Source organism: Camelus ferus, chromosome 29 (assembly GCF_009834535.1).
Source record: "Camelus ferus isolate YT-003-E chromosome 29, BCGSAC_Cfer_1.0, whole genome shotgun sequence".
NCBI classification, from domain to species: Eukaryota; Metazoa; Chordata; class Mammalia; order Artiodactyla; family Camelidae; genus Camelus; species Camelus ferus.
In genome coordinates, this window is record NC_045724.1 from 7,448,198 (window position 1) to 7,736,555 (window position 288,358).

A 288,358-nucleotide genomic window follows, 5' to 3' on the forward strand; every position below is an offset into this window, starting at 1 on the left:
ATCATATGGATATACCACATGTTGTTTTTTCATTTATCAGTTAATGGATATTTGGGTTGTTCCTTGGCTATTAGGAATAATGCTGCTATGAGCACTGGTGCTCCAGTTTCTGCATGGTTGTGTTACTTTCATTTCTCTCGGAGTGGAACTGCTGGATCACATGATAACGCTCTGTTAAACTTTTTGAGGAACTGCCGGATTGTTTTGCAAAGTCTCTCCACAACTTTATATTCCCACCAGCAATGTCTGAGGGTGTGGATTTCTCCACATTCACACCAAACATTTATTATCTGTCTTTTTGATTGTGGTCATCCTAGTGGGTATGAAATGGTACTTCATTATGGTTTTGATTTGCATTTCTCAGACACTAATGTCGGTGAGCATCTTTTCATGTGCTTATGAGCCATTTTTATATCTTCTTTGGGGAAATGTGTTTTCGGATACTCTGCTCAGTTTTCAATTGGGTTGTCTTTGTATTACAGAGTTATGAAGTTTTTAGGAATATATATTCTAGATACAACTCCCTTATCAGAAATACAGTTTGCAAAAATCTTCTTCCATTTTGTGGCTTATCTTTTCACTTTCTTGATGGTGTCCTTTGAAGCACAAAAGTGTTTAATTTTTAAGAAGCCCTGATTGTTTTTTTTTTTTTCTTTTCTTGCTTGCTTTTGGTGTCGTATGTAGGAAACCATTGCCAAATCTAATAGTTTTGCCCACTGAATAGTCTTAGCACTCTCATCAAAAAAAAGAATTCGTGAGTCTATTTCTGGACTCTCAATCGTCTATCCCTATGTCACTGCCACACTATCTTGATTTTACTGTGTAGTAAGTTTTGAGATTAGGAAGTGTGTATTCTCCAATTTTGTTCTTTTTCAGGATTTTTTTCATAATTCATTTTTAATTTGAAACATTTTTTTTAGGGGGAGAGGTAATTAGATTTGTTTGTTTATTTATTTATTTATTTATTTTTAATGGAGGTGTTGGAGTTTGAACCCAGGCCCTCCTGCATGCTAAGCAGGCACTCTGCCACTGAGCTAGGCTCTCCCCACCTGAAGCACATTTTTTATCTTCTAGATACTAGGAAATATGCAAAGGGAACAAGACAGGAATGCTCAGCCAGAAGATAGATGCATTTAAAAGAATTAACAATGTATAATGGAGATTATGATAAAATTATACTTATAAAAACATAACTATTATGTCTTAGCTAAATCTGGCAATTGTGAAAGACTGTCTGGGGAGACAAGGTTCAGACTGAGAGCTGGGGAAGGAATAGGAGATAACCAGAGAAGAGAGAATATACCACATTCTAAGCCATTCCAGGGAACAGCATTTGTGAATCCCAGGGTTGAGGTACAGCTGTAAAAAGACAGAACAAAGTTCAGAAGTTTTAGTAGGGACTGTAAGAGGAGAGTGGTAAAATTTCAGTCTAGAGAAAAAGGCAAGCTAGGGCTTGCTTTTTATCTTATGGGCAATGAGGAGCCATCGTGGGCACTGGAAGAATGATGAGAGTGATGGCGTGATCATTTTACATGCAGAAGGATCACTCCAGCTATAGAATAGGAAACAGACAGGTGGGTGCAACACCAAAGGAAGGAAAACCAGTTAGGGGGCTTTTGGAAGGAAAGATGCCGTGCTCTAGAGTATGATGGTGGTGAGGGTGAAAAAAAGAGATGGAAAGACTGTGAGAAACTTCCAAGGCAGATTCTAATAGGACTTGGTAATTCCTTAGATGTGAAGGATAAAAGAGAGACAGGAATCAAAGATGGCTCCTGATCTGTCAGAACATAGAACTTGTGTATATTTCAAGTATGTTGTAGATATTAAATAAAGCTGAGCCAATTAAAAAAAAATAAAATGAGAGAGTAGAATGTTTTATATTTCTCCAAAATCTCCCAGCCAACAAAATTAAGTTGCCTGTAACTTGTGTGGTCTCTGTTGTGCTTTGCTGTTGTTTTAAGACCACCCTCTGAGTGATCGTTATTTTAAAAAAAAGCAGGTGCAACCAGGGAATATGAAAACCAAGTGAGACGTTGTGACTTGAGGAGTTCCAAGGCGCCCCAGATGACATGCCCGCCAACAGACAGACACTTTCTCTCTGTGTACTGTCATCTCCTACCAGGACAGCCCCCAAGTGGTCTTCCAGCTCCCTGTCTTGTCTTTTGATATTTTCCCTCTAGCACTGCAGTGCAACCAAAATGATTTTTCAAAAAGGTACATCTCAGCTTGTCATCTCCCTGACATCAGCCTTTTCAGTGGCTTCCTGTTACTGTGAGGACAAAATTCAAACCTTTCACCCAGTTTTCTCGTCTCTGCACAATCTGGCTCCTGCCTGCCTGCTTGACCTCTTGCCACTTCCTCCCTGACTCCCTGTGCTCCAGGCACACTGAACCGTCGCCCTCAGTTCCTTCAACATTCTGTGCACTCTCTCTTACCTCTTGGCTCTCTTTTACATCATCTTTCTTTGCCTGCTATTATGGCTACTTAGCCTCAGGTCTTGCCTTAGACATCACTTCCTCTGGAAAGCCCCCGACATCTCAGATCTGGGTCTGGGATCTCCTTCTGTGTAGCAACCTTGTATGCCCCAGGTCAGTGGACCTGACGGGGCTCAGCTCTCTTCTGGTCTGGCTTGGTCCAGGATCTATTTTAGACTCTGATAAAGAGTGAATGGACCTTGTTTGCTTCAAATATCCCTACAAGAATATTGATTCTCTCAACCGTTGGGTGATAATGAGCTCATACTTGTTCTACAGATACCAGCAAGTATCTGCTTGGCTGTGACTGGGTTTTGCCAGGAGACGGTCTGAAGATAGAGTTGTGTCCTCTTGTGAAGGCTGAGGAGGTGAATACGGAATCAGGTCTTAGAAGGGCAACCCACATCCACTTCACAAAAGAATAAGCAGCCAGTCCCCAGAGTTCTACTCCGTAGTTTTAGCCTGGGCAATTTTTAAAGCAGCTGTATCCAAACCTCTTTGTCAACAGCTATGACAGGTCGCTCTCAGTAAACCACGCGTACAGTGCCCTGCACCGAGTAAGGCTGCTTCCTGATGTTTCTTTCGCCATAAACTCCAAGCAAAATGGACTCCAAGATAAATAAGTGAGGAAACTTGTTACATGAAGTTGTTATTTATAAACCAGTTAAAGGTGAAGCAAGTCCTTATCAGAAGCAATAAAAACTGAGAAAACTGAGAGCAAGAGCAATTAAACTTGAATGTTCCTCTCTGGTAATAATTACCCAGCCGGCCACTTAACTATCCAGGCTGCCCCTACTCTGATACAGTACTTGTCATGAAAGATCACCCGTCTTTCTGGTCTCTTTTGGGGCCATGCATCCACCTTGTCCGAAACTTCTATCAGTCAATTCACAACTGGGTTTAAAAATAAGGAGTTAGGAGAAAGGGAAGGACAGAGAAAACACATTTCTTCATTAAGTCTTCGGGAATCTTGGGACCTTGTCAGGAAGCTCACTTATTTGATCCCAAGTCTTACCATGATAGCACAGTTCCTTTAGATGAGCATTAACGAGTGATTCTTGAAGCATATGCTGTTTAGCCTAAACAGATTCCCAAACCCAAACATCCAGGTCAAGAAAATTCAAAACTCAAATAATCTAATAATATCTTTCTCCAGGTGATGGCAGATGGTATAACCATATTCGTGATAGAAGACCCGCATTTGAGAAAGTCCTACTGCTCCCTTGTAAACACACACACACACAGACACACACACACACACACACAATCTTTGAGGGCCAAAGTTTTGGAAAGAAACCTGGACCAGGCTAAGCAGAGAGCTGGAAAGAATGATAAAACCCTGGAGGGATAACTGACCATTGGGATGGGAGGAGACAGGACAGGTGGGTTGGTTCCTGTACTGTGGTCTGGAGGGGCAAAGGGGTTATTACTGGTTCAGGGTCTGAGAGGGGCCACCTGTGGAACAAACTTGGTTTGGGATGAACAAGCGGCCATCTTGAGCCCTAAGGAAAAGATTCTTCAAGTGCATCTTTTATTCCCACCTCTCTCTTGGAAATTGTATTGGTCCTGGGGAAACGGAAGCAGGCAGCTCCCTGCCTCCTGCAGTGAGTGCCACAAGGTCTCCCTGTTTCCCACTGATGGGGCAGTTTACGTGCTGAGCTTGGTGGGGAGGGTCAAGTGAAGGCAGTTAGGGGCCAGGACCTGGTGAATTGGCAGCCAGTCCAGCATCCTATAGTCTGAGAAGGAGATCTGGTTGCCACAATGAGGTCTGGTCCCTCTGGTTCTGGGACAGCAGAGCTCAAAAAGCTTCAGGTGCACCGGGCAGTGCCTTCACATCATCCTCCTTGCCCGCCTTGGGGTTGGTGGAATTGAGGGTGGTGGATTGACAGCCTCCACGCCATCATCCCCCACTTCCACCAGGGCCACCTCCCACTGGTCCTTCTCACACAGCCTAGGGGAGCGACCTGGGTGTTGCAGGATAACATTGGACTGGTCCAGGGTGAGGTCTCTGTCCTGGAACTTGGGGAGCTGCCTGTACAGAGAGTGGATGCTGCAGCCAGGTCTCCTTGGTCACCACCTCCTCCTTCTGACTGTGGTCCTGGCCGCAGCAGCATGTGCACGGCCGGGCAGGCCCTCCAACAGGGAAAGAGATAACGTGTAGGGTGGCAGGGTGGTGGCAGAGCTCAGGCCAGTGTGGATGATCTTTTACAGAAACTGACATGGAGGGAAGGGACCACTGTGCCCTGCAAAGGAATTAGCATAAACAGCAACCAGAGCAGGACAGAGGTCTGAGCCACATCCCTCTAAACAGTTGGTTTAAAAGTGGTACCAATAACTTGGCTGCTAAACTTTTGTGCCACCTCCTTTCAGAGCCTCTGAGGTTTACCACTACCTACTTTTGGACCCAATCCAGGACCTTAACTGAACAGTCCCTCCCCCGTGGCATCACCACCTTCTCTCTTGTGGCTTAATGTTGGCTGTTTGCCTATAATCCAATGGGAGTCCATGGGTTTTACTGCAAGCAATTTTTTACATAAATACCAAATCGTATAACTTGTCAATAAGGAACACTTTTTAAGCAAACCAGACATGATGTCCTCACTATGAAATGTATGGTCCTGGAGAGACTTAGCTGTTGAATTTGCAAAGTCTCCTCAGAGGAACTTTTTTGGAGAGAGACTTGCTCACTGCCTTGGGAATTTCCTTTCACAGGAGGCCAAGGGAGCAGGTGCCTGGGCAGCTGCGAGAAAGTGTCTTGTTTACAATGTAAACCCTCCATGGTTCACACTCCCCCAGGCCCAGATTCTGGCCAAATAGTACAAAGATAAGTCATCACAAAGGAATATAGGAAAAACAAAGGGGAAGTCAAACTGTAAAAGAGGCAAAAATTAAACCGATAAAGCCAATAATATCTAAACTGGAATCTGTAAGTGACTGAAAAGGACAATAGTAGGATAGATCATTAGAGCTAGTATTTCCAAGTTCAGGAAATTAAAAGCTTGCATTTTCCTTCAGTTAAATGTTTACCTTGAAAAACATTCCAGCATTTATCCATTCATTCAAAAAATACTAGGAATTAAAAAAACAATATTTTGAAAGGCAATTTTCCAACATCTAATAAAATTTAAACTAGTCTTTTGACTAAGAAAAATACTTCTCAGAATTTATCCCTCAGTAAGACACATAAATATATAAAGATAAACATAGAAGGATATCCAAAGCAGCTTTAGGTTTAAAAATGAAAAATCAGGGGGGTCGGGGTAGAGCTCAGTGGTAGAGTGCAGTGCTTAGCAAGCATGAGGTCCTGGGTTCAATCCCCAGTACCGCCATTTAAAAAAAAAAAAGAGGAAAAAGCAAACACAACCTAAGTTCCTTCAGCAAAGATTCAGGGAGCACCAATTAGATCTGCTCACTAAACCTGACATCTTCACCCACGCTGGCCATCCTAGCCCTTCTCATGTTTTCAAGGACTTCACTCCTGCCGCCAGCCCTTCATAAATCACCATTTTTAAATCTCAACCAGAACATTCCCATTAGTGTAAAACATGATGTCATCATCGTCATTTCAAACAAACACGAGAACAAGCAATACTCTTCTTCAACTTAGTCCATTTCCCATCGCTCCATCCTCTGCTCAGCTTTAGAGAAAATTCTTTCAAAGTGTTTTCTCTCCCAGATGTGACTATTTCCTCACCTTCCATTTTCTCTCTAATATCCGAGTCAAGTTTCTATCCCCATCGCTCTCCAGAACTACTTCATCAAGGTCCCTGTTGACCTCCATCTTGCCAAGTCCTATAATAATTCTTGGTCCTCATCTTGCTTTCTTGGTCAAAGGTGTTTGACTGAGTAGACCTTTATAAGGCACATTCCCATTACTTCTGAGGATTGCTTCTTCTTCACCTATTTCCTACTCTTTCCCATTTTTCAAGGTTGAAAGCCCCAGGGCTCTAGGCCCCCTCCACTTCAGTACCCAGATTCTTTTCCAGAATGACCTCATTCACTCCCATGGCTTCAGATAGCATCCATGTGTTGATGACTTTTAAATCAATATCTCCAAACCTGATAATCCTCTCATTTTGCCTGGGAGAACTCAAACACCTACTTAACATCTCTACTTTGATGTCTAATACATCATTTAATCTTAACATAGCCACATCAGAGTACTTCGTTTTCTCCACTTCTTCTCTCAAACCCGGAGCTCCCTCGGCTCTCGCATCTCAGCTGATGTAGCCACCAATCATCCAAATGCTAGGGATGACTCCTGCCAAAAGTCTAGAGTTATTCTCTGGTTTCTCTCTGCTCACCATCATTCTTCTCCCCGATTCAGTCCATCAGCATAGCCTATGGATTCTACATGTAATATACACCCTGAAACTGACCACTCCTCACTGTATTCCTGGAAGCTCCATGAGTCACAGCTTTTCTCAGACATAGGATTCCTACCTGGCCATTCTGCTTTTGTTCTTGCTCCCCAAACAGCCCATTAGCTACTTAGCTGCCAGAGTGGTCTTGTAAAATCCTAGGTAAGTTCACATCACATCCCTGCTTAAATCTTTCATGGCTTTCTGCTGCACCCAGAGTAAATTACAAACCTCTTACCATGACCCTAGTGACCTCAAATACCAACCACCATTCTCCCTTCCTGCAAGCTCCATCCCACCCCCACTAGTCTTTTCTGGGTTACTTGAACAAGCCAAGCTTGCTCCCATTCCTGGGACACAGCACCAGCTCTGTCCTCTGCCTGGAAGGTCCTTCCCAGATATCTTGAGGTCCAACTTCCTTGTTTAGTTACCTACTCTAGTTTGTCATCTTGAAAAGACTCCTTCATGACCAATGAAGAACGAAGACTTCCCCTATTATCTCTACTCCCTTACTGGGTACCCCAATTCTTACTGCTTATTTAATTGTTTGTTTTCCTTATTCCCCTTTTCATCATGTACGTTGAGGTTAGGGACATTATCTTTTTCACTGCTGCCTGTCAGGCACCTAGAAAAAGCCTGCTACATAATAGATGTTTAGTGTTTTTGTGAATGAATGAATAAATGCTGGAAAGTCTTTCAAGATATACATATTTAACTGAAGGAAAAAGCAAGCTTCAAAATATGTCCAGTCAAGTCCCATTAATATTAATACTAACAGATATCTTAGTACATGTTTATATTTGTATTGGATATAATATTTGAATAAATGCATAGGAAAATTTTCAAGATTATTTTTTAAACACTGCAAATTTTATTCAGAAACCCAACTTTCTGTTGTTATTTTTTCAAGATCTATTTTTACTGAGATATAATTAACATATCACATTGTGGAAGTTTAAGGTATATAATTTATTGATTTGATACTTTTATATATTGCAATTTGATGACCACCATAGCTTTAACTAACACCTCTACCACATCACATCACTTTTTTTTTTTTTTTTTGCAGTGAGAACATTTAAGGTCTAGTGTCTTAGCAACTTTGAAGTGTATCACAGTATTGTTGACTATAATCACAATGCTGGGCATTGGATCTCCAGAACTTACTCATCTTTTAATTGCAGGTTTATACCCTTTGACCAGTATCTCTCCAATTCCTCCACCCCCATCCCCTATAACCACCATTCTACTCTCCATACAAAGACAGCTTTTTTAGAACCCACATATAAGTGAGATTATACATTATTTATCTTTCTCTGTCTGACTTATTTCACTTAGCATAATCCCCTCAAAATCTGTCCATATTGTTGCAAATGGCAGGGTTTTCTCTCTTTTCATGGCTGAATAATATTCCATTCCATTGTATATATCACAATTTCTTTATCCATTCACCTGTGGAGAGGCATTTAGGTTGTTTTCATGTCTTGGTTATTGTAAATAATGCTGGAGTAAACATGGGTGTACAGATATTTTTTCAGTATCCTGTTTCATTTCCCAAGACAGATTATTAACTGAAAAAAGGAAAAGTTTTCAAATGTTATGTAAAGTCAAGTACCATTTCTCTCACTACTGTCAATAAAATATCTTTATATATATGTATATATACATTCAAATCTAGATGAATATACATAATTATTAACAATGATTATCCCTGTTGATGAGATTAGGGGAAGTTTGCTTTCTGTATTATACATTTCAGCAAAATTGTAATTTTTACATTAACCACAAATTTGTAATCTGAAAAAAAAAACATTAAAAATAAAATCAAGTAAAGTAGAAACATTTAGAATGAGAAAGATGCTGGAAGCCAATTAGGTAAAAGATTAAAATGTGGACGTGATATAAAATTATGATTACATAGCTTTATGTGATTATATAAACTGTTGATTAAATTACAATGCCTGGGGAAAAAGTTGAATTAAAGTGCATGTCCCACTCTGCTCTGCCCAGGAGCCTGTATGGTATAGGACTCCAATGATCTACCTAGTCTCACGTCGTCTGTTACTCTGGTTGGGTTCAGCCAGTGAGGAGTCCCAGTGAGAAAAAGGAAGGAGGAGGAAAGCAAAGCCAGAGTATGTATCCCCCTTCCTCCCTCCCGAGAGGTCTCCTGAAGTTGGCTGTGTCCCTGGGGGGAAGTCCCCCTGTTTCTCAGGGCCACTAACTCTGCAGAATCCTCTTCTCCCAGATCCTGGCGACTGCTCCCTCCCCTCCCCCCTTCCATCGGTTTCGGTTTCCAGTTGGGACTCTTGACAGCCCCCTTGTGGGTAAAAATATGAATGTTTCTAAAATGTTCTTCCTGTTTCCCAAAGATCCAGAAAAACAAGATTCCTGGTGAAGCTACATCTCTGGTATTAAAGCCTTCCTTCTGCAGGGCAGGGCTTGACAGACTTTCTCCGTAAAGGCCAGACAGTCAGTACTTTAGGCTTGGAGAGACCCTACGTCTCTGATGCCCCTACTCTCTCTCCGCAGTGGCTCCAAGGCAGCCACGGACGGACGGGAGAGAGCTGCTGCAGACGTTCAGGGAAGCGCCTAAGGCACTGCCGTTCAGTAACACGTTTGCTGCGTGGTTTTGTTAGACACTCTTCATAAAATCTAGGCGCACATTATTTGTAAGCTCCATTTTACAGATTGGGAAACTGAAAATCATTGAGGTTAATAGCTGGCCGTAAGTCTCATAATTATGCAGAGTAGCAGCCATAATCCGCGGATACCAAATTCTTTGCTCACGTTACTGTGCAGAATTTCTTTCAACAAGGTGTGAAGGCAGCATTACTGTAAAGAATGATAGGTTAGTGAGTGAGATTTTTGAGGCTAACGGGGTTTGGGTTCTTTTTTTTTTTTTTGAAATCACACCATCTGTTGGTAGGCTCAATCCTGGATAGATGTATCACTGCAAGATTGTATATATGATGACAGTAAGATTCTAGAACAGAAAAGAGTATATAGGGGAATAGTGTGACATTTTGATTATCTCCGTAACTGGGTTCTTCCTCTCCGTCTTCTTTTTTTTTTTTTTTTTGCCTTTTAATTTTTTTTTAATTAAAGTTTAGTTGGTTTACAATGTTCTGTGAATTTCTGGTGTACAGCATAGTGATTTAGTTATATATATATATATATTCTTTTTCATTATAGGCTATCACAAGATATTCTATATAGTCCCCTGTGCTATACAGTAGGACCTTGCTGTTTATCTATTTCATATATAGTAGTCAGTATCTGCAAATCCCAAACTCCCAATTTATCCCTCCCCTCCCCTTCCCCGCTAGTAACCAAAAGTTTTTCTATGTCTGTGAGTCTGTTTCTGTTTTGTAAATAAGTTCATTTGTCTCATTTTTTTAGATTCCACATCTAAGTGACATCACATGGTCTTTTTCTTCTCCTTTCTGGCTTACTTCACTTAGTATGACAATCTCCAGGTCCATCCATGTTGCTGCAAATGGCATTATTTTATTCTTTTGTATAGCTGAGTAGTATTCCTGTACACACACACACACACACACACACACACACACACACACACACCACATCCTCACTATCCAGTCACCTGTCTAACTGGATTCTTCTAATATCACAGAGCTGTTAAATTCAGGCCACCCTACTTTTAAATTAGTTATTGTTATTGTTAACCAGTTCTGGTTATTGTTAACCAGTTTGAGTTGGGCTTTCTGTCTTGTAACTGAAAATGTGCTAAGAGAAGCCAGAACTTCCTGCTGTTTATTAATTGATTATTAGCAACCCCGAAGCTACTGAATTTATAATACCCCAGGTAGATGTCTATTTTCTCCTGATTTGCTTTCTGTAACACTGTAAGCTTTTCAGAAATAGATGAAAGTGTTTGTGTTGCATATTCAAGAAAACTTAAGTATATTTAAGTTACCCAGATATTACTTTACTTAAAATATACTTGATTACATACGTTGTTTGAAAACTATTCATAAAGTAGTGTGAAAGCAGTTTATCATTACATTTCCTCTTTTTTAAAAAAATTGCAGTTATTGTTTAAATGGTGAAATGCTAACTTTGTTATTTATAAAATGAAGTTGGGAAGGGGAGGTTGACAAGATCTTTATTAGTTTGTTTGCAAGTGAAGCAATGGCAGTCCTGCTGTGAGAATGCTGTTAACTGTTGCTATTCCAAGAAGAAAAAAGTGGGCACTCTGGGGGAAATAAAAGTGTCCCAAGTGTTTGTAATGCTTTGTCTAGTGCCTGCAGTTGCCTTTGTTCTGTTGGAATGCCCAAGTCAATGAATTCAGTATTGATTTATTTCAAAAGCCCCAATGCTTGAAGCTTTGAGAGAGAATGAAAAGAACGAAATAACAATTTTTCAGAGACTGTATGAAGCCTCCAGGCATAGAAAATATACAAGTGAAAAGTGTATCAGAGGCATTTTTGTTCCTGGCTAAAACCTGTGAGAAATAACTCTATGGCCAGTGTGGAAAGGTACATTACTGATTACTGAAAAGATTTATAATTGAACCAGGATTTCTTAATTCCACCAAAGTAAACAGGCTGTCACGTCACGACCTTTGTGGTGCTCCTGCGTCACCTATGTGCGGGTCACACGCTTTGCCACGTCCAAGGGCACAGGGCCTGGCTTGCATGCACTGGGCATTCAGTAAATAGTCCGTGACTGGCCGGCTGGCTGCATGAGTTAATGGGAGACTGTAAAATTATTTGAACTGTCTTTTTGACACAAGTTTTACTCCAGCACTGCCCACGTGGGCACGTTAAATATTTTTATTATCTGTTTTCAATTACAAAAAATTAGCAGGGTACTAAAAGGTCATGAGTTCCCAGAGTGCTTTGTTGCTGCCATCACTTAACGCTTTATTTGATGTAACACATCACCTCTCCGTAAAGAAAAACACTGGCAATAGCTAATAGAAATAGTGACATTTATTGAGCTCTCACTGTATGCCAGGCAATGAGCTATCTTCTTCACATGAAATTTAAAACTTTACCTTCACAACAACTTTCTAGGTAAGTAGTAGCATTTTTCTTGTTTGACAGATGAGAAAAGTGTGTAAACGATACGTGTTGCCCCTTGGGCTATTTGAAATATATATGTTTTCACAGAAGGAAATAAGGACATTTAACATCCTTTTACAAAGAGATTCTTTACTGAGTGATAGAATTACCTCTTGTCTTTTAATGTAACAAGTACTCCTAATTCATTCAAAAATCTTTCAAGTATAATACTTCAATTTGCACATTTTTCAGTTACAGTAACTCTTCAAGAACACACTTTTGTACAGGAGAAGAGAACTGTAAGTTATTGCCTCATTAATGATGTTTTTATATTTGAATGAGAGACAGTTGCTTGAACAAAAATAAATTAGCACTCCATGTTTGTTTAAACCATAACTAGAAAAAACTTTTCTACAAATATGTATATTTAAGATTTCCTATGGAAATTTAACCCCTGTGTACACCTATCACCCAGCTTCAAAAACTGTCAAAACTTTCCAAGCTACAAATATATATATATATTTATTTATTCATTATCATGTGTGTAATATGTATTATATATCTATATATATTTTTTTTTAGCTTTTTGGGGGGGAGGGTAATTAGGTTTATTTCTGGAGGTCGTAATGAGGATTGAACCTGGCACCTTGTGCATACTAAGCATGTACTCTACCACTGGAGCTATACCTTCCCCCCTACAAATATATTTTTGAAGTGTTGGTAATAAGAGAGGTGACCATGTAATTTATTACCCAAACTAGGACACTTCTGAGAGTAAAAGGAGGTGTTACTAATAATTTCACCAGGACAACAGGCATAAACCCAGACTGTTCTGGGGAGACCATGGCATGTGATCACCTGAGAAAAAATTCACTTTTGAAATATTTCAGGTACTTAATAACAAACCCATATGTAAAAACATGTAGGACAAATAGTTCTGATATGAAAGAAGACATACACATCTCTTGTTAAATGGGTTTCTATATTTCACATTGTTATGGACTGTATGTGCCTGCCCAAAATTCATATATTAGAAGCCCTAACCCCCAAGGTACTGGTGTTTGGAAGTGGGGCCTTTGGGAGGTCATTGGGTCACGAGAGTGAAGCCCTCATGATGAGATTAGTGTCCTTAAGAGACAGAGCTCTCTCTCTCTTTCTGCCATATGAGGACACAGCGAGGACACAGCCATCTATGAACCAGGAAGTAGGCCCTCAGGAAGGACCAAATAGGCCAGCACCTTGATCTTGGACTTCCCAGCCTCCAGAACTATGAGAAGTAAATGTCTGTTGTTTAAGCCACCCAGGCTGTGACATTTTGTGACAGCAGCCTGAGGAGACTTAGCCAGTCATGTATGTATGGGCGTTTACTATTCTGTAGCAGAATTAAGTAAAACCTATATTTATTCTGAAGAGCACGGATTTGTCGATAAATTTATTACCATAATCTAGCGGCAGCATGGTAATGGTAGCTCCAACACTGCCATTAGAGTGCTTGGGGGGACAGACCTACACGTGTGACAGCTGCCTGCCACCAGACCTGTTTCTTAGCCTCTCAGAGGCCCCTTTTCTTCCTTCACTGCATAAAATGGGGATCATAATTGGATTTATTTCATAGGGTTACTGTGAGGACAAATGGGCAATGCAGGCAAAGCACACAGCATGTGGCCTGACACACACGACTGCTCAGGAAAGGGGACCCTCTCTTTCCTCTGCCTTCTATCTCCTGCCCGCTCAGCCCCTCTCCCCCCGGCCCCGGGCAGCAGCCCCAGAGGCCTGGGTTGGTGGCTTCCCAGGGGAGCAGAAGTGGAAGAGCGGGAGCTGCTCCAGGGCCAAGATGCTCACCCGACATGCTCGCTAGACACCAGGATGGGCCATGTCTTGTCCCCGGTCAGGGGGAGCTCAAAGTGTCCTAACTCGAGGCCTTAAAACAACAACCCTATTTACAAGCAAAGACCGGTGAGGCCTGCATGTATCACTTCAAAGGAAAATTGGGTTATTACTCACCTCAGAAAATTGCTGTGAGGAGTAGATCAAAAAACTTACGTACAGGGTCTAGTTTGGCTCGTGGCCTCAAAATGATGGCTGCTTTACCAGTTTACTTCTAGAAAATCCCTGAAGGAGACAGAATGAATGGAAAAGAGTCATGCTGAAAGTACTTTCTGCCACAGGGGAGGAGGCAAATCCCCAACGCCTTCGTCAGCCCATGGAGGACTCCTTCTGAACGCCAGCCCTTTTGTGGGTCAGCTCAGAGGACCAGGTCAATATTCACATTGAAAAGATCTCGCTCCTGACCAAACGTCAACAAACATAATAGCAAAAAAAAAATTTTTTTTAATTCTTCTAGAAAGGGAACCCTCCTACACTATTGGTGGAAATGTAACTTGGTGCAGCCACTATGGAAAACAGTATGGAGGTTCCTTAAAAACCTGAAAAGAGACTTACCACATGATCCAGCAATCCCACTCCCAGGCATATATCTGGAGGAAACTCTAATTCAAAGATACATGCACTCCAATGTTCTTAGCAGCAATATTTCCAGTAGCCAAGACATGGTAGCAGTCTAAACATCTGTCAACAGATAATTGGATAAAGAAGATGTGGTGTATATATATGTGATGGAATATTACTTAGTCATTAAAAAAGAACTAATGCCATTTGCAGAAACATGGATGGACCTAGAGATTATCATACTATGATATCACTTATAAAAGGAATCCAAAATATGATACAAATAAACTTATATACAAAAGAGAAACAAACTCAGACATAGAAAACAAATTTATGACTACCAAAGGGGAAGAGGGGAGGGGTATATTAGCAATTTGGGATTAACATGCACACTACTATATATGTAAAATAGATAAACAATAAGGATCTACTATATAGCACAGGGAACTATACTCAATATCTTGTACAAACCTATAATGGAAAAGGATATGAAAAAGAATGTATATATACATATGTATGAATAACTGAATCACTTTGCTGTACACCTGAAACTAACACAACACTGTAGATCAACTCTACGTCAATAAAAAAATTCTCCTGCAAGCATTGTATTCATGATTAAATTTCCATAGCTTATGATTTGTGTCTGTAAAAAAAAAAAGTCTTCAGAAAATACCTAATGAATATTTCATTCTTGGCATTGATGCATGTGAGAAAAGTTGATAGCGTTTTGTCCTTCATTCACGGTGTTTATGGGACTAAACAGAAGAGTGCGTCATGCGCCGTAAGTGTGCTGCTGCCCACCTGCGGGTACTGACCCAGATAAAGATAAATCTTCTCAGTGGAAATTAAGTGAGGCTGGTGGGCCATTAGCTTAATGCTCCCGGAACTCTTTATCCTAGTCATAGAGAGAAGGGACTGAAACACAGACCTTTAAGATCAGGCAAGATACAGGAGGGGATCATCCAAAGTAAAACTCATATCATGTCTATTTTTCAATAGATAATATTTTGCTACTGAATTCTGTGAAGAGCTGAGCAAAAATTTTACCTGGTGGAAATACCTTAATTGGATTGTGTGTATAGAGTTACAGTGTGACATGTCTATACACAAAAGTATCATGTTGGGGTTGGAATCAGGGCATTACTTATTTTCAAAGCCATAAATGTGGTCTAACTGGAGAGGGAAAGCCACAGAGTGAAGCTTCACATTGGACCAGATGAAAACATAATGACCTTCATTCTTTGTACTGCATGCGATGGAATACCTTTTCTTTTTCACATGTGCCTTTCCCTGACCTCTCCCATCTCTGAGACTGGGGTGTTTTTCCAAACTCCCCCAAAGTGGCGCTGCCAGCAAAAACGGGGCAGCCTGATGACATGGATGGGAACCCACGGGGCTTTGGGGAGCTCAGTTTCTCTCTCTGGTCTGAGGTTCATTTTCCTGCTTCCCTGAGTGACACATGGTTTCGGAACCGCAGGTCAAAGGCACATTTTCACCCGCATCTGCACAGATGGCATGCACTTTCAGATTTGCATATGCAATCTGAACAGTCCAGAAAATGGCATGGGAGCGATGATTTGAGTTGTTCTCTAAAGGTCAAAGTCTGCTCAGACAGCTCAGCACTGGGCCAGCAACCCCAGCAAGACAGGGTCCTTTCCTTCCTCTCTCCCCCTCTTCTCTCCCTCTTCCTTCCTGCCTTCTTTCCTGCCCTCCTTTCAAAACCACTCTCATCCTAACATTTGGAGCCAGAGACCAGCCTGAGAGGATGCAGAACCCTGTATGAGCAATGACAAATAGGTGTCTGGTATCTGGGATAACAGTCCCAGGATGTGAGCACCTAAAAGTGTCTCATTCTAGCTTCTCGCAAATTAAAAAAAAAAAAATCACAAGTGCTCAAAAGAGGAGTGACATTGTGCTCTCTTCATCCTCACTAATAGACGCTGGCGGTGATCGCTGTTCTGTTTCCTTCTCCTCCTTTCCCCACATCGTCCCTTCTCCCTACTTCCTGCTTCCTTTTCTCTCTCCTCTCTTCTTCTCCAGTTACCCCCTTCCCCTGAGGCCCCACAGTTGCTGAAACCTCAAATCCCTGTATATCCTTTTCTTTTGTCCATCCAGGTTTCCTTCTCCCAGCATGTAAACAGCGTCAACATTTTGCCAAAAAGAAAGCGCTTTACTATCTGGCAAAAACAAGCAAGGGAAAGAATTAATGTTAGCCAACTCATTATTGGGAGACAGGTTTTATGTCCCTCTAAACGCCAATCCCATGAAATGTTTTTGCCAGTTTCTAGTGAGGAAAGCTTGAGTTATTTTCTTGAGCAAATATCTGAGTTCTATCCATGGCACTCATTACTGCTTGAATTCCTACAAGTAGGGTTAAACTCCACATGTAAAAATGTAAACCAAATGTTTAACCTCAATCTATTCTTTCACTCAAGCCATTGTAATTAAGAGAATAACTGAGGCAAGTCATCAACTCCCTTACAAAGTCCCACAAAACAATTCCAAATTAATGAACGTGCCCATTGTCCCCGGTTAGTGTAGTGATTCCCACTGGTTTTCATCCTGTTTGTCTTGGAAATTCCCTCAGGGACATTGTTTAATTCTGTCTACCAATTGGTACGATGCCAACTAGGTACTAAATTTATCTTTTACGTGTTCGATTTGATGGTAGATAATAAATATGGCTGCTGGACCCCAAGACAATGCACAAAATAAATTCCTGTCTGATCCTTATTGATCAGGTGTTGTCACCACAATCAATGTAATAAGCACGTCCCCGATGAAACACATCTGTTTACATCAAATATAAACATCGCTTCTGAGTACACAGTAGCGGGTAGAGGTTGCCGTCTAGGCTCAGAACTTAGGCTCGGATTTATAAAGGGCATCACCCGAGAAGCCTCGACTCCCTAATTTGTTAAGTAGACGTGTGGTGGGCAGAATGGTGACTTCTCAGAGATGTCCACGTCCTCATCCCCGAAACCTGTAAAGAAGTTACCTTGTGTGGCAAACAGGAGTTAACAGTTGTGATTAAGGATCTTGAGATGGGGAAAGAAGCTTGGATTATCCAAGTAGGTGGAATGCAGTAACCACAGAGGTCCTTACGCAGACAGGAGGGAGGCAGGAAAGTGAGGGGTGATGTGACAACAGAAGCAGAGGGCAGAGTGATGCATGAGCCAAGGAAGGTGAGTGTTCTCTGGAAGCTGGAAAAGACAAGGAAATGGATCTCCCCGAGTCTTCAGAAGGAATGCCACCCTGCAGCCCCATTTTAGGTTTCTAATTTCCAGAACTGGGAGAGAACAGGTTTGTGTTGCTTTAAGCTACTGAATTTGTGTGTATTTGCTACAGCAGCACTAAGATACTAACACAGGTTATGTAAGGATTAAATGAAAATGGTTATCAAAAGACTTAACACAGTGCCTGGTACACAGAGTGGAATAAATGCTGTTGATCTATAAAGCATCACCTGTAACCCCATTGAGCTCTTCCAAAGCTCCGTACAAACACATAAAGGAAAATAAGATAATGTATTTAAGTGCAGAGGGAGGAAGCTAGAATTATTGAACTAGGCACTTTACATGATGGAATGCCCACAACAAACTTGGGAGGTGAGGCTTCCTAAACTCAGAGAGGTTAAGTAACCTGCTCACCATCACACAGCTTTGAGATAGTAAATCCAGATACAAATTCCTGTCTGTCTGAATTAAGAGCTCTAGCATTCCTTCAGATTTCAGAATAGAATGCAGTAAAATTTCTATCTCGAAACACTTGATTGGTTTTTTAAGAAGACATCTCCATATATCTTTACTATCAAATAATCATTTTGTACAGAATTTGGTCCCAAGTTCATTAGACTGTGATATGGTGACAGCCACTTTGCCGGCTCTGCAGTGATGTTATAAGTAGTAATAAAAGTAGTAGTAGGAGCATTAATAATAAGTCATTTCATTACATTTCTAAAGCAATTTTATAGTTTAAAAAATATATGAAACACTTCGAAAATATGTCTTGACCCTTTCAGAAGCCTCATGACTGACTCCTGGTGGGCTCAATGTAGTCACTGGGTCCTTATCTGGGATAAAAGATTCTCATGACCCCTGGAAGGCAAGTTGCCCCCATTCCCTTCTGCTGATAAGAACTCACAAGAGAGGATCACAGGCTGCTTTGCCCAAGGCACGTGTCAACATGACATACCAGAAACGTGTCTCCTGAGTCAAAGTTTCACACCACGTCCTTTCCATTGATCTTTAGGACCATCTTTCCCATCATGGTCAGAAAAGTGATTTTGCAAAGTCGTTCCTGCAGAGCGCCTCAGCTGTGGTCAGCTGGCAAGTGTGCATTTAGGCAAATGTGCCGAGCTGTGGAGTTCTTTTGAGGTCAAAAGCCAGCTCTTCTTCTTATGCTAAACATCAGATTTTCACAGAGAGAATTGGAGATTGCTTCTGAGGGGGCTTGGGGTAAAGTTTTGCTGAAGGTCACTGTTTTCTACAGCCTGCTGAAAACTTTGTCTTCTTCTGTGTGACAGCTGTAAACTCTTCACACAGTTTGATAGACTCTTATTTTTAGCTGCAGTGGTGTAAAAAAGAAAATAAACTGTATTTTTCTTTGAAGTTCTTTTGTACAAACACAGTAGTTTCTCTCCTCTCTCCAAGTTTGGTAGCCTGTGTGCACTTGCTTCCAGGAATTTTACTTGATACAATATAAATTCATTCCCACAGCCTTGAGATAATTACACCTCGGCCTGTTCCCTTCCTTTGTAATTATTCTCCAGTTCCCTATCTTTTTCTGAGGACAGAAATATACTTAGTACTCCCCTCACTTTTCATCTAAGTTTGCACAGTTTTCTAAAATGTGGATGAATTGTTCAGAGAAGTCCTAGTTTTCTGTTCACTTGTTTATGATTGCAAGTGTACTGTGTGGTCCCACTGATGTTTCTGGTATATTTAGCTCTTCAGGGTTTTTTTTTTTTTTTTTTTTAATATACAAAACACTGTTTTGAAATTCAAAACAAATTGAATTTTGTGTTGGTTTTATCTTGAAAAAATAGTCATCCTCTCCTATTTATATGCTGTGCATTCATTCATACAAACTATCTAATTCCTCAGCATTTTTATTGCTAGAAATTGGAATAAATTGATGATGAAAATGGCAGAATGGGACAAATGAGTTTTTAATTCCACATACACACATTTGAGCTAGTCACAGTGATGATATACTATTAGTGAAGCATGTTACAAGCATGTCACTGTGCTCATTCATTCAAAGAGAGACATTTTTCACATTTTACCATCTCCGAAATTGATGTGTCTTGCAAGCATTGTGGTAATAAATCATCATTTAATTAAGAGTGGGTCTTTTTTTTTTTTTTCCTTGGCAGTGCAGTGTAAAATGAGGCTGTCTCTTCCATTTGGTAGCATTTTAGGTTTGATTAAATACAGTATGTACCTAGGCTATTCTGTATGTTTTACGGACCCTCTAATTTAATCCTTGAAGCAATCTCCTGATAAAGGCACACTTGTTCTCCACATTTCACAGAAGAATAAAATAGATTAAGGAACCCACCTTCCTTGCTTACCCGCTACACGGTCTGTGGCGTGCTGGTGACAAGTAACTCTCACAGAAGTAGAGTAGGCGGAACTTTGGTTTGTAGCATTTGCTCTTCTCCTGGATATTAACACTCAGTATGGCCTACTTAGCTACTAGCATGAAGTCACTGAACATAGAATGGGGATTATATGCACAAAATTGACCCTTACGAGCACGTGTGAGCTGGCTCCAATGCACCATTTATGGTATGTGTTCCAGCAGGAACACATGTCTTTTCTAAATCCATGTCTTTAATACCACTCGTAGGCCAAATAGCACAAGAGCCCACTCTGTTTTGGTCATTTCCACCTCCTACTTAGCTTCTCCAATTCAATGGATAAATAGAACCTTTTCTTACCACTGACAATCTCTGTAAGAATTATTGTTGAATACAGGAGAAGGAATTCTAGAATTCTGATAACACGATGGTTAAGAACTATGGTGAGTGCGAGACTTCATCCTACTTGCAAGCTGACAAATAAGCCCGCCACAGTTTCATGGACATTGTCATAACATTCCTGGGTCAGAGACAGAGGGCTTTATTACTCAGAGTGAAAGCAGTACCCATAGTATTGATGTTTTCTTGCAGCAGCATTCTGAATTCCAGTTCCCACTCGATGATGTAGACAGCAGATGGCATTACAGGAGAAGGCACCTGAGTTTGGGGCAGCCAAATATTTTATAATGGGCCTTAATGTCGCCTGACTTTTACCTTGGAGGGAAACACTGTTTGTCTTACAAGGCTGTCAGCAAACTTGCCCTTTGCTCCAGATGAAACACTATCTCTGTCTTCCAAGAGTGTTCGCTGTACAACAACCATCCCTGAAAGGATAGTTTTGAGTAAACACTATCCGGGGCTCTGCTCCCAAGATATGAGGAAACAAGAAAGACCCATGGGCAGATTTCCCATGAGTACACCACTGTTGGCCACTCCCACTCATCTGATTTACAGAGGCTGGGACTGAATCTGTTCCATCTGTCTCATGCAACATTTAATTAAGGCTACAATCAGTAGCACTCTCCACGCAGCAGGATGAGGCCAACCTGGAGTACTGACCACAGCCATCCCCTCCGGGACCCTGAACACGCCTTGCTGGACACATTCCAGGAGCCATCAGAGCAGAGTGTCTGCCAGACAGCCAGATGCCTTTCTCCCTTAGTTTCCCTATTGACTTTTCCACTTGGCCTGTGGTATTAATGCACGTACAGTGGGATGCGTCAGAGATTGAACAGACTCTGCCCTGGCCTACAAGGAAGACATCCAGGGCAAGTCCATCACCCATGACACCTCAGGGAACTGAAGATGATCTGAATGCCTTCCAGGACCAAGGCGTTATCACTGATCACCTCAGCTAAAGCCAGGGACAAATTTTAAATCATCTTTCCTCACTGGATGAGCTGCATCACAGGGAAAACCACCCACAGGGTGCCCATTGACAGTAAGTCAGTTATCTTTCTGAAAATCTTCCCAGAGTGACCAAGCCTCATTTTGGAGAGATCTCTGTTCTGGTCTCAGGGCTCTGTGATCTACTAGTGATGTTTCCTTAAATACTTGAAGGTCTCTTACGACCATGTGTGAAGTCAACATGTTTTGGGGAGAGAGTTAATGCCCAGTTTCCACACAGGACGTACACATGGTGCCCCTGGAAAGAAAGTATTGTTTGTAATTATTGAGGTCCCCAAGTGGGACTATCAGTCAGGGAGCACAGTTCTTTCTTTCTTTTTTTTTTTTTTTTTGATATATATCTTTTTTAATTGAAGTGCAGTCAGTTTACAATGTTGTGTCAATTTCTGGTGTACAGCATCATGCTTCAGTCATACATGCACATACATATACTCATTTTCATATTCTTTTTCACCATAAGTTACTACAAGATATTGAATATAGTTCCCTGTGCCATACAGTATAAACTTGTTGTTTATCTATTTTATATATATATTAGTTAGTGTCTGCAAATCTTGAACTCCCAATTTATCTCTTCCCATCCCTTCTCCGCCCTGGTAACCATAAGTTTGTTTTCTATGTCTGTGAGTCTGTTTATGTTTTGTAAATAAGTTCGTTTGTCTTTTTTTTTTTTTTTTAAGATTCCACATATAAGTGATACCATATGGTATTTTTCTTTCTCTTTCTGGTGAGACTCGCTTATTTGATGTAAAACTTGGTGCACCCCAGGCTGGAAACACAAACTCAGGCAGCTTTTTAGCAACCATAAGGACTGTAGCTTTTCAGCAAGGAAATGCTTCAACTCATCTAGAAAATAAGCATAGAAAAACAGAAACAAATTCAGATCCCACAGAGAGGATGAACAAATGCAGGGGAAAAATTCACCTAACAGTGTTCATAGGCCTGTGAGGCTTTAGATCGCAGCTGTCCCCCATCTTTCTCTTTTTTCCAGGATTACGTTGTCGACAGGCCACATATGACCTGAGAATAACTCCGGCTGTCTTTTAAAAGTTTTCCCACTAATGTTGATGATTTAAGTTGGTAGCCAATTTTTCTGCACCATCATGCAGATTTTCATGGAGCAATTTAACTAATATCCCTTTGAAATCATCTGATGCCACATAGCCACGCTCTTAGGTGCATCCAAGATTATCTGTGTGAAGCGTACAGCCAGATTTGTTCCATCCCTCCTTTTCAAAACCAGGGACTACAAACTGACATTTTGCAATGGCCTGATGGAACCTCTCCAAAGGTTCATCTTCTGAGGGTAGACTTAAGATCATAATCTTGGTTAAGGCTTCTTATTTGGAAATGATGCTAGAGCATTTCTTTCATTTCTATATTATCTCTCCTTGCTCGGGACTCAACCTTCATAATAGCCGCTGCTCCAAGAATGCGTCTAAAGCTTCCTTAACTTGTTGTCCATTTTAGGTGGGTGTTCCTGCAGAGGTGAGAGGCCCCTTTGGTTTCAAAGCATGTCAAAACACGTCCTAGTCCAAAAACACACCTGCTCTCTCTCTACATGTTGACTCTCTGTTGACGAATTCTACTAAGTGTAAAAATTCTGACATCTGTGCTGATTTTACCTCAGGGAGAGGACTATCTTCTAAGGAAAAGCTTAAATTAGTGGGTGTATAGCTTGGCTTCCAGTTTCAATTCTGAGTTTATAATTCATTCACAAATAATGTTCGGGCAGAGTTCTCAATAGGAGTTTCTAATAAATCTGCGTAAGGTAAGGAGAGTTCCCTAACTGAGGTAAGTCAACCATGAAGTTCCCCTTTTGGTAGAGTCAGGGAGTGGCCAGGGTGTTGTGATGGTGAACAGTGATGTGACAGGAAGAAAGTAACAGAATATTCTAGGAGGTTAATTGGTTGGGTGTACTCAGACCTAAAAAAGAATGAAATAATGCCATTTGCAGTAACGTGGATGGACCTAGAGATGATCATACTAAGTGAAGTAAGTCAGACAGAGAAAGACAAATATCATATGGTATCACTTATATGTGAAATCCACCCCCCCCCCAAAAAAAGACACGAACTTATTTACAAAACAGAAAGACTCAGAGATATAGACAAAAACTTCCGGTTACCAAAGGGGAAAGGGGGGGAGGGATAAATTAGGAGTCTGGCATTGACAGATACAAACTACTGTACACAGAACAGATAAACAACAGGTCCTACTGTACAGCACAGGGAACTATATTCAGTATCTTATAATAACCTGTGATAAAAATGAATATGAAAAAGAATATATATATATATATAATATATAAATAACTGAATCACTATGCTGTACGCCAGAGATGAATACAGCGTTGTAAATCAACTATACTTCAATTAAAAAAATTGGCTGGGTGAAAGGTTGTATATTCTTAGTAAGTAATGTCTGTATTGTGAGAGGAAACGCCAGGTCAAGTAGGGAGCCTAGAACTAGTTCAGAAAGAGCATTGACATTTTGCACTGGAAGCTACTGCCCTAGAATAAGGAGAACAAGCCTTTGCAATCAGGTCAAAGGTGTGGCTATAATAAGCAATGGGGTTTTGATGATTCCCATGAAGTTGAGTTAAAACTCTAAGGGTTTGTCTACATCACTCATGCCACTGTTATGCAGCCACCTTCTTAAACTTCCAAGTGTTGTTCCAAGTTATTTTCTAGATTATCCCCAGATCACCTGTAGTTTTACCTTTTATATGTTTGCATGCTTGAGTTACGGTCCCATTGATTTTAATGAGAAGTACGGCTGTTAGGGGGCTTTGCCCTACTCTGGGGGCCGTTTTTTGACCCCCAGGTTTCTTGTGGAAAGAGGAATCCTCTGGATCGCTTTCTGGGTCAGACTAGTCAGCTTTTGCCATCCAGAATTTAGTATCTGAGGTTCTGACCAACACGTGGACAAGTTGATGTAGGTCAGGGAACCTGGGGTTATATGCATCCATGTCATATGCAGAATAATTCTAAGTTCTTCTGTGGATAGTTGCTGGTATTGTTTGGGTTTAGGGAAATCCTTAATTACAGCCCTTGATTCAGCTCGGGTCCAAGGTTCACATTTTACAGTTGCTCACATACTGGTTGATGGGCAGGTTGCTCTTTAGTGGCAACTAGCATTTTCAGGTTTTAGTCGAGTCATTGAGAAAAGGCAGGGGTCTGGGCACGGGGAAGCGGAGGGTGGAGTCTATAGGTGCAAGAGGGAGATCAGAAGGGGAAAGGAGAGGAGGGGGAGCTGGAAGTGGACAGGCATCTGAGAACAGGGCAGGAGGAGGCTTATGAGGGAAATGAGCCTCGCTTGTTGGTGTCTAAGTTTGCCAGATTGCTTATTAGCTTCGGCCAAATAATTTTTTAGTGAGGCACTTATATTGAATCAGAATTTCATTTGGAGGCCTCTGCATCCCAATCGAAACACACTGCCCACTGGGAAAACTTCTTCCCTTTCTTTACTAAGGTACCTCTCAAGTGAATAATACTGTGTTTCCTCAGAGTGGCCAGCGGAGACCTAAGCCATCCATGATGAATTCACTCCACCGCTGGAAGAGAGCACCAGGGGATGTGACCTCTGGTTAACCTGCAAACTGGACCCAGACAGTCAGAGTCTCCTCCCTCCCTCCCTCCCCTGTCCTTGGAATGTACTTTCTGCCCACCATTCCTGCACTAGGAGCCATTTCAAGGATACAGCCTTGAGAGAGTAGGTGTTCTTGAGACTATCTGGACCGTGTGTATGACTAAAACCTTTTAAGGCCTCTGTAAGACTTAAGACTTCGGTGGGAGGGTGTGGAGATCTCCTTGTCCTGTACCTGCTCAACCCAAATCTCAAATGTAAGTTCTCTTGCTTATTAAACCAGCCACCCACCCATCTGGAGGAGTCTGCCTCTTTCTTGGGTCCCTCCCTGACCTCTCTGTACGGGGACCAGTCTCAAATTTCACCTGGGGGAACTCTTGAGGTTTTGTTTTTGTTTTTTTTTTGTGGGGGGTAAATTAGGTTTATTTATTTAATTTTTTTTAATGGAGATACTGTGGATTGAACCCAGGACCTAGTGCATGCTAAGCATACACTCCACCACTGAGCTATTCCCTCCTTCTGGGAATTCTTGAGGTTTTGAACTAACAGCCATTTGCAAAGAAGTCATAAGAATTAAGATTGTAATGTAACCTATTAGAAGCAGGAGTTTTCTCTGGAGGAGAAGATTTGGACTTAGGTGACCTCCTGAGGGTCGGCAACAATCAGCTGAAACTTAGTCCTTCAAGACCCACCCTGACAATTGGCTGAGGCACCCAGACAATGTGTGCCCCCTGGTAGGGGGGAAACCAAAGAAAACATCCTCTCAGGTTCAGAGTCAAGGTCTCAGGACAAAAAAACATCAAGGCAGACAAGACAGAAGAACCTTATCCAGTTTTGTTAGCAACCCACAACAAACTTTGTCTGAATGACTCCTGGTCTGGTAAAACCACAAACTCACCCATCTGTGAGGCTGATTTGAAAAACAGGCTAATAGGCTCGGTGTCTTTTCCACCTTGTGATCCTTCTCTGATGGCCAACAAGACAAACAAGAGTGCAGCATACTTTGGAAGTACAAAAGAGAGCAAAAAGAATGAAAAGAAATGGCTGGATCTACTAAGGATGTTAAAAAAAAAAAAAGGAACCAATGTATAACCTGGGTACCAAACTGAGAATAAATAGCCAAGGGACTCAATGTCAAGAGAATGGAGTTTAGATGTGGTGCTGACTTCCTATGTCAACTTGGAGTCAAAAGCCACAAGCGGCAGAAGGGGTCTCCATAGGATGGCACCCGGTAGGCGGGTGGGGGTTCTGCAGCAATGAGCAGGGCAGATCATGTCTTGCAGCCTCTGGGGAAATTGTGGAAATAAAGACCACCCAGTGAGAACAGACAGAAGCTATTTACTCAGAGCTTGCAAAGGAGTTAGCCACTATCGTTTGTGTTTGGTAGAGACTCAAAGGCAGACAGGAGAGTGGGAAGATTTATACGGTCAGCCTTCCATGTCTGTGGGTTTTGCATTTGCAGATTCAATGAACTGTGGGTCAAAAATATTTGAAAAAAATTCCAGAAAGTTTCAAAAGCAAAACTTGAATTTGTCACGCACTGGTAACCATTTACGTAGCATTTACACTGTATTAGGTATTATAAGTAATCTAGAACTGAATTAAAGTATCCGGGAGGATGTGCGTAGGTTATATGCAAATACTGTGCCATTTTATACAAGGGACTTGAGCTTCTTTGGATTTTGGATCTTGGTCCTGGAACCAATACCCCCATGGATACTGAGGGATGACTGTAATGGAAAAAAAGGAGAGGCTTCAGGTATGTTCTTGTTGGAAGTTGTTGGCTTGGGGGAGCTGCAGGTGGGCCGACTAACAGTGAGCATCTTATATGATTGGTTTGGGGAACATATTTGGCTTTCTTTGGTTGGCCCTGCGTTGAAAGTGTGGGCAAAAAATTGGGAAGCTGGCAGTCAGTGATCAAGTCCTGACTGTGCTGGGCTGATCACTGCAGGGGTTGTGGTTGGGCTTCCTGGACTGGTTTCTGCAGGATGTGGGTGAGAGTTCTATTGTCATATCTGGTTTGGCCATTGTCTGTTCGTATATTCAGTCTCTCAGTAGTAATCAGAGACTCCTTAAACAACATTGTGTAGACAGATGGCCACTCTATCTATTGGGGGGCTGTCCCTTCCCGGGTTGCCCAAAACATAACAAATGTCAGTTTAAAATAGCCTGATTGTTGCCTGTACCACAATGTGGTTGTGAGGACTCAACCTGCAGGTCTAGGTCACCTCAGGAAATGGTGGAAAGTTGAGTTCTGGTTGTCCCTTCACTAATGGCTATACATCCTGGGCACTTACTCATCCTCTTTGGAACTCAACTGCCATTCCAATAAAATGGGCATAACGTTAAATTTATTTCCCTGAAAGCAAAGGACCAAGTCAGATGTTTGCCTGAAGTAGTTTCCAGCCCTGAGTCACATGATTATTCTATAATTTTTTGATCCTAGATCTGTCCATTGAGATGGCACCAGGCTGGTGGGTCAGATAGGAAAAGCTCACTTGTGTGTATTTTTTTTTCTTCCCTGAATGAAGCTGTATCAATGCATGAATTCATCCTCAGAGCCATTTTGCTGTCTTGGTGTGGTGGAAATTTCTTTAAACGGAAAGGGAGATCTGTGGTGAGTTACGGCTCTGACGTTTAAGAGGTATGAGATTCTGAGTAAGTTTCTTAACATCTTTGTGTCTCAGTGTCCTCGTTTGCAAGATGTCATTCTGTCACCTCAAGGTTGTTGGGAAAATCAGCGTATTCGTGTGTACCCTCATGTGGATCTTTGGTTACATTTAAATTTTAATATTGAACATCATGAAATGTGAATTGGAGAAAATAGCTCAATTTGTTTTTCAACACAGAATTTAAAACTTAGAAAATGTTGAGAATCACAGGAAATACTTTTCAGACAGTTCATCCACAGGCCAGCAAGTGGGATCTCATAAGCCCCTTGACTAATGGGAACCCTCAGATGGTTTATTAGTGGAGACTGAAGAGAGAGTATTTTTCTTTCCGGGGTCAGAAACAGTAGCTCTCTGGTAGGTAATTTCATATCTGCATCTAATGGTTTACTTTAGAAGCCTCCTGCTTCTTTGGCATTTTTCCCTGGGGAGGAAGCAAGAGAGACAATTAGTGAGGGGAAGAGGGACTCTCTTCAGTGATCTGTCATTTTAACTTTGGTACATTTGTGGAGGAAGGGGGCTTACTCTCCTGTGTACCTTGGGTTTTAGGACAGTCCATGAAATGGCTTAAAATTCTCCTCTTCCTTCTTTCCTTTTTTCCTTCCTTCCTTCCTTCCTTCCTCTCATAATGGGTTTAAAATACACCATGAGTGAAGCTTTCCTTGGAGCTTTTTGAAAATACTTTACTAATAATGTCATAGCACATCACTACAGTGTCACTGGGAGTACAATTTTGACCCTTTGAGGAAGGGGGAGGTTCTGGGTCAAGGGCCTATCATCCGGGCAGTGGGACATTTTTCTTAAATTCCACTTTCCTTAGAAGGTAGGTTTAGTTTTTATTTCCCGGTTTGACCCTTCTTAGTTCTATTCTGATTCATTTAGTAATGCATAAATTATTAAGGAATACCAGGTATAATACCTTTTCCTATCTGACCTTATACCTTTGTGCAAATACATAGATCCCCAGAGGACTCACCAGTAAGCTTCCTGCATCTCCATCGCCCCATCTGTTTCCTGGGGGAATCTGTAACAATGGCCAAAACATTCTGCATAGGGCAGTCATATTACTCTATTTTCCTCATTCCCTCTTCAGAATCAAACATCTCTTAATTTCCCTAATGGAAGAACAACAAAAAAAAACTTATTTCATCATAGAAACTTTGGTGTGACATCACATCAAGGACTGCCTTCAGAAAACAGGGATTGGTTAAGAGACTTTACAGCACGTAGCATCTCTCACAAACTTATTCAACATTTTTTCTATTCCTCCCAAATAATCAGCTATTATTGATAATGATTAATTTGAATTGAATAAAGGGAAAGTGTTGGATAATTCTTTTTTTAATTGTGGAAAAATATGCTGAACATAAAATTTACCATTTGAACCATTTTTAAGTGCACATTTCAGTGACATTAGTACGTTCACATTGTTGGGCAACCATCACCCCATCCATCTTCAGAACGTCTTCATCCTCCCAAACTGAAGCTCTGTATCTATTAGATAACAAGGATGACTCTTGACGTGATACTGTAGTTTTTGTTCCTCTTCATTCTAAAAAGCTCTCCGCACAGAATAAATATAGACATCTCACTGGCTATATCAAGGCCAATTCAAGGGAAGCACATAATAGCTCTCTTTAAAAAATGTTTCAACTACTGAATGTGTTCATGCTACTTTATTTACTTAAACTTATTTTAATTTTTTATTCTTATTTTTTATTTAAATGTAGTCAGTTTACAGTGTTAGTTTCATGTGTACAGTAAAGCAGTTGTTATACATATATATACATACACATATATATTTTTGTTTCTTTTCCATTACAGCTCATTACAAGAATTGAATATAGTTCCCTGTGCTATACAGTAGGTCCTTGTTGTTTATCTATTTTATATATAGTAGTGTGTATCTGTTAATCCCAAATTCCTAATCTATCCTTCTCCCTCCTATCCCCCCTGGTAACTACAGTTTGTTTTCTATGTCTGTGAGTCTGTTTCTGGAACTTAAATTTTAATTGATTTTGTTTTCTTCAGCTTATTTTTACTTCCCTGGTTTCAGGTTTTATTAAATTATATTCATATATATTTTACAGTGGAAAACAAGGGTTGTTGCAAAAAACTCCAGAAGTCCACCCCTTCACCCTTTGTGTGTGCCTCCCTGAAGGCAACCACTTTAAAATCATTAAAAAAAAATTTTCCTATCATTAAATAACATGCATATGTGAGTACTTCTTCAGTTTTAGGCATTATCCACCAACTTTCCACTATGACTGGTGGGGCTTTTCCGTGGTAAATTAAGGATAGAGCTCCATTGTCCTCTAGTCTTGTTCAAAAGTTAAAAATCATTCTTATCCTTTTACTTTGAATGGGACCGTATTTTTTTCCCCATCTCTGGATCTCCATCTTCAGTGTTCTGAATTTCATAGATACATGCCATGCTCTTGGCCCTTACTGAGCCCTTTCAATCTGGAAATTGTGTCCTTCCATTTGAAGGAAATTCCTTCAATTATTTCATTGATGATTTTCTTCTGTCTGTTTCCTCTATCTCTCTCTTGAGCTCTTTTTTGAATATTGGATCTCGGGAATCAGTCTTCTAATTTTCTTCTGTTTTCTCCTCTTTTTGACAGGTCATAGCTTTTTTGTTCTACTTTCTAGGAAATTTACTTGACTTGTTACTCCATGAAGTGACTTAAAGTAACACAAATGTATCACCTTACAGTTCTGAGGGTCAGAAGTCTACCATGAGTCTTGAGAATGAGTCAAGGTGTCTGGAGGGTTATGTTCCTTTCTGGAGACTCTTGGCAAGAATTTCTCTTTGCATATTCAGGTTGTTGGCAGAATTCAGTTTCATACAACTACAGCCTGCATTTTCCTGATGGCTGTCAGCTAAAGTCTCATCTGCTTTCTAGAGGCCGCCCACATTCCTTGGCTCATAGCCCGGTTCCTTCATCTTCAAAGCCAGCAACAGTGAGTGGAATCCCTCTCGTGCTTCCAATCTCTCCTCACCTTCTATTGTGGCATCTCTCAGCCTCCAGCCAGAAAAGTTCTCAGCTTTAAGGGCTCATTTAACTAGACTGGGCCCACCTGATAATCCAGGACAATCCCCCCATTTCAGGCTCGCAATCACATCTATAAAGTCCATTTTGCCATGGGTTTCAGAGTTTCGGATGTAGACATCTTTAGGGACCTGTAGTCTACCTACTGCAGGGGTTTTAATGTCTACTATATTTAATTTCCAAGAACTCTTTATTCTCTGAATGTTTTCTTTTTTGTATTGCAAATACTTGTTTCATGTTTGGGATATCTTTACTTCTCTCTCTGACTATAATAATGATAGTTTAAAAAAACTTGTTTGTTTTCTTTTCCCTGTATAGTCTGTTTCCTGTAAGTTGCCTTTCTGTTGTGTTTACTTTGGTCTCAGTCTTCCATTGTGGAGCTCTGTGGGTTCATGGCTGCCTCTCATGGACATTAAGCAGCTGACTGGCCTCTCTGGGCACCTGGGCAAAACTTGTGGACTATAGGTTTGATGGTAAGGTGATCTGGCTTCCCCAATGTCAACATTTTAGGGTTTTTTTTTTTTCTCTTGGGTTAGTCAAACTCCTGAGAGGTGGATTTTTCTATCTCCTACTTACTGTGCTCTCGCCAAGAGATTAGCCAGTTTCCTTCTCCAGAGAAATCACCTCAGTCTTCTGAGCAGAACTGGGGAGGGAATTAAAACCTTCTTAAGTAGACTTTCAACCAGTCCTCCTGTTTTGAGCTCCCACTTTCTGCATCCACGGATTCCTGGTGCCAAGTCCCGAGGCGGTTGGAAGTTCTGCCGTGTAAGTTAAGTTCTTGCTTTCCCACTGCCAGCTTAGCAATCGGCTTTCTCAGATCTGCAAGGTCAACTGTGATTATGCAACCTCTTGCATTCTCTTTGTCCTTGTGGGTTTTTCCCTTTTCTGTAATTTTAGTTGCATTGGGAGGAAGTAAGAATGAATGAATGTTTATTCAGACCACTGAACTGTATACTTTAAAAGGACGAATTTTATAGCGTGTGAATTATATCTCAATGCAATAAATTAAAAAAAAAGAATGAATGTGTGCAATACACCATCTTTATCCCAACATATGCCTCCTAATTTCAGAGGACAGTGAGCCAGAGAAGCTTAAGTGAGAAACCAAGGATTGCAATGGTTTTAAGTGATTTCAAAGTTCACTTAAGTCAACTTTTAAGTGACTGTTCAGCTAAATCTACTCAGGTGTCCTGAGTTGTATCTGGCCTTGCAGAGTTGCATTTTGTGACAGTGACACAGACTCTGGCTCCTCAAGCCCTGACCTTGGGCACTTGCCATTCTAGCCTGCATCATTTCTGGAAGAGGAACACTGGTGCTCCGGCAAAGAGCAGGGATGAAATGGCCTGCAAGTCATTGAGTCAAATGCCAGTTAAAAAATGTACAAATATTGTTAATCACTTAATTATTGAATCTACATATAATTAATGGAATTTATATCATACAGTCATACAGTAATCTTAAGGATAGATGAAAATATTGAGAAGAGTGATGGTTGAGGCTCCAGGAGGAAAGGGAGCGTGGCTCACTCCCTGTGCTCCCTTCCCCACCCAGCTCCAGTGACGCAATTTGATAAACACACAAAATTCAAAGTGGCTTAAAAAAATACAAGGAAGATTAAGAGGTCTCTGGCTTTTCTTAACATAGCCAAAATCAATAACGTGAGATCGCTTCCTGTTAATGTTTAGGGACTTACATGTCTAACTTCCATTAGTATTAAGTACTCTTTCCTGCCAGTACCCATTTTTATGCATTTTAAAGTTGTTTATATCATATTCACAGTATTTTTCCACATAGCTGAGAGAATGCAAGATGGCTGTAATAGTTACTAAAGCAATTAAATGTTAATTATCTGTCTTTAAATCAATATTTCTTCAATCCCTTGGCCTCCCTAACCTTCCCCTAGTACATATCCCTAGTGTACTTCCACGGTTCAAACCTCAAGAATCTGTTTTTCTGCTGGAATATGATCACTTCTTTAAAGTTGCAGGATTGTATATCTTTAGTGGTTTGACCAAGCAGAGAGCCAGAACTGCCCTTAGACACAGTTTGGGTTGACAGAGTTAACAAAGAAAAATATAGGACCCTGCTGTAAAGAATTTCAGATAAACAATGAGTAACTTTTTTAGCACGAGTGTCACAAATATTGTGGGGGATATACTCATACTAAAAAAAATTATTTGTTTTTTATCTGAAATTCACGTTGAACTGGGTGGCCTGTATCTCATCTGGCAACCCTAGACCCAGGCTACAGGGGACTGCCCACCGGTGCCTTTGCCCAGGTGAGGAATCCTTGGTGCCAAATGGACGTACCCACACATTCCTGCACCCGCTTTATACACCGGGTGCTGGGTACCTGCAGATCTGAACTCTGCCCCCAAACCACCTCCCAAGACAGTCCTTCTGAGCGCAGTCCTAGTCTGAGCGAGGGGTGGCTGATCGGGAAGGGCGGAGAGAGATGTGCTATCTGGCCAAGGTGCCCATGCACAGGAAAATGCCAGGCCTATACCGCGGGAGGGCAGAGGCCTGGGTGAAAGGGCACAGCCAGAAGGAAGAGTGCCCTTACTCCGGCCCACAGATGTGAGGGCTGGGCCTGCACAGAGCCCCTGACCATGTACACATTGTGTGTGCTTTCTGCTGGCTCTCAGATGGGGAACGGCTTCAATGAGGGCAGAGTGTAGAAGTTTCCACTTACAATGTACAGCTTCCGTTTCCATCCTCTTCAATATTTTCATTTGTTTCAATTCATCTGCTTGGGGGGACATTTTCTGCCAGAAATTTCACCAATGGATGAGTATTTGAAAAAAGAAACTTAAAAAAATAACCTACTATTTGCATTACCCGCCACGCCCTCCCCCAACAAAATCCGTGTCACCATAACAACAACATTGCAAAGTAACTCTAATGTCTTCTCTACTGAGCCTTTTAAAGGATGGTTCGGTTAAATGCACCCAGGTGCTGTTTAAGTGCTAGCCGTTCCCCAGAGATTTGTCAGTGCACTAAAACACAAGCTCTGTTCATTTTAGAAGTAACTCAGCAGGAGTTGTAAGTGCAGATTCTGTTTCTCAAGAAAAAAAATAAGTAGAAGGAAGACACAAGAGGAAAGTAGGCTTTTGTGGAAATATGTGCTAGGTTGTTTATAATATAAACAGTGCTTATTTAATCTTGTTTAGAGAAAATTAAATTAATAATTGCCTAAGGCTCAGGACTGCATGAACCCACCTGTGCTGGTCCATGCTGGAAGGGGAATTTTAAAAAGGCATGTTGTAGAACCCTCCTCCACTGTTGGGAATGTAAATTAGTGCAGCCACTATGGAGAACAGTATGGAGGTTCCTTAAAAAACTAAAAACAGTTACCATGTGATCCAGCAATCCCACTCCTGGGCATATATCGGGAGAAAACTCTAATTTGAAAAGATGCATGCATGCCAGTGTTCATAGCAGCACTATTTACAATAGCCAAGACATGGAAGCAACCTAAATGTCCATCAACAGATGAATGGATAAAACATTTATGGTATATATACATAATAGAATATTTCTCGACCATAAAAGTTATGAAATAATGCCATTTGCAGCAACATGGATGGACCTAGAGATTATCATTCTAAGTGAAGAAAGCCAGAGAAAGACAAATATTGTATGATATCCCTGTGGAATCTAAAAAAAATTACAAATGAACTTATTTACAAAACAGAAATAGACTCATAGACATGGAAGACAAACCGTGGTTACCAAAGGGGAAGGGGATTAGGAGGAAGGATAAATTAGGAGTTTGGGATTAAGATAGGCACACTATATATAAAATAGATAACCAACAGGGATCTACTGTATAGCACAGGGAATTATACTCATACCTTGTAATAACCTATAATGGAAAAGAATCTGAAAAAGAATATATATATATATATATATATATATATATATATATATACACACGCACACACAACTGAATCACTTTGCTATACACCTGAAACTAACACAACATTGCTACAGTTGTATTGCTATAGGCAAGTCTTTTTTTTTTTTTTTTAAATGATTTCTTGGAGGTTCCAACTGGCAACTGTACGTCAATTAAAAAACATTAAAAAGGCATGTTGTATCAGTTAGGACTTCTTTTGGCTCAGCGTAACAGGAAGCCAACTGCAGGGGCTGTAAAAAGTCAGGCATTTATTTTTCTCCCATAAACAGCAGCTTCATGATGCTACTGAAGACCCAAGTTCTTTCTGCCTGTCTGCTCTGCCAAACTTGGCTATGGCTTTCTTCCTCATGATCTCAAGGTGGCTGCTGCCCTGCTAGGCTGGAAGGGGAGGGCTGAAGACCAAGTAATGTTGCCAAGTCTTTTTTAAAATTGATGTATAGTTGACTTACAATATTATGTTAGTTTCTGGTGTACTGCAAAGTGATTCAGTTATATATATATAGGAATATATATATATATAATATATATATTCAGATTATTTTCCATTACAGGTTATTATAAGATATTGAATATAGACCCCTGTGCTATACAGTAAATCCTTGTTGTTTATCTATTTTACATATAGTGCTGTGTATCTGTTAATCCCAAACTCCTAATTTATCCCTTCCCCTCTTTCCCCTTTGGTAGCCATGAGTTTGTTTTCTAAGTCTGTGAGTCTGTTTCTGTTTTGTAAATAAGTTCATTTGTATTTATTTTTTTAGATTCCACATATAAGTGATATCATGTAATATTTGTCCTTCTCTGTCTGACTTAGTTCACTTAGTATGATAATCTCTAGGTCCAGCCAAGTCTTTCTTTTAAAATGATTTCTTGGAGGTTCCAACTCATCTCTCATTGGTCATTAATGTATCAGAGAGCCACCCCCAGCTGTAAGGAAGGCTGCAGTGGCCAGTGTTTCAGCTGGACACACTGCTACCCCAAACAAGATTTGGGCCCTTTAGGAAGGAAAATGGGAAAGCTGGATATAGAGTAGGCTATTAGCCATCCCTGCCACAGAGGTGAACAAGCATATAAATTCTTCAAGACATAAGGCATTTTTTTCTTCTAGTGTACATAAGTCAAATTCATCACTATATGGCAAGTTAAATAGATACGTATAGAATAAATATTTTTAACCAACACAATTTTCAAGTTCTATTTATTTGTCCACAGGTTAGTCCGTAGTTTGAGAGACCGTCTTTCCAGCTATTTATCTGAGCAGCTGCTAGTCAAAAATTCTTGACCACATCATAGAATTTCCTGCTAATGCCAACATTCACCTCACTGTTACATTCAGAAGGCCATCTTGTGGGGAGGGTATAGCTCAGTGGTAGAGTGCATACTTAGTATGTACAAGGTCCTGGGTTCAATCCCATTAAAAAAAACAAGCAGATAAACCGAATTACCTCCCCCCACCAAAAAAAAAAAAAAAAGCTTAAAAAAAATAACAAAAGGCATATCATTGCACCTTTTTTTTTAAACGAACAATGGATTATTGGTAGATACAATACACCTCATTTTAAAATTTAAACATGAAAGCTAAACTTACAATATGGATTAAATGCATGGTATAATAAATCAGTGAAAAGATGATCCAAACGATCCTTGGCCTCCTGGAGCTCATTAGCAGCTAGGTTATAATCAAGCAGGTCTGTGGAGCAGATAGAGCTAGCGCTGCATCTCGCTGGCCTGAGAGATGAGTGTCAGAGGTGAGTGCCACCGGACAGACGCCAGTGGGAGTAGGAGGGATCACAGAGGACAGGCCTCATCTGGTTGAGGTAATAGGAATGAACTTCAGGAGAAGACGCTGGCAATGCAGGTGGGAAAGGGCCCCACTGGACACAGAGCGCAGTGCAGAGGAAACACGGAGTCGCTTCAGGTAACTACGGGTAATTTAAAACATATCAGAAAAAGCGTAGGGCGTGTGGAGTACTGGCCAGTTCTGCGGGCTGCGGGTCAAGCCAGGGTCCCCACGGAGCACAAGAAGCAGCTGGCTTTACCTGCAGACGCAGATGGCTTAGGAAACTGAGGTACCACTTTAGAAAAATATAATCAAAGTGACTTCACGGAGGATGAGTAACTGCAGAACACTTTGGAAGTAGAGTGCTAATGCTGATAATAAAATTGTTATTACAGGAACTTCAAACTGTCCTTTGAGCAATGGACACGAAGGTCCCTGTTGATAATATATATATATATATCCAAATATATTTTCCAAAGGTCCCTGTTGATAATTCTACCCTTTGGTTTCCAGTATTTCATTTACTTCATTTCAGAGCGTCGTCCTTAACTCTGCACTCAAAACAGCTATTACTACATGAAAATCTTACTAATTTGTCACCAAAAACCCCACTTTCTGTGAAGACAGGACTACATCATTTTTCGAGAGATGTTTTCTTTGCAATTTTTGCCTCTTTGCTTGTTTTGGACCTAGTCTTGCAGACAACCTAGGGTATTATTTCAGTGGTAGGAGAACAGGAAAAGAGACATGAAGAGAAAAGAGCCACTGGCATTTCGAAATAACCTTCCTGTGTTTTCCACTCAGTGAGTACATAAGAGCGAGTGCTCGCGGAGGCAGAGAAAGGACATCTCCAGTGCCCCCGAGGAAACTTTGGCTGTGATAAATAACTTGAGGGTGGAACGCCCCCGCCATCCCGGTCCCCAAGCAGCCTCCAGGGTGATGCGAAGTCCCGCCGTCCCCTCTGCCCTCCTCCGGGGCGAGTTCCTGCCTGAGCTCGGCCGGCCCGGCCCGGCCCGGCCCGGCCCTCCCAGCGCCGCCCGCCTACTCGTCCTCCCGCCGGTCCTCCCGCACCGGCCGGCGGGGTCAGGTGGTTGGGTGACGCCCCGAGAAAGCGCTCCCCACGGCGCGCGGGCGGCGCCGCCGCGCCCGACGCCTCCGGGGGAGGGGACTTCCAGGGAGCCGCCGGCGGAGGCCAGGAGGAGCGCAGCGCGCGGGCGGGCTGAGCCGAGCGGGGACGGGCGGCCGGAGGGCGGCAGACATGGACCGCGGCGAGCAAGGTGAGGGTGCGGGGTCCCGCGCGGGGCCGGGGCGCGGTCGGGCGCGGCGCGGGGCGGCGTGCGGCCTGGCGCCCGAGCAGGTGCAGAGCCTTCTGTGCCCGCGCCGCAAGTTGCGTCTCCCGGATCCGAATCCGGATCCGGGGTCCTGGTGGGGCCCGAGCTGCAGGGAGCTGCTCCCGCGGCCGGAGAGGGCGGATGGGGCCGCGCGCGCGTGCGAGTGGGTGAGAGAGAGACACAGCAGAAGAAAAAGAAAGAGAGAGAAGGTTCTGGGAGGCGGCGGAGGGCTGGCGCCAGGCTCGCGGAGCCGGGGCTGCGGATCGCGATGCGCTTTGGGAGGAAGCCGCGTGAAGGGGGTCCTGTTCAGCTGGCCCTTGTAACCCGTGGAAACTGAGGAACCGAGGGGTCATCTCACCCCTGAAGATGGGAACGTGAAATCCTCCCCACCCGCGTATTAAGACTTTTGCCCTCTTCTGGTTAACGTGGTAAGGAATATTGGTGGCGTTTGAACCCGTGGCGATGGTTTTGCATGCAAGCATTTAACATCCCCCGATTGTGGAGTAGTGCCTATGGGTTTATTTGGAGGGGAGGGGGCGGCTTTTCATAGTAAGGATCCTCTTTTACCTATCAAGGTGGCATCCGCCGACACAAAACCCTTAGTCTGATTACTCTGGCTTTGAATACAGTTGTTTCTGAAAATAGTATCTCAAGTAGAATTGCCCCCAGTACACTCATTGTTTAAAAGCGATGTGGCAGTGGTAGGGCAAGGTTTTCAGATTCAGATTATTGCTACATCCTAGAGCTCTTTGCTGATTAATAACCCAGTAACTGTCAGATTCATGGCACCCTTTTTAAAAGCTATGTAAACGCTAAAAAGGTAACAATACTGAGGTAAAAATACTAAGGTAAATTTTAGAAAGTGGGGATGGGAATTATTCTTATTTTGAATCGTAACACAAAAGGTTTTTTTTTCTTTTTGCTTATTATCCTACAATATTTACCTTCATACTTACGAGTTTTCATTTAAATGAAACCATAGTCCATATGTACTATTTTGTATTTTACTTTTGATGAGTTATAAGATAGAATCTTTGGAGCCTTCCAACCCTTCCTTATCACCTTTCAAATTAATCTCAAGCCTAACATATGAACGCTTATATTATAAACATTTTATACAATATGTAATATGTAGTATGTGTATAATACGTCATGTATGTATCTTTACACTTGCACACACACTGTCTGGATTTTATACTTCTTTATGGGAGAGGCATATACTTCATTTTTGTTCACAGTTGGGTAACCTGGTGATTTGCACGTGGTAGACATTTAAATGTTTGAGTCAGAAACCTCCTCACAGGTCTTTATACATATTGTTAGGAGAAGGCCTAGGGGCCACCAAGTAGGCCAGCATTATTCTGTCTGGATTTTAATGGGGGCAGTGAGGGTGGGAAACATGTGAACATGCATATTTGTATATGACTTACTTTGTCATATTTCATGTAGTGATGTTTTTAGCATACATAGCTGTGGTACCTGTCAAAGTAGATGAAATAGCTGTGTTTGAATCAGGTGAATGGAGTGACTGATTGCATTAGATTTTGTATTCTAGCTTAGCTGGTAAGAATCGCAAGTCATTCGTACTTCTGTGATATTCCAGTTTCCTGATGTCCTTTATGTGGTTCTTGTAGGACTGCTTTTTGTATATGTATGTCTAAGATAATATTTGATAAATTCTTTGGTTTACAAGAGGAGTCTTTTTCTTTTTTTTTAAAGCATTTTTGTTTTTGGGGGAGAAGGTAATTAGATTAACTTATTTTAATTTATTTTTTAAATGGAGGTACTGAGGATTGAACCCAGGACCTTGTGCATGCTAGGCATGTGCTCTACCACTGAGCTGTACCCTCCCCTGAGGAGTCTTTTTCTGTCTCTAGTTTTCAGATGTTTTCTTTGGTCAGGATATTTGTTGGTCATGTTAGTCCTTGCCTTTAGTTGTTATTCCAGAAGGTTGAGGGAAATTCATCCTCTTAAAAGTGGGGAGTTTGGAGACTGGGCTCTGAACGAAAGACGAGCCTCCTGCCTGGAGCAAGGTCAGCTGGCTGCTGGCGCAGCTTTGCTGTGTTACAACCACGTGGCCTTTCCTTGTCCTTTTGGTTCCTTCGGCCTGTCTCTTTTGCCTTTTCATCTTTCTGTTCCTACCGCACATAGTAGGTGTTCAGAAATGTGTGCTGACTGCCTCCGAGGAAAGGGCAAAGTGCCCAAGGGCAAGTGCCTTCCAGCTCCTGGAACCTCTGATGTCCCTCTAAGTTGGTAACTGCTTCCCACTTCCTCCTCTTCTTTTTCTCTGTGTTTTAAGGAAGCAGAACTCTGGTTGGGAGGAGAAGGTTGCTAAGAAGGCTGTGCTGGGCTTAGAGGGTAAGTTTACCTGTTAGGTCTTTGAACGAGTAGAGTGGATGGCTCAGTGTTCAGTGAGTCCATAGTGAGACTATGTGAGTCCGACGTGGAACCTGGGACTGTAAACCTGCAGGTTCACGAGCAAAGCATACTGGCTGAGATAAGGTTAATAAAAACTCTGTAATTGTCGCTTGAATTGTGATTTTTCCAAAGTATCTAAAACCAAATGAGAACATTTAGGATTTGTTTAACTTACTTTTTAAAAAATATTCATGGAGTTTGTTGTGTTTGTCCCTTAAACAAATTGAATTTAATTTAAATGCAAAATTAAATGCCCTGTGTCTTGTCTTAAATGCGTGTCTCTATTAAATTGTCTCCTTATACATTCCTAATTATGTGAAGTTGTCAAAATCTATCGTTTGCTACCAATTTTGTTTAACAGAGCTATAAAGATTTAAAATGAACAATTTTCCTGTGTTTTCAGCCATGCATTATGAATGCTTTTCAGTAGGGGGCTGAGATTCTACTGTTTTCCCATGCTCTCCTATGCTCAGGCACTGTATACACTACTCTGCTCGTATTGAGAGCAGTCAACATCAGATGATTTAAAATATACCTTAAACTGCGAAGCGCCTCTCAGGAGTGTCTGCGGTTCAGCCCAGCACAGCACACTTCACGTGTGCTGTATTTTCCACTTTGAAAGTGCAGTGTGACCTGCTACCTAGAGAAAACATTGTGTCAAAAACCTCCTGTCTGCCTCTTATGGGGCTGACTAGATAATTATACCCGAGTACTCTCTTATGTGAGTTTAGCATCATTATATTGAAGTGACAGTCACCTAGCCACTAAGCATTTTACCTTTGTTTGAGTTAAACCACCACCACCACCACCAACAGCAACACTGAAGCTTTATTTTAAGGGGGTGAGGGAAGGCTGCTGGAGCCAGAAAAACTGGGGAGTGGGGAAAGCTGCAAGAAAAGAGTGTCACTATACTTTAGTCTAATTTCAGCATGGTAATTATGCTATTGACATAAACAAAAGGTGAGCTGTTGCTGATTTACAGGTAAAACAAATGTAGAGATGAATGGATGACAATTTTGAGGGTCGGCTTCCACCCGCCCCAGGTCCTTGGTTTCTCTGGTCAAGTCTAGCTTGCTGTATGGTGCTAATGTCTTTGTTAGTTCACGAGCACTTCCTTCATTTATTTTTATGCAGCAGTCCGCCTGGTCCCTGGGGGAAGAGCTGAGTGGTAGGAGTGGTTATGATCTTTCAGCCAGATATCAAAACAGAATAATCTATGTACACAATAAAAACAAATTACACTCATGGTTCCAAACCGAAAAGAACACCCAAATCCCCTGGACTTCTGTGCTAGTGGCCCTCTTGTTATAGGCTAACATTACTTTATTTTCCTTGTGGGATTAATTATCTCTGTTTTCATTGTTGACTGTTGTAAATCTCTCTTCTGAGACTCTCCCGAATTTCATTTAAACCGGTTGGGTACCAGCTGTACAGAAACCATAATCTTAGCGGTGTATTTTTATTAGAAAAGTGTCCAAGGGATCAAGGGATTTAATGGTTAGTGGAAGTTAAAAAACGTTTGAATTAAAAATACTTCCTGGTAGCTGAGAATAGTTGTTCATTTTAGGAAACTCAGAGAAAATAGATGGAGAAAAAGAACACAATCACCTATAAATCCTACCCTATAATCCTACCCTAGAAAATCACTGTTAACACACTGGCTTATACCCATCCATGGATCCATCCTTTGAAACAAGTCACAGAATAATCTCTTATGGAATATTTCATTTTATATCTTGCCTCCCACCCCCACCCCCTATTTAAACTCAGTATATTTTAAAAATACCCTTCTCCAACATCATTTTGACTAGTGTGACCATGCACACCATACAGCATTCAAAATGACTAAAAGGTTGCAGAATGTCAACCAATCTCCTTCTCATTCTTGTCTCCTAGGCTATTTCCCTTGGATAGCAGTGTCACCACTGTTAACAGTTTCTTCTCCATCCATCCAGAGAGATTCTACTTATGTACTTATCTATGTACACTTAGATTTAAATACTATATATATGCATGTATATATGTGTGGATATATTGTTTAAACTGTAGCCCACAAATTGTTTAGTACCTAACTTCCTTCACTTAAGTAGAGTTTGTTTGAGAGATCATTCCACATAATGTTATATGTTATTTTTAATAGCTGTTTGTAGATGTCTATTTGTAGATTTACCATGTTATGTAGCATAAGAGCTGTTATTTAACTTGTTCCCTATGGATGGACATTTAGGTTTCCCCTGATATTTTGCTATTAAAACAAAGCTTCAGCAAATAAATTTGTATGCAGGTTATTTGATCAATCTGCCAGTATGTGTGTAGGAAGAATTCTTAGAAGAATGTGACTGTTCAGTTTTGATAGCGCTAAATTCTGCTCCATAGAAGTCGTGCCAGTTACACTCCACCAGCAATGTGGGAGCACCTGCTTCCCTCCATCAGGCGGCCAGGGTGTTGTCGCACTTACTCGTCTGCTTATCTTGCAGGGGAGAAAAGGGCTTCTCAGTGTATGTTTTATTATATATTTTTCTTTATATGAAGGTGATTGTCCTTCTTTTGATAGTTTAAGATCTAGATTGCATTTTCTGTGATGTGTCTGATCATATACTTTGCCAAATGTTCTATTGTTTCATCTGTCTTTTTTCTTCTTGATTTGTGGAATGTAGGCCTCTGTCCATGACATGAATTGCTAATGTATCTTTTCCCTAGTTTGTTGTTCCTTTTTTTGACTTTCTAGTGATTTTTTTCCAAGCAGAAATATTAATCGATGGCTGTTTTCATGTATAGCTTCTGGCTTTTCAGTCTGTCCTAGAAATGCTGTTCTCACTTGGAGTTTATGTTTTTATTTTTTACATTCAAATCTTTCATCCATGTGAAGTTTATTTTGATAAAAAATGTGAGTTATGAATCTTAAACTGCCCCCTGCCAACCCCTCAGTTGGTTACTCAGTTGTCCAACACTGTTCCTGATGGATGGCTCTTTCCTTTACTGATTTGAAATACTACTGTTGTCAGTACAAAATTTCTGGTTTCCTTTCTTTCCCATTTATCTATCTGTTCATCCATAGCAACCAAACTGTTTAAATTATTGTTGCTTCATAATATGTAAAATTATCTGGAAGGGCTAGTCTCCCCTGATCACTCTATTTTTGTTTTTATTGCTAGATTTTTTTTTTCTAGCTACTCTTGCTGGATTTTATTTTCAAATGAACATTAGAATCAACTTGTCTGAATGAAACTTTAACAGAAATTCAGTTGGTATACCTTTCTTCCCTCCCCTGTGCTCCACCTCCCTTCCCCCTTCCCTTTTCTCTTTCTTTTATTAAAGCTTGTTTTTTTTTTTTCCTTTATTGGATGTCCCAGTATATGTTCATCATGGTCATACTGTACATACTATATATACGGTTTTGTATTCTGTTTTGGATACTATTAGATGAAAAAATTTTTGACATATCATTTAGAAAAAAGTATCTCTAAACTATATTTTTTGATGACTGTATCCTTTCACCATTTGATGTTTATATAACTGCTTCTTTGCTGGGATCTGGATTGATTTCCATTTTAGCTATTGTAATTCTTAAATGATAAATTGTTTTAGGATAAATTTCCTGAGACAGGACAAAGGGTGTGAATATGTTTAGGCTTTTGATGCCTGTTGCTAAATAACAGGAAAACATAATTCTCATTTCTTACAAACTATAGTAAAAAACACATAACATAAAATTGACCATCTTAGTCATATTTCAGTGTACAAGATAGTATTATTAATTCTACATACCTTATTGTATAACACATCTCTCCAGCTTTTTCATTTTAATGACTGAAACCCTAGACCCACTGAGCAACACACATTTTTCTGTCCCCACAGCCCCTGGCAGCCACCATTCTGTTTTCTGTATCTATGAGTTTGATTACTTTAGATACATTATTAAAGTGGAATAAATGCAGTATTTATCTTTTTGTGACTGGTGTATTTCACTTAGCACAGTATCTTCCAGGTTCATCCATGTTGGTGCATGTTGTAGGATTTCCTTCCTTTTTTAAGGCTGTATAGCATTCCATTGTTCAATTTATATATACCACCTTTTATTTATCATCCTTTGTTTTCTTTATTCATCCTTCAGTGGGCATTTAGGTTGCTTCCACCTCTTGTCTGCTGTGAGAATGGGTGTGCAAATACTCTTTTGAGTCCTGTTTTCCATCCTTTTGAGTAGGGGAGGAAAAATTTTTCCTCTACCCTTCTTGGTTATTTGGCTGGTCTAATAATCGAATTAACATAGGACATATTAACAGGAGGAAAACAAATTTAGTTAGGTTCATACAGGAGTCCTACAGGAATATGAGACCCACAGGCTGTCAGGCAGCTGAGGCTTTTATGACATTCTGAGCTAAGGAGAATGGGGAGGGGTCTGGGGCTTCAAAGGGAGGAAGACAAGTCACAGGAAGATGGGAAGAGCAAATGTTTGGTAAACATGTTTGCCATGTCACGCAGGACATGGGACCCAGAGAGGACTTTGATCTCTAGGCCCAGTCGGTCTGCCCCCCAGCCCACCACACCCAGCCTGTATTCTTGGTAGCTGTATCTCGTGTTAGTTCCCTTCGTGGACCAGACCCTCTATCTAAATGCTTTTAGGCAGTGGAAGGAGAGGTAAAAGTTTTTCTTGAATCTGCTGGGTCTTGATTGAGCCTTCAGCTCAAAATAGCCCACAGGCCACAGTGGCTCATTTGGGAGAGACTTGTTCTGAACCCCTTCAGTACCCAGAAATAAAGTTGCTGGTTCATATACTAGTCCTTTTTTTTTTTTTTTTTTTTTGTGAACTTCTCTCCTGTTTTCCAGAGTGGCTGAGTGGCTGTACCATTTTACATTCTATTTTAAAGGGAAGAGGGAAGGTTGTGGGGGCCAAAAAACTGAAGAGGTGGGTAGGCTGCCTGGGTTCTGATTTCTCCACATCCTCAGCTCCACTTTCTGTCTTCTGTCTTTTACAGGGCCCTTACTAACGGGTCCGAGATACTCTCTCACTGTGGTTAGGATTTGCGTTTTCCTGATGATTAATGCTGCCGAGCATCTTTTCATGTGCTTTTTGGCCATTGGTATGTCTTCTTTGGAGAAATGTCTGTTCAGGTCTTTGCCCATTTTATGACTGCATTATTATTATTATTATTATTATTACTAATTTTTTTGGTCAAGTTGTAGGAGTTGTTTATGTGTTCTGGATACTAAGCCCTTATGAGATACATGGTTTGCAAATATTTTCTCCCTTTCTCTAAATTGCCTTTCACTCTTGGTCGTTTCCTTTTCTGCACAGATGTCATTGCCCTGAGCGGAGGAAAAGAATGATAAAACTTATCAGTTTAAAAAAAAATGCCATCTCTTTTCCTGTAAAATTCCTCCATTTACTAGAGAGGCTGTAGATGATATTAGCCATTTGCGTTTATTTGTTACTTACTTCTTACAGTTGGGATCTCAGTGTGTCTTTGCCTTCTCCTCCCCTCTCCCCACCCTCCTGTCCATATTAAATCTGTGTGTTTAGTGGCAAGGATTTATTTTTTCTATTTTTATTTTCATTGGTTATGTTGGATCGTTTTATGTTATTTTTACTAATAAAGATTAATTTTCTTGTGACAGTTTTTAGAGTAACTTACATGGCTCTGAGTAGCTTTCAGTACTTGCTTCTCTGTGTCTGTGTGTCTTCTCTTTAGATGCTTTTGTAATTAATGCTAAAAGTAGTGGTTTTAGGCAAGGGTATTAATTTACATGCTTTGGCTTATAGGCACGGTGAGTGCATCTCATGTTACAGCTATTCAAATGTAAAACTCAGTTTTAAAATTATATAAAACCTGACCTTGTAAAGTTTTGGATTGAGAATTTACTTAATAGGATTAAACTTCACCTATTGTATTCTGAGATCTGTTGGCGGCATTGTGATGTGGAAAAGGAGCTTCCAGTGCAGTCAGTAGGGCCGTAGGACTGAAGATTATAGTTTATACAACCCACTAGGGTGTGTACTTGGCTAGAAGTAAAGTGTCACTAGGAGACCGCCCTGACATTTGTGTTCCCAGCTCTTAGCAGGATGTGTATGTTGTGTGTTCTCCATAAATATTTATCCTGTTGTGCATACATTAATTAGAAAGATTTCCTTAGATGGAGCACAAGGGATTTTTAGGGCAATGAAATTATTCTGTATACTTATAGCGGTGGCTGCATGTCATTATGCATTTGTCAAAACCCATAGAATGTACAGCATCAAGAATGAACCCTAATGTACACTGTGGACTTTGGTTGATAATAATGTGTCCATGTTGGTTCATCGATTGTACCAAATATGCCACACTGCTGAGGGGTGTTGAGGGTAGGGGTGTATGTAGTGTGTGGGTGGGGAGGGCTATGGGCAAAACTCTATTTTCTGCTCAGTTCTGCTGTGAACCTGAAACTGCTCTAAAAAATAAAGTCTATTAATAAAAAAAAAGATAGGAAAGTGAAAGTACAATAAACTTTGACTTTGACACACTTAAAAAAATTAGAAAGATTTCTAGCATCCATTAGAGTCAGAAGGGATTAGATACAAAAAGTTAAGAATTAAGAAAAGATAGTGATTTGGCAAGGAGACAAGAATATATATTCCAAATGTGCTTAGAGTTTTATCTATAATCACTGAAAATCTGGTCTGTAAATAGAAGCCAAATTGGTACTTCACTTCCAAAGTAGGTGTAAGTGTGTGTGTATACACTTAACAGACAGAAGAATACACAGTGTTGGTTATGTTTTTATTCTCCAAAAGGGTGGTGGATGTGGTGCTCAATAAATAACTTTCATAAATACGTTTTCTATGCTGTGTTATCAAAGTTAGTTTTTGTTTGTTTTTTTTTTTGGTTCTAGTGTATCCTGAACTTAGGAGGGATGTCAATATGTTTTAGAAGTTTTCATTGAATGCAAGTTGAGAAGGGCAAGGGGGATGTTGACAGTGGTGGAAAGGATTTGCTACTAGTTAACCAGAACGAAAATTACGTAAAGAGGGAAAATCAGCAAGCATTTTGGCCGCTGGAGCATTTAGCAAAGTGGTGACCAACTGTCCGTTTTGGTGTATACTGAGTGTACCACTTTTGGTATGTGACTTTATTAGCAGTCAGAATGGTGATGATGGTGTTGATGGTAATGATGATTCCATCTGGCTTTTGTAGAACTCTTACTAATTTGTCTTCATATTGTTTCATTTTAGTCTTTCAATGCTGCGGGGTGGTAGGACTGCTATCATTTTCATTTTAAACTTCAGGAAACAGAAGCTGAGTGATCAAGATCTCCCCATACTCTGCTAGATGCGGAGAGCATGGCAAAAACTGCTTCCCACACCTGTTGTCTCTAAGAAAGTAACCTGGCGTCCAAGAACAAATTCAACTATGTTTGCAAAACAGTTTAAAGGGCTGGGGACACTTCATACATGTTAGAAATGTTTTCCTTCCAACTAGTTAAAACAAAATTAGAATCGAAACTGCCTCAAGCCCTGCATTATAATGACTTAAGTTTTCCAGCTGGGGTTTCACTGGGTCACTTCAAAATGCAACTGTTACCACTAATATCAGCAGCAACCACCTTTGCTGGGTGCTTTCTGTAGACTGGGTTCTATTTTCAATGCTTTTCATGTTTCATTTTGAAAACTTTTATGACAAACCTGTGAGCCACACTCACAATGTTTTTTTACGCTTTACAACTGAAGAAGCAAGGTATGAAGGAATAGGGTAGTAACTTCTCCAGGGGCACACAGCTTGACACAGACAGAGCTGGGTTTTAAGCCTGGGATATTTGGCTGCAGAGTTCTTGCCCTTGTGCAACATATTATACTATGTAAAAGTTTTATATCATCTCCCTTTTCCTTTCAAAGCTGTTGTTCAGAAGGGCGCCATGCTGTGGTAGCTACCACGTGAGAGTGCTAGGCAGGGCGTGTGTGTACACAAGAATTTGGCCATGTGTCTGTCCTTGTGCACCAGAGCTAATTGTAAATGTTCAGGGCAAAGAATGCGGGACCTGACATTATGTCTGGGTTCAAAATTTGGCTTCCTTATTTTCTAGTTGTAAGACGCTGGATAAATCACTCAACCTCTTGGAGGCTGTTACACCTCAGCCTACTTAATCTGAGAAAATTAAGTAAAAATCTGACTAGCACTGGGGCTCAATAGGTGCTGATTCTTAAACTGAATATTTGCATTTCTGTAAAATGCTAAATCAGTGGCTCCCAATTCAAATGAAACATTTCCTTTATTTAGAGACAAGTATAATGTGATGCCTGCCCTCGGGCTCTCAGGCCAGGCTGGAGAAGCAGCGTGTCCAGCTTGGCCACTGCAGTGGCTGTCAGGGCTGCACACCTGGCAGAGGAGGAAGCCAGCAGCGTCGGCTGGTCATCCAGGGAGGATTCTCATAGCAGGTGGCCTTTGAACTTGGACTTGAAGGCTACGTAGGGGTCTTGGTAAGAGGTGAGAGAGGGAAGGATGAAGAAGGGAATTTGGGAAGGAGTTTCAGCCTGTGCAAAGGTGCAGAGGCATGAAAGGTCACAAAGTTGCTTGAGCCGTAGAAGTCCCCTGTGGCTGGAGTTCAAGGTGGTCACTAGGGGTGTAGGAGCAGCCTCGTGTGCTAGGGTCAGGAATCAGGACTGTGTTCTACAGGTGATAGGCAGGTGGTAGGCGGCTGAGAGTTTAGTTTCAGAATAACATTCTGGCAACTGAGTAGAAGGTACTAGCAAACCACATAGCAGGTATCGCAGTGTTCCACACCAGGGGCAGGGGTGCTGGATTCCCGAGAGAGGTCTGGGTGCAATCGGTCAGATGTTGGGGGAGAGGATCTGGGGATAAAGAAGAGCACACAGGGGCTTTTGTGTCATTTCTAATAGAAAAGAGCAGGGAGGAGAGAATTTCATCTGGGGTATGTCATATTTGAGGTCTGTTCCATTTGTCCAAAGCTGCATCAAAACCACCCAGAAAGCTAATGGTTTAAAGCAACAGCATCTCTTGTGGTCACAGATCTGTAATTTGGGGGGAGCTTGGTGGGGGGTGCAGCTTGTCTCTGCTCTACTCAGCTCAGCTGGGGGCTTGAAGCACGAGGCTCAGCTCCCCCAAAGGCTCACTCACTTCTCATGAGGGGCAGCCGTGCTGGGAAGACGCCGGCAGCTGGGGCTCCTCGGGCACCTGCCTCGGGCGCCTGACTCGATCGGCATGCTCTCCGGTGAAAACAGCATGGCCTGTTTGAGGATGGTTATTTGCTTGCCTGCGTTGAGTACTGTGTTTTGCTGGAGACCTTGCCGTTGATCCAACAGCGTACAGCCCCAGGATGCCCGGGCTTCTTACCTGTTACCCCAGGGCTCCTAACCAGTGGGTCCTAAGGGAGAGGCAGTCAGAAGCTGTGTGGCTTTTTATGACCTAGCCTCGAAGTCACGTGGCATCACTTCCCCCTCATGTGTTAGAAGTGTGTCATGAAGGCGAGCCCACGTGCAAGGAGAGGAGAATTGGACTCTACTTTTTGTGGGAAGAGTGTCAGTGAATGTACACACGTTTTAAAGCCACCACCTGGTCCTTGTGGGACATACTTGTGGACGGGCCCACAAGTACGGGTGACTGTGGATCTGTGAGAAGGAGCGGGGCAGGACAGCAAGGTTTGGGAAACGTGATAATTTGAAGCTACTAAGGATTAGCTTATTACTTACATATTAGCACATGTGATATTTGAAGCTATTAAACTGCTGAGATGGCCCAGAAGAAAGAGGACAGACAGAGCATGGAGTAGGGACATTTCAGGGCTGGGAGGGGAAGGGGCAAGTTAAGAAAAAGGGCATTTGACTTTCAAAGGCTCTGAAGAGGCCGAGTGCATTGAGGGGAAGAAGTGGATCCTGGCTTTGGTGATGAGGACCGGTCATGGACAGTGCTGAGAGACTGGAGCTCTGCGGGTTGGGATGAGGTGGAGGAGGAGGGGGAGGGCAGGCGCCATGGACGCGGGGCCTGTGAGGGTGGTCAAACGTGGGATGAAAACCCAAAATGAGAGACCGCTCTTTTGAGAAGCCAGGGCGGGTTTTAAAGGGAAGTTCAGATTAAGTTGATGATTTGCTTGCCTGTCTCGAGTACTGTTTTTTGTTTCTGAGCGCAGAGAGGCTGCTGGTTTGACCTTTGTGCATGCTTGTAAAATGAGAGAAGAAAGCGAGGCAAGGGAGAGTCACTGGTTTTGCCATTCCTGTATATGTCAGTGGTTTTAGTTAAGATGCTTTTAATGCGAAATGTATTTTAATAGTGCTAGCCTAGAGTCTGACCTTCAAGGAGCTCAAGTCTGTCAGCAATAATTCACTTTAATGGGGAAGAGCCTTGCGGAGAATAAGTACTTATTAAATATCTGCGAAATGAAAGCATGAGGCAGTCTCTGGGTGGTGTGAGGGCCAGGGAAGCAATTTAGCCTCGAGGTGACATTAGAGCCAAATCACAGTAAAGCTGTGATGTCCTTTTTAACCAGCGGTTTCTCAGGGTGAACCTGCTGGTGTGAGCGCTCGCTTTCGCGGTGGAGCACCCTGGCTGTGGGGTTGATTCAAGCAGCGTCTGGATTTGTCAAATATTCCCTTGAGAAAGGATTTTCCCTCCAGAGTGGCAAGCCCCTTCCCCCCATTTCCCCCACGAGTGAGGTCTGTTGACCTTACAGTCGACTTTCTGGGTGATTTTTTAATGGGTGGCTACTGCTCATCACATCAGGGATTCAGTGAAGATTCTGACTAATAGTAAAGATAACATGACAGATTTCTCTTGGTTTAGAGGTTTTTATTTTTTCCCCAGCATTACAATTCCTTCCCAAACTGACCTCCTCTTTTTAGCCCCTGGAAGGGCTTCCATTCCTGGGAGTCTTGCTGTCCTGCGGGTGGCCTCTGGCTGGGGCTGTGGTCACTGCCGATAAAGGGCTGATGACGCTTTCCTGGTCTGATTATTCTATTCACAATGGCAACTGTAGCTGTTAAACTTGAAAAGCAGGGAACTCGGATGGAACGAGCAACTTTCCAAAGTGCCCTAGGTCCTCAGGGTTCATGGCAGCATTATTTACAGTTGCCAAGGTAGGGGAGCAACTGCGGTGTCCATCAACAGATGAGTGGATAAAGAGAAAGTGGTATAGATATACAATGGAACACTACTCAGCCATAAAAAAGGATGAAGTCTTGCCTTCTGCAGCAACATGGATGGACTTGGAAGGCATTATGCTAAGTGAAATAAGTCAGACAGAGAGAGACAAATACTGTATGATTTCACTTATATATGGAATCTAAAAATTACAACAAACTAGGGAATAAAACAACAAAAACAGACTCACAGATACAGAGGACAGACTAGTGATTACCAGTGGGGAGAGGGAAGTGGGGAGGGGCAGTATAGGAGCAGTATGAAAAAGGTTATTATCTGAAAGGATTATATGAAACCATGTGTGAAACTTTTTGAAAATTGTAAAGCACTGTAGAATTTCAAGAATCTTTCAATATATTAAAAAAAAACCCCAAAAGCAACAACAAGAGCACTTTGAAAATTCCCTAAAATCCAAAGTGAAGCAGAAACGTTGAGTCCCACATCAGTCTGTCTGCTCCCCTCAGTTTGCGTGCAGGCATGCTCATTTCTCTCCTTTTTCTGTTGCCCATCTTTGCTTTTCTTTTTCTCTTCTCTCTCTCTCTTTTTTTTCTTTAACTCCACCTAATTTCCATTTTCTTCTTTCTCTTTTTAATCTTTCCCCATTTGGGGCCATAAAATGAAACTCAGTGGTTTTGTTGCCCTTGTTCTTTTTGCTTTGCTTTTACTTAAGGGATTTTATGAATTTATTCAATATATTTTATGTTTCATATTAGTATTAATTTTTTTCTGTAGAAATAAAAAAAAAACCCTGAAAACATATTTCCTTCTTTGTTTATCTATTATTCATTTCATTGCTGTTGCAAAGCAAATTTAAGTGTCTCCCTCTCTTTTTTGGTGTGTGTATAATGATTCAAAGCTTAGAAAAAAATATTTCAAGTTATTGGTTTTTTTTAATTTTATTTTTAATTAGAGTGGAGTTGATTTACAATGTTAGTTTCAGGTGTACAGCAAAGCAATTCAATTTTATATATATATATATACATATGTATACTCATATATTTTCAGATTCTTTTCCATTACAGCTTATTACAAGAAATTGAGTATAGTTCCCTGGGCTATACAGTAAGTCCTTGTTGTTTATTTTATATATAGTAGTGTGTATCTGTTATATTTCAAATTATTAAATTGGGAATTTTCAAAAGTCATACTTTAGTAGTTGAGCAATTTGGATTTCTCTGTATGAATTCTAGGCAAAGTTAGAAACACTTGGAGGCCATATAATTTTTAAAACTTACTAGAAGATGAGGAGGAAACTTTGGTTTTTCTTTCTCAATTAAAGGAATAAAGGGAAATGATTAATTAGTTGCAGTTCTAATCTGGTGCCATCCCAGGATGTGGACCTTTGTCGCATAGTCACTTCCACCTTGGACTCGGGACACAGCCACCAGCAGGTGCTCAGCTCCGTGAGCTGAGGAATGTCCCTTGTGTCTGGGCTCTGGGTGCTGTCACCAACACTTGCCCACGGAGAGCAGCAGGTACCCCGCACTCTCTGACTCTCCTGCTTCTCTTGAGGATGCCTGTCCACCCAGTCACCCTTTTGCTGTTGACAATGACATGCAATTTATGTGTGTTCATTTTCCCATTAATATCAGGTACCCCACATCCATGGCTTCTGCACCGAACAAAAGAGAACTGTTACTGTGTCCTCACAGTGCGTCCTGCCGTGCCGCAGAGAACGTGGCTGACTGCACGTCTTTTCTGTTAGAGTTTGGAAACAGTGGGTGGAAGACTGCCGAGGGCAAGATGAGTATGGTTTGGGGCTTTCAGCTTTGGAAGAATTTGGAATTCTTAGTTCTTTTCAACCAGTACTGTGGGCAAAAAAGAAAGAAAGAAATTTTATTTGGTGATGATGCTAAAACATTTATTGGGTGCATCTTTGGTCCTGGCTTCAGCCAAGCAGCCATGGGCAGCGAATACCTTATTTGATTCTCGCAAGAGCTCCGTGCAGTTGGACTCTTTCTTTCCCACTTACTGATGAGGGAGTGTGATGGGTAGGGGCCTTAAAGAGCTCCCCAGGATCTTGTAGTTAATCTGCAATATTTTACCTCCTCTCAATCAGGTAGAGGGATCTTATTTTAAATGAATTTTTTACAGACATAAATTTGTCTAAATGGAGCTGATTTATTTAATGTTACCGAGTCTCAAGTGGAATTTTGCCTGTGAATCGTTGCGTGAACCACAGATGAGTGAAATGTTTTGATGGCAGGATCCTTGGGTTTGCAAATCCAGTCTTAATTGAGATGGCTGTTCTGGGGAGAAGGCAATGGTGGGAGGTGGGAGAGCTGGAAAGGAAGTGGTCTCCTTTCCGCCGAGCCCAGTTGCTTGGGAGAGCTTTAGGTCCCTTTTAGGAATTCGTTTTTCCTACTAAGACAGCACCCCTCTGCTTATCCCAGTGGAAGCCTGTGGGCAGTCCCCTGTGCAGCCCCATACTTTTCTTTTTTCTCTTTTTGGAAGCAACTATGGTTAACTTCCTTCAGTTACTGGGCATTGTGTTGTTAAAGCAGCTGGATTTAATGAATTTATTTTATTATTTAAAAAAAGTTTTTTGGGGGAGAGGGTTTACTTATTTATTTAGAGGAGGTACTGGGGATTGACCCCAGGACCTTTGTGCATGCTAAGCATGTGCTCTACCACTTTAGCTGTATCCTCCCCTGCCCCAACTTAATGTATATAGTATTTTTCTATGCTTTGCAGTAATTCTTTATCCTTTTTTTTTTTTGCATAAGTTAAACATATCCTTAGTGGAGAAACATGTAGAAAAGCAAAGCAATAAAACGTTTCTTTTTGTCAAAGATATTACATGATTATAGACTGTAATAAAACATTTCCTAAAAAAAAACCTGGTGACCTTCTGTAACCTTAGCAAGCACTCTTCTCCCACGTTGATTTGTTAGTGTGTAAGCATCATTCTGTCTTTGAATGTACATGTTCATTAAGGGACAGATATCCTAGTGGAAACATAACCACATTGTAACTAAAGTACCAACCTAGGTGCAGGCCTTATGCTCTTTACTCACTGATGTTTTCCACCCGCCCTCCTCCCTCTACCCTGCACACACCCTGTCAAGTGGGGATTCAGGTTCTTACTCACAAGTGTTTCCCTGAAACGCCGGCAGCTTTGGCAGGCCTGCAGGAGCTCAGGTTTCCTCTGTTCAAAGAGAGCCCAAGGCCTGCTTGTCCCTGACTTCTTTTCACTCAAGAGATTCGCTTGAAAGCTGGATTTGCAAGTCATAGTTTCGGATGTTAAATGCAGTGGGCATTTTGGTGGAGTATGGGTGTTTTCACGGCAGCATTTCGTACCTCATCTGGGAGCTGTCTTGGGTCCCCCGTCCCCAGCCCAGGTGTCGGTGGGTGTGTCCACGTGGTTCTGTCGGTGACTGTGGCGGGCTGGCCTGGCTCCTCCAGCCTTCCCTTGGGGGTGTGGCCGGCCCCTCCTCTCAGGATCAGCTCTCTACCTCTGGGTGGGGATGTTGGTGGGGGAGGAAAAAGATGTTTGGAATTGATCTGCTCCCGAGGTGGGGGGCGGGGGCGGGGAGGTGGAGGCGGGGCTTGCTTTCTTCCTCCCCCGGCTGGGAGGAAATGTGGTGCCTTTGGAGTACGCGCCCCCCCCTCCATCCCGCACCCCAGAAGGTACAGCTTCCCCGAGTTGCAGGACTCTGGTTGAAGTAGCAGAAAGGTGCCAGGCTCTTGTTTATACTGAAAGCTGCTTATCAGTGACTGCTGAGGCCGTCTCTGACAAATATTGACCTAAAGGCAATTATAGCCTGTGTCTTGCTTTTACCTTAAATTGCTCCCTAACTCATGTAGGGATAGATACACTAGACAGATGGCAACATGCCCTTGTAATATATCTTCCTCACAGTTAGGCTTTTTCTCAAGTTTTCTCAAGTTTTAAGTCTGTTCTCTTTAGAGGTAAAGTGTTTTCTCTTTTTCAGTGCTGTTGATCTAATGGCAAATCTCTTTTTTTCCTTTCAATTGGCTGTTTCTATTATACAAGGCTCTCAGGACACTTTTTGCTTCATCTTCTCTGGGTAAAGAACCCACACTTCCTACGTGGGTCTAAGCTAAACATTTGGCCTTGTTAAAAAAAAGAAAAAACGATTGGCCAAATGGTGGGAGATGAGGAGGAGAACTGTGTGCTTGCTATTAGGCTAAAAAAAGAAATTATTTTTCTCTATACCATGGAGGAACATGGCCCAGAAAATTGCATGGCATACAGCTGTTTCTTTGTAGTTCGGCAGTCACTTTGAGCATGGGGCTTTGCTTGTATCAAAGAACAAGTGGGTTGTGATGACCTCGCGATATCCAAGAGAATAAAGCTTGAAACTGGAGTAGCTGACGTTCCTAAAAGCCCAGAGTGAGAGTGTACTTTTATTCAGCTTTTCCCCTTCAGCGAAATTTGAAGTGTACTTGTTACAGAGAGCGAATCAGTTAACTTGATCTTTTGTGGCAAAGTTAAGGTAAGAAAATCTAGCCTATTTTAGATGTTGGGTTGACACCATGCACTTTTGATAGCGGATCAGCTAAGCTCTCACTTTTAAAAACATTTAAAAGTCGGAAATTCATAAGTCTTTATAAAATACCACTTATCTTTATCCCTGGGTTACAGCATGGCTTGTAGCAACAGCATGGAGATGAATGGGTTCCATCTTAGTGTCATCTCTTCACTGAAAATTAAGCCTAGTTAATCCTAGTTTTAGATATGTAGATTTCTGTAAGCCTTATTTGAAAGAGGATTCCTGACTGCACTTGTGTGTTTATAAATATTGGCAATAATAGTTCATTTTACTTCTGACTATCAAGTTAAGAAATAAAGAACGTGTGTGTGTGTGTGTTTCCAGGCCCCACTACCTTGAAGGGGGATGATCAAGGCTTAGAGTGATGGTGGCTAGATGTGTACACTTAGATTTCTTTTTTTTTTAATTTTTTAAATTTATTTTTTAAAACTTTTTTTATTGAGTTATAGTCATTTTACAATGTTGTGTCAAATTCCAGTGTAGAGTGTGCACTTAGGTTTCAAAGCTCCCTTTCTTGTCACCTGCAGAACAGTCCCAGCAGATGTAAGGATGACAGTGGGGGCTATGAGGGGCATTGGCAGGTGCAGTGCACAGTGCTAAAGAATCAACAAAACAGAACAACAGAAGACTTGATAATAAAGTTTGGCTTTTCCCAAACAACGTCTGCATTGTTCTTTCTTTTTTATCCTTTGGTAGCTGGCTGTCCTTCCTACCAGAGTTGACTCTGTCCTGTACTCTCTCCGCGAGAGATACCAGGAAGACCAGCTGAACTCTGTTGAGGGTTCTGTAGTAAAATTCCTTCTGGGCTTGTTTTCCATGATGTTTGTGACCTCCAACATTTCAGCAGCTCTTAGGGAACCTCCGTTCTCCCATCCCATCAGCTTTTCCTCCTCCACAGCTGCACGGTTAACCATTCCCCTGTCTCCACCTGCGGCAAAAAGTTACTTTTAACTCATGGAGCCATGTATGAATACAATCTCCTTGTTTAAAAAAGGGGTGGGGGAAGGATGTGAATAGAGATGGCTGCGCAGAGACCTCAGCTGGTGAGTCCTGTCAGACCCTTTCTTGGGGACGTGTAGACAGACCCTTGTAGACCAGCAGCCCTCAAGCTTTTCCTTGCATCGAGGGCTTGCACAAACACACACTGCCAGACCCAGATCGCTGATTCAGTCATTTAGGGGGAAGGCCTGAGAATTTGCATTTTGGGCAAGTTCCCAGGTGATGCTGATGTTTCTAGTCCAGGGACCACACTTTGGGAACACTCATGGAATTGATTTGTGTGTATGCGCCTTTTAAAATAAATGCTGTCAGTGGGGAGGGTATAGCTCAATGGTAGAGTGCCTGCTTAGCATGCACGAGGTCCTGGGTTCAATCCCCAGTACTTCCATAAAAAAATAATAAATAAATAAGTGTAATTACCTCCCCACCAAACAAACAGAACAGATTTAAAAAAATAAAACAAATGCTTCTGTATTTGTCACCAGCTCTGTGTCGTGGAGAGCTTTCGGTGCTGGTGCGGGTCGATTGTTTCATCCTTCTTAACTGCTGCATAGTGTTCCAGGGTATAAATAGGCCTTAGTTTGACCTCCTTTAGTGGACGTTTTGGTTTATTATAATATTTTTAAAAACTGTTATAAACAAATATTGCACTGGAGCATCTTTTTTTATTCCTGCTTTATGCACGTGGGTTTGTCTAGGGTAATATGGAGAAGGGAAATTGCTGCATGTGTGTATTTTTAAGTTCATGTTTGTTCTAATAGATGATGTCACCCTGACTCTCTGTGATGTTCGCCACATTAATGCCCAACCCTGGGTAACTTGTTTCATTCTCCCCCTAATCGGGTTCTAAAGCCAGAGTTGCTAGGAAAATTATAAAAATGTGCAGACTGGGCTCTTTTCAGATTCAACCTGAAATGAGCTTCGGGCTGCTGGCTGTTTTTTCATTTTTTGTGGACTTCCTAAAATAGTGATATTCAACTGTTTTTTTCCCCCCTCAATACGCTTGATGGATGAGAATTGCCCTCAGTAACAATGGCTCATATCGTTTCTAGAGGGTTTAGGTCCACATGTGTCTTTAAAGTGAAGTCATTGGTGGACTTCTCAAGTGAAGTCATTGGTGGACTTCTCCAGTCGGATGTTCTTTGCCCGCATCAGACTCTCTATTTATAGCCAAACGGCGTTCCTCGTGCCCTCCGCCTTCTAAACCAGTTATTCCCCTTTTTCTGTTCTGTCCTGGGCAGTGATGTGTGTTCGGTGAGTCAGCAGGTATCAGTGGGGCTGCACTCACAGGTGAGTTATGGTGGTAAGTGGGTGTTACACCCTAGCACTACTGTTCCTACTGCTTCGGCTTTCACAGATGGTAGAATTAGATCTGGGGACAGGGAGCTCCTGCTGGGTTGTCAGAGCCTTATTTTGCCAAGTCATTGAAAGCAACCAACAAAAAGCTGCCGTTTCTAAAATTAAATATATTTTCCATCACCCCTCCAGCCCCTCCAAAATCAGGAAGAATACCCAGAATAAAGGTTGTGACTTTTAAGTTCAGCCTCAAGAAAATCGTGTCTGTTTTCTCCTTTGCTTCAGACAAGTGAAAATGTTGATTTCGTCTGGGGTTGTAGGAAGTGGAGGAACTGGTCAGTTTCTTGAACGAAAGATTCGGTGTCTGTATTAGTCTTTCCTAGTGTGTCAGACCCTCCGTGGTGCTGCCATCTAACCTGCCTGCTGTGGTCGGGGTGGTCCTGGAATGTGTCGCTCTCCTGATGGAGAAGAATTCTCGAGACTCTTAGAGTCACTCATTCCCCTCTTTGAGCACCTGCCACATGCCAGGCACTCTGAGCGAGGTCCCAGATGAAAAGAAGCCAAGAAGGAGTTCTTGCATCTCAGCAGCTCCCTGATGGTCCAGCTTCTTCTGCTTTCCCTTGAAAATGTGTGCAGATTTTTATGGAGACAGCTGCCACGCCTGCTCGGAGATCACTTGCCAGCAAAATCTTTACTCATATCTTACTTCTGGCCCCAAGCTGGGCTGAAACAAGATCACCATTGTGTTTCTGAACTTCTTGGGAGAATCTGCTCTTAAAGCAAAGGCAGGCCTTTCTATCATTCAGGAAACCTGCATCTCTGTTACCTACTTTTGCACTTTTGCTTTGGTATGTGAACATACTTTAATGAGTGATAAAATGTGTGCTGGTTTTAACATGAGGACTTCCCAGATGAAGGGCAGCCTCCTCCGGGAGTCCTTCGGCTGAGCCTGTGACAGCTGTGCATTGTCAACCTCCTGGGGGTGGAAACAGATTAAAAAATAACCCACAGAGTAACTCATTACAATGCTAATTCTTTCCAAACAACCAAGACCTAAGGGGTTATTAGATTTAAAGTAGATACAGTGCTTTATTAAAAATTGTTTTTTCTGCTACAACTTATTGGATGAGGTGCTTGAGGGAATTGAGATGACCTAAAAAAATCTGAAAACCACTAGGTTTGGTGAGAATGGGCACCGGATGCCATGTAAAGAAATAGACACAAATTCCATGTAAAAGGGACTTTCCAACACCTGCCTGTCCCAGGGAACCAGTTGTGGACACTTTCTTTCTGTTTTATTCCAGTGAATCTGTTAGGAAGGGTGTGCTTTATTTTTATTTTTTCAAATTGAAGTGTAGTTGATTTACAATATTGTGTAGAAAGGATGTCTTTGAAGGAAGAGTGGTGGGCTCCGAGTCGGGTGTGCATCCCGTGAACAACCTAATCAATATTTCACATGAGGGAGGCATCTGATACCCTTTCTAGCCCGGAAGGGCTTGCTGCAGTTGCCATGGAGAGGTGGGTGCTGGTCTCAGCTGTGCGACAAGACACTCAGGCCCTTCAGGAAGAGAGGGCGGGAGCTCAAGGTCATTTAACCTCAGCTTGAAGAGCCCTGTTGGTTGTGAAGAGTATTGATCAGTTTCTTTATGGTTTCCCGTATTGTAGTATGTCTACCGTTTTAAACTGTTCCGTATTCTTTTAAGTACTGTGTTATTTCAGTCTGAATTGGCTTCCTGTTGCAAAATCCTTGTTTTGTATGTTGGTAAAATTAAGATGTAATTTACTGACTAATTGTAATATTATCATGAGATTCTTCATAGTAGGTAAAAGATCAAAATACTACAATATACGTTTGCCTGACAGGGGCTGCTTTCATTTGACAAAGCTTGATGGCCCTGGTTTGGTTTCGACAACATCTTGAATTTTTTTTTAAAAGCTAATTACAAAATGTGTCACATGTAATTTAAATTTTGCAATCTTTTACATGGATTTCACCTTACAGATTAACCCACAAATGAACTTTTGAGATTGTTTAAAAATTTAATCTTTATATTTCATAAATGTTATGAGAGCACAAATAACATGGGTTTTTTTTTTTGCTTTTCATACTTTATTTATTTGTTTGTTTATTTTGCTACAAATAACATGTTTTTGAAAAGCGTTTTGCTCCTTTTTGTCTGCTTTGGTGCCTAATACAGTGGGATGTACTAGAATCCTAATAAACACTTAACAAATGTGCTTTATGTTGAAAATTGAACTATCCAGTCCTTAGGAGTTTTTTTAATGTTTATAGTTTCTTAGTCCCCAGAGTAGGGTTATGTGATACCTGTAAGTTCTAGAAATGATAATTTTGGTTGATGTATCAATTGGTTGCTTTTAAAGTGGTGGACGTTGTGCTAACTATGAAGCTTAACACACACACACACACACACACACACACACACACACACACACGAAATGAATCCGTGGCTCTGGCACCTAAGGCAGGTAAGTCGGGTGAGGTATGCTAGCGTATGAATTAGGTCCAATAAGTTTTATGGTATGATGCTGCATGTAGCTAGCCTAGACTATGCTTACAGGTGCCCTTTTGCTAAGTTTTAGTGAGTTCTAGTCAAAGAGAAAATATATGTTCAAAAGGAGCCAGATGCTAAATTGGGGCTGTATGTAAGTATACATGTGAATTTGGGGGTTGTCTCCCCAGCCTGAGAGCCTCTTTTGGGATTCTAGCATCAAAGGCAAGCAGAGATGACTTGACTTGGGGTCCTCATGTTAGGGCTTAGACCCTCCCATCTGGGGTTCAGCTTCCCTGGAGGCTGGCTTCAGTGAGGGGAAGGGGAGTGGGTGAGGGGACCACCCCTCTTCTGGGTGTTGCACATCGACTTGTAGATTGAGCTCATTTAGTCTTGTCGACAGCTGCCTGAGTAATCTGTAGTAATTTACAGGCAGGAGATCTGAAAGTCCAAGAATTGGATGCTTTTTCCCTAGGTCTTATGGTCCCTAAATGTGGGATCAAGGTGCAAACCCCGATCAGTCTGATGCCCAAGGTCACACTGTGTGACGGTGACCACCAGCTGCTGGAAGCTGACACAGCTGACTTGGAGGGTGTTGTTCTGCTGACTCCTAAACAGCCTGCTCTCCATCACTTCCCTGCATTGTGAGTGTGCAGACACCATGTTTCTATCAGTGATTCCTCCTTCCTCATTCCTTTTTGATGGGGTTGCCAGGGAAAGCATAGGGATAGGGAAGGGAAGGGAAGGTTGACTTCTGCCCAGGCCCAATCTGATTGTGTTTTTTTCCCTCTCTCTGACACTCCCCATTTTCAAATTGTGGTCCCTGACCAGACCAGGCTTCTCTGGGGATAATCAAGTCTTTATCACTGGGGACCAGCCCAACCCTGACTAAAGTCCAGTAGAATTACTTCCTCATGTTTTCTGTACACAGGCATGGGATGGGTGAGAATCCCTGATTTGATGAGGCCAAACTGATCTCCGTGAAATGATGGAGACCCGATCTGTGCCACAGAGAGCTTGTGGGATGTAGACCTGTGAGCCTTCGTTGCAGCACAGGACGGGATAGCCTCAGTGTTAAAGAGTGACCTGCGCAATTTGAATTGAGAGGAAGGAGTAAGTGATTCTGGTGAGGGGAGAGTCCAGAGCGTTTTCATAAGAGCTAAGCCACATTCACTGGATCTCCTCTTTGGAAATTTTGATCGTTGGGGCCTCAGGAAGAGCATTCCCATAAAGACGACATGGAGATTGCCTTAGTATTTATTGCTCCCTAACATATTACCCCAAAATTTAGCAGCTTAAAAAAAATCCCGAACATTCGTTCTCTCTCACAGTTTCTGCAGGCCAGGAATCTGAGACTGGCTAGCTACGTGGTTCTGGCTCATGGCTTCCCACGATGTTGCAGTAAAATTGTTGGCTGGGGCTTTAGCCGTTCTGAAGCTTGACTTGGGTCGTCTTTGGCAGGAGGTGTCCTCACTCCATGGGCCTCACAGGCTGCCAGGGACATGGGTTCCCTCAGAGCAAATGATCCCAGAGAGAACCCAGGAGCTGTGTTCTATAGTTCAGGCAGACCGTCCCTGGTACCATGTGGGAGGGGACGACTCAAGGTGTGGCTACCACCCATCGCTGGCCGCCATCTTGGGAACCATCCTGTGATTCCCCTAGAGATGGCCTGGGAAGTAGTGTGTGTTGAGAAAATGCAGAGCCTCTGGGAACAGAGAGAGGTGTCTGGGAGGTGAAGCTGATGATGTGTGAGTTCAGATGGGTAGGAGTGGGATGTGGAGCTAACCTTCAAACAGCTTAGTCTAGTTGGGGAATTTCATTTTATACATAACTATGACCCCAGGTGGAAAGCACTATGCATACAAAGGTACAGATGACAAATATGGGAGTTCAGAGGTTACCACCAGCTGCGGAGCTAAGTCACATTTGTAGGTATAGAGGTGGGGTTCGTGTCTGAAGGAAATGGTCCAGGTGTTGTTCACAGTGGGGTGGTGTGGCTCATCCACACTGTGTAGCGCTGTGGACTGCTGTGGGCCTTCCTCTACACACACAAACGTGTTGTCCTTGACAGTGTCTTTCTTGGCTTATTCTTCCTGCCAGGATGACAGAATTTGTTATGAATACTGGATTTGAAGGTAGAAGTTGAGGTGGCCTCACCAGTTGGTATGGTAGGGTTGACCCCACCAGCTTTTTTTCGGTTTTTTGAGTGGTGCAGGAACAGAGGATGGTAAAAGTGTCTGATTTCCTAGAGTGTGGTGACTCTAACCATCTTATTTATGTGGTAGTGTGTAGAATCTGTTACCGTTTGTAGCCAAGCCACAGAGTAAGTGTGGAATTGTGTGTGTGTGTGGTGTGTATCCAAGTGTGTGGCGGTGTTAGGTGTCCTGCACTGTGGGTGTTTTCTGAAGCCCCAGCCATTGTTACTTACAATGGATTACTTCTCAGAGATTCGTTAATCTCTTTCAGGCTACTTAAGGCTTAGTGACTAATGAGCAAACCCACTAAATACTACTCTGTTCCTGAAAAATGAGTTAACAGTTCCTGGAAAAAATGAGCTGTTTTCTCCAGTTAACCAGGTGGAGCCGGGTGTTCCCAGTGGTTCAGGTTATATTAAGCACTTGGTGAGTAAGAAATGATGTGATTCTGGAGACAATTAGACGTTTAAGTAATTAGAATTTATATCGCATTTTAATTAAATGTGTCTGACTCTCGCCTGTCTTCCCAGCCAGTTTGGGCAAGGCCCAGGTCCTTCTCCTTGTCAGTCAGGCTCCCCTGCTGCTGTTGGGGTGACCGCAGGACAACCTGGGATGCGGAGCTTTGGAGAGGGTTCACGTTCCTGACGCCAGACAAAGAAAAGCCTTTGCATCGGCCGTCTGTGGACCACAGCTGGACCAGTGCTGACACCATCTCCGGGGCCTCGGCATAAAACAAAGGCAGTTTTGTTGTGTCCAGAGTATGAATAGGTTTCTTTTCTTCTTTTCCAGGCAGATATGAAATTGGAGTTGCTTAACGGTCACGCAGGGGCTTCTCACTGCGCTGGCGGTGCACTGCTCCCTGGAGGAACAGGGATAGAGGGTCAGTCCAGGAAAAAGACTGAGTCAGAAGAGCTGGGCTGGGGACCCGCCTGGGTGACTGTGTGGGGCAGGTGTACACCCCTGAACTTCACTTGTACACGCCCTCTATACCCATCCAGATGCTGGGGAGGATAGAAAAAAGCTGTGTATTTGTAAGCCATGAGGCACTATCCAAACACAAACTGCTGTTATTTTAATAGTTGTACTGAATTTTTCCCCCAAAGGAAAATTTTACCTCCACCCTTTAAGTTACATATGCCCAACACTGGGTGATTATTAACCGTATTAATCTCGATCACATACTGTACAGTTTTTGGATAACATGAGTGCTTTATAATTTTAAATGTTCTAAAGTTTGCAAGTCTGAAACTCTGAGAAAAAGTTTTTTTTCATAAAAGCACTATCCTAGATCCAAATGGGTACAGGGTTTCCTTCTGGGGAGGTGAAATGTTCTAAAATTAGATCCTGGCGATAGTTTCACAATTCTGTGCCTACTAAAAACTACTGAATTGTACCCTTTCTAAAGGGTGGATTTTGTGGTTTGTGAATTATGTCTCAATAAACTGCTATTAAAAGCAAAGCAAAACAAAACACTGTCCTAAGTGTTAGCTCCCCAAATCCCATCATTGCCCTTCCTCCCCGGTGTCTTGGACATAGTAGCTGTTCAGTGCATACAGGTGACTCACGGTATTTGAGATCATCCACGTTGCACGGATGGTTGAGTGTGGAAGTAGGGGCTGCAGTGGCGGGAGTAAAACTCCAGGGGGCGGTATCAGGACAGGATGGGCTCCTGCCCCTATAACAGGTCCCCTGTCTCCCGGGGAGGGGCTGGTGCAGGTGCAGAGGCAGGCTTTGTAGGGAGGGGGTCCTGTGGCAACAGATGGCAGTGATGGTGGACCTTTGTCAGGGTGGCATGGGAGAAAGAAGAGGTACCACAAGCGGGTGAGGATCTGGGTGGGAGGGGCTGCAGGTGATCTTGGCTGTAGGTTAGACATGAGTCTCATGTTTGAAAGTCTGGGGTGCTAGTATTTTATGGTCCAGATTCTGGTTACATTGGCCTTCTAAATCAGGAAGCCATGTAATGACAGAGTGGGCTGACGGCCAGAAGAGGCCGGATTTGGGGAAGCTGGGGAGGGGGGATGCGGTGAGCCACAAGTTCTTAATTTTCAGAGTGTCCTTGAGTTGCCAGTTGAACAGGCAAGAAATTAGGTGAGGCCGGAAGGCAGAACCCAGGCCTAGATCTGGGCAGCTGCCAAGATCTGCTAATGAGCTCTGGGACTGTGGTGTTTGGTGGCCTTTTGGGGTTCATTTATAGTTTTTTCATTTGTGTATTCTTCTTATTCTGATAAATCTTCACGAGGAGTGTATTTTCAATTCCCTAGATGCGTAGGGTCCTGTACTCACACAGAACATATCCAGTGCCTTTTCAGATTGGTGATTGCAAAGCATAAACCACTCTGAGTTTTGCTCCAGCACCTGTAAAAGCTGCACCTGCAGAAACTGACTACTAAATCTTATGAAACCACATTTTCCTCTTCAAAGGGCATTCAGAGTCTCTTCCTGTTGGGTTTTATGCAGTAAGGATTCAGACAAGATTTTATCACTGTTGGTATCTTATTGTCAAAGACAGTCACCTGTTTAACATAGTCTTCTACTGAGAAATACTTAATTCTGAAGGGCCAAACTAGCCTGTCCCTCAGAGGACAGCAGTAACCAGGACCATATTCACCCGGGACTACTGGGGAGTCCTGCTTCTGAGGCTTCTAACCAACTCATTTTCATACTTACGAAAAATGATACATGCTCAAGGTGAAAGATTTCAAACAGTACAAAGGGATATGCAGTTAAAATCAAATGCTGTCATCCTCAACCCATTTCCCAGAGACAGCTGTCTTGACCACACTCTTTGTATGCCCTTCCGGAAATTTCCATGCAGGTAATGTGTATAACCATTAAAAAAATCCAAATGGGAACACGTCATGCACATTACTCTACACTTTGATTTTTTTTTTTATTGAAGTATAGTCAGTTTACAATGTTGTGTAAATTTCTGGTATACAGCATCATGTTTCAGTCATACATATGCATACATATATTCCTTTTCATATTTTTCTTTTTTTCTTTCTATTTTTTGCATTCTTTTTTTTATTGATGTATAGTCAGTTTACAATGTTGTGTCGCTTTCTGGTGTACAGCATAATGTTTCAGTCATATACATACATGTATTCATTTTCATATTTTTCATTATAGGTTACTGTAAGATACTGAATATAGTTCCCTGTGCTATACAGTATTAACTTGCTGTTTATATGTTTTATATATAGTAGTTAGTATCTGCAAATCCAGAACTCCCAGTTTATCCCTTCCCACCCCCTTTCCCTCCTGGTAATCATAAGTTTGTTCTATGTCTGTGAGTCTGTTTCTGTTTCGTAAATAAATTCATATGTAGTTTTTTTTTTCCCGATTCCACAGATGAGTGATATCGTATGGTATTTTTCTTTCCTTTTCTGACTTACTTCACTTAGAATGACGATCCAGGTCCATCCATGTTGCTGCAATGATTAATTTAACCAATATGGATTTTCTTGGATGTTTTCCCTTGTCTAACACAGATGGATTTTTTTAAACAGCATTATTGAGGTATAATTTGCAGTAAATAATTACTATAGTTTACCTTAAAAGTTATTAGTTTTAAGTGTACAGTTCAGTGACTTTTAGTAAACTTAGAGTCGTGCAGCTCTCACCACAACCCAGTTTTAGAACGTTTCCATCAGCCCAGTGCCTATTTGCAGTCACTCCGCATTCCCACCCCCGGGCAACCACTAATCTACTTTCTGTCTCTGTGGATTGATTTTACTCTTTTTAACTCCAACTGGTGGTCCATTTCGTGGAAGTACAGAAACGTGTTTCACTGTCCTCTATCCTAGCATGTTCCATTTTTTGCTGATGTTTTATTTTGCTGCCTTCCTACTTTTAAAAAACTTGACACGATTGAAAATTTGCCTTTGAGCCAGACTTGGTAAGAGTGATACGGGGATTTTAGCGAGGGCTGTGTGTGGATTTTCCAGTGGTATGACTGGAAGAAGAATTTTAGGGCCTGGTAATTAGCTGCATTTGAATAGAAGCTACCTTGGGGTTGTCCTTGATTAGAGAGAAGCCTAGGCATTAATGTGTCGTTTATGACCGTGGGGAAGTAAAACTAAGACCACACGTGATTGGGGCTGAGGGAAATGTATTATTTTCGGTTCTTCCTTTTTCACTTTGTCTCTAACTAGGAGGATTTCAGGAGGAGTTGCTGAGTGTTAGGAGTACGTCTTAGGGTGCACTTTTTACACTGCGTGTTGGAACCCGTTACTGGGTGTGCATTCTGACTGGCTGGTGTTTTGTTTTGCTTTGTTTTGTTTTAAGCAGGAGAACAGAATTATACTAAAATGCCTTGCACGTTGTAATGGTGAGCATTACTTTCTGAAAATTCAGTTTTAACTGTCAGTTGTGTGTGTCTGTGTTTCTGATGTAAACAGCAATGTTGAAGAGTCAATACCTTGCAGCATTGTGCTGCACACCAGAAACTGACACAACATTGTATACTGGCTATGCTTCAATAAAAATACATTAAAAAATAAAGTCAGTGCCTTAGGCGTTAGAGGTTCTCAAGTCAGTCAAGGAAACAATCGTTCTATTCAGGCTTCCTCTCCCTCTGAGCTGCGCGAAGAGTTCTCCCTAGGGACAGGTAGGGTGAGAAGACTAGGATAGGGTAGTTCACTGAGGGAAAACGTGTTGGCTTTTGGCTGGGAAAATGAGCCAACGTGTCTTATGCCATTTGGTGTAGATGATCACTACATAGAGCAGCTGTAAGGAGATGGATGGCTGTGAGTGGCCACTGAGCACCGTGTCTTTAAGAGTTAAGTCTTCTTATAGGGGTCCCTGCAGGGTACCGAATCCCAAGGAAGACTGAATGTGGCCAAATCCCAACACTGTTGAGTTGGAGTTGGAGGAAATGCACTGTTTAGCATTGGCCCATCGACTCTTGCTACGAAACCTTTATCCACCCACAGGTTAAAGGCTCAGTGCCATGAGACTCTCCCCCACCTGCTACTTAAGTTGCCAATCGCAATTCAGGCTTTCTGTACTTCTGACCAGTCAGCTGTAAATTGGGGGTTCCCACAACCCCCTTCTCAAGTTCCGTAATTTGCTAGAATGGCTCACAGAACTTAGGGAAACACATGCATACATTTACTGGTTTCTTGTAAAGGATATAATAAAGGATAGAGATGAACAGGCAGATGAAGAAGGATGTGGGACAAGGTATGAGGAAGGAGCAGTGGAGTTTCCATGCTTCCTCTGGAAATACCACCCTCCCAGCACCTCAGTGCGCTCACTAACCTGGAAGCCTCCTGAACGCTTTAGTTTATGGATGGTGCCTCCATCATGTAGGCATGAGTAAATATTAGTGAATATTAATTTAGTCTTCAGTCCCTCTCCCCTCCCTGAGGTATTGAGGGTGGGTCTGAAAGTTCTAAGCTTCTGATCATGGCTTGGTCTTTCTGGTGACCAGCCTCCATCCTGAAGCCATCCAGGAGCCCACTAAGAGTTGCCTGGAACATGCTTAGCATATGCACCCAGTATGCATGTTAGGGCTCTAGTTCTAGGCTGTTTGCAACAACTCTATAGGAGTAGGTAGATATTAGCCCAGTTTTACAGATGAGAAAACTGAGGCTCATGCTGGTGAAGAAACTGGTCAAAGGGGAGCCAGCCAGTGAGCCGTGGGGCTATCACTGATACCCAGCTTGGCCTGACTCCAGGCACTCGCTCCTTCCTTGAAATCAGCATTCAGAAGGGAGTGGCACGGTATAAAATGTTGAAAGGGACACTCTACATGGCCAGGCTTTCATTCTGTTCTGATGGAGAGGTCAAAAGCTTTATAGACAAGCAAAAGATAAAAGAGTTCAGCACCACCAAACCAGCTTTACAAGATTTTTTTTTTTAATGGAAATACAAGGGATTGAACCCAGGACCTCATGCATGCTAAGTGCGAGCTCTACCACTGAGCTATGTTCCCCCAGCCCCCACCAAGAAATGTTAAGGGGATTTCTCTAAGCAGAAAAGGCCACAACTAGAAACATGAAAATTACAAAAGGGAAAACCTCATTGGTAAAGGCAAATATACAGTGAAGGTTGGAAATCCTCCTCGCACAAAGCTAGTAGGAAGGTTAAAAGACATAAAAAAGAAAATCATCTATATCCATAGTAAATAGTTAAGCGCTACACAAACAAAAAGATGTAAAGTATGTTGTCCAAACCAGTAGAGGTTGGAGGGGGTAGTAAAAATGCAGGGTTGTGAAAATGTGTTTGAACTTAAGCGATCAGTAGCTTAAACAAATGATGATTGAAATTCACGGACAAATGTTAATTTTACATAAGTGCCTACAGTTCTCCAGCTACACTCATTCCCTTAAGGAAGAGTGTTCCCTGTGAGCCTCTAGTTGCTGAGAATAGCTGTGTGAGCATTGTGAAAATTTTCCAAATTAAAATTTGGTCCTTCGGTTCGTTAATTCCTTTCAGGGTTCTGACAGTCAGGTGCATTTCTTCCCTCCTGCAGAGCTCTCTTTAAGCTCAGTCAGCAAATTGGAAACATTTAGCTGGGGCGAAACCTCTCTGTCTTCCAGTGACCTCAGCGTAGAGACCACTGTGCCCTTAATACATTGTTAATACTTGTAGACGGCATGGCCTGGTTTCACTTCCTTATTACTGAGCAGTTGCTCTAGACTCTGTTTATATGATTGTAATTCCAGACTCTAAGTGATTATCACATTGGAAAGGACGGGCAGGTGTACACCTGTCGTGACACAGCCAGTTCTGTCTCCCGTCTAAACTTGCTTTGTGAATGGCTAGGAATAGCAGGAAGACAAAAACAGACACCGAAGAAGCAAAACCCTTTGGCTACAGAATCTGTCTCTTATTTTCCAAAATTGATATTCAGAAGGTGCTAAGGTCATGTACAATGACGAGTATTCGACTTTGCTTAACCCTTCATCCTAAGGCAAGCATCGGGCATCATCTGGGGCTTGTCCAGGCCCCACCCCAGATCTGTTAAGTCAGAATCTGTAGTTTTATATGATCCCAGGTGGTTTGTGAACATTAAAGTTGGAGCAGGACTGGTTGGAGAACCTCAGCCTGAGCCTGTAATTATAGAAACCGCCCGCCTCTGTGAGGAGGGACCATAAAACTTAAACTCTACTCATAAAATGACAGATTTGTTTATTGTTGTTAATTATCTGGATACGTGGCAAATACTGACCTATTCTATTATTTTCTGGTGCTCTGGTGGAACCTCTTCGGTCTGAGGACAGGAGTGGCAGGAACACGTCCCAAATGGAACAGAGATGACATCACTGAAATAGACCTTTTGACACGTTTTAGTATCCATTCCCTGCCCTCTCCCCCTCCCTGGGATAGAGAATTCAGGCATTCTTGAGATTTCTTGACAAGGTTCTGGCTTTCCCAGTTCAAGGCTTAACCAGGAAATATTTGGAGATAGGTTGAGGGGAGGGGATGAAGCATCATTCTCATTCTAATTCTCATTCTTGCTCTTTAATATTTCAAAAAACATTTCTCAGAGGAAAAAACAGGCCCCTGGCCTGTTTACTGGACAGGAACTCAATTTCAGTTATTTTGAGAGAGCAGAAAAACACTCCACCCAAAATGTTTGGAGCTCCTGCCAAGTGAGAATTTCTTTGCAAGTCAACAGGTCAAGTAACGAAGCCGGCTGGAACTCATTTATCACTTAAAAGAGTATTTGCATTTAGGTCGGAATAATTTGAGTAGGTTTCCTAGTTTATGCATGTTTGTTTTGGAGAAGGGGTTTCCAAAGAGGGTAGTTTTCCTTACCATCCTTATCACACAGTGCCACGTGGGCTTTTCCCCTTGGGTAGGGGGTAGAAAATAAAGGGAGAAAGTAATGGCATTCCATAGGGAGTATTTCCTAAAATCCTAATGTAGATTTATAATTTGAAGGCTGACATATTTTTAAAAGAAAGTCAAAATTATTCAGTGTAGAAATTGAAGTCTACTCCTGAGTCAGGGATGTGGTCCCCGAACTGCCTCCTTTATCTCATCCATCACACACACTACAAACGCCCATACAGACCAGCCCACCCCACCTCATGCTCACTCACTTCTAGCCTCTCTTCCTTCCACTGGCCTCTGCTCCCGCTGTCGGTCTTCCACCATTGCTCTGACCGAAATTTCTCTGCAGGATCACCAGGACACCAAGTCCAGTGGCCTGTTTGTAAATCTCTGTAGCATTTGGTCATGTCCACTTTCTCTCCTCCCATTATTCCTGGGATATTGGCCACTGAAGGTTTTCTTCCATGCTTTTGCTTCTTGGGAGCACTTGAACCAGACTACCTGAGTTTGAGTCCTAGCTTCACCGCTTATGTGTTTGGGGCAAGTTACCTAACTTCTGGGTGCCTCAGTTTTCTCACCTGTAAAATAGGGGTAGTGAAAAAACCTACCCCACAGAGTTGGTGTGAAATGCGTAGGAGAATGTCTGGCACATAGTAAGGGTTCCTTAGGGGTGAATCGTCATCGTCATCATCTTCACCACCATCATCACCATCATCACTGGCACCATCACCATCATCACCACCATCACCATCATCACTGGCACCATCAGCACCATCACCACCATCACCATCACCATCATCACTGGCACCATCACCATCTTCACCTCCATCATCACCATCATCACTGGCACCATCACCATCATCACTGGCACCATCAGCACCATCACCACCATCACCATCATCACTGGCACCATCACCATCTTCACCACCATCATCACCATCATCACTGGCACCATCAGCACCATCAGCACCATCACCATCGCCATCATCACTGGCACCATCACCACCACCATCAGCACCATCAGCACCATCAGCACCATCACCATCGCCATCATCACTGGCACCATCACCATCTTCACCACCATCATCACCATCATCACTGGCACCATCAGCACCATCACCATCATCACTGGCACCATCAGCACCATCACCACCATCACCATCACCATCATCACTGGCACCATCAGCACCATCACTTCTTGCCCTTTGCAGGCTCTTTGGCCTGCTTCCTAATTGCAGGTGTTCACTGCCTTTTTTCTTTCTTTCTTTCATAGGACCTCTCTTCTCTTTGGGCTTTCCCTTGACAGTCTTGGGGTTTCCCACACTGATATCTTTGGCCCTAACCTTTTTCTAAGCCCCAGAGTTTAATTTTTAACCACTGGCTAACTGTTTACATTCAGAAATTTTCTGAGCATATAAACCAAACCTGCCCCTGTGAAATGCATTCTCTGGTCATTTAAAGTCTCCCCACTCCCTCCTTCCATCTTAATGAGTGCCATCATGGATTTTCCCAGCTCCTGCTGGGGAATCACAGTTAATACTTGGTCTTTTTTTCCCCTACACCCTAGTCATCCACTTGGACTCCAGAACCTATGGATGGCCCGCCGTGGCATTTGGCAATATGTCTTTGCTTTTCTCTTCTCACTGTTGTTCCCTGGAACACACCCTCTGTGTTAGTTTGCTCCGGCTGCCATAACAGAATATTGCAGACTGGGTGGCTGAAGCAACAAAAGGTTATTTTCTCACAGTCCTAGAGGCTGGAAGTCCAAGATCAAGGTGCGGGCAGGGTTGGTTTCTGGTGAAGACTCCCCCCTGGGCTTGCCGTGCCACCTCCTCCTTGTGTCCTCCCAGAGCCTTTCCTCTGTGCACCTGCTTCCCTGGTGCCTTGTCCTTTCTTAAAAGGACACCATTTCTGTTGGATTAGGGCCCCGCCCTACAACCTTATTTAACCTGAATTACCTCCTTAAAGCCCTGTATCCAAAATACAGTCCCACTGGGGATTAGGGAGTTTTGTGGGGGACACAGTTCTGTGCACAGCACCCTGGGTGCTGCTGGTGGCTTCACTGATTTCCTCCCTCCCCCCTGTAATCCGTGTTCAGAACGATCTTTTGAAAGCACAGCTCTGACCCTCTCTGGCCCATTTCTAGTCTACTTGACACAGCGCCCCTGGCTCAGATGCCATGTGAGGACTCCTGCTGTGAGACTCCTGGGCTCTGTCCTTCAGGGCTCAGTTCCTTACATTTGCTCTTCTGGAAGCTGGAGATAATGTTGCTAACCCCATGTTGCTTAGAGCTAAGGATGAAATAAATGCTAACAAGTAACTGTTGTTTTGTTGTTGTCAAAGTCCTGGTCACTCTCCTTAGCTGGCCGTTCCAAGTCCTCCATCACTTTGTTACTCCGTGTGGTCCCCCGCCTGCAGCCTCCCCTCACCTGGGTCTTGTGGGTGATGCAGCCCCTGCAAGTGGTTAGATCCTCAGGTGATTTGCATGTGACATCCGGGCTCCTCACCTGGTTCTTAACTACAGTCCAGCTTTCTCCTGCTTCACAATGGACGCCACAATGGAGCACCTAGTTTCAAAATCCAGCTCCTTTACCTGCTGGCTTCATGTGGGTGTGGAGGTTTACAGACACCATCTCTACTTTGTTTCCACCTGAAAAATGGGGACAATCATAGCACTTGAAGATTAATTGAGATATGTAAATAGTGGAACTTCTACCTTTGTGATTTTTAATGGGATTTCATGTTTAAAACTAAGTACATTATTGTGTTCTTGGTTCATGGTACTTGTTTATTTTGTTTTTGAGTCAAGGTGTACTTCTGTGGCGCTGGCGGGGAAATGATGGTGGTGGTAGCAACCCCGCAGCCTCCGTGCTCTCTCGGCCTGACCATGGAACAGGGTCCTCCTGGCCTTCCTCAGGGAGGATGTGAGCAGTAAAGGGTGGGACGGTGAATCTCCTTTTACTGCGGAGGGTCAGTTCGTTACTTCTCCAGTGGCAGGTGCAGAGAGTCCTTCCAGGTCTCAGAAGTGGCCAGGAACCAGAATGGGCCTGTGTGTCTGATCTGTGACAGGAACTCAGTCCCTTGGTGCCACTTCAGCCTGTTACGGCTGTGAGAGAGGCCCTGCATCTTTCTGCTTAACCCCAAAAAGTGGAGTTCTCCTTCGGTTTTTTAAAAAAACCTTTCCAAATTGACAGAAAGACTTCAAGAATAAACAGCATAACAACAGGTGAATACTCTGCGAGATCACTCACCCACTGCTCATGTTGTAGCCCTCTTCTTCATTGTTCTCACACGCGTAGTGTTGTATTTTCGGAACCGCTGGAGGGGAAGCTGCCTGCATCACAGCCCTTTGTCCCCGAATCCTGCCATTCGTATCTCCTAAGGAGAGGGTTGTTCTCGTCCACAACCCCAATACGGTTTCAACTTCACCAAATTCAGTATTGATACAACACTTTAATCTAATGTGCCATTGTATTCTGGTTTTTGAGAACTGACCCAGTCATATCCTTTACAGAATTTCGTTTTTCTCTTTGGTTCAGGACCTGATCTAGGATCAGGTATGACTTCTGGTTGTCATGTCTTTTTAGATTCCTTGAATAGGGATCCTTTTCACAGCCTTCGTGGCAGCGACATTTTGGAGGAATGCAGCCTTCTCCTCTTAAAAAAAAAAAGAACGTTTCTCATTTGGGGGCCTGTCTGATGTTTCTGTATGATGATTCAGGGTCTGCGTTCTTCATCTGAATACCTCGCAGTGTTCTGGGTGTCACATTCAGAGACTCGTGTCTGCCAGCCTCCTGGGTGATGGCGATGCTGATCATCCAGTAAAGGTGTTGTTCAGTTTCTCCTCTGTGTGGTGACTGCACTTTTCCATTCCAATACCTAATTAATCTGAGGAGGCTCTACAAGTAAATTTTTGTGTATGTTAAATAGCTTTTACGTTAGATTATCTCTTAAAGTCTTTCAAAATTAGGGAGACCCTACCCGGGCATATTTGAGCGCTGTGTCAATAGGCAGGCAGAAACTTCATACTCTTTACAGTCATTTGCACTTACACCATTTCCATCTGCAATAACGTGAGTCATCCCGTGGGCTATTGCTGTGAGTGTGCACTTTACTGGTTGGCTGTTAACTTTTGAGCTGCCCATGGGTGCCCTCTGCTGGCACTGTGGTGCATACGCACCTTTCTGGAATTTCTCCTGCCGGCTTTCTCTTTTGGTGGGTTGGTCTCTCCAATCATTGCACAGTTACGGATTGTGTAGTACAAACAGTTTTGGAACCTGATTTGTTTATTGACTGTATCAAGAATATCTTTCCCTGTAAAATACGTACACTTCTACATCATGACGTTAATGTTTGCATAATTTTCTGTTACATGAATGTTCTATTTAGTATTTAAATAATCCACTTTTGCTAGGCATTTGTATATTTGATTTTTTCCATTTCATGTAGCACTAAAATGAACATTCCTTGTAGATATACCATTCATATGTGACTAATTAAATTGAACTTGATAAGTAGATAGGAATTTGATAGGTAAAAATATGGGGCAAAGAGATTCTAATTTGAGAAAATTGCCTTGGCCAAGTTTAGGATGTATTCAAGAAATAGGAAAATCAAGTTTGGCTGAAACCTGGTGGGGTAATAGTGCGAAGTGGTTGGGAAATATGTACTGTAGGGCTCTTTCTATTGAAATGATAGACTCCAACTCCAACCGTAAGTGAAGCAGAATAGAAACTGATTTGTTTAATAAGTGGGAACCCCAGGGTGGCCGGATCTAGGGGCTCAGAGGCTGTTGCTTCACCCCTCTGCTGTCTCCAGTTCTGCCTCAGTCCCCTCCTGGCTTCCGCACTGGTTCTCCTGCCTGCTGGCTGGGGAAAGAAAAAGCCCCTCCAAATGGACATCCAGCAGTTATAGGAAGTGTCACTTTCTCCCATTACTCACTGAGTAAACATCAGGGAAGACCTGTAGTTGGTGCTTTTGGGGTCAGATGTCTACCCTTAGACCAGTCCGTCTGCACAAGGGATTGTGGTGGCTGCCTGGGCCAGATAAGCACCAGTGCACGCCTGTGCCCAGGGCATAGGCAGGAAGTATACGGTGGACTCCCCCCAGGATCCCCATGGAGCAGGTGAGGTGGGATTCCTTAAGGAAAAGATGGTGCTAAACAGACAAGCAGGAGATGTCTGCCACTATGGTTGGGCTGCTCTCTACCAGAACATTTCAGGTAGGTCCGAAGTTGGTGTGGTCAGTGATGAACGAAAAGAGGGAAAGGATGAGAAAGGCATATCGTGCAAGTTGGATGAACAGCTCTTGGTAGTGTTTCCTTATGGAGCAGGAATATGTGGAAATGATTCCTCGTGCTTGGACCTTGTGCTTGTGGCCTTCCGCAGTGGTAAAAAGAGGCTAAAAGAGGTGCATCGTGTACACCATTTCCAGAGTCATCTTTCTAAAACTTTTTATCCTGTCTCTCCCTGGCTCAAACACCTTCTGTGGGGTTTTTTTGCACATTGTATTAAGTATACAAGTTTGTCACTCAGGATCTTTCATGGTCTGTCGCTGAGTTACATTTCCATTTTGTTTAGCTTACAGCTTCCTTCTACTTAATATAAGAATCTTCAGTCAACTGAATTTTTTTGCCGTTCAATTAACATATTCCATGCTTTCCCCACCGCTGGTTCTCTGTTCTTACTTTTCTCACATGCTAGAATGTCTTGTCTGGGTCTGACTGGAGAATGACAGCTGGTTCAAAGAGATGGATTTTACATAGCAGTCCTAAGATTGTACCTGAGCAGGGAGAGCAGACATTTCAGAGGTCATGGAAATTCTGAATCCTCATGTGTATACATAAGGCATATAATACCTGCATGAGCCATTACTTGCTTTCTTTATTCCATGTGGATTGGAGCCGGAAGCCCAGGGTAGGCGCCGCAGTACAGAATGCAGCCCCTGCCCTGGAGGGGAGTCCCTAGAGGCACAGAGGGACTGGCAGATGGGCATGTCATATCTGTGCTGATGCTGAAGAGAAAGCTGGGAGGAAGGAGGGCTTCTGAGAAGAGGTGGCATTTTGGCCCGAGTCTTAAAAGATGAATGAGTTTAGCAGGCAGAAAAAAGGTGGCATTTCGGGCAGAGGGTGTCAACACCAAAGGTCAAGGACATGGGGATTTTGAGGACTCTGAGGAGCATGCAGGTGGTTGTGACTTGCATTGTTACGTGTGTCGATGTTAGTATCTTTTGCCTTAGTTCGGGCTGCTCTAGTAAGTTACCATAAAGTAAGGGGCTTATAATAGCAGACATGTATTTCTCACAGTTCTGGAGCTGGGAAGTTCAAGATAACGTTGTTGGTTGATTTGATACTGGCGAGAGCCCTTTTCCTGGTCGGCAGATGGCTGTCATCTTGTGTCCCCATGTGGTGGAGAGAGAGCTCGAGCTCCCTCTCCCCCTCTTCCTACAAAGAGGGCACTAATCCCGTTGTGGGCTTTATCCTCATGCCCTCATCTAAACCGAATCACCCCCTAATACCACCACATTGAGGGGGAGGGAGTCAACATGTGAATTTTAAAGGGACACAGACCTTCAGCCCATAACACTTTCTAATACTTGTGGCTTTAGGAGGAAGTTTTTTCTACTAGTGATTTTGTGACCAAATGTAGCATATCAGTGAGGGCCAGGGACTCCCATTAAGCACATTCTAGTCCAAGAACATGGCTTTGATGCCTGTCTCCGTAAGTGATATCATGGATTTCAAGAAACCAGAAAATTTATTCTTTCAAATAATAATTAAAAAACCCATTTATCCTATTTCTAGATATAGCATGAATAACACTTATAGTTGTCCAAATTTTGGTATCTTTTAGGAGAAAAATACAGATTGATTTTTTGTTGTTGTTAAAAATAAACTTAAGACTTAAGGATAAAGACTTGCCAAAAATAGAGTGTATGACACTAATATAAAAAAATAAAAGATTAATTATAAGATGAATATAGACTATCTTGGTGCGTGTATATTTTATACACTAGACACAGATTTTTTTTATTGAAGTGTAGTTGATGTACAGCAGAGCAATTCAGTCATACATATACATACATATGTATTTTTCTTTTCAGATTCATTGCCATTATAGCTTATTACAAGAAATTGATACAGTTCCCTGTGCTATACAGGAGGTCCTTGTTGTTCATCTCAGATTGTTTTTTTAATGCTTGACATTTTAGGTTTCATATTTGCTTCTAATCCAAGGAGACTATACTGATATCCCTTTTTGTCATGTATATTTCAAAAGGTAGAATTTGGCCTTTTTTTTTTTGTTTGCTTGTTATGTAGAAACAGACCATCACCCACCTAAGGGAGGGGCTGCCTTTATTTTTGCCTCCTGACTCTCAGGAGCTGCCAGCTAACCCAAAGGTCAAGGTTAGAGCAGAAAGGGTCTGCGGAGAGGCTGGGGTCCAAGGAAGCGGATCTGGTGACTTAGGAGTTCTTTTGTCAGCCGACCAGGGCGGTCACTGCGCAGGGCAGGCTGCACAAAGGGAAGCGGGTTTCCCATGTGTTTGCACACGGGCATGGGCGCACCTGCACCTGCTTTAGTGAACACGGAAGGGGCGGGAGGACCTGGCGCTTCACCTGCAGAGGTTTCTTCTCTTCTCAGTGCATGTGGCTGAAACACCCTCTTTCCAGGAAGGGGAAGGAAAGGAAAGGAAAATCAGACTGCCGTTTTTTGTTACACTGAAGCCAGATGCTGCTTTAGATAAAGTCATAATGGAAACAGAGCTTTATTTCTCCACCAAGTCACGCAGAAAGCTCGCCCGGGAAGCTTGGCTCGCAGGGCACCATTGTAATCCAGGGTGGAAAAAAGCATCCCCCAGATGGCCTTTACGGGAGATTACTGGCTGGTAATCCTTCCTTGTCCTAGAAGATTAAGTCTGCCCTGGTGTAGCTGTGGTCAGCTGAGCGGTATAAAAATTTAATAAATTGTAGTTTCTTATGAATCTGCCAGTGTTCGGCGTTTGCCTGAACTGTTTGTACATCCGGGCGATGTTGCGGCACCGGGCCCGCCTTTGTTTACCGAAGCAAGCGCGGCTCGCTGCCCAGGTTGTCCGTTGTTGGCCCGAATGAACAGCAGGTGGTGAACAGAGCCTTTCCTCGGGTTGCTGGGGATAAGTCATTTATTAAACAGCTTGCTTGTCCGGAGGGTGTGACGGCGGCACCTGGGCCAGGAAGCCAGGCTCTCCGAACCCTGGGCTTGATTCCTTCCACGAGGTTGCACGGGGCAGCCCTCCAAGGGAGTACAGGCAGAGCGGCGCGCAACTGAGGAGTATCAGGCACTTGTAAGAAACACCATGCGTTCTGCATCCGTCTGGAATAGCCTGTAGAGAGATGGAGTTTTACGAGGACTACCAGTCCCCGTTTGACTTTAATACAGGAGTGAACAAAAACTATCTCTACCTGTCTCCTAGTGGAAATGCATCTCCACCAGGATCACCTGCTCTTCAGAAATTTGGTAACTAACTACTAGCTTTCTAAAGTTAAGTTTGCTGTAATGAAACTTGGCCACAACTTGGGATTTGCCTAGCTTTAAAGTTAGTAGTGTAAAAAGATATCAGGGTGTTGCAGCCTTGCATCTAGTTAATAAAGCTGTTATGGATTCCAAGCAGAGAGCTAGATGGCTCATTAAACATTTAGAATATATATATATTTAGAATATATGTATACATGTATATAAATTTAGATAACTTTTTGTATGGGTGTTAGAGGTCTTATGATCACCTTGAGTTCACTGAGCTGATAAATAACAAAATGGGAGAATCTAACGGCCTCTGCATCTGGTCATCTGTGTAGTTAATGAAGGTCCTCCCCCTCCCCGGATTTTGTCTTTGCTAAAATAAGGCTTAAGCATCTGTAGCACTGACTAAATTCAAGTACCTTCTGCTAATGGAGGTCCTGGATTTTGTTCTGGAATACTGTGAGTGTCATGTTGAAAAGGTTACCTAGGGGAGAGATTTTTTTTTAAGAGAAAAACTCAAAGTTGCTCTACCTTTGGACGCAGTCATTCCCTCATACATGCTAGTATGAGACTGTTCTGAAGGCCAGGAGCCACCACCAGGGAAGTGCTCAGTTTATCAGCCCAGGCAGCACGAAGCTGGAAGCGGCCTTAGCCACGTCCAGGCCAAGCCCCTCGTTGTACGGCTGACGCTTGGAGACGGTGAAACGGACTCTGTGACTTACCAGGGGAGTAAGCAGATTTTCCTCGAAGTTAACGTTTTCCTTAGTGAAGAATAGGTCATATTTTGCTCTTCTTAAGCTTAAAAAGTGGGTAATTGAGGGGGGAAAAAAAACGGTAAAGGCTACAGCCTGGAACCTAGTTATAAGTATTTCGGGGAGCATTTTAAAGCAGTGTTCCTCTAACCACTGGTTGCAATCTGTGGCCACGTTTGGCGTGTAGTTTGGATTTCCAAGAAGGGAAAAATGTTCACAGTAACAGGGTAGAGCTGGTCGCCAGAAGTTGGGGACTGGTAAGCAACAGCCAGACATCTGCTGGGGAAGGCGGGGTCACCAGGAAGCCCTGTCCTCTGCTGTCCTTCCCCTGGCCCTGTGGCCCTCCGTAGCACCCTGCAGGAAAGTGGTTCCTCCGCTCTGCCTGCCCCAAAAAGGATGACATCATCCACCTGAATTTCTGGGTCCTACGTGTAAGAAGTGCTTTGAGAGCAACACATAGGGCATTAGAGCTCAAGGACAGAGCAAAGCGGAGTGATGAGGGGCCGTTGAAAGCTGGGATCATATTTACCTGGCCTCTGGGAGAGCTAGGTGATCAGCCTGCGGGGGTTCCAGATTCCCAGGGATTCCGCTGCCCGTTTTAGTTCTCCCTCTCACTCTCCTGCGTCTCTGTTCCCCCGCCTTTCACTTTTCCCTGGTGCTGTAAATTGCTGTGCTGCCTTTGGGTGTTTTCCGTGAAAACAAAAACAGTTGGTTCGGCTGAGCTGGTTTCTAGGAAAATTTCGAACACGTACCTCCCCGATTCCTGGTAGCAATCAGTAGGAGCCTGAGCACGTGGGATTAGACACAAAATGATGAAAAAGCAAGTGAACAATGAAAACGGAACACAAACTCATGTACCCACTAATGCTAGGATGTATGTTTGCTTTGATTAAAAAAAAAAAAAAAAAGAAGGGGGAGAGAGAGCAGTGAAACGAACAGAAATCACCATAAGTAGTCATCTAGTAAGAACACGGAGAGGCTAAAATAAACAAATAAAAGTGGAGATTGAGAACAGCCGTAACTAGCACAAAAAGCCTGTGAATCTGTTTGAACATCAAGCATGAGGCGTAGGTGGAATAAATACAGTCTTCTGTGTGTTTGTGGCCTTTGTATTTCTAGATAGGAGCTCTTAGGATGGATACGTCCATTACAAGTCCATGTAGAAGCTCACGTGGCTATTGACCACGATGCATTCTCCTGATCAGCAGACAAGCCGTGCACAAAGAGGACTGATGTTAAAAGGAATCAGAAAGGCTGGGAACACTGATCGGAAAAGCATATTCTTTGATATTTATTCAGAATGCCATCATGGGGCAAATGAGAAAGTAATGAGATTTAATCTGTAGGCGGAACGTTCCTCAGAAGCAGTCTGAGTGAAGGACAGGATGCGGGCCAGTGGCTGGAACAAAAAGAGGTCTTTATCCGGGACTTTTAAACTCTCTTGGTCCAACCAGCTCATGTTCAGAAATGCCTTATACTTCTTGATCCAGACCCTTCATAAACACAGATATCAGTGGCTGAAGCAGAATTCAGTGAAGGAGAACTTATCCTCACTATGGCGTGAAGTTCTCTGATATTTTATATTATTCCATTTCTTCTTTTAAAAATGCTCGTTCGGTACTGCTGAGTGGATTTCACAGCCCACAGTTTGAAAAACATTGATTTCAGAATCTAGAATATGAGCTTCATGAGGGATGTCAGTCTTTGTTCACTGCATTTCCCCAGAACCTGGAATAGTGCCTGACAGCTATGGCTCTACAAATACTTGGTTGAATGAATGAATGAAATGAAACTGGCAAAGACTAAATCACACTGCAGTTCATTTTACAGTTGTGAGCACTGAGGCCACGAGAAGTGTTGTCAAGTCCCCAAATCACAAAGCTTCCTTAGTGTAAGATGGGACTCACACTCACCCCTCAATTCTCAAGCCAGTGGGGTTTTTTTTTGGTTAGTTTGTTTGTTGATCACACAGTCTCCACCTGTCTGGTAACAGGTATCATAGAACAGGTTAATCATTCAAGGCATAACCTTTCCTTTGGTCAAGGGTCTTACCACAGGGTAGTTAGTTAATTCTTTATGTGCTGCTTAGACCTGGACATCCCATGTTGGCTGCATTTTATCTCCCATTCTGTGAACACCTTCAAGGATAATTTCCCAAATGTTATTTATGTAGAGTCACTCTTCCTCTTAAGATTTTTTTTTTTAATAGACATACTAGGGATTGAACTCAGGACCTCGTGCATGCTAAGCATGCGCTCTGCCACTGAGTTGTACCCTCCCCCAGATGAATTTTTTAATATACACAGAGATGCAGCCCTGGTATATAAAAAAATCATTGGTTATTTCTAATGACTTCAGGAAACAGGAGCCGTTTAAAAATCCAACATTTTAGTTTTATGCTATCATGTTTGAAACTCTAAAAATCCTGAAAAAAAATCAAACAAATTCCTTAGCTCGGAGTCCTTTTCATCCTCTTTTATGACCCTTCTTGATTTCTACTGTGTGTCATTCTCCCTTCTTTTAGGGAAATAGTTACCACTTCTTGAAAGTTTTTCATGACCGTAAAGATCTTAAATGGCAAATGTATGGTAAAAATCCAAGCAGAATTGAAGAGGTGTAGAATTTTCCCCTTTTTATTCAGGGGAAGATTTAAGGATGGAGTGACTTCCCCTCTGGGGATCCCCAAATTCCTCTGTGGCTGACCTCTTTCCCCTCTTCCATGGAGTGTCCTGGTTACTTGTTTTACACTTGATTAGGGTTGAGGGGATGGATGGCTCTGAAGTAATTGACTAAAGAGTTCTCTTTCTCTCTTTTTCTCTTTCTTTCTTTTCTTTTCTTTTCTTTTTTTTTTTTTTAAGATGAAAGAGATTTAACAGTTAATTTAGGAGTATTTGGAGGGAGCACAAGAAACATTTGAAAATACTAAGGTGATCTCCCTTTGCGTGATCTTTTCTTCCTCCTCCAGTCTTCCTGTGAAGTGAAGTTTGGGGAGGGTGACCTTTTTTCTTGGGCAGGAAGTTGACCACTGTTCAGAGCCCCACTTTCAGAGTTGAGTCCCAGCAGCACAGTCGCCCGATCTGGCTTGCAAGCGGGTGCTTTCTGCCTCCTTCCTCGACCTGGAGGACTTTCCTCTTTAATGACCCTGTTGCTGCTCTGTTCATCTCCCGGGTTCCTGGGCCTTTCCCCCCATGGAGTGACTCGGGTTTCCTCAGCTTTCTTGTTCCTTGCTTCCTCAATGATAATTACTTGACTCATTTTTCTCCCCTGAAATTTTACTATTCTTACCGTGAGCAAATGTGGGAAAATTACAGCCTGCAGGAATATCAGGTGTTCATAGCCCGTGCTCCTGAATCTCTTCCAAAGGTAATCAGTGTCAAATAGCAGGTATTAGCGGCTCCCTTGCCCTAAGTCAGTGGGGCTTTTGCTCCCCTGTGGGCATTTGGCCACATCTGGAGAAGATTTCAAGATGATTTCGGCTGTCACCACGTGGGGTGCGGAAGGGCTGTTCAGACATTGAGTGGGCAGCTGCCCGGGATGCCGGCTCCGACGATGCATGGGAGACCCTGCCCCCCGCCTCCAGAATTGTCTGGCTCAAAATGTTCATCATGTCCGGTTGTGAAGCCCTGTCTTAAGTGGATCCTTTGCTTTTAGGATCCCTTACGGAGAACTACTTTGATGTGGGGACCTCCGAATATTCCTCCCCCTCTTCTGGATTTTGTTACATCCGGAAACAAAGAATGAGGCATAGAAAAGCTGGAGCTCCAAAGCACAGATATTTAAGGGGAAAAATATCTTTATCTTGTGATCTTTGTGGATGCGACCACTGAAGATATTTTGAACTGTATGTTGTATTTTGTGTGTGTGTGTGTGTATGTGTCTTGGTTAAAAAAGGGATGCACATTTCTTCTTATATATGCTTAAAGAAAACGATCCTAGAGACTGAAGTTTCTTGTTCCTAGTCGTGTTTTAAAGCCATCTTCACCTCTTTGAAGACTGTGTAAGAGAAGTGTATATGGTTTTATTTTCCAGTGAAGCTCCTAGGGCTTCATTATACTTTTAGAAATTCTCTCTTGAGTAGACAGTGTTAACATTCAGACGCCAATAGCAGATATCTCAGACGCCTCTTCTGGCAACTTCTTCCCTCCTACCTGAATTTTCTTGGGGGTGGCAGATGTTAGATTCTTCCTGCTAGAATATTATCTGCGCCCCACCTAGCCAACCCCGGTGCGTTTTCTGTGTACACACTTTCTCTGTCACATGGAGGTAGGTGCCCTGCTCCAAATGGTAACAGTCTTTGGATAGATTATGTATGAGACAGGGTTGTATTTCTTTAGCAAAGTGACATTTTATGTCTGTTTTAAAATAGAAAAACCTTTGTAGGTGAAAGCAGTGAAGTGAGATGGAAATAAAATAAAAAGACAGGCAAGGTAGGCAGTGAAGGGAGACGGGTTCTTATCGTTCCCTCTTAACTCCACAGGGTGACGTCCTGCAGGGCTTTTGTTCAGAGAGCGTTGCTGAGCAACAGTTTTGTGCCAGACCCTGTGTACCAGAGACTGTTGGGTTAAACCCACAGGACTGGAGCACAGCACTAAGGTCAAATGTTGCCCAGCCTAGTGGGCTGTGTTCTAAGCACCGAAGGCATTGTACGAGAGGGTGTTTTGCCCAGGGTGGGCCCAGGTCACCAAGTCCAGAGAATTCCTCCAAGAACAGGAGACTTTTCATGCTGATTTATTAAAATGAATAGGACTTGGAAACAAGGAGATGGTTTCAGGAAGAGAAAATAACATGTACAACGACATAAAAAAGGAAAGCATGATTTGGAAAGAGATGGTGAAGGTAGTTTGCTGTCTATAATGTATTTGTGGATTAGGATTAAAATGGATTCAATCCATTTTTAAAGCTGTGTAATTTTTTTCTAAACAGGAGCAACTGTTTGCCATATGGGTTTTCATTAAACCAATTATAACTTTAGTTATTAGCAGTTGGGAACACATGTGCATATAGCACTGTAAAAATATATTAATGAGTCTTTGTTAAATTCCAACAGGCTTTTACTATTAGCGTAATTTTTGTTGTACAGTTAAGTTACAGTTCCATCTGTAATTTTGAATAACATTCATTGGTTAACAATAAATGACAAAAGCTCAAACAAAACAACCAAAAAAAAAAAAAACCTGTTGTGAATGTAATTAATGCCACTGACTTGTATGCTTAAAAACGGTTAAGATGGCAAATTTTATATTATATATTTTACCATTATAAAAAATTAAATGGGAAAAAGAAGTAAGGGAGGCAGTTAATTTTATTTTGCTTTTTGAGTTAATACATTCCTTAAAAAAAAAACCCTCAAAGGTGTGGAGGTAAAGGAACCCTCCTATACTTTTGGTAGGAATGTAACTTGGTGCAGCCACTATGAAGAACAGTATGGAGGTTCCTTAAAAAAACTAAACATAGAGTTACCATATGACCCAGCAATTCCACTCCTGGGCATATGCCCCCCAAAAAACTCTAATTTGAAAAGGTAGATGCACCCTAATGTTTGTAGCAGCACTATTTACAATATCCAAGACATGGAAGCAACCTAAATGTCCATTGACAGATGAATGGATAAAGAAGATGTGTATGTGTGTGTATATATATATATATATAAATATGTGTGTGTGTGTGTATATATATATATATATATATATATAAATGGAATATTACTCAGCCATAAAAAGAGTGAAATGAATGCCTTTTGCAGCAACATGGATAGACTTAGAGATCATCATATTAAGTGAACTAAGTCAGACAGAGAAAGACAAATATCATATGATATCACTTATTTGTGGAGTCTAAAGAAAAGATACAACTGAACTTATTTATAAAACAGAAACAGACTCACAGACATGGAAAACAAACTTATGATTACCAAAGGGTGAAGAGGGTGAAGGATAAATTAGGAATTTGGGGTTAACATGTACACACTACTGTATATGCATAAAATAGATAAACAACAAGGACCTACTGTATAGCACAGGGAACTATATTCAATATCTTGTAATAACCTATAATGGAAAAGAATACATATATATAACTGACTCACTTTGCTGTACACCTGAAACTAATACAACATTGTAAATCAACTATACTTCAATAAAAAATTTTTAAAAATCTACATATACATTTAACAAAGCAATAAAGTTATTATAAAATTGAAAAAAAAAACCCTCAAAAAACATATTTCCCTAGAGGACCTGCAGGTTGGAAGATGCAGGGAGAGCACTGTTGGGGAGGGAGGAGGGCAGGTGAAGACAGCAGCAGGAGATGGACAAGGTAGGTTCTGGATTGTCAAGAGCAGTGAGCTTTACTAGCAGATGGAAGCTGTACAAGGATTTACTGCAAGGAGTGCTGTGCTCAGAGTTACAGTTTAGAAGGCTCACTCTGGTGGCAGGGGGGTGAATGGATTGGAGGGGACAGAGACCATCAAGGAGCTCTGGGGGCCAGAATCTAAGCAAAAAATGGTGAGGGCCAGAACTAAGGCAGGAGTGATGGGATTGGAGGTGCGGTGGTAAATGGACTCCTGGGAGGGAAAGATGGAACCACATCTCAGAGAGGTAAGAAAAAAACCCAGGGTGGGTGGTGGGCGGTATCAGAGGATGGGAGACTTCAGACTGAGGTTCAGTGCTGCATGCCTTGGGGATGTCAGATGAGATCATGACCGAGAACTGTCCGTGGTTGAAGGGGCAGAGGAGGGGCTGGTGACGACTGCTGGGGGTTGGAGACTAATGGGAAGTGAGGAAGTGACAGCTGTGAGCCAAGCTTCGTGCGGGACAAGAGGAGAGAAGAAACAGCCAGGATGACTTGCAGTACATGGGAAAGCGAGGCAACAATAAATCCTTATCGGTCATTGAATATGTGCTCACTCTTTATTTCATTACCCTTTAAAATATTCTTATAAAAAACCAGAGAGCCAGGCAGTATTATTGCCTTCTTACTTTTTTTAAAACAGCTAATGAATGGGTTTGGGGCTCAGTTTCCTGGGGCTCAGTTCCTTAGGGCTAACCTAACAAAGTGCCCCAGACCGAGTGGCTTAAAACAACAGGAATTCGGTATCTCTATGGTTTTGGAGGCTGGAAGTCCAAAATCAAGGTCTGAGCAGGGCCAACCTTCTGACATCTGCAGGGAAGTCCTTCCTTGTCTCTTCCTAGCTTCTGCTGCTTGCTGGTGATCCTTGGCTTGCCTTGGCTGGAGCTGCATCTCTCTGATCCCTGCCCTCCGTCGCCACACAGCATTCTCCCCCATGTCTCTGTGTGCTCTGGATCTTTCCATGATGTTCTTTCTGGGTCTGTGTGTCCAAACTTCCTTTTACTTATAAGGACACCAGTCATTGGGTTAGAGCCCACCCGCATCCAGTATGATCACATCTTAGCTTGATCACATTTGCGAAGACCCCGTTTCCAAATAGACACATTTACGGGTCCTGGGAGTTGGAAGTAGAACATATCTTTTTCAGGGGACACAAATCAAACCGCAACATCATCTACTTTAAAAAAAATCTCTGACCTGTGTTTCCTATCTTTATGCAATGAAGTGTTTGAATTTAAATGGTCCAAAATTCTTTTCAGACCTAATATTGTATGAAAATGGTTAAAAAGGTTTTCATTGATAATCATACAAAGTCTTGAAAGGAAACATTTGGCCTTAATTGTGAAGAAAAAAAAAAAAGATCAAAGACAAAGAACTGGAGGGAAGAGAGAGCTGTTTAGGTGGGGTGCTCCGATGTGGAGTGACTGGGCTGCACCCATCACACCTGGGCATCAGGGTCCTCACCAAGCTCTCAGTTGTGCCTTAATTTTGTTATTTTATTTTAATGGAGGTACTGGGGATCAAACCCAGGACCTCGTGCATGCTAAGTACACACTCTACCACTGCGCTGTACCCTATCCCCTCCCCACTGTGGCTTAATTTTAATTGTAGGTTCTAAATTTGCATTAAAAAAGGCTTTGCTGCTTTCCCTGTTTGACTGTTTTGGGACTGTGTGGCGAGTGGGTGGCTGTGCATTAGGTAAAGAGAAGAGAAGCTTCATTTGATTAAATCTCTGTTCAATAAATTAGCTCTAATGAAATTTCTATGAACATTTGCTTTGTTCCGGGCACTGTGAGGACTGAGGTGAAAGATGAGGCTGTGACATGAGGACCTTGTTGTCTGGAATTGAGGACTGTCCAGACTGAAGGCTTTTCCGCACCCTTCCTCGTCTTCCCCACTGTTCTCACTCGTTACACTTTTCCACCGAAGCCAAAACCCTAAGAACTTCATTTTTCTCAAATTACTAGCCAGTTCTCTGACGTCTGAAGGATCGCGTTTCATCACATCAAAGGCACCCCAGATTTTAGGATGTACCATTATTTTATATTTCATTGAGGGGAAAAAAATTGCTGCAAGTTGCACTAAAAAAAAATGCCTTAATTTCACTTAAAGTTTTAATTTTAATGCATATTAACACTCTTTCAGATTTATTCAGACATACACATTGACCATAACCCTCCTCTGCTTACTTTTTAAAGTTAACTACGTTAGTTTTCCTGAAACATCTTCACATGCATTGACTAACTTACCTGAATTCCTTTCAACCAGGAATAATCCATGTCCATTTTATTTATTTATTTTGCTGTCATAAGAAGTCTGTGATATGGGCTTTCTTAAAAGAAAGGTCGGCGATTTTTCTAGGCCACCGACACCTGTTCTGCAGATTTCGAGGCACAGTTACAGGTGATAAACAACTTTGCCGCCGGGACTGCTTAGCCAGCTGGCTGTAGGATGCATCTCGAGTTCAAAGATGTAAAATAGAGAAGGAAAAATGGTGTCTCAGGATTGGGGGGCAGCGTCCTCCTGGTCCCTGTCCTTCTCCTTCTCTCCCTTGGCAGGCGGCCTCCCGCCTGGCCTGTCGGTGGGTGCCAAGCTCTGCCCCTCAGATGAGACCCTTAATCCCATGCGTGCCATTGAAGACAGATTGTCACTCTGTTTGCACAACTAGACGAAGAATTAAGCAAGTGGCTAAAATGTTGATAACCTGGTGGGACAAATTATCACCAGTTTGCAGTCCCTGGGGCTGGATAATGGTATCCGTGCCTTTTAAGCCAGGTGCTCACACTCTCAGTGAAGTAGGAAGCCTCGGCTCTCTGATTCCAGCTCCCCTTCTGACTTGCTCTTTGGAATTTCTCTAAGAAAAGCATGTGTGAAGGAGCATGAGTTTAGAGTCAGAAAGACCTGTGTATTCATCTCTGTGGCTCTGGGCAAATTACCAAACCTCAGAGGGCCTCAATTTCCTAATGGAAAGCAACACTACAAATACTACTTTTCTTGTTGGGGGTTGGTTATAAGGTTCTATTTTTTTCTGTTTTCTTTTTTTTTTTAGGTAACGTGTAAATGTGTAAATCTTCCCTTACAGTGGCTGGTGTATTAGATCCCAATAAATAGATCGTTTTTTTTCTCACCCTTCTCTGTCCTTTAACAACTGATTTCTGTCAGACTCTGAGGAGGAACATAAAAATGAATTTTTTTGCATTATTTATAGTTTTTAATAATCTGCACTTTAAAACATTTCCATTTCCCAACTATCATGTTATGAATGAGAAATGAATGTCTTTTCTCCCAAATGCCAGATTCTACCTCTGCAATCAATACTGTACTTTTACTGGACTTATGAGAAGTGAGATAAAACCTAGAAAAACATATAAGGCAAAATTTGGATTCCCCGGTTTGGGGAAACTATACAGTTGGAAATGATGAAAAGACTGCTTTTGATCTAGTCTACCGTTTTTATAGTCTTACTTATTATTGTTTTTGGATACCTCCCAGGTCTAATCTTTAGACCTCTACTCTTGTCTTTTTTTGTGCTTTCTAAAATCAATAATTTGAAGCATATACATTCAGATAAAAAATATTCAGGTTTAAAACCCTAACGCTAACACTTTTTCAGGTATGGTACCATGGGCAAGTTGCTTAACTTCTGTAAGCGTCAGTTTCCTCATCTGTAAATGGTGATGGTGGTCCCCATCTCCCAAAAGTGTTGCCTCTAAATGATGTAATGTATTTGGACCACTCAGCTCAGATTTGGATATAAATAGAATGCACTTTGTGGTGGTGGCTGTGGTTATTAATAATTTTCCAAAGTCATGACTATTACGTTTTGTAGGTGATTTTGATTTCTGTCATTCTGTTCTTCCTCCATGTCCTTTATTTTCCATTTTTTCCCCCAGTTGATTATCCTAAAACAAACCTCACCTTTGAATTTAATATTGATAATTTGCTGCCATCTACAGGCTCCTAAAAAAAAAGCAGAACATGTAATTACTAACTTTATTAGCTTCTGAATATAAAAATCTCAAGGTCATCTTGGATGTCCCAAAGCTAACTGTGGACAACTCCATAACCCCCTTTTCTGGGACAGTTTATTTTTCCTGGTAGCTCAACTAAATTCTTGATTAGTATCAGAATCCTCTTAGAATCTTTTTGGAATTGGGCAGTTATGCATCAAGCATTATCAGTAATCAGATACTGCATTTTCGTCCATAAGTAGATTTTCAAAATAGTGTTTATTAAAAAGTGTGAAAGACTCTTTGCTATTTAAGGCATGGTTTAGCACGCGAGTTTTATTGGGTTTTGTTGGGTCCTGTTGCTGTTGGAGATCTTGAGAGGTCTGAGCAAAGCATTAAGAATAAAGAATGTTTATAATGAACTCTGTTGTAGTTCCATCTTGCCTTATACAATTGCTGCCTATGGGCTTGTCTCCCATCCTCAGTTTCACGCTGCTCATCACATAATCTGGTGTGGGGCAAACCTTTGTGAACGCAGGTGGACCCTCCTCAGCGGTTTCTGACTGTACATAGTACAGCACCTTGTCCACAGTTTGATTTAGCTTGAGCTGGAGTAAGAGGTTCCAGTGCCAGGTAGCAGGGGATGGATCCAATAAGATCTATGTGCTAAACTGGAGGGGGTTGAATTATGTCTTGAAAACAACAAGGAACCGAGATCAAGAGTGACGAGATCAGATGTCTGTCATTACTTGGGCAGTCTGTTTGAAGATACTTTGAAGTAGACCAATAGGAGCAGTTAATTCACTGAGCTTTTCCACCCATGGATTTTACTTGTGATGTATTGTCTCAGCATGAGAGGGCTTAATCATATTCTTTTTTCTTTTTTCAATTGAAGTATAGTTGATTTACAATGCTGTGTTAGTTTCAGGTGTACAGCAAAGTGATTCAGTTATACAGGTTCTTTTCCATTGTAGGTTATTACAGGCTTAATCATATTCCGTTTGCCACTCCAATTTGTGGTTTTTGAATTGTTTTATTTGTATTACTTTTACGCCTTTAACAATTCTGTAAACACCTTTCAGGTAGGCGCTGTTTTGGCACTGTTAGGCTTCTGGTTATTGTTGTCATAATTATCAACTACTGTTAGGCCGTTAATATACAATAGACCATGAACAAGTGTCTTTGTACCTTTGTACCTTTTACACAATGTACGTCCGTACACTTTGTCCCTGATATGAATCTACTTCTCCTGGACCTGCCAGGCGTTGGTTGCTTGTTGAACAGAGTACTTACCCTCCCTCCTTCTTCCTCTCTGCCTGCCTGTTTGGTCTGACATCGGCCGCCTGGCATCTCGCTTTGGGCGAGATGCCACATTGCCACCATGGCTGAACGGGCCCTTCCCAGAAATGGCCGTGGGGGCTGGTGGGGAGCCGTGTGATTGCTGCAATGCTCAGTGGCAGGAAGAGAACAGGACGAGGAGGTGGCTGTTCCCAGGTTCCCTATGCAAAAAAACTGTTCCCAGAAGAGACCGTGAGAACCCAAAGCCAGGGCATGGGGACAGATGGCAGAACTGAGACTAGGGTGAGGAGGGTGAGGCTTTGCCTCAGGTATAAAATTTAGAGGGGCACCAAAATGCCCTTCAGTCAAGGTAAATGTTATGGGGGGGAGGGTCTAGCTCAGTGGTAGAACACATGCTTAGCATGCACGAGGTCCTGGGTTCAATCCCCAGTATATCCATTAAAAATTTTTTTAAAAAGATAAATATGTCAATGCAGTATTTTAGGAAAATTAAAAAAGAAATCCATGATGAACATAATACCAGTATTTTAAATGAAGACAAGGTCAGGAGCAGAGCTGTGCAGAGCCATTTTTCCTATTTAAAAATTCGGTATTTTGTTCATCATGGATTCTTTGGATTAACTTTGATTTAAAAATTACATTAAAATATTACAATTATTTGTATTGAGTTTTTTTGGTGCCCTCTTAAATTTTGCACCCAAGGTTCGGGGGCCTCACTGGCCTTGCCTTTAGCCTTGTACTTGGTTGGCAGAAAAGAGGGGAGAGTTGCTCAGAGGCAGGTGCCTCCCCAGCCACCCTCTGGAAATACCGAGTTCTTCCTGATGGACCAGTAGACATTGGCTCTGTTCCAGGAGAATGGGTGCGACAGGATTGGTCTTAAATAAAGTAGAAAGCTTCTGTATGGGTGTTGGTCATTTCTCTGAATACATGCATTAGGATTTTTTAAAGAGTATTTGGATGAAATACATATTTTTAAACAGCTACAAGAGGGTGTCTCCTTCCTCCACTAACTAATGGCAAGAAATGGAATAAAATTTCTTTGGGCGTTGAGTTTGGTCAGCATTTCTTCACTGATGTTGTGAAGAGTTGGATCTGGTTAGCAGAAGGTGCTAAAGACATTTACAGACTCCTTCTTCTGGTTGTTGTTGTTGTTGTTGTTATTATTATTATTATTATTATTATTATTATTATTAAGCATCTGAAGTCTTGGCAAGATCCCATTCTTGGCCTATTCATTCTCCTGCTTTGTGACTGCGGAAGTGAACTGAGGCTGAGAGAATGGTGTATTTTCTAAATTCATATTTTGGCAGAGTGTAATTTGGTGGTTTTTAGTGGTGAGCTCAGACTTTTCTTTTGTCCTTTCCTGGGCGGGTCAGGTCATTTGAAAGTGTAGAAAGATGACATGTGACTCTAACCTAATTGACTTTATTCTGGCTGGGGCAGGGGAGGAGCCCAAAGGAGAATTTTACTCAGCTTTCATACCTTACAGAACTTTTTTCTTTTCACTCTCCAACAAGGTCTGCTGAGAACAGACCCAGTGCCCGAGGAAGGAGAAGATGCTGCTGCCATGATCGGTACCACTGAGTCTCTATCAGAGGAGGAGCAAGAAGAGCTAAGAAAAGAACTTGCGAAGGTAAAGCAGCATATTCCTCTGGAACGTCATGTTTTGCACTTCAAATATATTGTCGTTTGTTTTTCTAAAGCACGTGGTAGTGGCTTAGAGTCAGTTTCAGGGGAGAGAAAGCACCATGTGTCCACTTGTCCTAGAGGCCTTGAGCTGGGAGAGGAGATGGGAGAGTGTGAGGTCAGTTGGTTTTTGTGTGGGGGAAGGCGTGTGCAGGTGAAGTGCACCTGAGAAGTAGGGGTGAAGTGGAAAACGGGTATGAGGGGTATCAGTGAGTGTCTTCTAAGGGACCTCACTAACCTGAGGCACGTGGCTTTTCACCTGTTTCAGTGACCTTGTTCTATCCTTGGCAGTGTTGTGGCTAGAGGCACTCTGAACCTTCTTTCTTTCCCTCCCTCTCTCTCTCTTTCTTAAAATTAACCATTTTAAAGCGTACAATTTAGTGGCATTTAGCATATTCACAGTGTTGTGAAACTATCATCTCTGTGTAGCTCCAAGACATCCTCCTCACGTCCAAAACAGACCCCATCCTCACTAAACTGGCATCCCCAGTCTTCCCTCCCTCAGCCCCTGGCAACAACTTATCTGCTTTCTGTCTTATTGGTTTTACCTATTCCAAATATTTCACTTAAATGGAATCACATAATAAATGACTTTTGGTGCCTGGCTTCTTTCATTTAGCATAACGTCTTGGAGGTTCATCCCTGTTATATTGGTACTTCACTGCTTTTTACGGCCGAATGATACTCCATTCATTGTATGTATCTACTGTATTTTGTTTATCCATTCATCTGTTGATGGACATTGGGAGATGTCCACCTTCTGACTGTTGTAGATACTGAACTAACGAGTATGTGTGTACTTGTTTGATTACCTATTTCCAGTTCCTTTGGGATAAACCCAGAAGTGGAATTGCTTGCCATGTGATACTTCCATGTTTAACTTTTTGGGGGGAACCTGCCAAACTGTTTTCACAGCAGGGCCACCGTTTTACATCTCCATCAGCAATTTCTCTGCATTCTTGCCAATGTTTAGAATTTTCTGTTTTTGACTATAGCCGTCCTGGTGAGTGTAGAGTGGTATCTCACTGTGGCTTTGATCTGTATTTCACTAACGACTAGTGACGTTGAGCATCTTTCATGTGCTTATATCTTCTTTGGGAAACATCTATTCAGATCCTTTGGCACATTTAAAAAAAAATTATTTGTCTTTTTGTTGTTGAGATTTAAGAGCTCTTTATATATCCTGGACACTAGACCCTCATCAGATATATAATTTTCAGATATTTTCTCTCATTCCATACATTGTCTTTTCACTTTCACAAAAGTTTTAAATTTTAACGAAGTCCAGTTTATTTTTTCTTTGGTTGCTTGTGCTTTTGGCATTATATCTAAGGATCCATTTCCAAACTCAGATCATGAAGATTTACACTATGGTTTCGTCTAAAACTTGCCTCTTATAGTTAATGTGATTCATTTTGAGTTAATTTTTGTATATGGTTTGTGCTAAGGTTCACTTCATGCTTTTGCGTGTGGATATTTAGTTTTCGTAGCATCGTTTGTTGAAGAGCCCGTCCTCAGTGAGTGCTCTTAGCATCCTTGTCAAAAACTAGTTGACATAGATGTAAAGGTTTATTTCTGGACTCTCAATTCTGATACATTCATCTGTATGTTTGTCCTTCTGAGAGTACCACACTGTTTTGATTACTATAGCTTTGTAGTAAGTTTTGAAACCAGGACGTACTTTCACCTCTTCTTTTTCAAAACTATTCTTTAAGGTCTCTTGCAAGTTTCATATGAATTTTAGAATCTAACCCCACCCAATAAAATGTCATTGGGATTTTTTGTCTGGCTTTTCTTTACTCTGAGGATTGATTTGGGAGAGTACTGCCATCTTAACAATATTAAGTCTTACAATCCATAAACATGGAGTGTCTTTCCATTTATTTAGGTCTTCTTTCATTTCTTTTAGCAATGTTTTATAGTTTTCAGTGCACAAGTCTTGTACTTCCTTAGTTACCTTAATTCTGAAGTATTTTATTTTTTTGATGTGATTATAAATGGAATTTTCTTAACTTACTTTTCAGATTTTTTGTTGCTATTGTATAGACATAACCTACAGTGTAAAAGTTTTAGATGATCTGTTTCCAGACTTTTTTCTATGTATGTATTGCTATAAATTTCTGTATTTTAAGAAGGCATCAGAATACACACGTGTACATTTCCTTCACTTAACTGAACTTCAAACAGAATTTTATGCCAGTAAATAATCTTCCACAGCTTTATTTTAAAAGTTGCTACAGGTTCACTTTTAATTAATGGACATATTATTTATAAATGTTTAGGTTGTTGCCCGTTTTGCTATTATGAACAATATTTTGATAGAAATTCTTAACATATAATCCTTTGTGCACCTCTTTAATTCGTTCTTTAGGATAAATTCCTAGAAGTGGAATCCCTCGGTCGACTGGGTTTTAAGGACACAAGAGTCATTCCCATGTGCACCAACAAGGTCAAAATGCCGCCCAGAAGGTTTCTCATAGTACGTGAGAAAGCAGGTTTTCCAAATTCTTGCCAGCTCTCAGTATCATTTTTTTCCTTACCAATAATACTAACATAACAGTAATAGCACCTAGTATCTGCAGACTGTGCGGGCGGCTGAGTTTTTCTGCAATCATTATCTCATTAATCCTCACTATAGTGTTATGAGGCAGGTGCTACTGTGGTGATGTGATGCAGGAGGAAATGTAGGTCTAAAGCTGCCAATAGATTATGTAATGTTATTTAGCAAATGAAGTCATCAGGCATATGAAATGTACACATTTTCTCCCATTTTCATTTTCTTGATAGTTCCCTTTGAAGCACAGAAGTTTTTAATTTTTGTCTTTCTTTGGTGACTTGTGCTTCGTTGGCACATGGCAGAAACTATTGCCTAATTCAAGATTCTGAAGGTTAAGGTCACAAGGTAATGCATCGCAGCACTGAGTCTTGTACCCAAGTTGTCATGAATTCTGATGATTGTGCGTTTACCCTTTTATTTGTACGGTATTCACGTGTTACCAGAAATTTATTCAATTTTTCTGAACATTTCATGACATGTGGCAGATATGCTATTACTTTACCTCAAATTATATCATCATCATCATCACAATATTAATAATAATTAGATCTAATAAAAACCATTTACATTTAAACCAAATGTTAGTTTTCAGTTTTTTACATCAGAATCACTGCTTGAAATACCTGTAGAAACTTAAATAAAATGGAGATAAAAAATTATCCTCCACTTGTTATTTTTTCACTCCTTTTTGAAATATTGTTTATATATTCTAGGCATTTCCTATAAATGGAATCAAACAATATGTGGTCTTTTGTGACTGGCGTCTTTCACTTAGTATAATGTTTCGAAGGTTCATCCCTGTTGTAACAACATATCAGTCCCTCAGTCCTTTTCATGGCTGCATGACAGTCCATTGTATAGGTCTACTACCACCTTTTATTTATCCTTTAGTCAGTTGTTGGACATCCAGATTGTTTCTACTTTTTGGCCGTTATGAATAATGCTGCTATGAACATTCGTGTGCAGGTCTTTGTGTAGACATGTGCTTTCAATTCTCTTGTTACACACCTAGGAATGGAATTGCTGGGTCATATGGTAACTCCATGTTTAACTTTTTGAGAAACTGTCAAACTGTTTTGCTGCCAAACTGCACAGTTGTTCATTTCCACCAGAGATGTGTGAGGGTTCCATTTTCTCTCCATCCTTTCAGCACTTGTCATCATTTGTCCTTTTGAGTACAGCCATCCTAGTAGGGCTGAAGTAGTATCTCATTTGCACTTCTTTGATTACTAATGAATGATACTGGCCATCTTTTCATATGATTATTGGTCATTTTTATATCTTCTTTTGTGGAATGTGTTTAAATCCATTGTCCATTTTAATTGGATTATTTGTCTTTCTATTGAATTGTAAGTGTTCCTTATGTATTTTGTATACTAGATCCTTATCTGATATTTAATTTGCATGGGTTTTTCCCATTCTGACAGTTGTCTTTTTACTTCCGTGATGGTATGCTTTGAAGCACAGCAGTTTTAAATTTTGATGATGTCAGCTTATCTATTTTTTTCTTTGGTTTCTCGTGCTTGAGATCTCATATCTAAAAGCAAGGTCATGAAGCTTTACTTCTGTGTTTTCTTCTAAGAGTTTTATAATTTAGCTTTTACATTTAGATTTCTGATCCATCTTAATTTTTGTGTATGGTCTGACTTAGGAGTCCAACTTCATTCTTTTGCATATGGAAATATGGATATCTAGTTTTCCCGGCACCACTTGTGTGCATGGGAAACTATTCTTTTCCACTCAATTGTCTTAGCATCTTTGTTGAAAATCAGTTGATCATAAATGTATGGGTTTATTTCTGGACTCTCAGTTCTAGAATGCAGTCTTGATTATCGTAACTTTGTAGTAACTTTTCCACTCGTTATTTTTTTTAAAACATTTCATTTTTCTTAAAAAATTTTTTTTTGTTTTTTTGGGGGGAGTAAATTAGGTTTATTTATGCATTTTTTAATTAATTTTTTTAAGTAGAGGTACTGGGCATAAAACCCAGGACCTTGTGCCATTCTTGATTTATGTCAGGGATTCATATATGCGTATAAATGTTGAATTAAGGAATTGTTGTGGTGTGCTGAGCTAGGTATGTTAGCAGCATAACCTAACCAACAAGAGCAGGGAATATATTGGGTTATGTGTTGTTCAGAAAGATGGTTGTCTTTCTTCCCAACTTTCATTAGGGGAAGAGAGTACTTCAGAGATGTGTCAAGAGGTAGAAAACTTAGCTTTTATGCCTACTCTTTGAAGTATCTGAAGATTTGGAGTTCAGGTAAAGAGAAGTATTATAAAGTTAACAATGTCAATGAGAATTAGCCAGTAAACTGAGAAGTGGAGTCAGAAAACCTGGGTTGAAATTCTGGCCTTTACAGTATTAGTTTGATGACTTAGGGCAAGTCATCAAACTTGATTTTGAATCTTACTCATTCACTGACTCATTCATTCATTTATGTATTCATTGTTCCCTTTTTCTTCTCATATCCCACTTTGTGAAAATACTTCTCAAAGTGTGACTTCCAAAACGGGTATAATATGTGAGGTCCTGTCTCACAAGCAAGAGGATTATTTTTGTTCTGGACCTGGATTCTGATTAATGCTATCTTAGAGTATGTTACTCTTTTTTTGGCAGCTGTGGCCACATCACATCTGATTTATCCTCCTTTCCTTTTGTTGACTGCTACCAGTTTGTCTAACAATACTCTATGTTGTTTCTAAAGGCCATGTTGTCTTTGAAATCATGGAACTGTTGTGCAGGTCAAGGCTGAGAAAATAACTTTGCTATAAGCCAAGAGAAGCAGCCTTCTAAGGTTCTCCCTCCATATCTGCAGGGGATTGGTTCCAGGACCCCTGTGGATACCAAAATCCACAGATCCTCAAATCCCTTATATAAATGGCATAGTATTTGCATATAACCTACGCACATCCTTCCATATGCTTTAAATCATCTCTAGATTACTTATAATATCTAATGCAATGTAAATCCTATGTAAATGCTATGTAAATAGTTGCCTGCACATGGTAAATTCAAGTTTTACTTTTTGGAACTTTCTGGAACTCGTTTTTTCCGAATATTTTCAATCTGTAGTTGGTTGTATCTGTGGATGTGGAACATGTGGATAAGGAGGGCCAACTGTACTGTAGGGACCCAGGTTTTCAGCTTTTGGATGCAGGAGTCTCTTCCACATGGTATCTATTTCTCTCCATGAATCTGCCCTTTCCCTCTGTTTTCTTGGCTCTTCCTCTAGTCTGTAAGTCTTTTTTCCCCCAATAGCTTCTGTTTATAGTTTTGGCCTCCTCAGGTATGTTTAAGGTTCCCTAACACCTCACAGTCTCACTGTGCCCTACCTGTTCTTCAGGGCTTCTTCATCCAAGTCCTTCCAGCTTCTCCTCCCAATGTGATCTCAGTTTCTCAGATTCCTGAACGAGAAAGACTGATTAGTTGAGCATCTCTTTTCACACCAGGGGCATCACTGGTTGGTAGCCACTCGATGAGTTGGCTGCCCTTGGGTCAGGGACCTGTTTCCAACCACCAGGCAGAGGCAGCACCAAGGGGTCCACACGGGACTTCTGCAGAACTCTCTAGGGGAGACACTTTTTCTCTGCGCCTGTGACTTTGGCAGACACTGAGGCTGACAGTATAAACTCTGGTTTGTACTGGAGTATAAACTCATGAAATATGCAAGAAGGCTGGCTTTTGATTTGGCTTGGTTGTGTGTGTTTTGTTGCAGGATGGAGATTAGTTTGGCATAATACACGCATACGAGTTTTTATGGGCATTCAAGCAGAAATATTCAGCTGGAAACACGAACCCAGAGGTCAGAAATAGTGGATGTTAGAGTAATTCGAATATTATCTGTGTAGAGGTTTTAAAGCCTCTATCAGATAACTGAGTAAGGAAGTGTAGGGAGAGGGAAGCAGGCTGAGGACGACTCAAGATAAAAATAGGAAGGAGAGAAAAAAGCAGCTCCCTGGGAGAGATCAACATGTAACCAGTTCACTTAATGCCATGGTATATGTTGATTTTAAAGAGGCAGATAGATGAATCAAAAATGTTTTCAAATGACTGGAATTTTGAGTATAGTTTTGCACTAACTGCCTTAACTTTCTGAACGACTCTTGCTGTATTCCTACCCCAACCCCCTTCCTTGCAGGTGGAAGAGGAAATCCAGACTCTGTCTCAAGTGTTGGCAGCCAAAGAGAAGCATCTAGCAGAGATCAAGCGGAAACTTGGGATCAATTCTCTGCAGGAACTAAAACAGAACATTGCCAAAGGGTGGCAGGATGTGACAGCCACATCTGCGTATGTTCCCTTGATCCTACATTTTTCTTGAGAATGTAAAGGACACTGTGCTCTCTTGGTCTGGGGCGGGGAAGTGGGGAATGAGAATGTTTCTGCTGCTTTTCTTTGTGCTGCGCAGGGCACTTTCCCCTAGTTCTCAAGTGTATCTGATTCTCTTCTCTGACTTCAGCCTTTCAAACTGTTTCAGGAAATAGAAAGCAAGCCAGCCTTATATGTGAGTTGAATAAATAAAATTTGGGGGTGAGGGTGTAGCTCAGTGGGAGACCTGTGCTGAGCATGCATGAGGTCCTGGGTTCAATCCTCAGTACCTCCATAAAAAAAAAGAAAAGAAAGATAATTTAAGTCCCAAACATGTTATATATTGACTTGCCAGAAATATGCATGAGTCCCTGAGTCCTCAGAATAAGCCAATAGAGCAGGTGGTGAAACAGGGCAGACAAGTTTTGAGGTCACACCCCTCTCAAAATGTGGAGGCGGGATTTGAACTTAGGTCTGACCTAGTACAGAGACAGTCTTTTTTTGACCCCACTTTGTACGTAGCATAAGACTCTCAGGTCGCTGTCTCTGATATGTGCTGGTGGCAGAGGCTCACCCCTTAATCTTCTGGCCCTTTTGATCACAGGTGTGGATAAGGCATTATCACGATGCAGTTTTGTTTCTGGGCACAAGGAGGAGCAGGCTTCTAGTAACAGGCTCCCAACTGTGTTCTCCGGTCAGTCCCGCCTGCTGATCCGGTGACCAGCCCAGCCAGGCCAACAGCACCCTGACCTGCCCGCACTAGGTGCCCACCCCCTTCTGTCCATTTTCTGACCATAGAAGTAGGCAGTGGGAAAACAAGCAGAATGCTAATCTTTGTATCATCATAAGCTGTGTGTTTTTTTTTTTTTTGTATTGATCTTGAGTGAGTAAGTAAAAATGCCTGAGCATTCCTTTCCTTAGTGTGGGGATATTAACCGTATTCTTTGTTTTTGTTTTTCTTTCCGCAAATCCCTGCAGAGATGGGAAGAGGGAGGTGATAAATCATACCTTTGTGCTCTAGCAAATATCCCACTCGAGTCATTCTCCTATTCTGTCGGGAATCCATCAGTCCTTATTTGATAGCTCTACAGATAAGCAAAACTGAAAAAAAGTCTTTATGCACCCCAAACTGACTTGGATAATAAAAAGTACCCATGGGCCCTACCTTGCTTCTGGCCATTTTGTAGGAGATAACGTTGTGAAAGGCACATAAGAAATTTGATTTCATTTTGTTCAGATTTGTTTGGCTTAAGTGGAAAAGGAAAAAAATAAGAGGTGTGGTTTCATTCAATTCTGACTCCTTTTGGTCTTTGCTCCGTGACTATTTCTAGCCCCTACACTGATTTCTTTGGCGCTGCCTTTGGGGGCCTCTGTCTTTCTGGCTGTCCTAGGGCCCTGCAGAAGATGGTGTCTGAAGTGACGCTTGAGAAGATGATGTGATGATACTGACCTGGTGGTTGTGAAGAATTTTGGATGCTCTAAAAGAAACTTTTTTTGTTTTTGAAGAGTTCACCAAGAGGTGGTGATCACTGAACTCTGACTAATTGGTACTCGAAAGCGTAGCTTACTTTTCTTTGTTCTTTTATAATTTAATATAGATACAAGAAGACATCTGAAACCTTATCTCAGGCTGGACAGAAGGCTTCAGCTGCTTTCTCATCGGTTGGGTCAGTCATCACCAAAAAGCTGGAAGACGTGAAGTACGTCCTCGTTTTTCCTTGCTTAAGTAAACTGAGGCAAATGAAAGCAGGTTATCGTGGTTGAGTTTCCTGACGGGTTCCCTTCCTTTTGAGTGAGAGAGGGCACTCCTTCAAGCCAGGACCTGAAATGCTTCCCTAAATTCTTACAGGCATAGCCTTCCAAACAATCATCTTATGAGTACATTTAAGGTTGTTGAAAAATTCTGGTTGTGAACTTTTGTCCTTTTAGCCCTTCTGGATCATGCAGGGTAAGTATGTCTTCCGTGGTTGCAAACTTGTGGTTGTGAGCCGAGCCTGTGTTGATGGGGCCGAGTCCAGGAGCCCTGAAGCGCACGCTTGGACCGAGTCCCGCCTTCGCTGCTGGATGGTACACCTTTATACCATGGTGTGGTTACAACATGCTCATTTGTGAACTGACTTGTTCCATCTCTTCATGCTGAGGCCCCAGTCTTGTTTTGAGCTGTTGCTTTTTATTTTGCATTTACATTTAGATGAGTCTGCAGGCTTTTCCTGGCCATTTTGATAAAACCACTTCACGGTGCTTTTGTGTTTACCCGTGCCCCGCGCCACCCTCCACGTGGATTAAAACAGCGCTGAAAATGACAAACGTGGATTAAATCGGCTGTGCTTCCGTTGGCATGCAAGATTTGTGTGTGTGTGTGTGTGTGTGTGTGTTTTCTTTAAACCTTTCAGATTGCATGCCTTTGTGGTTTTTGTTTGTGGGGAAAGTAGATTTTACAACCAGAATTTTGTTGGTTAAATAAGTTTGGTTAACTGATGTATGCTACTGTGTACCAAAAAAAGCTAAATGACTTGCTCATTGTATTTGGACTATTATCATTTTAAACATAATGTGATAAACATAGCTTTCTTAAACCCTTTTGACAGTTATGTAACTTCCCTTAGGGGTTCTCTTTTCTTCCTCTGCTGACTTGACTGTATACCCCTTTAGATTTTAGTTAAAACCTTATGTGACTTTTTAAATGTAGGTTATTTAATTGTTTTAGATTTACTGGAACTTCCTTTCTTTTTTAATGCTTACTCTGGCTTCTTGCAGATTGCAAGCCTTTTCACATTCCTTTAGGTAAGGAGAGTTTGAACCATCGCTGCAGCCGGGCAGTGGTCTAAGACAAGTGTGCTTATTAGATTATTATGCCACATTGGATGGTCGTGTTTGTCCAGTACATAATTTCCTTGCATTTTGGAATACCTTTTCTCTGGTGCATTCCTGTTTTCAAGGGAGGGTTTCTTGTATACCATGAGTAATGGAGAAATTAAAAGAAGCATAATTTGACGCTGTGGTTCAAGTGACATGGAAACAATTTTGACATTTCTTTTTACTTTTTTTTTTTTGGTAAAAAGAAGCAGCTTTACCATGGCATGCAGAATTCCTCCCTTTTAATGTCTGACTTTGTTTGTTTCTGATGCTTTAATTTCTTTGGTGTCTTTGTAAAGATGTTGGAATTCTCCTTCACCTGGGTTCCATTATGCAGTTTGTAATAGGCAGCATATGGACTGTCTCACAATGTTAGTCTTCCGTCTTGTACAGGTTACTCTGAAAAATATTTTTTAAATTGTGGTAAAGTATGTCTAAGATAAAATATACCATTACTTTGCACTTTTTAGTGCTTATCTTATTAGCTTATAGTGTTTATTATTTTATTACTTTTTATACTAGTTGCATTCTTTATGCACACAAAGAAATTGCATGGTTGCAAAAGGAAAGATATAGTATATTAGTCTGAAAAGGAAAGCACATTAAAAAGATGTCAGCCCAAAGCATGCCTTGTAAGAAGGAATCTTTGTGATATCGCACAAACCTCTCCTCTCTCTCCTATTACAGACTCTCTGATTATCCAGTTAGTAGTCAGAGAAAACTAAAGGAGGGGAAAGGACTTTAGAGTGTAAGCAGGAGGGCAATACGGTTGTCTCCATCTGTGTTCCTATTAATGCAAATGGTCTTCTCGAGCGGTCACTTGCTGTATAGCCTGGTTCTTTGCCTTCTTAAGTAATCAAATAGGTACTCACAGCTGAGGCCCTTTCTTAGTGACACTTGGCCCTGGAAGGCAGAGAAAATCATAGAGGTGAGCAAACTCTAAGTGTTGAACTCTTTAAAGTTAAAGTTGTGCTAAAAAAGCTCAAGAAATAGTGATGGGATTGATTCCGTATCTTTGGTGTTCAATTAAAAATGGCTTAAGTGCTTTAGGTAACTGTTAAGGTGGTTTTATCTGAATTTAGTTGAGTTGTGTGAGGACGTATTTGCTCACATAATCCATCCCGCTAGCATTAAAGTGCCTACTGTGGACAGGTCCAAAGGGTATAACCTAGACCAGGATTCTCGTTCAGAAAGAGCTTAAAATCTTTGAGTGGATGGAGTGCAGGAAGGAAGTGGGGTCTGGGGGCGAGTTAAGAATGGAATATCCCTGTTAATACCTGATTATACAACGTTAGATGTAATAGAAACAGAAATGTAAAAATGTGTCAGTGCTGTTGAGGAATGTGCTTCATTAGTATGTATAACTGTTCTTTCTTTATACCTTTAAAAACATTAAGCAAAGGTGCGTAAGTATGGCCCAGAATGTGCTCTTCGTAATTCACCAGACACAAATTGAGCTGCTCTTTTTCAGCTCCTTACATAGTCACTTTCTTCATTGTATTTAAAAATATGCATAATTGAGATTATACGCTACCATTTTCAGTCCAGCTTTGAGTGAATAGTATATTGTGCATCAGTACATGCAGGTTAAAGTAAGGCTTTACGTTATAACGTGGAAATGGGAGACAGAAGATTACCACGTTGTAATCGACTGTACTTCAATTAAAAAAATAAGTTAAATAAAATACATTTTAAAAAACAGTTAAAAAGAAAAGATTATCTTTTGAAAGCTAAATTTTGGAATTTTTTCTCGCAGATTCAATGTTGGGTAAAGTCACTTAAAAAAATCATTTCTAGGCCAAGGTGTCCTAACTATAATCTGATTTAATGTGTTCATATATAACAAAATATATGAAAACACATAATAGAAGCATAGAATATGTAACAGAACATATGTAGTAGAACACACACATGAAGAAAACCTGCATCTTTTAGATGAGTCAGTCGCAGAGGCAGATACTGGCCACAGGCCCCCAAGCTGTTGGGGGAGAGGAGCTGGGGCAGCAGATCTGAGTGTTTCTTTTCCTCCCAGGAGGTGGACACAGGAGCCCCTTTCTTCCAGGGCTTGAAATAGTCGGGTAATCTTAACTCCCCTATGTCCTGAGTCCAGGCGAACCTGGCAGACCTGTGGGCTGATTTCACTGTCTGATGGAATCATGGACATTCTGCTGACTTGAATTGTTAGAGTCAGCAACAGTTTTTATTGTACTGCATTATCAGTTAATAAATTTGCAGTCGGGATGCAGACATTTGTCGTATGCCTTGGGTGGGTGAGGAAGGAGGAGGAGAGGAGAGAGAGAGAGATCTGTTTTTGACGCCCTGACAGTTAGGTGTCTGCTGCTGCCAGGAGATCGAGGACCAGCCCTAGGACCGGGTGATGCGCACCCTCCTGAGAGGCCCTCTGGGGACAGACCACTTTTCTCCCCGTAGTGTGTTCCCATTCACTCCTCTCCCGTTTGCTTTTTCTTTACACATCGTCATGGTTAAACATTGACTCATGCCTTTTTTTTGAGAGAAACTTTAAAAGAGCCTTCTCCTGTCTCTTGGTGGCAGTGTTAAACATCAATGTTAGCGTTAATAGCATGTGCTCGTAATTCAGTAGCCTCGTTAGTCAAATATTTCTGATACATTTAAGAGGAAATGCTAATTAACATTGCCTTTCTCTTCAAAGGCAATTTCTCCTTTTTATGTGTGTGTTGCCTCTTGTAAATCTCTAGATTTTTTTGTGTGTTTGTTTTGGGCTTATTAAAGTCATTCCAGACAATTCCATTTTGCTGAAAATTTCTGCCACTTAATAGGAAAAGAAATGATCTCATTTCTCTTGTTAACATAGAGTACCTTTGGATTCAAATTTGAAAAGCTTTCATGAACTTTTCTGTCACACCCATATTTCCTAATTTTTGTTACTGTAATTATTTATTCATTCATTCTTTTATTCGGAAGTGTTTACTGAATGACAGCTTTGTGCCAGGAGCTGTTCTAGACTGTAGGGTTCAAATTACCAATCAAAGCATTAGCTGGGTGAAATTTGAAAGCTCTAAAGAAAATAATATGAAATAAATATTAATGTGTGTTTCAGTTACGAGTCATCTGTAATAATAATAATAATGGTGGACAGTTATGTTCCAGGCATGACCATATATAGTAGGTGCTATTATTTTCCTGATTTTACAGATGAGGAAAACTGAGCCACAGAGAGAGTAAGAGGCTTGCCCCAGGTCACACAGCCACGTGGCTGAAGGCCAGGATTTGAACCCAGCACACCCGGGTTCAGGGGCCTGCACTCCCCCCTGCATTGTTCTGACTCCCCACGATCAGTTAAGACTATGGCCCTCCAGGCACTCAGGTTCATCGCCTACAATCAGGAGATTAATTTGAGGGCAAAATGGAATGACAATACCTGGATGGCTCTCACAGGCAGGCCGGGCACACAGTGAGCGGTCAGCCACGTTCACCACGACCTCTCCTTTCTCTGTCCACTGCTTCCCTCCCCTCCTCCCCCTTTATTATTATTAGGGATGAAAGGATCAAATAAACAGGTAAGAAACAAGGAAAAATTTAAAAATCATTTCAGCTTTAAAAAAAAAAATACCTCTCCAAGGTAAGAGTAATGTTAGATTGTGAAGTACTTAGTGAGTCTGAGTGAGAATCAGGTTGCCCTCTTTAATTTTTTCCCCCAGTGTTCTGAGGAGCCCAAACTTACATTCCTACTTTGATTATTGGTTACTAGGTTTGAGGGTTAAGATCAAGCTGGAAAACGTTTTAACAAAATTTGCTTTATGGCTTCTAACTAACCCTCACAATATATCTGTTAGAGGTAGTTCTGGCTCAGCAGCAACATGGCTTTTTGCTTTTTAAAGTTTTCCATATTATATTTAAACCAGTGAAATTGGAGATGCGAGTTGAAGCTTTGTGTAACCTTCCACAGAGAAGCTGGAAATGGCCAGACAGCGGCCCGACTGTTAGATTGCAGACGAGCCACCAACAAAAGAACATTTCATTTAAACGTGACCTGTAGAGAAGTTCAGATAACTTGGGGGGGTGGGGGAGGGAGCTTGACATGGTTCTTCCTGCTGTAATGGTGCTTCCAAGGTGGGGAGACCTTGGCTTTGTAGTGATTTAATTGATTTCATTCTCTGTTCAGTGGGTGCATTTTTAATCTTTTCTTATTGTGAAATGTAAAACATACAGAAATCCAACTCAGTGATTTATCACAAAATAAACACCTTATTGTAATCACTTCCTTGCTTTTTCTTACACATTCCCACTTAAACCTGTTTCGTGGGTATATTCTTCCTGGCACTCAAATGTTTAAATTCTTTGGCTGCTAATTGAAACTCAGCACCAGCAAGTATGATTTTGTCATGATCCTATAAAGGATCCTAAAGTCCTTTATAAGAGATGCTGTGCTATTTCTTAGAATTCTCAAAGTGATCATCTTTAACATTCTTCAAGTCGTATCACAGACATCATTGGCACCTGCTACATACTTAATAACTTAAATGCCCCAAATTATCATTCCTACTTTGGTTTTATTGGAAGCGTATTGGTAGTCCTTCCTCATGGTAATACTGTAAAAATGAAATACTTAAAAAATTGTGTGTATTTCCAACATTATTGAGTGTCTTCTCCTGACTGTGTACCTGCTCATCAGTTTCCCCTGCCCTCCTGCTATCGCCCCGCATTGATGCTCCACCACCATCCGTTTCTTACTGAATCCACAGCAGATCCCTTGATGAGTCATACATGGCTCCCCACTGCCTTCTTGTTTCAGTTTACCTGAAAAGGGGGATGTGTTGTATAGAAAGACAGTTCTTTTGGAATCCAAGGAGAGGAAAGGAAGTAAGCCCATGCCCCACCCAGATGGTCCTTGCTGTTTGGAAAGCTGTTAGAAATCACGGTAGCTTCTAGAAAGCAAAGAAACCGAGACACCCACTCCTCTCCCACTGAGCCCTCTTCCCTGCATGGTCATCGCTCCCTCACTTCTCTGCCTTTCTCTGTGCTTATGTTCAGTCCTTTCTTGGGGAACTGACTTCCTCTGCATTCTTGCAGCTTCTACCTGGTCCCCAAAATGGTTTTCCTCAACATCGAAGCCTACATGACTTTCTAGCTCAAGTACCTACTATTAACTGACCAGTGTCATAGTGTCCTCTAATTACAGAATCCCATGTTAAGAATCATAATTGTCTTAAACCTTTTTTTTTTTTAATTCGGTCTAAACAATTTGTAGCTTGCCCAGGGGTTAACTGTGGTGGGTGAAGCTCTACTGATCCACTTATTCTGTTGGTGATGGTGGAGGTGGCTTTGGCAATGTGGCCTACATAGGCGGCTTCTTTAGAAGGCTGCAAGGAAGGGCAGGTAACTTCGGGGTTCTGGTGTAAGCTAGGAAAGATGATCTTCGTTAATCCCCATCTTTCCCATATGGTCCCAGCACACTGCAGTAGATACAGCAGGAAAAAAATTCTTACATTCCTCCCAGAATATAGTCTTATACCCAAGGTATCTACCGCTGTTGTAGGATGGAGAGGATGCTGAGCGACAGTGGGTCTTTTCCTGTGTTATGTGCAACATAAAGTACAAAGCTGTCTGAACATTTTACTCATCATCTTGACTGTCTGAACTGCCAGCTTCTTTTTGATTCATATCAGGATCATGCTCCATATTTTTACATACTAATGCGAATCTAGATTTGAGGAGCTACATTTGAAACACAGAGTTATTTGTAACAACCAAGTCTTGGAGAAAACTAAATCATAAACAGGCACAACAACATTTAAATATAGTTGAGAATTGATACCTTGGACTGTCCAGCTTCCCCCAAAATGCTTGTCAGTGATCAGAATGTTATTAGGATATTAACAGCATTGGCAAAGTGCATACAGTGACTTTGTGAGCCTGAGAATTGAGGCACTTTGACCTTGTGAGTTGGTCTCTATGGGAGATGGCTGGAGAGTAGTTAACTTTGAACCTGGAATGGACAGGGAACTGTTTCGCCCGTGAGTAAAAAGTTAGTCCTGGTAAAACAGGGGGGCAAACGTTATTTTTATGACCTTCAAAAGAACGTTTAGTTTAATTGGAATGAAGTACAGGTTATCTCTTATTAGAAAACTGATACCGCTGCTCCTAAGGAGTGATACGTGATTTTGAAGTTACTTGACGATGTCGAGTAGTGACTTACTTTGAAACCTTCCTATTCTGGTAACAAGTATGTGAGAAAAAGGCGGCTGCAGGAGCCCCTCCGTGGCCTCGTGTGTGTGTGTGTGTGTGTGCACGCGCCTGAATGTGTGTGCTTCATTTTTTGAGGGGAGGCGGTGAACATTGGCTTAGGAGTCTCCAAGACCCAAGTTCCATTCATGATTCTGCTGTGACCTTGGGTAAATTATTTAACCTTTAAGTCTCGATGCTAGACGCCTGACAGAGAGGTGAAAGCTCTTGTCAGTTTTCAGAGTGCTATAAAAATGCAAAGTTGAATTGTTAGCACTATTAACTGCTGGGATTAAATTGGCTCATGAATAAAAAGTAAATTATGTTGGAATAATTTTGATCCCCTCCACCTCAAAAAGTAGGTAATTCTTCATGGTGTTACAAGAACAAGCTTCTAGGAAGCTAAGTTTTGTTTGCTTTGTACAGTGTCTAATCACCACTTTACTAACTCCATTTCTATCTCTTTTTAATGCTGCCTCTTAGTATACGCTCCATTCAACATTCAATTAGCATGCCTGCAATGAGGTAAAGTATATTTTTACAAAATGTAGTTTGTCTGATGCTTCCTTTTTGGAGGGAGGGGAGGCCATTAGGTCTGTTTACGTATCTGTTATTAGCTTTTTTTTTAATGGAGGTACTGGGGATTGAACCCAGGACCTCGTGCATGCTAAGCATGTGCTCTACCATTTAAGCTACACCCTCCCCCAGTTTGATGCTTTCTTATTCTTTATTTAGATGTTTAACTTGAACTGTTCTGAAGTAGGAGTTAGAATCTGCTCTAAACAAGCTGCGTGGAAACTCTTACCAGTTTGCCGTTGCTGTTCCCCCAGTGTTAGGCTGGGCACAAGAAGTCCATTAAAAAAAGATTTTAAGAAAAGAATTATGACTTCTGCTTTATTTTGTAACCCTGTGAAGTTGTTTCATATCTGGAATCTGTTTAATTGAAAAAGTGAACGCTGCTCCTCTAATCAACCTCCTCTTTTCACGGATGTACGTGTCACACCACCTCTGTCTTCATCAGCTTTGGTTACAGTCCCCTTTCCTTTCACCCTCTTCATTTCTACTTCCCTTGTCCCACTGTGACATTTGGTGATTTGATTCTGCTGTCCTCTTTCATCCATAAGCACCTGCAAGTGTCACTCGTCGCTCCCTCAGCTGACCTCTCTGTAGGGGTGGAGGATTTTTAACACTACAATGCTAGTTTTAAACTTCCGTGTGCATCAGAACTGCCTGGACTGCTTGCTGGACCCCACCTCTGGTTTCTGATTCTGTAGGCCTGGGGTGGGATCTGAGAATGTGCATTGCAGACAACTTCCCAAGAGCCACTGATGCAGCTGGTCTGGGGACCACGCTTTGGGACCAGCTGCCCACAGCCGCGGTGGGAAGGAGGAAACCCCTCCCTCCCCCCCTCACCTTTGTCATCTTGGTGGTAGGAAGGATCTTGGAGGGCAGGTGAACAGTAGAAAAGCTTCAGAAACCCAGGTGGGAGTGACGCAGGCGCTGAGATCCTCCTTAATTCATATGGACGGACGGATGCGAAGGTGCAGGCGAGGCCTCCTGTGGGCTCAGGGTGCTTCTGTCATTTGGGGCAGCTCCGTGAAGTGGGTACAGCCTTCCTTTTGGTCCCTCGTCTGTTAGCTGCTCCTGGGAGCCAGGATCCCTGTTGTGGAACCTACTAGGGTCTGCTTGTCCTGCTTAGGTGATGGGGGTTTGTATAGAAATCTTGCCAGGCGATATGTGACTTTACACACGAGTTCTGGAGCATCAGACTGATCGAACAGTGGCATTTTCTTGTACCGTGACAGGTTGGTTGGGGAAGTGACAGAATCGCTGTTTTACCTGACCTTGTTCCCTCTCCTCACACATGGACTTGACTGTGTCTGTATGTCTGACTGGCTCTTTCCATGGAATCAAAAGGGCATCACTGCAGAAACCTTGAACAGAAGTCGATAATCTTACATAGTAAGACGTAGTTGGATGTATGCTTGCACGCCTGTGGTACAGGTGTTCCTTATGCTCTATGTGTTCTTTTGCTGATTGAGAATAATGGCAAAGAGGAATACCATAATAATATTTTCAAAATTGTTGGATTTTTTGGTTCAGTGTTTGTAATTTTACTGTTTTTCTTTTCTCTCCATAGAAACTCCCCAACTTTCAAATCATTTGAAGAAAAGGTGGAAAACTTAAAGGCAAGTAGAGAGATGATGGATAGGGTCGTTGCATTATCTCGTTTGGTGCCTTAACTTTCTTTGGTGTGGGTAAATTATGCAAATTAGTATTTCTCCCTAAAAAATATTTAACTAAATTTAATAACTGTTCTTTACATTATCAATGGGTCTTTAAGGTGATATGTACTCTTTTAATCATTTTTTTTGAGTGTTTGTTCTAGCATGGAGCATAAGTACTGAAAAGAAATGTGTAATTTAAAAAACAAGGGTACTTTAGAAGTCTGTGCTGCTTTTCGCATTGTTCACGTCAAATACTTCTGTACTTGGACCAAATTTAATATAATCTTACTGTAGAAAATGAAAAACAATCTAGAAAAGCAAAAAGAATAAAACACACAAAAAATTGCTCCCACAACCTGGACAGTGATACGTAATAGGACTATGCTGTCATGCTTTGAAGAAGAATTAAGACCATAAATCATAAACATTTTTCTGTATCATTAAATATTGTTTTTCAGTATTATGTTTAATGGCTGCCTGCATAGCCTTATGATGGAGATTGTTTGTTTAATCCTTAATTATTGGGAATTTTTATTATGATGCTGATGCCATGGTCACCATCATTGATGATTCATTGTTTTACTTTTTGCTTTGATTCTGGTAAAGGTGGACATTTTCCTATAACAATTAGCTTTATTAATTTGTCAGTTGTACTATCTTCAAGACTATATTCAAAACAATAAGGTCTTCAAGGATCACAAGGGACCAGAAATGTTGTTCTGTTCCCATCCACTGCCCAGTCTTCTCTGCAGACTTTGTCCAAAGCCAGTATGTTCATTTCTTCCAAAACAAATTCTGATAATTATGGTGGATATTTTTAAGGACTAAAGCTAGTATCTTAATTGTTTTATATAAATCAGCTTAAAAATAAGTATTCAGATTTGGTCTTTCAGAATTGTAATTGAGTCACTTGTTTTTAAATGCAGCTTTTTAAAATTACAGAATCAGGGTATGCTTATGGAAGGAAAACCAAACAGTGTACCACGATCTGGATCTTTTTTCCTTGCACATAGAAACACTACTACCCACCCATTCTGTTTCTACATACAGGTATAAATGTTTTTTCAAAAAGGAATCACACTGTACACACAGTCCTACAACTTGTTCATTCACACTAGCAGGTGTGAACCCACAAACGCAGGCACCTGCTCATTTTGCTCTCTGTGCTTCTCAGTGGCCTAGAGTCCTTAGCACATTACAGCTACTTAATGCGTGCTTGATGAGCAAAAATATATCATAGTCATTCTTCTAGGCCAGTACCAGAGGCCTGCTTTATTCTTATTAATGCCTAGTCATATATTTGAAATCAAACTGTACATTGCAAGGAATTCAGTTCTCAGTGTTTCAGGCATTTCACAGCCTCTTCTTAAACTCTACCCCTCAGTGTCAGTTTTTGAAACGACTACCTGGAAAACCAGGGGACCTGTGTTCTTTGACACTGACGATGAGGAGAGACTTCCAGTCATTTATTATGTTCTTTCCTCCTGATTATATTTAGACTCTATAAATTGTGGTGAAATGTGCTTTTAAAATATGCCTAGAAATTATTCAGATAAAAACATATAATATTTATTTATTTAAATTTTATTTTTTACTGAAGTGTTGATTTACAATGTTAGTTTCAGGTGTACAGCAAAGCAATTCAGTTATACATATACATATGAAATATATATATATATGTATTTCAGATTCTTTTCCATATAGGTTATTACAAGATATTGAATATAGTTCCCTGTGCTATACAGGAGGTCCTTGTGGAAAAATATGTGATTTTTAAAAGGATAGTACATTAAACACGTATCAGTCACCAAGGAAGCTGTAAACTATAGCTTGGGATGCAGTTTTTCTAACTTACACTTGTATTCAGTTAAGCATCCGGTCTGCAGATACTTACATTTAGATTTTGGATTGAGTCATTAATGGTGATCATTGAGCATTTGCCATGTGTCAGGAGATGAGTGTTGGACACTGGAAAAACCTCAGTGAGGAAGATAAACACAGATCTTTCTGCAAGGTGTTTAGACAATTAGATGGCCAGTCAAAATAAAGTGAGGTAAGGTGCTATGACAGTGACAGGAGAGGCTTCAGTCAGGGTCACTGGCAGGAACTGCGTAATGCTTGGCAGGAAGGAAGGTCAGAGGGCTTCTCAGTGGATGCAGTCCTGTAAATGGAGGCCTCTTGGTTAAAGGGAACATTTGAAGCTTTGGGTCCCCATTCCTGGAACACCAGGAACTTTGCTGTGCTCTAAGGTGTTAAGGAGGAGACGAAGTGGATGGGCCATGTTAAAGAAAAAGTGGGAAGCCGTTGAGAGATCTTTCTGCGCGTTTTAGAAAGATCTCTGGCTGCCCTGCCGATGTAAGGGGAGAAAGACTGGAGAAGGAGACCAGTTGGGAGGAAGGTGTTGGAACCCAGGCCAAAGATGACGGTGCAGTGAGTTAAGCCATCTCCAGTGGGACATCTCTCGATATTTAGAATTTAGAAATGACAGACAAAAAGTTAGCGATTGGATGTGGAATGAGACAGGGAAGGACCAAAGATGACTCTAGGAGTCTGACTGGGAGGTGGGACTGCCATTCAAAGTCTTAGAATAGAATAGAGATGGGACCAGCCATGGGAGGAGTTCAGTTTTAGACATGTTGAATTGCAAGGGATCTTAACATTTTCTTATGATTAAGGAATGTTTTCGTAAATTTCATAAATATACAGTGAATATAAGTCATGCAAATTTTTTCAGATATTTCAAAGATTTTAGATGGGAGACCAAAAATAATGAGAAAATTTCAGCTAGATTCCAATTAGTTAGAGTCTGGCCAGTTAAGACTGAGCTAAGAGCAAGGGCAGATTCAAACCCACTATGAACTGCGTCCTTGATCACTGATTGGTTTCTTAATGTTAGCTGTCCTGCTGGCCAGTTAGGGGATGGAAGCAGGAGGTGTGGAGGGAGGAAGGGAGGGGTAGAGAGAACACTTGCACAAGCACAAAGATACATCAGCGTTAAGGATAAGTGACATCTCTAAGGGTTCTGAAAAGCATACAGTATTGTACAAGTGTAAGGCAGATATATTCATTCAAACCAATGTTTATTGATAAATGTTCAGGCCAGGTAACTTGTAGTAGTGCTTCACAAACTATTATGTGTAGGAAGCATCCAGAGATCTTGTTGAAGTGCAGATTTCAGTTCTGCAGACGGAGGTGGGGAGGCCAGTCTGAGGTTCCAGTTTTCTAACAAGCTCCCAGGTGATGCTGGGTCTCAAGGTCCTCGCACACTTTAAATAGCAAAAGGTTAGAAAGTTTATGCTGTAACTGGGAAGCATACACGTTATTTCTTTTCTTCATTGTACTCAGTTCACGGAAGTGTTACTCAACTATAAACAGAAATCAATAGCTATTTTAGAATAATGGGTCTTAAAAAATTCGTTACATTTTGCTGTGAAGAATAAGCTGGGGAAAAGAATTTGCCAATTTGAATATTTCAGCAGGGAAGTCTGTGTAAGTTTCTTTTTTTAATTAAACCACACTGAGCACCACAACAGCACTACATTCTATACATATATAATCACTGAGCTATCAGGTTCCTGATTTTTTGTTCTTTAAAGTTACTTTATGTAGAGTCAGCAAAGTTTGTTTCATAACGTCTTTTCCTTTTTGAACTTTTAAAAGTCTAAAGTAGGGGGAACCAAGCCTGCTGGCGGTGATTTTGGAGAAGTCTTGAATTCGACTGCAAATGCCAGTGCCACCACCACGGAGCCTCTTCCAGAACAGACACAGGAAAGCCTGTGAGATCCTCCTTTTGTTCTGCTACTCACTGCCAGATGCTGCAAGCGAGATCTAAGCACATCTTGTCAACAGTCATTGCCATGAATTTCCACCAGATGTGCTTTCATTTAGCTTTACATGTTCTTTTGACCAAATAGTTTGTGGGTTGAACGACATAAAAACATCTTCACCTCTGTTCCTGGGAAACACCCTTTCATGTGCATTCAAGGCCCTTTATTTAGGAAACATCAGTATAGAAACACGCATAGTACGTGGGATCCTCACTAGAATGATCATTGTTTTCCTCTTTTACAAAATTGCTCTGGATCTGGGATAGTAGTTTGACCTTTGTCTTCTATATGATTTTCTTTTTCTCTTTGAATCTCTGTATATTTGATTCCTAACTAGTATTGTTCTTTAAAATTTGCTGTATCCTGGTTATTAAAAGTTTTGGCATAATTTTCTTTACTTCCAAGGGAAGAACTACTGGCCACAAGAAAATGTTTTCAAATAAAAACACAGTTTTGGTGTAAGGTATCTTATATCTTGGGTCTCTGAAGACATCAAACTAAAATCAGCTCTATATTCAGTTTGTTATAATTTTATAAATGACAAGATGTACAGTGATTCAAAATCCTAGGCGGCTTGAGAGTGGAACCCTCCACATCCTTGTTTAGCACCATCTGTGACAGTCACCATTTCAGTGTGCTGCTTATTAAACTACTTACATCAACTTACTGTTCACCAGATTGAAACTTTAGTTTTGGAGGAAATTGTAAAATAACGTTCTGAATCACGCATATAGGTTGAAATATGAACACTCTCCTCAAAACATTCAGTTTTAAAGCCTGAAAGTTTTTTAGATCTAGGTAGCCGAAAAGCTAAAATCAATCACATTAGGTTTAACGTTGTTGTCTTCATTTAATTCATTTAGCACCATTTAAAATAAGCACACGAAGTTATATGACTAATAGAACTTGAAACATTTTTCTACTAAGGGGTTGGTGATAACTCCTGAGGATTTAATGCATTAATAAGAATCAACTCATCATTTTCTACTTATTTGTTTTCAGTGTGTTAGAAATTATAAAGTGATACTGCAGACATTGCCCCCAGCTTTGAAAACTTGAGTGTCAGGGCTGAATGAACCAAAGCCTCCGGGAGTATCTGCATGGAGGCCAAGGTACTCTGGTAACTGTAATAGCTACTCACGACCACTGTCTTTTCCTTGTGCTGTATATGGTTACACTGTTGTATTTGTTATTTATCAAGTAGTGATTGTTCTGTTATTGTTTATGCCAAATGTTAATTGCCAAGCTTGGAGTGACCTAAAGCATTTTTTAAAAAGCATGACTAGATTTACTTTGGGATAATACTATATATTATGAAAACCAAATCTGAAAAGCCACAAGTGTTGATTGTTATAAAATAACACGCTGCCATTCTTGATTGTTACAGCTTCTTGTTAGCACTTCAGATGCAATTAAAACTATGCTCTATTACATGTGAAAAGCTTAATAAATTCTGTGTATCAGTAGTCTAGGTCTCGAGATTTATTACGAGACCAGTGGTCTGGAAACAGCTTATTGAATAATCAACTGGTATCCATACTTTTTTAAAAAAGGCAGTTTTTTTTTTTTTAACCATCTGCTTTAAATCACTGCTTCATGGTGTCAGACTGACATACATTATTTACTTGAAGGGGCTTTAAGGCAAAGGTTGTTGAAGCATTGTCCCAGAGGGGTGAATCTGTAGAAATCTGTCTTTTTATAGAAATATTGTGGTTATTCAACATAGGTGTTAAATTATTTTTTTTCAACCAACTAGTCTTTCAGTTGTTTTTATCATAACATCTCTTCATCACATGGTTTCTTGGGTGTCCTGCCCTATTACTGTCTTTTTAACAAGGCAAAATGGAGAGGATGGCAATTTCTTTAGTTGAGTAAAATATCCTCAAATCTCTTTATTGGGGGGAAATGATAGAAATAGGGCTGGAAGGTGGCATGGATGTATGTGGCTGCTGGTGATGGTTGTGAAAGAAGAAACTGGAGAATCACTTTTCTAGACATCCACCTCCACTTAGTCTAGAGATGATTTAATGTATTGCAAAGTACTCTGCCTCTTAAAAGTAGCAAAAAGTAGAGGGGGGATAAATTTAGAAAAATAAACATCAACTTAGAAGTATTACTCAAATAGTCTTTGTGGAAGATTCAATATTATGAATTCAAGGGCATTTAAGCAATTCAGAACATAGTAATTACTAAGAACACCAGAGAGGGGCCCTGGTCACTCCACTATGTTTTCTGTTTGACACTCTTAAGAACGTAGCAACTCGAGAGTAAAATCGCAGATTGTTAGCGATTCAAGCAGTGTGACAGAAGAAAAGTAATTCCTGGAATTATCCCCTTATTACAAAGGAACGTCCTTAATGTATGGAGTCTCTGGGAAATAAAGCAAGAATTCTTATGCCTGTTGAGGCCAAAGTAATCAATGGAAGAGAGTAGTACTCACTGAATTATCCTAATAGTAATGCAAATAAACTACTGAAATAGAGGAAAAAAACATGTTTAATTTGGACTATTTCTGGATCTGTTAATCAAGAAATACACACTGTCTATTATTTTTGTATAGTGCTTGAAAACAATAAAAATTCTAGTTTGGGTATGGGTTCTTTTGTACGTATTACCTGCCTGTTGAGGATAACATTGATGATACAACTTCTCTCCTGACCCTTGCTATCCTGGGTAGAGAAAGAACCATGAGCAGCTATGGCATCAGTGTATCAAACAATAAGCTACAGGAAAGCTATTCAGAAGTGACTTTGCCGTCTATGTGCCAGAGGAGATGCTGCGTGAGGCCCTACATCAGGATCACGTTTCTTCACAGCTCTTGAGACTCAGATGAAAACTCAGATCTTTGTCCATAATGCAGAGACATTTGGTCATTAAATTAGTGACTGTCCCATTGCAACTGGGTTAATTATGGAGGCCAGACTGGGTTAGAGTTAACAGTAAGGCATTATCCCTTTTAAATAAACCTGAAAACCTTAGATTTCAATTTCCATGTTCCGATTCTGAAATCAAGAAGAACCCAAATCAAAATGAGCCCCAAAGAACTCACTTTTAGTTTGTGAGCCCCCAGAGGGCAGGGCCTGCACACGTCCATCACCTGCCAGGGTTTCATACTGAAATAAATGCTACTTGATGACTTTAACACTCCATCCCAACGTGATTTCAGTTTTCCCCTTGGCTTTTAGAATGAATTCTGTTCTTACAATCCAGTTTGACTGTTTTCTGGTATTCTTCCAAGTCCTTAAGTGTTATTGCCTATATCTGGTCATCTTCTACGTGATATTCTTAATGATCTTAATTCATCTCTGTGGTTGACGTGGCTATGTTTAGCGTGATGCTGATACCTCCCAGTGTATCACTAGCACTGTCTTTTTTTCCAGGTGTTCATGCATTTTGAGAGGCATGGATTTCTAAATCACCTTCTGGTCACCTCCACCTCGCCACTAATAGCCCCTGTTTATTGAGTGTTCAGTAAGTGCGTTGGGCATTTCACACCCATTTCCTTTAATTCTTTACTCAAGGATGTGAGGCTGTCACTGTTTCATAGATGAGACCATGGCCAGCAGACGTGGAGCCAGGACTTCGAACTGTTTTTTATTCACTTATTATCTGCCATTAATAGTATTTTTGCAAAGCATACAAACAATTTGCAGGCTAGATGGGAAAAAAGAAGCTTGTATTTTTAATAAATCAAGAAGGAAGGTGTGGTTCAAGGAGTAGAGCAGGGTCAGAAGGTGCCAAGGAGACGTTAAAGCATTGCCTTGAGAGTTGATGTTACGTTTGGCACTGGTGCTGGCAAGGACAGTGTGCAGACCTGCTCAGTCCTTTACACTCCTTCTCATTTGCTGTTTCTGCTGCTCTGCCAAAGGCAGAGAACTAGGCATACCTGAAGTCAGTTGATACAAACTTACTCTTATCCATTAAAAACATCAGGATTTGTCCCAAAATGCCTGTTGTCACAATCCCCAGGGAATTTATCGTCTGGCTGAGGTAGGACATGAAGATAACACATCTATTGAATTTTAGAGCTGGGATATTAGTAATACCATTTATTTTGCAGATACTAATTTAGTTCGGTTTATAAAAGCACTTCCTTAAATTCAAGACAGAGGCTAATAACTTGGTTTTACGTGAGGGAACCAAGTCAGAAACATATTGGCTTGCCTGTGATCAGGACTGGAGTCAGGACTAGAACTGAGAGCAATGACCAATGCTGTTCACAATTTACCACATTTTCCTGAAGGGAAACAGAATGAGCAACAGTAATGCAAAAATACCTTAGGCAAGGCTTCATAAATAGTCAAAGGAAATAAAGTTTATGAACCAAAAGAAAGAATCCACCTGGCATAGAATTTATCTTAAGCCTACTACGGAATTTTAAGGATTACCCTATCGGTGGCTAGAAATAAGCCGTGTGTGACTCATACAGTTACACACCACTCCAAGGTTGCTGCACTAGAAGTGTTCTGTCTACTGTGTGCAATTGATGAGAACATCAGGAAGATTCAAAATCCATAATCAAAGGCATTATTAAAACAGGGGTTGTCATACATATAAATGCATTCTGTCAAAGTACTTCCAAATGAGAGGGGAAAGTGCTTGCTGCTTCCCCCCAAACAATAATTACGGATTAATATAAAACTGCTGGGTAGAAGATGGATGGACAGCTTAATTCATAAACGCTCCAAGTACGGTGTTTGGGTTCCGTTTTGAAGAGGGTGGGTAAATTCAGGCAATTAACATCGTGGAGTGGTACACAGTTAGACATTACTAAATTTCTTAATTCCCTAGAGGTAATTGTAGCTAGCTACAGGTGACCAGAAAGTTCTCAGATTAGTATTTTTGCAACGTGAGTGAACTGACCGCAATATAGGCGAAGAAAGACAAACTTGGATCCAGGCTTTCACAAACGTTTAAGCCCAATTTATGCCCGCTGTCAGGAATCCAACTGCAAAATTCCTGCCTCCATAAGTAAACTTACTGGCATACTAAGTGCTAAACGATATAAAGAAAACTGTGGGAGCCCAACACTGCCTGGGGTTCCAGTTCTAAACTGAGATAATCGAGGAGAACTTCGCATTTGAGCAAAGACCTGAAGAGCGGCGGGGGAATGAGCCTTGGGGCCCACATGAGCAGACAAGCGGGCGGCGGGGGCAGCAAGCGTCGCATTGTTAAGAATTTACATCAGAACAAGGTCCAAGGGGTGTCTGGGACGGCGAAACGGCTGCAACTCAAAACTCTTATCATGCAAAACTCAGCGGGTCGCTGCCAACAGAGGAACCTCCAGCCACCAAGAATTAGCCCAGTGAGTTAAGCTTAAACCCTCTCTAACCCCACACTCCTCCCGTGCGACCAGGCCACGCCCACCGGCCCATAGTGCTCTGCAAGGGGGAGGGCCTCTTGTTGCTCCGCCCCGTGACCTGCGCGCTTGCGGAGAAGCCAAAGGTCAGAGGTTGTGGAGCCGTCATGGCGGCGCTGTGTCGAACCCGTGCCGTGTCTGCCGAGAGTCATTTTCTGCGAGTATTTCTGTTCTCTCGGCCCTGTCGAGGCGCAGGCACTGAAAGTGGCTCCGGAGGCGAGAGTTCTGACTCCACGGAGCCTAGAACGCGTCCAGGCGGCTTCGCGAGCGCTTTGGAGCGGCACTCGGAGCTGCAGCGGAAGGCGGAGCTCGGGCGGCTGAGAGTGAGTCGCGGGGCTAAGCCAGCGACGCGGCGGCGGGTGGGGCGGAGGGTTGGGGCGGAGCCTAGAGTGGGGGCTGGAGGCGGGAGTCAGGGCGGAGCCCGCTGTTGGGGTGGAGCCGGGAGCCGAGACGGAGCCGGACGTAGTGGGGAGTGGAGCTGGGATCAGGGCGGAGCCTGGCGTAGAGGGTGGGGCAGGAGTCGGGGCGGAGCCCGCCTCTCGGTGAGTGGGACCGGGAGACCGGGGTGGAGCCCTGTGTTGGGAGTGGAGCGGGGAACCGGGGTGTGAGCTGGCCCAGCTGCTGGCTACTGGGAATAGCAGGTGGTGGTGGTTTCCTGTTTGTTGTACTTTTTGTGGTATTTACATGCTGGACCTGCGCTGTCCACGCTCTTTGGCGCGTGTCTTCCTGAAGCGAGTGCTGCCAGTGAGGCGTCTAGAGCGACTCTGGGAACTCGGAGTAGAACTGGACTCTCACCGGGAGAGGCAGGGCTCTCCGCTGGTCTTGTTCTTCACAGTAGCCGCAGCATGGAGCTTATTGTCTGGCGTACCAGGCTCTTCATAAACATTTCTTAATTCATGGTTAGGTGAATGAGAGAATTATTGTCTCAATGAACTTGAGCAAGTAGTTTAACCTGTCGGTGCTTCACTTTCCTCTTCTGTAAATTAACTTTTTAAAAAATCCATCTGTCTCAGGCAATAATTTTGTAAAATACAATTATTCGATAAATGAAATGGGAGAAGAAGACATAAATACAAGTCATTTTTAAATTAAAGTATAGTCAGTATACAATGTGTCAATTTCTGGTGTACAGAATAATGTTTTAATTACACATATACATACATATATTACTTTTCATATTCTTTTTAGTTATACATTACTGTAAGATACTGAATATAGTTCCTTGTGTTATCCAATATAAACTTTTGTTTATTTAAAAAATTTATTTTTTTATTGATGTAGAGTCAGTTTACAATGTGTTAATTTCTGGTGTGCAGCATATTTCAGTCATACATACATGTATTCGTTTTCATATTCTTTTTCATTATAGGTTACTACAAGATATTGAATATAGTTCCTTGTGCTGTATAGAAGAAACTTATCTATTTTATATATAGTAGTATCGCTAAATCTCGACCTCCTAGTTTATCCCTTCCAACTTCATTTCCCCCTGGTTTGTTCTTTATGTCTGTGAGTCTGTTTCAGTTTTGTAAATAAATTCATTTGTGTCTTTTTTTTAGATTCCACATATAAGTTATATGGTATTTTTCTTTCTCTTACTGACTGACTTCAACAAGTCATATTTTTTGAATATTAAGAGTCAGGAGACAAATTGGATGTCTGGCAATATTCAATTACATAAAAATAAACTCTCTCAATTTCTGTACTTATCTCCTTGGGAACAAGTACCAAACAGCTCACAGATGGGTAGTGTCTTGGGTTCTGGAAAATTGCCTGGCATCTAGTACAGTGCTTGACTCTTACTGGGATTTTGTAATTGTCTGCCAAATGGGTGAATGAATGAATAGTACACATAGTGCACATTTGAACTTCAGTTATGCCTGGGCTGTCTTTGAATTGAGATCTCTGTGTGACTGCTCACAAACCGATGTACAAGTGAGAATAGTACAGGCTTGAACATGTGAGTTAAAGGCCCGAGTCCAGAATAGTGATTGAGCTGAAACAATCATAAGAGTAATAAGAAAACTGAAAATACCAAATTAGTTTTATTTTAGTGTGTATTGGAAGTTTTCAGTACTTTTCTGACATGAGGAATATGAGCAGTTGTTAGGTAATGATGTAAAGAATCAACTTTGTGGAAAAAAACCTTTTACTTCACTCTTTGAAGTTTCTGTATCTATTTAATTGAAGAGCATCCTGAGATTATAAGATGAGTAAAGTTCATCTTTATTGTGTGATCAGAATTTTTGAAAAAAATTGTTTGCAAAGTATAGAAGTAATATGTGCTTACTTTAAAAAAAAAATGTAAATAGCAGTGAAGGTTATTGTGTAAAATGTAAAAGCCCCCTTTCCCTTTTCCTCACTTTCTCAAAGCTGGAAGGTGTGTATTTTACATGTGTAACTACTAGAGATTTTGTATATGAATAGAAGCTAATTATATATATTTTAAAACATTATTAATGTTTAAGAATGTAAGCTCTGGATTCAGACAGTCTTGGTTTGATCCTGATTCTTCTATCATTTACTGGCTTTGTTTCCTTGAGAAATTACTTAATATCTGTGTGTCTTTTACTTTTTTTATAAAAGGAAACCTTGTCGTGGGATTATTATGAGATTAGGTGAATTCATTATTTAAACACTTAGCACAAGTACCTGATAATAAGCACCATATATTTTCATTACTGCTGCTGAAAATTGCTATTCTCACTTAACTATAACTTTGAATATTTTTCTTTATCACTTCATACGTGTAGTATATTTTCCATTGTTCCTAGGTTCACAGGGGATTGATTCTAGGATGCTCTGTGATACCAAAATCCCTGGATGCTCAAGTCCCTTTTATAAATGGTACAGTTGACCCTCTGCAGTTCCCACATCTGCAAATACAGAGGGCTGACTGTATACCTCATTGAAAAAATGTTTGTTTGGTATTCCATGGTGCAGATATAGCATAATGTATTTAACCAGGCCTTCACTCATGAGCTTCTAGGTTGTTTCTGGGTTTTTTTGTTTTTTGTTTTTTGTTTTCCTTAATACAGACAATGCTACAGTGAGTATTTACATATTTTTGGATATTTGTGGTATATATGCTGGGTCAGAATATACATATAATTTGAGTTTTGATTGATACAGACTGTTTGCACCACACTTCCACCTACAGTGCAAGACAGTGCCTATTTCCTTGCCCACTTGTGCATGCAGGGTATTGTAAGTGGGTTTTCTTGGTACTGAGCAGTCCAAACAAAATGCGGAAGTTGGGAACTGGAGTTGTTTATTCCTCACCTCTGATATCAGTTTGTGACTTTTATCAAGATAACTGCATGTTCACATTTTTTGTCTTAATAATAGGTAAATTGCTATCAATTTAAACTCATAAAATACATTATACCAACAAGATACCACATTTATGTTATATATATTGGATCTTTATATTGGGATTTGAAAATATGTATATGTAGGGATGAAAGTTAACATTGTACCCATTGACTTAATTCTTATCCTTCAAGTGTAGACTTATGTATCTATATGTGCATCTCAGAAATAAGTGATATTCAATAAGAGTCAAGGAAGTTATTCTTAAAAGGAACTTTCCCCTGCAGGTAAATTTAATCAAGGGTGGTTTGTTGTGAATTCTCTACCTTAAAATTTCTGTGAGGTTACCAGTTAAAGGGATCTCTCATTTAAATGATCTGAAGGGCCATTTTTCTTTTCCTTGGTTTATTACCTTTTGGATTTTTTATGCATCTGTCTCTTAAAGTGGTTTTTCGTTTGTTTATTTTTTTAGGATGGGGACCAACTCCTTTTCATTTTTGTAACCAATATAACACATACTTATGTATAGAGGGCCTGTTAAATAGTTGCTAAATACATTTTTTTGTCAGATACCTTTTTCCTTTTTTATTTTTTAAAAATATTTAAAAAGCTTTAACCCTCTTATGTCACTTAGACAGTAAAGATTTGTAGAACCTGTTGAGCCAATCAGGAGCTGTGGAATTGCAGAAGACTAATCTGATAGCCACAAGGTGGCAATAGTTGAGCAAATAATTGGTTTTCTGCTTTATGAATATTAGTTTCTTAACAGTAGAGGGTGGCATATTTCAGCATATTGAAAAATGGTTTGCAAGAGGTTTTGAGGCCACACAGTAGAACATTTTATTGTTTTAAGATGGAGAATAACATTTTACTATTTTAGCTTATTTATGTAGAAGACTGATGTTATAATACACTTTATAGTTTCATTTTAGCAGTATATTAGGTTTTATATAAATATTTTTAAAAGTTATTTTCACTTTTTCATGAATATTTCTTATTGATAATTTTAATTTCAAAATGCTGAAATATTCCTGAAGGCCAATATTTAGATCAGATTTTTTTCCTTTCAGAATACTAGAAAAATCCAAAAAATAGCTTATTTGAAGGATTTGTTTCAATTCTCTTACTTTTAGTACAAGTTTTAAGTCTACTAAATTCATGTAATAGTAGTAGTATACAGTGTTATTTAACCCTTTATTTTCTTACTAGTTTTATGTTGACAACTTAAAAAAATTACAGCAGTGATTTAAAAACTAATATGTAAAGGAATAATGAAAAATATTTCTGGTTTTAACCATAGTGTTCCGTGGTTTTTACACTGTAGAATTCTAGGTGACTTATTTCTGCATTGGTAATGAAAGTCTTTTGAAATGTTTAGTTTCATGGTGGAGTCAAACATTTTCAAAGCAGGTTTAGAGGAAATGACCAGCTAATTTAAAGACAATGGAGTTCATTGAGGTAGATATAAATCTCTAAAGAAAGTTGGTTTTTATCAACAGCTATAATATAGCTATAAATAATACCATACATTTCCTAAATGAAAAGATGAATATATTTTGTATGTATTTTGTTTCGTGGGTGGTCATATGCTCTGATCACACATAATCAGACTCTTTTATGGCTTCCCAAGTCAGCATTAGCTTTCACTAGTTGTATATCTTTCTTAACTCTTATTTTTGCTCGAAACCTCACTCCCTTCTTTTAATGTTTCTGGATTTTGCTTTATTTTGTTTTTTTCTTTTAAAGGTTATGTTACAACTTTCTCTTTTGACTATCTTAATTTTTTTAATGTGATTATGACCCTTAAGTTTGCTTTTATCTATTCGCATTAAATAACAGAGGAAACCTGGTTTGTAGGGATTTGGGAATAAAATTAAACAGTGATGATTCAGTGTGGATTTTCCCTCTCTTTGTAAAGCTTTGGGCACTCTGCTGTTAGGAACTGGCAGATTTGGAATGATAGACTCCTAGTCCAGGAGACAGCAACTCAACAAGTCCCCTGGTCTCTAGCCACCGACCCAGTTGAGACAGTCAGGTCCTCCCAAAGGAGATAAGTGTATATGGAGCAGAGAATGTTTATCCCAGAGAAATGAAAACTTATTTTCATATTAAAAACTTGTGCACAAATGTTCATAGCAGCTTTATTTGTAGTAGCCAAAAGCTGTAAACAGCCCAGAGGTCCTTCAACTGGTCGATGGTTAAACAAACTGTAGTGTGGAATACTACTCAGCAATAGAAAGGAACAAGTGGTTGATAGCACACAGCAACCTGAATGACTGAAGGGAATTATGCTGAATGAAAAAAGCCAATCCCGAAGGATTACATACCGTGTGATTCCATTTATGTGACATTCTTGAAATGTCAAAATTGCAGAGATGAGGAACAGATCAGTGGTTGCTAAAAGTTAGGATAGGGCAGAAGGGAGATGGGGAGTTATAAAAGGACAACACAAGGGATCCTTGTGGTGTTAGAACTGTCCTGTAACTTGACTGTGGTGGCGAATACATGAACCTTCACATGTGATAAAATTGTATAGAACTAAATACACACTCACACAAATGAGTATCTAAAACTGGTGAAATCTGAATATCATAGGTAGATTTTATCAGTGCCACTTTCTTTGTTGTAATATTATATTGTGGTTTTACAAGCTGTTACCATTGGGAGAACTGAGTAAAGGGTGCAAGAGATCTCCGTGTATTATTTCTTATAATTGTATGTGAATTTACAATGGTCTCAAAATAGAAAGTTTAATTAAAAAAAAAAGGATCATTTCACTAATCTGTCAGGCACAGCACTAGTAAGGCCTGTGAATCCCAGAAGCATGAGCCCATTATCCCACATAATTTCCTGTGAAATGATTTCTTTGGTTAGAAGCAATGCTTTTTGGAATATCGTAACAATGAATATGAGATTCTGTAAGTTCATGGATGGTGATTTTGGTAGAAGCTTTGCAGGCAGGGAAGGCAAATCTATATTCAGAGTAAGTGTATATTCCTGTAATAATATATCACTATCTTCTCCATTTAGAATGGTCCAATGTAATCAACCTACGACCAGGTGGTCAGCTGATCCTTGCAAGGAATGATGCTATATTGGAAGCTTAGTGCTGGTTTCTGCCATGGCAGATTGGTCATTCAGCAGTGGCTGTAGCCAAATACTACTCACAGAGTGAGTGGAAGTTAGTATTCCTGAATCCATGAATCATCTCCATCCCACAAAAATTCAGGGTCCTACCACCTGATAAAATTTCTAGTTGGCCAGTGGTCTGGGACATATTGAGATGCCCTCCCCACCCGTAAGACAGAAGTACATCTCTGCTGTCATTGCAACTTTGTTCTTGAACCCACTGGAGAGGTGGGCAGGAGTGGTTGGAGAAAGAGGTTGACTGACATCCGACAAGACTGGTTATCTTGTCCCTTGATTATTGAGATTCTTCTCTGCTGAAGAAATTATTCACTTTCATTTAATTATTCAAATTCATTTATTTTCTTACTCTGTGCCAGTTCAGAGAGGTCTACCTTCCTCTTTCCCAGACATTCTTGTCATCTGTTTCTCAATCATGTTCTTATTAAATCCCTGACCATCCAGCAGAATTATTAGTCACTTCTCACAAATCGATATAGATCCCAGCATTGACTAAGAAAAGTAAAGATGACTTAAAGAAATGGAAAGATATCCCATGTTCTTGGATTGGAAGAATTAAAATTGTTAAAATGGCCATACTACCCAAAGCAATCTACAGATTTAATGTGATCTCTATCAAATTACCCAGGACATTTTTCACAGAACTAGAACAGATACTCCTAAAATTTATATGGCATCACGAAAGACCCAGAATTGCCAAAGCAATACTGAAGAAAAAGAATGAAGCTGGAGGAATATCCCTCCCAGACATCAGACAATACTGCAAAGCTATGTAATCAAAACAGCATGGTATTAGTACAAAAACAGACATATGGATCAATGGAACAGAATAGAGAGCCCAGAAGTAATCCCACAAACTTTTAGTCAATTAATCTTTGACAAAGGAGGTAAGAACATACAATGGAGTAAAGACAGTCTCTTTAGCAAATGGTGTTGGGATAACTGGGCAGCTGCATGTAAAGTTAGGATACTCATTCACACCATACACAAAAATAAACTCAAAATGGCTTAAAGACTTAAATATAAGACAAGATGCTATAAACCTCTTAGAAGAAAACATAGGCAAAACATTATCTGACATAAATCATAAGTGTTCTCCTAAGACAATCTACCCAGGCAATAGAAATAAAAACAAAAATAAGCAAATGAGGGACCTAATTAAACTTATAAATCTTTTACATAACAAAGGAAACCATAAGCAAGACAAAAAGACAACCTACAGAATGGGAGAAAATATTTGCAAAAGATGAGACTGACAAAGGTTTAATTTCCAGAGTATATAAACAGCTCATAAAACTTGATGAGAAAAAAACAAACAACCCAGTCCAAAAATGGTCTGGAGACCTAAACAAGCAATTCTCCAATGAAGACATACAAATGGCCAATAGGCACATGAAAAAATGCTCAATATTGCTAATTATCAAAGAAATGCAGATCAAAACTGCCATGAAGTATCACCTCATACCAGTCAGAATGGCCATCATTCAAAAGTCCACAAATGATAAATGCTAGAGAGGCTGTGGAGAAAAGGGAACCCTCCTACACTGTTGGTGGGAATGTAGTTTCGTGCAGCCATTATGTAAAACAGTATGGAGATTTCTCGAAAGACTAAAAATAGACATACTGTATGATCCAGCAGACCCACTCCTGGGCATATATCCAGAGGGAACCTTGATTCAAAAAGATAACTTGCACCCCAGTGTTCATAGCAGCACTATATACAATAGCCAAGACATGGAAACAACCCAAATGTCCATCAACAGATGACTGGATAAAGAAGTTGTGGTATATTTATATAGTGGAATACTACTCAGCCATAAAAAATAATAAGTTAATGCCATTTGCAGCAATATGGATGGACCTGGAGAATGTCATTCTAAGTGAAGTAAGCCAGAAAAAGAAAGAAAAATACCATATGATATCACTTATATGTGGAATCTAAAAAAAAAAAAAAAAGACATAAATGCATTTATTTACAAAACAGAAACATTCATAGACATAGAAAACAAATTTACGGTTATCAGTGGGGAAAAGGGATCGAAAGAGATAAATTGGGAGGTCAAGATATGCAGATACTAAGAAACATATATAAAATAGATAAATAACAAGTTTATTATACTATATAGCACAGGGAACTATATTCAATATCCTGTAGTAACTTATGATGAAAAGGAAAATGAAAATGAATACATGTATGTGCATGTATGACTGAAGCATTATGCTGTACACCAGAAATTGACACAACGTTGTAAACTGACTATACTTCAGTAAAAAAATACATATACAAAAAAAAATCAATATAGATCCCTTAGGCCATCTCTCTTTCCAGGCAAAATCATCATTTAAGTAAGTGCCCTGCTCAGTGTCATTCAGGGCTACTCTAGCTCTGCACTGCTCTGCACTGCTCTGCACCTGGACAAGTCTGTCAGCATCTCCAGTCTGCATCTGTCCCTGTCACAGAGTCTTCTGAGCACCACCACATGTGCTGGGTTGTAAAATCCAAGTATCAGAGGAGCTTGCCTGGTTGCCTAGACCTGATGCAGAGTCTGATCTTTTCTGGGCCCCACTCAAAACTGGCAGCTTTTTGGGTTACTTGGTAAAAGCGTTGAAGAAGCACATCCAAATGAGGTGTTTGTTGCCTGCAAAATTCGAAGGACTGCTAGGCATTAATTGAGATTCTTGCTTAGTGGTAAGAAAGAGCATCTTGACATAGCCCAGAACACTGGCTCCCTAGGAATTTCACCAAGACTCAGCATTCTTGTGGGATTGATTTCCCACCCTCTGACATACGTGTGTCTAGATAGTTGCAGCTTTCTGCTTCCAGGTCCAGTCAGCGCGTGTACTGGAGCAGCATGCTGTCCAGTGGGATGGAGTGACAATCAAAGTCTTTGCAGACTAGATTATGACATAGAGCTAGAGAATTAATGTAACCCTGAGGTATATAGTCTTTACTAGCAGGTCTAGAAAAAGAAAGCATTTGTTCGATAATTATTGCATACCAGGTGCTGGGAGATACTTGATTTGCTCCAGCCATGAAATCACATCTGGAACAACAGCTGGAGTTACCACTTGATTAAATTTATGGTAATAAGTTGTCATTCTCTAAGACCCATCTGTTTTCTGCAGGCCTCCTAGGCAGGTTGAATGGGCATGTGGTAGGGATCACCACTCTGCATCTTCCAGGCCCTTGATCGTGGCACTAATTGCTGCCATGCCTCTAGCAAGCAGTGTTGCCTTTGCTTTACTTGTCTGGTAGGTAGGGGAAGTTCTAGTGTCTTCCACTTGGCCTTCCCTACCTCAGTAGCCCTTACTCCACAGATCAAGGAACCGATGTGGGGATCCTGCCGATTGCTGCGTATGCCTGTTCCAACTGTGCAGTCTAGAACAAAGGAGATAACAACAGAGCAGGTTCATGGGGTGGGTCTGAGCTGACATTCCATTCATCACGTGATCTCCTTAAGCCCCTGTTCTTCTGACTGGTATTGAATTGGTAGTGTCAGAGTTAGTGTAAGTTCAGATGATCCATGAAAAGTCTCATTACTTCTCCTTCCCCAGTGGACAGTCATTCTTGATAAATAGTCACAGCTCCCTTTGGGAAAGCTTGAAGGAAGACTGGTGGTGCAAATTTTCGGTTATGTAGCAGGATCCTTCCTCAAGGGTATATGACCTCCTCTTCATTCAGAAGACTTGAGGTCTAGAAATTGGTTCATGTTTGGGAATAGATTGAGGGGCCGTAACGTTCATATGTGGTGACTCAAGTCAGACTTCAGTTCTCTAGAACTAGAGTTTTCCATCTGTTTTATTTCTAAAGACACCATAATCAACCAGCCAACACCAAAGAGCTCTGCAGGTCAGACTATGCTGATGACTGCTCAGGCTGCTGCCCACCGCGTTGGCGGCTAGTAAGTGCTGACTTGACTCCTGCCAGTGAAGGATCTCATTTTCTCCTCTGAGTTCAGGGAGCTCTTTTTGGCAGTTCTCTGTCAGTCCCGGCCTACAGAGAATAGCCACCACCCAGCTCATCAGGAATGCTGGTGCTCCCTTCACGAGGTATTCTCTTAGCCTTGGTAAAGTGAGTATCTGATAGAGCCTTCTAGGGGCTATAGTAAGGGATGGTGACATCATAAATCATAAATGCACTCCAATATTCCATTCTCCTCAAGCCTTTGGATACCTTCCTCTGTGGTATACTAAGGAAGTTCTGGTATTTCAACTTCATCTAGTGTAATGTATCTTTGGGTTCAGGTTTCATTCAACCAACCAAGCAAACTATTAAAAGCCACTCCAGCCACTTAAGCTAATAAATTGTATCTGAATCTCTGCTTAGTGAGCCCATATTAGTAATTTGGCCCTCTCACCCTGATTTAGTATCCTTAGGATCCATTCCCTTATATATCCCCAGTTTCTGTTGATATAAATTGGCAAAATCATGCAGTTCTGATTATCCAACCTCCTCTCATAACTATTTCGCCCTATCCAGCATAATTACTCTCCTGCTGCTATGATATACCTCTATTATAAAGATTTCTAAACATTTTTGGTAATGCCTCTTTAGTAAGAAATTTTTGAGCACATGTTCTAATATTTACTTTAAACAGATTTATATATACTATAGTACTATTTATTATAGACACTTTAAAGCACTTACAGAAAAACAAAGCATTTTAAAGGGTGACGTAACAAACCATGACTAAAAGTTTCAGCTGAGGCTTTGTGTAAGGACATTCCTCACCTGCTTCCATTCCAGATTCCTCTCTGGGCCACCACATCTGCACCATCCCCCACCAAGCGCTGATGCCTCCTTTCTCTGGCTCCTCTTCAAGAAGAAAAGGAAGGGAGAGGAAGTTAAAGAGTATATCTGGCTTCTTAAAGAAAAATTTCATTTCAGTATTTTTTATTATTGCTGAAAAGTGAAAATATACAGCAAACTGACTTTTAAAAATTTCCTTTGTAAAGCATTATTATTCCTACCATATTATGCCTTTGTATTGAATTGTATGCATGTAAGTATCTCTTTTCATGTTTAGGGCTCTCCAAAAAATGTGGAATCCTTCGCGTCCATGCTGAGACATTCTCCTCTTACACAGATGGGACCTGCCAAGGACAAACTAGTCATTGGACTGCATCTTTCATATTGTGGAGAATGATCTCTATATCGATTTTGGCGGCAAGTTTCATTGTGTATGTAAAAGACCAGAAGTGGATGGAGAGTAAGTAGAATCACTTCCAAGTGCTTAATAAGAGTGTGCATAATAGTTGAGATGCCTCAAAATTTATTGGCGATTTTTGAAAAGACAGAAAATATGCTTATTTCTCTTCATAGTGCTAGTTAGTCAAGTTGGGCCAGATTCATGTCTTCTCAAAGCAGTAGGAGCAAGTTTGGGGGAAGATTGGAATGTTCATCCTGATAATAAACCATTCCACACTGTAAAATTAAAAGCAGCTATATGTGCTGCTCAGGCCATTTTACATGTAACTTCCTGCCTCTTCCTCTGTCCACAGTCTCTTTCTGCTTCCCAGGGAAGCATCTGCTTTCTACTTCTTTGTGCTCCTTTTTCTTACTCTACCAGAATCTGATGCTTCAGCATTTTCTTTTACTTACTATTGTACATCTGTTCTCAGGATTATGATTTTTCCCATTGTATGAACAGAATTCATTCTGTTTATAATCTGTGTCAAGATATTTGTGAATATGAATACACATTGTGTAAACCACTAAGATGGGAGACCTGGGAGGAGAATGTAGAGTGAAAAGAGACGTGGAACTAAGATTCTGAGATCGGAAAACAACAGTAAGCAAGATAGAAATGAATTTTTTCCATCAATTTTTAATGTACTTTTTTTTTTAATTTTACCATTTCTGACAACCAGGATACATCTTGTAGTTGATACAATTTAATTGGCATTTAAAAATTCTTAATAGTACTTATGATGACTCTGGTAATCAGTGGCATCTTAGGATGAATTACAGTGATCAAGAAGTTTGTGATGTTTCAGAATGAGTCAGACTGTAAAAATGAATAGAGTTTACTCTAACTCTAAGGGAGCAGTTATGAGAATGGGTTGCCTCTGTCCTGAGAGCTCTGAATATCTTAAGGTCTGTTTGATACCAGGGCTCACTCAGTCAGGAGACAGGAGCTTCTACCTGAATCTGAATAGAACCTGACAAAATTAACAGAATACACATTTCCTTAGATCTGTGATGTTTGAGTAGATATTGAACAGCTGGCTCTCCAATAAATAAAAGGCCCCGATTTGATGTAAAATACTCCCGCCATGGCCACTTTTACGTTACCAGTGTGATGTCACTGAATGTGGAGTTGGGAATACGTGTGCACAGTCACTCTCACAGGCTGGTGCAGTCCTGCTCCAGCACACCTCTCTTCAGATAATCAGAAGCTACACAGTGTCTTCGCAAGGTGAGTGGTGTAAACTGGGTGATACCTGTAATAGAAACTGGGTTCTGTGCTATGTGGCATGAGAGGTAGTGGCTCAGTCTTGACTTGCTCTGGTATGTCAAGTAACACACAGGTTTAGTCAAAAATGGTAAGACCTAAAGAAATTTCTAAGTAACTTGTGTCCGTTCATCCAGATTTTAATACTATAATCTGTATCTATTGTGTAATGGGTTATTGAAAGGGTTGAGTTAGACAATGTCTGTAAAGATGGACAGTGATTAGTATATAGTTAAACAGATGTTACTATACTGTTATTATTCCTTAAATCCTGGTGGTTTAGGGGTTTTGTGACCTCATGATGACACCCATCAAGAATTCCTACTGAGGAGGGTTTATAGAACATGCAGGTATGGAGATATGTGCTGCAGTAACATGACTGTAATTAACAAGGCAGGGATTCAAACCTAGGGCTGTGTGTATCCATCACCCAGGGACGTTCTTTCACTCTACTGTGCTTCTCTCTAAATCCTACAACATGCAGCTACTAAAGTGTCACATAAACCTCCTAAAATAGTCTCACACATAAACCAGGTTTAAAATAGGGACCCTGAAAGCAGCGTGGTAGTGAAGCTCTGTAAAGGTCTGTTAAAGCCTGGTAGGTAGCCTGTTCTAGTATCCTGGGTTATGGTGTCGATGGTACAGTGTGTTTGGATACCGTTACCATCAGTAAGCTGATGACCAGTGGGTCTGGGCTTTGTTTCAGAATGGATGTGAATCATAATTGTGGTGAGACCTGAAGTCCCAGGAACTGGTTAACGTCTGACGATGGTTAGTAGCTTAGAGTCAGCATGCCTTCTGTTATTTGGGAATGATATATTTCAAAAACATTTATTTAGCAAATAATGGAAAGTTGACTCTTTACAGATGTGACATTTAATTTTTAATTGATTCTTTTTATAGACATGTCATCTACTTTCTCGAACCATGTTAGACCTTAAGTTGTTTAACCTGTTTTTTGCCTTTGTTTTGATGACCCAGTGTCATAATTATACACATTAATTCCTGTATTGTGTCACAACGCAAATATACAGACGTATTGTTCCTCAGCCACATAACCTTCCAGTTCTGTCATTTTCTGTGTCTTACTTTGTGGTGTCATCTTTTTCTACTGCTGTATCTGTGACTGCATTTTTAGCTTTTTTAGACTTCCCAGTTTTCTTCTTCTAATATTCTGATGCCTGGGAAATTGGTCACCAAATTTGTTGTGCTTAAAGCAAGAACAGTTAGAGTTTGAGTCAGGACCTCGCAGCCTCTTCTGTAAGTAAAGTGTATGTACTTCAGTACATGAACTTCAACATGCATTTTGACAGCAACTCCCCTGCTTAATTTTAATTCTCTTTGGGTTCTGTGGAGACTTGATGTCACCAGATAACTAACTTCCTGGTAAGTGAAGTGTAACCAGCTCGAGGTCTTGCCCGTGCTGACTGCCTTCACTGATGCCCTTGATAGGGATTGTCACAGATCAGAAAAGTGTGTGTTGAACCAGTCAAGGTGCTGAGTGTCTTGGACAAGAACAGTTGTTGTGGGTGAGACTTCAACACCTCCAGTAGGAACAGTAGCGAAAACAAGGTGGGATTATTGAGTCTCAAGTACTATTTGAGATTCTACAGTGAATTTGTAAGTAAATGAGTAAATTTCTTAAGAACATTGTTAAGCCCAAAGTCTTGCTTTATGCATTGATTAGGTTGGTTGGCTTGGAGTGTACCTATAGTGACATTTTCTCGATTTCAAGAACTAAGCTGCTGATGTTATTTAATTTTATTTTTAAATAAACTGGGCCATGGTACTCAGTTTTTCACTGAGTCAGCAGGCATTTAACGAGCAGCTATTATTTACTGTTTACTGTGTTCTGCAGGAATGGAGGAGAAGAGGGGATTGATGATGGAGTCAGCTTGTGTCAGAGACGGTTACCCAGAGGAACTAATGAGTGAACTGAGTTGTAAAGGAAGGGTAGGAGATACCAAGTGCAAAAGATGAGAGGGAGCCAAACTTATAAAAGTTTTCAGTGAGAGAGAGCCTGGCCCTTCCAGGAATTCAAGTGGCTTAGTTCACTTAAGTTTAGGAGAAGTTGGAGGGGAGAGTAGAGGGATGGGCAGGACCCAGGTCTTCAAGGGATTTATACACCATTCTAAAAAATTGGGGCTTTGTTCTGAAAGTGGTAAAGACACATTAAAATATTTTAATAGGTAACATGGACCTCACTTGTGTTTCATTGAGATCATTCTGGCAATAGTGTAGTGTAGTGTATAACAGAAGAATGTAACTAGAGCTAGGGAGGCCAGTAAGGAAGCTTCTGGAAAGAAATTATAAGAATGTGAATTAAGTCTGAGGGTCAGGAAAGGAGAATTTCATTAGTAATTTAGGAGATAGAAGAAACAGGTCTTGGTGACTGAGTAATTGAGCGTTGTGTGTCAGAGGGAAAAGTTTCTGATGATGTTTGATTTCAGACCTGAATGACTAGGTAGATAATAAGTTGGGTTGGGGAAGTGGAGAAAGGGAATGTATTATGTTGATATTTTTGCCTGCTTCAAAAATAAAAATTAAAATGCCCAGATTTAGATCTGTTTGATTCTCCCATTTTCACTCCTGGTTATACTACTTCTTGTTAGTATCAATTAAGGAACATTTTTCTTTTTACTGAAATATAAAATCCTTGTGGTTAAACCATGTTTATCTTTTTGGTTAAAGAGCCTTATTCTCTAACTTTTTATTTCATTAAGTTATATTTTAATTTTGATTTTTTGAGAGTTGTATACCTTTCTGTAAAATCCTAAAGTTCAGTTTTACAAGTAACATCCATTGATTTGCTAATGTTTTGTGAAGATTGTGTCTCTTAAAGCAGTATTTCTACACTCACATCTCTCTCACAGCACACATGATTGACAGCTCTGAAAAATCAAAACAAGCATGATTGGCAGTTCTAAGGTAACTAGCACGTACACTGAATATTATTTGTACTTTTGTTTGACACTGGGGTGGAATAAACAAGCGAATTGCCCAGTCTTTGTTTCTATTTCAGGTTGTGGGATATATAGGGTCACATAAAGGGTGGGATGGATACTGAATGTTTCAAAAAAAAACTGAAGTTTTCAAGGTATATTGGTGGAGGAAAAGAGAAAATGAGAATTTGAATTAAGTAGTTCTTTTTATTCCAGAGGACATGGTTCACAATTTAAAAGTATGCATATTTTTAAATAGATTGGTGGTTGAAAATCATTCTATTAGATTTTCCTTATCAAATCTCTGATTATTTTTTAGGATAAAAGAGTATCTGCTATATATAATTTTTAAATAATAAAAACCTTAAGAATACATATAAATTATAAAATATCTCAGAAATGATCTGAGTTCATGAAACACATATAATTCAGACTTTGAATAACATCAGACTTAAAAAAAAGTTCATAGATACAGAGAACAGATTGGTGGTTGCCAAAGGTGAGGGTGGGGGTGTGGTGAAATGGGTAAAGGTGGTCAAAAGGTACACATTTCCAGTTATAATGTTAATCAGTCATGGAGATATACTGTATAGCATGGTTACTATAGTTAATAATACTGTGTTGCATATTTGAAAGTTGCTAAGAGTAGATATTAAACGTTCTCATCACAGGAAAAAAAATTCCTTTTGTACCTATTTATGGTGATGGATGTTAACTGGACTTACAGAAATCATTTCACGATATATACAAATATTGAATCATTATATTGTCCCCCTGAAACTAATATAATGTCATATGTCAATTATACCTTAATAAAATTTTTTTTAAATGAACAGCGTTAAAAGTTTCCTCCCTTAAATATATTGCATAGCAATATTCTTTTGGATTGATTTTTTTCCTATTGGATTCTATTTTGATTGATGTACAAAATTGATTTGCTTCGTGTAGCATATTCACATATGTCTATTTATATGTCCAATAAGTTTGCCTTATATGCCTTCCCAGGATTGTAGAGGTTAAAAGTGAATCTGGAAACTACTATGGTGGCTGCTTGTTAAGGAATGCTAGCAATTAAGTATTCCCACGAAAGCTTTGAAGTTAATATCTTAATAGGGCAACAAGGAGAAAAAGTCGAGGCTACATTCCTACAATTGCTTCCGGCTGTAGTTCTATTGACTTAAAAGTAGATTTTAGAAAAATTAAAAGTTATCTTAATAGAAGGTGTGAGTTCTATTTTAGTTTGTAGAATTTCATATTAATTTAGATTGCCACTTGATAACATCTAGAGACTTTCAGGGACCCAGAATTTCAACATATATTTTGTCATTTGTGGTTAAATAAGAACAGTAATAGCTAACATTTGTTGAACACTCTGTGCTAGGCACTTTGCTAAGAGATTTGCATGTGTGTGGTTTTTTTTTTTAAAATCTTTTCATTAACCTAAGGTGGATACTGTTAACATCTTCATTAAAAAGCATTGTAGAAGCAAAGGCTTACAAAGTGACTTACCCAAGGACAGCCACTAGTAAGAAAGCAGACCTGAGAGAATGTTACCTCTAAGTCTATATTGTTACCACTGCTTTATAGATACTAATCAAATACACTTCTAGGGTATGTGTGTACGTGTAACTTGTTAAGTTTCTCAGCATATTGAGTATCTTAATTACAGTGTGCTGAATGCAGTTTAGAGGAGCTGTGTGACATCTTTAGGAAGAAAGATGCACAGAGCCCAGTAACACAGGGGCTATATGAATAAATGCCTAAATGAATGATGTGGTTAAGCATAGAAGTGTTCAAAGGAGAACTGGAGGAGTGAGACTGAATGGTTTCATGAACCAAAAAAGAGGCTCCTCAAAGAGATGGAACTTTGGCTAGATACTGAAGGATAGGGGAAGGGGTGCTGGGAGATGGATAGTGAGAGGACAGTGGTGGGGCAGACGGCATGAGCAATGGGCCAGAACTGAGAATGAGCTTGGTGGGGTTGTATTAGTTATCCAGATCTGTGTAACATACTACTCCAAAACTTAGTGGATTAAAACAAACCGTTTATTGTCTCACACAATTGCTGTGAGTCAGGTATCCAGGAGTGCCTTTGCTGCACAGTTGTGCCTCAAGGTATCTTACAAGCTTCAGTTAAGATACTGGTCAGACTGCAGTCATTTGAAGGCTTGACTTGGGCTGGAGGATTTGCTTCTAAGGTAGCTCCCTCACATGCCTGGTGAGTTAGTGCTATTTGTGGGCAGGAGGCCTCAGGCCTTGTCACATGAGCCTCTCCACTGGGCTGTTTGAGTATCCTCATGACACGGCAGGTGGCTTCCCCCTGAGTGAGTAATATCTAAGAGAGAACTTGAGGTGGTTGTGATGTCTTTTATGACCTAGTCACACAGTGTCCTTCCTGCCATATTCTATTCATTAGAAGCAAGTCACTAAGTCACTCAATGGGAGGGGAATTAGTCCCTAACTTTTGTCAGGAGGTACGTACAAAGTATGTGTACATATTTTAAAACCACCATGGGTCAAGAGCCCATGACTTGGCTGAAACTTTAAGGACTAATGAAATATTTGCTTTGCTAGGCAGGAAAGGATGCTTATAGAAAACTCTGAATTTTAAGTTGAAAAGTTCTGACAGTGGAGATACAAAGGAGTCACATTTGGGGATTGGTGTTTTTGGACGATGACACCGGCAGTGATGTGTGAGACGGAATGGACAGGCAAGGCCAGTTCTGAGACTGTTATAATAATGCCGGCAGGCGCTGACTAGGGGCTGGACGAGAGTGAGAAGAGATGGGACAGGAAAGCTAGGAGAGACCATTCAAAGAAATGACTAATAGGCTTTGGTGACTAATGCTTGAGGTTTCCTGCCCAGGTGACTAGAAAAATGGAGGTAACAGCAAAGGGGAAGTTGGGTAGAGTTGCTGTTCATAGGGCAGGCTGTGGAGCTCAGTTTTAGACATGTGGTTGTTCTGTAGATGTTTGGCCATATGAAATTGGCTCTATGAGAAATTAGGCTGTAGACCTGGAATGAGCAACTTCATATCTGGCTCTAAGATTCTATGTCTTCTGCCTTTATCAGCAAGAACAAGACAAAGCAAAAAATCAAAGACAGTAGCATCATTGCAGATTTCTGTTTGCTCCATATTAAGTGAGAGTGATTTTTTTCCCCCCAAAAGAAGTCTTGCAGTGTTCAGGTTCAGACATCCTGTTAGAGCTGAGTAGCTTTGTTTCTAGAAGTGAAGTGCAAATGTAAAAATAGCAGATGGGACCCTTCTGGAGAAGTAATATAACCTTCCTTGCCAGGTGTATTCAGTATTGGTTCATATTCTACATTTTCAACCAGAGTTCTGGAAATTATTTCATTCATTTATTTGTAGATTTCTTATTACTTTACCTTTTTCACTCGCAGGCCTCTTGTTCCTCTCTTCCACCTCCTTAGGAGATTACCTTATCTCCTTCTTTATTGAAATTAAGTTCATTCGTTAGTTTACTCTCTATGAAATTTCTGGATGTTTTAAGTAAAACATTGAATATCTGAAGTTTCATATGATTCAGCCTAATACTCTCTGGCTTTCCTATTCTTTACCTTAAATTTTCTGTATATCATCTTTTCTAGACAATTTGAGAAAATTGAAAACATTTCACCTTTCGAACTATTTTTCTGTTTCTCCCTGACCCCCTAAACTGCTCTTATTTCCTAAATTTCTATTTCTTCCTCAGCTCAGCCCACCTGACTCTGCCCTCACTATTGTACTAATTGAAAGCACCCTCTTAAATTCATCAGTGACCTCTGGTCACCTGCCCAGTCATTTTTGCTCAAGTTCTCTGTAGCATTCAACACTGCTGGCTGTTCCCTTTCCTGAAATTGTCATCTACATCCACTTTCCTGGTTCTCTTACTTCCTTGTTCTTTTTCTACATTCCTATAAAAGTGCTTTTTTAAAGTAGTAGGAAGGGATACAGTGGTCTTTGGAATGTGCAGGGAAGTTGGACTGGGCAAATATCAGGAAGAACATGGGCATGGAGGGCAAGAGGCCTAGGTTCTAACCCAGCATCAGTCAGTATGTACATCAAAAGTCCATTTACCTAAGAGTCTAAGCCTAGGCTAATTTAATTGTTTAAAAAGGAGTGTTTTGGAACACCCTTATTTAAAAAAATCCAGAATTATAATAATTGAAAAATACTTTATAAGCCTATAAATGACACTTACAACTATCTCCATTTATATGAAGCCCTTCTTTTATTTGGTAAATTCAGGTTCAACAGATAGTTCTGTACTTGAAAATTTGATGCTTTGCTTTAGCTTGTTTTAATTTTTAAGAAAAGATTTTTCCATAAATATACTACAGTTAGACTTCTTTTAAAGTTTTAGTTCACAACCTTAATTTTGGACCTAAAATAGAATACTTTGTGTTGCTTTAAAAAATGCAAATTAGCTATTAAATAGGTATAATTAGATCCTTAATTAATACTGATTGAGCATAATATGATGTTCATGTGGATTTTATGCTATTGCCTGTGTCGTTTTTGGATTTATTAAGCAAATTATTCCTTTCTTGATATATTTTCCTTGAAAGCATTTTCTTTTATATATAGTACGTTTTTGAAAATGAGGTTATTAGTTATTTATTTTATATATACCTATCGTAGTGTGGAATATATGATTTGAAGTTATTTGGCTTCTAAAATACATTGCTGTGAACATACTTATTTTGAGACTTAGCATTTTTACTTGAATTAACCTTACCTCTAAACTTCTATTTTACTCACCATCCATTTTTTTTTGGCCTTGACATTACATTTATTTTTTATTTATTAGAAAAACATATGCCAAATTATCTTTGAAAGTTAACAGCTAAACATAAATGCTTTAAACCTCAAAATCTATTCTAGAAACTAAATATCTTTCCCTAATTGCAATTGCAAATATTTTAGCCTTCCTGTTTCCTGAATGTAATTTATTTAGAAACTTTAATTTTGAATTTTACTTGTTTTTTCCCCAAATACTGTGCCTTCAGCATGAATTTTTAAAACTTGTTTCATTTATTTCACTGATGGAAACATTCTGAAGTTTGAAGGAAAAATGTTCCAAAACTGGTACATAAAGTTTAGTATATGCTGTGATAAAAATTCTACATGTGTTAGTAAGAGTGATGTGATGGTGATGTTGGTGACTGACAGCAGCCACTTCCTAATTTTTCTAGCACTCTTATGAAGTTCTCCCTCCAAAGGAATCTTAAGAAAATAAGCATATGTTGTAAGTTCACCATAAATATTCATTGCTTGCTTTTTTGATAGACAGGAATCACAAAAGCATTCAGCCAACAGTAGGTGTTGCAATTACTGGTTGACATATACTGGCTATTAGTTGTCCTTAAGGAACAGAATTGCCTTCAGTGAAGAGTGTTGAGTATTCCTGTTTCAGTAAAGAAATGAGATCATCCTAATTTTAAGAAGAAAAATGAAATTACTGTTGAATTAAATGAGAATTCATTATTTTCCATAATGAAATTAGGATTTACCCATTCTCGTCTTCATAGTTGTCTAACATTATCATAATTATTATAGGCGACATACCAGCTTTAGCTTTATAGCCAGCAGTTTGTAACTTTAGCTCTTACTATGTTGACTCACTTTTCTAAGTGAATCATCATATGTGGTTTAAGCTTATTGATTCTAAAATGAGAATTCCTGAATTTGAATCTTGGCTCTACTAGGTATCACTTGTGTCATCTTGAGCAAGTTGCTTAACTTCATGGGGCGTCATTTTTCTTGTCTTTAAAATGGATGAATGAAATGACTACCCCAGATGGTGTGTGTGAGTTGCATGAGGCCATCATCGTCATCATCATCACGACAGCTGACATTACGGAACCTTGGCTACATGTCAAATAGCTAATGATACTTTACATACATATCTTACTATCATTATATCTACTTTACAGAGGAAGAAAGTGAGCCTCAGAAAACTTAAGTGACTTTCCAAATCACTTAGACTTGCATCAGTTGCACGTAGCAGAAAATTTGAAGACTTGTGGCCTAAACATATAGAGACTTATTTTTCTTGCATAAGAATTCTCCATACTGATGGCTTCTGGGTTTGCCTCAGCCTCTTGACAGCATTAGCGCTGTCTTATGCCTGCATCATGGATACAATAAGGCGGCTTGATTCTCCTGGGCTACATATCTGTGTTCAAGAGAGGAAGAGAGCAGGGGACGGCATGATCAGCTTCTCTGTCCCTTTTATCAGGAAAACAAAAACTTTTTTAGAAACTTCTTCCAGACTTCAGCCTACCTTTCCTTGATCAGACCTGTAAAGGATGCTCCTCCCTAACTGCAGAGAAGGCTCTGAAAACAAGCCTTTAATCTTTTCTTTGTGGAGTGCTGCAGGGGAGAAGCGGGGCAGCATATTATTTTCCTGTTACTTAGCCAGAGGGCCCCACTGCTTTGCTTAAACTGCAACAACTATTCCGTGGCAGAGCTGGGATTCTAACCCAGGTGTATCTTGCTCTAAAGACCTATTTCTCTGATTCTGCCTCTCAAAACATCCAGACACCATCACAAGCATTTTAAATAACCACTTTCCAACATTTGTACATAGGTACAGTTTTTCTTCTTGAAATTTTGTATTTTTCAGAATAAATATTATTTACCTTTTTAGGTTGGCTGAATTTTGAAGTTATAGGTTATGTGTCCCTATCTTCAAATAAAAATATGAAACAAATTAGTGACTGAATGCTTTTTCTATTAGAAATGATTGCCAAGATATGTTTGTTTCAGGGAATTTCTGGTAACATTTTCAACTTTATATAGTAAAGAAAAAAAAACCAATACGTAATTAAGGTAATGAGTTTTTGCCTCTTTCCGTTCTAATTATTATGTTTTAAGTCATGGTAAATGAGTTTGTTCTATGCTCATTTCCTAGGGGGTAGTTATCCACTAATTCCATTTTCTGGAAAATAAAATTATGTCACAGTTCTTGGAAACTGCATATTTATTTATTGTTTGGTTTTTTTTCAGAGATGGGGTGGGATGAAGAGTGGGTGAAATGAAGGTCATAATCCAAATTTTCTATTCTGTCCTCAAATACATACCATAGCTTATTACTCTTATTTTTTCTTTTTAATATTTGAGGTAAATTACATTGAATTTTGTAGAGAAAAAAGGGATAAGATACAGTACCATTCTGAGCTAGGCAGCATTACCCACATTTTGCAGCCAAGGAGGATGAGACCTAGAGAAGCTGGAAATGTGTGCATTCAGTGAACTGGTGCTCAGTACAGTTTGGATTGGGGCCCAACTTGTTGCATGATGTATTGGGAGGATACAATCCCCAACAGCCTGTCCACTTGGGACAGATTATTCTGTTTCTTTTAAAATATTTAAGTAACATGTTTATTAAATAAAACATACCTCTAGGTATCACTTTTTACATTTGAACAACTTTTTGTTGGAATAATCTTTTGTAAAATAATTAAGAAACATTATTAAGTATAAGTTGTAGTTTATCTTAAGCCACACCTATTGACTTCTGTTTTACCAAGTGACTTTATCAGAGATGTTACCAAGTAATGTTTATCTCATGGAAGCTAAATTCAGCCACAGTGTGAACGATAAACTGTCACTAACAAATAAGCAAGTGGGCTGTTCCCAGTTGACCTTTCTAGTCTGCATTTCAAGGTATGTCTTTTTAAGTCATGACCTTATGATGTGGGATGTCTACATTTCTGTATTTTCAGGTTCATTTTTTTGAATTGGATAATTAACCAAGCATAATATTTTAAGTTGCATTTTTATTATAAGAAAAAGGAAAGTTAAAAAAAAGTATACATCTATCATTGCAAATATCATCAAATACTATATTCTTTTACGTTACAATTTTATGGCTTACTGAAAATGCATAAATTTCAATTTATGCAAATATTCTTTCCCATTTTTCTATATACTGTTTTGTTTATTATTTTAAAAAAGCACTACTGAACAAAGCAAACCCAATTAATTCTGTTGGTTTCTTCATTTTAGACTAAAACTTTAATTGATTTATTTATATACTGATCACTACAATGTCAAAGCTAATATTATTCAGTGATCAAGCCAAATTATTAAAATTATAATTATGTTGGTACTTTTGTTACTGTTTTCTTTGGTTTTGTTTCAACTTGTAAAAGTAATGCAGTCTCGTAAAAAAGCTATGGGAAATTCCCGAAGTAGCAAAATTTTAAAACTTCGTAGGTCCAATTTTGTAACCACGTATGGTGATGAGTATTAACTAGACTTGTGGTGAACATTTCACAGTATATACAAATATTGAGTTGTTATGTTGTATACCTGAAACTAAAATATAGTCGTTTTTATGTGTGTATATATATATATATATAGTTATACGTCAGTTATATCTCAGTTTAAAAAATAGTGCTAACACTCTAAAAACAAAACAAACAGATAAACAACAACAACAAAAAAACCTTTAAAGGTCTACCAGTCATTTTGGTGAATATCCTTTCAGTCTTTTCATCTAGACACAGAGTTTCGTTTTGTTTGTATATAGTTTTTATCATTTTCTCTATATAATTTTGAATCACAAGTTCCTCACTTAGTCTCATAGCATAACATTTCTTGTTATGAAGGATGCTTTATATATCACTGAATATAACACAATTTCTTTAAGCATTCCTATTTATTAGACATCTATGTTGTTTCTGTTTTAACCATTACAAGTGACACAGTTGTGAACATCTTCAAGGGTAAGACATCTAGACTCTTTCCTGAGGAAAGATTAAGTGGAATAACGAGGCTTAAAGGTTATTGATATTTTTCAGGCTTATGCAAACAGATTGAACATTTCATGTTTATTTATTAATATTTCCTTTTTTGTAAATTATCAGTTGATTTGCTTAGCTTATTTATCTTTTGGGATGATTATAGTATCTTCCTGATCTATGTACATGAGCTCTTCATATAATTAAGATTGTTCATCTTTTTATTTTAAAATTATTATTTTATTACAAAAGTAATTCAAGCTTATTTCAGAATACAAATTCAAATAAAGTAATGGAAAAAACAGATCATCTAGTTGAAAGCATTTTAATGTATAATGTAAAAAAATTTCTTATAAATCATATTTTTGAATACTGTTTTATTTATTTTATAATCATATTTTTGAATATTATTTTAGGTTTTCCCTCCAAATAGATATCTAAATATGTCATGAACAAAATTGTTAAAGACTATATAGCATTCCACTACTATAATTTAACTAGTCCCCTATTGGTATACATTGACACTGTTTCCAGTTTTCACTATTTTTATTAACAACCCTTCAGTGACAAATGCTGTGCATAAATCTTGGTATGATTATCTGATTATTTCCTTGAAATAAATTCTTTGGAGTGGGAAGGCTGGAAAGGGTATACATTCCTTAAAAGTTTGTACATGTTTCCCATTTACCACAGAGGAACTGTTTTACTATAACACTAGTTGTTACCATTTTATTTTTCATGTTTGCCAGTCTAATAGACAGAAGTACTGTCATTGTTTTAATTTGCTTTTTTGATGACTAGCAATGTGAACATCTTGCATTGACTTAATTCTGAAATGACTGTTGTATTTCCATTTCATTGGCTGATTCCAGCTGCTCATTAGTCTTTTGGATTTATCACTTTCCTATTAATTTTTACTCTTTGTTATAACTGTTAAAACTATTTGCTACCAGTTTATTGTTGGTTACCATTGCCATATAAACTTTCTCTATTATTATATAATTGATTTAATATATTTTTTCTTTTATAGTTTCTTGTTTGGTTATCATACTTAGAAAGACCATTGCCTCCATGGAAATACTGGCATGTTTCCTTGTAGTATTTTATAGTTTTATAGTTCAGTCTTATTTTAAACTATTTAAAATTTATTTTGGAGTAAGTCAGGACTCCTATTCTCCCCCGCCCACCACAATGATAATTGCTAATATCATTGAGGTCATATTACCTCCTATTATTTTTCCTAAGACACATTTATTTGCATCTTAACCTCTCTTATGTCCTTGAAATCACCATTGTCCAAGTGACACTTCTGACAGTTGTCATTGCCTGCCCATATGCAAAATTATTTATATTAACTTATTTTTTGAGCTATGTCCTTGATGAACTGTAAACTACAATGTATTGGGTCATTCTCAGCAGTTTTTTCTTTGGTAAAATAGAATAGGAGATATTAGAATGTACTGCACATAGCAAGACTAATTCTTACTTTTAGGAAACTTATTTCAGTTGTGTGTTAATGTGTATGTTGAAGGAGATCTCTTTGAGGGTGCTGGATCATGATGTAAACTATGATTCTTACTCTGTCAGCCGTCATTGTCCAGAGAGTATAATGGTGAGGCTAAAGGCAGTTATGGAGGACTATAACCACTGCTGACCAGAGAAGGCAAAGTGGCTGGTGCTGGAATGTGGTAAAAGTCCAGATTTCTGTGAACCACTTACCTGTATCTTCTGAGTGTCTTCACCGTCTCTTTCTGCTCCTAATCACACTTTCCCCTTGGCCACTTTTCTACCTGCTGCTATTTCCATTGTTCTTTGGACTCTCTCTTTGGCAGAAAGACCCGTGAGAGTTAGTGGTGCTTGGCCAAATTTTCCTTTAATCTCTGCTTCACACTTAGTAGTCATAGATACTAGCTTCCTATATAGGAAGCACACCCAATGTATAGAAGCAAAGCCCCTCACTGTTTAGAATATACAGAATATACGGTTTACTGCATAAAGTTGTTCCCAAATTGTTTACCACAAACTCTTTGGGCAATAACTCTCTATTGTCTTTACTATATAGTTGTAGCAAGTAGCTTTCAATTTTTTTTCCACTTATCAGACTGAAAGTATGATATATCACCTGATTAGGTAAATTCTAATTTAGTTTTTGAGAAAATTGAATTTGTCCTTTTTTATTCACGTTTAAGAATTCCCATTATTTTAGAGTATTTGACTGTAGCCCGTGTATAATATTTTCACTTGGTTTAACTAATGCAGGAAATATTTATTACATGGTAACTCTTTTAAAAATAGCAATTTAAAGCTGTCTTTCTGTGTTGTGAACTATGCATCTGAATTTCATATGCTAATAGTATGTGGTTTTTAAAAAACATATCAATACTTGGGTTTTTTCTTCAGTTACCTACTAGTAGAAAACAAGGGGTTTATAGTCATGATCTGTTTAATTGTTATGATTTTTTTAAAGTAAGAACTTTCTGATGGGTGGGAATGTAAAATGGTGTAGCCAAATTGGAAAATAGTGGTAGCTCCTTAAACACTTGAACAGAGTTACCACATGACCCAGCAATTCCATTCCCAGGTATATAACTGAAAGAAATGAAAACATATGTCTACTCAAAAAGTTGTAAACAAATGACCAAAGCAGTATTATTTGTAATAGCCAAAAGATGGAAAGAACCCAAATACTCAACTGATGAACTGATAAACAAAATGTGTGTGTATTTGTATGTGTGTGTGTTTATACGTATATGAATATTAATTCAGCCATAAAAAGTAATGAAGATACAATTTGGCTGAACTTTGAAAACATTATGCTAAGTGAAAGGAGAATTACAAAGGACTACATATTGTATGATTTTATGTACATGAAATGTCCAGAATCGGCAAATATTTAGAGGTAGAAAGTAGATTAGTGGTTGCCTAGGAATGGGAAGATGAAGGGAGGGGGTTAAGGGATTGATGGCTAAGGGGTATAGATTTTCTTTTCGGAGTGGTGAAAATATTTAAGAATAGATTGTGATAACGGGTGCACAACTCTTTTTAGTGAGTATACTTAAAGCCATTGGAGTGCATACTTTAAATGGGTCAATTGTATGGTATGTGAGTTACATTTTAACTTTTTTTATATAGTCCCCTTCATTATAATTCATGAATACATTAGAAACTGACATAGATCTCTTTAATAATTAAAAGCATCTAGGTTTTCACGGGCATCTGCTTTCTGTTCATTCAGTTATGTAGTTAGAAAATCCACCATTTACTTGAGAATGGTGAAAAAGACCAAGTAATATTTTAGTGGCATTATGACAAGTTTTCACCTCATAAATACTCAGAAAGGGTCTCTGGGACCCCCAGGTCAAAAGACCACACTGTCTTAAGAGAACTACCCATGCTCAGTGTCTTCTGGAATTCCTTGTAAATTTCAAAGGGCACCTGGCCAACAGAACATTCTGTTGCTCAGCTGGCTTTCAAGTTGTGGTTCTGGGGCTACACATTAGAATTTGCATTTCTAACCTCCCCTTTGATGTACTCTAAAGGGTAGTCTTAAAAGGAGTCAAATATTGCCCAGACTTAAGATTTTCAAACTGTCCATGCTTATTTTATAAAAATAGTATATTACTCACTTGACCAACTCTCTCTGCCAAATAAAGGACCCAAGAACATTGTCAGTTGCAAAAAAGTTAGGTGAGGCTCCTCTTCTCTCCCCAGATCAAGTTATTTGGAATCCTGTGCAAATGCAAATGCAGAGCAATAGTCTTTCCTGGAAAAGAAAATTTTAATTAAAAAAAAATGAACTTTTCTGTTTAAGAATGGCAACATTGGGAGGCAGGACACTCAATTTCTTTCTGTTCTGTTTTGTGAACTTGAGCAAGTCACTCATTGTCTTTGGTCCTCAGCCTCTTGTTGATCTTTTTAGAGCCTTCCCAACTCTGAAATCTATGATTTTAATTCTGGGGGAAATGATCTGATTATAGCTGTCAACAAATACGTATTTAGACACACTGGCTGCTCTTATTCATGGTTTCCCAAATTGCAGGCATGCTGATTTAGTAGGGTTAATCCTGCTACCCTCCTCTCCCTTATCATGGCTTCTGAAGGAAAGTCCATTGTTTGTTTATATTAAAGGCAGCATTTTCCCAAAGTTACTATACAGTGCAGTTCACCTCGTTTCTCAGCCCAAACAATACATGTGGTGCCACAGAGTCTACCATCAAATAGCTTCAGTTACTCCTTTATAAACCAAGCTAAGAGTAGCCCTTGTCACTGCAGGGTTAGAGTATCTCAGCAAATAACCACAGACGTTATTTATAGCAATGTGTGCTTTGCATTTATACCATTTTATCTGTTACAGACATAGTATATTATTTGCTTGGTTACTTTATAATTGTGATAGTTTCATGCCACCCACTGTAGGTTGTTCTGCAGTGGTTACTCGAACCACAAATTAAGGAGTTATTTTTCTGTGGTTCAGTTATACACAAGAATTATATTGCAAGAGTTGCTGGAGCCCAAGTTCTATAAACAGTTTTTTTGGAAGAAGTCTTGTCTAACAGACTGACTAGATTGCTGGTACTCAGAACATGAGAGGACAGAACTTAGATGAGTGAAACATAACTTGTTGATAAAACTGTTGAAAATTGTGCTATAAAATAAGAATTTGCCAACTGCTGTCCGTGTTGGTGTGGCAGCAGTCATAGGTATAGGATGGAACTGGAGGAATTCTCCCGCCTAGAGCAGTGATTGTTTATACTTTGGGGGGTCATAGGCCCTCCATTTCACTTGAGAATATAGTGAAAGGGCATTGTCTAGGAAAATTTACACATGTATGTACATACACACATTTTGCACATAATATAGGGTTCACAGATTTCCCCCAACACATTCATTAACCTTTAGGGACTCATGAACCTAGGTTGATAAATTGGGCTGTGATGAGGAGAAGATTTTGCTTTAAAATGGAAGTTGTTGAAGCTAGTACAAAAGATATTGGACATTTGGGGATGGGAAGATCAATTAGGAGGCTATTGTAAAAATTCAGAAAGGAGGTAATAAGATCTTGAGTTAAAACTATGGCATGATTGATGGAATGGAGGGGACTGATTAAAAAGATATTGCAGAGTAAGAATCAACAGATAAATAAGCAAAAAGGAGATAGAGAAGAGATAGAGGATTATGTTAGGGTTTATAGGCTGAGGAAATGGGTGGATTATTATGCTTTACCTGAGATATGAGCAAGATCATTTTGCTATACTGACTTTTACTTATTTAAATATCTATACAGTCAAGATAATACAAATAGTGTGGATCAAATTACATGAATTGAGACCAGGCAGAATGTCTAGTATAGGAAACAGAAACTCAAGATATGTAGTGAAGCCTGCAGGGAGAAAGGGCTTAGCAGTTCTGTCAGAAGACTCTCTGTCCTCGCCAAATGGAGAGAAACTGGAGGGACTTGGCAGTTTCTGTTCAAATACGATCTGTCCGCTTCCTGGCGCAGTGCTGACCACACTTCTCTCTGCTGTACACTCTTTTGCTGCTTAAGGAAATCTGCCCTCCACCTCTTATGCCTGAGGCCAACTGGTATCCTATCATCTTCCCCAAGGCCTCAGGTGAATGCCTTCAGCCTTGGTTATCCAACTTGACACCCTCCTTTTGGGCACAGGGTGATACGAAGTGCCATTAGAATGCAGGTTGCTCATGCATGTGCAAGAAACACTTGTTTCTTATTTCTGCTGAGTGACTTTTGGAGTTTCCAGTATACAATTGCACCGTTAGCTACCCCGACCACTCACATAGTGGTCTGTGGGCAGCCATGTTGAAGCCAAGTGGCCTTCTCCGCCTGATTAGACCAGCGTATGCACCTGTACCAAGCTGGAACCAAACCAAGTTCCATCCCTTGGATTTTGGAATTGTGAACAAGAGAAAGGTAATTAGTCTCTTCACCTGTCTGGGAGTTCAACTTGTAAATGCAAGGGCTTTGAGCAGCCATATTGTATGCCAGGCAGACTGGAAAACAGAGAAAGCTGGTTTAAAGGAAGAGAGCAGAATTCTGCAGACGTGTGAGGGGAAGAGAGGTGAGAATCATGAGAGAGAGTTCACCAGCTGAGGCTCTTATGGCTTCTCAGTTTCTGGATTTAGCCTTTCTTGAAGTCTGCTCTAGGATTTCTGAAGGCACTCATATATCCTTTTAATGAATTCATTTTTTCTCTCTCTTTCTTCTTAATATAGTTTAATTTCTATTTTGTGGAGCCAAGAGCCAAGTGTCTACACACCAGTGCTTCTTATTCTCATTCTCTTTCTTGGCTGTTGTCAAAAGATATGCTACCAGGATGTGCTATCAGGCACACCAGGCTACCGTTTTTGAAAAGTATTTGGCCTTCAGACAACATCCTTGGATACAGTGATTCAAACTACAGGTCAGGGCTTCATATTTTCAATCCAGCTTAGGCATTTGGACTGAACATTACCAGAACTAGCCATTTAGAGTGGGAAACACAGTGGTATGCATTCCAACACAGATTTTTCAATCTAATTACATATCCACTATATCTCTAAACACTTAATTCAGGGTTCTGGTTTTTACTGTTCTTTTCCTAACTTTTCTGAAATAATTCTTTGATTCTTGCCAAGTTTTCAAGCCAGTTTTTGAATATAGGGAAAATGGAACTTATTCAGTGTCTCAGTCTGTTTGGGCTGCTATAACAAAAATACCACATATGGGGTGGCTTAAACAGCAAATGTTCATTTCTCACAGTCCTGGAGGCTGGGAAGTCCCACAGCCTAGGCACTAGCAGATTTGGTGTTTTGTGAGGATCCACTTCCTGGTTCATAGCAGTGGTCTTCAGGTTGTGTTTTCACATGGCAGAAGGTGCAAGGGAGCTCTCTGAGGTCTCTTTTATAAGGTTGCTAATCCCATTTCATGAGCGCTCCATCCTTGTGACCTAATTACCTCCCAAAGGCCCCATCTCCAAATATCATCTCCTCGGGTATTAGGATTTAACATGAATTTTGGGGTGACATACACATCATTCTATAGCATTCAGCAATCAAGTTTGCTTTAAATGCATTTAAAGCGGTTGCTCAGAAATTTTAAAAAGGATATGTACATTGGAGTCAAAGAGTCATAAATGCATACCTTCAATATGGAAAATTTTACAGTGCATACTAACTCAAACAAATCATACCTTGAGATAGCTTAGTCAAGGAAGGTTCCTAACAAAGTAAGATAGAACAGAATTTATTATAATAAAAAATATTGGTCACATTTTTATATATAGCATACATGATATACTGTGTTAATCAAGTATTCTTATAAATGGTAAAAGAACTAAAGCCAAACAAACCACAGGCTGTTAAATAAATTAGTTTATAAGAATGAAAGTGCTTTATTAGTAGTATTTTATATTAGTATATATTAGTTGTTATATAGTACATTTGAACAACTTGGCTAATTTATATAATTTCATGTTATTTTCTAAGTTCCATTATTTCTACTTTAAGTCATGAGTTGGATAGAAGTGTATTTTAAATCTCCAAACAAGTGAAAATTTTTAATTACTGATTTCTAACATAATTGTATTGTGATCAGAGGAAATGACACCAAATTTGTGAACTTTGTTGAAGCTTTCTTTTTAGCCCAGTTTTGGTCAATTTTTGTAAATGTTCCATTTTAAAACAACTTTGATGGTAGATTTGTCTTTTCTGTTAGTAATCCTTTTAATTTTTACTGTATACAACTTGAGGCTCTTTTACCTCTTTCATTCAAATTAGAATTTTCCTATCTTCTAGGTAATCTTTTCCCTTTCTTCCATTATGTAGTGAGCCTTTATATCTGTAGAAATGTTAAAAGAAGCTCAGGTTCTGCAAAACCCAGCTTCAGTGCTATTTATTCTTTGAGTTCCAGCTCTCTCTCTCTCTTTTTTTTCTGCCTTTCTATAATCAATTCTAAATTGCCGACTCAATGATACAGTTAAAGAAAATATTTTTGGTGTCTTAACAACTGTGTTTATTTCTTTTTAGCAGGATCTTTGGTCAGTTTACTTATCCTAACGTACTGCTGGATATGGAAGTCTGTTACCTTTATTTTTAATTTAATTTTAATCAGGATTATTCATGAATATTTGTATATGTTTATATAAGTTTAGAGTTTTGAAGAATAAATTAAATCAGAGCCATATGGAATGAACCTTTAAATAAGTGCAAAATTTTACTTAAACTTCTGACATGCTTCTCACTTGGTACTAATATTCCATTGACCAATACCATGAGAGATTTAAATTTGGGAGGCATTCTGAATGTTATTGAAAATGGGAACATTTTTGTTCTTTTTGTAATCATTTATGTGCTCAAAGCTTGTATCCTCAAGGCAGTTATTTTTCATTAGTTAACTTCTTTGCATTCTCAGAATCATTGCAGATATAATTAACATGTAAGATTAAATTCATAAGCATGAAACTAATTATGATTGTATGCTGATGAAAGCAATTAGACAAAGCATTTTACTTTTTGACTCCTAGTAGGTAGATGTGGCCAGCAACTGCCTGTCCTCCAAAAAGAATAAAAGGATATACCTTAAGTGTATTTTAATTCGTAATATATTAACATTTATGAGGCTCCTGTGGGTATATGGTTTGATTCTATGCCAGAATCTTTTAAGGAAATGACTTATTTCCTTTGCTAAGCATAAGACTAAAGATAGTACTACTTGGCAAATTGCTATAGATGCTTTCATGGGAATATTAATGAAACAATATAGTATAATGTTTATGAGCACAGGATGGGAAGTCATTATCTGGGTTTACTTGTTTAATGGTGCAATCTTAAGCAAGTTACTTAATGCTCTGTCCATTAATTTCTTCCCTGTAAAAATAATACTACCTTAGATAAATCACTGAGAAGAATATCTGGATCCTAGAATAGCAAGCACTTAATTAAATTTGCTATTGTTTTCCCCCTTAGGAATAATTATTAGACTGTATATTGATGTAAACTTGGGGAAAATTCCAATCTATACATTTCTTAGTTTTAATATTAATAGGCTTATGTGTGTTATATGTAGCTTATGTCACATATATAACTTCCATGAAGCCTGAATTTATTTACTAGTGACCACTAAAAACCGTCTCTGGGTAAGTGAGAGAGCCTCTTGGACTCAAGGATCGGTGATCTCAGTCGTCTGGTAAACATCGTCTGTAGAATCCTGACCACGTAAGTTCCCTCTGCAGGAGTGATGATGGTGTTGTGACGTTAATACTAGTCAGAGAATTACAGCAGTGGTTCTAACAACAGTAGCAGTAGGGGCTAGTACCTAGTACAGGCGGTGTTTATTGAATACTTACATGGTACCAGGTCCTCTTCTAGGTCCTTTACATGTATTTTATCTTCATAGCAACCAATGAAGTAGATACTATTACTATCTCAGTAACAATTTTTTGAATAAAGAAATAGAGGGACATCTCATTTTATAGATGCAGAAATGATGATACGAAAGAGTTGTACAGAGTCACACTTACCTGCACATGAAATTCTGCCAGATGTTTTTGGCTTGGGGCAAGGGCATTTCATTCAGCTCTGGCACTTGTCCCTTTCTGTAGCTAGGTTTCACGGCCACTGTCAAGCAAACCAATCTTAAGCCTATGGAAACTATCTGTTTATAATCTCCATTGAATTGTTTCAGAATTCCATTTTACCCCTGGGTTCAATTCTTTATTGTTACACTCCCATTACTTTGGGAAGGAGGTATAAAGAGAGATGTGTATATACTTGGGACAATATGCTATTAACATACAAGCAAAGAAATGCCACTGCCAGTCTTGCTAATGCCTCAGGCCTCTTCACCTGCTTGCTGGCCCTATTCCTGTGGTCTGTCTTGAGTCCTGGCCTACATTACCTTAGTTCCCCACTTTGAGCCAGTCTCGATTTCTCTTTGCATCTAACATAAGCTTCTGAAACAGAAATACGAGAAATGTGGTAGAAAACAAAATGCCAGGAGACCTACTGATAGTTCACTCAGTGACCGTGTTAATATCCGCACCCCTGGTGGCTCCTACTCTTTTTCAGGCACTCTAAATAATGCCTTCTTGATATGTTAACTCAGAAGCCACTCTGCTTGTGGAAGCTGGGCTAGGAGGAGTTTTATGGAGTGACTTTCCAGTTCTCACTTGACCTGTTCTGTGTACATGGATACAAGTGCTGGCCACAGGGGAGAGTGTGGAGCATTCTTCCGCCTTCACTTCCTCGGCTCTTTAGCCCCCACTGAGCTGTGAACAGTGGCTGAGGACAAAAGCTGTACACACTGTACAAACAGAGCACCAAAGCAGCAGCACACTGAGTCATTCTTCGCTCTGTGTGAGAACTGAGGGGGACTCTGTTCATTTCCTTTGTGCTGGTGTCTGTCAACAGCGCTGTTTGAGGCAAGGCCTATTGTGCTGGCCAGTGTTTCTTATTGACCTAAGTCTGTGCCTGCTATGTTCCCAGGGTCGAAGTTGCGAGTGAGAGAATGTTTGAAAAGGGGTAATCATAGGCTAAATGCATTTTGCTGCATTGTCATCTGACCTATTAAATCTAAACTGTGGTCTCTGTTAATGCAAACAGGTAATTATATAGTCACAGCTGCAGCTATTGACATCTGGTTACCACCCCCATAGAAAAAAATACGTGTTTTTTGTCTGTGTCTAGGTTCTTATATGCCGGACATTCATGATTTTTAACTGAAAATAGATAATGGGTTAGGAGTACTGAAAGAGCCACAAGGTGGATACTTTAAAATAGCCCCTGCCACAGCTGTTGGCATATGTTGTCCTTCAGTAACGCAGTGTTTTCCCAGGACTCCAGACTGAGTAATCTTGGTGCAATTTTAGTTTCTAAGGTGTGTGAGGTAAAGATAATTTGTATGTTTCCATGCCATACGATCCCATCATACTAAGTCACTTCGAAAGGTCTCCCTCTCATGACCTGGTTTCGCTTGCTTGCCTGCTGGTTTTATCTATCGTTTTTTATTGCCTCAATTCCCCCGGTGTAGGGTGGTATTTGCAAGAAGTCCACATTTCCAGATCATGAAAGTACATTGGAGTGAATTGAGGCTTTATGGCTATTAATTATGTTAATAAATGCTGTCCTTTCTGGTTTCTTTCAGTATTCTAAGGAGCAAAAGTTATGAATAAATCAGTCCTGGTACATCACATCCTCGATGTCCTTTGGAGACAAAAATACGTTTATATTAGTAGAAGAAAAAATGTTTAGAAATGTGTTCCGCCCAACCATGAAAATCCATTTACCACTAGAGTACTCCACCAGTATTTTCATTCACTTCCATAATTCATTATTTAACAATATTTATTAAAAAGCCTAGGAGGTGATAGACTGGTAGGTGGTAGGTGTTGGGTTACAATTTAAAATTAAAAATCTGTCCTGTTAGTTTTTCTAAGTCACACCGTCACTAGTAGCGTTACGAAGTGTATCGGGAGTGGAACCGATGTAGGAGACAGAGGAAAACAGTTTTAAGACCTTGTAACTTCGAGGTTTTTCTAATGTTTTGACACTTTGTCTCTGAAATGTTTGGATGCTATATCTCTCTAAGTGGATAGTTACAAATCCCATTGAAACCTTGAGGAGCAAGCACTGAGGAGGCCAAAGCGCATGGTTTAATGCTGTCTTTTGAGCCAGGGTCCTGTAAACCGGGCTCAGCTCATGCCTTCTTGCCACATGTGTCTCCGATTGTGCTTGGGCCGGGTGCATTGGGTGCTTTGAGGCTATGGTGGCTATTCTGAGGATGGCAATTCATCATTACCTCCTGTATCCTAGGTACTGAAGACATAATGATGAGTAATATAAAACTCTTACCTGCAGGAGCCTCAGATTAAATGCCTACTTTTCTTTTACCGTAATATTTGCTGTTAGTGTTCTTAAGTAAAGTTGGCACATTCTACATGGAACACTATGTGAAATTAAAGTATTTACTAAAATGAATGCTGGTCACTATCTCAATGCTTAGAAATTAAAATTGTTTTCAAATTCTTATAATGAAATCTTTTTTTTAACAAATAATACATTTGTCATTTCTTAGTACTATTTCATATATAAAATTACTTTGACAGATACCAAGTATAATCACTTCAAAAGGCTTTTCATATTTGTAAGAAATAACAAACCATATGCTGTCTTGCAGAAGCCTTGATTTGGAAAGAACATGGCTCTTAGCCAGCAATTAATTAAGCCACTCTTTTATTTTGGCCATATTGTGGTGTTGTATAGGTGTGAAATTTGCTGTCTTCACCAAATTAGAATATTCCTGTGTATCCATGATAGTTATTAGGGAAAGCAGTCAACTTTGGTGTTATTTTCCTACAAACTAGTGGGAATTGTAAGTGCAAGTGATCGAAGCACAAGAAGAATGGGGAAAAACTACTGGGGTAAAATGGGAATATGGACTTGGGACTGGATAGCTGAAGAGTGACTCCTGTTACTGTGGTCCATTTAAAGTTGCCTCATTGTTATTAGGAAGATGGAAGTGGAACATCTGTAGGTGTCTTGCTAGAGAATATAGAATAAGGAAAGATTACTTAATTATCGGTTGTGTCTAGTGGGAGACCCTGTTGTCCGAAAGAGAATATAATTAGCCTGACTAATCGATTTCCTGCATTTCTCTGGAATCCAATTTGGATATTCTTAAATTATCTTCAAATACAGGTCTTCTCTGGTAGCAGATTGTTTGGGCTCAATAAGGTTACTTCTTCCTCTCCTCATGCAACCTCACTTGCTTCTCATTAGAGCAGAATTAACTTTGTATTCAGGATATAGTAGTTAAACAGAGTTATGGGCTTGGGTCTAAAGATCGCAATCAGCCTCGACAGAGAGCTTCCTTTCACCCATTTCTCCCATTGTCGCCGCTTCCCCCCATTCATCCTCCTCGCTGTTGATCTTAGCAAGAGACCCAGGGACACTATCGCTTTGCTTACAAATAAGGTTTTATGTTTGATCTTTTCATTTTGTAAAAGATAAAGCACCTAAGTCTTAAAAGGGTGCTTTCTTTTTTTAATGAACAGCCGTGGCTCTGGGCATTTCAAAAGCTCTGTAATGTTTTGTTCATACGGTAAAAAGGATCCACAACAGACATTGTGATTCGAATACTTGTTTTCTTTCTCTTAGTGGAAAATTATTTCTCTGAGATTAAACATGATTAAACTGTAAGATTTCTTTAGCACTTTACTCCGAACCCTAACAAATAAAACCAAACTCCACGTCTACTGTGGAGTGGCTCCCTGAGCCCAAGCCTTAGCTATTAAATTTCTCCTTCTTTACGGTAAGTACTGGTACCAAGTACTGGACTGCGGGTACCTGCGTGCCCCCACCCCCACCCCCTGCTGCACACTGATACAGTCTGGTACACATCTTTATCTTTGGGAAGAGTGAAGTGTATTGAAGAGCTTCACAAATAATTGTAGGTGGGTGCAGTGCAGAGAGGGTTAACCATCTGGCATTTTCAGTGGCTTAATTAAGCTCTGGCCAAGAGCCAGGATCAGTAGAAAATGGGACAACCGCAGAAACCAGTGGGTTTCAGCATCTTGGCAAGGTCTGGAGCATTCAGCAGCAGCCTGTGCTTGTGCCTACCTGTTGTGGGAAAGTGAGAGGCTGTCCAGACAAGGGACAAAGCAGCCAGGCATTTTCCCATCCAGCTTTCCTATTGTTTTTGTCTCTTTAAAAAGGAGGCAAGAGTACCTGTCACTGAGCACGACTGTAGTGATTCACTGCAGTGTGCTTTGCGCCCTGCAAGGAGGGGCTGGTTTAAACCCACCCACCAAGGAAAGCCCTGTCATCTCTGAGGCTGCACCGTGTAGAAAGCAGCCTTGCCTGTAAAACAGGATGTTGTCAGGCTTTGAGGTTTGGGAATGATCCACGGGGAGATTTGGCCATGTTGAGAAGTTTCAATCAGTCAGTGTTTATTTAGCCTCAGTGCTTTTTCAAGAAAAGAAAGTACTGGAGTTTTATTGTTGTTATTGATAAAGTTAATATTGGTCATAAGATTACGAGCCTTTGAAATAAAATACTATCAACGTATTATTTTTAAAAACATTCAACTAGTTTTTTGAAGTATACAAATCTAAAAGATCAAGGATTATAATTAAATATTTTCTACTTCTCCTTGTAGCTAAAATAAATTGATTTGCTATTTGAATGTTTTGTAACTCAAGTTTTTAGGATGAAAGCTTCTACAGTAATCTTTCTTTTATACCAAAAACTCATTTTGTAAATGTGCTTGAATTTTGTTCTGCCAAGAACTTTTTTTGAGTAAAATTATTTCAGATAGAGGAAATCACTTTGCATTAGAAACCTCTTTCTGACCCATTTATTTAGAGTTGTACTGTTTTAATCTTTCAGGATGAAATACAACTTTAAAAAACTGTAACTGCAGCAAAAATATAACTTAAAATCTTATACATCTTAGAAAAAGCTACATTATATCTTTTTATTTAGCAAAGCCAAATAGGTAGAATACCTCCTGGGAATAACAATTCTTTCTTTCTTCCTTTTTTTTTAATGTTTGTATAACAAAGATCTCCAGTTCTCAGCCTGTGACCTGCTCTTTGAAGCGTTACTTAATACAGTACTATTTACCACCATAAGAAAATTAGTAACAGTATTTTGGAGCTGATTTAGTCTTACAATTAAAGTCAGATTAACAATAGAATGTCATTAGTTCACTAATCTTTGCTGCAGTTAAAATAACATAATCCTGTACACTCTAAAGTTTTATAAGCTCACATGTGAAAACAGGAAGGAATTTCGTTTCAAAGTCTGTTGTGTAGCTCCAGCTGTTAAAGGGCCACTGCCGTTGTCCGCACCACACATTGAGTTTGGTACTAATTCTAGATGGGCTTATGTTGTTCAACTCCCCAAACTAGATTGTAACCCTGGATCTATCCTTAAGGCAGTGGTGTACAAAGACTCACAGGAAGCCCTTATTAACTTCAGTTGTATAATTTGCTTGAGTCAAGTGAAGTGAGTTGAGCAAATCCAAACTAGTTTTGGTATACTTGGGTTAAATTTGAAACGTTTCTCCCAAGATCTAAGAAGAATTCACCCTGACTCTATAGCAGCACAGTCCAGTGTCTCGTTTTGAGCACATGTCACATTTGTGAGTGTTTAGCTGTATGGACCGAGTGGAGCAACAGGACAGCTGTCATTCTCTAAATCACTTTGTGTTGATTTTGTACACACATCTCAGCAGAATCTTTGAACTCCCATTTGCACTAAGGAAAAACCCAGCAAAATCAATTAGTGACTTTTTTTTTTAAAGTAAATGTCTTTAAAAAATTGTTGGTGTACCAAGTAAAATTAGTTAGAAATAAAAATTATTTTTTAAAAAGCCTTTGAGTTCTTCAGAATCTCAACATTTTCTCCTTCACTCAGGGGTCTTTCTTCATATTATGAGGAGATTTTCAAAAGTGGTGATAACGTGTTTCTCTTCTAGCCTTTGCTTTGAAAACATGGCAAAGGATAAAGAAGTTGTAACACAACATGGGTGAACCCTAAAAACATTATCCTAAATGAAAGAAGCCAGTCACAAAGGGCCACCTATTATATAATTTTATTTATATGAAATGTCCAGAATAGGCAAATTCATAGAGACCGGAAGTAGATTTGTCATTGCCATGGAGCCAGGAGAGAGGGAAATGGGGGGTGACTGCTAATGAGCACAAGGTTTCTCTTTGGGGTGATGAAAGTGTTCTGAAATTAGATTGTGGCACAACTCTGTGAATATACTAAAAATCACTGAATTTTATACTTTAAATGGGTAAACTTTATGATATGTGAAGTATAGCTCAATAAAACTACTTTAAAAAGCTATAGTAATGGGAAATATTATAGATAAAAATTATTAATATTTTATGCTTATAGTTAACCTGTCCCAAAGTACTCCACTTTGATATTAAATATAAGTTGTATGTGAATAAAACCATTAGCATAGCTTGATTTTAATAGCTTATAATAATAATAATACCCACAGTATAGCAGTGTTCATCTGTACAGTCCTAAAAATTGACTGTTTAAAAGACTTTTTATTTTCTCGGACCACATTTTAGCAGAGTTAAAAATACATTCATTCAGCAACTATTTGTTGATTTTCTAGTGTATTCCAGGTACTGTCCTACTAGTTAAAAACACAGAGAGCACCAGGATATAGTTTCTGCCCTCCAGAGGGAGTCTCGCCATTAGTAGGGTGGACAGACAGAAGTACAAGCATGCCCGAGGTGTGGCAGTGTCATACTCTAGTGTCCTAGACTAGATTCTGGGGATGCTGTGCCCTATCTCAAGGTGTTAGGGAAGTTTCTTTGAGAACAGGAGTTTGGTCTGAGTTGGAAGAAAAAGATAATGGGCCAGAGAGATGAAGGCTTCTAGGCAGAGTGAATGAATAGCTTATGCCAAGAGCCGGGGCGAGGGGAAAACAAATAGAGCAAGCCCGGACCATTCAAGAACTGCAGGCGGCCCAGTTCTCCTCTGCGGTCAGGGTTCACATGGCGGGAGCTGTCACGCGAGGCCAGCGGTGCCAGGAAAGCAGGCACAGGTCTGACTACCAAGGCCTCATGCGCTTTGCTAAAGTCGTGAAAGAACGGCTCTAAGAACTATTGATTTATTGTTTAATCTAATTAGTTTATATTCACTCAATTTAAGTGCAGGAAGGAAGTATTCAGTTCAGCCTTTCATTTTTAGGCAAAGAAACCAAGGACCAGAGAACTTGGTCCAAAGTCAGAGGTAAAACCAGGACTGGCACCTAGAATTCTTTGAGTCCCATTCCAGCAGCTTTGGTCCTATATCACTTGCCTTTGGAAAATCAGAGGCTGAAAGGTTTAGTAGCACTCAGTAAATGTTAGCTATTCTTAATTTTCAGAAACATTTCTAATACGGTCCAGTGATAACTAGGAAGTACTAAAAAATTGTCATCCTTGCATTTAGAATGTCAGCTTTACCCATAAGACAAATGTTTCAACCAAAACCTTTGTTTTGAAATTTGATAAGAATCATAGATTTATAAAGTATACGGCTGTTTTTGTTTTAAGCCACTAAGTTTTGGAGCGGTGCCTTACAGAGCCAAAGATAAGCTGGCATAGATTTCCGTACCTGAAAGTGGAACGCTGATACGAAAATAACCTAAAAATGTGGCTTGGGCTTTGGGACCAGGCAGTGGATGGAAGCTGTATGGACCTTGATAAGTTGGCAGAAGCCTAAAGGGCATCAAGGAGGCTGTCGGCGAGGGCTTAGATGTTATTGGAAGTTGAAGGAAAGGGTATCTTTGTTATAAAGTGGAGGAAGTTTGGCAACATAAGTACAATAATATGGGAAATTGAAAATGTACCGAGTGAACTTGGTGATCTAGTTAAAGAGCTTTCCAGGCAGAAGTTAAAGGTGCCACCTGGCTTCTTCTACCCTCTATCATAAAATGAGGAGAGAGGAGAGATAAGCTAAAATACAAGATGTTAAGTGTAAATCAGCCAGGACTTGGGTTCAAAAATAAATGTATTTTTTCATTTTCAGCTTCTCCAGATAGTAGATGGTCCTAACTAAGAAATAACTTGTGAGCAGAGGTGAAATCCAAGGTTGCTGTCAGGAGAACACGGTCTAAAGAGGAAGTCAAGGATGTCACTGCAGAACCCTTTGTCAAGACCTAAGAATGATTTCACGTGGTGTCTTATAGACCCTTTCAAACAGACAGAAGCTCCTCTTAAGATCTTGAGGGTGATCTTCTTTCATTAAATAGATTAAATAGAGCTTCTAATATTCTTAAGGACATTATTCTGTAGTAGTTTTAAAGTTAGAGGAGGGCTTATCTCAACAAGATTTCTGTGTGTAACTTTGCTTTGGTCTAATGGAGTGTATTTCAGTATGACCCATAGAAGACCCACAGAATTTTTAAAAGAATTGTATTTGAATTTAAGAGAATTGCTTTGACTAAAAGAGACAGGGACAGTGTAAAATGGAGGTATTTGGTCTCCTAGATTTCTAAGGGGATGGAGCAGGCTGAGAAAACTGCTATTCCACTGCAAATGCGGGCTACATTTTATGAAAAAGGAAGGCTAGTTAGGAGGATGGAACTAAGAACAGAGAGGGCAGAGGCAAGCCCTGGGGAGTCATCCCCACATAGTGGGACTGAGCCCTAATCAAGCAACTGGCAACGTTGCTGGATTTCAGAGATGTTATGGGCCAGAATCTGCTGTACGCCTCCTGTTTCCCCCTTTTTAGAACAGGGGGTCTAGAGCAGTTGTCTGATGCCTGTCCCACCATCGTGTGTTGGGTATTTATGTGTGGAGATGTGGGATTTGTTTTTTAGTTTTGGGTCTTCATATCAAGAAGAACGGTAATAAAGGATTTGTTCCTATAAAACCACACGGAGGGGCTCTTATCTCTACCTGGACTTGATTAGATTATGCGATCTTTAATCTTGAAACTTAGCCTTATGCCACCTTGATAAATGAGACTTCGTTAAAATTTGTAGCGGTCTTAGGAGGAGGGAGTAAGTGTATTTTGCTTGTGAGAAGAATGTAAATAATTCGTGGGCAGCATCAGGCTGTGGTGACTTTAAAACTGTCCACAAATTTCTCGATGCCCCTCCCATCTAATTCCCTTCTCTTTGAGCACAGGCTGCCTTACAGCACTCGCTTTTCACAAGTAGAATGCAGTGGAAGTGACTAAGGCTAGGTCATAAGGTTGGTTGGTTCTTACGTCACTTTCTCTTTTGGAATTTAGCCACCATGCTGTGAGAAGTCCCAGACCACACGGAGAGGACAACGGTAGGTGTTCTGGATGACAGTCCCCTCTGAGGTCCCAGCCAGCATCCAGCATCACAGGCCATGCCTGTGTTTGAGGAAGCCACGGGAAACCCTGGGCGAGAACTGCTTGCTAGTTTGGGGTTGACAAGTTGCTTGGTCAGAGTAGTTATGAGTTTTGTTTGGCAGTTAATCTTTTTTGTTTCTTTCTTTCAATCTTTTGATTGAAAAATACCACTCATAAAGAAAAGTGTACCAATCCTAAGTATACAACTTAATAAATTATCCCAAAGTGAGCACAGCCAGTAACCACCATCCAGTTTAAGAAATAGGAAATAACCAGTACCTCAGCGCCTCACAAGAGCCTCTCCCAGTCACTGCCTCCGCTCTCCTTGGCAACCATCGTCTCTGACATCTAGCACGGTAGATAAATTTGGCCGATTTTAAACTTTTCTTTTCTTTTTTTTAATAGAGGTACTGGGGATTGAACCCAGGACCTCATGCCTGCTAAGCATGAGCTCTACCACTGAGCTATTTCCCTCCCCCCTTTAACTTTATTTGAATGGAACCATAGAGTAGGTGGTTTTGGGGTCTGGCTTCTTTTGTTAGACTATTGAGATGACCACATTCCTGTGTGTGACAGCAGTATATTCATTTTGTCGCTGGACAGCAGTGTACTAACGGAATTGAAACCTCACTGTCCTCTGCGGTGGCAGGAGAATTATGGACACCCGTGGTATCATGAAATATGCAACCAGAGTGGCATTGTATTTTTGTAAAGCGAGAGAAAACGGCTGCAGCCTGCTGAGTGCCAGCAGCTGCTGCTTGATGTCTTCCACTGTGAGAGCACCTTTCTGACAGGTTCTCAGGCTCAAGTCTGAGGTCAGAACAGGATTAGGACAGGAACCCACTTTGCACTGACAGCTGCTCCGTTAGTCAGTGCACTGACTTCAGCTCCATGGCTTCCAAAGAATGTTTAATTAATTTTCTCACTACCAAAATTTATCTCTAAGAAAGCTGTAATCATGTGTTTTAAGGCTTTGTCTTTTGCAGGGGATTTATGATTTTTTCCCCTTCAATTCCAATGAAATTTTTGTCCCTGGCCTGGTCTTGGATGCTTTACCTAATACAAATTTATCAGATTTATCTAATTGTGAATGTTACTATCCAGTCTTCACTTTATTATTATCCAGGAATAGATCATTTGCTTTGCGGACCTTGGCAGCTCTCAAGAGACACCCAGTCATCCACTGTATGGAACAGCTGGTTCCCTGCAGCAGAGAAACTGCTCATGGGAAATAAGGAACTCTTTTGAGGGTGTGGGATCTTCCCCTGTGTGGAGGACTGGATGCAAGGGGGTGGGAAGAGCTCAGCTAGTGAGAACAGGGATGCTTCTGCTGGTGCGCTTTCTGTGATGGTGTTTCTGCCATGTGGAGGTGAGGTTCCAGACCATTTGGATCTTGGCCACAGAATGCTCCTTAGGAAGAACATTTCTACCTCTACATGAAAGCTAATGTCATTCTCCTGCCAGATAGAGTACGGGACATTTCTGTTCCCCGTGGAAATATGTTTTTTGCTATTCTCTGTTTATTTGGTACATAGCTCATTGATGATGAGCTTGATTTTGGAAGGCTAGGGGAGGAAGAGAAAGAAAATAAGCTTACTAGAAAGTTAGTTTCTTTCTAAGATATTGTGTTAATAAGTCCTTCATGATAATGCATCTCAGTCTAAATGAATAAAATTGTTTCTATGATTATAGAAACCACTGACGATATTCTAACAAGTTTTGAAAGGGTGTGTTTTTGAATAGTTTGATTTAAAATATGGGGAAAATTCACTTGGGGGAATGGGCAGTTCTTTTCCACAATTGATAAAATAGGTTCTGTGAAACTGTATTGCTATTAAAACTATAATATCTTATGTATCAAGATGTTCTCAGCACCTAGAATGCTTCAGCTGCAATTAACAGAAAATCTTACCTTAAGTGTCTTAAACAATAAGGAAATTGAATTAACTAACATAACAAGAAATTCAGAAGTAGGGCAGTTGTAGTTTAATTGTGGTAAAAACCCTGGCTCCTCCTCTTTGTAATTCTCTAGTCTAGACTAGCCCTCCTCCTCATAGGTTTGTACTCAGGCTGCTCTCTGGTTGCAAAATAGTGGTGACAATTCAGGTATCACATCCGGAATTGATGACTTACAGATGTAGAAAAGGGGGCATCTCTTTCTTTGAAGAGTAAGAAACCTTTCCCAGAAGTTCCCCTGTAGAAATTCTTTCATGGATTATTGGCTGGAATTTCATCACATGCCAAGATATATAGAGCAATTACCAACTGTGGAGAGACCTCCATGACTGATTCAGACTTGACAAGATCTGCTAGGGTGGGCTGCAGAATTTGCATGATTCAGTACAAACTGAAAATGTGATGTCCAAGTTAGGGGCAGGGAAATTAATCTTCCCTTCCCATCGTCCCGCAACTGTAACCTACTGTGAATGCCCGGAGGAACCCAGATTATGGATAGATGAGAGGACCCTGCCAACTCACTCACGGTCCTGTGCCTGTGCCTGTGCCCAGGCCCCCACTGTGGCAGAGGGTGACAGTGGAGTGTGGACTTTTCCCCACTGATCATGGCACGGAGGAGAGTAGCTGAGAACCTGTCCTAAGGAGGCAGGACCACACATGAGCCAAGGCTTGAAGCCTTGAATGCATCACTTAAAAAAATACAAAAAAAAAAAAAAATTTCAGGTCAGAGACCACAGAGTATTAAACCCCAAACACAGGGTCCTTCTGTGTGTGAGGCCCTGAGTGACTGCTCTGGTCACACACTCATGAAACTAGCCCTGAGATCTCCCTGGGATGAGGGTACAGTCTGAAATATACCAGGGTGGCTGCCTGAACAAAATGGGATTTTGTCAGGAAGCAGGATGTGGAGGTGAGAGAGAAAAGTGGGTATTAGGTTGGAAATCAATGTCTACTGGAGATGCTGTGACTAGAGAAGATACAGGGGTGTGGAATATGAGTCCCAAATTGAGACTCACAAGGATGTGTGCTCTGAATTCACACTGGGAACTCCAGGATGGTGAGCCTCAGAGACTTACTCACTGAACATTCGTTAACACCTGTCCTGAATAATACCCGAGAGATCAGCTAGTATGATATAAAGAAAAGCCCATAAACTCATAATTTTACTTCAGATGGCAAAAAGCATTTATTCACTAAGATAACTATATTGGTAAAGATGCTCTTAGGTATTTTTATGAAATTATTTTTATTTCTAATCATATATTTGAGACATTTAATAATTGTGTTACATATAATACAGTTTACAGATAAATCTTACCATTGTGTTACCTGCATCTTTTTGAAAGGTTTATCATGTCACCTTTTAACAAAAGTTCTGCCAGAGAATTATGCCTTAATGGCCTAAGGCACATTATATATTATAAAGAATTAACTTCTTAATGATCCTTGGGAGAATTGAGAAAATAGTCATCCAGGCCATTTCTGTAGGACTTGTGTGTCTGGCTGAACCAAATGAGAAAAGCTTCTTGAGAGTCCATTGAAGATCAAGGGCTTTGTTAGTATTTCAAAGATCAACACCAAAATATTAGGTCAGCAAATGTCTTACTAGTAATATAAGAGTATTATATGAAAATTGTGTGAAATATGAAAACCCTTTCAATTGTACCCTCAGGATGAAATAGTGAGATGTAGAAGATGAAATATGGAAACATTAGTCAAATTTTACAATCACATCTAGTATTTTATTTCTTAGCTGGTGAGTCTGTTAAGCCAGCCTTCTCCCATCCTGCAGACTTGGTGTTTATTGTCAAATCATTTTCCCATCAAAAGTAGTCAAAGAAATGATTTTTTGTCATGTGAAGGGAACAGCAATTATCATGAACCAACCCTCATGTAGGTATATGATGCCAAGAACTGTAAAATACATATTAATTATACTATATAATATCTGATCATAAGAGATACCTGGGAAGGTTCAAGGAACCTAGAATACTAGAATTCAAGGTAGTATTTAGTGAAATATAATCACGGTGACAGGATCAGTCCCTTTTAGTATTAAAATTTAGAGCCCCATTTTTTGCTACCAGGGTTCAGGCAAACCACTACTTTATACTGAATCATTGATGTAATTATTTTTACTCCACTAATAATTGTCAAGCACACACAAACATCCCAGCCTACTTGCTTTCCCACTCTCTACCAACTCATAATGATCTCAGAAAATAAATGTTAGGTACTACAGCTAGACTGAAGTGTCACACAAAAAAGAGAGCTATAGACCAATATCTCATGAACTTGAATGTAAAAATCCTTAAAATACTAGCAATCCAAAAATAATTTTTTAAAGGAATAATACATCCTGACCCAAGCAGTGTTTATCCTGAGAATGTAAGTTTTGTCCAATCAGTGTAATTTATCATATTAATAGAATAAAGGAGAAAACCCATATGATCAGACACAGAAAGAGCATTTGACAAAATTCAACACACATTCAATAGTAAACATTTCAACAAACTAGGAATATAAGGGAGCTTCTTCAACCTTATAAGGCATCTATAAAACAATCTATAACTAGAATCAAACTTAATGGGTGGAAGGCTCAATGTTTTCTAAGATCAGAAATAAGACATGGATGTCCATCTTCACCACTTCTGTTCAACATTATACTGGAGGTCCTAGCCAGAGTAGTAAGGCACGACATACAGGTTGGAAAGGAAGACGTGAAACTATTTATCTGCAGACATCATGATTGTGTATGTAGAAAACCCAAAGGAATCTGCAAAAAGGCTGCTAGTACTAAAAGTAAACTTAGCAAAGTTGCAGAATACAAGCTCAGTATACAAAAATCAATGTATTTCTGTATACTAAGAATAAATAGTAATTGAAATTTTGAAAACTATTTGCAATAACAGAAAAATGTTTAGGGATAAATTTAATGAAAGATGGATGTGTAAAACTCTACACCAAAAACCACAACAGATTACAACAGGAAATTAAAGAAGATCTAAATAAATGGAGACATCAATATTGCAAATTAATCTATAGGTTCAGTATAATCTCAATCAAAGTCTTAGCAGACTTTTTTGAAGAAATTAATGAGTTGAATTGTAACTTTATATGAAAAGGCAAAAGAACTAAAATAGCCAAAACAATCTTCATTGCTTCTTACCTGATTTTACTGTTTATTGTTAAGTTACAGTATTCAACATTGTATGATAGTGACATAAGAGGAGACCAGGGTTTAAAAGGGTTTGTTGGTTGGTTTTCATGGAGATCTTGCACACGTTTTATGTTTATTCCTAGGTATTTTATCTTTTTGTTGTTGTTCTTATTGCTAGTAGTGTCTTTTAGTCTATATCTTCATACTAATTTTTCTGCGTATATGAAGACGACTTGATTTTTGTATGTTAATTTTACTTCTGGTGATTTTACTAAATGTATTGTTTGTAATACTTATTTCTCAAATTATTTTGGATTTTCCAAAGGCAAAACCATCACTGTGAACAATGAAAAATGTACCTCCCCATTCCAATTTTTATGTTTTTTTTATTTCTGTTTTCTAAATACATTGGCTACATTGGCATTTCTTGTTATTAAAGCACAAGAGTGCCAAGTTATAGGCTTTTCTTTTTTGTCTATTTACTTAAGCTGATTTTTTAATACTGTGGAAACATTCTGAAATTTTAAATTGAATTGATGCCTTCTAAGAAAAGCTTGTCATTTTAATTGGAAAGTAATCCTGTAGATCTATAATTAGTGACTTGCTGATGAATTTTTTTCTTTACTGTAAAAGTAACTGGAAGATTTAGAAATTATACAAGAACAAAGAAAGAAGAAAATGAATCCCACCACTTGCAAGTGACACTGGAAATATAGTGGTGTGCTTCCTTCTAGGCACTTGTTTCCCCCACGCAGGCTATCTTGAACAGAGAAGATGTGTTTTAATATGCAGTGGGTGATATTTTTAAAGGCTAGCTACAATTTTGGCGAATTGGTTCTCTTTCTGTAAGATTTGGAACCCGGAGTGAATATTAAATTGGATTTCAGTTTAAAAAGTAAGACTCTTTTAGCTAGGAGGATTGTTCATATTTTATTAGTAGGAAAGAGCATATGTTCTGACTTCTATTTCTTCACTTCAAGCAAACTCATAATAAGAGAATAGTCCAAGAACGCCACAGGGTAGTGTACCAAAACATGACTAACGTGGGTTTTCTAAGTGGTGTTGGGGTTTTCCGCCTAGTGCCTAGGATCACTATACTACTTGAATAAGCGACTGCAGTGGATTTTTATAGTAAAGCTGACAGTTCATAGTGAAAAGCATTCTTTGGTTTGTAGGTCTATACATCAGAGATACGGAAGTGTGTGTTTTAAAAGTTTACCTTTCAGAGCTTATTATAAAAAAGATTCTTGTGTTGCTAACTTTGAAAAGAAATGTAGTATTTTTAAAAAATGTAATTACCTCCTTAACTTTCATTACAGTGAAATTTATATTTGGAGTTTTAATTCGGGAAAAAGTATTTACGAAGCAGTGTTGTTATAATAGAAGTATATAGGTTTTGGAGCCAGACAAAGCTGGGTTCAAACCTGGTTCTGCCACTCACCAAGTTATTTTGGTTAAATTATTTAACTTCTCTGAGATTGCACAGCTCCTCTGTAAAACGGGGTTGATAAATCTTGCTTTTCAAGGGCATTACTAACATTTCTTGCATTTCTGCAATATGCCAAGCACTCTGCTACCTGCTTTAAGTAGATTTGGTCCTCAGAACAAGCCTGAGAAGTAAGGGAATGTAATACAGTTAGGTCCCACTTGATAAGCGTTTTAAATAGGTTATTCAAGTAACACATAGTTGATGATTTTCAGGTGGAGGGAAGGGTGAAATGAGCTTAGAAGAGAGGTAACAGATTATTGCCATAGTCAAGGTGCGATTTAACTTTGCACAGTGGTCCTGGAGATGTAAAGGAAAGAATGGGTTCATGAAATATTCAGAAAATAGTAAGCAATGGAATTGGTATTTAAAATGGAGCATTGGAGTCAAAAGGGGGTTATAGATTTCCATTTAAGAACCTTGGCTAAGCAAAGTTTGGTCTTGAAATTGTCTTAGACCTTTTTGGATTGATCCCTAACATAAATTAGATTTAGTAGTTTTAAGAAGATTTCTCACCAGTCTTTTTCACTCTCATTGTAATGTGGGGCTTTGCAATATGTACCTTATAGTGTTGTTTTAAGGACTGATGAGTTGATGTTAAGAATATCGACTTATTAAGAATATTGTACTTGGCTCATGTTAAGTGCTCAGGGAATGTCAGCTATTTTTCTTCTGATTTGCACAGCATTACTTTTATGGACTTATTTTTTCTTTGATACTCTCACATCTTTTTAGACTGTATAGTTTCTTCCTATATAGTTTGGAAAGATTTGAAGTCATTCATTATATTAACAATTAATGAGGTTTTACATTTATTCAGCTAAACACTGAAGGAAAGCTCTGAAGCTGCATACGTGCACTGAGTTGAATCCTTTACATGAAACCCTGTACCCATTATACAGCTTATTTTTATGTATGGTTTGATATGGAGACCTACATAATTTCTTTTTTCCAGATGTAAAGCCAGTTTTCCCAGTACAATTTACTGAATGGCCTTTCCTTTTTCCTACAAGATTAAAATATTATATGCTATTATATACTAAATTCCCTGTGTATACTTAGGTTTGTTTTAGGGCCATATATTCTTCTCAGTTCTCTTGCCCAGGGATTTTAGAACAGTAAGTTTATATTTATAAACACACTGCCTTTTGGTTAGGCTTCTTTCCAACATCCCTTTTAGCTGTTCTCTCTATATAGTTATATATGTATATTTTTCTCTAACACTGTAACAGATCTCTGGATGGCTATCCATGTGACCAGGATGCTAGGACTTTCCAAAATCACATACAGGCTTTGTTGAAACTTAGTTTTATAAAAATTATATATTCCTATGGAGATCAACGCCCCTTGATGGTAATAGTTCGTTGACTTGAAATTTTGTATTTGATAAGATTGTAGCTTTAAATAGGATTATTCATATCTTTATACATATCTTACTACTTGTTCCACATTGATCTAAGCCAGTGTGGTCATGCCCTGTTCTTGGGTTCCTTTTGTAGATAATGGTAACCTCCAAAGAAATTTGAAGTAGGTAAGGACTAGCTACTTTTTATAACCTCATTATCAAGTTTTAATGAAAGCAAATCTCAGACCTGATTCTTTTTTTATTTAATTTAATTTTTTGGAGGGAAGATAACTAGGTTTTTATTTGTTTTGATGGCGGTACTAGGGATTGAACCCAGGGATTGTGCAAGCTAGACACACACTCTACCACTGAGCTATACCCTTCCTCCCTCAGACCCGATTCTGCCGCACATAAAGACACACGTAGAGATTTGTTAACTAAATACTAACACGTAGGCACAAGACGGTTCTTGGAACAGGAGGAAGCCCCTGTTCTCAGTCCTCAGAGAGGCTCTGACCAACACCTTGCAGAAAAGGGGTCACTTAAAGGGGAATTTTGCTACTATCAACAGGCAACAGAAACATCCGCATTTCAGTCTGATAGAGGAGTGTTTAACTTAAAGTAAGGCCTCATCCGTAAGGGAGAAGCATCCATGCCCAGTTGGTTCCTAGGCTTTATTCATGAAAGGATAGGACCAATTGTTAAAATGCTATTTAGCCAGCCCATATTTCTTAAATGCTCTTTATTTCACAAGTGGGGCACCATTTTTAATATTCGTCATGCTAGTTATAGGCCAGTGTATTCACCAGTGAAACCTTTTCTGACATTGAGTATGGCCATTAGCAAAAGGTCAGTTGTCCACTGAAATACGGATAGTAGAGGCACTTATAGTAGCTACCTTAAGAATATGGATTTTTATTATGACTTCAATTGACCATCCCCTGAAATGTATGTAAATGTATTTTAAATATTTCAAAGTAAATTGCAGACATCATGATCAAATATGGTATACAATATTTTTTATTAAAGTAAAAATGTTTTGTAAAAGAAAAAAATAAATACGAGTTCTGTTTATAAATTCTAACTAGACTTTGAATCCATATTAGATGTATGCATAGAGGGCCATTTTAATGAAACAGAAACATTTTCTTACAAATGTTACTTCCCGTCAAATTAGTGTCAGCCTCAAATTCAGCTGTACCCTGGGATGATTCTTAGATTATTTTGAAGCTTTATAACATTGCTAATGTTAGAAAAAAATCAATTGTTTTGTAACTCTTAAATTTTGGGGCACAAATCTTTAAGATTCTTTATTGCTTAACTTATTAAAATTAAAGTAGTCGGGGAGGGTATAGCTCAGCAGTAGAGTGCATGCCTAGCATGCATGAGGTCCTGGGTTCAATCCCCAGTTCCTCCATTAAAATAAATAAATAAAAACCTAATTACCCCCCCCAAAAGTGTAAAAAGAATGCATTTAAGATTAAAGTAGAATCAGTACTGTTTATGTAATAGTGAGGTTTTGCTTCTGTGCATAGAATGCTGAGGAATCTAAAATTTAAAATATCAAAAACAATGCAATATCCCATAAAGAAGACAATTTGGAAATAGAATGTTTTATCGGTAGAAATGAGTTCTATTCATCCTTTCCTTGGTCTCTTGTAGCTGTTGTCACATAGCACATTCTACGGCAGTGACAGGCCAGCAGCTGCCGTCACAGCCATCGCCAGTACTAGAGAATCTAGCCCTTTAGCACTCTTCTTTCATCTGTAAGGACAGGCGAGGCAGCTGTCTTTATGTATTGCTGTAGCGCTGGTTGGCATGGTTTGTTTGCTAAGGCAGCTGCTAGCTTGACTTCACAGCTGGGGAAATCGCACTTGGTATTAACAACAAAATTTAGCAGAAGTACGAAAAAGCCTATTGGTAGGGTGGGGTGGGGGTCCTTTTAGTCTTAGATCTTGGCCTATGGGATAGGGGTATTGATTCCTCCTAAAAATATAGATAATTAATAGAAAGATATTAAAGACTTTTAATTGAGTTTCCTGCTAGACTCCACCCCCTGCTGCTCCCAAGAATCTCCCCTTCCTGAGTTACTTAGGACAACTGAGTTTTTGCCATTCAACTGTGAGTTTTTGTTTTATTCAAAAGTAGGCTACATATTCAAAATTCCTTTTATTTGTAGACAGCACATGGGGTTTTATCTTATATTAACCATAATTATAACAACTTGTTAGACATTTTTAAAATATTTATTAATTTTTTAAGTATTTTGTAAAGCAATCTCAAAACTCTAGGTGATTAAAGTACACAAATAGTGGTGTAGTGTTGCCCAGAGATGAGCTGTGATGAAGTCAGTGAACATGCTGGTATTCTTGAGAACTGTTGGGTAAATTCACATTGACCCCTAACAATTCTGACTCCAGGCTTCTGGTACTGGTCCTCTCAGCTTTGTTTACAGAAATTTCATGAAAGAAACTAGTGTCACAGAACCAGATGGATACAAACATTGCCTGGAATAGGTTATTTAGCCAGAAATTTGGGGGCGGATCTGGGATTTTGAGGCTCATCTTCAAAATCCCAGAGATGTCATGCGTTCACTTTGAGCAGAGTAAGTTCTTGAAACTGAGCGATGCTGAGGTAGCTGTAAGGCATAGTTCACAGTAGTGACAATTTGTGACTCTCTTGAAATTGTGACTTTATTTTCACCTGTCTTCCAAATCTGTGGCTTCCTTGAATCAGCCTGGCCAGGCCAGGAATAGGCAGTGCAGTCCCTGTCACTGCTCTTAACCGCTTTCCTACGGGATTAAAATGCAGTCCCCGAACCTCCTCAAGCAAGTCAGAAATATGCTCGTTTTCACTCTGTAATTTTTAAGTGCTCAGGCATCTTGTCACCTCAGTGAGAAACTCTGTGCACTAGTGGGTCTAAGTTGAGTCTCAGACCTGCAGGTGCTTTTTCTGATGTAGCTTATTACCAACCTCTTCAACAAATTACCCTGCCCACATTAAATAAATAAGTTTATTAAAATAAACTTATTTTAAAATAAGTTAAGTGTACATACTACGCTTTACTTTCTTCCATAGCAAGGGTCAAAATAATGAGCATAAGCGTGAACATGAAAAACATTTGTTATCTTAACCCCTTTCTCCCTTACTGTACAATATTCAAGTTATAAATTCTTATGATAGAAGATGCAGAAGAAGATATAGATCTTCTTTAGATCTGAATAAATTGTTGAAATAGTTTTCTCTTTCATTTATTTGCGAGTAACAGTGAAGTTAACTTTTCAGCATTTAAACCAAACTTCTCAAGTTCATTTCCAGCTCATTAGTTCATGCTAACCAATATGACTTTTTTTTTTAACATTTTTTATTGAGTTACAGTTTTTACAATGTTGTGTCAAATTCCAGTGTAGAGCACGATTTTTAAGTTATACATGAACATACGTATATTCATTGTCATGTTTTTTTTTTACTGTGAGCTACCACAAGATCTTGTATATATTTCCCTGTGCTATACAGTATACTCTTGTTTATCTATTCTGCATATGCCTATCAGTATCTACAGATTTTGAAATCCCAGTCTGTCCCTTCCCACCCCCCTCTCCCTCGGCAACCACAAGTTTGTATTCTATGTCTATGAGTCTGTTTCTGTTTTGTATTTATGTTTGTTTTTTTTTTAAAGATTCCACATATGAGCAATCTCATATGGTATTTTTCCTTCTCTTCCTGGCTTACTTCACTTAGAATGATACTCTCCAGGGACATCCATGTTGCTGCAAATGGTGTTGTCATTTTTATGGCTGAATAGTATTCCATTGTATAAATATACCACATCTTCTTTATCCAGTTATCTGTCGATGGACATTTAGGCTGTTTCTATGTCTTGGCTATTGTAAATAGTGCTGCTATGGGGTGCAGGTGTCTTTTTGAAGTAGGGTTCCTTCTGGATATATGCCCAGGAGTGGGATTCCTGGGTCATATGGTAAGTCTATTCCTAGTCTTTTGAGGAATCTCCATACTGTTTTCCACAGTGGCTGCACCAAACTGCATTCCCACCAGTAGTGTAGGAGGGTTCCCTTTTCTCCACAGCCTCTCCAGCATTTGTTATTTGTGGGCTTTTGAATGATGGCCATTCTGACTGGTGTAAGGTGATATCTCATCGTAGTTTTGATTTGCATTTCTCTGATAATTAGTGATATTGAGCATTTTTTCATGTGCCTATTGATCGTTTGTATTTCTTCCTTGGAGAATTGCTTGTTTTGGTCTTCTTCCCATTTTTAGATTGGGTTGTTTGTTTTTTTCATTATTAAGTCATGTGAGCTGCTTATATATTCTGGAGATCAAGCCTTTGTCGGTTTTATCATTTGCAAAAATTTTCTCCCATTCCATAGGTTGTCTTTTTGTTTTACTTATGGTTTCCTTTGCTGTGCAGAAGCTTGTAAGTTTAATTAGGTCCCATTTGTTTATTCTTGCTTTTATTTCTATTGCTTGGGTAGAGTGCCCTAGGAGAACATTTTTGAGATGTATGTCAGATAATGTTTTGCCTATATTTTCTTCTATGAGGTTTATTGTATCTTGTCTTATGTTTTAAGTCTTTGATCCATTTTGAGTTTATTTTTGTGTATGGTGTAAGGGAGTGTTCTAGCTTCATTGATTTACATGCTGCTGTCCAGTTTTGTCAACACCATTTGCTGAAGAGACGGTCTTTATTCCATTGTATACTCTTGCCTCCTTTGTTGAAGATTAGTTGACCAAAAGTTTGTGGGTTCATTTCTGGGCTCTCTATTCTGTTCCATTGATCCATATGTCTGTTTTTGTACCAATACCATGCTGTCTTGATTACTGTAGCTCTATAGTATTGTCTGAAGTCTGGGAGAGTTATTCCTCCATTCTAGCCAATATGACTTTAAAAAAAAAATTGAGCTGAAAATCTTGGAAGAGCTGTATTTCAAGCTCCTGTTGAGTTAGGAGGGCTATATGCAGCCTGTTGATTTAGGACTAGGGGCCAGGAGGTTTGACACTTCTCAGAGAGCCTCAGGATGTAAATTTTATATTATATTTAGTTTGTTTTGTTCTGCAGATATCTTAATCAATAATGGCTTAATGTTGGGAAGTGAGCATTGAAGATCTCTGGCTTCAAGACTGCAGTAACGCAGTATGTTATATGCAGAGAAGAATAGAGAATAATAGTTACATATGTACGCTGTTTGGAGTATCTTTCTTCAGTTGGTGATCTGGGCTAGAAGAACAGTGGGAGCAATGGATCAAGATACTGTGCTACCACATTTAGAATCGAGGAAGGGCTGGGATAGTTGAGAATTTTATTATGTTTTCCCAAATGATTAAATCATAAAATGACAACCAAAGATTATATATCTCACTTTTTCTAAAGACACATATTTTTCTAGTGTCCTACTATCTGGTTTAACATTTTAATTTTATATTTAAGCATACATAGCATTATATCACTGACTTACCTTATTAGTAAGGAGAAAGGGATTATATCTATTCACAAATAATGGTTTATTTTCATGTATTTCAATACCTAGTTCCAAAAAATAATGAAATATAATCAATGTTATATGCTTCATTGCTTTTTCATGTGTGAGAAAACTTTCAACAATTCTTTCTACCCCAGGGGTACTATAGATTGCTTGTACTGTCAATACGTTTCTCCATTTCTTTTGTCCAGCACAATGTACCTCCTTGTCCCTGTCTTTGAGAGTGGTGGTAGAATTTCACCTACCATTTAAAATGTAGATGATGCATTGTTTGGAAAAGTTGGCTTTGAAAAAAGTAGTTTAAATCTAAGTGAATTATCACCTAGGTTGTGTGTGTACCTAGACCAGCAATCTGATACCGTGGGAAAGCTGCACACCACCTTTGGAGATGATGGAAAAAGAAAAAAGAAAAAAAAAAAAAGAGATTCTGCTGTATAGTTTCTTTTGCTGTGACATAAAGGTAGGGCTTCTTAGTCACTTGCCTGTTGCTCTTTCCAAATTTATAGTATATACCCCATTCTGCAAGACTGATGTCAGAAGCAAAATTTATAAATGAAAGTTTAAAAATCGTTTGTCTAGAATAAGACTCCTACAATGACAGCCCTTCGCAACAGAGCAGAGAACCTGAAAATAATGTGGAATTCTAAACACAGTGGCCACAAATCCTCTGTGTTAAAACCTGGTATCTTCTTACTAAACGTTTCTGCTCAATGTGTAATCCCTTAATTTCACCCCAAATGTAAAGAATCAGAATTTCTGGGGAAGAGGCCCAAGCACTTACAAAAACTGAATGTTTTTTTTGCTTCCAGTCCTCATAAAGAGCTTCATCAACCCTCACTAACATATATTTCTTAATAGGGTTTTTTGGTTTTCTCAGCTAAGAGGAGATCAGAAGTGGTTTACTTCTAAAAAACCATGTGAGAAATTGAGACCAGTACCAGGACAAGGACCAAGTCATCTTAATGATGACAGACCAGGCTGGGGTTTTTTTTGTTTGTTTTATTTCATCTTACAACATTGCTTGTGCAATAAATTTTAAAATGCAGTTGTATTCTCAGTGACCTAAAAAAGGCAAGAAATTATGTATATTATAGGCAGCTCTGACTAGGTATACTTTCTGCTTTAAAATCACCATGCAGGCAAAGTAGTAAAAAAAAATAATGGGCCAATTGATGACACAGAAACTGTTTGGTTGCATGACTGCATCACGATGAGACTTTAGGAATCAGCATGCCCCTTGGCAAGCAATGACTTTGTCAAAGGAGTGTTGACCCGCTTTCAAATGTGTAAGAACGTGGTGTGACCACAGAAATCTTTTTTTTTCTTCAGTGTGAGCAAAATCATTTTGAAGGGAAAGGTGAAAATCATTCATGAAATCGGGTAACTGAATTCAGTCCTAAGGAATTTGCAAAGAAACTGCCCTGATCGTACAATAAGTATCTCTGACACTGTGATTACTGGTGCGTGTGGATAGAAAATGGAAGTGCAGTCAGCCAGAGGTCCCCATGGACGTCCCGCTGCCCTCCTCCCTCCCCACAGGCAGCCAGCTCAGCCAGAGAATCCTCACTCATAGATTTTATGTCAAATGTCCAGTTTCACTTACTTAATATTTGTGATGTATATAAAGATAAATTTTGTTTCTTTTTCGTTTATTTATGTGATCAAATCAAAGTTCCCTCAACAGAAGACTCATTCATATCACTGAACTTTTCAACTTCTCCAGAAATCATGACTTGACAGTCTAACGGGCCTTTTTGACAAATTTGCAAAAAAAAAAAAAAGTCCAGTAATCTGTAACTTGTCTTATTTCAAACACATGGTTTGGATCTAACTTGTGTTAACAAGTAGACTTTGCCAGTGTCTTGAGGAGAGGGGGCTAATCACTGGCAACAAGCAAGGTATTTTTGATCTGATGGTGTCACTGCTAAAACTTCAGCCATAACGTGTCCCACAGTTTTAGCATTCAGTCAGTTTACTTCTCTTGACCCTATAACATAGTAAAAAGAGCACAGACTGGAATCAGAGATCAGGATCTGAAGCCCAGCTCTACTATTTACTCGCTGTGACTTTGGGCAAGGTTTTTTTCACTTGGAAGATGATAGTAACATCTACCTCTAGAGTTGTTTATGTGAGAATAAATGAAATAACGTGTAAAGTGCAAAGCGCAATGTGTGCCGAATAGTAAGGGTTAATTGAACTCCATTTTTTAAAAAGTCCAGTGTTCCGCACATGCACGTGTTTCTCTGGCACAGCCCCCACCTGTGTCTTGGTCACCTGAAAGACAAGCACCGCCCCCTCCCCCACCCCCGCCGTACTTTTATTCAGTAATTAAATCAGAAGGAATCTACACATCCTTTAAAAGTTGTATTGTTTGCTGACAGGTCTTCATACAGCTAGTTTGCTACTCTGCCTTTAAGTTTATTTATGAACATTATTTGGTCATATACCAGTGAACACAGAGAATGTGAATTAGTTACCTCTAGAATAATAATACTTTAATGATGTGACATGAACTCTTGCTTATTTACAGTGAGGAGAAATCCAGATCACAAACCAAGACATTTTTTATTACTTTTCCAGTGATGGTTTCTAACTACCAATGGTAAACTGGTCTCAATGAATAAATAGAGTATAGCCCCGTCTCTCTCATTTATTTAACAGCTACTTTGCAAACACTATATAAGCAATTTTTTTTCAAAAGAAATACATGGACAGGTTACTGTAACAGAATCACAAACAAGCTATGTGATTTAAAACTAGTTTACAGAATGCGTCCTGGAGAAAGAGTGATATAACTCAAGGGATGAAGCCCACACTGCCTGCTTTCAGAGCTCACAGACCTTCTGTTCGTAGCTTCCTGGCTCCTATGCACGATGTCAGAGGAGAGAAAACATAGTAGATGTAAAGTAGTAGAGAATTATTTTTATCTTTTTAGAATAAAACTGGAAAGTGATTTCCAGAAGAATCTAGTTTTGTAGTATAAGGTAAGACAGGTAAAAATGCACTCTGTATTGTCTTTGATTTAGAGAAGAAAAGTCTTCATTATTTTCTGTTTATTCCATTTCTACTAATAATTACATACACACACACTTTTGTAAATTATCATTTGTTGTTTATATTGTTTCATTGTTTCAGAGTACTAAAAATTAGAGATACATTTCATATGGACTGGACTTTCAGGCTATGAAATCAGTTTATAGTCAGCTCTATCTTCATTAAACTTTTTGAGCTATAATTTTGTGATTGCCAACCACCACTACTTAAAGGGATAAGTCTGAGAGATTTTTGTTTCCAGCCTTGAATTATCGTACTGATTCCCTTTTTCTGTTTGTCTCTTGCTACAGCTTTCATGTGAAATTTTACATGATGTTCAATGGAACAGTTTTTGAAAGCCCAGGAAAATGTTAATGTATCTTTGAGAATAAATGAATTACCCCTCTATTTCTTTCATGATAATAAAGTAAATATTGCCATCAATTCTAAGGAAATAGTCAGGGACTTTTTTCTGGTTCTAAAACTAAGGGCATGTTTATTATAAAATAGAAATATTTATTATCATACCACCATGAGAGAATACTGTTGTAACATTTTTTATTTTTCCTAAGCAAGCATACTTTTTTAAAAGGTGGTTTGCTGTTATATATAATATTTTATATATAACTGCTATTTTCACTTAACTATGCAGTGAATATTTTTAATATATATTCCTATAAATTTTATTTTTCTTGGTTGTATAGTACTCCTTAAAGAGGTGTAGCATAACTTATATAGCAGAACCTCTATAATTAGATATTTATCTGTTTCTAAATTGTTTCTATTTTAAATAAAGCTACAGTGAACATCTGTATGCCCATCTCTCATACTTGTTTTGGATAAAATCCTAAAAGTGAAATTGCTGGGCCAATTGGTATAACACTTATACTGCCAAATTGCTCTCTAGAAAGGTATTACTAATTTCAAATGCCAACTATTCCATTCCTTTGCAAACATGGGTACTCTGTTTTAAAATTTTAACCACTGATAACAAAAGTATCTAGATTTAATTTCTATCTTTTTGATCATTAATGAAATTGAGCATTTTTTTTCTTTCATTGGGGGAGCAGAGAGGAGTTTGTAGGCCTGTAATACGTAATTTTTCTCTGGTGAATTCCTAGTCATATTCTTTGTGCATTTGTCTCTTGGTGCACCTTAATTTCTTCTACTTCTTTAAGCCCAAATATTGATTTGAGGTGAAGATAAACATAACAGAAAAGTCTGTCTTTGACATAAAACACCAAAATGTAATATTCTTATGGAAATAATAGCTTATGTTGTAAACTTTCTACTGGGAACATATAGTTTACGAGTTTTTTTTATTCTTGAGAGTATATTACTACTTTTTATTGTTTTATTTGGATTTTTCACTCTAGAAATATAAATGACATTCTAGAACATTCTCAGAATTGGTTAGGGTCTTTTTACTAATATACCTTTAAGGATCTTCATCTTAAAAGTCAGCAGTCTTCAAATGATCACAAGTCCAGGCTCACATGGAATCAGGATTTGGGCTTAAGGTGATGTGTTCTCAGGATTTGGACTTAAAGTGACAGTAAATGGCAGATGTAGTTTTTTTGTCACGTTAAACAAACAAACAAATAAGTAAAAGGGAAGAGGAAGGGAATGAAAGACCATTTCCTTACCAGTCACACAGTTTATTGTCTGGGAAATAAAAAAGAAGAAAGCAGAAAGTAAAAGAAAGCAAGAAGAAAGAAAAGAGCCAGTTTTGTGTACTGTTGAGTGCACAGATGTTCCTCTTGGCAGCCGCACAGTACTAGTCAGGGTTGGGGTTTGTGCAGACGTAGAATCTGAGGCTTCTTTGTCGGAGACAAAGTGTTGCCTGTGGTGGGAATTGCTGCAGGGATGGGAAAGTATCGTAGTGTATTGTTGGATGACTGTGATTCTCAATAGAGACAGTACATTAAAGTAGCTTTGTGGGCAGTGGATTGTTTCAGCCAAGCCCCTGGCTAATAACACACTCATCTTGGCAAACTCTGTTTAAAAGGTAGAGCTGGCATAGTTTTGTGGTCATGGAGCCTGTCCCATACTTGGGCATCAGAATTACATTTGCAGGCACTAGTTTTTAACAACCAGTTTATTTAATGTGATTTGACAAAAGAGTTTGTGAGTGCAAAGTCACAATTGTAACCAACTTTTCAAATGGAACTATTTCTTTTTTGATAATTACTAAACTAGTCTATGTCAGAATTGTTATAGAAGATACCTTTTTGAGTTGTTCCTTCTTAACCTACTGGCTCCTTCAGGATGAGATTTTGTGACAAAATAGAAGGTGCGTGATTTACCTGTTTCACATTTTAGCAAATCTCTTCGTGTATAGCTGGAATGTTTTTTGTTTGTTTGTTTAAATGCTTAAACCATATTAAATCTAATCACTAGAAAGCAAAGGTGAGTATTTAATTTGCTTGCCAGTATTATCTGTCCTGGTTTTCTGTACAGCTTCCTTGAAGTAGAACAGCTGCCCTAGATGTTAACTGTATTTTAAAGTTAAAATTTAAACTTTAAGGACTGATAATTGAATTTTTGTATTGTTGTCCCTTCCCTCGTCTCTTTTATGTTAAACATAATATTGAATGAATTTTTGTGGCCTTTTAATTCCTCATATAAAATCTGAACAAGAAGGGAAAGGAGATTTTAAAAAGTAGTAAAGATTGGTGCCTTTAAGATCACCCCTGATTAGATGGGGTTGTTGAATGCGAGCCTGAACTCATATGTTCATGGAGGTTCATGAAGATTGAACTAGTATGTCCACACAGCTTGTCGGAACCATCGATATCTAGTCAGTTCTCTCTTTTGACAGAAAAAAATGAGACCCAGAGAAATTAACCAGGAATATTCTCTTCGTTAATAAGGTATCAGAATCTGATTATAACACTTCCAGTTCTCACATCTAAGTTCTCTCTTGTACATTCTTTATTCTCATCAAATCAAAGCAAACGTCCATTTACTAAGCTCCTACTTTGTTGAAGGATTCGTCAGATGTGTTCCTTACCTTGAAGAAACTCCAGCAAGAAAACAAGGCATGCAGTCATGAAAAGTTATTGATAATGAAAGATTTAAATAGTAGTTGAAGACAACAGTAGAAGCTATATCTCAGAGCACTACTTTAATGGCCAACAGAACTGTGCAAAAAATAATTATTCTTGAAACTCCGTGAAAGGATGTATGTCTTCAGGCTGAGGTAGTGAGAAGACCTTTTCCATCAAGGTTGTGTTTTGAGGTAGGTCTGGATTTTCTTCTCTGACTCACTGGTGAATTCCCCCTCCTTCTATAAAATTTAGCATAACTGTCAGCTCTTCTCCCTGTGGTTGCGACTTTTTTTTCCTAATAGAATTCTTTGCATTTACAAATACTACATCTAGTGTAGTATTCCACATTTCGTTGTAATTGTTTATCTCCCTGCTAGACTCCAAACTCCTTGAGATCACAGACTTATTCTTCATATCCTGACTATCTCCTTGGTATTTAATGGTAATAAATAGGTATTTCAAAAAAATTAACATCTATATGTACTCACACAAATAGAAATTCACAATAATGCATTTTTATGGACTGAATTGTGTTCTCCCACAGTTTGTATGTCGAAGCACTAACCCCCAGTATGACTATATTGGAGATAGGCCTATGAGGCAGAAATAAAGGTGAAGTGAGGTCTTCAGAGTGGGGGTCATAATCTAGTGGGATTGGTGTCCTTATAAAAGGAGGGGGATACATGAGAGTACTCCCTTGCTCTGTGTGCGCTGAGGAAGGGCCATGTGAGGACATAGGGAGAGGGCAGCAGTCTGCAAGCTGGGAGAGTCTCTTCCAGAAGTCTAATCAACCAGAACCTTGATCTTGGACTTCTAGCCTCCACTACTATGAGAAAATGAATTTCTGAAGTTTAAGACACCCAGTCCCATGGTCTTTTGTTATAGCAGCCCAAGCACACTAATGCACACTTACATCAACAAGCAAATGTAGGATTAGCCATTGCTTTAGAAAATTTTCGAAGTCCTGCCTCCTCAGATCCCACCACACATCTTTGAAAACTTTGTCAACTGCTATCTGTCCATAAGCATCCAACTCTATTTCCAAGTCAGTTTGCCACCAGAGGACCAAAAAGCCAGGCTGTGCCAGTTAGGACAGGAAGCAGGGGGTTCTACACTTACCTTGTTTATTAAAACAAGAATGCAAGCAGCATATTAAGGGGTTCAGCCCAGCTCTACTGTGATCCTGAATGAATTATAACCAGGACACACGGTATTACGGGTAGGGTTAGACCTGGCTGCTGTGAGCCTGGAATTTGATGTGCCAGCACAGCTAAGTCTCACTGCAGTGCCTTTGCCCATGGATAAGTTTCTGATCAGCACTTCTATCCTCCCTACCCAGCGTCTTTCCATCCGTGTTGCCTACAATTCATTTTCCAAAGAGTAGCCAGAGTGATCTTAAAAACAGAAATTTGATCATGCATTTCCCTAAAATAATCCCCAAATCTTTCACAATGGCATATGAAGGACCATGTATGGCCTGCCTTCTCTGACCTCCGATTCCTACCAGTGTCCCTTCACCACATGCTCTCTGACCACACTGGCCTTCTCTTGTTTCTTTAATCATACCAACTCTTTCCTACCTTAGAGCCTTTGAACTAACTGCCTCTGCCTGAAATGCTCTGCCCCCATCTTTACACAGCTGGCACCTTTTTTGTCATCCAGGGCTCCACTTAAATGTCACTTCTTCAGAGATGCCTTCTCTCACCACCCAGTCTAATGGCATCCCTTATTTTAATTTTCTGCACAGCACTCACTCCTATCTGATTTGTTTGTTTGTTTATTGACTTTTTCCCCCAACTGTAGTGTAAGCTCTGTGAGTACTGGAATCCTGTCTTTCTTATACATTGGTTACTCCACAACCTAGAACAGTACCTGCCCCAGATGGGCCTTTCAGAAATATTTGTTTAATGAATGAATGAATGAACCAGTGAACCAATGAACAAATTGACAGATTGGAGCCCCAGACACAGGACAAGCACTTATGCTGGGCCCACTTTCTCAGGGCTTTTATTCTGTTCCCATATCCTTAGTCACATGGGGGATCTGATTCTTTAATGAAAGGTTTTTCTCTCTCTGACCCTTGCCAGCCCATGTAGGCTACCGTGATAATAACCTCTTAAGTGTTTGGCTTTCCAAAAAGCATCTAATAGCCTCATCTTGTTGAAAAGGGCCCAGAAATCAGGACTGACCTGCTAAAATAGTTCTACCTCCCACTGAGGGAACTGGTAGAAAATGGCTTTTCACTCCATCTGTGCCTCCACGGATTGGGAGGGGGGGCGGGATAGTTCCTCTCTTCCTTGTTGGTATCCCCTGACCCCAGTTGAATAGGTGTTTGTTGAAAATTCAGTAATCCTTATTTGATAAGTAACTAATTCCGAGAGACAGAAACAAGACTAAAAGAAAAAAGGAAACTCTGAAAATGGGTTGGTACAATGAATTTAGAAGTCTTCTGTTCTCTTAATGTGGTTGAAAGTGCAGGAATTAGGAATCTGGAGACAGAGGTTCTGCCATTGAAGGACATTATTAAGGACATTTTAGGGATGCAATAATCAGGAGATAACATCTGCCATAAGATAATTTTCAAGCTAAATTTGTTGTTACGTGTGCTAGCAAGTGTTAGGTTTTCAAGCGCTGGGGAAGTGATGATGAAAATCTTCTGGTCATGGAAATATATCCTCAACTGCAGTAATCTTTATCTAGCCACCCTGAAATGACCCAGCCCTTTGTTTTGATGGAAATCCATATTAATCTTTTCAGTTTTCATAATGGAGAAACAACTTTGCTCATCTCATATTCAATATTCAAAACGTGCAGTTCTAACTTTGACCTTCTGCATGATGTCTGTCCTGCACGCACTTATTAGGGAAATTAAAGCTTAAACTGAGCAAGATTCAGCTTGGCCCCAAAACTGCCGTGAGCCATTCATTTGGAATTTGATTGAGACAGACTCAGAGAATGTAACTTCTAAACACTGTAACCAATGCTTTTTGAACCAGACCCATTTGAGGAGTTTTTCCCAAATGTGCATGAATCTCCAGCTCTACCCTATTGATTTTGATGGAGTAGGTCTGGGTTGGACCTCGGGCATCAATATTTTTTAAAAAAGAAAAGAAAAAATTGTCAGAAGCTTCCACAGGTGGTTGATTGTGTTTTGCCTCTCAGCTCTGACTCCCTGTAGAGTCAACGAGTGTGTCCCTATAAATTATAAAGTAATCCCTGGATTTTACTATCCTCCTGCCTCAGCCCCAAATTCAGACTCAAAGAATGCCTTCGATGAGTTTTGTTTTCCTTTCGCTTCTTTTATATATATTGACAGTTGCTGTCAGACTTGTCCATTTGAGCAGTATTTTAGTTATCTTTAATAAAATTATATTTGCAGTTATTATCCTTTCAGTTTTCTATTCTAGTTTATAAAGTATCAATGTAGTGAATTGAGTTTTATTTATTGAGTTTGTATTATGTGCCAGACACTTTCCATACCTTGTAATGCGTTAAGCGGCACATCGACCTTGCCAGGTGTTATGTATTGAACCCTCACTTCACAGATAGTAAATAGTCCATACGAGGTAAGTTTCTTGTACTCAGTCACAGTCAGATGTAGACCTTTCTATAACTTTTTAAAGCTCATATTCCTTCCTCTGTTCTACACTGACAAAACTTATCTCTGGCAATAAATGTATATATTTTCTTCTTATAAAACAAAAATTATACACCACAGAATGTATCCCTTTTTGCTTAGATGTTGTAATTCTAGCTCCAGCTTTGATCTCATGTTAGTCATCAGCGTATCTCAGCTGCCTGAAACCATTTACTCCTTCTGTTCCCTTTGGGTTTTTTTGTCCCCCTCATACATATGTATATATATATGCATGTTCTGACCAGCACAAAGTGTTTTTTTAATAAAAATAGGCTTGATATGGTTATTAGGTTATGGGGTTTTCTTTTTCCTAATTTCTTGCCACATCTTATTTTGTTAACTCTGAAAAAAGATTGTAATTGTCATTTTTGATGCTATATGTAATGTATTCTGACATATTCCACATTATTAAAAAGTGAAGTTGTTTATAGGACATTTGTAAATATTCCATTTTCACATTTCATAAAATAAATCAATACTTGAGACAAAAATTCTGTTTGTGGCACAAAATACTCATTGGCAGGGCAGGGTTAAAAAGAACTTGGTTTAAGGGAAAAACAAAATTGTATATTTATATTAGAATTGCAGAAAAAGATTTTAGATCCTTATCCAGGATGATTGCAACTTGAGGAAATGCACTTTAGTATTATGAATAAATATTTATTGCTTAGTACCATGAAGGCGTGTAGACTTCCAGTCCCAGTTGGTATGCATTGTTTATGTTGGCCCAGTACATAACACACACTCTATGTAGTATTTTTTAAGGGATAATCATTTATTTTTACAAAGGGCTGATTCAGGTAGCAGAAGTTATGATCATAATAATTTGTGTTTTCCATCTACATCTTCTAATGGCCTGGGATAATAAACTAGGACTTAAGGTTATGCTATACTTTAAATCTGAATGAGCTGAAACATCAGAGAGCTATGGAACTTCATGAGCACTCCCTACCTTTGTTTTTATTAACTGTGGCTGCTGAGCTCAATAAAGCAGTATTGATAGTACGGTGGTGAGGCAGACCTGATAGGCAGCTTCACAGCAAGAAGCAGTAGGCTGGATAGATCAAGGAAGCCTTTGGAAAAGGGAGATAAACCTGAAATATACCAGAGTCTGTGTATAAAAGTTCATTTGTTAACTGACTATTTAAGACTATAATAATATTTTATATAGATAATAAAAAGTCTGAAAATTTTGCATTTTGTGTATATATTTAATCAGTTTTGCAGCTAATTGCTCTTTATCTCTGTTTTCAAACACTTAAAATTGTATAAAAGTAGAATAAAATTATAAAACTGCAGGAAACCTTAGATCTGTTTTAACATTGTGCTTTTCAAAGGTGAGGAAATTGATACCCAGACAGTTCATTTAAAGAAGAACAAAGTGCACAAATTCCTTCATGCACACGTGTAACCTCTCTCCCTCTACACACACACACACACACACACACACACACACACACACACCATGGACAGACAGACGAGGTGCTGGCTTCACATAGAGATCAACATTATGCTAACATTTGTATGAATTAAAAAAAACAAATAGGTGTTTATCGAACCATTAGAAATATTTTAGCGTTTTCTTTTCAAAATAGAAAAGAAAAAATTTCTTCTGAAGTCTTATAATTTTAAGAAATGATTTGTAAGAAAATGAGAAAAAGTTCTAAACTATTTTAACTTATTGGGATGAAAACATAGGTGGTTAATGATTTCAAAAGAGCTATTTTGAAAACCTCTGAGAATTATGATTACAGCAAAACAGCTAAATTGACTAGTAAAGTCAGAATTCCTCACAATATCCTCTTTGGATACTAAGGTTCAGTCCAAGCCTTGTATTTGTCAGCTTTGTATTATTTAATACATGTAATATCAAAGAACTAGTCGGAGAGATTCTGTCTATTCTGTCTACGAGAACCATCACCAGCGTGTACTGACAGATGTTAAAGAGTATCTGTGGAAAGAATGTCAAAAACCTCTCCAAAGGAAAGTCTTTAAACCATGTTCTTAATACAGAAATGCAAAACCAGATTTAATTGCCCTTTTCCTAAACAGCTCAGACATGCAGGCGCACTGACTGCAGCATATGGTCTGCGAAAGTGCACAGTGGAGGAGAGCGGTCATGGTGAAGGCTGGGATTGAATCCATGTAGGCTGGAGTTCACAGAGATCAGTCAGAGGCAAGCACTTGAAGTTAAAAGAAGGAAACACACCCAGCAGTGAAAACACAGGCTACTTTCATTTTGAATGTGCTCACTGGAGACATCCTCTGTGCTTTCAACACAACAGTATTCAATGGTTTTAATATGAATACAACATTTCTGAAACACTAGTATCTAAGGTATTTTTCTAATTAAAAAAAGGTCTGAAAAATAGGCAACATTGCGTGAAGGATGGAGATTTCTTTCTGATAATATAATTCATTATTGTTACCACTGAAAGTCACCATTTTGCTAGTGGGGAACAATTGAAATAATGAATTGGAGGGCAGCAACATGACTCACAGCTTATTTCAAAGGGAAGACACCGTATGAAAAGGTGACTCCTTATCACCCCTAAAGTGACTAGGTTTGCAGTTCTTGGAAGAAGCCACATGTAATTGAGAACTTAAGAAAAGTCAGAGGAAAAAAAAAATCTGTGAATCCTCTTAAAAACTTTGTGTTAGGCAAGTGACTTCCATGTATCTCAATTTTCTATCTGTAACATGGCGGAAGCTATCTTTAACGGAGAATTTTGTTGTAACCTCTAAGTAATAAGACAGTACAGTTGCTATGTATCTAGTACAATGTCACACAGATTTGAGGAAAAATACATAAAAGTAACAGAAAGGAAAGAAACATTCGAGGGTTAGGAATGGCAGCCATGGATCCGATGGTTTATTATTGCTGGATCTAACAATTATTATAACAAACTATTTCAAAGTGCTATTTGTCCTGTAAAACTAGCTTTTCTGCCACCGTGTATATCTGTATGTTGCAGGGCAAGTATGCTTACTATTTTTATTGTTAATTTGAAATGGTCTACAGCTGCACTGTCAAGTGCCTATTTAAATTTAATTCAAATTAAATAAAATTTGAAAATTCGGTGCTTCAGTCACATTAGCCATATTTCAAGTTGTCAATTACTACATTTTATAGAATGTTTCTGTCATCACAGAAAGTTATGTTGGGGAGCAGTGCTTTGGTATTGATATTTTAATTAAGTTTTTATCAATGCATTTTAATGAAAGGTGAGGAGATAAATCATATATTTTCAGACGGCAGGTGTAAAGGAGACGATCTCCTCCCAGGGCAAAGGTGAAGCCAAAGTTTAAGCTGTAAAGAAGGTACATATAACCCACGCAGCAAGATACAAAGATGAAATGGTGGTGTTACTTACAGCAGTGTGATTTTCTGAAATAGTGAACAACTTTTGCTAATGTTCTGGACAAAGTCAGTCTTCCATTAATTTACACAGTAATCACATTCTTGGAAATTTAGTGTATACTAAACTATTATTTAAAAAAACAACGTTTTATATTTAGCAGACAGAGTTCTAGGCTTAGAAATTATAAGCAGGTTTTACACCCACATCAATGTCTAGCACAGACGCAGGACAACTCTGCTGTACAGAAGAGTCCTGTGCATTACAGAATGTCTCCATCCTGTCTATCCCTGCTGATGTAAACCTGATCGTTGTGACAACCAGCAGTACCTCTGAACATTTCAGACACATTTTGGTATAAGTATTTGGTGTAAATAAACATTTATTGTATAAACATTCAAGGTGGGGGCCAATCCAGCTTCTTAAGATTGTCATCTTAAGCCTGTTCCTTTGCTGGATACATTTTATTTATTTACCTTTTTGTTCCATGTTTTTTAAATTGAAAATATTATGCCGCTGTGGATCTGATTCTCTTTTAACACCTGTCCGTATCCATTCCTAATAGGTTTAGACTTAAGGAAGTAACCAGGGGTGATGAAAGAAAAATTTCTTCTTTACATATGTCATAGACTTCAGCCTCATACCCTTTAGAAAGTAGGGCTGTGGTAGACGTTGGTTCTACCATTAACCAGCTGTGTGGCTGTGAGCAGTGGCCCAGTGAGCTTGTTCACTGAAGTCCTAGCTTTCCTCAAGGAACACATTGGAAATAAAACAACAGAAATATCACAAGGCCCTGATGTTGTGTAAATGGAATGAGAACCTATTTCTTTTACCTCAAAAAATTTAAACAGACTTAAAATCTAGAGCAGAACTTCTTAATCTTAGAGGTCCATAGATGACCCTCAGGTAATCTGTGAAGCTCTTGAAATTGTAGCAAAATTATGTTTATGAGCATTTGTACATTTTTTAGTAGAAAGAGTTCATTGGTATAATCAAAGGAATAAGGAAGAAAGAACTAATTAAATAAAAGAATGACAAAACTTCATTATAGAAAGAAGACATAAAGGAGATCGTGTCAGGTCTATCAAGAAAGGGGATGGTTGCAGGTTAAGTCTACTATTGAAATGGTGAATATAAAAAGAAGCTAAAAAATGCTTCCGAGAAGAACAAATAATGAACCTATTGAAATAATCATCTTCCCCTTCCAAGAAATAATATGTGCTAAAAATAAAGTAGCTTCATTAAAGTCTTAATCCATCAAGAATTAAAGAAGGAGGAGTGCTAGGAGGTGGGTAAAATTAGTCTGCCTGCCCCTCAGGGTTCCCCGAGCCACGGTGGGAAAGATGCTAGAGTGGATGAATCACTGGGACCCTTTTGTGGCTGACCATAGATGCTGCTTTCTTGTTTTTAGTTACAGTGTGGTTAATGCTGGGAAATGTGGACTGGTAAATGTGTAGTTCTCTGAATTTTACTTCCTTTTGTTCAGTGCTATTTTGCCTCACATCCTCAAAGGAAATTCAAGAAGAAGAAGTTGCTTTCATTTGGTAGAACATTTATAATTTTAAGAGAGGAATGCTTATACCATTAAAATAAGTAAGATTTGAATCAGAGCAAATTATTGAAAGAAAACCCACCCCCCAAAACTTAACCTTCTACAGAAATCCTTCATTGGTTTCATTATAACTGCATTATATCTGGGTGTGCTCTCATACTCTCCATCACTGAGGTGCTGGAACAGCAGGTGCCACTGGGTTTGTTTTGATGGTGGTGGTGGTGATGGTGGTGGTGGAGGTGGTGATGATGAGGATGGTAGTAGCTAACATGTCTCGAACATTTATAAGGACTTGGCATATGTTAACTCATTTCATGCTCACAAGAACCTAGAAGACAAACATAATTATTATTCCCATTTTACAACTGAGGAAACAGAAGCAGAGAGAGAAAGTAGCTATCTCAGGGTTGCATATTTCTGGGATAGAGCTGGGCACACATCTCGTCATCTGGCTCCAGAGTCCACACTCTCAATCACTACGTTGCCTCTTCTGGATTTTTATACTTAGGCTAAATCTTTGAATAAAACGAACATTTAAGAACTGCATGAACTATCTGGGGAAAGAGTTTACTGGTGTATTCATTTTAAGTCTTGTTATGTGGGACACTGGAAACCCACAACGGGAAGACTCAGTAGTATAAGCGATTATCAAAGACTGCAGTGCTGAAGGTTCACCCCGAATTACACTGGCAGAAATGGCGTTCTCAGAAATACATTCTGATTTCCTTATTTTCCTCCAATAAAGTGTTTCAAAGTTAAAGCAAGGATAAACTCCACATTAATGTGTGGCTGCTGTTCCTGTTGAGTGGGGAATGCGCTAACCTTTCCATGTCCTGGGTTTCCCAGAAAGGACAGTGTGTGTGGGAGAGGCAGCCCCACCCCAGCTGTCAGTGGGCTTTGTTCAAAGGACTCTTTTTAGGTGCATTTTTCCAGTATATATTGTCATTGCCTGACTTTTTTTTTTTCTTTTAGTCTATCTAAATTACTCAAAAGTCTTTTGACTTTGTCATCACTTATAGAAAACATCTGTTACTCTTGAAAACTGTTAATGGTGGACACAAAGTTCTGTCAGAGGTCCTCATTCTTCTGGCCCTTTGTATGTGTGTAGGACATTCTGGCCCATACACAGTAAAGGTAATTCTAGGTCAGATCTTTCTCAAGTGGTGATCAGAGACTACTACATCAGAATCACCCAGGGAGCTTTTAACAAAAAAGGCGAATTTCCAAGTCCCACCCCAGATTTGCCAGCTCAACTCTCTGGGGTTGCTTCTTTCATTGCATTTTTAACCAGCGCTCCAGGAGCTTCTGAAGTACTGGAAAGTGTGAAAAGCACTGTTCAGAGGGCTACATTAAGTGAAATGTATATGCATCATGGTATTGTGGTACTGTAAGAGGCACAGATGCGATTAAAGCCCTGCCCTTAATGAGTAACAAGCTGATAGGGAGCGTAACACCTAGAAATAATTAAGTACCAAAGACATAGAAGCAGCTGCTTCCACATAGCAGAAGTCAGAGAATTTTCTAGAGGGGTTTTGCTTTGTTTAGTGCACAGTATGTACATATGGATGATTCTTCATTCATTCAGCACATGTAAATGCCTGCACTTTGCTTTCCATCTCCTTTACCAACTCACTGGATGACTTCTAGAACTTCCAAAATTTTTAGAGATGAAGGCAAAACTTTCATATTATTAAAGTTTACTGTTAAAGGTACCTAAAAATAGGGACAGTTTTGCTTTCCATAAATTACCAAGCATAGTGGGCACTCAGGAGAGCGCTAGCATTTCTATGACACAGAACCCTGTACACTGAGAGCTTCCCCTCAGTGTGACTGTGCCCAGAACTTTTGTCTGAAGTGTTAGTGAATGTTCAACTCTTTTTATAAAAAGTCAATGTTCCCCTTCATTATGGTTAGTTTATAGTCTACCTATGAGTAATACTCCTAAAAATAAGTTTAAAAAAACAAAAAGGGCCAACTGTGAACAATGGAAGGAGAACTAGCATTATTAAGCACTGGGCACCAGGCACCGTGCCAAGCAGACGTCAGAGAGGTTAAGTAAATGAGCCTGTCCACACAGCTGCTAAGGCCAAGTGAATGGAGAGTTTGGATAATCAGAGAAGTGGTGGCTTTTGTCAGCAAGCGTTGTCTTAATTTATTGACAGACATTTGAGTACCTGCTGCATTGGGACTGGAAGGATACAGAGATAAACAGTGCCAGGGCTTGGGGAGCACACAATCTAATGAGAAATCAGACTGACACAGATAACCAACACGAGTGAGTGAAGGGCACTGACTGTGACACTTCCCGTGCTCTGTGTTTTCAATATGTTACCCCATTTAACCTTTCCAACAAACTGCGAAGTAGTTAAAACCTGTTATATATATGAGGAAATTATTCAGAGAAAGAAAGTTACCCAAGGTCACCTAAGTAGTACTCAACGGGACTCAGTTTTGCATCCAGATCTGTGACCTCGAAACCTCTGTCTTCCTTGGGAATTCCAATGAGGGCGTCTGCATTCTGATCAAGGGAGTGTGGAGGCCCTCAGGGTCCGTGTTGGGTGCATTCTACCTGGATACTCAGGAGTCAACAGGATTTATTTAGAAGGAAAGTTCAAGCAGTGCTTGCAACAGAAACAGAGGTGCAGTGGAGTAGAAGCGTGCGGGAATGGACATGAGGTCATTTCCACTTCAGCAGGACAGATATGGAACCCATGGTGAGAGATGGACTGGAAAGGTAGGCTCTGGGAGGATCATGTCATACCTCAAGCTTTAGCTAAGGCTGATGAGACTTGAAAGGCTAAGCTCAAGAAATATCCGTGTTAAAAAATGAACAGAACTTAATAACTAACTGGATGTTGCAGCAGAGAAACTTGGAAAGGGGAGTCAACATGAATCAAAGCCGATGAAATGAATCACTCAGGTAGGGCTGTGAGGACAACTGAGAGTCCATCAGAACACAGGTTACAGCTCCAAGTAATATAGGAGACAGTGTTCAGCTTCACCTTGTCTGGGAACCAACTGTATTTTCCCAGTGGTTAATTCATATGGAATATGTTCTATAATTGCTGTTTTCTAAGAATATAAAGCTGCTCCTTAATTAATATTCTAGGAGATCTCTTTAATTTTTCTAAACAAAGTATGATCTATGCTGTCAGATACACACACCCATATATGTATATATAAATACATACAGAAGGACTAGGAAATGTGACTGATATTGTGATTTTCCTTATTTTACAAAGGGACATTTATTTCTGTAATGAGAAAGAAAAATAGCTTTAAAAAATAAAAAAGCCAAATAGCCTAACTGTTTACTTGATGGACCACTTATGAATTCCTCCAGAATACCTAATCAAACATTATGTGAACACTGTTCATTATATGGTCTACCAAAATCATTTTCCAGTGACTTTGGGGAGAACTTTGTTTCTTCATTTTCTGTTGATATAAAATTATTTTAATTTTAAAATTAGAGTACTTGAGGTAAATATTTAGATTTGTAAAGAATTGTCGTTTTCATTCAGTAGCTATATTTTCACTCTCCTGAACCTTTTCATAATGTTGATGTTAAACCCTTAAAATAATTAATCAGGAAGAAAGACGAATGAGTATCAGTTTTCATTTGATATAGTAAGATACTTGATTATTTTATTGACGAGATTTAGCCATCATGCCTGTTATGGCCATCGTTACACTTTAATTACAGTGCAGTCAATCCCCAATATGAAGTAGTTTGCACTTACACTTTTTTCCATTTTGTTTTGTAAAATTTTGCTTACTTTAAAAAGATTTTAATTTTAGAAGACAAAATGTTTCTGAAAACATTTTTTTCCCCTTGATATTCTTTGACTTTAAAAATGAATGACATTAAAATAAATGTCAGTTTCAAGAACCGACTTGTTTGAATTTCAGTTTGGAATACACTTCTGGTTATAAAATCTTTAAAGGCAATTTTAAGATGAAAATTCTGATACAACTAAATTACTTTTCTGTCAAAACCAACAATTTCTCAGATATTAATGTTAATTTCTTAACCTTGAACCAACACAAATTAAGATTAGAATTTGGATTTTACTTGAAACCAGTTGTTTATTTTATGATATGCAGAATTAATGGGTTTTTTTCTTACTGTTTAGGAAATACCAGATAGGAACCAGAGTCCGGCTGCGGCTGTTAGATCTTGAACTTACATCTAGGTTCCTGGGAGCGACAACAGATACAACAATCCTAGAGGCTGATGCAGTTCTTTTAGGACTCCAAGAGAGTAAAGACTCAAAATCAAAAGAGGAACATGGTGAAAAATAAATGAATTTCATTTGGTGTGTTCACTCTTTTTTTGTTGAACCCAGATATTCATCAAGAATGCAATTAGACAAATTATGGATAAATGTTTGAAAGAAGACATACTATTTCTGAAAGCTGTAATTATAGCTCTTAGTTGTTAGAATTTTCTTTAGCTGTATCTCCCCTCCCCGTGTTTTTATATTCATTCTTTCCTTTGGTTGGGATAGTGTAAACTGTACTGAGAACTTCTTTCAATAAATACGTTTTAAGTGCTCTCTATGTGCATGGTACTGTTTTAAATACCGAAGAAATAGCAGTAAACAAATTAGACAAAATTGTTTGCCTGGTGGAGCTTACCTTTGGCCTGGGGGAAATAGAAAATAAATAAGTAAAATATATAGTATGTTCAACAGTGATATGTGCTAAGGACAAAAATAGAGCAGGAAGGGCAGAGGATCTGAATAGACAGTTTTCCAAAGAAGGCATACAGATGGCCAAGAGGTATATGAAAAGGCGCTCAACATCAGAGTGATGTGTCAAAACCACAATATCACCTCACACCTGCTAGAATGGCTGTTATAAAAAAAGACAGGAAATAACAAGTGTTGGTGAGGATGTGGAATTTTTAAAAGGGAACTGTTGTGCACTGTTGGTGGGAATGTCTGTTAGTGTAGCCACTATGGAAAACAGTATGGAGCTTCCTCAAAAATTAAAAATAGAACTTCCACGTGATCCAGCAATTCTTATGGACATATCCAAAGAAAATGAAAACATTAACTCAAAAAGATATATGTACCCCCATGTTCATTGCAGCATTATTTATAATAGCCAAGATATAGAAGCAACCTAAGTGTCCATCAACAGATGAATGGACAAATATATATACACACATACCCATACACACACACACATACACATATTTAATGGAATATTATTTACCCATAAAAATAAGGAAATCTTGCCATTTTTGACATGGATAGACCTTGAAGGCATTGTGTAGTGTGAAATAAGACAGAGAAAGATAAATACCATGTGATCTCACTTAAATATGGAATCTAAGAAAAAGAACTCATGGATACTGGGAACAGGTTGGTGGTTGCAGGGCAGGGGTTGGGGGTAGGCTGAGTGGGCAAACTTGGTGGAGGGGGTTAAAAAGTACAACCTCCAGCCATAAGATAAGTAAGTCATGGGGATGTAATGTATAGCATGGTGACTATAGTTAGTAATCCTGTATTGTTTATTTGAAAGTTGCTAAGAGAGTAGATCTTAAAAGTTATTACAAGGAAAAAAATACACAACTGTGTATAGTGGTGGATGTTGACTTATTGTGGTGATCACTTCTCAATATATACAAATATCAAGTCATTATATTGTATACCTGACACTGATGTATGTCAATTATATCTCAATAAAAAAATAAAGCAAGGAATGGGGTTATGAGACATCAGAGTGACAGACTGTAATTTAGGTTGTACTGTCAATAGAAGACCTCAGAAGGATTTACTTTTTTTATGTAAAAGATGTTATTTTTTTCACTGATACAGTATTTAGAAAAAGCTTTTTAAGAGCTTTTTTTTAAAAAAAAAATTGAAGTATAATTTACATATTATATTAGTTTCAGGTATATACCATAATGACTCGATATTTATATATATTGCAAAATGATCATGACAATAAGTCTAGTTAACATCCATCACCATACAGAGTTACCAGAATTCACTGTTGAATAATATCTGAAGGAGCTAATCACATGAGTCCCTGGGAAAGAGTATTCTAACAGAGGGAGTGGCTGGGACAAAGGACAGGATTGTGCCTGTCCCGTTTAAGGAAATGGGAGGAAGCCATGAAGCTGAGCATAAGAGGAAGAGGGGGTGAGCCTGAAGAAGTTGGGAGGCATTGAAAGTCCTAGTATGAATTTTGGCATTTATTTCCACTGGTTGGGGTGGAGGTCTTTGCAGGATCCTAAGCAGAAGAGAGAGAATCTGACTGACAGTTTAGCTGGATCCCTTACTAGCTGAGCAGGGCAGCAGCAGCAAGACTTGTAGGAGACTGGCAGCAGTCGGGGGGGAGGTGATGGCAGCTTGGACCAGCGTCGTAGCAGTGGAGGTGGTGGGAAGTGGGCGCAATCTGGGCATATTGTGAAGGTAGAGACAGTAGCGTCTCCTAACATGTTGGATATGGAGTGTGTGATGAAGAGGGGAGTGAGGCATGACTCCAAGGCTTTTGGCCTGTGCAACTAGGAGAATTGAATTGCCTTTAACTGGAAAGGGAAGAGCAGTTTGGAGGGGACTATCAAGAGCTCAGTTTTGGACATGTTAAATTCGAGATGCTTATTAGCCACCTAACTCGAGATGTTCTGCAGGCAGTTGGATGCATGAGTCGAGTTCATGGGACAGGTCTGGATGTAAAAGAAAAACTTGCAAATCATAAACATTTTATCATACTTCAAAATTATGTAGGTCAAGCACCCCAGAACAAAGATTACCCATTCGAAGAGTCCCATATTAAGCAGGCATGGCCCATCCCTGGTACTCCACCAAGCTCCGTCATCAGAGATGCCCAGGTTGTCACCTCAGCGTGGACACTGTTGGTGGATTCTGAAGGTACAGAAGCTAGAGGCTGTCTATGAGCTGTGCTCCACAAATAGACTCTTGCTCTTTTTAAAACCACTTTATTGAAGTATGATTGACATGTAAAAAGCTGTACGCACTTAACGGATACAATTCAAGGAGTTTGAGAAGTAAACTACCATGAAACCATCACCATCAAGGCACAAACACATCTATCACCACCCAAAGGTCCCTCCTGCCTCCCTCTTCTTGAGGGAGATCTGAACATTGTGTTTCCATGCCTACCACACTTCCCAAAGACACAAGTGGTGACATAAAAACTGCTGTTCTGATCTGTCTTTTGGTTTTCTGAGCAAGAATATAAACTTGAAATAAGTGAATTTTCAGTCATAACAGGTTTATCATATCTTTGTAGGTATCTAATTTTATTTGAACTATGGATGTGAGTCTATGGCCATACCACCCTGAACATGCCCAGTCTCATCTGAATTATAGATGTGTCATAAGAGTTTCTCAGCCCTTCTCAATTTCATTTTTCTTTAGCCTAAGATTTAATTACTAAATATGGTCAACTCTTTAGTTACCCATTATTATTAGGGGTACAGTCGTGTAGATTGCCCTAATTATTTGTATCTAGCTTTAGAATATATATATTTTTTTCTATGAAGCAAATCTTTTTTTTTTTAATTGTGGTAAAATATACATAATGTAAGATTTACCATTTTAACCATTTTTTAAGTGTGCAATTCAGTGGCTTTCAGTACATTCTTATTGTCGTACAACCATCACTATTGATCACCAGAGCTTTTTCACCATCTCAAACAGAAATTCTGTATCCATTAAGCAATAATTCCCTATTTCTTTGTCCCCATCCACCATAACCACCATTCTACTTTCTGTCGCTATGAATTTGACTACTCTAGATTCCTCATCTAAGTGGAATCGTGCAATATTAAAATCCTTTTGTGTCTGGCTTATTCCACTTAGTATAAATGTTTTCAAAGTTCTTCCATGTTGTAGCATGTGTCAGAATTCCATTCCTTTGTAAGACTGAACAATCATTGTATGTATATATCACATTTGTTTGTCTATTCATCTGTCAATGGACATTGAGTTGTTTCCATCTTTTGGCTACTGTGAATAGTGGTGCTGTGAACACTCTTGTGCTAGAGTATATTTTTGAACTTACAATTGAATGAGTCTGTGTGACCTGAACAACTCACGGCATGCAAGGAAAATATGCTATCCCATAAGAAGTCATGGGCTGATTCTGGATAAGCTGGTTAATTGTGCAGCATCTTCATAAACTCCTTTCTTGCACTTTTTTCAGGTGTTTGATGAAGTCCAAAATCACCCTCAGTGCTTTGCCAAAAAGAACTGGCCTCTTTCTATATTTGCTGATTTGCCCTTTTCCATGCAAATGTTCTTTCTATTTCCATGGCATTTCAAACAAGTAAGAGACTTTAGAAATCATCTAGGCTAGGAATTTAAAATATTTGTAGGCATAGAAACCCTTACTCAAATAAAATTTTACTTAGTGTGAAATATTGAATTATTGATCTCAATTTTTCCCTTCAATGTAATAATATTGTAAATTCATACCCTCAACGTGACCTTATGACAATGAAGTATACTCTCCTGCCCCTTGACTTTGGACTTGGGCATATGACTGGCTTTAGCCAATGGGGTTTTACTGGCAGTGAACAGAGACTGAAACATGCTTCTGAGTTTGGCCTTGCTCTGTGGCAGAGACCCTCAGAGTAGAGCCAGGTCTAAGGGAACTGCAACCTGACAGAGCCATCTCAGATTTGTAGATCAGGGAGTGAAATGGAAGCTTATTATTATAAACCACTGAGATTTTTGTGGCTATTTGTTAAGCAGCAATAGCTAACTGATACAGAAATTAGTACCTAGAAGCAGCATTGGTCCTGGGATCGGGTGGTAGGCAACAGAAAATTGTTATGGGGGCTAGAAAAATAGCAGCCTGTGTTTAGTAGCAAGACATTTGGTAAAACTGTCACCTGAGATAACTTAGAGGATAGAAAAGGTACCTAATTAACAGAGACATTTGGGCAAAAAAAAATTGAGGCAGAATGTTGAAAGCATAAGCTGCATTTAATAAGATGCTACAAGAAATAGATGAATTCAGGAATAATTTTATCAAACCAATGATACAGGCATTAAAACACAGCTCAAGCAAAAGTGAAATCCATGGTGTTGACATGACCTCCAGGTAAAGACCAAACCTAGAATGTAGTTATAACATTTTGAAAGGAATGAAAGTATCTTGTAGATTCTTTCAGATGGACAGAAGAGCTGTCAGAAATCTTAAGGGCAAAGCGTTACAGAAGCATGAATGTGCGCGAAGTGAGGTAATTAAGTTGAGAAAAATAAAGGCTTATCTCAAAAAAAAAAATTGTGGATGTCCCTTTTGGCATATGAAGTTAATTGGAATCAAATAAGTAGAAAGCCCAGAAAGTTCGGGGGACACACATTGTAACAAAAGTGCTTCCAATCTAGACTGAAAGAGACTGGAACAGTTCGAGATACAAAAATGCTGTGTACCTCAGGTTTGTGGAAGGCAGATAATTTTCTATTTGGTTTATAGTTCTCTGGATTGAGAGTAGCTGGCTCTGGACCTGATAGAGATCATAATGGACTTTTGGCAGATACCATAATTGGATGAGCTTTGGGGACAGGGCGGTCATAGGATGGGAGTTAAGTGAGTTTTGCACGTGAGTGGGATGTGAATAGTTGTAACCAAGAGGACAACTGCGATCATTCATCGCAATTCTTCACTTCCCTGTAGTAGAAGCCTGCTAGATCTCACGGTGGATGAGGTGTAGAACCCTTGCTACTGGGGAACTCATTGTTTATATAATTGATATAAGCTAAAGCTGTAAGTAAGTTCAGGAAAGATTTAGATGAATCTATGAATGGCAAATCCAGATTTGAGTAATAAAGGAAACCAGGGAGTTTGAAATAAATCCCAAAGCTTCTGAGGCCACCATTAATGGAGCACTACGAGACTTGCAAACCACAGGCTGGTTAGACCATCGGGCTGACCTAGTATTGCATTTCTTATATTCATATCATTGGGTTTTTAAAAATAAATACACATTTTAGTATAAATTCCTCAGGGAAACTTGTAGTTTATTTGAAAAGACTATAACTGCCCCCTGCCATGTTTTTTTTAAACTAATTACAAAGAACCCAGAGATGTTCTAAGCCAAAGGATGTCAGAAACTCTATGAATGAATGTGTGCAATTTTACATTCTCACACCTGCATTCTATGTGTGGGAAATGTAAAACAGGGTTTTGAACATAGGATCTTAGCCTCCAGGTAAGGAATTGTATGGAACCCTGAAATCATCCTGTGGACAGATGAAATCTTTAGAAACCAAAAAGTGGCTCAGATTACTACCATTTGCTTCACAAAATTGCCTGCTTGCAAAAGCAATCCAACTTTTTTTTTTTTTTTTACTGTACTCTATAAGTCTCAAATCATTATGGTTTGGGAAAAATGCACATGAGACTGTGATAGCAATAATTACTTCAAATGAATAAAAGAAGGCAAGATACTGTGTTTTTTTTCCAGGCAACATTTAAATGCAGAATCTTTCATTTTAGATGCAGTAAATACCACAGAAGCCAGTAGATAAAAATGATGTCCCAACTCCCAAAACCATACCAAAAGAGTGGGAATTCCACTCAGACAGGCAACTGAGACAAGGATTGTGGGTAAACGCTGCAAGCTTATTGGTGGGAAATAATGGTACATCTGAGTTATGTTGCTGCGTAACTATCTTTTAGATATATTTAGTGTTGACCAATACACTAGTAAATTTCCAAAATAGAACCACAAAACAGATGACAATTTAAGGTAATCTCCTACCTGTAATTTTGTTGTTTTTTTAAAAAATTCTGGTCCATTAGTCATTTCTATCTTTGTTAACACATTTCCCTTCCCACTTATCCTCTGGTGCAGGTGTCAACAAAATTAAAAATGACTAATGGATCAGAAAAAGTACTGGAAAATCTACCAAGTGGATATTATAATCAGCCTCCACACAGACTAACTTAAAAGTTACTTGACAGGTGTGGAGCAAGAACTAGAAAAAACCAGAAAAGAATTTATTCCACAAAGAGCGAGAATGAGAGTGATGATAAAGTTGGATCCTCTGGTCAACCACAAATTGAAGTCTTACTCATGTGAGGTGAATTAACATTACAGTGGCTATCTTCTAAATAATTCTCTAAGGCCAGGAAGTCATCCATCACGGCTGTTTACCGTGTGGACTGGGTGACCACTTGAGAAGCGGCTGTAATGTGCAGGGAAGACTCTGCAAAGGTTCCATGGTTATTCAGGGAAGCAGACTGAGAACTCACCTATGACAAAGAACTTAAGCTAATTCGGTAAAGCTTGCTCAGCCTTCTCGGACCGTCGGTCATGTTTAGCTTATAGTTCCTGCCTTCCTGTCCCAAGACAGAGCCTAGCTCCTGCTTTCATCAGAGCATTCCTTCAAACAGCACCCTCAAGCATGCTTAGACAGCGCCAGGTCAGGACCCAGAAAGTGTGGCCCAGAGAAAGTGAGGCTTTCTCTCTCCCCTGTGTATGGGCCTGTTTGTCAGGTTGATTTCCTGCTGCAAAGCCATCTTCCTCCAGATGAACGACAGGGACTGACTACAGAAGTATGGCCCTTCCCTAGGGCCTGGACAGGAGTTTCATATTGGGATAAAACACTGTAATCTTCACATCTATTGCAGAGAGACATACAGAGGTGTGGGTCATGTCCTCACATCCCCCAGACACCATGGCCTCACCTGTGGTGTCCTGCCCCCACCTTCCACCGCCACGTCTCTGCTCAGTCATTTCGTACTGGCATTAGCAAAGGGTCCAAGACACACACCACATATTCTTCCTGCTGTTTCTACCGCTCTCAACTTTCTCCCTGGCATCTCTCCATCAATACACATTCTACGCAAAATGCTTTCCCCAATTTAAGCCAGATTTAGTACTTTAAAATAATTGTAGGGATAAATGGAAAGCCTAGTCTGCTATTTTTCTGACCAACCATTTCTAATGCTATGTTAACATGGTTGATATTTATTAGAGAAGACTATTTTAAAATTGGATTGATCAAAGCACGTGGTATGTGGTAAACTCTTGATTAATTGGAGAGATGTCAGTCGCTAGGGAAAACGGAAATGTCTGCACAACCAAATCTTGCCTATAAAACTACAGAATGGAATTACTCAGTCTCCCGCCCCCCAAACATTTCCTGCTTTTTAAAATAGAGAATACTGGACAGGATTTAAAGTTTTCCTTGATGACTCAAGGCCACCATTATGGAAAACAATTTCATAAGGATGCCATTTGCCAGGGATCAGTAAGGAGGGTAGATCCTTCTGAGTGTCCCAGGACCACTGCGCCCCCTGAAGCTTTCTAGCTTGTTCCCTACCACCCTCTGCCCCTTGCTGTCAGCTGATACTTTTTGCTTTGTCAGTATACCTGCTTCTTCTAGTAATCCCCATGCTGCTCTTAATCTAACTGAAGGGGCTTTTTGGTTATACACTAAATGACTCTCAATAACTATCCTCCAGTTCTTCTGTCTGTTTTAAACATTTTCCCCACCTCCTTTCTCTGCTGTCAGCTGTCATTTTTCCTGTTGACAGTATGCTTTTCTCTTTCTAACTTACAAGCTTGTTTTCCAATAGTCTGCAAGAGAGTTGAGAACAATTTTGTAGAATTGTAGAAATGTGCGTAAGTTTTGTGATTTGTTTTCTATTTTGAAGTCTGTGAATCCATTACATCCAGAAGCACACAGCTCTGTTTTAGATACTGTTTTATGTAAATCCCATGCACTGATCGATCGCAAAACTAGAGCTCCGCACAGCTCTGTTTTAGATACTGAAAGTTTTTATCAATCTATCACGGAAATGAAAAGTTTTAGAAAAAAGAGAAAACAAATAAGAAAATAATTGATTATTTTAAAAATCAATTTTAGGAACAACCTGATACAATTTCCCAGGCCTGAAGTATCTAAGTCAATAAGTGGATGGAAGGATACTTGGATTAATTATTTCTGCTTTGAAGTGTACTAGTACTCTGTGGATTTATCTCTTAGAGAGTTATTTACACTTCATTGTTTTTCTTGGAGGAAGAGGTAATGAGGTAGGTAGGTTTGTTTGTTTGTTTGTTGGTTTGTTTGTTTATGGAGGCACTGGGGATTGAACCCAGGACCTCATGCATGCTAAGCACACATTCTACCACTGAGCTATACCCTGCCCCTTTATTTACACTTTCTTAATAAATTGTAAATATCGCCAAGATATTTTATTCATCTTCGTGTCTTCCCTCTGTACCCAACACAGAGTCAGACACAGAGAAAATATTCATCTATGTTTGTTTAATGTAATTTAATTCATTCAATGTCTATCATTGTACAAAATCCTCTACCAACAGAGAAAGTTTAGATGTTCCACAAACTCTGCTCCCCAAGGTAGGAAGCTGACAGGTTTAGCGATGAGGTTGGTGCAGATAATCTGGCTTCCCTTCCAGTCCTTTCTTCCATAGTCTTCTCCACCCCCACTCCTCCCCTCCAGGCCGCCCTGTGCTTCCTGAGTCACCACTTTGTCTTAGGCATTGAGCAGAAGCTCTAAAAGGTCACGCTGCATGAACAGGTTCCATGGGCCCAGCTGAGGCTGGTTCATGTCTCCCGGTAATTTTCTAGCAAAAGGCTGGTTGCTGGGTTCGTGTCTCCATGTTTAGCATTTTGCTGGCCTCCAGAGCAGGGACAGAGGAGGTAACTCAAAATGATGTCTCATTATTTACATTTATTGTGCTCTTTTACTTCTCTGTTGGCACAAACATTAGAGTATTCACTATACTCATTGCAGCCAGGGCAGAGTTTCCTGAGTCTAAAGTTTTGGGAAGTTGGAGGAGGCAGAAGAGGAGAAGGCCCAGAATTCATTCTCCCTGGGGGCATTCTGGGGCCTTATGAACTGCATGCAGGTCTGGTCGACTTTCAATGCCCACTGCTTTCCTGCCTCGGAGTACTTTTCCCTCCATCGTTCATAGGCACTGTTTACCCAAGTGTTGACAGGCAGCTTTCTCCTCAAGGATGCCGGAAAGACGGTTACATTGAAGCTAAGCATTTGGCTCCCTGTTCAAAAACACAAAAAGCAGACAAGGGGTGCCTCTTAATCAAGTCTATCCTCACAAAGAGATAATCTCTGCTCTTTGGTTTAAGAACCACTCACATGTCCCCATTCTCTTAGTAAATGATGGTTTGTTAAACTTTTCTCCATGTATAAACACAAAACAATGTCACTCAAACAAAATGAATAAAAGCATTGTCTGCACAGTAAAATTTCCCTCCATTCCATCTGTGTTTCTTCTAGCTCGAGTCCCACAGATTAAACTGTGACATGACAGGTGAAATATTTTTACTATTTACCTAAAAATGAAGACTGCAAGCAGTGGGAGCCATGAAAGAGGCCCCTAGCCAGATCAAGCACCTGACATCCGACAGCCTGCTTACATATGTTCTCCTGGGCAAGCCCTAGGGATTTATTCACTTATTTACCCATTACGACTTCAGAACAGATAAGTAGAACTGCCCTTTTTCTGTGTCCATTCCCAGTTGCAGTTAAAACAAAACAGCAGCAAGAAAAATATAAAAACATTTAGAAACGATCATGTACCCTTTACTGGTACTAATATAAGTTGTATGCTGGAAGGCACTCATTTTTCTGACCTCAAGTTCAGCTTTACGAGTCTGGGAATAGATAAGAGAGGACATCTTGTTTCTGTGGACTTGAAAGTGATTTTAAGTGCATAACTTCCAGATGGATATTCTGGCCCATCAGGCTTTAAAAAAATTGGTTTTGATGTTGAGTTGTATGAGCTGTTTATATATTTGTTAGATACTCACAACTCAATTAAAAAATGGACAGAAGAACTGAAGAGACGTTTTTACAAAGAGGAGATGCAGATGGCCAACAGGCACATGAAAAGATGCTCAACATTGCTATCATCAGGGGAATGCAAATCAAAACCACATTGAGATACCATCGCACACCTGTCAGAATGGCTATCATCAAAAAGAACACAAATAACAAATGTCAGTGAGGATGTGGAGAAAAGGGAATCCTTGTATATTGGTGGGAATGTAAATTGGTGCAGTCACTGTGGGAAACATATGAATGTTTCTCAGAAAACTAAAAATGAAACTACCATATGACCTAGCAATTCCACTCCTGGGTATTTATCTAAAAAACAATAGCACTAATTTGAAAAGATACATGCATCCCAATGTTCATAGAAGCATTATTTACAATTGCCAAGATATGGAAGCAACCTAAGTGTCCATCAACAGATGAATGGATAAAGAAATGTGAGATATACATGTATGTACATAATGGAATGCTACTCAGCCATAAAAAGAATGAAATCCTACCATTTGCAGCAACATGGATGGACTTGGAAGACATTATGCCAAGTGAAATAAGTCATTCAAAGACAAAATCATACTGTATGATATCATTTATATGTGGAGTCTAAAGAAACAACAAACTAGTGAATATAACAACAAAAAAGAAGCAGACTCACATACAGAGAACAAACTACTGGGTACCAGTGGGGAGAGGGGAGGGAGGAGGCGATACAGGGATGTGGGGGTGGGGGGTACAAACTACTGGGTGCAAGACAGGCTCAAGGATGTATTGTTTAACACAGGGAATATAGCCAATATTTTGTAATGACTGTAAATGGGAAGTAACCTTTCAAAATTGTATTAAAACTTTTTTTTAATTAAAAATTTTTTTTCAGTGGAATAACATTCAAACATAATATTTCTGTCTCTGGCAAAGGCAACACCTCCTCTTTCGATTTAAGCCTATTCGCCTTGTTTTAGTGACATAGAACATACAAAAGCACATAGTTCTCTCCCTTAGATTTTATTAATTCTATGTGTTTGATATTTTCTGGCCAATTCTTTATGATATGTCTCCTCTGCAGTGGATAAGTTACCTTTCAAAAGTTCCTGCTGCCTGCAAGGCACTGAAAAGTATTATCAATTTTAAAAATGTTATTTTCTGACAGTACTCTTAATGTATTGAGGTTACATTAAAAACCTCAGTAATAGCATATTTTTTCTCTTCAAGCAGGTGTCTCTCAAATACTAAAGGATTGGTAAGTTGATTTGTACCCCTCCTTGTATAGTCTGCTTTTAAATGAATTTTTAGTAATTTGAAATATTAATTTTTTTAGGATTTATATCCTAATTCCAGTAGAAAATGAGCAACAGATAAGTAGATAAGTAATTATAAAATTACTACCTTGAATTAAATCACTGCTGAGATGTAATTTATTTAATAGAAATTCTTCACCTTGGTTCCTTTGGAACCTGAATAATCTAGGTATATAAGCACCCAAGTATCCCAGAACCCTTGTTTCCCGCTCACCTGCTGTAACTAAGACCGCTCAGCACCATGGTGTGTAGCCTCTGCCTGGGAATGCAGCTTCCAGCCAACCTCTCCCTCCTCACCTCTCTTACCGTCCCTTCCTGCCTCCCCATCATTCAAGCCTCAGTCTGGGTTAACTAGCCTTCCAGGTAGGCAGGACTCACCTTCGGGCATTTCTGTTGTAATAGGTGCTTAAAAGAAACAAATAGAAGAAGCAGCAAATGGTAATACATTTTCCAAGCCGGTGTTCGATTTTCAGGTTTTCTTATGACTTGTTGGATTCCTTTCCAGTTTTTCCTGGTCTTTTCACTTTGGTTTGCCCATGTTTTAATACCCTCAAAATAGCTTATCTTGAAATCTTGCTTTCCATTTTGTATAGAAACCAGAAGGAGAATGGCACCTCTCCGAAAAGCCAGATGACTCTGTACCACATTGTAACAAACAAATCTTTACTGGGAGCAAAGTATCACCATAGTTAAATGCTCTCCAGATGACTGTTCTGCCACCAGAGTGTAAACAGAAATTTTCCAGTCTGTATTTACCTCTTCAAAATACAGCCCTTTAAAACACACACACACATACACACACACACACACACACACACACACACACGAAAGCATTTAGAGTGTCCTGTCTCTAACTTTGGACAATTAGCAGCATCCCCCCACCCCCACCATTTAATAAGACTAAGAGGGATTAGAACCTGGTCTGTTACTCTGGAAACTGGATCGATTGGCTGGACCTCATGGAAACCCGCCTGGACTGCATGGTGGAGGTCCCCATTCCTGGGAGCATCCCTGCTCCCAAGGGGCTTTCAGTGAGCAGTAATCAATAATGAGAAACAAGTAGAAAAGCTCAAACATCTCAGTGAGCAGAATCCAGGTTGAGGATCATCTCTGACAGTGTCTAAGTTTTCTTCATCCTTGGAACCAGAGCACGGCACTTGGACTTCCCAGAGCTTCCTTGAAAGACAGTGTGACCCACAAATTCCACCCACCACTACGGTGGAGACCAAGGGCACAGGGATGAGCAAAGCCAGCACAGCCCTGGCCTCCCGGAGCTGAACTTCAGTGGGAAAACAGATTGTAGACATACTCTCAAAATAAATATATAAGCAGAAATATGGTAGGCTTCAGAAAGAAGAAGTTCAGTTTGCATGGAAATGTAACTTGGTAACTTGGTTTAGATTGGAGGAGTCAGGAAAAGCCTCAGTGAAGAGATGTGGGGGAAACTGGGGGCTGGCACATATTTGAAGACCCAAGGATGTGCCAGAGCTCAGCCAGCTGAAGAGATGCTAGTGGGCAGAAGTGTGGGGACCGTCGGGGGGCAAGTATTCTCTCAGAAGAAAATCAACAATGATGGTTTTACAAACCTGACAATTTTGAAACTGCTTGTTTGAAGATAAAGAAAAATGTGAAATTTAAAAAATTAATGCATTAAAATTACCCCTCTGTTGAGGGATGATTGAAAAATATTCATGTGAACTGTATTCATTATGGATTCAGTTGAACCGGATGTGAGAGAAAAGCCAACAACAAGCTAAAGCCATAAGGAGGTTTCTTGTTCTCAGTGGCTGGTTGTTTGGTGGCTCAAGGTCTCTGTGATCCTTGGCGTTTTCCTCATGACTTCACGGTGGCTGCTTGGGCTCCAGCTGCAGTCACTATCTCTACTTTCCAAGCTAGGACAGTAGTGACATGTATATCAGGAAAGCAAAACCTTGGAACTCATCAGCAGAATACACTACACATAAATTTTATTGGTCAGAAGAGTGTCATGTGGCCACTTCAAGTTGACAGAGAAGACAGCATTTTTAAGCTGGTCATCAAAATTGGGTTCTGTAATTAAAGAAAAAGGGGAAGATGGAAGTTGGGTGGACAATTAGTTGTCTTTGCAACCTATGGGTTGTTTTTTTTTTAGCCTACTCTGTAGGTGAAAATGCTTTTTTCTACGCTCATGCAAAATTTGTCACATATGTTTCAATAAATTATGACTTTGGGGCATACATTCATCATCCTCTATGACCCCCGACAGTCCGAATGAGTCTGTTGCAGTATTAACTGGACTTCAACCAAAATGAATTTTCTCTGATGAATCATTCCATTAACATTTGTGTTTAACACAGATATGTTTCCCTTAGGGTTGTGTTTTGTCCTGTTCCCTAAAACTGGGGCATTGGATCTGTTCCACTCCCCTATTAAAGGCACACAGGCATGTGTTGGCTTCTGTAGCCTGTCTGCTGTAGTTTGGGAGTGAAAGAAAACCGAGAAATAAACTTTCTGAGTGATAGAGTCAATCCAGGATGCCTACCATTTTCAGATCACCTGTTGCATTGGTATTATAGAACTCCAGATTTGTTTTGCCCATCAGTATTTTCTGAGACCTTTGCTGAATTGAACATCCTCCTATATTGACCTTGAGGAGCCAAGGAAATGATTGGGTCTGAGTGATGAAAGGCATGAAGGAACTAGTAGGCACCTGGAGCACCACGACTTACATCCTCATGATCTCATGTGTTATCTCAGCCGTGGTTGGGGTAGACAATTTTGTGTAGGTTTTGGTACATTGTATGCTGACGGTGCCCCTTCAGCACATACCCACATGTGACAGCCAGCTTATATGATGGCCCTTGATTATCTCTACTTTCTGGTATTCCCGTTCTTGTACAGTCCCTTTCCACACTGTGTCAGGACTGGTCCGTGTGACCAGTAACGTACATACCGTTGGCTAGATCATAAAAGACATTGTAGCTTGTCCCTTGCTCTTTCCCTTGGAACTCTCATTCTGGGAGAAGCTAGCTGCCATGCTGCAAGGACACTCAGGCAGCCCTACAGAGAGACCCATGTGATGAGAAAATAAAGCCTACTGCCGACAGCCGGTGAGCGGCTGAGTACTTCTACCATCAGCCATGTGAGCGAGCCATCGTAGAAGCAGCTTCCCAGCCCTCAGTAAGCCTTATGATGACAGAAGCCTGGGTCGACATCTTGACTGCAGCATCTGGAGTGACCCTGACTGAGCAAGAATTACCCAGCTCCTTCTATTTTCCTGCCTCACAGAAACTGTGAAATACTAATTGTGGCTTTAAGCCACTAACTCTGGGGTTTATCTATAATGCAGCAATGGATCCTATATCACACATTTTTGCTTTCTACCCTGGGGCACCACAGATACAGATGAATGTTGGCTTGGCCCAATCACAAGCACAGATCGAGAAGTTAACACTCCCGAGGATGATCTTTGACTAATGTGATGGGAGCTGATGGATACGAGGAACTGTTTCCTATCTTTCAAGAGGGCAATTCTGGAAGGCATTAAGTGGGTTTCTCGGGTGGTCCCTGAGAAGAATCAAGCCCTTGTTTCCCACAGCCGTGTGTTCCCCTCCTTTCTTGTCTTACCATCCCTGATCTCTGTCTCCTCCTCCTCCCCCCAGGTGATCTGTCTGCACATAATCCCTGGTGCAGGGCTCTTCCTTCACAGAAACCCAAGCTAAGACAAGGAGAGTGTGAGTAAATACCACACGCCCTCAGGGCTGCTCTAAATGAGAATGTGAACATTTGACTTAATGGATGAGAGCGGCAGTGTAGCCTACCTTGAATGGAATGTACCAATAAGACGCTTATTTTATTGTAGAACTTCTTTAGCAGTAGAACAATAAATATGTGTTTTTCTTCTCTTTAAAAAAAATTGAGCATTTTAGATGATGTCAGCTTTGAAAATTTCCTAACTAGACATTTACATGTCAAGGGCCCTTAGAAGCCCCTTCTCTTGGCATTAATGAGGAATAAAATAGCTCCTGAGGAAAAAAGGTACATTGTGCCTTTGCGTTCCCTGGTCCTCAAAAAAAAAGAGAGAGCTCATTCTCAACAGGCGTGATTGCCAAGTTCAGGCACAGTTAAGAGGCTGCTTAGGGCTTTGGTGTCCACAAAGGGAGCACCGCCCTGAGCAGCCTGCAGGGTGGTCTGCTGGAAGAGTGAGGGCTCCCCGGGAAGACATTTCCTAAGGATAAGGAGACCTCTTTCACTGGGAGTAGTGCGGTGGGAGGCGGGTATCTTTCTTGGTCTCTGCCCACATACCATTATTTTGTATATGCATGTTTGGGAATAACAGCGAAATGACTTCTTTCAATTTCTGACACCAGCCATGGAGCTCCAAGACAACGAGAGACAATGGCAAGTCCTTTAGCAGATGTTTCGGTCCATTTGTCTCTTTTCCATGAAATAAATTGTCATCATGCACTAGGATTTTTTTCTTAAACCAAAAGAGTTCTTTTGCAATAACCTAATTTTAGGAACCATCTGAAGTCTGAGGGACTACCTTAAAGCCAATTAGCTTCAAAAATTAAGGGAACTCTAATGATCAGGTTCCTTTAGCTATGACACCATTCTTTACCTGCCTGAGAGATGATCAACAAAAGGAGGACAGAGCATCTGTCCAAGTCCATTTCCAGCGGACTCAGACCCAGGCTTATATAGCACTCACTTAATTTTCATAGCCCCATCCCACCTTACAAAGTCAAATCATGAGCAAAATTTTAACTATAAATTTGGGCTTCAGTATGAAGATTCCAAAATGAGATAAAATCAAGTGGTAATGGGACAGAAATGGGGACCACGGTGGAGGATAGTGGACTTTGGAATTACGGAAACTGAAAACTTGGTGAAGGGCTGTAGGTCATTCACTCAACATTTATGGAGTTGCCACTAAGTGCCCAACATCGAGCTGAACTGGGAAGCTGACGAAGGCATCTTCATCCTTCCCTTCAAGGAGCTCAGCCCATTGAGAACCAGGACTCGGTTTTTTAAGGAAGATAAATGGGATTCTTAGTTGGAGTCATTTTTGAAAATTTTCCAATGGGATGTTTGCAGACAGGGATCCTCGATAAATTCAGAGATCGATGCAGTAATGACAGTGACCATGATTCCTATTTCCAAACTCCTCTTTCCTGGTGAAATCACTTTACGAGACAATGTAATTGAAAGCTGTTTGGAAAGTGCTTGGCAAATGTTAAGTTGCTACCAATCTAAGTGCATGTAATGGCTCAAGTTCCCCAATTTCAACTCAAGTTATTTTCCCTCGTGGCACAAAAGCTTGATTTCCCTGAACTTGTTCTCTCTTCCATATTGCCCAGTGTTTTCATCATGGCCCCCACCTTCACTTGCTCCTTCTGAGGGCAGGGGAGAGAGGGTGGGGCTGGGGCTCGCTGGTGAACTGAGCCCCATTGAGACCTGATCCTTTTGACCACAGTATCAAAGCAGTCCAGCTGCGGATTAAGAAAGCAGAAGGCTATGAAGCTTTGGTTAGTCAGGTCATGGAGCTCTTTGAAGAGCTTGAGCTTTTGGAGGAAAAAAAAAAAATTGTGAGGCAAGTTCCAAATACAAAATGCATTATATTTAGACAGAAGAGGCAGGAATATATAAGTCAAGCGATAGATTCTTTAGCAAATATAACAGAGCATACAAATCTTAATGAGTGTTATATCTTTCAATGCAAGTTTCCATGGTAGACAAAATACTCATTTCAACTCTGTCGCTATTGTTCAAAGCAATTTCCTTTCAAAATTGCCTTCAAAAGTTGGCACAGTATTCTTTTGAATATCCTCAGTGGAAGGCATTTTATCCTTTAAGAGAGGATTTAATTTTTTTGTTAAAGAGTCAAAAGCCATTTAAAACCAAATATGATGGGAAAAAGCTAGTGATTAAGCTGAGTAATATTGTTTGTGATCATTAAATAACAAGGCTGGTTGTGGTGCATGGCTTAAACTAATTCTGAGGCAATTCCACAAAAGTACCACAAATGTATTTTTGTAACAAGTTTACTAGGGCTGCCATTAACAAAATAATACAGACTGGGTGGCTTAAATAACAGAAATTTATTTTCTTGCCTAAGGCTGGACGTCCAAGATCAAGGTGTCGGCAGGTCTGGGGGGGTCTTCTGAGGCCTCTCTCCTCGCCTTGTAGATGGTCACCTTCCTGCAGTGTCCTCACATCGTCTTTCCTCTGTGCATGCCTACCTGCTGTATCTTTGTGTCCAGATTTCTTCTTCTAAGGACACTAGTCAGATTAGATTAGGGCCCACCCTAACAGCCTCCTTTTAACTTAATCGCCTCTTAAGGCCCTATCTGCATCAGTCACATTCTGAGGTACTCGGGGTTAGGGCTTCAGCATATGAATTCTGGGAAAACACAATTTAGCCTCTAACAACAGTCATTGCTGAGTAAGTGTATAAGTTTCCGAGTTCTCTAATCCGAAAGGCAGTGTCATTTTTCCACATAAGTACTGGCATGCTTGTTAAAAACGGGTTCCTTCTATCTCTGGATGAGTGGATAAACCAAATGTGGTTTATACATACAATGGAATGTCATTCAGCCTTTAAAAGGAATGAAATTCTGACACTTGCTACAACATGGATGAAGTTGAAATCACTCTGCTAAGTGAAATAAGCCAGACACAAAAGGACAAGGCTTGTATGACTCCACTACATGAGGTTCCTGGTCAAATACATAGACAGAGCGTTAACAGTGGTTACCAGCACCCGGGTGAGGGGAGCATGAGGGGCTGTTGTCTAATGGGTGGAGTTTCAGTTTGGGAGGATGAAAATGTCCTGGAGATGGACAGCGGTAATGGTTGCACACAATGTACTTAATGATACTCAACTGTGCACTTAAAAATAGTTAAAATGTTAAATGTTATGATATTATATTTTACCATAATAAAAAAATTTAAGTGATTACTCTGTAGTTGTTGGTCAAGAAATGGAGCCCTAAGTTTTCCAGGAAATGTGGCTGAATAAGGCCTATCTGTTGAAACAAAAGATAATGTATAAACCCAGGGGTACAGATAACCCAGGAACCTAGGAAAGTTGAATTGTTACAGTTTAGGATGTTGTGCTTGAATTATTTCTGAGCAATACTTGTCTCAATCATAGACAACAGTTTAGCAGACTCTATTTCTGACTTAGTAAAAGGTCTGTGATGGTTCATGTGAACCTTCTTACCAAGAGGGGGCCACGTCTCAGGGTTGGTGTGTCATAGTTCTGCGCATGCCCAGGACCTAATCTAGTTAAACCATAAAGGGCATTAAGTCTGGTCTCCGATTCCCTTTCTGTGCTCCTTATACATCTGTTTAAATCGTATTTCCCCTTCCCACTGGGCAGTAAAGTGCCTTCAGTAGTTAAGTTTTGAAGCCCTAATCCTCTTGCCATCAATTACCCATCCCACCCCTTGGCTTGCCATACAGGACGTCAGGCATAATCAGCTAGAATTATCCCTATTTTCACCTCTTGCTTTGTCCCATCAAAGCTTCCAGTGATCTAATGACAGATTTTCAGAGGGGCTGGGGATCATGGAAAGAAATACTCTCTACTTTAAAACATATAGTGATTTGTAAAAAGATTAAACTGTGGGAAAAAAATGTATTGATTCCATCCATCACTTAAGAGGAAAACAAATTCACACTGAGATGTAAATGACTGAAGGATTTACTAGCAGAAGGAGACACTTCTTTAAGCCAGTGCTATAGCTGCCATTTCTTGTCATGCTTGGTCTTTCTGGGTCCCAGGCACCATTTTTCTTTTCCAAGCATTGAGGTCGGAGAGGAATTTTATTAGAATGTGGCAGCCATTATTTCCTAGCTCTTTATCACAATCAACCCAACCTACAGAAATATCGTTAGAGAGCAAACAGGAAATCATTGCTTTTGCCGGCCGCGTGCTTGACCACAACAAGCCTTCTTAGCAGGATTCTTCTTCTTTCACATGTGGAGAAACATAAGCAGTTCCTGATCAATCTGGCCTCCCTGGACTTGTTTTTTTAAACAAATGAAAATTATACCAAAATGGCATTCCACTGACACATTAGCTTGAACCAAAATTGCTCTATTAAAGAAATGATCCCAGCTTTGTAAAAAAAAAAGTTTGTATGAGTTGCTTCTAGTTTCAAGAGAAACCTTCTTAAATGTGATGCTCTATCTAATGGAGATTGTTTGACTTTCCTGAAAGGAGTCTAAATTTTTGAAGTGTCAGAGGCATTGTAATACAGTACTTCCATCCTGAAGAAGGTCTCATGGTATCAGACTCTGAAGATGGCTTTAAGCATCACTTTTTGGTATGTGCCAAATAATGAACAAGAAGTCATGCCTTCTAAAATGTAAAACTATTCTATGGCAGCAAGGGCATCACTTTTATTCTCTCCTTTTCACTCCTACTCCATTTCCATTAATATCAGTGCATTAACCAGTATCTAAGCTAAGTGTTTGTTACTGTTGAAGGTAACACACCTTCCCCTCTCCCCCAGTCTAATTAAGATACATACACACATCACTAAGTTTAAGGTGTACAGCGTAATGGTTTGACTCGGATACATCATGAAATGATCAACCACAGTAAGTTTAGTTAATATAAGTTTACTTAATATTGTAATAGATACAGTAAAGAAAAAAATGAAAAATCTTTTTTTCCTTGTGATGAGAACTCTTAGGATCTCCTGTCTTAGTAATTTTTGTATGTGTCATCTGGCAGGGTTAGCCATAGGCATCATGTTGTACTTGACATCCCTAGTACCTACTTAGCTTGTAACTGGAAGTTTGGTACCATGGCTTTGAATTCTGGAACTGTGCTGACTCACTGGTGCACTATGGACACCCCTAAACTTATATGTTGAAGCCCTAACCCCCAATGTGAGTGTATCAAGGAGAGAGGGTCTTTGGGAAGTGATTAAGATTAACTGAGGTCCTAAGGGTGGGGGACAGGACTTCAGCCTCATAACAAGAGGAAAAGAGAGCCCTCTCTCTCTCTCTCTCTCTCTCTTTCGCCACCACATAAGGACATAATAAGAAGGTGGCCATCACCAAGCCAGGAAGAAAACTCTCCCCAGGACACTGCCCTGCTGGCATCCCTGTCTTGGACTTCCAGCCTTCGGAACTGTGAGAAAATAAATTCCTGTTGTGTAAGCCACCCAGCCTGTGGCGTTCTGTTCTGCTGGGCTGAGTAAACTCACACCGCTAGTTTCACGCTCACGAGCTCACTAGCTTATCTGAGTAGGGCGAGGAATGAAAGCTGGGAATCTTCCCTGCTGAACCTTTAAGGTCAAGAGGCACCTCTGATGCCAGTGAAAATCTCAAGCCTTTGAGGAAACCCCTTAGGAGGCAAAGCTAATGCTGGGTCCCTTCAGTGAGAATGTGAACGCTGCTTCTGAAGCTGAGCTTTGTAACTAGTACCTAATATAAAGCCAGATGCCTCTCCCTTCCTCCCTCCCCTCACATCCTTTCTGCTGCTTTACCACAAGCAATATTGATCCTACTCTCTCTCACCCAAGACTGTGGAACCATTATGATGGAGTTGGTCAGACCTGACCCTTACTGGCTGTGCAGTTTGGGCAACTTTCTGAAGCTTCGGAAGCTTGTGTGACCATCCATGAAATAGAGAGTTGTGAGGAGTAAGTAAGATAATAATAAACACACACAGTAGGTACCAAGTAATTGGTGCTGCTCTGTGCTTGTTAAGAGGTGGTGCCATGTCTGTGGCCCCTCTAGTAGGGAGCAGTGGGTCACTTAGGCCGACCAGCTGTGCCCTGTTCCCGAGGTCATCGCACGTTAGAAAGTCCAGATATCACACAGCAATTAGTGGTGACCCCTTTAGCCCCCAAGAGTGAGTGATGCTGAGAGGGGCGAGGACCTCCCATCTTTCCCAGGAGCTCAAGCTCCCTTTCTCCGAAGCAGAATGAAGGCGATGGTGAAAGAAGCCATTTTTCGGTGGCTGCAGCTGGATAGACTGCGAAATGTTTGGCAATTTACTAATCCTTCAACGGGGAGCAGTTTAGTCTAGGCCAGGGCGGGCTTGAGTCGATCAGTGTGAGCTCATGCTTGGTTTCAAATGAAATGACTTTAAAGGCAGGGGTATAGGAATTGGGTGAAAATTCCCCTTTTAGGTACACATTAAATAAAAGAGAGTTGCTAATACTCAGCCAAAATGAACTTAGTTCTCTCTCAAAGTCTGTTATCCAGACGGCAAAGTCGGGTTGTCCCCAGGGTTTCATCTTGGCCTCTGGGTTTCAGAAGAGTTGCACCAGGTTAAGAGGTTGCAGGGGCATCTGGTGTGGGCCAGGAGCCCTCAGGGCGCCCCAGGAGGAGACCTGAGGCCCAGGGGGAGTCCCGGCATGGGGACAGAGGCCACCGGGGAGCCCCAGGAGGGCATCAAAGGCCCAGTGGGAGTTCCAGGAGGGGAGCGGAGGCCCAGAGGGAGCCCCGGGAGGGGATCAGAGGCTGCCAGCCGCTGGGGACTGCGCAGGGCTCGGGGCTGTGAAAGAGCAGCGGCTGCTGGCCGGCCCCGCGCCCCGGCTCGGCAGCCGCCGCCGCCCCACACACGCGGGATCACAGGGGAGCTGACGTTTCATTTACCGACTGAGCGACTCTGAAAAAGGCCCCTGTGCCCAATTACCGCGGCGCGCCGTCTGCTCGGCGGCGGGCTGAGCCGGGCGGGCGCGGGCGCCCGGCGCTGCGGGGGAGGGGGAGCCCTTCCAGGGAGCTGCCGGGAGCGGGGATTCTGGTGTGAAAAACCGCCACCACAATGCCGGAGTCGTCACCCTGTCACCCCTGACGCCATGGGAAAGCGCGGGCCCCGCCGCGGCAGCCCCCGACCGCCCGCGCGCCGACCCCGGGCCGCGCCGCCAAAGGATGCTTGTCCCCTCCCGCCCCGCAGTTCAAGCGCGCATCATTTCTCAGGACCTTTCTCCTTTCCTTTCTCTCTCTCTCTCTCTCTCTCTCTTTTTTTTTTTTTTTTAAAGAATGTGCCTGTGGCATTTGAGAATACAAAAAAAAAAAATTAACAAATGAGGCTTGGTTTTCAGTTTCGCCCGGCCCCTGGTCCCCGGACTCGCACTCAGCGGTCCCCGGAGGCGGGCGCTGCACCCCACGACCTCGCTGGGCCGACTGGTTCCCGGCCAGCGCTCGGCTTCCGGGTGGCTGTGCTCAGATCGCGTTTGGGCAGTCAGTCTTCTCCAGTTAAGAGACAATATGTGAATCTCTAGCTTCATTGATTTGTACCGAAAGATGACATATTAGTAAGGATAAGCTGCATCCCGCCAGTCCTGCCGGACTGCACGTAGGCCGGAGGCACCCTAATCACCCGATCAGTTAACCTGTTTACCAGATACCTGACAGGAAGGTGGCCGGGGGGAGGGGACAGGACAATGGCCTGCAGGTCAGGAGCCTGGGGTTAGGTTTCCAGCTTTACCGCAGACTTCACCCCCTCTCCTCGCGGTGCCTCACTTTCTCCGCTGAGTGAGCCCGGATAAAGCCGCTTTCAGAAAGCCCACTGAGGATTAGCGAGATGATACCTGTGCAGAGCTCTGCGGTTCTTGGAGGAAAACGCTGTGTAAATACAACGTGCTGAGCTTGTTATAATCGTCACCATTCTCCTTGCTGTTAATCTTAACTTCCCTTCCTTGTCTGTCTTGGCATCATTACATAACCTGATGCGGGTATGCGTGTGCCCGCGGGCGTGTGTGTGTGTGTGTGTGTGTGTGTGTGTGTGTGTGTGTGTGTGTGTGTTGGGGCATGTGAAGGGGGATCAGGGTTCAGAATAAAAGTCAACCCCTTAAAACCAGGTAAATAACAGGCTGGAAAGCCCCCAAACCTTGACCCGCGAGAGTAATGACTTAGTTTCAACTCAGCTGCTCTGTATTTCACATTTTTCTGTCTTTCTGTGCTGCATTAATTTTCAGAAGACTCTACTGAATGATCAAAGGCATCAAAATGAAAGTTAAGGTGTCTTTTTTTTTTTTTTTTGCTTGCTTGTCCATATCCAATTGGGCAGATCTATGTTTTAAAAATTGTAGGAGACATGAGCAGAATTTAATGTAAGAGAGAAATAATTGCACTAAGTTAAGTCTTCACCGGGCATTCCTTGTGGACAGCAAGTAGTTAACCAGATCTCTGTCCAGTGCTAAAAGCTTCGTGTTGGGCTGGGAACAAGGAGACCCTCTTATCTGGACAGTATTCCACTCAGCCTGGGAGAGCCTCTGGTGGGGCATTCTGTCATTGCCTTGCTCAGCCATCCTCCACTCCTGTACCCCACTGTTCTCCCACCTGCACCCCAAAGCGCCCATATCAGAGTGGCCTGGGGTAAGGTAGAAACTTCTGGGATAATAATGCTTTTAGTGTATTTTCCTGCTGTGGCTTATGTGGCTGGTGCTTGTGTTTAAAAAAAAATGATACAACCTGATAAATTTTCTTTTTAATGTATGAACAATTCTACTTCCTCAGGTATACAATTAATCTGATACTGCTACCCTTCGAATAATAACTTTATGCTCTAGATTGAGATGGGGTATTAAAAGGTAGAAACTACTATGTATAAAATAAATCAGCCGCAAGGATCTACATATTGTACAACACAGAGAACATAGCCAGTACGTTAAAATAACTGTCCTGGAGTGTAACCTTTACAAATTGTGCATCATTGTCTTTCACACCTAAAATTTATACCACCCACCACTCGTAACCACAAGTTTGTTCTCTATATCTGAGAGTCTGTTTCTGTTTTGCAAGTCTTTTTTTTTTTTAGGTTCCACATATAAGTGATATCATGGTATTTTTCTTTCTCTTTCTGGCTTACTTCACTTAGAATGACAATCTCCAGGTCCATTCATGTTGCTGCAAATTATTTTATTATTTTTTATGACTGAGTAGTATTCCATTATATAAATATAACACAGCTTCTTTATCCAGTCCATCTGTCAATGGACATTTAGGTTGTTTCCATGTCTTAGCTATCATAAACAGTGTTGCTATGAACATTGGGGTGCATGTATATTTTTGAATTAAGATTCCTTCTGGACATATGCCCAGGAGTGGGATTGCTGGATCAAATGGTAAGTCTATTTTCAGTCTTTTGAGGAATCTCCATACTGTTTTCCATAATGGCTGCACCACACTACATTCCCACCAGCAGTGTAAGAAGGTTCCCTTTTCTCCACAGCCTCTCCAGCATTTATCATTTGTGGACTTTTGAATGATGGCCATTCTTACTGGTGTGAGGTGATACCTCATTGTAGTTTTGATTTGCATTTCTCTGATAATTAGTGATATTGTGAGCATTTTTTCACGTGTCTGTTGGCCATTTGTATGTCTTCATTGGAGAATTTCTTGTTTAGGTCTTCTGCCCATTTTTTGATTGGGTTGTATGTTTTTTTTCTTTTTTTTTAAACACTTTTTTTTTATTGAGTTATAGTCATTTTACAATGTTGTGTCAAATTCAAGTGTACAGCACAATTTTTCAGTTATACATGAACATACATATACTCATTGCCACATTTTTTTTCACTGTGAGCTACACAAGATCTTGTATATATTTCCCTGTGCTATACAGTATAATCTTATTTATCTATTCTGCATATGCCTGCCAGTATCTACAAATTTTGAAATCCCAGTCTATCCCTTACCAGCCCCTGCCCCCTTGGCAACCACAAGTTTGTATTCTATGTCTATGAGTCTGTTTCTGTTTTGTATGTATGTATGTATGTATGTATGTATGTATGTATGTATGTATGTATGTATTTATTTATTTATTTATTAATTTATTTTTTAGATTCCACATGTGAACAATCTCATATAGTATTTTTATTTATCTTTCTGGCTTACTTCACTTAGAATGACATTCTCCAGGAACATCCATGTTGCTGCAAATGGCATTATGTTGTCATTTTTATGGCTGAATAGTATTCCATTGTATAAATAAACCACATCTTCTTTATCCAGTCATCTGTCGATGGACATTTAGGCTGTTTCTGTGTCTTGGCTATTGTGAATAGTGCTGCTATGAACATTGGGGTGCAGGTGTCTTTTTGAAGTAGGATTTCTTCTGGATACATACCCAGGAGTGGGATTACTGGGTCATATGGTAAATCTATTCCTAGGAATAGACTTTTGAGGAATCTCTATACTGTTTTCCACAGTGGCTGCACCAAACTGCATTCCCACCAGCAGTGTAGGAGAGTTCCCTTTTCTCCACAGCCTCTCCAGCATTTATTATTTGTGGACTTTTGAATGATGGCCATTCTGACTGGTGTGAGGTGATACCTCATTGTAATTTTGATTTACATTTCTCTGATAATTAGTGATATTGACCATTTTTTCATGTGCTTATTGATCATTTGTATTTCTTTTGGAGAATTGCTTGTTTGGGTCTTCTGCCCATTTTTGGATTGGGTTGTTTGTTTTTTTCTTATTAAGTTGTATGAGCTGTCTATATATTCTGGAAATTAAGCTTTGTCAGTCTCATCTTTTGTAAATATTTTCTCCCATTCTGTAGGTTGTCTTTTTGTTTTGCTTATGGTTTCCTTCGCTGTGCAAAAGCTTACAAAAGGTGTATTTTCTTTATCTGGTTCTGCCCCTGGTGCTACTGGCCTTGCATAAGTTACTTCACTGCTCTCTTCCCACTCATGAAAGCAGGACTTGTCAAAATAATGCCAGAGATAATGGGGACTAAATGCTTTATGTTCTCTTCTAAGAAATGCTCTCACTCAAACAATGACTCCCACCTGCACACAAAAATTCTCATTAAATTAGAAAGAACTTAAAAAAAAAAAAAAAGCCCAAGAAGGCCATGCCCTAAAACTTATCCCAAAGGTTATTTATCTTAATATTAGGATATTCCCACAGGCTTCTACCTCAGGGACTATTTGCTTTTTCTTGAGGTACAATTCTATCCATATTGGGTTTTTGATGATTCGCCCCACAATAGACAGTTAGAATGGGGAAGATAGGATAGCCACTGTGTTTGATAACCTGAAAGAAAATTTCAAGCCCTCCAAAATAAGTGACAAGTAATTTAAAAAATGAATAGTCAGCTGAAGCCTTTGTCAATGTGCCCAAACTTTTCAACACAAAATATCTGGAGGTCACCAGTATCTATCAGGATAAATGACGATGATCATGACTTTGATCATCAAGACAAGGTGACATGATGCTTCCTGCACTCTTTTTAGAGAGGCAGGAAAGTAGATAGTCATTTTGATAAAGATTTTGATTTAAAATAGAAAGTTTTGGCACTTAAAGGAATAAGCTTCAGTTGGTTGTGAAATATACAAGTCTAATTCCTTAGTTCTCAAGGGTGTTAGACAAATGAGCACTGCAATGGGAAAAACTAATAGCACCTTAGTTTTACATATTATTCCAATGGATGGCCTCCAGTTGAACTTCAGACTACGAGAGGTGGTTGCTTCAGTGCTGATTGCAGGGAAGATTATCATCTACTAAATAATTCAGCTCACATCCTCTTTCCCTCTGGTTTTCCATCCAAGAAGCATCAAGGCCTGGTTTTGCTTAGTTTGTGAGATCTTGATCCAGAGGTGGTTGGCTAAAGACCATGAGTTCTAGGCATGTTAGATTTGGGTCATCAAGTTGTCTGTGTAAGTCATTAAGGGTTGGATGCCGTTTGATAAAATTGCAGAAAATATCTGGGAAATGAAAATTAAGAACTGACCACAAGAATTATATGGACAGTTACACAAGAGGTACACTGAGCACATCAGATCACTATTGGTTATGGTCCAACAGATTAAAAAAAAAAAGATCTCTTTAGAGAAATCAAAAAGAAAAGAAACAAGATCATAAGACTTCATTGCTTCTGAAATCACACAAAGAGGAAAAGAATTTATGTGAATGGAAGTATAGCTTCAGAAATGAAATTCTGAGATTAAGATTTTATTTGGCTTACCTCAATTTGGAGGATAACAGATGGTTATTTTCAAAACCTAATACCTGAATCTGCAAAAACCCAGAAAATTTTTTCATCTGACATCTAATTTAAACGAGAAAAAAAGCTCATAGCTTGCTCTAGAGTAATAATCACAAAGTTACACGAATAGATTTGATAATGCCAAGGGTTTTCTTTCCTAAAAAAAGATAATGCAAGCCACAATCTGTAATAACTTGAAAAAGTTATGTGCTTTCCCTTGAGTCAATAATGTCTATGTCAAAACACACTCCGTAAAGTCCTCATCACAAGAAAACAATTTTTGTAACTCTGTAGGGTGATGGATGTTAACTAGACATTGTGGTGACCATTTTGCTATATATACAAAATCGAATCATTATGTTGCACACTGGAAGCTGATATAATGTCCTATATCAATTATACCTCCATAAAAAATAAAATAGAAAAATAATAACCCAACAAGAAAGATATTTATTATTTTCTTTTTTTTTTTTTTTAAGTGAGGAAGCTAAAGCTTAAAGAGGTAAAGTAATTGCCCTCATGGAGTTACTCTTCAAACCCAGGTCTGTGTTTTTCCAAAGCCTGTGCTCCTCCGGGTACCCCCCCCCCCCCAGACAAATGAAACTCCACTTGCTTGTGCTGCCAGACGAGTCTTCAGGCATCTACACGTATATGGACTGTGTTTTGAGACTCAGGATCAACTAAATTGAACTCAGAAATTTGGAATTCTCTTTTTCCCTCTTTTTTTTCAACAAAGACTCAAACATTTCAAAGTAAACATCAACCTAGGATCTTTTGTCTGTTGTCTGTATCTCCTTTATTATTGCCAAGTTGCTTAAATGCTGTTAGAGAGGCCTGAGGAACACGAGTGTAAGCTAAGAGATGTGATGTGTTCCTTCTGCAACTCAAAGAGAGAGGAATCGCCCTGTGTAACTGGACGAGGGGCTGGTATTATATTCTAACACAGAAAAAGGATTTGGAGCCTTTTGTAGCTGTATACTTTCTACCCCTTTGTGTAGCGCTTTGAGAAATTCTGAGAACTACAATAAGGTAATAACACAAAGTTTAGGTTTGTGAAAAAGAAAATTAAGAAGCATTTAACCCATGGTATCAAATTTCCTTTTTTTTTTTTTTTTTACATCTACCTTTCCCATGATTTCTTTCCCAATAATAGTGTTTGTTTTTCAGTGAGCTAACATTTTAACTATTCAGACTTCAAAAATAAATAGGACTACAATTCTCTTCCTACCTCTCTCTCCTTCCAGTGTTGGTGGGAGGAGTGGGCAATCAGAAAATAGCTTAAATGTCTTATTTAAGATAATGTTCATATTTAAAAACATTTCATAATGTTAAAACCCCAAGAGCCAGGCATAAAATACACATGAAAACATAAACAAATAGATTTTAAAAGGTTTCCTTTGAAATAAGAGAATTTCTGGTGTGACTTGCTTCAGGGCTCAACGTTTCCATGTATTCTACAAGAATCCAGCCAAAGATAAATGCATTGGTCCTGTTTAAATCTTTCTAAACAAGAGTGAACAGTGTCTTAGTTAGCAGGATAAGATAACTTACATATCTTGGTGTCCAAATATGCAGCTTGTAGTTGGACTTTCCAGAATGACTTACCTGGGAATCATTATCCAAGAGCTAAAGTAATGTCCCTCTGCATTTTTCTTACTTTTACCCCCAAAAGCAAAAAGAGAGAAGACAAGATTAGAGTATAGGGTCCATAAGCCCAACAGACAACGTTTGGGAGCCAGTTCTGAGGTGACTTTCTAGAAAACTGTACCCAAGCAGCTGACAATTATGGGAAGTTGCTGGCCTTGGGGCAGAAGGACCCCAGTAGGTTGACTTTAGAGGATCCTCTGAGTGCTAGGGAGCTGAGGAACACAATTTAGAAACAGATTCAAAACCTGCAAACATGTTTTCACTCCTCATTTCCCCTACATCTTAAACTTGGAGTGTCCAGGACTCAGTCTTATACCTTTTGTCTGCTTATATATGCTCACTCCCCGAGTGAGCTCATATGGCCTTATGGCCTTCATCCCAAATCTGGATTTGTAGCCTGAACTCTTCCAGAACACCAGACTTTTAGCTATACATGCACATACATATACATATATATACCATTTACTCAACATCTACTCCATTAAGATGTCTGGTCAGAATTATAAAACATAGTAATGAACTTCTGATCCTTTTCACCTCCAATTTCCCACAGACTTCTGTCCCCACTTCACTTGGCCACTTGCTCAGGTCAAAGATATTGGAGTCACCCTTGACTCCTCTCTTCTATGCACATCCTATTTCTGATTTCACAGTAAACCCTTTTGGCTCTACCTTCTAAACATGTCCAGAATCTAACTTCTCACCACTTCTGCATCTATCATCCGACCCAATCTACCTTCATCTGTCTGTCACCTGACTTACCGCCCTAGCTTCCTAAGTGGTCACGCTGCCTCTATGTTTGCTCCCTTACAGATTCATCTCAACATGGTAGCCAGAGTGATCGTTTAAGAGCCAAAGTCAAATCATATCATTCCTCTGCTGAAAATGCACCATCTCCCTCAGCATAAACACCAGCGTCCCTAGAATGGCCCACAAGTCCCTCCAAAGTCTGCCCTGTGCACCACTCCCTCAGCTCCTGAACCTTACTCCTACTATTTTCTCCATCAATCCCTCATTCTAGCCATCCTGACCTTGTGGTTCCTTAAACTCACCAAGGCTGCTGCCCTCAGGGCCTTTGCACTCACCAGTCCCTCTGCCTGGACCAATTTCCCACTCCTGCCTACTTAGATATCAATAAGCCTTGTTCTCTCACCTCTTCAAATGCTGGTTTCTCAGAGTCCTACTGAGACTGGGAGGAAGAGGGCAGGGCACATCCATTAAAGGAATGACACAGCAATTAGCACCAAGATGGCGGGGAATTCAATGCCCAATAAACCCTGAGGCCCAAGATGGCTGGAGATTTGACTTCCAGTAGACCTTGAGCCTCATTATACACTTGTAATACATTGGCATGCTAAATGATACACCCACAGGAGCCATGACAGTTCTGAGGCTAACCATAAAAGGTCAAAAAGTGGGCGGTGGCCCAATTCTTGGGGATCCCAGCCCCTTCCCCAAAGTGGTTGGAATAATCTTTCCATTTGTTAGCATATGAGGCTGTGCAGCCCTTGAAAACTAGCAACACCATGCCTCGAGGCCTCTTGGTCCCGTGCCTTCTGAGATAGCCTGCCCTCTGTCAATGGAGTATCTACTTTTGCCTTAAACTAAGCACTCAATGCCGCACTTCATCGCCTTTCTCTGGCCTTCTGAGACGGCCTCCACTCTGCCTATGGAGTGTACATCTCTCTGAATAAATCTACTTTTATTCAACTATGGCTTTCTCTTGAATTTTTTCCTGCATGAAGCTAAGGACCCTCACTTGGTGGGTGTGTCCCAGGGACTCAACTGAGACCTGGAGCACGGCCATCCTCTCGTGCTCCATTTTCCTGTATCACTGCTATGATCACCCTTAGTTAAAGTTTCAGCCACTGCCCCACACTCCCTGTCCCCTTCTTTGTGTTTGCTCTCTCCAAGCACTCATGACCTCCTGTTATGGTATACATATACTTATTTACTTTGTTGACTGTCTGTCTCCTCCCCAACCCTAGAGTGTAAGCTCCATGAGGGCAGGTATTTTTTTTTTCTACTTTGTTTCATTCACTGCTGTATCTCCAGGGCTTAGAACACTGCTTGGTACATACTAGGTGCTCATTAAATATTTGTTGAATGACTGGATGAATGTTTTAGGACCAGGAAACTCTCCAGTTGGGCACAACACCAGCACTTCATGGCAGTTCTGTAATTCCTCACAGTACTCCTCCTCAAAATCAAACAGATTACTCAAAAAGACCTCTTAGGCTAAACTTGTTATGATAGTAGAGATGAGATTCGTCCTAGGGAAACAGCTGATGATAACACATTTTTGCAAAGGGTCTGACACTGAAACGTTCTGTGGAAACTGTGATCATCCACCATTCAACAAATATTTAATAGGTATCTATTATGTGCTTTGGTCATACAGAAAAGAAAAAGAGAACCTGTCTTTCAAGATACTTATTTTTGGTAGGATTATTAATATCTATAATACTACATAAGAAAGTAAATACCAAAAAAAATGTTATAACAACACATAGCTCTTAGGTTAGGGTGGTTGAAGACAATATTTCCAATTGCAGTGGTCAAGAAAAACTGTGTAAGAGAAGATACTTGAGACAGGCTTCAAAGCACAGTTAGGATTTGACAAGTGAAGAGAGATTCTGGGATATAGAGAAGCTATAAGCAGAATTTGTGAAAGTTTATCATCCTTAGGTTTTTCTTTGATGGAGGAGTAGCTTTGTTATGTTTCAGCCAGTTTTGCTTTATCCTAAGTTCAGTCTGGCCAAAACGGTTTATCTCTCCTGAAGAGAAAGCTTTTTCGAAAGAGAAGTAGGGTTACTTTCAATAACATTAAGTACAAAATAATGCTTGGACACTCAGACAGTCAATTCAACAAATTCTTCTCTGGTACCTAATTTGTCCAAGGCTCTGTATGGAGGTGGGGTGTTGAGAGAGATCAGGGTTGGGTGGGGGATGACCCTGGGAGCCACAGGGTTGGACCGGCTGCGTTTAGAAAAGGAAATGACCTTCTGTAAAGCAGTAAGGGTGCCAGAAACAGGGGGAGCAATTAAAGTGCAAAGGAGTGGGGTGGAGGGAGGGACAGGGAAGGCAGACTGGCTTTCCCGAGAGCTGTGCTGACAATGGGAGAAAAGAAGTTCAAGAAACTGGTAGCCAGAGGAGTTAGCTGAGTTCATTGTGAGCATTTTTCTGGAAGCATTTTATAGATATACACTATTTATATCTATCTATTTACATCTATCTCTACCTCTGTCATCTATCTATCCAGCCATTATCTATCGTATCTATCTATCTGACTATCTATCTATCTATCTATCTATCTATCTATCATCTATCTGCCTGTCTACCTACCTCTCCATCTAGGAAGATAGGGGAGTAAAGGAGGGTGAGGAGGGGGAAAGGAAAATGCAGTGTCTTAGAGTATCTGCTCTTAGAGATTTTCTACCTTCCCCTGAAAGTAATATGAGTCATTCAAGCCAGAGAGCAGATCAGAGCAATGATAAAATTTATCGCAAGCTACAACTGCATAACAGTAGTTTTCATCCATTTCCTGTGGAATCATCGTCAGAGTGTTTTAAGATTGGAAGAGGTATGAGAGACCATCTAGGCCAGTCTCCCCCTCCTGAGTGGGAAAATTGAGGCCAGAGGTAGTGTGCCTTTTCCAGAGTCAAATAGCCGACTCACTGACATGGACTCCCGGTCTCCGGCCCTAGTCCACTGCTGTATCCTGTAAGTCTTACTTCTTATTTTTCTATGTGATGATAATTTTGCATTCTACTTCATCAAATAGACATTTTTGTTTTAATATGAAGATAATATGTTACTTTATTCAGCAAAACTGATGTTCATAGAGATCTTGTGATTCTACATAATTTCAACGTACCGCTGCATTAGACCCCAGTTTGAGAAACCGCACTGGACACAAGACACTGTCTCCTGTTCTGCCAACAGAATTGTTACTTGGTGAGCCAGGATCTTAGGCTCTCCTTGAAAATAAAGAATTCTCCCCTCTTTAGTGAAATTTCGGCTTTCATTAAAGTCCAGTCTTGCCTTTCATGAGAGGAGAGCCTCCTAGTCTCTCTCTAGGGCAATCTGTCCCTGAACATTCCATTCAGCAAGTCTTTATTGCACACCTACTGTGTGACAACCGTGAACGAGACAGACAGGCTCCCTGCTCTTGGGGAGAGTACGTCCTTGACAAGAGAGAAATAATTCCTTTCTTTCCTTTTCATCTCACCCTTCGTGAACTCACACACAAAACCCTCCAAAGCAACATTGATGTGGGTGTAATTTGGACTCCTCCAAGACAAGTAAGGCTTTGGAACTTTGAGATGAGAGATTCCACTTCATTTCATCCTACATTTTCGAAGATGACATGACCGAGGCCCGGTAACCTGTTCAAGGTCACTTGGCTAATTCATACCAGAACGAGCACCAGAACATGGGCCGTCAGGGTCTCTTCACCTGATCTCCCCTTGGCATTCCATGGTCAAGTGTTGGCTGGGCACCCTCTGAGGACACAGCACCAATGTCCTGTGCTCTTGGCATGAGGTTGCGGACACGCTGACTTCTCAGTGGGGCTGGTGGGCAGACTGCCTGGCTCTGACTTCTTCACGTAGCAGGAAGACTTCCTCCTTAGGAGCAGAATCTGAGCTGCTCTTTCTTTGCATTTTGAAGCCTTGCCTTTTCCTTTGAAAGAAAAGAGAACAGAAGCTAGCTGTGTACCTGCTCCGTGCTGTGTTACATGTCAAATCCATCACCAAGAGTAAACAGCTACGGTAGGTGAAGTGGGATTAAGATGATCCAGGCAAATCCCAAGGCCCTGGCACTTTTAACGGTTAACAGCAGAGTAGAACAGGAAACACGTTGCCTAATGCTGTATTAGCTGCCTAAGGCTTTATCTATAGATGGAATGCTTATCATGTCACCTAAGTGTGGAAGATAAGTGTCTCCCAGCGCCGAGTGCAGCCTGTGCCCGGACACTCAAAGGCTGGTTATTGTTCAAGATTATGTAAAACGGCTGTCAGGAGCTCAAAAAAAAAAAAAAAATCAAATCACAGAGTTCTGTTTGTTCCTGTTGTCAGCCTGAGATAGCAGCCAAGGCAAGAAGGAAGGAAAGGAGGACTAACACCCTGTCAGGCAGCACATGCGTGCACTCGCGTGAGCCAAACTGCTCCATCTTTCATTGCCAGGAACCACGCTGCCATCGGCACCGGGACTCAAGGAGCCAGTGTTCTCACCAGCCTGTGCACCACTGGATTGAGGTTTTCAGACTCATGCTTTCCCACTTCATGGCTGGAGTAGGAGGTCCTCTTTCCATGCTTCTGTCTTAGTTGATGGCATCTTATTCACTCACTTGCTCACAGGTGACCCTGCTGCTCCCTTTTCTCCCAGACCCTGTCCACTCTCTAGTCCTGTCTGTCCTCACAGCTGAACCTCACCCCAATTCACCTGCTTCCCTCCACCTCCAAGGCCATATCCTCGTTTAAGCCACACTCACCACTCATGCTGAACATCTACAATATCTTCTGACTGGCCTCCCAGCGTCCAGTCTTTTTTTTTTTTTTTTCAGTTGAAGTATAGTTGATTTGCAATACTTGTATTAGTTTCAGGATTGTAGCAAAGAGATAAAGTTATACATATATATTTTCTTTCTTAGATTCTTTTCCACTATAGGTTATTGTAAGATACTGAATATAGTTCCTTGTGCTATACAGTATGTCCTTGTCATTTATCCATTTTATATATAGTACTGTGTATATATTAATCCCAAACTCCTAATTTATCCTTACCCCTCTTTTCCCTTTGGTAACTATAGTTTGTTTTCTATGTCTGTGAGTCTGTTTCTGTTTTGTAAATAAGTTCATTAGTGTCATTTTTTAAGATTCCACATGTAAGTGATATGATACTTGTCTTTTTCTGACTTACTTCATTTAGTGTGATAATCTCTAGGTCCATCCATGTGGCTGCAAATGGCATTATTTCATTCTTTTTTATGGCCTGAGTAATATTCCATTGTATATCATATCTCTTCTTTTCCATTCATCTGTTGATGAACATTTAGGTGGCTTCTATATCTTGGGTATTGTCAATAGTGCTGCTGTGAACATTGGGGTGCAGGTATCTTGCTGAATTAGAGTTTTCTCTGGATATATGCCCAGGAGTGGGATTGCTAGATCATATGGTGACTCTATTTTTAGCTTTATAAGGAATCTCCATACTGTTCTCCACAGTGGCTACACCAATTTACATTCCCACCAACAGTGTAGGAGGGTTCCCTTTTCTCTGCATCCTCTACAGCATTGATTCTTTGTAGACATTTTGGTCATTCTGACCGGTGTGAGGTGATTCCCAGAGTTCAGTCCTGACACTCTCTGTAATATTATCCTCCACTCTGCAGGCAGAGTTACTTTTTAGAAGTGCCACCTAATTAAGTTAAAACCGTCAGTGGCTTTTCCTGCCCTTGGGAGAAAATCCAAACTCCTTAGTATGACTTACAGAGCTCTCCGAAGGTCAAGCCTGCCTTCCTCTCCATCGCGTCCCTCAACCTCCTGAGTCATCCCCCTGGTTGTAGGCTTGTCAGCCACCCTGACATCCTCCCGTGTTCTCAGATGCCATTCTTTACTGCTTCTGAGCCGTCAGCAGGCACTTTTCTTTGCCTGGAAGGCACTCCCACCTCTTGGCTTAAGTTATTCTTTTATATCCTTTAATTTCTGAGGAATAATTTCTCCGACCTCCTGGCTAGGCCTGTTATATGCTCTTTTAGCACTGAATTTTTTCCTTTATGCATCTATGAAGCATTTATGTAACACTTATGAAATATATAATGAAACAATTGATTGGTATTTGCTTGGCATATGTCTCTTCTAAGAGATGATACATAGTCCCTGTGAGAGCTTATACTGTCTGCAGCATCAAGGGCAAGACGCTTGGCACATAGTAGCATGCAGACTTTGCTGAATGAATGGGAAGACATCTTTGTCACCACTAGTCAATGGACTTCTGGGAGCACTTCAGGGGAGGATGGCTGAGAATGGGCACAGGAAGACCTTCACAAGGTAACTTGGCTGATGCGCAATTCTCTTCCTCTCCACTAGCTTCTCCAACCTTCCTCCCTCCTCAACCCTCAAGGACTTCCCTTGCCTTCCTTACTTCCTGCAGAAGCTGCTTACTAAGAAGGTATGTCAAGATGAAGCTCTGACTTACATATTTCCACTTGTTTGGAGCTTCATTAACATTCTTTCTTCCTTTCATTTTCTCATCCTCTCCTTCATCCTATTATCTCAGAATAAGTGGCATTGTATTCTTTTCTAAAACGTACTCTCCGTCTGTATCTTAATACCAGCTCTCCTGTCTCCCTTAAGACTTTGATCTCTTTCTTGGGACTTACCTCTTTTATTTTCAGTTTCTCCCTCCACTTGTCCCCTTTCATTGCCTACACACACACACTCTTCTTCAAAAATCCCTCAAGCCTTTACTTTTATCGTGATTCTTTTTTCCACCTCCGATTACTCTTCTATCTCGATTTTTAATTTTCTATAATCAAATTCCCCAAGAGAGTTGTCCACACCCACCACTGCTGCTTCTTTACACCTGCTACTTTTATATTCATGGCACTATTGTTTCTGAAGGCTCTGCTTTAATGAAAAATAAAATAAAACAGAATAGAAGGTCCATTGTGACCTCCAGATAGCAAAATTCAATCAACATGCACGTATGTGCTATGTGTTGTGTACCACGTGTAAGGGGTCATATTGGATATACAATGAGGTAGAGACCTCATTCTTGCCCTCCTGGAGCCCAGAGACAGAGGGCCTGATAAAGATGTACAATCCAAGAAAATAATTGCTTTATGGAAGTACCCACAAAGTTTGATGAGGTCACGAGGCAGTCCACCTAGAAGAGATGATACATACTTCGCTAAGAAGTTAGTCCTTCAGCTGAGAGTTCCAGGAAGAAAAGGAGATTAAGATTGAAAATCCTACTAAGTGCTGTAAGGAACGAGAACCCAGAAACAATGACAGAGGAAAACAAGAGAACTTCCAAGGGGCGGAGACAGAAGAGGTGGTCAAAGAATTCTTGAATGAGGTGATACTTGATCTGGAATTCTGAAACACAGGTTCGATGTGAACATTTTGGAAGTCAGATGGCTAAAAACCTTGAATGCATCCATCTCTAGAAGGCGCAACATGAAGGCCAGAAGAGAATGTCTTCTCCAAGTGGGAAGGCTCCATGGACTTGAAGGAATCAGGGATGGAATTTGAACAGCACTTGTACAAATGGTGTTTCCAGGGGATTGTCAATTAGTTGTTTCCACCTTTAATCACATAGATTAAGTGTTTTTACTGAATAGGGAGAACACAGCAAAAGGTTAGAGGGGGAGCTGTAAATTCCCTTCCCTTGCAAACTGTCTCCATCTGCTCCATACAATTTTATGTATGTATGTATGTATGTATGTATTTACTATTGAAGTATAGTTGGTTTACAGTGTTGTGTTAGTTTTGGGTGTACAGCAAAGTGATTCAATTATACATGTACATACATATAATCTTTTTCAGATTCTTTCCCATTATAGGTTATTACAAGATATTGAATAGAGTTCCCTGTGCTATATAGTAGGTCCTTGTTGTTTATCTATTTTATATGTAGTAGTGTGTATATGTTAATCCCAAACTCCCAATTTATCCCTTCCCCGACCCGTTCCCCTTTGGTAACCATAGTTTATTTTCTATGTCTGTGAGTCAATTTCTGGTTTGTAAATAAGTTCATTTGTGTCATTTTTTTTTTTTTTTTAGATTCCACATATATATGATATCGTATGATGTTTGTCTTTCTCTGTCTAACTTACTTCACTTAATATGATAATCTCTTGGTTCATCCATGGATGCTGCAGATGGCATTCTTTCTTTCTTTTTTCATGTTCCATGAGATTTAATCTGCCCTAAATGAGAGAGGAACGATGTAACCAAACAGGTCTTTTCCCCTCCCTTGTTTCGATGTATTTGACTCAAAATGAACCATTTTTGTATACCTTTTCCCTGCTCCATTTCTTAAGCTCTCCCTCTCCTCTTCCCATTGGGTCTATTGGCAGAGAGAAAGGGAACAATATCCCATTTGTGAGTGAAAAGAGGACACACGATAGAATGGCTTAGAAACAGAAACAATGCCCCGCATAAAGGACTTGTTCTTGGCTTCTCCCTCTCTGCACCCCACAGAGTTTTTTCTGAACTGTGTCAGGACACTTCCCTTCATCCATGAACCCAGGGAGCCAGGAATGGTTTCTGTTGAGTGGTTTTTAAGTTTCGGCCAATGTCACTATCAATTAGAACATCACACATTAAAAAGCAGGATTGCCCTGGGATACAAATACAGAGAGCTAACCCAAGAATAAAACAGAGGGGGGAAAAATGATTTGAATTTTTGATTGGGAGTGCGAGAATTGCTGTTTTTCTTCCTCATATTGTGACCGCTCTGGGATCAGTAAGGAAAACATTACCAGCGTTGAGTGAGGACTGATCCCTGTGGGGAGGACACAAAGGACAAGGGCCTGCCTCGGGCTGGCGGCTGCAGGTAAACAAGACAAAACAATAAACAGTGGAGGTGAACAAGGCTGGAGGAGGAAGAATTTAATAACCTAGGGCTCTTTTGCCAGAAGAGAAAGGCCCCCTCCACAGGCACCTGCCAACTCCTTTTCAGTCAGCCACCAGAAATAGTGGGGAAGGAAGGCCGAAAGAGGTTTCTTCCTGCCTTAAAAGCCTCACCCAGATCACGGAGTTTACTTGCCTCATGAAAGACATTTTGTTGTGTGTCATGTGACACGCTGTTTGAATGAACTAGACTCCACAAATACCTTATAAACATAATTTAATTTCTTTAATAATCTAAATGGGGGGCCATGCTGTTTGTCCTCAACATAGTTGCCGACTCTGTGAGGGCAGGGGCTGAGTCACTTGGCCTTGTGTGTGTGTGTGCTTACGTTCAACTGAGGTGTAATTAATAAGTATTAATGTATACTGATCTTCAGCTCTCAATTTGATGAGTTCTGGCATTTGTGTATCCTCAGGTCATGTGACTTCCACTCAAAACGGGATATAGAGCATTTCCATTATTCCAGAAAGTTCCCTTGTGCCCCTTTTCAGCCTCTCCTCACGCCTCATCCTCAAGAAAACAACCACTTTCTGATTTCTGTCACCATAGGTTAGTTTTGCCTGCTTTTGGATTTTATAGAAAATGGTAGCCTCTTGTATCTGGCTCCTTTCCATCAACATGCTGTTTTGAAAGTCATCCACATGGTGTGTGTATTGGTAGTTCGTTCTTTTGTGAGTAACATTCTATTGTATGACTATATCACAATGCATCCATTCCCCTGTTGATGAAGGTTTGTTTTGATTGACATGCCTTTCATCAGTAAGGCTCTTTTTGTGGACATATGTTTTCATTTCTATCAGGAAATGCCTAAGAGTGAAATAACTTGTTCATAAGGTAGACGTAAATTTAATGTCACAAGAAACATCTTTCAAAGTGATTGCAGCATTTTACATTCCCACTAGCGATGCAGAAGACTTTCAAGACTTTCAAGTCTTCTGCATCCTCAGAAACACATTGTCGTCAGTCTTTGTTGTAGCATTTTGGTGGGTGTGAAATGGCTGGTTTTGTGGTTTTAACTTGCATTTCCCTGATGACCATTTACATCATGCATTTTAACAAGTTTTTATTGGGCAATCATATTTTTAATTTTATGAAGTGTCTGTTTAAATATTTTGCCCTCTTTTAAAATAGAGCGTTTGTCTTTTCATTGATAATTTATATTATCAGTTATTATACATTCTAGATATGTCTCATCAGATGGATGTATGCAATTACTTTCACTATTCTGTGACTTGTCTGTTAATGTTCTTAATGCTGCAGAAAATTTTAATTTCAGTGTAGTCTGATTTATAATATTTTTGGTTAGTTCTTTTATAGTCTAAGAAATCTCTGTCTACCTCAAAGTTTTAAGATATTCTGTTTTCTTCTGGGTGCTTTATTATTCTAGGTTTTATGTTTATGTCTATGATGGATTGCAAATTAATTTTTGTGTATGAGATGAAACAGAGATTGAATTTTTGCCAATATCAATATTCAGCTGTTTCAACAACATTTATCAAAAAAAAAAAATAAGACTTTCCTTTCCCCACTGGATTAATTTAGCACCTTAATTTGGAAATCAATTGACCATATACATGTGGGTCTATTTCTGGACTCTCTGTTCTGTTTCATTGATCTCTTCACCCATTCTTATGCTATCCCTTATGTGTTTGTTTCTAAATTCAGAACCGCTACCCTCTGGCATTGCCCGCGTGCCAAGCCCAAGCATATGACTGTTAAGAGTACCTTACATTTGTTTAGGGCTTTGTACTTTTCAAAGCCTTTCTCATTTTTACAATAGTATATTAGTAGCATTAATAGCTATTAAATACCTATTATGTGCTAGTATTACTCTCTGCTCCTACTAAATATTTTTTTCACTTAATTCTTATGAGCCCTTTTACATAGTATTATTTCCAATTTATTGATGAAGAAACTGAGGTGTAGAGCAGTTAAACTACTCTCGTTTACCTAATATCACACAGTCCTGTATCTGGATGCCAAACCAGTTCGATGATCTTAAGATAATTTGCTACTATCCTCTACTGGGGGGTACAATGAGTTATTGTGATCTACTTTTAGCCAAAATGTGCTCCTTGTAGGCAATTTAGAAAGTGCGTGATTTTAAGGTGAAACCTTAACTGTATTTTTACTTATTTGGCAAGTGCTTGTGCCATTGTTTCCATCTGTAGAAACCCTTGAATTGGTGGGCAAAAACCATTTGATGTGAAATCTAATTGCTTATTAAGTAGCAAAGCACAAACAGCAACAAATGGGAGTTGATGAAACGTGGAAGTGTCTGCATTTGTCACTAACCTAGCTGGTGGCGGAGAGCTGGAGTGGCTTCTGTTGACGGTCCTTACTCAGCCTGCCACGGGTGCTTCCCCCACTGCCCCGCACTGCCGGTGGGTGGTTCAGGTGGGTCCAATAAATTGAACAGATGCTCTGAGCTCCCCCCCTTGCTTTCTCGGGTTCATAAATGACTCCAGGGAGGTGGGGATCTTAATTGTCTCAACTTGGAGCTGCCGACTCTCTAGTTTTAGTAAAAAACCAAAAAAGCAAATAGAGACCCAAAGACAGTTTCAGAAGAAGCCTTCTGTGGTTGCTGAAAGCACTGTACTCAGGAGCTTTGCCTCCTTGGATTCTTTGTAAGCCTGGTTGCCTAGAGAGACAGTTCGGCCGCCTGGGGGTTCATCGCCTTGAGCAAACAGCAGCTCGGGTGGGACGGCTCACACCTCTTAATCGGTCCCAGCAGCGAAGGAGGGCAGGGGTCAAGTGCACAGGAGGAGAGAAACCAACCTGGTCAAGCTAGTTTGACTTTTTAAAGGAATCTGAATCATAGGTTTCTTTTCACTTCGATAACATTTCTGAACTGTTAGTTAAATGCCGCCTAAGACTGAGGAAAGTCTTCTGAGCTATCAGGTTTGAAAAAAATAGACCAGATACTGGGTTCGAATTTTTTTTCAGCAGCAATGACAACAGCTGGATTTCCATTCATTCATTCATTCGTTCGTTCCTAATTCAACAGTCATTTTCAAGGAACTGTCTTGTGCTGAATGCTGTCCTGGTGAATATTGATCATGTCTGTATTATTGTCCAAGTTCTTTTCTTCTATTCTTAGAGAAACAGTAGGTAGAAAGAACATTATCACCTCGAGGGTAGTTCAGTTGGAGAACAGAGGAAGGCAGATCAATCACAATGTTTCAGCTGTAGAACACATCTAGAAAGCAGAATACAATTATTTTTATGGCTCTATTTCAACATTGAGTTGCTTTAAAATAGTATCCCATAGATTTTGGTAATGTATTTCCTTTTATAACTCATCAACATTTTTTCATTAAGTAGATTGTTACAGTATCTTTGGGTAAATTTGAGTACATTACAACAATTTAATTTTTTGTGACATGGTGAGTATTTGAGAGTATTACAAGGTGAGTATTTGCAGACACTGCATTTTTTAGTTAAAATATTAACAGTATTCTCAGTTTTGTATGCTGCTCAACTGTGTATATGAATGTAAGCTGGACTGATAAACATACCTGACTTTTTTTGGCAGGGGGTAGGCAGGAGTGATGTTGAAATTTCTGCAAAGTTTCTCCTAAGTTTCATCAAATAACAGCATGCCAGGTCTGTCAGTCAGCATTACTGGTTTGGGGAAGTGGTTCTACCCTGTCATATCGGCTCTCGGTCACTTTCCAAAATACTGTTCGGTTTCTAGTTAAAGTAGTGTTGCCATGCCAGGACCCTGAATTATGGCAGATATCTGAGGCCAGGACCAAGGACTGCCAAGGCTAGGCTGGGAATGGAACAAAGGGAGAGCCAGACCCAGGAGCTGGCAGGACTTCTGAGTGCTTAGAAACTAGCAGTTAGAGCCGGAGCCGGAGCCGGGGGAACAGCGAGGATTCAGCGAACACGCAGAAGTAGAGGTGCCCTTGGCCGGGTGAGTCCGGAGGAGAATCAGGAGGCACCAGCTGCAGGGGAGTGGAGCCGAGTCCCTCCCCTGCCAGGAAGCCTTTCCTATGCTTCTCACTGTGCCTGAGGCTGCTCCCAGGTGTGGAGCAGGGCAGCCACGTGCGGAGGTGGCCAGCAATTTAACTTCCCAAGAAGGGACAGGTGTGGACCTGCCCTGGTCACAGGGGGCAGATGTAGGTCGGCAGTGGCCTAAGTCTTCTTTCTCCTGGTTCTGGCTCCTTCCAATAGACCACGGTGCTGCTTCTGTCCTGGAGAGCTTTTCGGGTACAATGGTGCCCCTCATCTTCTTCCAGCTCTAAGTAGATTAGTTCATTACAAGACAGGAAGTTGAATAGCTTCAGGCTTCAGGCTCCTGGCTATTCTGGGGCTGTTTGATGTCAGTCCTTCTTTCAGACCCGGGCTTTGAAAAGAGCTCATTCTTTTTCTGTGACAGAGAAATGACCAGGGCACAGCCATCTTTTAAGTTCCAAGGACCCTCACAGCTGTTTGCTTTCATGCATTCTGTGTACAAATATACATGATGATTTTAAAAGAACATTTCTTTCTTTATTCTCTTTCTCGCTGTCTGTAATGTATTTTTGTTTCTTACTCCTGTTCCCTCTTAGCTCATTTTTACTCCATTAGGGTTATAACTGGGCTGATAATTCAAGTGTGCTGATTCAGCCTGAGGGGTGAATATGGGATTAAGAACACAGGCAGAGCCTGACGGCCAAGATAATTGTTTACTTATTTACTACTTAACACATAACATCAGGCTTGTGGCTGTACTTCCCATCCTCTGCCTCTACCGGCAAACCTTACTGCTTGCAGCCTAGAGGACAAAGCCAATCTCAACTGTAGAATCTTTAAAAAATAAAAAGTGCAAATTTAATGCTTTGAAGAATATCCAACTAAAGTAATAAAATACTTTTTAGGATGAATCCTTAGGGGATCTATTTTACTAAAAAGAAAACAAACTTCATAATCGGCATATCAATTGTACTTAAATGGCATATCAAAGAAAATCACATTTAAAACGTCACGCCTTTACAAATTCTACAGATTCTGTAATCAGTTTTAGATTGTTTGCTTAGTAAATTCCTTTTTCATCCACAATATGGAAGAATCATTTCTGTTTCTATCGCATTATATATAATTCAGTTATAAATGTAATTGTGTCGTTAGTCCATGGACTGATGTGTAGTAGACCCGGCGTCAATCAAGTTTTCCTAATAGTTACAATGATCTTTTTGTGAATGATCACATTCTTCTGAATAATCAGCTGAACCTTTCTGTTGTCCAGCAGGGACAAATGCAGTTCTCGGACCTTAGCTTGGCTGAGGAGAGGCCATAAAACGTGTTGCTCATGGTCTTCCAAGTTTAAATTTGGTATTACTTTTTCAAGAGATGATGGGTTTTATAGTTTCTGGGTTTGATCACCTCTGTTGTGATCCGATCATCGTCCAGTGGAGGACCGGCCTGTCACTGATGCTCAAATCTGAATAAGACATTTTAGAAGGAGAAGAAAGAAAAATCACACGAGAATGAGGAATCAGAAGAGAAGTAGGGGAAGGAGTCGGGGGAGGGATAAATGAGGCGTTTGGGATTAACATATACACACATGACTATATATAAAAGAGATAAACAACCGGGACCTACTGTGTAGCACAGAGAACTATATTCAATATCTTATAATACTTACAATGGAAAAGAATCTGAAAAAGAATATATACGTTATATGTATGTATATGTATAACTGAATCACTTTGCTGTACACCTGAACTAACCCAACACTGGAAATCAACTATACTTCAACAAAAAAAAAAAAAAAAAAAGAAGAAGAGGAGAAGTAACTTGTAAGTCTGGGGTAACATCCCTATCTTGGCGTGTGCTAGGGTAACTCTGAAAGTCCATTACAAAAGCTTGCTTCCCCAAAGCCTCCAATTAAGCCTCAAAGCATAGTCAATTTCCCTCTTATCCAGAGAGAATATTCTATCTTTCTAAGGAGGCGGCATATGGGAGCTGCTAGGAAGGCCTTCCAGTCCAATTAAAAGGCAGATAGATCAGAGAACACGGGACTCCTGAAGCTGTCTGATCTTTTGCCTATGATTTGTCTCAAGTGCAACTAACAGCCCCGACTTGCGATTACGATGCAGAGACTGGGATAGCTGGAGACTGGTCCAACGGGGAGGGAAGGTCTGACCATTTACATGCAGTTAATTATTAAGGGCTGTCAGATGTCAGAATGGGAATTGGTAATATTGTGGTTAAACGCCCACCACATGTCTAATTTGAGTTGTGCCCACTACCTCCAGCACCAGTTCAAATTAAGTCCACATTAATGTCTGATGACTCACAGCTGTGCAGCATGCAACACCGGGCACTCTGGGTGTGGGAGGGGGGTCTGCATATCGGCGAGTGCCAGATAATGATGGTGAAAACTGTGCATTTTTCTTTGTTGGAATAAAGCCAAAGCCATTGTTGTTGTTGTTGTTGTTGTTGTTACTATTTATTAACAATTGTCATGCTTAAGTAAATGTTGATCTGTAAATTAGCTTCTTGGTGCAATTAATCCTGTTCAAAAAAGCCAGTTCCAGGGGAAACAATATACATGTTGTCGGTGGGTGCCAAATAGGCCCCAAAGAGATCAGAGTATGGTCAGATGAGAATTGAAGTAAGCCTGTCTCTCTAATAATTCTCTATTAAGCTTGATGAGAGTTTATATTGGGGGTTGCCAAAATACTTCTTTTTTTTTCTTGGATGATGACGATTTTGAAAATGCTCTTCCAAGTCAGCCCCTAGAGCGGCGGCCTGGGTGCCCACCTGCCCGGCATTTGGTTAAGGGAGTTCTCCGGGGGTCCTCCACTGTGCCAGTGATCTCACAGCAGGCTTCCACCCATCCAGACAGGCAGAGAGCAGGTGTCACTCGGCTCAGAGGGGCTCTCTGGTGGTGTCCGGGGACTTCGGAAGCTTTGAGAGTGATGGCCATTTTCCAGCAATCCAGAGGGCTGTATGGGGAACCCCTCATGCAGAAATATTTTGGGGTCCTGGGCACACATATGGTTTTGTGATATGTGGTCAGTGGTAAGCAGAGGGAATGGAGGTTGGTGGTGGTGGTAGGAAGCCAGGGGGGCCTGTTGGCATTCCTGCCTTGGGCCATTCCAGGGGCTGGCTTGAGAGCAATGCCATGCTTACAGCAAAACTAGGATTAGGCACTATTTCTTAAGGAAAAACTAAGCACTTCAGAGAACGTAAATCCTTTATTTACAAAACAGATGATATAGACTCTTTAATCAGAAATCATACCTTCTCACCATTGATAAACAAGTCACCCTGAGATCATTAAAAAATGTATTATTATTATTTTTAATGGAGGTGCTGGGGCTTGAACCCAGGACCTCGTGCATGCTAAGCTAGCACTTTACCACTGAGCTGCTCTCACCCCCTCTGCAATCATTTTATAGAAACAAACCAAAACTTAAAAAACCGATGCTCACTTTTGGGACCGGAGGCGTTTTGAAAGAAACACAAATTAAGCAAGAACAGGACTCTGGTAAGATGGAAGCATCTTCCAAAGGAGCGTTCAGGGAACCCAGGTGGGTGTGAGCCGGTCTCACACTCGGGCTTCTTGCTGAAGAGACAGCAGGAGCTGTGAAACAAGAGACCTCGCTCAGGGCCAAGGGACCATCTGACTATTTCCATGGGAGCGCCTAAAAAAAGCCTGCCTGAGGGGGTGGCCTCCAAGCGGGAGCAGGGGGCCAAGGGCAGGCCACAGCCTGGTCACTCTGGCTAGTGCTCTCTTTCTGTCCTCCAAGTGGGCAATCAGGAAGCCCAGACATAACGATCTGTTACGGACAGAGATCACAGCGTCTGCGGTTTCCAGAAGCTGCGGCTGACGCTGTCTTGACAGGAGCTCCAGCCCAGGGGCCACTTGAGTTGGAGCCGTGGGCTTTGTGTCCTGAGAAAACTCCGGACCCGGGGACCGTGGGGCAGAGTGCAGAGTGCAAGCTCGCCTCCTTTCATCAGGTTTTTGTGTCTGGGCTGGACTGGTGCTGCTCTGTTCATTACTTATTTAAAGCAGAATTATTTTGTGCCAATGCCCAGAGACTGGGTTGTGATTGTGGAAACTGCAATGCTCCCCAGATAATAACCCCGCACAGTGGCTGCCCAGTAATAATGCTGCTGCCACTGGGGGCCCGTCTGAACTCAGCTGCGGGTGGTATGACTGAAGCTTGTAGGATGACGCATTTGCAAGGTCTTTTTTTTAAATTGAGGTATAGTTGATTTACAATGTTGTGTTAATTTCTGGTGTACAGCAGAGTGATTCATTTATTCATATGTATATTCTTTTTCATTATAGGCCATTACAAGCTACTGGATATAGTTCTCTGTGCTATACAATAGGACCTTGTTGTTCATCTATTTTTTATATAGTGAGTTGCTTGTATCTGCAAATCCCATACTCCCAATTTATCCCTCCCACTTCCGTTCCCCTCTAGTAACCATAAGTTTGTTTTCTATGTTTGTGAATCTATCCCTGTTTTGTAAATAAATTCAATTCTTTTTGGTCTAGTCCTCTGATTTCCTGTTTTCAGAAACAATGAAAAGCCCCACCTTTCTGCCTTGATACCAATTTCTCACCTTTCAAAAGACCAAGTTCGATGAGTTTTTCTATATTCAGTATCACGGTTCCTAAAAGGCTGGGTGGTAAGTGCCGTAGAAAGATTGGGATAGAAATTACATTTGTGTCATAGTGTCTACTTGGTCTTATGAGAAGGGTCTCAGGCCTGAGAAGGTATAAATGTTCTCCCAGGATGCTACAAGCTAATAACTTCCACTAAGAGAAAAGGTGGTCTGCAGGAGACAGAGTGTTCCAGTCAGGTTTGCTCTGAGCTCTGGGTGTCCTAGCCTGGGTGGGAACTAGCTCCCCGGTCCTGATGAATGAGATATGTTGGGGTGATGATGGGGTTGCATTCTTGGTGTGATGGGATGGAGGCCCAGGCCTCACCATCCCCTCCTTTACTAGCTGGATGGCCTGGGGTAAGTTCCTTTGAACTCTTTGAGTGTCTTGGTAACATTGTTGGCAAAATAATGATACCCTCATAAGTTCGTTATGAGACCTCAGTGACTAAGCACATATAAAGCACAGCCCAGTACTAGGCATCGCACAAGAGCTCAAATCATGTGCCTTTCTTTCCTGTCTTTTTGCCGTGACTTTATTTCATTACAGATATTACATTACAGATATTTTAATGACAGTATCTTTTATTTTAGTTATTACACATAGCTTTCAAGACTTTCATAAATACAGATAAATGGATAAAGATGTGGTATATGTGTGTATATATATATATATATATATACACACACACACACACACACACACACACACACACACACAATGGCATACTACTCAGCCATAAAAAAGGAATGAAATATTGCCATTTGCAGCAACATGGAAGGACCTAGAGATTATCAAAGTGAAGTCAGACAGAGAAAGACAGATATCATATGATATCATTTATATGTAGAGTCTAAAATATGACACAAATGAACTTACTTACAAACCAGAAATAGACTCACAGACATAGAAAACAAACTAACAGTTACCAAAAGGGAAAGGAGTGGAGGGATAAATAAGGAATTTGGTTATTAACAGATACACAGTACTATATATAAAAATAGATAAACAACAAGGACCTACTGTATAGTACAGGGAACTATATTCAATATCTTCTAATAAACTATAATGGAAAAGAATCTGAAAAAGAATATATATGTATATGTATAACTGAATCACTTTGCTGTGCACCTGAAACATTGTAAATTGACTACACTTCAAAGAGAAAAAGAAAAAGAAAAAAAGAAAAAGGTTTCATACAGATGATGATTTTTGATAATGTACTTCTTAACCTCTTAGCACTGAGCACACATGCCATTATTGACTTTTTATATGATTATCTGTTTCATCTCTCTCTTCTTAGGCTATACTAGCTTTTCAAAGAAAGGCGCCGTGCCCACCTTGTTCACTTCAGTATTCCTGGTGCCTTCCATCACCTGGCATAGAGGACACAGTCAATATTTGTTCGATAAATAAATTAACCCTTATGAGAACCCAGACTTACATGTGATGAGGGAGAAGGAGTTCCATTGGAAAGGTAGGTGGTTGATGGGTGAACAAATATAGTTCTACTCTCCCAGGTCCCCTGCTCCTGCTCTAACGCTCACCCGGTAACCCTACAGCTTTTCAGTAGGACTGGGAGTTCCCTGGCGTGGTGTTGTCCAGGACCTAGATACCTGAAGTGAGGTCAGGTTGGATGAAAGAGGATAGCAAGGATGAATTAAACCAGAAGCCTTCTAATTTCTTTTGTGTGTGTGTCTGTCCTTATTTTAAAAAAATTTTTTTTGAGGTTCCACATATAAGTGATAACATACAGCATTTTTCTTTCTCTTTCCGGCCCACTTCACTTAGAATGACAATCTGATGATCTTCAGGTCCATCTATGTTGCTGCAAATGGCATTCTTTTATTCTTTTTTATGGCTGAGTAGTGTTCCATTGTATATATGTACCACATCTTCTTTATCCAGTCATCTGTTGATGGACATTTTGGTTGTTTCCATGTCAGAAGCCTTATAATTTCTACTTGGAAAACCTTGGGACAAACTAACCACAAGCCTTAAGTGTCAGCCTCTTTCGGGTCACATCTCCTCTAGACTCCAACTCTGCTGAGTTCTCTCTCATGTCAGGTTTTGTGCATGTGATATTTCCTTTATCTTTTCTATCGTCTACTGTACACACCCCCTCCCTTGCCTGCCTAACTCCTATTCATTCAGATCTCAGCCCTTGGTGCACCATATCAATTTAGGTTAGATACTGGTTTAAGTGCTTCCAAATCTTGTATTTCATCCTCGGCAAATTGTATCATGTTACACTGTAATTTCCTTACTTCTCTGTGTCACTCTCCAACCCTTAAGCTTCCTAAGAGGGAGAAATGTGTCTATGTCGTATGCCCAGGGCCCAGCACAATGCCTAGCATAAAACAGGAGCTCAAAAAATATTCCTTGACTGAAAGTACAAAGTGGAAAGGGAACGTTCCACATAAACTCCTCTCCCCCATTGAAAACAACTTTCATTATTGGGAAGGCAGATCAAATCACCAACTTGAAGACAATATACTTGTGTGGGTCCCCTGGACATTTATTATGTAGATCTATGGAGATAAGGGAAAATCTTTGTAAATGATTTAAGAAAGCAGGCTTTTGAATCCATCTGCAAAATAAGCTCTTTTCTGATCTTCCCCGTTGTGGACGGGCTTTTTGAAAATGAGATGAATGAAGTTGGTTCGTCCTTCTTGACTCCCTTACTGTGGCTACATTGACTGTTTGGATTTCCTGTGTCTCCATCACTTTGGCTCCATTTATAACAGGAAATAAGCCCTGCCCTCTGGGATATCTCTGTCTTTCTCTGGTCTCTAGCACAGGTGCCCAACACAACACACATGCTCCAGGTCTTTGAAAGGATGTTTAGGGGCACTTCAGTTAAATGAAGTCTGAGAACTTCCAGGGTTTCCAAGATCTAAGCAGCCAGGAACAATCCCCCACTGTTTTCAATGAAGGCAAACAGAAAAAATAAAGTGGAGGAGGAGGAGCCAACTCTGGTCTCTGATAAATAACCTTTCCATGTGCAGTGCACATCAGTCTGACATAAGTAATTAGCTGTCAGGTGCTGGGCTTCACTGTCAGAGGCCAATTTTCAGATTAGTGTTAATTGCAGGGGGTCCTGATGGCCTTTGCTCCCACCCCCTCGCCCCTTCAGCGGGCCGCCTCCCCCAGCCGGCTGCCATTTTGACTGGAGCCTGGAGTAATGGAGCTGGCAGGGTGGAATCAATTACTGGCCAGTGAAGATTTTCCCACAGGTCTGGGCTTGGGAAAGCAGGGGCTCTTCCTGCTGCCTAGACAGCTGGCCCGCTGTCCGCTGGGAAAGCAGCCTGCAGAAGGAGAGAGGGGCCGCGCGCAGGGGCCAGCCCGCCGACAGCCCATACATTATTGAGAGAATTTGGCAAAGGTGCATTTGCGCCCTCTCCTTGTCCTCGCCCTTTCCTGGGTTTGTGTCTGCACTGACTACTGGTTTATCCCAACATCTTGCTGTCCAGCTGAAAACACAGACACAGAAATCTCCCAATCCAATTTGTTAATGGGTCTCCGCTCAAGGGAAAAAAAAAGAGAGAGAGAAACAAATGAAGATGGCATGGTGTTGCAATAGTCTAACACCAACATTAGGACATGTTATTTATACAACTGTGAAAATTTGAACATTTTCAATTATTAGGGTTGTGCTTTGTATAATTTTGGTTCAGTTGGAGTCGCCATACATCATTTATAATAGGACCTGGGTTTTATTGTCACTTCCAGAGTTTCAAGACATTTTGGGCTTTGGTCACCCTAGGATGTATTTTGGGATTGCATTTTGAAAATCCACCCCCAGGGTTTTCTGCTTAGCAACAGTAATAGAATCTACATGAAGATGTTTTGTTCTCAGTGACCTACTGTGGTCTATACCTTTAGCTGAAATTTTGAGCAAGAATAACCATTTTTTAAAAGCCTTTTATTATTATTATTTTTTATGAGGGGGCGGTCTTTAGGTTTATTTATTTCTATTTGGAGGAGGTACTGGGGTTCGAACCCAGGACGTCATTCGTGCTAAGCATGTACTCTACCACTTGAGCTACACCCTCCCTCCTAAGAGTAACCATTTGAATGCTGGAAAACTGTGCCTTAATCTTCTTCATCGGCCTATTTTCTTTTTTACTATGCAAGTTAATTCAAACAATAATCCAACATTGTTTTAACAGTATTATTGACCTTTTGAAAGCAAAGAGTTCCTACTAGATAATGTGCCAAAGCCCATTTGCCAATGATGTAAACATTTCAGAGAAATTTTGGGTTTTGAAAGATGCATTTAACTATTCAACTTTCTATAAAAAGGCATTAAAATAAGACAAGAACACTGAAAGAGTGATATAAAAACTAGTGCCACACTATAAAAAACTAAAATATTTATACATAAAATATTTTCTTTATAACCTCTTATTTGATTTCCTTCTTACCGTTTTTCTTTTAGGAAACCAACATTCAGGCTGAATTCTTCTCTCTCTGTCTTGTGTGTAAAACTTCTATGGATCTTGGAGTTTAGCTGCATAATTGAAATAGTCTTTAATTACAATTAGTTAGTTCAAGATTAGACAAGAGTTTGATCATTAAGCATGGGTCAGAAAAGTAAAAAAACCAACAAATGTAAGATGTGGGATGTTGCAGTTAAAAGGTCTATATCTCTTAGGTGACAACTTTCTGATACGAGACCCAAAAGGTCTCTTGGAAACATAACAATTAGGATGAGAAATACAACTCTGAAATTACCTGGACAGCCCTCCTATAGTCCAAGAAACATGATCGTGGGAGAAGTCACCTTTCTCCTCATCGAGATAAGTGGTCCCTGCTCTTTGCCCTGGAGGAAAACTAGAGGTGGGAGCACAGGAGGTGGAGTTAGGAACCCAGAACCCTCCCTCCTACTCTCTGCACTGAGCTCGGGTGGGAGGACTAACAGTGACTTCTTTACACACCTGTGACAATTTAAAGGATTCTAAATTCCACAATGAAGGGTTTGTGACCAAAGTCCTGTTGTGCCATGTCCTGGTTAAGCTCTGTGGAATCTTGAATCCCTAATAACTGAAGTTCAAAATGATGTCAACACTTGTTTTTTAAGAGCCACTACCAAATTATTCTGCCTGGTTTCTCGCATGGAGCAGTCTCGTGTTAATTAGGATACTGTAGTTCTGTGATGTGACTCACTAATCGAATTTCTGCTTTTAGAACATTCATCTAGTTTGTTTCAAGATTTTGTTGGCTGGAAAAGATTATTCTCCTCATTTTGAAAAACATAAAAGGCTTGGCTGTAGGTTGCCTGGGGGTGTCCTGACCAATGTACAAGGGCATTCACCAAATTCTGAGCTCTTTATTTTTAATTCTTGTTTTTATCGAAGTGCAGTCGATTTACAATGTTAGTTTCAAGTGTACAGAAAAGTGACTCACACATAGATACATATTTTTTTCAGACTCCTTTCCATTACTGCTCTTTTTCTTGGATGCCTCTGGTGTGTAAAGTCTTCAAGAACAGGGAATTTCCTATTTTATATTTATCTTCAAAATCCAGCACATAGAAGCCTATCTGTAAATGTTTGGTAATTTTTTTTTTTTTTTTTTTTTTAGAAAAAGAGGAGAAAGAATGGAGCAGGAAGACAAAATGACATCAGAGGTTAGAACTCACCTGCTCAAGAATTATGAAATGTTGCAATAGTTGCAAATGTAGACTAAATCATCATCAAGATTGAATTTCATCGTGGTCCTTGTGCTCCTAGCTCTGCCATCAGACACGGGACTTAAGTCTAGGCCAGAAAACTCCGTCACGGATGTAGTGATTAAAAAAATCATAATAATAAAGTTCACTGTCAGTTGTGTAATTCGTTATGATTTGTTTCTATGACTTTGTGAGACTTTTCATATGAGGGTAATGGGTACACATTACTCCATGATCCTGAGATTCAAGACATGTCACATTTACTGTTATGTCTAAATTAAAATAAATTAATTAAATGAAGTTTAGCCCTGAACAATCTAGCTGGACGTACCTCCAGTTTCAGTTATTGTTTTAGTGTTCTCAGTTTCTCCCCCTTGAGATTATGCGAGGGTCGTAGGGCTTCTGCCATCCAGGGAATAAATGAGGAAGGGCCTCTGGTCTTCAGCTTAACATGTTTGCCGAAGAGAAGCCCATAATCGAAGCTCCTTCATCTTCTTAAAGGAAGGTGATTCCTTTAGTGTGGGGCCGAGTGAGAGTCTCAGATGTTAAGCACACCCCTCAAAACCACAGAGCTCAGACACTTGTCCTCTCTGCTGGAGGCCCTGCTGCCTCCTGGGGGCACTGTTTGAGGGGGGTCCAGGGTCCATCAGGCTACTCATTGGACAGCTTCTCCAAATTTCAATGAAAGGGTGACATAAGAGACACCTCTACCCCCGTCCCTTTCTGGGATCAAGAGCTGTTACTCACAGAAAACACACTAACCTCTTGCCCAGAAGAGGAGGTAAAGTCCTTGAGTGATGTTTATTTTTTCCATGATATCCCGTAACTATTTATGATGTGAAGTTAACACTACTTAAATACTATGATATAAAGGCAATGCTTTTATGTTTCATGATAAGGGGATAAAAGAAAGAAAAAAACCCCAAAGGTATCTGTAGATGTTCATAACAAAACAAGGAAGAAATACTCATGAAAGTTGGAGTCCTCATTTCTGAATCTGGTCACGTGGCCACGTTGGGATTTAGCAACTGCCTTCTTCTATGGCCCGTTCTATATTCTCTTTACCTTCAGCAAACACCTCGACTGGTCATGGTTCTTTACAACGTGGAGTGACCCCAACCTTCATTCCTGATGGTTCTGGGCCATTGGTAGTCCTGCCTGGATCGGGCTGTTGTAGGCTTCCATCGCCCTTAATCACAGGGCAGGAAAATACTAAGAGGGGTCCCGGGGGCTCTCCCGTGTCCCGGACATACACCCCCTTCCCTCCATTGTGAGGTAGCAGTGCCATTTTCCTCTTGGTGGTCAGGATTCATCACACCAGCCAGTACAGCAACTCCCTTCTTTGCCTGTTGACTCAGAGGCATGAGGAACCCAAACTGACGGGGCAGCCGTCGGAACTTCCAGTTCAATAAAATCACTGTTGTGTCTCCGGGTGGAGGAAGCGATCTTCCCTTTAGAACTAAGACCTGTAGGCCAGCCGAGCATAAGGCCGTGGGAGCAGGGAGCAAGCAGGAGTGGTGCTGCTCCCACTTCTGCCAGTTGGTTCTTGGACCCACAGATCCCAGCTGTGGGACAGAACAGTAGGCTGGATGCTGGTTCTGAGCACACGTGGCCTCCTGGAGAACCTAGCCCCAGCCCTGCCGGTCACTGCCACCTCACTGGTGCCGAAACTGAGTCTCCAAAAGGCCGTTCCACTGTGTGTGGGCCTGCTCGGGTCCTAGCACACATCTACTTCCATTTGGTGATGGAGGGCTGCTGTGCATGTCCACTTCTATGGCTTAATGGGTCAGATAACCTCCAGTTCTCGACGGGCAGCTCAGGTTGCCTGGTAACTTGGTGACCCATGGTTAAGCACGGAGTCTCTGTGAAGGCTCGTAGCAGGGCCGATTATCTGCAGAGGATGGCAGGGACTTGCTCCCAGATCCTAAGGGCTTGTACTAGCTTCACCCACACGGACCTGCCAAGGGCTCTGAGTAGCATCCTGTCTGCCACTGACATGTCAGGAACCATTGGATCTGGCGGTTCATGCGGCCCAAGTGGCAGGCACGCTCACACAGTGGTCTGCACCTTCTGCAGAACATTCTCTTTTTCTGGGCCCCACTCAGAACTAAGACCTTTTTGGGGTCACCTGCTAAGTGGGCTGGAGTCACACACTCAAATGAGGGAACTGTGTTGCCTCCAAAGCCCAAAGAGGCTCACGGGACGGGGTGTCTCTTTTCTGGTTGTAGGAGGGGCCAGACAACCACTTATTCTGCACCTTAGAATGGACATCTTATCATGCCAACACCACTGAAGCCTCAGGGATCTTACAGAGGTGGACGACCCTTGAATTTTTGTCTAATTTATTTCCCACCCTGACATACAAGTGTCTTACCCACAAGCCTTAGAGTAGTTGCTACTTCTTGCTCACTAGGTCCAAATCGGAATAATTTCATCAGTGTGATCACCAGTGTGTATCCTGATGGAGGGAAAGGCAGGCAGGAGCCCTGTGAACCAAATTCTCGTACTGGCTGGAGAGTTGATATACCCCTGAAGTGGAACAGTGAAGGTGTACCTTCGGCTTTGCCAGGTGAGGGCAGACTGCTTCTGGTGGGCCTTATGGACAGATATGGAGGAAAAGGCATTTGCCAGATCAATAGCTACATGCTAGATACTGGGGTGGGGCGGGTGTTAATTAACTCAAGCAAAGAAACCCTGTCTGTTAAAGCCGCTGTAATTGGAGTCATCACCTGGTTGAGCATATGATAATCAACTGTTATTGTCCAAAATCTGTCTGTCTTCTGGATTGGTCAAATAGGTGCATTGAATGGGGGTGTGGTGGAAATCAGTCCCCCCTTATCTTTCAAGTCCTTGATGGGGGCGCTCACTTCTACAGTCCCTCCAGGAATGTGGCAGTGCTGTTGGGTCACCATTTTCCTAGGTAGGGGCAGCTCTAGTGGCTTCCACCTGGCGTTTCCCATTATGATAGCCCACAGATCAGAGAGCCAACGTGGGGATTCTGCTAGCTGCTAAGTATGTCTATTCCAGTTATGCATTCCAGAACTCAGGAAATAACCACAGGAGGGGTGCAGGGACCCACTGTGAGAGAGACCGGAGCTAACACTCCATCCATCATCACCTGACCTCCATAAGCTCCTATCCTGATGCGTGGACCACAGTGACAATTTGGGTCTCTTGGAATTAGTGTCAGTTTAGAGTCACTGTCTCGTAGTTCCCGAAAGTTCTGATTATTTCCTTTTCCTCAGTGCTCGATGTACAGTGACCCTGGTAAAATCCTGTAGGTCCCTTTGGGGAAGGCTGGGAGAAAGATTAACATTATACCTTTTTGGCAGAGTACCGGGGTCCTTTCTTAAGGGAAACTGGCCTCTCCTTCATTCAAAAGCGTTCTGGGTCTGCATATTGCTTCAAGCTCCAGGAACTGATTGAGGGGATGTGACCTTCTGTTTTTATGATTCACGTAAGACTTCTGTTTACTTGACCTAGAACTTTTCAGCTTTCATGGGTCAAGTAAGAATTCAGTAGGCTTCTGGGTTAGTAAGGGCTCTCCAGAGAGACAGAACCGATAGGGGAGTGTGGTGAGATGGAGAGGGTTTTTCGGTCCATCTCGGAGCTGCTCTTGGCTTGCAGGTGACACAGATATTGGGAGTGAGGATGTCCACTCGGGGGCCTGCTGTGGGGGGGGGGTGGTGCGGTGGCCTTGCAGCAAAGACACGGTGGGGCTGGGGACTGCAGGGCTAGAAGACCAGATGGAGGATGGGGCAGCAACTCAGAGGGGTTAATCACCAATGAAAGCCAAGGGGAGGCCGAGTCAGCGGGGAGGGGCCCCATGCCCTGAATGAACTGACAAAGAATAGAGTTTATCAGCTGCAGGATGCTAGCAACAGACACCAGCTGAACGCGCAGGAACCACTGAAGCCAAAGATTCCCCGGTGGAGTTCAGAAGAGCCACTCTGCAGCTGGTCCAGAGAACAGCAGGCCAGGCCCAAGACCCAGTCACCCGGCCTCCGTGAGGTCACTGGGATGCTCGGAACACCTAGCTGCCTTTCTGGAGAGGACTGAGGGAGGAGAGATTTAAATGAGAGAGCATCACCCAATGAACTGTCTGAATGTATTGCACTTTATTAAAGTTTAAGACAGAGATTTAGCTGTTGTTTTCTCACATCCTAGCTGATGGGGCCAAGTCAAATCAAATGCAGAGCAAAAAATCAGCAACTTTTCTCTGCTTATCTGAGTTGCAGCGTGAGTACACTTGCAGTCCCTCCATGCCTGTGACTCGTTTCTCTCAGTAAATGAAGTTCTCTAAGCCGTGATCAGGCACATCCTCGTTGGCTAGGGAACATGGAAGCCCGGCTGTGGGAACGCGAGCACAGCCTTTCCCCTGTCGGTGCCTCTCTTTCCTCATTTGTAAAATGACAGTGGGGGTTAAGATGTTCTGTAATGTTTTTTTCCACTCCCCAAATTCTATAACCAAATAAGAAAAGAAAAACATGTTCATGGCACTCCGTGGACTATGCTGGTCCTTTTCAAACCTTCCACTACAGTTTTCTGATAGCAGAGAGAGAGCTCATACCTCCCTGGGTTGTCCTGGGTGTGGCTTAAAGCAGCCCACTGCAGGTGTTTCCAGAAAGTTCCATATAGTCCCATGTTTTATCTCTTAAATACATGCACATTTTGTATTATATTTTCTAATATATTTGCTTTTGTTTTTAATATAAAAACAATGATTTAAATTACTTTCCATTGACTAGAACTGATGAACTGGAAGAGACATCACATTTATCTCGTGGCTTCAATTACTCCCAGGAGTGCTGCTCATACCCCGGGGAGCGCTTGTTAGAAGCCCAGGGTGAGATTGCTGTGAGGACTGACTTAGGCTGATGTACCTTCTCGTGTAGAAGTTCAAGTCCTAGATCTAGTGACCAGGGAGAAAATCTTCCCCACTCCTCCAGTGCAGGCTTTAGTTTGCTCATGTATAATAGAGAGTCCTAGTCAAAACCACCGTGAGACCGCACCCCACGTGTACTAGCGTGGCCACTGCCGAAAGAACAGAAAGTAACACGTGTTGATGAGGATGTGGGGAAGCTGGAAGCCTTGTGCTCTGTTGGTAGGAATGTAAAATGATGCAGCCACCCTGGAAAATAGTATGGCAGTTCCTCTCAAAATTAAAAATTAAAAATAGAACTACCATAAAATCCAGCAATGCCGTCTCTGGATTTATATCCAAAAGAACCCAAAGCAGGATCTTAAAGGGATATTTGCACACCTATGTTCATTGCAATGTTATTCCCAATAGCCAAGAGGTGGAAGCAACCCAAATGTCCACCAACATACAAATAGATAAAGAAAAGGTAGTGTGTGTTTTATATATATATGTGTACACACACACCCAATGGAACATTATGTAGCCTTAGAAAAGTTGGAACTCCTACCACAGGACACAACACAGATGAACCTTGAGGAGGTTATGCTAAGTCAAATAAGCCAGTGACAGAAGGACAAATACTATATGATTCTACTCACTGGAAGCATCTAAAGTAGTCAAAAGCATTGAAAACAGAAAGAAAAAAGGTGGTTGCCAAGAGCCAGTGGGAGGAAGAAGAAGGAATTAGAAAAGTATAGAGTTTCAGTGTTGTATGGTTAAAAAGTACCAGAGATCTGTTGTACAACATGAATTGTACCAGTGGATACTTGGTTAAAACGTCAAATTTGTTCATGTGTTTTTTTTTACCATAACAACAACAACAACAGCAACAAAACAGAGTGCCCTCATTTAGATGGCGGGATTTTCTTTAAAAAACAACAAGCAGAGATACTGGTCCACTGAATGTCAAGGTGCAGTTTTCTTACAGCCCCAACCTATGCTCCTTCCCGGCTCCCTCTACCCTGTGAAGCCATGGGACGTGCCCTTCCTGCCTTTAAGTGTCCCTGGCTACCTAAAGTTCAGGGAAGCTGGGTTAGTGAGTTGTGGAAGATTCACTGCCAATTTTACCATTTCCACTTTCCAATTTATTTGTTGTCATTAATTAAATTCCAATCATTTTAAAAGACATTGAGGATAAATAAGAATGTAAATGTAGACAATCTCCCAGAATTCTTTTTTTTTTTAATTTTACACTATCATATTTTTTTAAATTGAAGTATAGTTGATGTACACTATTATATGTTACAGGTATACAATATAATGATGCACAAATTTTTAAAGGTTATACTCCATTTATAGTTGTTATAAAATATTGGCCACATTCCCCATGTTGCACGGTACATCCTTGTAGCTTATTTTGTACCTGTAGTTTGTACCTCTTAATCCTCCCCCTCCATCTTGCCCCTCCCCCTCCCCTCTCCCCATTGGTACCACTAGTTTCTTCTCTACATCTGTGAGTCCGTTTCCTTTCCGTTATATTCACTAGTTAGTTGTATTTTTTTTTTTAGATTTCACATATAAGTGATAACTTACGATATTTGTCTTTCTCTGTCTGACTTATCAATCTCCCAGAATTCTTTTGGGTAGTGTCAGTGCCTTTATTAGGGACGTTAAGGAGTAAATGGATGGGGACACACACACACACACACACACACACACACACACACACACTCACACAGACACTCACATTCACTCTGACATGCCTTTCCCACCGCCCTAGTCTCACCTCACAGCAAACACGATGAATTCACATCCTGAGGCGGGTGTACCACCAACAAAATCTAACCGGAGGAAACAATTTCAATTCAATCAGAGGCCTCCTGCGGTTGAAGTTTACAAGGAGTGCTGCCAAGTCCCACTCTCTTGGCGGACAAACTGTGCAGACTTCGAGCCTGCTGGGAGGGCGAGGCAGTTCTTATTTTCAAAAGAGGGTCGATCCAAGATGTTTGTATTATTTGAATACTGTTGTTTTCTATGGAGCCGGGGGTTGCCGGGGGTGGGGGTGGGAAGTCCTTTCCTTGTTCCTGATATTTTCCAGAGATCAAAATGAAAACACAATGCACTGAGAGTAATCAGCAAGCCTTCAGAAGAATTGCATGTACTTTTGATTCCTATAAAACCCACACAACACTTCTTTAACCTTTCATTAGGCTCAGAGGTACACAACCCAGCAGGGAGATTTGGATCCCAGCACAGGTGTCAGCTTCCTAATCCTTCCGCATTCTTGGCAGGTATTTGGGGGGATCGTCAGCCCCGGGAGGTGTTCTTCCTGAGCCCATTTGCATTTGGTTCCCTACCAGACAAGGTCCTGAGGAGTGAGTAACAGTCAGTTCCTGCTCTTTGGGAAGTTTCTGTGTGAAACCAACAACATGGACTCAGATACACTTGTAAGACGTTAGTCGTGTATCCTTTTACTCAAACAGCAAGTGTCCACCTCTGCTGTGGTCAGGCGCTGTGTTAAGTATTACGCACACAGGATTATAACAGAAAACTGCCCTCAGCAAGCTTCTAGTCTGGGCAGTGAGATGGACAAGCAGAGAATGACAATGCGGGGAGGGAAATGCCCGGAGAGGTGGTGTCTGTTAGGTTTTTTCGGTAGCAAGGAGCAGAGTGCCACTTAAATATCTCATATACGGACAAGGGGAATCACATGGAACCAGGAACAGCTTCACTTGCAGGCCTCTGGGAAGTTGGAATGCTGTGTGAAAATGGGAAAGAGGGACAGGATCCCAGGCAGCTTTTATAACCACGTCACTGAGACACTTGCTGGGGTGACAGTTGCCCTCCGCTTCTCCCACTTCCGTTCCATAATCTCATTTCACTTGCGCTCTTTTCTCCACCTCATGCCTCCTACTTCCTCATCCTGGCTGTTTACTAATAACTTCTTTTGACTGTCTCAGGAGATCTGAATACTGTCTTCTTTCAGCTTCTTCTTCTGATACCCAGTGCCCAATCTGGTGCTCCACGTCCAATAAACCCATCTCATCTCTGTGGGGCCAACTTTTTATTCCAGCCCACTTATAGGCTACCTATAGATGGAATCTCCCTGACCTGAGGCTTGTGTGGTCCCGTCCACTGTGGCCAAGGGGCTAGCCATCTAGCACCATAAACTTCGTGGGAGAGGCACACAGGGCAACTCCCTATAGGGAGCTCCTGGGCTGGCAGCTAGAGGCTGCTGTCATCAAAGCGATCGCTGTGGATATGGGAGGAAACACACAGAGCTATGGGAACACGGAGGAGGGCAACCAACTCAGCCAGTAGGCTGAGAAAGGGCTTCACAGGGGATGCTACCTCTGAGGTGAGCTTGAAGAGGGAGAGAAGGGTTCTTCAGAGGGGGTCCCTGGGGTGATGGGGCTGGAGGTGGAATAACAGCATCCAAGACAGCGGACACTTCAGTTTAAAGGTCCAGAGAGCTGTGTGTGTGGGGGTGGGTTGGTGTGGCTATGTGTTGTTATTCTAGTCTGATTGTTTGGTTTGTTTTTGTTTTTTTAGTTGAAATATTATTGACTAACGATGTTATGTTAGTTTCAGGTGTGCAACATAGTGATTCAATATTTTTATGCATTACAAAACGATCACCATGCTAGGTCTGGTTACCATCTGTCACCACACAAAGTTATTACGATCTTATTGACTATATTCCCTGTGTTGTGCATTATCTCCCAGTGACTTGTTTATTTTATAACTGGGAGTTTGTACCTCTTAATCTCCCTTACCTATTTCACTCATTCCCCCACTTCCCCTCTGGCAACTACCTGTTTGTTCTCTGTGTCTATGGCTCTGTTCCTGTTTTGTTATGTTTGTTCATTGGTTTTATTTTTTTAGATTTCAGGTATAAGTAAAATCATATAATATTTGTCTTTCTCTGTCTGACTTATTTCACTTAGCACAGTACGCTCTAGGTCCATCCATGTTGTCACGAATGGCAAGATTTTGTTTCTTTTTATGGTTGAGTAATGTTCTATTATATGTATGTGTATGTGGCAATTAAAATTAGGTAATTACTAATATATATATACTATATATAATATATATATACACACATATATATATATATTATATATATATGTATACATATATACCACATCTTCTTTTTCCGCTCATCTATTAATGGACATTTACACTGCTTCCATATCTTGGCTATTGTAAGTAATGCTGCAGTGAACATAGAGTGCATATATCTTTTTAAATTTCTTTTTTTGTTTTCTGCAGAAAAATACTCTGAAGTGAGATTGTCGGATTGTATAGTAGCTCTATTTTTAATTTCTTGAGGAATCTCCACATTGGTTTCCATAGTGGTTACACCAATTTACATTCCCACCAACAATGCACGAGGGTTCCCTTTTCTCCACATCCTCGCCAACACTGATTTCTTGTCTTTTTGGTAATAGTCATTCTGACAGGTGTGAGGATCATTGTGGTTTTGATTTGCATTTTTCCCCACTTTCTCATTTTGCTCTCTTGCTTTGTTTCAGCACATTTTCTAGTAGCTTCCTGAGAAAAGATGAGTGAGAACTAAATTTTAGTGTTATATTAGTCAGCTTTGGCTGTCATAACAAAATATCACAGACAAGGGGGCTTAAACAACAGAAATTTATTTTCTGACAGTTTTAGAGGCTTGAAGTCCCATATCAGAGAGCTAGTCAGCTCTGTTCCTGGGGAGAGCTCTCTTCCTGGCTTGCAGGCAGCCGCCTTCTTGCTGCGTCCACACGTGGCCTTTCCTCCACACGTGGCCTTTCCTCCACACGTGTTCGCGGAGAGAGCAGGAGCAAGCTCTCTGGTGTCTCATCTCATAAGGTCAGTAACACTATCAGATCAGCTCCACCCTTATGACCCCACTTAGCCTTAATTACTTCCTTAGGGCCCCATCTCCCAATATAGCCACATTGGGGGTTCAACATATGAATTTGGGAGAACACCAACATTTAACTCATAACATGTGTATTTTTAAAAATGTTTATTCTGTTTTCACATTTGGTTGTTCTTCACCAAGGTGAGAAATAACTTTGAAGTCATCATTGTCTTGGGTGGCTTGCATTTTCTGTTGAGAAGTCTGAAGGCATTTTGATTTGTGATCATCAGTAGATGAACTGCTCTCTCTGTCTCTTAGTCTCTCTCTCCTTGCCTTCTCATTTGTAAAATCTTTGTCCTCAGTCTAAATTGAACTATGATATGCCTCTGTGTGTATTTATTTTCACTCATCATCCTTTCCATGTAGAATCTCAGGTAAACGTTTAAGTTACTTCTTTCATCGTTTTTCTCTGCTTTGTTTCTGCTTGTCTCTTACTCTAGAACTTTTATTTTTCACATTATTATACCTCCTGGATTGATCTACTGATTTTTTTCTCTCCCGTGCCCCCATCCTCCATCTCTTCATTTTTTGCATTATTCTCTGGGAGATTTACACAACTTTACCACCTAAATTTTCCACAGAGTTTTTAATTTTGCATTTAAAAAATTTTTTAAAACTACATTTTTTTTGTGTGTTTTCTGAAAGTTTCTTTCCTTTTTTCTTTTTTAAAAATTATTCCATTCCTGTTTCACAAATGTGATGTATATATTTTTTAACAGTTGGAAGATTTTAAGGATAGTTTTTAAAAGTTGTTTTAGAAAAGTTTCCCCTTATTTAGTCTTGAATTACTTTCTCTCTCTCTTTTTCTTTTTGCAGGCTCTCTGAAGGGATCTGGCCCTGGACTCCCCCAAACCCTCCACACTTTCTTCTAGGGTTTGCAGACCATATTTTCAGAACCATTGGCCTACTCTCTGGTGACTTTAGTGAAGGAAATTTTCATAGAATGATGGGGCAGAAGGACGCAGGGGCATAAGGACCAGATGGGAAGGTATAGAATTGAAGAAAGCAAAGACAGTCCTTTTAGGACGCTTGTCTACAGCTTACAGAAATTGGCAATTAAAATTAGGTAATTACTAATACAAACTATAAACATTTATTACCCAATTAACTCAATTTAGAACAAAGTGTAAAGAAAAGGCTACAACTTGACATCTGGATGAAATTCAACTATTAGTGAACCTTGCCTACTCTCACTCTTGTTTCATCTTTGATGCCAAGTAAACATCCTTCCAGAGTCAATCTTTACTTATTACACCTTTTGGGACCCATGAGTTCTCTGTCTCTGGATTCAGAAATACAGTATTGCAGGGACCTTGGTCCTCAAAGAGCCGAAGACATGGCTCCATCCAGTCTTTACTTACATAAAACCTTTTGGAACTAAAAGGCATCCTGGTGCCTTATGGGCATTTCAAACCTGGCTTTACTTCTGGGCTCTCTTTTCTATTGCAGTGACCTACATGTCTGTGATGACATGAGCACCACACTGTCGTGATGACTGTAGATTTATAGTAAGGTTTGAAACCAAGTAATATAAGTCTCCTAATTTTGTTCTTCTTTTTAAAATTTGTTTTGGCCATTCTAGGACCTTTCCATTTCCATATACATTTTAGAATCAATTTGTCTTTTTCTATCCAAGACTTGTTGGGGTTTTGACTGGAATAACTGATCTAAAACTATAAATCAATTAGGGGGAAAACTGATATCAATACTGATCATTCAGATCACGACCACGGCTTGATTAATTTCGCTAAATCTCCTTTCTCTTAGGAATGTTTTTGTAGTTTTGTTACACTTACGTTATTAGTTTCATCCCTAAATGTTTCATGTTTCTTTACGCTATTACAAATGGTAACTGTTCACTTTCTAGTTTTTAAAATAGACTCCACATTTTAGAGAAGTTTTAGGTTTATAGCAAAACTGGGGGGAAGGTACAGAGATTTCCCATGAGGCCCGGCCCCATGTAGGCACAGCCTCCCCATTATCAAAACCCCACACCAGAGTGCTGTTTGCTGCAAGCGATGAATCAACACTGACGCATTATTACCACCCAAAGTCCGTAAGTTTACATTATGGTTCACTCTTGGTGTGGTGCATTCTGTAGGTTTTGACAAATGTACAGTGACCTGTATCCGCCGTTATTGTATCACGCAGAGCAGTGTCGCTGTCCCCAAAATCCTCTGGCCTTTTCTTATTCATCCCCAATTCCCTCCTTACTCCTTAGAACCACTGATGTTTTTACTGCCGTCGCAGTTTGCCTTTTCCAGAATGTGGTATAGTTGAAATCACACAGTTTGTAGCCGTTTCAGATTGGCTCTTTACTTAGTAATACCTGTGATATGCTAGGTTCAGGATGGATAGTTTTTGCGTTTGCTAAGAACAGGAAGGAAGAGGGGAAGTTAGGAGTGGAGGTAAATGGAAATGGTGAAGCTATTTCCAATCTTTAAGGAAGAAAGGACGGGGATGTGAGAAGAGAGTGAGATCACGTTCAAGAAGCAACGCTTACTATTCGGCATGTTGGCTCTCCCGCAGTCTAATCAGGCTGCCCGGGGGAAATGGCTTGACAATCACTAAAGTGAGGAAACACAGACATCTCCTGGGTCCAAGCCCATGTCCATGACCGCAACCCACACCTTTTGTCCCTCCTCCTGCTCAAATTTGTAGCTAAGCAATCCCTCACTTGGCAAAAAAATACCAAGAACAACCAGAAAAGGAAATGAGAATTTATATTAGCCTCCATTTTCTTTGGGGGAAATAATGTAATTACTGTACATATGGGAGGAAAACCCAGATTACATGCTGAATCTCACGGACAGGCAGACTGTGGGGCAGCACACTGTCGTCACTTGTCACTTCGGGTGTTTTCATCTCCAGCTGTGAAGGCACTGCTATTGAATGGAGTTTAAAAGACAAGGAAGCTTTGTGTAAACATCAGACCTCTGGGATGTTGAAAGCGATGCATTCTAGACTAGGAAGTCATAAGAATAACTAGCCAGTAAACACCTGTTCTGCTTGGTGCTCAGTCTCTTACGTTCTGCCCTCAGAGCTGGGGCAGCTTGATTCTTTGAACCTTGTTACATTGTAAATATCCCTGGGAAGGGCACTGACTTGTGTTCGTCATTGTGTGCCTGTGAAAGTAGAAAGGAGAGTGGAACACAGCAGAGGATCTTAGTTCTAGTCACAGCTCTGCGCCTGGATCTCTGTGACCATGGGCAACGCTTTCAATTTCCATGACCTCATCTGCACACAAAGAGGCCGAGCTAGATGATCTCTGACGTGCCTTTCAGGTTCCGCTATGAGTCAATGAGGAAAGACTGTGGGCAGGAGCGTTTTCAGAAGGGGGATCCGAGTGAGCAGGCAAGTTTCTACCCTCAGGGCAAAGGGCCCAAAAGGGAGAGGCAGGACCCAGTGCCAAATGATCTTAGGCCATATTTATGTCAAGGAAAACCCCTGGGGCTGCATACCGAAATGAGTTTATCAGTAATAAAAACTGTCATCAGTGCCTGTTCTGGGCTCCCGCCATCTTATTACCCTTTACCTCAAGTACTCATGGTTCAGGAGAATTGCGGATGTTAGGACTGTAGTGCACACATGTCTGACAGGTCTGCGCTGCTGCCTGAATCCTACATCCTGTACATTCACATCCGTGAGAATCAGCCAGTGCTGATCTGCCTCTCTGGAGCGGTGGGACGGAGGTGTTTATAATTAACCAGCCTACCAGTCTTATCTCAAGCACTTGCTAGGCAGAAAAGGTGACAACAGGCCTTCTTTGGGATGGAAGCAAGTTCAAGTACAAAGAATTGAGAAGGTGTAGGATATCCAGGTGGAGGCATCCAGGAGGCAGCTGGAAATATGGGTCCACAGCCGAGGGGAGAGCTGGATGTAGGAGTTCTTCACCTACAAGGGATAGTTGGTGGCCACGATCTTCCAACTTTAAAAATATGTATATATTTAATTGTGTATTTTATTTCCTATAATTTACAGCATAAATTATATGGTGTGACACAGAACTAGAAAAATATTTGAAGGATTTATGTTTCAAAGTCCTAAATGTGGCTGCCTCTTTTGAGTGGCTCAGGAGAAGGTGAGAGTTGAAATTAGGGTGTGTTCTGATGAGAGTAGTTTTTGATTCTGATCGTGTTCCTCGTACATGTCTCCACTTCTAAACCAGGGACAGCTCAGTCTCTGCCTCATTTTGGTGGAGACAGTTCCCTCGTCAGTAGGAGCCTGGGGGCAGGGAAGTTTGCAGGGTCTACGGGATGGAGGTGCAGGGGTGAGAGGTAAGCTGGGTGTGGACGTGGGGGGACCTGGTGCCAGTTTCTGTTCTCTCCTCAAGCAGGTTAGTGCTGGGACTCCTCCTCCACTTTCCTGACTTCCCCATGGGCCCCAGGAAGCTCAAGGTCTCCTTGCAAAGAGGCTGACTCTCTCCGGCTAGAGGCATCCTGCTGACTTAGAGACACACGGAGATAATTAACTGGTAGTTTCTGCCACGACCTGCTGACCCCTCATAGGAACCCTCCTAAAGATCAAATGACTTATTAGTTTTTTCCTTGGTGTCTCTGGTGCCTGTAACGTTCACAGTAATCTTGACATTTGTGTTTACCATGAATATTCCAGCTAAAAACATCTTTTTCTCCTCTCTTGTCCCTGCCGTGCCCATCTGTAGTGCAAGGTATCACCTTTCTCAGAAGATACTCTCTGTAAAGCCCAGATGCTGTCGAGGCAGGCTGGGCTGTTTCCACACCCTGCTTCCCCAGTGTATGTGCATGTCTCCTACTTCGTACTCCAGCCTTGGGCTGAAGGCTTGGGGAGGATGGTTTTATGCCTCAGATACCTCATTCGTCAGAGCTGTCTTCCCAATCTCCCTCCACTGAGTGTCGCAGACCTTGAATGATTGTTTTCATTCAACCATTTAGCCCATTGCTTCTCTGACCAGCAGGCTAAACCTGAGTATCTCTCTGACTTCTGTGCTGTCATTAACATGCTTCTTGTTTAACTCAAAACAGCTGTTCCTCCTCCGCGTCCCATCCCCAGTCTTTCCTCCTTAGACAAACCTTACTTATCCAGAAACTTTGGAGAAAAAGTAGTTTTGAACAAATGAGAGTTCTGGAAAGATAAGGATTTGCCACTTTCAGGATGGAAATATCTTTAATTTTAACGCTTTGAATGGGAATCTTTCTAAAATACACTGGTTAGTATCTTCTTAAACAGAGGAAATAGAACATGATCTAACTTTTTCTTGATGCCTTGGGATCATTAGAGTGAACAAAGGTTTGTGCTCTGCTGCTATAGAGCAGGGCCCCGAGGGTCTTTTGGGGGCTATAAAAGGTCCTAGGTTTCTGTGATTCTGAAGTTATTTTGTAAACTTTTAAACTAACTCTCTCCCTGCTTTTTATCAGGCCACTACCTCCCACTTCGTACTATCAATGTACTCATCTTGAGAAATTCTTTTACCCTACTTCTAATCTGCAATGTTTGCTGGGGGCATAGAAGACCAGTTCTCACACACACACACGAGCACATGTGCACATGTGTGTCTTAGGATTGTGGGAAAGAATTGTGAAAAAGGATCTGAGAGTTTTCTTTGAGTAAACTGCATAGACGGTGATTCCTCGATTTTGGTTTCCACAGAAGCCACTTTTGTTCATGTTTTTGCTTATTTTAGAAATGGAAATTTGCAGGACACAGCAGTTGAACATTGCTGAAAAAATTACTCTGAGATTTCTAAGAACCACCTGTCTTTCTAGAAACTTCTTCCTCCATTTCATTCCCGGTTATCCCTTCATTCTAGGGTGGGCACCTGGCACTGACAGGGGATCCTTTGGATGAGAGGTCCTGCATTCTGTTATCTCAACCTCACATACAAACTATTTCACTGACTATCTTTAAAAATATTATCATGATGTTCTCAAACCATTGTCATTTAAAAAAAATCCACAGGTGCGAAAACAAACTGCAGTCACAGAGCTAAGTCTTATTGTCCTCTTTGGCAAAGTTCTGTGAAAACTGAGCAAATGAACAGGGCCGTTTGACAGAGTGTAACCCATCCGAGTCCTATTGAGCAATGTCTTGAACGTAAGTCCTTTTCAACTAAGCGGAGGTATATTTTCTTTTATATTGTTGACTTTGACCCTGCAGTTTAGCAAAGAACACTTGGACAACATTTTCTGGGTCAATTGATCATCCGCTCAGAGCAGACATGCATTTTTCTCACCACGAGAGGGAAACCAAACCCATCGACATAATCCCTCATTCTGCTTTGTTTCTCTTCAGTCCTTCATTTTGTAGATTCTGAAATATTAATGAAGGGATGTGAAGGCGACGTGCTGTCTTCTCACACTCAGCCCCACTGGGAGCTTGGCCAGCGAGTGGGAGGACGAGAAATATCCTCATTTTTGCAAAACAAAGTGCTTCTCCAACTTGGGTTGTTGCGGAATTGTCTGCCTCCTCCTCTCTCAAGACGCTCGTTTCAAGTACAGATTCCTGGGCAGATTCTACACTTACTGAGTCAAAATTTCAGGAGGATGGGGCTTTGTGATTTGCATTTTAAATCAACCAGATGATGTCTAGGGTTTTTTGTTTGTTTGTTTGTTTACCTACTGAATTCTATTTATGTGACTCCTATAAATACTAAAAGTAGTTAAACTCAGTTAAATACATAGAGAACACGAATCATAATTAAACGGTATTGTAAGCATGCTACCTGTCACTTATATAGCCCCATTTTTCATCTTTCAAGGTGTTTTCCTGTATATAACCCTCTGAGACAGGCAGGGAAAGTATTATTACCCCCATTTCAGAGACATAATTGAGTTCCCTGCACTTTAGTGACTCAGGCAAACTGCTCTGGGACTCAGTAGCCCGGAGTCAGGACAGCCTCACAGACTTCTAGCCTTCTTTCACTGCACATTTGGTGGTGTAAGACCCAAGACACAGAGAAAGTTTTATTAAAATGTCCCTTAAAAATAGACGTGAGCTGAAGTCAGTGCCTTCCGAGCTCCTCCACGTGCTGTTGAGGGTGCTCTGTGTTTGCTCCTAAAAGATGAAAGCAAAGAAGGAGCCCTGGGCACCAAGGAAGCAATGGGAACCTTCAAAACAAAGAAAATCTCCTTCCTCTTTTGTTCGTCCCCTTCAATTTTCTGATCTTTTTCCTCCACTCCCTCTTTCTTGTAAAGACTCAAACTCTGAAATAATTATATGAAATTAAGTCAGTAAAAGCCAGGCTTGTTTCCTTAAGATTGATGTGTTAACATTTGGGGCAGTTTTCTCAGGACTCAGGGAGATTATTATTCCTGAGCTTGGCTGCAGGAATCTATCTCTTCCCCAGGCAGGGAAGAGTCTCCCCCAACCCCGCACACCATGTGCCTTCGTTCCACGACCCCTCTCTCCTTGGTACAGCCAGACTGTGAGCAGAGTCAGTGTGAAAGTGTTTTTAGGTGCTCAAGATACCTCTTAACTCTGGTTGAGAGAGAGAGAGGTTGAATTCAAAGAGAGGGTTTCTCTGCACCATGCTGGACATTAAAGCTTGATTTGCCAGGATGGCATGACCCAGACTCTGGGAGTCTGGAGGAGGTGAGGGAAACACTTTCCAGCTCTACCTGCCTGTTCTTATCTCTGTATCAAGATAAGCAAGCTGGCTGGTTGTTAGCCAAAAGGAATCTTTTCATGCAGAGCATTGCTTTTTTCTTGGTTTTTTTTTTTTTTTCCATTTCCTCCCTTTTCTACTTTTTGGCTTTTCCTTTCAGTTTTTTCCTTTTTTTTTTTAAACATACATGTATTTTCCCTTTTTTGTTTTCAAAATTTTGGAGTGGGGGCAGATAATTAGGTTTGTTTGTTTGCGTCAGTGGAGGCACCGGGGATTGAACCTAGGACCTCCTGCATGCTAAGCACGCGCTCTACCACTGAGCCACACCCTTCCCCTCCCCCACCCCGGTGCATCGCTCTTTAAAAAAGTAATAGCAGGGGGAAAAAAGTCAACATGTGACCCTGCCAGTCCGTTTCCCGCCGTGTGAAGTAAAATGAACGAAAGATGGAAAGCTCACTGGGGTTCCTTGCAGTGGGAAATGGCTTGGGTGCTCAGCGCTGAAGTCGTGCTGAATTTGCGTGTTCCTGAGGCTGCCCAGGAGGAGAGAAGCCGGGGTCAGGTTCAGGAGGTGCCTGCGTGCCTTGACACATCGTTCCTAATTATGACGCCTCGGTGAACCCCTTCCCTTTCCCTTCACAGGGCTTGTAAAGGGCGCCTGCAAACCTCTGCCTTCCTGTGCCTCCTTGCCCCGAGGTAGAAATCCTCTTCTTGCAGGAAGTGCTGAGCAAAGTTCAAAGCTTTCTCCATCAAAAGAAAGTGCGCCTGATCCAGAGTAACGTGATTACGTGACAATTAGGCTTACCAAAAAAAAAAAAAAAAAAAAAGAAAGAAAGAAAGAAAAGAAAAGAAAAGAAAAAGCCAGGGCTACTGCACCCCTGCCTAGTGCTGGCCCCTTACAATTTTCACCTAATATTTATCACTTCCCTAAAAGATGCACAACCAAAGTGAACACCATTTAGGGTCAAAGCAACTGGTAGCTTGGGGCGATCTGGGGACGAAGAATTATAAAGAGATTGTGACGGAATGTCCCCACCAGATGAAGAGATGAGCTTAAGGGAGCGAAGACAAAGGAAAGAAGCGAGGCTCTGCAGACCCGGGGGCAGGCCCTGCCGCTCTGGTGATTTTCTGTATGACTGCCAGGCTTGTTTCCTTGCTATAAAACAAGCCCCGTTCGACCGATGTTAAAAGAGGGTTAAAAGGGGTCATAAATCTTTCCGGGCATTGAAGATCCACGGAAAGCGTAGCCTGATGTCTTTTGCATCTGTTTCGGGTTCTCAGCCTCATCTGGGTCAGCTGCCTTTTCAGGGCGATAACTCACGAGCCCCATTCACCCCGCTGAGTGGCAGGTATAGGGTGTCACCCCTCAGAGCCCTGAGGATGAGGGGTGAGCGTCCGGGCAGCAGCCGAGCCCCCAGGGCTGGCCCACCGACACCGTAAGTCTACACCCAGGGGCGGGTGGAGGGCAGGCTGCGGGGCTGACAGTGTAAACGGGCTGCACACACACGGCCTGGGCAGGGGAGCCGGCGGCGGCGGCGGCGGGGGGGGGGGGGGGAGCGCCGGCTGAGGTTGGTCACACGGAGATTGAATTTCAGCTGAATTAGATCTGAGCTGTGGGAAACGGCACCTCCTTCACACGCATACACACAGCCGGTCTCATAGGAAGACGTGGGAGGGCGGCCGGGGAGACGGAGGCAGGCAGCTGCAATGAAATACCCGAGTCGAGTCGGCTCACAGCAGCTCACAGCTAACTTAATTACCGTCTATCCCTCCCCAGCGCGCGGCCCAGGCCCGGCGGACTCCGGGGCTTGAAAGGCCCCTCGGTGTCAGGGAGAGATGGGGCAGGTCAGCACTGGAAACAAGCCCTGGTCCGGGAGTGAGTGTGCAAGTGTCTTTAAAGGAGGGAAAGCCTGATTAGGAAAGCATGGGAACGCATGGCCCTTGCAGGTCCGCAGCTGCAGGAGGCAACCCCCAGGCGGGATTTTGGTGGCTTTAACCCATACCTTTAGGGTCTGATGTTTTATAGCATTTCATTAATATGCAGCGTGAGCTTTCGATATCATAACTACGTTTGCTGCGATGAACTTGATCCTCTCATTGCCTGTCTGTGATCCAGCTTTTCTAGGGGAGGCATTTGGAGGAGTGGAAAATGGAGAAGGGGGCAGTTTTAGAATTCAAACAGGAACACTTGCAGTCCTGTTAAAAAGGGCAAGAAGTCAGCTGCTTTGAAATCCACCCCCTCAGCAGGGGTGGGGAAGGCCTTTCCAGGAGACAGTGGGAACCCACCCGTTCCTAAGCTGGCACCAGAGTGGCTCTCTCCAGGGCAGCGAGGGCCTGGCACTCTGTCCACGCTGTTTGAATCTGGGAGCCTTCAAATGATCCTTTTTTCTTTTCCTGTCACTCAACGAGAGGCTAGAAGCAAAAATTTGTCCAGCAGCATCCCCTAAACCAGGCAGAAAACAACTCGAGGCTGCCCAGGACTCCCTGGTCTTCTGGTCATATCAGTTTCGAGCTCACTGCTGCTGATGAGAAAATGAACCTCAGCCACTCACTAAAGTTCCCATGTTTGTAATGATGCACTCTGTCTCCTGCAGAATGCTCCTTTTCTTGGACAGAGAAGCTTCTGGAGTTTGCACAATGTATCAGCCCGAGGAAACAGGCCAGGGTGTCTCCAGTAGGATGAATTGTCACCGTTCTGTAAAAGAGAGAGATACTCAGAGCAGAGACAGTCCGCTGTGCAGGAGCCGACTCGATGTTTCAATTTTTAGGTGCCGGCCACTTCTTTGGATTTCTTGTGATTCACAAAGAGAAGCCACGTTCTGAGCACAAGAACTCAGGTGCTGTTTTGGATTCTCCTAGTTTAGGTGGATACCCAAAAGTGTACATGGAAAGATTGCAGGGGGTCTGTTAGTCACCTGCCATTGGATTAAAAATATCTGTGTAAACATGTTGTCTACTTCCCCCAGCCCTGGGAAGAGAGGGCTTATGTCTTCAACAGATTTTCAAGAGCCCAAGACAGATTTAAGAGCTACTGTTTTATATTAAAGATTATTCAAAGATGATTTTAATTGGTAGAGGGGAAGGGAGCCTTGGCTTCCCTCAATCACAGGTTCTGCAAAGTAAAATACACTGCCTACTGTGTACTGGGCCACAGTGGAGCCCGGCTCTTTGATTCATACAACTCAATGAAAACAATAATGGAGAAGGCACACACAAAAGCAGATGCTGACCTGGGTACACCGAGCGTGGGGTATGGCTTTCCCTGGGATGGATACATCTGGTTGATACCCTGGTCCCAGAAGTTGCAGTCCCAAGGCAGTGAGCTGGGAGGACATACTAATGAAGAGAGAAAACATAAATGAGAACCTCAAAGAGCTTACAGTCCAGTTTAGACTTGCTAAACCTGTTGGGAAAGGAAGTTAGATAAATACAGAGCGAGATTTGGAGCCATCACTTGGAAAGAATGTGCACTGGCCTGCGGTGGGACACACCTCTTTTCACCAGGGCAGGGAAGGATTCTTGGGGGGAGAGGTGGTGTTTGTGCTAATAGCCTTGAAAAATGACAAAGATGCCAGAAGCCCTACAGTCATCTGTTTCAAGTTCCGAATTTGATATTTGGCTGCAAATTATAGGCATGTTTTGCCTTAAGAAAACCCAGTTTTTATAAATAAGCTGATCTCCAAAAGCAGAAAAAATTGGGGCTGGTGATAATTTATATCAAATAGTAGCTGCTATCGATGCCAGATTCACAGAAACAAAACTTTACATATTTGATTTCAAGTAACCTTACTACATACAATTCCATGAGAGAGTTTCTCCCATTTTTCAGATGAGGAACTTAATAAGGCTTGCAAAGCTTCAACAACTTCTTTGCCATTACTTCTCCACCGAGTGGTGGAGAGAACCAATGCTGAAAGCCAGATGAGGTGACCTCTGAAGACCAGGCCCTTCTACCCACCAGGAGGTAGCTTCTCAGCACAGTACGAGCTGCTGCTTTGCCAGAAATGTCAAGACTCCAAATGCATCTTAAACAGGACTTGATTTTCAAAAATCAAGGGGGGAAAAAAAAAAAGAAATGGATGTTTACCGAGTACCTACTATCTCCCATGCCAGGGGACACAAGTATCCCGTTTTGTCAAAAATGAAATTTTATAAAATGATCAATTCTTGCGGAGTATTTTCAAAATACATTTATCAGTTAAAGTTAGGTCTGCACAGGCAAATGATCTGTCCCCAAGTAATCCCAAACTGCTCAAAACGTTCCCAGGGCAGAGAGTGGATGATGCTCAGTATTTTACCTCCTTTGCCTAGTAGAGTACCTGTTGCAGGTCAGGAAGTAATTACGGAATGAATAATCACGTATAGAAATGAAACTATCTTGAGAACTGCAATCTCAAAGTCTTATTCCTTAAAATGGAAGCAGATCGCCTTCGGCACCAGACATCAAGACATGGGTATAGCTCATTATGCACGAGTGAGTTCACTGCAGTGGGGTATCGCCTCACACCAGTCAGAATGGCCATCATCAAAATGTTTACAATGAATCATCTCTAGAGACGGTATGGAGAAAAGGGAACCCTCCTACGCTGTTGATGGGAATGTATATTGGTGCAGTCACTATGGAAAACAGTATGGAATTTCCTTAAAAAACTAAAAATAGAGTTACTATATGATCCAGTCATCCCAGTCCTGGGCATATATCTGGAAAAGACAAAAACTGTAATTTGAAAAGGTATGTGTACCCCAATGTTCATAGCAGTACTATTTACCATTATTGCCAAGATATGGAAGCAACCTAAATGTTCAACAACAGAAGATGTGGTGTATATATACATATATAATATCTGTGTGTGTGTATATATATATATGTGGTGTATATATATACATATATATGCACCTTGGAATATTACTCAGCCATTAGAAAGAATGAAATAATGCCATTTGCAGCAACATAGATGGATCTAGAGATTATTATACTAAGTGAAATAAGTAAGACAGAGAAAGACAAATACTATATGATATCATTTATATGTAGAATCTAAAAAAATAGTACAAATGAACTTACTTACAAACCAGAAAGAGGCTCACAGACATAGAAAACAAACTTATGGTTAACAAAGGGGAAGAGGAGGAAGAGAAACTGAGAGTATGGGATTAACAGATGCACACTACCATATATAAAATAGGTAAACAACAAGGACCTATTGTATAGCACAGGAAACTAAATTCAATATCTTGTGATAAACTATAATGGAAAAGAATAAAAAAAGAATATAAATTTTACATTTATATGTATAACTGAATCACTTTGCTATATACCCGAAACTAACACAATACTGTAAATCAACTATACTTCAGTTAAAAGAAAAGTGGTTCATATGCAGAAGACTAAGAACAGTGAGAGAGAAATTAACAGGAGGATATGGAGAGCTCAGTTTTGAAACTTGAAAAACTATACTCTTGTTTTTCTACTATTTGTTTCTGTTCAGATTGGGGAAATTAAAAGCTCTAGCTAGTTGAAACGTCTATGTCTATGAAAATAATACCTACCCTTTTCAGAAATCTCAGCAAACGAGTCCTGTGGTTTTTGTTTTTCTTTTCATTATAGCACTCAGGTCTATGTGATATTCAAATCTAACTTCTCCCTTCTCCCCTCTCTCAGCATGTGTGTGTGTGTTTGTGTGTGTGTTTTGGTAAATGTTGATGTGCCAGGGCTCTTTCGTATTAAGGAGTTAATATTTCATTCTTCAGTTAGGAGCACAAATAGTTAATCAAAATGTAATGCTATGGTAAATCAGAGCTTGAAAGAATGAACCAGTTTTGAGGTCAGCAATCATAGGCTTGAATTGCAACTTAAGAAAGCTCATTTCTATTGAGAGGTATCATGAAGTAAGTGCTACCCGGGGGAACCATGCCCTTTCCAGACTTGAATACACTTAAAGCTGTGGAAAACCATCCCTCTTGCAAAACATGGGGATTCGTGCACTTAGAGACAGAGGGTTGGTGCCGATGTGATCTTAAGACTGCTTGCAGGTCCCTGGTGTGGTCAGAGTTCATGAAAGGTGAAGTTATATGAAGTTAGCTGCTCTTGGTTTTTAGCTCAACCCCTGCTTGCTCTTATGTCTTTAGGCCTAAAGCAGAGCACCATAGAGTCTGGAGGAGGCAAGAGTCATCAGGCTCAGAGCTCTTCAAGAAGCTTACCTCACTGCCTGCTCCCTGGTTACAATTACGTATCCCAATGAGTTGTTCCAAGGATTGATACATCCTTCCTTCTTTCCTTCCTTCCTTCCTTTCCTCTGTTTATTCCCTCATTCGTTTGTTCATGTAGCAAACATTGCTCCTCTCCTACAGCCTCATACAGCTCCCCATCTGGTGGAATGAGACACACAAGTCAACACTCTGGAACCAGGGTGCTCATTTGAGGGTTAGAGTTATGCATGACTGTTAGTTGAGCAGGGCAGAGGGGCACCTGACTATTGGCAGTCAAGGGTAGGGAGATTTTCCCAGTGGAAGCAATTTGAGTACAAGAAAAGTTTGTTGGGAACACAAGAGTCGGTAAGGGTCTCCAGGCTGATGGAACACCACGTGTGAAAGCATAGAGAGGCTGGGGGAGAGGGCAGGCAAGGGAAATTGTGGCACATGTTCAGAATGGATGCCATCTTGCCTGGACCCTGGTCTGCATATGGAGTTATGATGGGAGATGAGGTCAGATATAAATAAGATTTGCTAACATTTATTGAGCACCTACTGTTTCCCAGGCACTGTCCTAATGGCTTTCTTTGTTGACTTCGTTAATCATGACAACAGCCCTATGTAGTGGGTATTAGTGTATCCCCTATTTTACAGATTTGCCAGGAAATCTAGTATCTTACCCAAGAGCACACAGCTAGAGAGAAGTCGGGATTCACCCCAGACAGTTTGATTCCAGAGGCTGTTGTCTTTTCCTTTTTTTATTAAATTGACGCATAGTCAGTTTACAATGTTTTGTCAATTTCAACATGATGTTTCAGTCATATATATAAATACATATATTCCTTTTCATATTCTTTTTCATTAAAGGTGACTACAAGATATTGAATATAGTTCCCTGTGCTACACACTAGAAACTTATTGTTTATCTATTTTATATATAGTCTTAGTATATGCAAATCTTGAACTCCCAGTTTATCCCTTCCTGCCCCCCTTTCCCTGCTGGTAACCAAAAGTTTGTTTTCTATGTCTGTGAGTCTGCTCTGGTTTTGTAAACAAGTTCAGAGGCTGAAGTCTTAATGGCTATGCCAGGCTGCTGCTCTGACAGCCTCCCATTTGCCTTGACAAGTGACCAGGGAGACTTTTACCCGTTGGTCCAGGATAGAGTGGAAGTTACGATGAGTGTAGACATAGTTTTCTTATACTAGTTTCTCTTTCCTTAGATCAAAGGGTGTAAAGTTGCACATGCTGGGTTTTTGGTTTTATTGGGGAGGGGGGTAATTAGGTTTGTTTATTTGTTTGTTTATCTATATTTTCAGTGGAGGTGCTGGGGATTGAACCCAGGACCTCATGCATGGTAAGTAAGCATGCGCTCTACCACTGAGCTATAGCCTCCACCTGTTTTAATATCAGAATGTCAACATTGAGGGTAGGGACCATATCTGTTTTCTTTATCAATGCATATTCAATACTGAGCACAGCACCTGGTACACAGTAAGTACTCACTTCAGATTTATGGAATAAACAATTAATTCATCAATTTTTACTTGTGAATCTTATAATGAAGAAGTGAATTCAGACTTCTTCTGGGTTATGTTCATTTTCTCACTTGATATGTAAATTACATTAATAAAAGCAATGTGTTTTACTAAAACCTTATCACACATTTCATATATATATAATATGTATTTGGAAATCTGTGAAATAGTCAATCCCAAAACCAAACTTAGAGAGATTAGCTTCTTCCAAAATTACTAATCAGTAAGTTGTGGTGTGTGTGTGTTTGTGTGTGTGTGTGTGTTCCACTTGTATCATATGTATTCGCTTTATTGAATACGTGCATTCTTCAATTTGCAGATTGTTCTAGCTTCCTCTTCCTCTTGCAGTTAAAATAAGTCAAAAGGAGGGTTCTGTAGGTCGATAATTTTCATAGGATCTATGCTATTTCTTTTCATGATGATCCAAAGTTGACTGCATTGGACTTTGGTGCTCCCAAGAATTGGGTAAAAAATAGAAATTAGGTTATATTGGGGTCTAGGGGTGGAATTTATCCAGTGACATTAATGCATTGATTGCTTCCTATATATTTCAGTGTTTTAAGTGAAGTTGAAATAGAGAAGTGTGTTTTCTGTGTGGTCAGCAAGGCAGGCAAGGCCTCATGTCCTCTGTCCATCAACACTGATAAGCTTGTGACACCAGGAGGCGAGAAGGATCTCCAGCTGTTCCACCTACGCTGGTTCCGAGCGCCATCACCCCTCTCAGGAAGCTAGGGAAGCACAAACAGAGAAAGAGGAATGCCGTGAACACCACTCATCCTCCACTCAAATGGGGTTTCAGACATTATTGGAGTATCCATATATTTTGAACTTCAAGCGACCTGAGTTTTCTGGGTTTCTTCCTTGTAGCACAAGAGTCTGTGTTTTGAATATCTCAGCGGGCACAGCTTCTCCATAAAAGCCTTCATTGGAAAGAGCCAAAAGTGAAAAAAAAAAAAAAAAAGAAAACAAAAAAGAAAAAAAAAGTCAAAGCTAGAGCAAGATAATAATAATTGTTTTCTATCAAATAAACATTGTTGTTTGATTTCTTAAGTATATTTGTGGTTTCAATAGTGTTTGATTTGTTTTATCTGATTCTGAAGAAGATGAATGATTACAACTAACAAGATTTACGTACTTGACAGTTTACAAATACACAAATACCTATTACAAGTATTATAAATCATTCATCTGGCTCTCCTAAGCCCTTCCTAAAATGAGGAGAGGTATCATTATTCTATTTTTACAGATGAGATCGGAATTTGGGGAAGATGCCAGGTGAGCGGATTTGTCTAGGGCCACTTCATGAAAAATAAAGTAGCCAGAACTTGAACCCAGTTCAAATACCCACCCGCCCTCTCTCCATTCTGTAGATAAATCAAGTGAAGTAGGGAAGATACTATGAGTATCCACCATGGGTTAGGTCATTGCAAACACGCTACCTCATCTACAACCTGCCACGTGGGGAAGTAGTATCGAAGATAAAGAAACTAAGGTTCAAAGAGGACCGATGATTTATTAGGTGCTTAGTAAATGGCTGAGCCCTTTCAGTGAGAAAAAAATAGATAACGCTGGAAAGAGAGGTGGTGTTTCACTGTCAGGTTACTGAGATTTCTTGAGAGTGCAAAGCCAGGCAGAATAGCTCACAAAAGGAAGCTTATTTGTAATAGGAGAGTTTGGGAGCCTTTTTTTCCCCTTTCTTCCTTTCTTTCTTTTTTTTTCTTTTTTACTATTTTGAGGAGTATTTTCATTTCCTCTTCAGCAAGTCTTTATCAGGAACCGTATCTTTGCTCTGCCTCCTGCGAACAGAATTTAGAACAATGAAAACCGCTCTCTGCAGGATATTGATTCTGATGGAACAAATGTCGATTAAGCAGAAGGGTGGCTTTTTTTAACTGGAGAAATTCCAGACCTTTCCTTAGTCCTGTCTCTCCAGGGAAATGAGCTCTATCCTCAAAAAATCTACAGAAAACCTGAGTAAGAGTGAAGATTTATGATGGGAGCTTCTGGGCGGAAGACAGCTATCTGGTAGTCTATCTAGAAGCTCATCTTTGTGTTATTAGAGAAACACTCTCTCTCGACAGGATATAGTCTGGTTATCACATAATCTTCTCAAGTTGCATTCCCATTCTGCTTACAAATGCCTCAAATATAGAGATGCATTTCATTAAGACGGCCTTTTAAGAGGCAGTTTATCCCAGCTGTTGCAGTCTATCTTAAACACCTACCTTTTCACCCTCGTGTGGAGTTTGCATGTCAAGAAGCGCTGTGGAAAGAAGGGAACTTTAGAAATCTCAGCAAGGGACAAACACCAAAGCTGCCTGTGGGAACTGAAATCAGAAAAGGAGCTCAGGAAGCTTGATGTTCCAGAATAGCCCTGGGATAACGCTTGCCTGCCTTGGGGCTTGGGGCTTGGGTCTGACCCCAAACACCAGAGGCTGTAAACACTTTTCCAGTCACATAAACAGGAGGGATTCTTTGCCTGACACTGGCATTTCCCTGTCAGGAGCCATGGTGAAACGGAAGTGATGGATGTAGGTAGAAACAGGAGAACCAGACTTGCAAGGTTTCAGGCCCCCCTCTCAAACTTTCTTTCCTGGTGTTGCCCATCCCCGTCAGTGATGCAGCTTCAGCACCTGATTTCCCCGCACACGTATGGCCACCTGATTTGCGCTACTGTTTGGCGCAGTGGGATTTGCTGGCAAGCGACCTGTGAAATTTCTCTCGCTCCTGGGTCTGTAAGCAAGCACAGAGGCTCTTGGGGGGGGGGGGGGCTACTAAGTCTGGAAGACTTTCAAGGTTGGGGGTCGGGGAGTTAGAATTGAGTGTTAAATGGGAAAAACAGAAGGGTTGGTCCCAGAGCCCTACCATGGTCCCAGTGCAGCCTATTTTAGCTGATGAGGGTGGAGTGGGCACTCCTTTGTTAGAGAGGAAATAAACCTGGGACTCCAGCCTGCCTGGTCCTGCAGGATGGGCTGCTGTGTTTGAAGTCAGGACTGGGGAGTGCAGGAAGCCAGCTGCATCGGGTTCCCATTAGCTCAGGCAGCAACACAGTGGGTTCACACTGCGACATGGTAACAATTAAACCTTCTGCTACTGGTCCTTACCCTGGGGTGAGGCTCTTTTCTTCCTCACCCATGTGACTTCAAGTCGCCCTGGTTTCCTTACGGCTCGATTTCCTGCAGATTCCCGTTACTACATGTCTAATCTTCAGAGACCACTTATTAGATCACACAAATTGCAGCAATTGTCTCCAGCACACAACCCCTGTTCCAGACCCCCGATGCGCCTAGGAGAAATGCTGCGTCTCTCTGAAATGTGAGAGTTACTTCCTATGTAAATAGTCGGATTACCAAAAAATCAGAGTTCATTCAATATTGAGGGAAAATAAACTAATTATACATGCATGCCCTGAAGCATGCTAAATTATTCTCCCCATTCCCCGTTTTTCAAAAGTGTGGTTTAGAACAATTATCTCCATCTTCAGTGATGAGCAAGAGAAGACATGAACAAATGACTGTAATATGAAGCAGAAAACTGAAAAGATATAAAGCTATGATTTTTCCAAGGAAGAAAAATAGGTCTATGTAGAGAGAAAGCCAGGTCACAGAAAATGAGATTTGGGTAGAACCTTGAAAAATAGGTAGAATTTGGACACTAGGAAGTTGGTGTGAAGAAGAAAAGGGCCTGTAAGGGGAAGGAACAAAGGCTTAAATGTTGATAGATGCTGTGGGAAGTAAGAGTGTACAGTTGCCTCTCGGTATCTGCGGGGATTGGTTCCAGGAGCCCCTGCAGATACCCAAATCCTCAGATGCTCAAGTCCCTTATATGAAAAGGTGAAGGACAATGAATACAGTTGGTCCTCCACTGTGTCCGTGGTTGGTTGAATCCACAGTTGCAAACGCCATGGATACAAACCCTAGGGATATGGAGGACCGACTGTGAAGGACGTAATTCCTGCCTATAAGAGGCAGGTTTCAAGTCAGTTAAAGGGATTAAACAAATAAATGTAAGAAATAATTTAGAGGACAATATAAGACAAGGTATGGGTAAATCCCTTCAGATATAGGTAATATTTAACTGTGGCATGTAAATGATAAATGTTATTTCAAGTAAGGGAGGTGTCAAGTTTCAAAGAAAAAGCTGGGCCTGGCTTGAGGAGGAATGGGGTCTAGTTAGATGCTTAGGGCCGAAGGAAGAGCATTATTAGGAAGGAAAAAATGAATGGAGTGAGAGTCAGGGAGACCAGTGGTTCTCAACACTCAGCGTATAACAGAATCATCCAGAGGACATGTTAAAATATGCGTCCCTGGACTCCACACTGGACTGGATTTAGCAGGTCTGATTTAGTAGGTTTGGTGTGGGGTGCAAGGAGTTGCATTCTAGCAGGTTCCCTGCTGATGTTGGTGCTCCTGGTCTGGGATATGATCCTTTGCGAAGCACTGTAGACAGATCAGCACGCCCAGAGCACAAGCACTTATTTGGGTGAAATACTGGGAAAGCAAACCGTCTAGGGAGGTCCACCTGAGAAGTATTAAAAATGAATCTGCTGTTAACTCTGTTTTCCTTGCTGATGATTCTCCATCTGAATAGAATAAATTTTCTTGGGTTTTTCCTCTTCCCAAATGGCTTCTTGGTTTAGAATGAATTATTGTGAAAGAAGAAAATAATGCTCTCGTGCCTCCAGAAGAAACTACTATGGTTAAAGCTGTGTATCATTTCCCAAAAGACAGTTTCCATGACCACTTCTACAACAAGCATAATTCTTAAACAGCTTTGCCCCTGGCGGGAGGTGGGGTCCTCTGTGGGATTGGTGTCATGAAATTCTACACACTGGATGGCCACTGTCATGGCCAACCCTCCTTAGAATCCAAGTATTAAAAATATGGACCAAAGCTACTTTGCAGTATCATGCATTTTTATTGCTTTTCTCAAAGATTCACATGATTAATGATCTCCAATATTATATAAACAGACGTTATAATCCTCATTCCACGATCTTTTTGCTTTTGCATATTTAAATGAAACCTTACCACCACTGTTTCCCCTAGGTTTCTTTATAAAAAATCTAGATTGTGAAAAAAGACTTCTAAATCTCCAAATGTTAAAAAAAAAAAGTCTTCCTTCTGTCTAGAATAAAACAATTTTATAATCTTTCTATTGCATGGAGTTAGTTGTGCGTTCCTCCTGGATTTTGTTGACTTGACTGAATAGGGAATGGTTTCCATATACTTAACTTAGTAAAAAATCTTTCCTACATATATTTAAAGATGAAGTTCAAATATGCCACACTTTGCAGATGGAAATGTGCAGTGTACTTTTCAATATTTCTTTTAATCTTTTGACAATTTAAGATGAGTTGTGTAGTATGCAAATGACAGGAATTAGATAACATCACAATACACACAGTTAATAGCATGATTCATAGTTATGAAGTACTAATGTTACGTGAATACCAAAAATACAAATGATTGTACTGTTCACATTTTGAATTGCACAAATAGATAAAATAATTAGGAGGAGAATTTATTTTATAGCAGTGAACCAAATTTATCTCTTCTCATGGATTTAATACATGAAGGATCACTAAGGTATATAATGTTTTAAAGTATTTCTTTTTGTAGAAAAAAATGACATACTTTCATGTAATAAGGGGCTAAAAGTGCTCATTTACTGCTAAAAGCTTAGAAAAGGGAATTTTGTGGTGCAGATAAGAGAGAGAGAGGAAAATACTGCCTGTGTTCAGAGCTGAAAAGGGCCTCTGAGGGGCGTGCCTAGGAATACATAATGACTTAATAACAGGGTAAGACCCAAATCCTGGATTTATCAGAATTCCTGGCTCCTTGACCAGGACTCTCTTTCTACTGTGCTGAGGAGCTTCTTTTTAGAAGCGAAATATATATATTTAAACATTTTTATTTATTCATTTATTTTAATTGAAGTATAGTTGATTTAGAGTCTGTTAGTTTCAAGTGTACAGCAAAGTGATTCAGATATATATATACATATATATATATATATATATATATATATATATATATATATATATAATTTTCAGATTCTTTTTCACTATAGTTTGTTGTAAGATATTGAATATAGTTCCCTGTGCTATACAGTAGGTCCTTATTGTTTATCTATTTTATATGTTTATCTATTGTATATGTTAATCCCAAACTCCTAGTTTTTCCCTTCCCCTCTTCCCCTTTGGTAACCATAGTTTATCTTCATCTGTGAGTCTATTTCTGGTTTGGAAATAAGTTCATTTGTATCATTATTTTTAGATACCACATATAATTTATATCATATGATATTTGTCTTTGTCTGACTTGATTATCATAGAAGAGAAATATTTTTAAAAATTTACCTTAGTATTTACTACTTACTGGCATTTATTACCCCCTCTCCTACACTTTAGGCAATGGAGTGAAATAGTATCTTGAATGAAAATGAGTTAAATACAAGAAAGAAAATTTTATTTCTCCTTTAATCCAATATTAAAGATGTGATTTTGCTTGCTGCTTAGATCACTGCGGCTTCTAGGATTCAGTTTCTCTTACTGATTTCAAAACAAAACAAAACAATAAAAAAAATTGTGCCTGAAATGGAAAAAAAAGATGTGATTTTAAAGGTTTTTTTTTTTCCTTTGTCGGGTGTATTTTTCTGTGAAGAATAGGTAGTAAGTTGAGATCATGCTTTGGTTCATTGTTGACACCCGGTGCACTTTCATTTGCGCGTTATCGCTAGTGCACTTGTACACTGTGTTTGTTAGCTGTAGATGTGGAATTTTTCAGCACAGTACAGAAAGTTGTCAATGCCTGGTGCCACCTTGGAGAAGGGAGACTAGAAATTAAACAAGTACATCAGTTAATTCACTTAAATGATTGTCCTTTCTCATAGTTACCCTAGGAGAGCATCCTTCTCGTTACATTGTGTTCTCAACGCTATGTTAGAATTCCTCCAGGGTTTGCCCTCTAGCTGGTTGCTGAGTCCCCCCAAGTGATCTGGTCTCACTCAAATCAGGCTTCTGCCTCTCCTCTCTTCTGAGACTGCTGTTAGCAAGATAACCAAGTACATCCAATGAGCGAAACCCAACAGCCTCTTCCTGTCTCATTTTCCCCAGCCTCTTAGCATCACTCAGCAGAGCTGATGACTCTCCTTCTTAAAACATTTCTTTTCTCAGAGCTTGCTGGCTTTTGTATCACTTCCCTAGATGCTCCTCCTCAGTCCCCTTTGCTGGGTTCCTCACCTCCATTCTACATCTAAATGTTGAAGTATCCCAAGCATAAACATTTTATTTTTCTCTTTATCTATTTTTCTATTCAAAACAATTTTTTTAAAATTGAAGTATAGTAGATTTACAGTGTTGTGTTCATTTCTGGTGTACAGCATAGTGATTCAATTATACATATATATATTTCACATTCTTTCCCACTCAGACCACACTCCCTTTCAAAGTTGCCTTGGCTCAACTGGCAGAATGTCCATTTAGAGAGAAGCTAAGTGTCCTTCCACAGGCTTCAGCCACTGGCCACGTCATCTGGATGCACTGAGCTTCCTGGCCACACCCAAGTGAATGGCGTGTATATAGGCTTGGTCAGGCTCATGCTAATTTTCTATACCAGCCCAAGTTTCTATTTAAAAGAGATTTTTGTAGTGGTTCTCAAGGTTGGACATGGTCACCGCTGGAATCTATATGTGCCTAGTAACAGCTGGCCAGTTAACAGAGTGGTCCCTTTTGCAGGGGACACTGAATAGCCTGGTGGGGGTCCCTTACTCTAGGGAAGAGTCTGGGTAATAAGTTGAGCTCAATAGCAAAGTCTCAATGATCTGCAGAGAGAAGAGATTCTGAATGCTTCCCCTTGTCTTAAGGAGCTTTAAGTAAATATGAGAAGAAGTATTTTCACTACAGATCCTCCAAATACAAGACACAAAGCCACGTGGCTTTGCAACCTGTGTAACAGAGGTGACACACAGGGAGGAAGAGACGTTCTTTCCCCTTCTTCATGGCTCACATCCACAGCTTTGATGCATGGAGTGGGTAGGGGACCACAGGACTTCTGCAGCCTGTTGGGGTCTCCAGTGAGGTAGCTGCATTCACTGCAACTCATTCCAGTGCACATGAAAGACATCTCCAGAAACTCTGAGATATAAGCTGGAGAGACCTGGTGGGGATGAGATATTACCACAGGAGGCGAGAATGAGATGTCTGTTTCAGTGCTCATACCTGGAGCTCATTTTAAACATTAGCCCTGGTCCCCATTTCAGCCTAATGAAGCCCAGAGAAAATGGGCTGCACACATTTACCGAACAAATATTCTCTACTTAGTGGATAGCTGCTGAGAGCAGGAAACAGATGAAGTTCCTGTTTTCATAGAACTTAATGCAGTGCACAGGGAGAAAGAAAACAGACAGGCTTCAACGACGAAATTGATGAAAGGGATAAAAATTGGATATAAAAAGAAAAATCAGGTATATGAGAAATCTCTGTACCTGTTGCTCAGTTTTGCCATGAACCTAAAAAAGGGTCTAAAAATAAAACATATTTTTTAAATTAAAAGAAATTAATTGAGAATATTGAACCAAGACTCTGAAAAGAAGGTTGGGGAAAGTTACTCTTGGGAAGAAGAGACCAACAGTTCTCTGACTCTATCTCCACAGCTTCAAATCCTAACCAGCATTGCTGGGAGCCACACCACCCCTGCCAGGCCCAGCCCTGTAAGTCCCCTCCCTGTGTACTTAGAGGCCCACCGCCTTTATTACACGGGTGACCACCTGGCATGTGATTTGGGAGTGGGTTGTCCCTGCAGCTGGGCTGTGAGTGTCTGCACCCCAGGCTCTACAGAGCCTCTTGCACTGGTCAGCCCATTGCACGGGCTCGAGAACTGTCCCCTGACGGTCTGACGGTGAATGAATGAAGCGAAGTCACGTTGCAACAGGTGAGGGTTAGGTCAGACAGAAATGCTTCTTGTCAGATTCATGAAAAGCTCAGACAGCTGTGAGGGGGAGACTGTGGTTCACACCATGTCCAGCTCAGCTCAGGGAGGATTAACCCGTTGGCGGCAGCAAAGGCCCCGGGAGTGGGTCTGTTTCAGCCACTGCACAAGCTGCAGGGCGGTGTGGTCACCCAGCTCACCCGCCACGCGAGGCCTTTGCAACTATGCCGAGTTTTAGAAGCCTAGAAATGGAGCATGCCAAGATGCATGGGACCCTGATGAACCTTAGGCCAGATCCTAAAATCAATCTACCATTTGCTACCTTTACCAGAAAAAGAAAAGTGTCTGTGTGTGTGTGTGTGAGATCAATTTAAGTTCTGCAAAATGTTTGGAATGTTGTGAATGACACATTTCCTCGGCTGCTCTCATCTTTCAAAGCAATGTATGTCTTGAAGTCACCTCTACAAGGCAAGTGAGGTCCTGATGGGGTAGACAGAGACTTGATGATGGCTTTAGGGAAAATGATGGTGGGAAAATGAAGAGCGAAACACACTGTTTTTAGCAACACTGAGAAAGCAGTGTTAAAAAAGAGCAAAATGGAAAAGGGGAGGATTGAACACTACAGAGAGCACACCTCAACCCTTGTCTGCTTTGACCAAGGTCCTCGGTAGAAATGCGCTGGCTGTCGTGACCCAGCCCGCGGTGAGGACCTGTCACCCACCCACCTCCTGCCTGCGTGGAACAAAAGTTTCATGAAACAGTAGTGACCTTTACCTTGTGCAATGCATTCTGATATTTCCTACTATACGCTGCCCTTTTTCTTCTTTTTAAAAAATATTGGTCATAACCTATGAAACTGAGTGGACTGTGGCCATCAGTTTTGAAACCACAGCCCCTGGGCTTTAGACCGAGTAGGATGGACAGTTCGCTGGGGTGGGCCTTGTGTCCGGTGAGTTGGTTGCGGGAGCCTGGAGTCTGTGCAGGGAGCACGGATGCCCTGTCCTCGTGCTGGTTTAGCCTGTTAACCCTGAGCGCCCAAACCGCACCGGGCAGAAGGTCAGAGGACTGAGAGAGCAGCCACCTCCAGCCAGTCTCTCCGCCTCAACCAGCGTCTGGCGTCTCCACCCACAACACAGACATTCAGCAAAAGCTCATTGATTCAGACTCTGTGACAATGGAATTTGTTATCATTTGCTTCGGGGCTATTACAAAGGCTGGTCTCAGAAGTGTGAAGTTAATCAAGAGATGTTCTTGAGTCCCACCCAGGAAACGTCAGTATATCTCTCCCTTGTCCTCTAAAATGCCCACAGAGCTCAGGGCATCCGGAAAATGAAGTCCACTCCACCCCCAACCCTTACTCTTCGTCCCCTTTGGTCAGACAGAATCTGAATCCAAAGAATGTCACTGGAGTCATTTCCTTGTTTATTTACAGAGGCGACGCTTGGCATCAGACTAACTGCCCCTCCCCGTAGAAAAAAATATCCAATCAGTATGTTATTAGACAGTGTTATGCTGGGGAAGATGAGCATTTTAGCATTAGATCTTAGTGTTAATTAAGTAAGAGATGCCCTTCAGGTCCCGGAGCGAGGAAGCAGGAGGTCTGGCTCCCTCACTGGTGAGGGTGCGTAAACTTAGCAGAAGGATTGATTCATCACCCCCAGCTCTCAGACCCGGGCAGGCACTGAGTGTTTTTATTTACCACTGACGTGTTTCTAGTGCCCCAGAGTCTGGCACGTTGGGCGTAGTTTAAAAGTAGTTAGGGGCAAACAAAAGACAAGAGACATCCTGGAGTGGGCCCTTTCCTGGGAGGCCAGTGCCTTGAAGTGTTTCCTTTATATGGTTCAAGGGACGTTGACCCGAGCAGGAAAGTCCACTGTCCTCCTACACCGTGATTCTCCTCAGAGGTGGCACCAGCCCCTGGGGACCTGGCTTTGTGCGCGCACTGCTGTGCCACGTGGCAGTCGGGGGACCTGATGGGACTGGTGACCAGGGAAAGGAAGGTGTGAATGTGAGCTCTGCCCTTTTCTTTCAGTCTCTGGTGTGGATTCTGGCGGGGAAGCCCCTGGAGACCTCCCACTAGAAGCACAGAAGACAGATTGGAGAGAGACTCAGCCCTCTGACAGCACAGGGCTCCGCAGGGGCACCCCTTGGAGGAGGAAAGGGGGATACAGTGCACCTGGGTTGTGAGAATGATGAGGCTTAGGAGAATTCCCAAAGAGATCTGTGCTTGGTTATTTGGCTGATTTTTATCCCAGTCTGTTGTAAGTATCTTTAGGCACCCATTCATTCTGTTACCTTAAAGCTATAACGACTTCTGGAATTTCTTTTTTACTTTCCTTTTCTTTCTTTCTTTCTTTCTTTCTTTTTTTTTTTTTTTTTTTGGTGGGGGGAGATAATTAGGTTTTTATTTATTTTTTAGTGGAAGTAGTGGGGATTGAACTGAGGACCTCCTGCACACTAAACACACACTACCACTGAGCTATTCCCTCCCCCTGAAATTTCTTTCTGTCCTAGGGCTGGGCAAGGATCATAGATTCACTTGATTAAATAGGCCTTGGTCACAGGCCCAACCTTGAACCCATCTTTGTGGGCAGGGGAGTGAAACGTGTTGATTGGTTTAAGTAAACCGTGAACTACCTTGTATGTGGGTGTAGAGTAGATTTCACCTGGAGTACTTGGGTTGAATAGGGCTGGCAGATTCCAGAACAAATTATGAGGGAAAAGGAGAGACTGAAAGCTGGGTGGGCCATTAGGGACCCTCTGTAGTTGAATTACCAACCATCCATCCCATCTCAACTCCCGCCATAGCCACCTCCCTGGCGTACCCTATTCTCAGCCCTGTGGGGCTATCTGTTGTCCTCTGAACGTACCATGCAGTCTCCAGCTGGAAGCCTGCTCATGCTGTTCCCTCATTGAGAACATATATTTCCCATCCCCCACCCCCGGCATGTTGAATATCTACCCATCCCAAGGATCTAGCTCGAAACCCACTTTTCCCTGATGCTTTTTCAGATTCCCAGCTAAATAAATATTTCTCTTCTCCATTCTCCAATTCATCTTCTCCACATTATCAGCTGTGTGATTTGGGGCAACTCACTTGACCTCTCTGAGCTTTAGTTTCCTCCCCTGTAAAATATGGATAGCTAGTGCATGTGTCAAGAGTCATGGTGACGATGAGGTGAATAAAGGCGAAGCTCTTAGTACAGTGCCTTGAGTCCAGGAAGCGTCAGTAAATGTTATTATTTTTATTTCTGCATTTTGTAGGTGGACCAGTGAACCTCTCAGCAGACTGACTTTGTGTGTATCTCTGCAATAGATTGTGAGCTGCTGGAGTTCAGTCTAAAACATGTTTGTCACTTTTATCTTTATTTTTTTTTTTTCTTAATTGAGGTACTGGGGATTGAACCCAGGACCTCGTACATGCTAAGCATGTGCTCTACCACTGAGCTGTGCCCTCCCCAACCTCCGGCCCCCACCCTCACCCCATCATTGTATCTTTGATTCTCTTAAATATTTCGAGCACTGCTATGTGTCATAGCACTGCTATGGGGTGGAGACAGCAGGACATGGTCACTGTTTGTCCTTTTAAGGCCTACAATGTTCCCAGAACAGAGCAGGTGCTTAACAACTGTAGAGTTGAACTGATATTAGGACTGATGGAAATAACCCCGTTCCCTGGCTAGATGGCCCTGGTGTATCCGAGTGAAGCCAAATCACAAAGGCTGGTCCAGGTCCAGAGGCCGGAGACAACTATAACCTGGGCTGAGGATGCATCATTTGGGGTCATTCCAAGGCAGCAGACAAGCTATGGGAAGGACAGATCACAGATAAGGATATGAGCGAAGTGACAAGACCGCGGTTAGGTGGTCTCAATAGCCCCCTCGATGAAAGACCCAGAGGTTAGAGGAGCTCAGAATGGAGGTTTGCCTCCTGCTATGCTTTTCAGGATGGGCTGAGGCATGGTGGCACTCACTCAAAGTCCGTCCGCTGACTAGACAAGGCAATTCTTGCTGTGCCCCCCAGAGCCTCAGCCTTCCACACTTTTTTCTTTCTTTCTTTTCAGTCCTATTTAAATGAACCAAGGGATTTTGGAAATAGGAGGCTTTGCAGTAACTCAGAGGAGACCTCCGCGGTGGCCTGAATGAGATTATTATTAGTAATGGGGATGGAGACAGGTGCGTGGGTTTTGCAATATTTAAGAAGAGCAGACTGGACTTGATGATTGTTCGGATGTGCAGAATACATCAGTGAGAATGATTTCCATTGCACATAATTGACACCGTTCCTCACGCTGGCAAAAACAAAGGAAATGTATTCTCCCAAACAATAGAAGACTTAAGGGTATGACCCGCTTTAGGGTTGGTACGTTCAGCACCCCAGCATCCCTTGTCTTTCCGCTCTGCCATCCACAGTGTTGGCTTCATCCTGAGGCTGGCTTCCCATCACATCAATAGTTGGCTTCCCCAGGGGTGTGTTTCTGTTCACATGGGATGGGAGGGAGAAATTGGCTTCTTTTTCTGAGCAGTCAGAAACAAGCCTCATCTCAGGTTTCTTTGTCCTGGATTGACTTAGACCTGCCCACCCCTGAACCCATCGGTCACTAGCACAGCATGGGAGATGAGGTCACCATGGCTGACTCAGAGGAGGGGGCTGGGGGAGGGGGCAGGTAGAATGGATGTTAGGGAGCCAACCACAATGTCCACCAGCTTAGGCAACTAGGTTATGGGAGCGCCCTTTACTGACTAAGGAATCTGGGAGGAAGAGTGGGGTTGGGGAGAAGATAAGCTTATTTTTAGACTGGCATCCTGATGTTTCTTTTCATTTCATAGACTAGTCCAAAGGGTACTTAGG

The 288,358-nt window shown here is 40.7% G+C and overlaps 2 protein-coding genes, 2 long non-coding RNA genes and 1 pseudogene across 10 annotated transcripts; 3 read left to right on the forward strand and 2 right to left on the reverse strand.

Annotated features, from left to right (window-relative positions):
- Positions 1–4,121: 4,121 nt before the first annotated feature.
- LOC102510665 lies at positions 4,122–4,695 on the reverse strand (annotated as a pseudogene).
- A 23,239-nt stretch (positions 4,696–27,934) lies between these two features.
- Positions 27,935–33,557, reverse strand: LOC116660485. The gene is made up of 3 exons (XR_004316036.1): positions 33,307–33,557; positions 28,538–28,676; positions 27,935–27,985 (listed from the first exon to the last, which is right to left on the reverse strand). It is a non-coding gene; the product is annotated as an uncharacterized LOC116660485 (long non-coding RNA).
- Positions 33,558–37,338: 3,781 nt separating this feature from the next.
- Positions 37,339–118,140, forward strand: TPD52 (tumor protein D52). Of its 7 annotated transcripts, none has more exons than XM_032470062.1 (8): positions 37,339–37,590; positions 92,849–92,964; positions 99,717–99,865; positions 101,482–101,583; positions 102,641–102,667; positions 109,427–109,468; positions 111,084–111,132; positions 114,832–118,140. In XM_032470062.1, exons 1-8 carry the CDS (start codon positions 37,572–37,574, stop codon positions 114,949–114,951), a joined length of 624 nt encoding a protein of 207 aa, XP_032325953.1. In that variant the 5' UTR covers positions 37,339–37,571; the 3' UTR covers positions 114,952–118,140. The 7 variants fall into 7 exon arrangements, with proteins under 7 accessions (XP_032325953.1, XP_032325954.1, XP_032325955.1 ...); XM_032470064.1 differs by lacking the exon at positions 37,339–37,590 and adding an exon at positions 37,708–38,072; XM_032470060.1 differs by lacking the exon at positions 37,339–37,590 and adding an exon at positions 63,483–63,582.
- Positions 118,141–120,437: 2,297 nt separating this feature from the next.
- On the forward strand, positions 120,438–196,435 carry MRPS28 (mitochondrial ribosomal protein S28). The gene is given in 4 exon segments (XM_006193924.3): positions 120,438–120,680; positions 131,844–131,939; positions 131,941–132,026; positions 196,009–196,435. Coding segments are annotated over 4 exon segments (567 nt in total). The 5' UTR covers positions 120,438–120,464; the 3' UTR covers positions 196,178–196,435.
- Positions 196,436–245,133: 48,698 nt separating this feature from the next.
- Positions 245,134–249,668, forward strand: LOC116660484. Its single transcript, XR_004316035.1, has 2 exons — positions 245,134–245,301; positions 249,411–249,668. It is a non-coding gene; the product is annotated as an uncharacterized LOC116660484 (long non-coding RNA).
- Positions 249,669–288,358: the final 38,690 nt, after the last annotated feature.

Coding starts and splice junctions, on each gene's coding strand:
- TPD52 (XM_032470057.1), top strand. CDS start 78,856: ATGGAGTTTTACGAGGACTACCAGTCCCCGTTTGACTTTAATACAGGA. Junction 78,980..92,848: donor ACCTGCTCTTCAGAAATTTG/GTAACTAACTAC, acceptor CTCTCCAACAAG/GTCTGCTGAGAACAGACCCA. Junction 99,866..101,481: donor GATGTGACAGCCACATCTGC/GTATGTTCCCTT, acceptor AATTTAATATAG/ATACAAGAAGACATCTGAAA.